Here is a 287775-nt window from a genome sequence, read left to right as displayed (position 1 = left end):
AAAGAAAAGAAAAGAAAAGAAAAGAAAAGAAAAGAAAAGAAAAGAAAAGAAAAGAAAAGAAAAGAAAAGAAAAGAAAAGAAAAGAAAAGAAAAGAAAAGAAAAGAAAAGAAAAGAAAAGAAAAGAAAAGAAAAGAAAAGAAAAGAAAAGAAAAGAACCCTACAACTTTCCTAGCAAATAGCTTAATCTCAGAGGACCCCTGTTCTGCCAAAGTCAGACAGCTTCATTCCCCACGGCCTCCTGAGCTTTTCTGTACTTAACGAGCCGTTAACTGGTCCTTTCAACTGAAAAAGTGTGAAAAGCAAACCCTTATTTTCCATTTGCCTGGAATTTCACCTCATAATCTAGCTAGCAGCAGACTGGAGGATTTAACATAACACAGATTCCATCCTGCCTGATACAGCATATAGCCCCAGCACTGGACTTTGCCAGAATGGGAAATTACTCTCCCGGGCTGAATATAAAGCATAGTATAAATACCTTGACAATACTCAGCTCTTAGTACTGAAGATAAAATTTAAATATTTACTAATCAGCTTTGGGTTTTGAAGCTGGGAATCATCCTTGCTACCTCTCTGTTTGCAAAGAAGCCTGGCTGCATGTTCTCCATGAGAAAACACTTTGCAACTGTGTATGCTCGCTTTCAGTTTTCATGTTATGTTTTAAACAAAGAAGAGTTCAAACAGGAACCCAGGGGTCAATCCTGCTGCCTGCTTGCGCACCCATGCAATGATGTGCAATGAATGCAGCAGAATTTCAGATAACAATAAAGTATATAGTTTACCTCATTTCAGTTTCTTGTAACTTCTTTTGCCATAGAGTTCAGCTTTACTGATGTCAAAATAAAGTCTCTTAGATGAGCACTATTACTGTGGAATGCTTTATAATTCACCTTTTGTTACTTTGTTTGGTGAGCACTTAAATTTTTTATTAATTTACTGACTATATTATTCATTAAGAATTTATTGATCATATTATTTGTTGATTACTTTATTAAGAACTGCTATTTCAGGATCCTCATGTGTTACCAAGATTTTAGTAAACTATAGTGAGTATATGGATTTCCAACCTCACAGTTTATTTAAGTACAATAAAATCCCAAGAGTACTGAGGGCTTTCCATTCTCTATTGACTGTTCTGGATTGTAACTTGTGGGCAGAAAAGTACCACGTTAAGTCATCATGTGTGAGGTTTCTCTGAAAGCTTTCCAACCAATCCTAAATGTGGATGTTAAGCATAACATACCAACATACCAGAGCTAGTATCCACCCACAATGGATTATTCACCTTGATTTGATATACTTTGGTTTTGAAAAAATGTCATATCCAAGGTGATAACTCACCCTCTTTATTATGTTCTTGCCTGTTTGAATCTTTTCATAGAGCTGAGTATGGCCATGCACCCACATTGCTCTTCCTGGGCACTTGCACTCCCTCCAAGAGAGTTTCTACCAGCAGGCACAGCTCACTCTGCTATCCAGATAGTACTCATTAGCATAAATTCATCAGAGACAACTAACTGGCAGGAAGAGAGTGCTAAAATCTCTGGCTGAACAAGTAGGTAGTTCATATAGGAAACAGCAAAATCACTAAGGAAAAGAGACAAGTTCCAAGAAAATCTTTGTAGGGCAGATATGGATTATGAAAATAACATATTCTGCATCTCCATGTTCCCACTGTAGAGAAGCTTTTCTTGAACTAGAAAAGCAAAATGAACATATGGGAGGCAGATACACAAAGAAAAAAATATAGCAGGAACAAATATCAATGGAAGCGCTTCCCTTCTTCCTCTGAGGTCTTGCTCATGGCATAGAATCATAGAATCATAGAATGGTTTGGATTGGAAGGGACCTTAAGGATCATTTAACTCTATCCCCCCCTGCCATCGGCAGGGACACCTTCTACTCGACCAGATTGCTCAAAGCCCCATCCGCCTGGACCCTAGTTCCCAGGTTCTTCATTTTTTCCCTTTTTAAAAATAGAGGTTATGTTTTCCCTCTTCTAGTCAGTCAGAACTTCACTAGACTGACACAACTTCTCAAATATGATGGAGAGTGACGTAGCAACTACATCTGCCAGTTCCCTCAGGACCTGTGGATGCATCTCATCAGGTCCCATGGACTTGTGCACCTTTAGGTTCCTTAGCTGGTCTCAAACCTGATCTTCTCTTACAGTGGGCAGTTCAGCATTCTTCCAGTCCCTGGCTTTGCCTTCTGGGGCCTGGGCCATGTAGCTGGAGCTCTTGTCAGTGAAGACTGAGGCAAAAAAGTCAGTAAGTATCTCAGCCTTCTCCATATCCTGGGTGACTGGGCCTCCCATTTCCTTCCAGAGAGGACTCACAATTTCCCTAGTCTTCCTTTTATCAACAGTGTACCTATAGAACCCTTAGAACCCTATAGTACCTATAGAGCCCTTGATGTCTCTGGCCAAATTTAATTCTAAAAGGGCTTTGGCTTTCCTAACCTGATCCCTGGCTGCCCAGGCAATATCTCTGTATCCCTTCCAGGGTATCTGTCCTTGCTTCCACCCTCTGTAGGCATCCTCTTTCCACTTGAGTTTGATCAGGAGCTCCTTGTTTCCCCACACAGGCCTCCTGGTGTTTTTCCCCAACTTCCTCTTTGCTGGGATACATCTCTCCTGAGTTTGGAGGAGGTAATCCTTGAATATTAACCGGCTTTCTTGGGCCCCTCTTCCTTCCAGGGCTTTGTCCCATGGTATGCTACTAAGCAGGTCCCTGAACAGGCCAAAGTCTGCTCTCCTAAAGTACCAACTTTGCTGTGCTCCCTCCTTGATGTCTTCTGAATGCAAAACTTCACAAATACATGATCTCTGCAGCTGAGGCTGCCCTTGAGTTTCAAATTCCCCACCAGTCCTTCTTCGTTGGTGAGAATGAGGTCCAGCATAACATCTCTCCTCATCGGCTCCTCTATCACTTGAAGAAGGAAGTTGTCATCAATGCATTTCAGGAACCTCCTGGATATGCCCTGCTGTGCCGTCCCTCCAACAGATACTGTGGTTTTTGAAGTCATGTGTGAGGAAAAGGGCTTGAGAATGTGAGGCTCCTTCTATCTGGCTATAGAGGGCCTCATCTGCTTGGTCTTCTTGGTCAGGTGGCATTTAGCACACTCCCCTGTAACATTCCCTATCCCTGCTATCCCTTTAATCCTGTCCCATCAGCTCTCTGTCAGCTCCTCATCTAACCCCAGGCAGAGCTGTATACACTCCAGCAGCTCATTGACATAGAGGGCAACGCCCCTTCCTCGCCTCCTCTGTCTGTCCTTCCTAAAGAGCCTGTATCCTTCCATCCTTCCATCCAGTCCTGGGATCCGTCTATTTCAATGACTCAGACACAGCTGACTCTGAAAACTGTGCACACAGGACTGTTATGTGGCTGTGTCCCCAGGCCACACAAATAATAATTGCATTTGATTGCACAGGTGGAGTCAGTTAACTCTGCAATTATTAAACCAGTAGGATCCATTTTGTTCCATGTAGTCATGGCAATGACTAGCTGTAATTAAGACTCAAAATGGTGTTTGTGCAAGATCATTCTGGAAACGAGACCTTGAGTGCATTCAGATTTGAAAAGAAACTAAGGCTGTTCTCCATTTGTGTCTTTCCTGCAACGATTTCATGAGGACGTGCAGGGAACTGACACCAGAAACCCGACCTGGCTGTGCTGTAACACAAAGTTTGACTCAAAGGTTTCTGAGCTATCTTCATGCCCTGCTTACCTGCCTGCACATATTGTATAGATATATTATCTTTCTTTTTTTTTCCTAGGAAGAAGAACATAAATTACTTACCACACTACAGCTGTTGTACACTATAGGATATTATTTTTCTCTCATCTCACTTGTATTAGCTCTCCTTACACTTTCTTTGCTCAGGTTAGTACAAATTTGCATGCATTTTTAAATTATAGACCACAGTATGCACATTCTTGTTTTGATATATTTGAGTTTATTATTTAACTTCTGATATATATATATATATATTTTATAATAATAAGCCTTACAAAGATAATTGCTAATTAAAATCCATTAATGGCAGCAATATGACTACAACAGTATTTAGTTGTTGGTGTTATTGCTTTAATTAAATATATTCCAGAGGACTGATATATTTTCTTCCTACAGAAAACTTCATTGCACAAGAAACTACATCCATATGAATTTATTTGTGTCTTTTATCTTGCGTGCCACAGCAGTTCTTATAAAAGACACTGTATTCTACAATATTTACTCCAAAAGACCAAATGATGAAACTGGATGGATATTATACCTCAGTCCTGAGGTAACTTTTTAGTTCATTGCTAATAGTGAATGTATGCTGTCAGTAGACACAACAGTTACGGTTTCAGAAGTTTGCCATGTGGCATCAAGATTTCAGGTATTTGTTAGTTGAGATTCAAATGCTAAAGCTTTACTGATAAAGCTTGGGGTAATCTGAAAAAAAAAAAAACTGATTTGATAAATTATAAAATATTGATTTTATTATAAAGGCCTGTATAGAAAAAAATGAATAAACATATATATATTTAGAAACTTCTACATAAGCAAAACAATTTTATTACATCTGTAGTTTTAGAAGGAAATCTATACATTTATTTTGCATTTTCATATTATATTTATTCGCTCTAGATATGCATAGCACAATGCAATGCACACAAATCTTACTTTTGAGCAATGTTATTAAACTATGTATTTGCATTGAAAGTACACTAACGGGAAAATGTACTTTAAAGCTTTTTCTGTAGTAGGAAAATATTCTGATTTTCTTACACTTCTATATATAATGGAATAACAATGTCTTTCATTGCCACCACTGTGGATATATTATACTTTTATGATGTATCTATACAGTTTGCCCATGTAAGCAAGCTAAATTACCTGTAAGATGTTTATCACTTCCTAGCATAGGACTTCTGCTTGGGGCCTATTGACTTAATAGCCCACCAGTAAAACCTCTGATATGCAGGTCATGACAAAGAGCACATACCACAGTGTACACTGTCAATATCCTATCTCAATTATCAGCTCTTCTCAAGCTTTGTGGCCATCCAATATAGAAACCTTCAAACTGTTACACTCCCTTCCAGCCTCTCCCAAGTAGCACACAGAGTCTCAGAAGTACTACAAGTCTTGTTTCTCCTCATTTCCTCTTAAAAGTACTGAATACGGCTTGATTAATCTCAGATTAATTCAGTAAGTCCTTTCTGGTTATTGGTACATAAGTTTGGAATATGTTTGGATGAATCATATAATCATAGAGTATCTTGAGCTGGAAAGGACCCCCAAGGATCATCTAGTCAAACTCCTGGATCCACACGGGACCACTCAAAAATCAGACCGTATGTCTAAGAGTGTTGTCCAAATCCTTCTTGAACTTCAGCAGATTTGGTGCCATGACCACTTTCCTGGGGAGCCTGTTTCAGTCTGACCACCCTCTCAATGAAGAACCTTTTCCTAATATCCAACCTGAACCTGCCCTGATACAGCTCCATGCTGTTCCCTTGGGTCCTATCACTGGTCACCTGAGAGAGATCAGCACCTCCCCTCTGCTTCCCCTCATGAGGAAGCTGTAGATCACAGTGAGATTGTAACCAGAAATTAATCAGAGTAAGTATTGAACACAACAGCCGCTGTAGCGTCACTTTCTGCTGACCTGCTTGTGTACTAGCAACACTTCTTTTCTACTGAGTATAATTCGTGAAATGAATACTCCTCAGTTCTTCCCCTTGCTCTTAGCATCAACCCCTGGCACAAACAGGAGCCGCTCTACCTTCAGCTCCTTTTTCCTCCAAAGAGCCATACACAGCCTAATTGCATCACAGGTTCTCTACTCTCAGAAAGCCCAGATCTCCCAAAATAACAGCAGCTCGGTATCTTGCAAGATACATGACTGAACTACATATGTACCAAAACCACGCACTGGTTTTAAAATGGTTGCTAAACTAAGAAGAATAAAACAGGATTTGTCAGAGTTTTTATATATTACAATGATGACTGGTCTTTCATTCCTACAGATTTTAATCATTTGCAGGACTGCCCAGTTTTTCATGCATTACTTTGCTGGGGCAAATTATTTTTGGCTATTGGTAGAAGGAATTTATCTCCATACATTATTGCTTACTGCTGTACTCTCCGAAAGGCGACTGCTACAGACATATATTGTGATAGGATGGGGTAAGTACCTAACAATTTCAAAGTTCTTGGTTCTGTGGCATTATTTTTAAGTCATTGGAGGATATTTTGTAATGAAGAGAGAAAAAAAAAGTATTTTTTTTGTTGTTTTGAAGTCAGCAGTTGTCAATAGAAGTATATTAGAATTGATACACTAGTTGCAGTTCAGTTTGACCTGCAGGTACAGAAAATGGGTTAATTGTTTTATAAGATAAAATAGCTTAATAGACAGAATGAGAAGAAATTTTTACTATATTTGACCATATTTTCTGTCGTTACTGCATATTAAAGCACTATCAGCACCTTCACTTTCTTCCTTTGTAATAGAGCACCTACATGGTGAAGACATCTGTACATTAAGCAATTGGCTTTTATATATTTACCTTGCTATCTCAAGAAGTTCCTCAAGTTCTAAAGTATGCTTTAAATCAGAGGACAGTGTGAAAGTCTATACGATATAGGTCCTATATTTCAGGCATATTTTAATGGAATAAAGATAATGCAAAGTTAGACAATGCAAAATTTGAACAATTTTGTGTAAATTGTATTCTTTTTTCTTTTTGTATGAGAGGTGTGTGTAATCTGACAGTTGTATTTGTTGCTCACTCAGAGAACATAATAATGGACAAAATTATTTGCGTGGACAAAGGGCAAAGTCAAGGTTTCCTAATTCCCAATTGTCATCTAAGATCTACCTGTACAACTTGCAAGTCTTGTAAGGTTTTAAATGAAGATTAAAAAATGTACTTTTAGACAATACTTGGGTTTGGTGCAAGAGTTATTGATTCATATTCAGTGGCCTGACTTGAGGAGGATGATAGGATGGAATGCCATATGAATAACTTCTGACCATATAACTTTTATCAATGTATAGTTTTACAAGCTTGTTCACTAATACCTTTATATTTTCTAATGTAAAATTGCATATCCAGGACTGTAGGATTATGGAGAATAGTCCAATCTTAAAAAAAAAAAAAAAAAAAAAAAAAAAAAAAAGAACCTAGAAGAACCTATGTTAAGGAAAAGTGATTAGACTATGGTGGATGATTACATAGTTATAAATAAATTATTCCATATTTGCTCTGCTGTTCTGCATGCTAAAATTATCAATCCAGGATAAAGAGGAAAATTTTAAAGATATGTTTAAACTCAAAAATAAATGAAGCAAATGTCAGCTAAGACTGAAGTTACACTGATTACAGCTGTAATTTAAAAAAATCTACATGTTTAAAAGAAATTTTTGTGGATTGTTACTAAGAGTGTAGAAAATTCCTTGTCAATTTGACAATAATTCATGCCCTTTAATTCTAGCTATCTTAAAGTTGTACAAAGTTCTTTCACAGAGAATTCAAACAGCTAATTTTACTCCTTTTTGACATCTACATTGTCTCCTGAGATTTTAATTGGATAGCGTCTAAAGCAAATGGACTACTGGAAAAAATTCCTAGAATTAAGTGAATTTTAGATAAGGTCACTCTTCATGCCTTTATAGCTGTATTTATTAAATAAACTATATTTATTAAATGAGAACAATTGCTGTAGAAAATATCAACACTTTGAGAAAGATCTGAAACAGGGCTTCAGCATCAAAAATACCACGCAGCGGAAATCTCAACAAAAAATAAATAAATTCAAAAATGTAATTTAAAAGCTTGTTGAAGTAAGTGTGGTAAATTAATTTTGGGCAAAACTGCCTAGTCTGAAAGAATATTGATGCATGAAAGAACCCAGAAACCTTAACTCTTACAGAAAAGTCTTGCTTTTGCTAACACTGACATGGTTAAAAGGTATCTGATATTTGTCTCTTACAAAATTTGAACCAGGTTTTGGATACTTATGATATGGTATCATATGCATTGCTCTGAAAATGTTAATATAATGTGCATTGTGAAATATTGCTATCAGAAATCACTAAAATAGTAGTCAGACCTAGTGATTTTGGCAATGACACATTTTATTCTGGAGTATTAAATCAGTTAGTTCTATGATGCGAATGCAAAACTTACTGTTGACCTTGTTTGTTGTGTCATTTTTTTCTTTTGTTAACAGTGAGAATATCCATATTCTTTTCTTCTTGTTTTCAGTTTTAAAGCCAAAAAATACTTATTTTATTTTGCTTCCTGTACCAATAAAAGAACTCTAATACATGGTTCAGTACCTTGTGCCTCTTAGTTCTTTATAGATGAGGAGAACAAAACAAACAAACAAGAAAAAAAAAACTAGCCTATCACCATAAGCTAGAAAAACAGGTTATTCCAGCTTAGGTTCCTGAGAAACTGAGGAGTTCTGAGGTCCTGGTGATTAGCCTTCTTTGCTAATCAACACAAAAATGAGCTAATAATGTGGTTAGAGATGAGAGTACAGAACAAGGATTAGACAGAAGTGGGTGCAGTGTTTTCGATTAACTCAAAATTATTTTATTCAATTTAATTCAAAATTATCTCACTGTGTAGCATATCCTGGCATTTTGACATCAGATCAGAAAGAAGCTTTAACAAAAGTCACTGCTTTCAATTCAGGAAGAATGTACAATGGGGAAAGGCAAGCTTTATTACATACTTGGAAGAAACTTTTTTCTTTTTTCCTTTTCTTTTTCCACCTCCGAAACAGAAATATTGTTACACTCTTCAATATAAATTTAAGTTTAACTTCATTAGGTTAACATGATTAAAAACTTGTTGGAAATAGATAGTTAATACTTATGATGAAGATTATTATGATTATTTACTGTACTGATTATTTACTCATCAATCATTTGGAACACAGTGCCTCAAAGTAAACGCTAGATACTCAAATGCAGTTTTTCCAGGTCCCAAGGCAGATGTGAAATTTCACATAAGCAATCCTTTTGTGACAAATGCACTCACACATTTGATCCGAGATGGATATGTACAAATATTCCAATATATTACAGCTCAGATTTGGTGATGAAACCTATGTACATACAGAGACATCTCTGTGCATGTTTTCTCAAGAGTTCACAGGGCAGATAGAAAACAGAAACAGCAATACTAAAATCCTGCATTTTGGTATCTGGATAGAAATTTGTTGGTCAGAACTGTCTCAGAAAATTGGTCTTGCTCCAGAAAAAGTCTAGCTTCTGAGGGTAAATGAGCTTAACAGCAAAGCAGATTCCTGTCATCTTCTCTCCATAATCAATGAGGAGTCCCAAATATTCTCAGCCAATTTCCTTATGTTTACAGGGAAATCAAGTAGTTAATATTAAAAATAAATAAATAAGTCTTTCCTTATTATCTAACCGTGAAGTCAAGCTCTATTTGATTAAAGCAGAATTCTTTTTTTTTTCTTTTTTTTTTCATTCCTGTGCCATCTCCCAAACTCTGTTGCTCCTCTGGTCCCCCAGTACGATTTTTGCTTTGTTTTTTGAGGCCCATGCTCTAAGAGCTGTTTCACTTCAGAGTTCTTGTGAGTTCTTAAAATCAGATAGAATTTAAATCTTAAATTTAGTCTACCTTATACAGAGTGAGATTCATTTTACCTTATTAAGTTAAATTTAGGTAACTAATATCTAGACTCTACCTAGAATTAAAAGGAGGAGAGAAGTACCTTTAAAAAGTGAATTGTAATGTTTAAGAGAAGTAGGATATTCTCTTAATCTTTTCATGTGTGTAACTCTAGATATAGTCAAATAAGAACTTGTATTTCCTAAAGAATCATTTTCTCTGGCCTTACCTGTATCCATCCAGAATGCTGCTATGAAGATTATTTTTCAGGGTTGAAGTTTTTAACATGCTATCCCATTTTTGGCATCCTTCTTTTTCCTCTTTTACTTATTCCTCTTCAGAAATTAACTACTTCCCTTCTCTTTCATGCTTGTTCCCATCCTTCTTTATCTATTAAAAGTTTCTGTCAAATGACAACACTCTTCACTGTCCACTGGCAAGCTTCTTGGCTGTCTCCTTTACTGTACTTTATACTTTTGACGTTCATTCTCACCATTCATTACTTGATTTCTCTGTTCTTTCTTACATTCCTCTTTAAAGATCCCAGTGCTAGGATAGCTTTTAGAGTTCATGGTTCTGGCACATCAAGACCACTGTCTTTCATGCTGGTTAGTGTTCTCTCATTTCTGCCTCTTTCTTTCCACCTCTCTGAATGCCATTGCATTGATCACCAGCTCACTGGCAGGTTTTGTTACTTGTTCAAACTGCAATAGGACAAGTCTGTTAAGAAATCTGATTACCAATGTAAGAGTATAAGGATTATTTACTTGTAAGTTCCCCTCAATTGTTCTCATACCCATGTCATCATCACTGATTTCATAATGGCCTTTTTCTACTATTTAGCTGTTTCTTATTTATATTTATTGGAATTACTCCTAAGACAGGAGATCTGGTCCTTCGCTTCTTACAGACATTTGTGGTACTGCTGCTGCTGCTGAGCCAGCAGCATGCTTACACTTGCAGCTACACACACCTCCTCAGCTAATCCCCAGGAACTGCACTTGATAATGTCCACTCATCCTCCCTGGCATCATCTTTCCCCACTGGAAAACTCCATTTTCCCCTGCACATGTCATCTCCCTTCCCAAGTGGTCCATGCCCTGATTGTTCTCTCAGACCTACTTTCTACACGAAAACAAGTGAGACGGTTTCTATCTCCTTCCCCATATTACCCATGCAGAGGTCTATTTTCACAGAAACATGGAATGGCTGAGGCAAGAAGGGACCTCTGGAGGTCATATGGTCCAACCTCCCTGGCTCAAGCAGGGAGACCTAGAGCCGGTTGTCCAAGACCATGCCCATGACGGCTTTTGAATACCTCCAGGATGGGACACTCTTCAGCTTCTCTGGGCAACCTGTGCCACTGCTTTGTCACCATCAAAGTCAATAAGTGTTCCTGATGTTCAGATGGAGCCTCCGGATTTTCAATTTGTGCCTATTGCTCTAGTCCTGTCACTGGGCGCCATTGAAAATAGCCTGTCCCCATCCTCTCTGTACTCTCCCTTCAGGTACCTATAGATTTATAAGACCTCCCCTCCAAGCCTTTTCTTCTCCAGGCTGAACAGTCCCCTCTTTCAGCCTTTCCTCCAGTCCTTTCAGCATCTTTGTGACCCTTCAGTGCACTCTTGCTACTATTTTCGTGCATCTCTTGTACTGGGAAGCTCAGCACTGGACACAGTACTCCAAGTGTGGCCTCACCAGTACAGACTATTACCTCTGAGAATATTTTGCATCCAACCCTTTCTATGCACTGCTCCCTCCATTCCAGCTCTCCCCACAGCCTTAGCTAGCATTCCCAGACTCATGAATAGTCCTTGATCTGACCCATATCTCCTCTTCATTCTGCCATATCCACCAGAAAATCTGCCCTGTGTTGTCAAGCAGAGAATCCAGCTGAATAGATGCCTTTTGTAGTTCACATTGCCTTGTGCTTGAAGCTTGTACTTGCACATTTATAGGCCACTGGAACAGTGTAGTAATACTTAATTCAATATTTTTTTCACTCTGTGGTCTATGATCTCCAATAGGGGAGAAACAATAGGGGGATGGGGACCATAGGTTAACTTTAAGGGGTCCATGAAAGGTAAGTCAGAAAAAAAAGCTTTTTTTAGTTGTGTTAAATAACCAGATAGAATTCTATGTCTCTGTTGAAAATTGTTTAAGGTTCAACAAATGAAAAATGTTAATAACCAGTACTTTAGGTAGTCTGTGATGCCTCAAGTGCCAATTCTTCTGAAATCTCATAGTCAGAGACTTAGAAGATTAAGACTAGTCAGCAGTGTATGTAGCTATGCATCTTTGTGTGTATATATGTATATATATTCCAGTGGTGACAATTTCTATACTGAAAACAAGATATTCAACTGCAGAACGAAATTTCTTATTGCCTTTAAGCTACAAATGGGGAAATACAGGAACAGGTTGATTTTTGTACAACATCTAAACAGAGTACTGAAAACCACGTCTTTACACCTTACACTGTTGTAGTGTATCTTTATTTCATATGAATCATTCTGCAAGCTTGGTTGTAATCAACTCCTTTTCTTTTCAGTTGTTCCTATACTGTTTGTGGGCCCGTGGGGAATAAGCAGATCAAAATTGGAGAACACGGGGTAGGTTACTAAAGGAAAAGTGTCTTAGAATACTGGTTTTCAGTTGCTTATTTTTTTCTGGAAACCTTTGACAGTAATTGACATTGGTATTAAAAACTGAATTATATTAAGATTATACTACACATATTAATACTTGTTAGATTTTCTAGGTTCATTTTAGTCCTTTCACAGTAAACTAGTAGGAATTCATGGGTGCACATGCATAAATCAAGAAAGAAAATGAACATGCACTGTTTCTCAAATGCAAACTATTTTATTCATTGCTCATGAATGTGAACATGGAAATTACATGAAGCAAAATTTCAACACAAACATCCTCACTGAGAGCATCTTGTTAGCAAGAAATGAAGACCAGTGCTTTCATTGGAGACCATCTGCTGTTTGAGTTTAATTAACATTCACTGCCATTTTGGAAAAAAAAAAAAATCAGTTATAATAGATAATGACAAAAACTGATATTCACAAAAAGCTGATATTAGATGAATGTATTCAGTATTCAGTGAATTAAATAGTAAGAGTAACCTGCACCAGTAGGCATCAGTTTTCCAGTCTTACGGTTTTCAGCGTTGCTGTTAATGGCGTCACATAGACTTTGTCTTTCATATATGATTTCGTTTTATTTCCCTATTTTATTTGTGGATCCTAGAGAGTTTTGTTTGAAATAGCAATATAGATATTAAGCAACATCATCAGGAACTGAATCAAATTTGCACTCTCATAGAGTTACACGTTATATAGACCATAGTCCCACAGGGTTACAAGCTAATTAGCAAGAAAGAACATTTTCATGTGAAAAATTAGAAGGTTAGATCAGGAGAAAAGGAGACATTTTCCTGCTGACAGGAAGCTAGTGAATGACTCGGTTTTAGGGTCAGTTCTGTTCAACATTTTTATGTGATATGGATGCAGGATTGTAATGCATCCTCAGCAGGTTTGCTGATGATATCGAACTGGGAGGTGCTGACTCCCAGGAGGGACAAGAGCATGAAGAGGGGTCTAGTTAGATTGGAGCAGTGGGCGATTAGCGAAGGCTTGAAACTCAACAAAAATGTCGTGTTCTGTGCATGGAAGAGTGTAATGCCAGACACAGAAACAGACTGGGAGATGAGTGGCTGTAGAATGGCCCAGCAAAAAGGGATCTGGGGGGGGTTTGGTCAACAGGAAGTTCCACATGAGCCAGTAGTAGTGTGCCCTGGCAGCCAAGAGGGCAAACTGCATTTTGGGGTGCATTAAATACAGCATAGCCAGCCAGTAAAAGAGGTGATTCTCCAGCTGTATTTAGAATTTGTGTGGACTCACCTTGAATATTGCATGCTGTTCTGGTCTCCAAAATATTAAAAGGATATTAAGGTCTTTGAAAGCGTCCAGAAGAGGGCAACAAAGCTGGACTGGAAGGCATGTCATATGAGGAGAGGCTGAGGACACCTGTGTTATCTAATCTGGAAACAAGAAAGCCAGGAGGTGACCACATTGCTCTCCACAGCTACCAGAGGAGGGGAAGCAGGGATGGAGGTGCCAGTCTCTTCTCTCTGGCAACTGATGACAGGATGTGTGCGAATGGTACAAAGTAGTGCCAGGGGAGGTTCATGTAGATATAAGGAAAAAATTCTTTACTATGAGGGTGGCCAAACACTGGAACAGGCTTCCTAGTGAGATAGTTGATGCCCCGTGCCTGTCAGTGTTCAAGAGGCATTTGGAAAATGACCTCGTTAACATACTTTAACTTCTGGTTAGCCCTGAAGAGGTCAGGCAGTTGGACTTAATGGTCTTTCTAGATCCTTTCCAGCTGAACTATTCTATTCTATTCTATTCTGTTCTGTTCTGTTCTGTTCTGTTCTGTTCTGTTCTGTTCTGTTCTGTTCTGTTCTGTTCTATTCACAGAGACAGTACGCATACTTTTTAGTTAGTCAAAAAGCAGTCACAGTTTGCAGCTTATCCTTTTCCAGTTTATGAATTTAGATGATTAAATTTCAGTAAGATGTATCCCACTATGAAGGTTCAGTGCCACATAAAGTTGTTGTGGGGATCCAAAGAATCATAGAATCATAGAATACCCTGGGTTGAAAGAGATCTTAATTGACCATCTAGTTCCAACCCCCTGCCATGGGCAGGGATGCCACCCAATACATCTGGTTGCCCAGGGCCTCATCCAAGCTGGTCTCAAACACCTCCGAGAATGGGGCATCCACAACTTCTCTGGGCAACCTGTTCCAGTGTCTCACCACTCTCATAGTAAAGAATTTCCTCCTAACATTTACTTTAAATCTCTCCGCTTTCAGTTTAATCTGTTCCCCCTTGTCCTATCAGTACCTGCCCATGTAAAAACAAACAAACAAAGAAACAAACAAGAAAAAGACACTCTCCATCTTTTTTATAAGACCCATTTAAGTATTGAAAAGCTGCAATATGGTCACCATGGAGCCTTCTCTTCTCCAGGCTCAACTACCCCAGCTCTTTCAGTCTTTCTTCATAGAATAGGTATTCCAGTCCCCTGATCATCCTCATGGCTCTTCTCTATCAGACTCACATCTTTCTTGTGCTGAGTCCCCAGGCCTGGAAGCAGTAGTCCCAGTGAAGTCTTACAAGGGCATATTAGAGAGGGACAAGAGTTTGCCAAATAGTTATGAAGTACACAGCCTATGGAAACTTCTCGCAAGATTCTAGTGGAAAGATCTTCAGAAAACATACAATAACAGTTGCTGGTGAGACTCCTCCTATTTTAATTCAATTTCTCCTGAATGTCACCTAAAAAAGTTAAAAGTTGTCAAATTCCCTTTGAAATATATGCATACATTATTTCAGCTTTCTAATTTATTTCTATGAAAATAATGTAATTATACTTTAAATTATTCTGCAGGTGCTGGGGAACAAATGAGCACATGGGAATCTGGTGGATCATCCGAGGACCTATGTTGTTTTCCATTACAGTAAGAATTATTTTATCTTTTCCAGTATCATACACAAATATGTCTTTTGTGACGCTTTCTCCCAGTGTAATCCAATCTTTGGATTGGAAGACATGAGATTGAAAAGACTGTAGATGAGATCTCTTACTGTGTGGGGGTAGACATAGCTTCATTTTGTCTATCTGCAAGCAACAAGAATTTCAGTAATAGTCTCTCAAAACACTGCTGTGTATCTGTGCAGTGAATTCTGCACAGTTCTGCACAAACAAACACAAAGCCTTTTGCTGCTCATAATTTTAGTCTAACTTTATGCAGTGAGCAGGTTACTTTGGAGAGTGCTACAATGTGGTGAGCATCTACAGAGTAAGTTCATGTGATAACAAGGACAGAGAGAAGTAGCAACAGAAAGTACTGATGGTCATGGAGAGAAAACATTCCTCTTATCAGGCATCAGAAGAATGGAATAAACAGAAGCATGGCATGATAAGACTAAGATACAGTTTAAAATAATAATAAAATTGCACAGAAGACTAAACCTGAAATTGGGTGATAATGAAGAGATGAAAATAGCATGAACAGAATAATTCGTGAGGACATAATTATGAGCACAGATTTTTGATAGGTGGGGCTATGGTGTCTATCCATAATTATCTTATATTTTTACAGAGCTGGCAAGGCATGAAAGGATTAGAGGAATAGGTGATTAGATTAGCATCTTTCTAATCTTTCTGAGATAGCAAATGTACAGAAGAGATGTTCTTTACTTACGCAAGGATTGCTCAAAGTGCAATACTGAGGCACTGATGCATGTGGAAAGAACATAGTTTTCTGTTACACTGCAGAAAAGCTGTAGAAATTATTACTTTTGTGAAGAAACAATGGACTGTTTTGCTGCTGCTGAGTTGGAGAAAGCCATGGGAGAAAGTGGACATAGTTGTGAAGCAGAGAAGCACACTTAATAAGCAGTCAACAAAAAGTAAATAACTTGAAGGGCAATGGAGGTCTTTCTCTCTCTCTGTCTGTCTGTTTGTCTCAAAAAGGCGGTAGAGACAAGAGCCAGAAAAGAAAGGTAAAAGGCCTGAGAGCTGAGAAGAGACAAAAGCTGAAAGTGTTAAGACAGAAACTACCCCAAAACTGAGGGAGAGATCAAGACAAAGTCCAGAACTGAGGGGATCTGAACCAATTTCTTCCTGGATATGTCTACCTCTGATGGAAGACTGGATCGCCAATTTACATTTTTGGAGCTTGGGTAGAAAATAAACAGCTAGTGGAACATAACAAGCAAAAACAAATACTAGCATTTCTATTATATTAAAGAGATCCAAGAGTTTTGCTTTTGTTGTAAGAATGTTACATTCATTGATGCTCAACCCAGAGTACGTTCCCTGAATAACATGAAACTAAACAGATCTAAGAGTTAGGAATGAATTCATAAATAATTTGAAGAATAGCACTTGGATGGAGATTATCAGTAGTTTAAAAACACCTTTTAATAAAGATATTTCTGCATGATTTCCTGTTAGCTAGTGACATAGTAGGGCATAACCTTTGCTGGTGTAAATCAGTGCAAAGAACTGAGGAACTGAAAAGTTTGCCAATGACACCAAGCTGTGTGGTGCAGTCGACATGCTAGAGGGAAAGGATGGCATCCAGAGGGCTCTTGACAGACATGAGAGGTGGGCTGGTGCAAACCTCATTATGTCCCTGTGACATAATAATGACTTTTTCCTCTGAAAAAAATCAAACCAAAACAACTTGAATTACTGAGATCTTACACTTTGGAACTCCATCTATGTTTCCATTTTCAGGTGTCTGTTTTAAAGGGAATAGTATCTCCTTATCACCCTGTGGTGTTTTAAAGATATATCTGTGCACATTTGTAGAGAACAGTATGGAAAGTGTATGCTTTTTTATACAGGACAATAACTGGACTATCCAACAAATGAAGACAAGAAAAGTAGTCCTGAATAATTGTCCATCGACCAAATTGGGAAGCACTGTTCCATGTTAAAATTAAAATGTAATTTTGTAATGGAAGATCACATATCATAATGTACATGTAAATCAGGCTGAAATAAGGCAATGTTAAATTTCCTAACTGCACAACTTGAACATCTTTTTTCTATAAGGCTTTTTGTTTGTGGAAGTAAAATAGTTAATGCTGTATAGGCCTTTGCAGGCCACACTAGATGGGAAATATTGTCAGGTTAGTCTCAGTCAAGTCAGAACAATTTTATTAACATTGAATTATTTGTAAAAGGATGCACTGCCCAGAGCTTCCTCACCCGGTTGACTATAAAGTATTTATCTAGAGAATTCCAAGTGTTGCTGTTGTTCAACCACATCCTGCCTATCTGACTAATTTTGGTGAAAAGTTTTATAACTTAAAGGTACATTAATGCTGTAAGTGTCTCACTGGGAGAGAGTTCCTATCAGCACAGCCTGTCATTACTGCTCTGTGCTCTCTCCTGTGGCAGTATTAATAACCTGCTTCTGTTCTGACCTGAACACAGTTGCATTCTGGTTATTTAACATCAGGTTTTACAAATATTTAATGCCAATTTTATGACTCTTTTATAGCTATATGAATAATGTCATCAAAACTTGCATAAATAACCAATATATATTTTCTTTCAAGGTTAATTTTGGCATCTTCTTAAAAATTCTAAGGATGCTGATTTCCAAACTGAAAGCCCAGCAGATGAGCTTTCATGACTACAAATACAGGTATGTAATAAACACAAAGAAATCCTAGTCTTTTTTTTTTTTTAATGCATCAGAAGATTCCCAATGTGAACTTGCAAACTACATTTACCTACCACCATCAATGTAAAAGGTATTCAGTATTAGACATATGAAAGCCAAATAGAGAAACAGGATCCACAAATATTTTCTCATCTGAATAAGAAGGATAAGTTATTGCCTCTGTGCTGAGCATTATGGGCATTTTCTCAAGGAGTTTACAATGCAGTAAGTCTTCCGCACGCACGTAACTAGACTACACAAAGATAGCCTTAACTGCTGTGACACTTTTATTTTCCTTCATTGTGACAAAGGGCCCTCAAAAGAAAAGGAGGTTCAGAAGATTTGTGGGACATTCCTAGGTGACACTAGCATCTACCTCTTTTTCACAGACACAGACACCATTGATTGAAGAATATCCCTCTTCTTGTAAATCCAGATGAGAAAACTAGCCTTAGTCTGCACTCTTGCTGGCCCTCCTGTGTTGTTTCCTAGCCAGAGTCTCAATGGTGCAGCATGTCTTACATGAAGTCCTAGAATTGACCTCTGCATGAACATGTTCCCACTTTATGGGAACATCAAGGACAGGTTGCTCTGCAAGAGCAGGTGAGCCAGAAGAAAAGGATGACAGCAAGGCAGGCAGGGACAGTGATCTAATTGACAAGGGGTGTAGACTCACAGTACTAAAATGAGCAGGGCAGGTCCAGTGAAAGTAGTCAAGATAGTCAGTAGTCCAGTGGTCATCAGACAAGTCCATAGTGAAGGACAAGGCAGCTGCAAAGTCAAGCCAGGAAATCACATGTAATATGAAAACTGCAATTAAATAAATGGAAACCAGAGGTTATGCTGTTTTACACATTTCATCTCTTTCCAGTTCTTAGTATCATTTATTATTAAGAGCTTTGTGAAGCCCTGTCTCCTACTACAGTCCTACCTTACTTATATCAAGTATTTTATTGTCTAATGCAACTTAGGGGATATGGCCAACCTTTTTAAGGGATATGGCCAACCTCTTTTCAGTGGTCTGTGGGGACAGGACAAGGGGCAATGGCTACAAAATGGAGCACAGGAAGTTCCACACCAATATGCAAAGGAACTTCATCACAGTGAGTGTGACAGAGCACTGGAACAGACTGCCCAGGAAGGCTGAGGAGACTCCTTCTCTGGAGATATTCAAGACCCATCTGGACGCCTACCTGTGCAACCTGCTTTAGAGAACCTGCACTGGCAGGAGGGTTGGACCCAATGATGGACCCAAGATGGAGGTCCCTTTCAACCCCTACAATTCTGTGATTCTGTGAACTGGATGGGGGGAGAGTGGATGGCCATTCCAGTATTAAGTTCCTAGTAAATTCCAGTATTAAATCCTTAACAAGGAACCTATTTCCGTATTCCATATTCCCTCCCACCAGTACTGAGTACTGAGGGACAATCGCTTCCCTAGTCCTGCTGGCCACACTATTTCTGGGGCAAGCCAGGATGGCATTGGCCTCCTTGTCCACCTGGGCACACTACTGGCTCAAGTTCACATGTTGGCTGTTGACCTAGTTTATTCCTGGAAACTATGCTAAGGCACATGGGAGGTGATTGATGACATCCAGCATGGCTTCACAAAGGTCAGGTCATGTCTGCCAAATCTGATAGTCTTCTAGTACGGTGGTAAAGCATTGGTGGACCTATCTGAAAGAGCAACTGACTTCATCTACCTGGACTTGTGCAAAGCATTTGACACTGACCTGCATGAAATGCTTGTCTCTAAATTAGAGAGACATGGAATTGACGGATGGACCACTTAGTGGGTAAGGAATTGGCTGGATGGTTGCACTCAAAGTGTTGTGGTAAATGGCTCAATGTCCAAGTGGAGACCAGTAATGAGTAGTGGTGTTCCTCAGAGGTCAGTATTGGGGGACCAGCTATAACGTCTTTGTAGGTGACTTGGACAGTGGGGTAAGTGCACCCTCAGCAAGTTTTCCAATGACACCAAGATGTGTGGTGCAGTCAACATGTTGGAGGGAAGGGATGACATCCAGAGGGACCTTGACAGACATGAGAGGTGGGCCTGTGTGATCTTCATGAGGTTCAACAAGGCCAAGTGCAAGGTCCTGGATCTGGGCCAAGGCAAACCCAAGCACAAATACAGGCTGGGTGGAGAATGGATTGAGAGCAGCCCTGAGGAGGACTTGGGGGTGTTGGTTGATGAGAAGCTCAACATGAGCCAGCAGTGTGTGCAATTGCAGCTCAGAAAACCAACTGTATCCTGGGTTGCTTTCAAAATAAGCATGGCCAGCAGGGCAAGGGAAGTTATTCTCCCCTTCTGCTCGGCTCTTGAGACCCCACCTGGAGCAGTGCATTCAGCTCTGGGACCCCCAGCACAAGAAGAATATGTACATATTAGAACGAGTCCAGGGGAGAGCCACAAGGATGATCAAAGAGATGGAGCACCTCCCAAAATATTTTATGATGATTCTGTGATTCTATGATTAACACTCCAGGTCCTTTACTGCTGGGCACTTTTCCAGCCACTTGTGTCCACATCTATACTGTTTGGGGTTGTTATGACACAATTGCAGTGCCCAGCATTTAGCCTTGTTGAAAGTCATGAAATTGGATGCAGCTCATCAGTGTAGCCTATGCATATCCCTCTAAAGATCCTTCTTAGCCTCAAGCAGATCAACACTCTCACACAACATGGTGTCATCTGCAGACTTACTGAGGGTGCACTCAATCTTCTCATCAAGATCACTGATTAAAATGTTAAACAAAACTGGACCAAATACTGAGCCCTGGGGAACACCACTAGTGACCAGCTGCCAGATTTAACTCCATTCACAACAACACTTTGGGCCTGGCCATGCAGCCAGTTTTTTACCCTGCAGACAGTACATCCATTCAATCCATGAGCAGCCAGTTTCTCCAGGAGAAAGATATGGGAAACAGTATCAAATGCATTGCTAAAGTCCAAATATACAACATCCACAGCCTTTCCCTTGTATTGTTTTTAGAGTTCAGGTTAGTAAGGCAGGACCTGCCTTTCATAAACCCATGCTGACTGGGTCTGATAACCTTGTTCTCCTGTACGTGTTGTGTGATGACTTTCAAGATGACCTGCTCCATCACCTTCCCTTACACCAAAGTCAGACTGACAGGCCTGTAATACCCCAGAGCCTCCTTCTTGCCATTTTGTAGATCGGCATCAAATTTGCTCATCTCCCTGGTTAGCAGAAAAATAATTTCTGGAATATTTTCTTTGTAGATCCATTTTAAACTTTGTACCAAGGATGTTGAATAATATCATAATCAAACATTTTCTTTTTAAGATTGGCAAGATCTACACTTGTTCTGATTCCATTGTTGGGGATCCATGAATTTATATTTACCTTCATCACTGATGAACAGGTGCAAGGACTTTCAAGACATATCAGACTTTTCATTCAGCTGACAATGAGCTCATTTCATGTAAGTACTCTTTTGCAAGTACTTTTTAGGGGTCAGATACCCACATATGTATGTTGTTCATTTGTAGATGCCACAGACATACAGTATTCTTTTTTAATGTTATACTCCAGCCTGTAATGTCTTAAAATATAATGTTAGACTGAGATGATAAAAAATTCACAGAGTGAATTTCACATGTGAAAAATCTTCTAAAGTTAAATGAGATTTGTCAGTAAGCTTTCATGGGTGAAACAGATAGATGGACTAGCATCTGCAGACAGAAAACAATTTCCCCACCTTGGAAACAATTTTTCCACAGTCAGTGGAGTGTTTTAAAGATATTTGTGCACTTGACTCCCTTTCAGATACCCTGCCTTTGTAGGGTGTAAGTATGCACAAACTTGAAACAGTGAAAGAAACTGTAAAGTTCTGGCAGCTCTGCACCCTTGTATCTTGGGCTGCAAACACGAAGGTGTGAAAGAACCACACTCAATTACAATGGTTAATGCTAAGTAGTCCAAATTCCACAGCTAGCTATTACTGAAAATGAATGCTGTTTCTTAGATAATCACTTATGCACAAGTATACGTTTCACTGTAACTATTTGTTTTACAGTTCAAAAACAACAAAGAATGAAAATGCCAGTCATTCAGCACTGTACATAAAGCACTGCTGTCTGCTTCAATCTGTGTTATATAAAGTTGCTGAGTAATGGGTGTTTTTTTCATGTAGTACTCCTGTTAAACTACCTGCTTAACAAAGTTGTCCTTTGCCCATGAGAGATGATATATGAGAGATCAGTGAAAGCACTCTTGCCCTGCTATATCTTCCTGCCTTAACCATCTTGGTGATATAGGACAGTAATGTTCAGGTCTCCTTTCTTTAATGTGGTGCTCAGGAACATCTCTGGCCAGAAATCCTTATTACTCACCAATTCATTTATTTTCGACATACCTGTGCACTCTTCTATTGTCTGAGACATGAAGCCATCAAAACACTTTCCCCACAATTTATTGTAATCTTTGTATTTAACCTGTAGGTATGCACTGGTGGATGGTGTATGCATCAATGATTTGACACTGTTATTGAACCTCTAATGAAATATTTCCCACATAGCTTGAGGGGAAAACTATCCAGGCAGGCAGAAGGGAGTTCATGTGGAATCATCCCTAAGAGGACTGATATTGTGTGGAAGTACATGTTCCTCAGATAAACATATCCTTACTTGGAGAGATTGCAGTGTCTAGATGTTATTTTAAGCAACACAACCATTTTAAGTGAAAACTTTATTTACTGGCTTTTAAAATAAGACTGATATAGAAGAGAGCTTACTCATCCCTGCTAGAAACTTCATACCATTTAGAGGAACATGCAGATGCTCTGATATATGGCAAGTTTAGAAGAAAAAATTCTTTAAAAAAAAAAAAAAACAGAGATCTTAGGCAATGATTATTGCAGATTCTCTTTTTTAGCCACAGCATTATTTGTTAATTAAATATCAGAGAAAAAAAAAAAAAAAAGAAAGAAAAAAGAAGAAAAAAAAAGAAAAAAAAAGCATATAAACTGGACCTGGACCCAATTACATTTCTTTTAAAGCACAGTTAAACTGTTTTGCTAAAGAAAACCAGTTATCTGGGATCTCATCTGGAGGTTTAACTCAAACATTTTCAAAAATCAAAAAATTAAATTCTAAATAAGAGTTCTTCTCTAGCTATGATGGTTTTTTATTTCAGAAAGTGGGGCAATCTCATCATCTTGGCCAGCTGGTGCATACGGACTGCACAGGATAAAATACTGGCTTATGGTATATTAAATACAGTTATTTAATGAGTCATTTATCATATTTTTATTACCAATAGAACTGGAGGACAATTATGAGGCTTACACATGGATGTACCCTTTCCTGTTGGATAGCATGCCAATGAATATTTCTTCTGAATTTCTGCTGCTTCTTTTTGCTTCATATTCTGATCATTTGGAAAGTGTATTCCTTGGAAGTCATTACATAGAAGAAAGATTTCTAAGAACAAAGTTCTATGTACGGCAAAGGAAGAAGCATTAAAAAAATCAGGATATAAAACAAACAGCAAACATGAATAATCAGCTGAATTTGCCATCAACTAATGTGAATTTACTGTGTTTCTGCCTGTCATTGCATGTTCTACTTTTGCAGCAGCAGTGGATTAAATTCACACAGAAATTTACAAAACTATATTCAACATAGAGGTGCCATCAGTACTCACAAACCTTTCTCCTAATCTGGTGACTTTCCACATTTCTGGTAATGGGTATTACCAAGCTTGTGACATAGCAGCACCAAGTAATTCGGCTCCTATTTCTGCTTGTGGTGCCTGTGGGTCCAAATTCAGAGTTCATGCTCAGAATACATACGAGCAAACAAAAAAACACATTACAGAACAAGATTTTCATGGAATTTCTAACCAAAAAGAGAAGCGTTTCTAAATAAAAGGCTGCTTTTTAAACCATTTAACTTGGTTTTTTTCATCAGAACCTTTCTCTGTGGAACGATACTTAATGATTTTTTTTTTTCATATTTCTGTGAAATAACTCAGATGCAGAGAATTATTTAAACGTTACATTAATAAATGGTATAGCAAAAGTGCCTAGATCTTGCAACCACAATCCAGGTGAAGCATGAAATATGGTAGAATTAAAATACAGGGATAAAGCAATTGTAACTTCTATCTCTCCTGCCCTTATTTCACTCATGTGGCAGACAGACTGTTCTTTCTCACACTTACTGGACGTATGTTTAAAGAATAGATGGTTCCAGACTTTTCAGGATTGCTAGAAAAATTCACTGTTGTTTCAGACTGCTACTGGTCAATGAATAAAAAATATTGAAGCTGCTGTATACATTAATTTCTTTTTAAGATTTTGTATGAGAAAAACAGAAACACCTCTGGAAAAAAAGTATGAATGTGAAAACAGATGAATGATATCAACTGGTTATGACACCTTTTTCCTTGTTATATGAACATTGCCTTGGGATTGATAATCAACAGCATTATTCTCTTCATCAGAACCTGTGCCATAGATGTGTTTAGACATACTAAAGGAAGTTCATTTCCTGAAGCAATTGCCATAAATCTGTACATTTGTGCCAGACTGTTAGTCTGAGATGCACACACATAAGCTGTTTTGATTTGAGATCAAAGACAGGGAGGAGGAAAATGGAATTTTCCTTTTTTGGCTTATTTGGCTTATTAATTTTTGGCTTATCTTAAAACACATTTGATTTCTAAAATTTCAATTTTTTTTTTCTTAAGGTGTTTACTTAAATCTGTTTCACAGGAGAAATGACATTTCAAAATAGTCAGAACACTTAATATATCTGCATTTTTGGATGTTTTAATAAGTCTGCAAATAGCAGTTTCAGTATAGCAGTGGTAGTCTTAAAAATAATGTGGTAAAATGTAGATAAAATGTAAGATCAGATGGGGTTGTATAGGCTCTTTGCTTCAGCATCTGCACCAAAACACCTGCAATTGTGCCCTGATTTTGCTAAGGCACCATAGGAAAACAAGTTAATAGGTACCTCACTAATAAGAGAAGACAGACAGCTCGTTTCCATTCTGAAAATTAGGAAGCGTTGTTTATATTAATGACTTTAATAGTAATGACATCTCTAAACTGAGACTTCAGGTATCTAACTTTTCCTTATTGTCTATCTCTTACAGGGTTTCTTTGTAGCAGTTTTATATTGCTTTGCCAATGGAGAGGTAAGAGTCACTTAATGATATAAATTTTTAATTGATTAACGAAATATATTGACACCAAGAAGGATGAAAATACTGACTAGCTCTGGTTATTTGGGAGCACACTTGCATTCTTTTAAATTGATATAAATGTTTTGAACAAAGAAAGCAGCAAGACCTCTCAGGTCTGTATTCAAATACAAGATATTTCCGCTAAAGCTTGTGTTACTATGTGACACTGTGGGGGTATAGATGTGTGTGAAATACCACTAAAGGCTTATGATCAGCTACCTAAACCCCATTCATTTACACAGATGAAATCTCAGACTTCATGTTTGACCCTTGCTTTGCTTACCCCTGAAGTCTAGGCAAAGATGCAAAATTTGGAGTGTTTTAATATATTAAAAAAGTTCAAAAATACATTTTCATGTGTGCACTTCACAGGACATCTCTAGATTTGATATGAGGACATTTCTTGGCTGGAGATTAACTTTTGTTAAGCCTCAAGAGTCATATGGGGGGGTGTGTTTACTCCACGCCAGGATTTAGGCAGATCAATAACGGCAATTTTGCAAGGATATGCCAGCAGGAAATCACAGAACAACTCAGCAAGGGACCTCAGGAAATAGTTAGACCAACTTCTTGCTCGGTGCACTGTGAAAACTGAATTCAGAGAAGGTTGCTCAGCTATTTATCCAGATGAGCTTTGAAAATCTCCAAAGAAAGGTTCTATCACCTCTCTTGTCCTCTGCTCTGGTGCTTCACTGCTCTCAATAGAAAACATATTTTCTGTAGTTCCAGTTAGAACTTCTATTTTCATTTATGACCGCTGTCTCTTGTATCCCTACAAAGCAACTCAGTAGAGTATCTGGCTCCATCTGCTCCATGAATTCCTTATAGATTATATTTAAGCCTTCACTGAAGTCTTCTCTTCTCCAGAACGAACAAGTCCCTGTCATTCAACCTCTCCGCAAAGGGGAAGTTCTCCAGCCTTGTTATCTGCCAAAAAAGGCCAAGCTTATCAGCGTACTTCTTGTACTGGGAGCCCAAAACCAGATGCAGCATTCAGATGTGACCCGTGGTAGTTTTATTCTGCTGGGCAGCTGAGCTCTACCACAACTGCTCTCTCACTCCCCCTCCTCAAAGGGAAAGAGGGAGAAAATATGATGCAAAGGGCTCAAGGGTTGAGTTAAGGACAGGGAGATCACTCAACAATTACAGCGACGGGCAAAACAGGCTCAGAGTAGGGAGGTTAGTAAAATTTTTTGCCTATTACTAAGAAACTAGAAAAGTGAGAAACAAAGGAAAGAAGACAAAAGTAACTTCCCCCCACCCACTCTGTTCCACCTGCTCCCCTTGAGCAGTGCAAGGGAATGGGGGAATGGGGCCTGCGGTCACTCTATACCACTTTGTCTCTGCCGCTCCTTCTCAGTCACTCTCCTCCCCTGCGCTGTGGGGTCCCTCCCACGGGATGCAGTCCTTCCTGAACTGATCCTGCATGGGTTTCCCACTGGCAGCGGCCCTTCAAGAACTGCTCCAATTTTGGGTCCATACCATGGACCATCCATCAGGAGCAAACTGCTCCAACATGGCTTCCCCCAAGGGCAGAAGATCCTGCCAGGTCAACTGCTCCTGTGTGGTCCCCTTTCCGTGGGCTACAGGTCCAGCCCAGAATCTGCTCTCACAGGGGTTCTCCACAGGTTGCAGCTTCTTTCAGGCAACATCTACCTGCTTCACTGTGGACTCCTTCATGGCCTGCAGCGTGAAAACCTGCTCCACTGTGGTAGTTCATGGGCTGCAGGGGGACAGCCTGCTCCACCAAGGGCCCCTGCACAGGCCACGGGGAAACTTCAGCTCCCATGCCTGGAGCATCTCCTGCCCTCCTTCTTCAATGACCTTGATGTCTGCAAGGCTGTTTCTCTTTCCTCTATCTCCCAGCTGCTGTTGTGCAGCATGGTTTTTTTCCCCTTTTCTTAAATATGCTCTCACAAAGGTGCCAACGACATTGCTTATTGGCTCAGCTCTGAGCAGCAATGGGTCCCTTTGGAGCTGGCTGAGACTGGCCCTTATCTAACATGGGGCAGCTTCTGGATTCTTCTCACAGAAGTCCCCCTGCAGCCCCCTGCTACCAAAACCTTCCAGCATAAACCCACTACATGGCCTTACAACTACTGAGAAAAGGAGGATAATTTCTTTATTTAAATGGTTGTGCTATACAGCCCAGTGTACTGGTATCACAGAATCATAGAATATCCTGAGTTGGAAGGGACCCATGAGGATCATTGAGTCCAACTCCTGGGTCCCCAAAGGGCCACCCAGAAAATCAGACCAAGAGACCGGGTATCTGAGAGCGTTGTCCAAATACTTTTTGAATTGCAGCAGGCTTGGCGCCATGACCACTTCCCTGGGGAGCCTGTTCCAGTGCCTGAACACCCTCTTGGTGAAGAATCTTTTCCTGATACCCAGCCTGAACCACCCTTGTCGCAGCTTCAAGCCATTCCCTCAGGTCCTTATCAGAGGTCATCAGTGAGCAGAGGTCAGCACCTGCCACTTCACTCCCCCTCTTGAGGAAGTTGTAGACTGCAAAGAGGCCTTCTCACAGTTTTCTCTTCTCCAGGCTGAACAAACCAAGTGACTTCAGCTGCTCCTCATACATCTTCCCCTCCAGAACCTTCACTGTCTTAGTAGCCCTCATTTGGACACTAACAGTTTTATATATTTCTTATACTGTGGCACCCAAAACTGCACACAGTACTTGAGGTGAGGCTGCACCAGTGCAGAGTATAGTGGGACAATCCCTTCCCTTGACCAGCTAGCAATGCTGTGCTTGATGCACCCCAGGATACGGTTGGCCCTCCTGCCCACCAAGGCACACTTCTGGCTCATGTTCAGCTTGCTGTCAACTGAACCCCCCTAGATCCCTTTCTGTGGGGCTGCTCTCCAGCATCTTGCTCCCCTCCTCCCCCCAGTCTGTACGTATAGCTAGGGTTGTCCCTCCCCAGGTGCAGAATCCAAGACTTGCTCTTGTTAAACTTCATATTGTTGGTGATTGCTCAGCTCTCTTATTTGTCTAGATCCCTCTGCAAAGCCTCACCACCCTCGACAGAGTCAACAGCTCCTCCCAGATATCTGCAAACTTGCTCAAAAAACCTTCAAGTCCTACATACAAATTGTTTATGAAAACATTGAAGAGGACTGGTCCTAAAATAGAGCCCTGGGGAACCCCACTAGTGACAGGTAATCAGCCTGAGGCAACCCCATTTACAAGAACCCTCTGGGTCTGACCCATCAGCCAATTGTTCACCCATCTTATTATGCTTTTATCTAACTGTATTCTGGTCATTTTGTCCACAAGGATACTGTGAGAGATGGTATCAAGTAATGGACCAACATTATCTCTGGTCCTTTTGCTGTTAACATACTTTAAAAAGCCCTTTTTGTTGTGCCCCACAGTACTGGCCAGCTTCAACTCTAATTGAACCTTTGCAACACAAATTCCCTCCCTACAAATGCGAGCATCATCCCTGTAGTCCTCCCTTATCTCCCTACCTTGCTTCCAGTAGCCATACTCTTTCTTTTTCCACCTAAGCTCTTGAAGAAGTTCCCTGCTCAGCCAGGCCGGCCTTCCGCGTCTCCTGCTCGACTTCCGACATGTTGGAATTTCTTGTTCCTGCAGTCTTAGGAGGAGGTAGTTAAAAACTGACCATCACTGTTGGACCCCAATGTCTTTAAAATCAGTTTCCCAGGAGAGCTCACTAGCTATTTCCCTGAGCAGTCTGAAGTCTGCTCTCCCCCAGTCCAGGCTTGAAGTTTTGGTGTCAGTTTTCCTCCTGTCACCAAAGATTGTGAATTTGACTACGTCATGGTTGCTATGACCAAGCTGGCCACTTCACCACCAAGACCCTCCCTGTTTACAAGGCACAGGTCAAGGAGGGCACCTTTCCTAGTCGGCTCTCTTAGTACCTGTACCAAGAAGGTATCATCAAGGTGCTTCAGGAATGTCCTGGACTTGTTTGTCTCAGGTATGTGATATTCCCAGTTGACATCTGACAGGTTGAAATCCCCCGTAAGGACAAGGGTAGCTGATCTAGAAGTATCTCTCAGTTCCTTAAAGAATAATTCATCAGTGTCGTAATCCTGGCTTGGTGGTCTATAGTAGACTCTCACAATGACATTTCTTTTATTTGTTTGTCCCTTGATCCTTACCCAGAAGCTCTCAGTTGCATTGTTGGCAACTGCAAGCTCCGTAGAGTCCAGCCTCCGTTACATAGAGTGCCACACCCCTGCCTCATCTGCCCTGCCTGTCCCTTCTGAAGATACTGTAACTGTCCAGTGTAACACATCAGTCACAGGCCTCTTCCCACCAGATTTTGCTTATGCCAATGACGTTGTAGCTCTGGGACTGGACCAAGGCTTCTAGATCCTCTCGCTTGTTTCTCATGCTGTGTGTGTTTGTATAGAAACATTTCAGATGTGCTTCATTGAACCCAGCCCCTCATGGGGCAGACTGAAGGGTCTTGCTAGCATGCAGTCTCTCAAATATTGGCGTTCAGTCCCATAACTGGTGGGCCTGGTTTTGTCCCTTTCCCCCTTCAAATCTAGTTTATAGCCCTATTGATCAGCCCTACTAACTCCTGGGCAAAAATTCTTTTCCATCTCTGAGAAAGGTGCTCCCCACTGGAAGCCAGTATGCCTCGTGTCATGTAGACCTTACCATGATGAAGAAACCCAAAATTATACTGGTGGCACCAGCCTCAAAGCCATGTATTGATCTGCTGGGTCTGGCTGTTCCTTTCAGTATTGATTCCCACTACTGGAAGGATGGAGGAAAACACTACCTGTGCACCTGATCTTTAAGCAATTGCCCCAAAGCCATAAAGTCCCTTTTGCTCACTCTTGGACTTCTCTCTGCTACCTCATTACTGCCAATGAGAAAAACCAATAAGGGGTAATTATCAGAGGGCTGTACCAGTGATGTGTCATCCTTCATCACTGACACAATTGCATGCAGCTTTTGCCATTATCACACTGACTTGCTACAGGCCACTTCAGGATATGAGGCTTATGTAGGCTGTGGAATTCATCTCACAATTTTAAATATTTTCTAACTTGAAGTCCATTGTTTACACTTCCCTTATGGTCTGCATGGGTACAGATATCCACTACCTGCACTAAACTGACACTTATCCAAAATCCGTAGCATTTAACAGCCTGGCACAGCCAGCTGATGTGGTACACATTACACTGACATTTGAACATGACATTGGACACCTTCTTAAAGGCAACAGAGGAGATGAGCTATGTAGAAAAGGTAGGGTATATGCTCCTAATATTTAACAAGGAAACCTGGAGCAATTTCTGAACTGCTTAAGTAAAACAGAGAGACGACACTTGTCTGCAGCGCAAGAGCACTTGTCTAAGTCTAACTTTTATGAAGGGCACAGAACTACTAGCACCTCTCAACATCAGCTAAAAGTTGTTCTTTGGGGCTTTTAACTCCCTGGTCAGCTGAGCCCTCAGGCTGAAGGTTCTGCTGGTAAAGCAAGGGGACATTCAGTGAAGACATTCAGTACTGAGAATTTAAGGCAAGCTGCCAAATAACAAGCTTCAGCAAAACAAAGCAAATATTCAAGCATAACACTCCAGAAAAGCTACATGGTCCTCATTTCCATAGCCCTTGGACTTTTCTCCTCCTCACTTCATCAGGTAAATATGAAAGTCAGTTGAGCTCTCCCCTTATACACACATCAGGATCACAGTATATAAAATTACAGAGAGAGATTCAGGGGCTACAAAAACCTTTCCTAAATTAGAGTGAAGAAGCCTCCAGGCTGTACTCTGAAGACGGACAGCAAACAAGCCCATTTCTGCCATACAAGGACCTCAAAAGCTGTGAGGTGACCCCCAAAGGGGCAGAAAACTCAACATTTCCACAATCCCTCTCATTTTACAACTAGTGTTTGGATTAGCAGACTGCAGGGTAGTCACAAGGCATCACCATGGATGGACTTTTTTCTTCTTCTCCCAGGTGAAAGCAGAACTCCAGAAGCAGTGGTCCCGCTTCCTGCTGGCAGACCCCTTTGGCTGCAAACTCTGCTTTCTTGGAGAAAACATAAAATATCTCAGGAAATGTTCACAGAAACAGAAAAAAAAGCACCCAAGCAGCAAACACTTGTGCCTGGAGGAGAGTGAGCCCTGGGGCATGAAGCTCCAGCAGGTGCTGGCAAACCAGAGGACAGACCAATGCTCGGAGCCAGGCTGTAGGCTTCCATCTCATCTGCGGGCAAGTGTGTCAGACAGCAGTGAAGGAGAAGTCACCACTGGAGAGACAACTGAGGAAGTGGTCTTCGAAGAAAGTGAGATTTAGAAAGCAGTCCACTGACAGCACCTATCAACAGCCATGGTATTTTGAAAGATCCTCTTCTTTCACCTCCAGGCCGTACAGATCTCTGACATGCTCAATGCAAAGAGAAAGCAGACATATTACTTGCTAGCAGTTAATACCCCACATGTCCCTGTTTTCTTAATCTGAGAAAAATCTGAATGTTCCTAACCTGTGCAGCCAGGGTGGAAGTGGCTCAATGGATCAAAAAAATCCTTTGGGTCTGCCAGTCTAGATGATAAATGATGCTGAGGGACATGTACACAGGGGAGCAGGATATATGCTGAAAATGAACAGATTCTGGTCATTGTGTCCCCTATCAGCTTCATCCATACATGTCCACCATTCTATTCACATAACAGAGAAGTTGTTAATTATTTGTTTTTCTCTTTTTCAGCTGTATATTTCACAGAGATACGTGATTCGAAGACTTTTTCTCTCTGCCAACTGAAATCATCCCCCATCTCAAAAAATCAGTTTCAGGTCAACCCAGATACATTCTATTTAAGCAACATGGAATAATTTATATATAAAGAAAGCTCGGGATGAAACAAACTTTTGCTTGTATGTTTAAACTTCTTACCTTACAGTTAGTGCTGGAAAAGCCATTATGAAACGAAAGACCAAAAAGGTTTTGTTCTTTTTTTAAATGCCCAAATGAAACATTTTGACAAACATTTTTGTTTTATTTTCATTTTCATTGTTTTATGACACAAGCCACGCACTTTGATGCATTTTCAGGTTTGCTCTGTCTGTCCTGCAGATATCCTTTATGATTTGGCCCAAATAATAATATTTATGTCATTGGGGGAAATGTGTTGCTTCCACCTGAAGTACCCAAAATGGATAATGGCTATGGAATTGTAAGAACATTGTGAAAAACATCTTCCAGTATTTAACAAGGGTCATGAAGGAATTCTGATTGTCAAATATAGGTCACCTGGAGACCTGAGTAATTCAGGTTTTTAATATTCAATGAGCCGGTCTGCAAGTTTGTATGCACGAGCCACTTGACATACTGAGAGAAGAAAAGAAAAGGGCAAAATAAAGATTAGCAGACAATATTTACCTACAATATAAATGCATACCCCAGGCACAAACACGTGTAATTACCTAGCTCACATCTAGTTACATAGCATTTGTTATGATTATTTCCTGTGCTTTACTGGCAAACGCACTAAGTGCTAGCATATGTCATAAAACCAGATGATCTTTTCCAATCTTAATGATTCTATGATTATATGAAAACATCAAATGTCACCTAAACAATGTTCAGGGCTGCTCATGGACTCCATTGTCCCACCACTCCTTCTCTTCACCAAGTACCAACAATGCAGCTGCCCTGGCTTTCCCTGTGTCTGCATCTCCCCATGGTGCAGCTTTGTCCTTAGATCTCCACTGACAGCTTTACAAATGGCATTTTTCTGCGATAAGCTGCCTATGTCTTTGATGTGTTGTTTGAGCAGACTCAGTTTATGAAGCTTATGTAACTTAGTAATGTTTTTTGAAGTATTTTTCAGTCTGCAGATGTTCAGACCTGTAAATGTTACCAGCTGTGACATGCTGCTTTCTTGCAGAGACCATATAAATTCATTGACTAACACTAGATCAAGACTACGTTTTAACACTAAGATTTCTGGTACTTTTAGAAAAGTATTTCTTTTACAGTTTTATCAGTGACAAGAATTTAGCCTCTTTAATCAATACGAGGCTGTATGTTTAGATAAAATATTAATTAAATGTAAATATTAAAACATTTTGAAAATACATCTTTAGTTTTTAAAGGCTTTTTACTAGAATATCTGCTTTGTTTATTATAACATTTTATTGCAATGGATTACCAGCACCAGACACTACATATCTGCTGATGCATTTTCCAATTTAAAAAAGACTGATTTCTCCCAGAGACATTAAGATATTTAAAAGCTTTAAGTGCTTTAGGATACATTTTACTTGGGTGCTAATAATGTAAAAATTGTAAGAACTTTGTTCTCTCTCAGCAAAATACCTTTTATTTTAGAGTATTTTTAGTGGTCAAAACTAACAAACAGTTTTCTATGCTCTCAACAGCAGGCTCTGGTGATTTGTGTTTTCTCCTCTCCCTTGATGGAGAAGGACTCTTTACTTGGGTAGATAACGATAGGACAAGGGGGAATGGTCTTTAAAAGAGGATAGATTTAGATTAGACATTAGGAGGAAATTCAGTGTAAGGGTAGTGAGGCACTGGAACAGGTTGCCAAGAGAAGTGGATGCCCCATCCCTAGAGGTGTTCAAGGCCAGGTTGGATGGGGCCTTGGCCAGCCTGGCATCCCTGTCTCTATTGGCAGTGGGGTTGGACCTCTTTAAGCTGCCTTCCAACCAGAGCCATTCCATGATTCTATGATTCTATGATTATGTGCATGATCTTTTTGCCTTTTTTAGTTTATAAAAATCAACTGTTTTTGCATATGTAGACCCTGGAGGCCAAGTAAAAACCATCATCATGTGAGTTCCTTCAGAAAACATGTTTTTAAGTATATAAATCAACAAGTTTCTTCATCAAAAATATATATTTATTTATTGTATCGGTAAAGTACAAAAGTTGTTAAATGTGGATGGCCACACACGATGTATCTTTACAGAAATATTACAGGCTCCTCAATTTTAAACAAAACATCAAGCAGTTCAGAAGACAGCAACAGACTTGAAAATTTAAACATATTAAAAGAGTCAGCTGCTTCCCTTCTAGGGATGAGAAGGTCTGCAGCTAGGTCCCGCCTGGAATCCATCTCCCATCCCTCGTGGAGTTCTGAGGCTGCCAGAGGGATGCTGCAGCCAGGGGAGGTGGCAAAAGGAGCTGTACCAGACCCTTTGGGTGGAAGATAAAAGCCAGACAACTAGCCAGGCTTCCTACAAGCATACAGACTGGAGACACAGAAAACTGTTTAGAAATGCCTTGGGATAAAGGACAAGAAATATGATCTTGCTCTGATGAAAAAAGAGGTGCAGGAGATAGATCGATATGAATTAGTGTTTCTTTGTGATTAATATTTTGTGTAAATTACTTATTCCATTTGCACATTGGTTAATTATAAGGTAACATAGTGTTCATCCAGGAATTTATGTTTGGGCAGACCTAGTAACAGAGTTTTCCTCTTAATAAATTGCTCACCTTTACTCTCCAGATTACTATTGTCTTCACCTTACCAGAAAGACAGATGTGAGCTAAAGACTTCTTCCTGCTTGATGAGAGAGGCCACCCTCCTATGGTCCTGTTGAGTGTGGTCTCTGCTGTGTCAGCTCATCAAGTAAAGCAATTGGAATGTTCATGGTCAGGACATAGAGACAACCAATGATAAAGCCTGATTCCCCCAATTTGGAAGTTGTCTTAGACAAGGATTGTCTAAGATTGTCTAAACAAGGATTTTGTTTTCCATCAAAAGTTGTGGGACAAAAAAAATAAATGGAATCTCAAGCCCAGATTTGCCTGTGGGGTTCATCAGAGCTCTCCCACTAGATGTATTGTGGTAACTGATCTGATTCGTATGAATAAGGTTTATGTAATCTTAACAATCTCTTGTGAGAGATGCTTTTTTTTTTTTTTAATATGTTTTACTACAGATAAAATACAGTCTTCCAGACACAATGGCTCCTTCTATGGCCTGAGATGTCAACTATGTGCTAATTATAAATGTGCACTCAGATTCTTTGTTTAAGTATATTATTTCTGCATATCAGGGTCTGTCTTTCAAAGGTTCAAACAGTAAAGCACAAACACCCCTGTCTAGAACAGCCTTGTTATTTGTCATTTGTGCCTTGAAATCAGTAACACAGGATTGGATTTTTGAAATACAGAATAAATCTGGTGGATTAAAAGAGATGTACCGGTGTATTGGGTTTACGTGACAAGGTTTAGGTAGCGGGGGGCTGCAGGTGTGGCCTCTGTGAGAAGAGTCCAGAAGTTGCCTCATGTCAGATCAAACCAGTTCCAGCTGGCTCCAAAAGGGACCTGCTACAGGCTAGAACTGAGGCAAGAAGCAACATTGGTTGTGCCTCTCTGAAAGTGAATTTAAGAAAGGGGAAATAATGTGCTGCGCAACAGCAGCTGGGAGAGTGAGGAGTGAGAAACAGCCCTGCAGACACCAAGGTCAGTGAAGAAGGAGGGCTGAAGGTGCTCCAGGTGCCAGAGCTGAAGTTTCCCTGTGGCCTGTGGAGAAGACCGTGATGGAGCAGGCTGTCCCCCTGCAGCCCATGGGTCCCACACGGAGCAGATCTCCACGCTGCAGCCCGTGGAGGAGCCCCCGGTTGGAGCAGGTGGATGTGGCCTGGAGGAGGCTGCGGCCCATGGAGAGCCCCCGCAGGAGCAGGCCCCGGGCCGGAGCTGCAGCCCGTGGAGAGGAGCCCACGCAGGAGCAGAGTACCTGGGGGGAGCTGCTGCTCGTGGGGGACCCATGTTGAAGAGTTCTTGAAAAGCAGTTCTTGAAGAGCTGCTGCCTGTGGGAAGCCCATGTAGGATCAGTTTGGGAAGGATGGCATCCCATGGGAGGGTCCTGACATAGCTGGGGCAGAGAGTGACCATGGAGGAGAGGCGGAGACAAAGTGCTGGGGACTGACTGCAGGCCCCATTCCCCATATCCCTATGCCTATCAGGGTGGGGGGAGGAGGTAGAAGAGGGTGGATTGGGGGAAGGTGTTTGTAGTTTGCTTTTAGTTTCTCACTGGTCTAATCTGTTAGTGATAGGCAATAAATTATATTAATCTCCCATGTTGAATCTGTCTTGCCTGTGATGGTAATTGGTGAATGATCTCTCTGTCCTTATCCCTTGAGCACTTTTCTACTGTATTTGGCCCTTTTCTTTTAAGGAAGGGAAGTGAGAGACTGGCTATGGTGGAGTTTAGCTGCCCAGCAAGGTAAAACCACCGCTGTTCTGTCATGCTCGATGACCTCACTTCCCAAGGCACCAAATAAAAGTGAAGTAAAACTAAAAGTCCCACATGCAACACCTCATTAAATTCTACGAAAAAAAGCCAATTTGCAGAGGACTGGATTCTGGAAAACGCTACAGTACTACTGTTTTGTTCCAGTGCAAACATGAATCAATATAACAACCACTATTTTTTTAAAGAGATAAAAGACAAATTTAATAAAATAGCTAAAGTATCCCATGACAACTTGTCATAAGTACATCACAACTACAGTTATGATTGTTTTACAGCCCTCTTCCCCCCGGGACATTGAGGTTGGAATAGGAGGAGACTGGTCTATCTTAGCTACTAATCAGACTATGAAAGAGTGGCAAATTGATATCCCTACATCTCCAGCCTCAAGTGCAGGAGAACAAAATGGTGATGTTGTACTTCTGGGTCCATGTGAACATACTGGTGCCTAATACCAGAACTGGAGGAAGAAAAGCTATACCAGAAGGCATGTGCCGTCCCTAGCAGTCTTGATCTTCATGAGTGTTTAGACTTTGGTGGAAATTGAAGATGTGTGACAAGTAGGACAACAGCAGTACAAGAAACACCAACCATGGCACTCATCTTCAGTAGGTCATAGTCCACAACTGCCAGGGCATCATCCCCTCACCTCAGGCTTGATGTCATCTTTATCTGTATGGCAGATCAGACCACTTCCAGCTTGATTACGCTGTGCTTTACAACCTATTGTCTCTTGGTCCATTTCTCTGATTCCCTTCAGCACCAGCATTTGGTAGTACTGGCAAGTCAAAGTCTGTTTACTGTCATCGGCAGCCTGATGGCAAGAGCTGCATTTAGGTACTTCTAGTGCCTTCAGTTCACCAGCTGTCTAGTGGGCTAATGTCAGTTTGTGTCTACCATAGCAGTTCTTACTTGCCTGTCTACTCAGGCATTCCCATCTGCCACTTCAGGCAAGGAATTGCAGAGCACAGGAACTGTCAGGAGAAAAAGAAACCTAAATAATGTGCTAGAAATTATTAGGAAAGAAGTATACAGCATTATGTTATCCTCAGTGCACCTACACCTTAATACCTTGTTCTTTTCTGGTCTTCCCAACTGGAGAGGATACATCAGAACTAGGTCAGGCAGAGAACAGAGGAGTCTGGGGACCAGAACTGCTCACCTTGAAGAACAAATGGCTGGGGCAAGAGGGAAGGAATATGATAGTGAGCTGTCAGATCATGGGTGGACTACAGAAGGCAAGTAGCTGTCTCTTCCGTACAAGAACTAAGATAATAAACTAACTTGGTGAGGTGCAGATTACATCATTGTGCTTTGCAGCTGTTTTCTTCATAATGTTATGGGAAGTTTATACAAATCAGAAGTCAAATCATGGGAGAAAAAAGTCTGTCAAATGCTGTTTAAATGCAAAACTGTACAAGTGGGAAAGAGAGTCCCTAAACAGAGATCACTAGGGCTCACAGTGTAATCTGGGAAAGTATCACAATGTATTTCAATATAAAGCTTTCATCTAATACATCCTCCCTGAGAAACCAGTATTTCCTGGTCACTGTCCAAGCCAAGATACTGGACTACATGGAGCTTTTGGCCTAATGCAAATGTTTACTCTTCATAGACTTAAGAGGTAAGTTATTTGTAATTTGTTTCAGCAATAGGGAAGAGTGGGAAAAAGCACAGAGCTGAAAGAACTAAAAAAGGAATTGACTACGTATGTCCTTCCATGTAAGCACCACAGTAACTAAGCAGTTAATTATACATCTGGAACAAGTATTTGCTAAAATCTGTAGGCATTTTAATGATAATGTGAACATGAAACACTCCTGGGAAATGTGAGCAGTGCTAGAAAGTTGTCCTGACCCAACGCTGACGTTTTTTCACCTTAACAGCAGAAACATCCAGCAAACTTTCTCCGCTTTAAATATGCTTACCAGAATCTGAAAAGGCAATTAGGAAGAGCTCCTGAACCGTGATCCTGTGAGCAGAGAATAGTCACTGTTGCCACATTGCAGACTTTAAATACATGTAAGCAGTTGATGCAAAAAGAGAGTTCTACTCTCTTCCAGCAAACAAAGCCAAATGACACAGTCTTAAAGTATGTGCTAGGCCTACAAAAAAATCACAGAACTGTAAGTGAAACGACTATAATTTATGCTATAGCTCCAGGAGACTGAGTGTTCACTTTTTGGCTTTATAAAACAGGAAGTCAAAATAAAATTGGAGCTAGAAGTTCTCATCATGTACTTTCAGGGACCTGTGAAAAAAAACAGTGCAAACAGAGCATACAGCATTAACCAATGAAGCTAGACTGTTTATCCCTACAATAAATACTTCCCTAGTGCATGTTTGTAATTTCTTCTTTAATTTGTATAAAGGACTGAGACAGTAATGTTTGTAATTTCTTCTTTAATTTGTATAAAGGACTGAGACAGTAATTTAGACAAGGAAGAATTTTTGAGTAAGAAATGTGACATTAGTATTTCTGAGATTTGTCTCAAGATAGAAGAACCTGACTGACAAAACTTCACTCGTGTATGAGGTCAGATTCACTGTAAGGCATACAAACAGCCTTCTTTGGGCTTGGCTTGACTTTCAGATCTGAAACTGCCATTGTATTTAATGGAACTATTAGAAATGGTAGTTGGTAGCTAGGTAGCAAACCAGGAAAGGTTACTAGAGCTAAAAAAACATTAAACCATTTGCATCAATTTGGCACATGGTTTTGCCCCTTAAAAAGGGCCTCACAAAAGGCATGTGTCACTATAACCTGTGAGAGTTCACAAAAACTTTTAGCCCATTTTGGTTATAGAAGTTTAACCTTCGTTTGACTCACACTGGTAGACTGCTCCTATTCAGTGGTCTTGTGTGAATTCCTCCATGAGCAGTGCAAATCACCATGAGAACCTCTGACCTTCTGCAAACAGATTTTTTTCTGTCCATTGTAAGCCTCGCAGAGCACAATTGTCTCTTCCTGTGTTACATACAGTGACCAACATAGATGGATGCAGACAGGTCCAACAGATCATTGCCTGTCAGGCCCCCTAACTGCACCAATAGGACTTAACTGTGCTGACCAGCCTGACATGGATGTCCTCTCTCCACGGTTCAAGGAGTACAATTTAAGTTCAGGGCTGAGCTCTGTTTTAGGTGTCTGACCTGTGCTGTAGGTGCAGCTGTTTCCAGGCCTATCTCCAGCTTTGTCTCTTGAATGGACCCATGTCGTAGCCTCATCTCCTAGTCCTGTGCCTAGGCTCATCTCCTATTGCAGCTGACCAAAGTCCTTGGGTGGGCCTTGGTCCTGATTCATGAACTCATCTTGCTTTAGGGTGTTGATGCACCACATTACCAGCACCCTACTTCTTTCAAGCTTTTCAGAGCTGTGCCCTGGTGATAGCTGTGTTCACTGAGGGCTCTGCCTGTGCTATGATCTAGGGCCCCCAGCACAAGAAGGATGTGGGACTGTTAGAGCAGGTCCAGGGGAGGGGAGGTTAGAGCAGGTGGGGAGGTTAGAGCAGGTCCAGGGGAGGTTAGAAGGAAATTATTAGCTCAGAAGGTGGTAAGGCACTGGAACAGGTTGCCCAGAGAGGTTGTGGATGCCCCATCCCTGGAGGTCTTCAAGAATAGGTTAGATGAGGCCCTGAGCAACCTATCTAGTGGGTGGTGTCCTTGCTTACAGCAGGGGGGTTGGAACTAGGTGATCTTTAAGGTCCCTTGCAACCTGAGCCGTTCTATGATTCTGTGGTCACTTTGCTCCTGGTTTGTTTCACTCTCATGGAGTAGCCCTGCTCTTGCTGCTTGTTGACACCATTGCTCAGCATATTTTTCATATTTCATTGGGAAACACGACTATTTGTGATGGGTACATGTGAAACATTAGAAGATGTAAGAAGCAACTCCATTAGGCTGACACCAAGGAAAATGACTACACAGCCGGGGATTGTGTGGTCCCTTTCCAAACCTGGTATCCTGTCCTCCAGCTGGCAAGCAGAGGTACTGAGTGCTTTCGTGCTCCCAAGATTGTAGTTCTCTACAGTATAAAAGTTCATTATTACTTCTCCTTAGCTGCACGTTATGGCCTACCCCTTCAGCAAAGAATCTTTTGCTGCTCCACCACTGCTTTGCCCTGGAATGTCTTAAGTCCAACAGACTTCCTTTGCCTGGAAAAATACAGTCCTGTCAAGGATTGCAGATTTGGGTTGAGCAGCAGTGCTGGAAGTGTGGTATGTAATGTGGCTGCAAATGTGGTGTTGTCCTCTGATGCCTATACTTGACATCAAGGTCATATGCAAAGAAAAGGAACGAGTTAGAAATATGTCACATCTGTCACCTCCTCTTTCCTTTTTCCATTCCAAATCAGGATACATTGAAAACATGAGTTAATATGACAACAAAGCCAGGTATTAGAAAGCAGTCAGCTGACACATTTGTGGCCAAGACGTAACAGCTTTTTATTCTGTCAGGCCTGTGTCTGCAATTGCTCCATCACCAGTCCTGACAGCACACCCGGTAATCTTCAACGCAGTTGCAGTTTTCTAAGGACACTCCAATCTGAAACCCTGTAAGGCAAAGAGACACACTGACATCTTGTGTAAGACAGAAACATGCACTCCAAAAAACAAAATCTGCACTGTAAAGGCGTAAATGGCATTGAACTGTGAGGGAAAGCAAAAGGGCCCTAGCAAATAATTCTGGGGTTCTTCCTCAGGTAGTAAATTGCTTGAAGGGAAATAGTCTGTGGAAAACCTATGCCAGACATAACTCCACCTCCTGTATTTTAAAAATAAACACCTAGAAGCAGTTTTCCCTATGCTCATGAGAAATTGCAGAATCATTTTCTGTGGTATTTTTAAAGATATCTTTATTATGCTAAATAGATTAAAACTTAGTCCTAAGTAGATTGTTTGTTTCTGTTTGTCTCTACGACTAATCTTTTAATTAGTCAAGCACCTGGGGTGTTTCTTGTCTAACAGAGACAGAGCCCGTGACTCTCAATCTGAACTCTTCAGATCTCATGTGTAAAACAGATCAGCACAGATCAGGTGTAAATGCACATACATAGAACAAGACTCTGCTACGTTCACCTATGTGGCAAAAGCAGATGGGTGGAAGGGTTTTGCTGGGGCACGTCATGTTTTAACAACAAAATCCACGCAAAACTGAGGCTATGAGGCATTTTGCCACATTACTGAAACTCACAATTTCTACTTCTTTCAGCTCTATTGTCAGTGATATAAAGCCCTATATAGCCAGGGGAAGGGTGCACAAGCACGTGCCTGGTGGTGCTTCCTTCAAACTCCTGCCTTGGTCCATATAGCTGCAGGACCTGCTGTGACCAGAGGCTGAATCTCTGGATTAAGCAATGCTTGGAGTAAAATCTTTCTCACAGCAACTAAATCTGTTTCAGAGCAATGCAAACTTCTGACATCCATAGCATTCTGAGGCATAAGGGTTTGCAATTTGACTGTGCAGCCTGAGAGGAATTATCATCTTTCACTTGATCTGTTGGTTAATTTAAATGCCTCTAGCGTTAAGGATTTGGGGGTAAGAAAAGCCTTCCTGACTCGTTTAGACTTTGGGTGAGGGAGGGAAACCCACAACTGCAGGGCACAAAAAAAGAGAGGGGAAGTACAGATACACTTGAAAACTAATACAGGCTGGGAACAGATGTGGAGAGCTGTTGAGAGGAAGGCTACACATCCCTTCAGGTGAGTTAGTAGTGGGCATTTAAATTAAGCCTTTAGCTTCTAGGCCACAAACTCCGGTGCAAAACCCCAAAATGTGCATAGGAAAAGAGTTGTTTATTATTTCTACAGCACATGACTAGTACAAGGTTGATGTCTCACAAATACAACACAGTTAATGAAATTTACCTTGGTTGCTGTTCAATTCTACTAACCTACTGACTACTCATTTTTTATCACACGAGTCAAAAAATAAGTACACCTCATGAAGGACTTGAGAACACTTACTTCAAGGCAGGAAATAATTACTGGACATCCTTCAGAGTCCAGACCAATATAAGTAAGTAAGCACCAGGGTGCAATGCTTTCTGTCTGACCATTCGGTAGAGTGGGATTATATTGATAAAAGATTAACTTTGCTTTTATCTGTAGGAACATTGCTGGGGCTCTAGACACGCCCAAGATTTGGCTGTTTGGAAATTGTGGATGGTATGAGTAGGCATATGGGAAAGAAAATGCAGAAATAACATTTTAAAAGGTAGACCTACATAAACATTTCACCTCAGGTGACAATGTATTGTTTCTGTGACGAAAGGGTCAGTTGTTCCTGGTGATAAAAATGCTAACTCTGCACAGCTTTCCAGGCTTACTGGCTGTATTCAATATTCATCTACAATGTATTATCATTGTGGGAAGGCCCTGTCTGAAATAACAAATAAATCAAAAAGATTTTTCTCAAATCAATGAACGAACAGTGCCTTTATTGCACAGGAAGGTCACTGCACAGTCAGAGCCCTGAAACAGGTGTATCTGAAATGCTACATTTTTATGCAAGTTGCATGACTGTCCAAAATCAATAACAGGAATACAGCATAAAACATCAAAAGTTAATGCTTAGATTCATCAGCAAAGGATGCATACTGGACAGTATATGTAGCCAAAAGCGAGGCTTAATCCTGAAATATTCTGTGCAAAGCAGAGCCAAGTAAAAGCCATCATTCATTACTTACTGATTATGTGCTAAATAATATGATCTCTGAGTTCAGATGTCCCTGTGGCAGCAGGCCACTGGGAGCACATCATTGGGGAACTCCCCCAGACCTCCTCTAACTGGCCTGTACGCAGCCAGGTTAAGAAATGATCTCCTACAGGCTAGACTCCTCCTGCCCAGAGCCTACCAGGTGCTATTTGACACAGTGCAGTTTGCATTCCCTGCAGTTTTTAGGACTGTCAGAACAAAAACTATTCTGATTAAAGCATTTTTCTTTGACTAGCAGGGCTCCCGTTGGATCTGTCAGTAGGGCCATTAGATCAGAATCTGCCTTTGAAGAGACTTGCAAATGGACTTTATGCGTCCTGCCTGTGGTACATGGCCATAAACAGCAACACAGGAAGCATACTGTTCTCAGGTCACTTAATAATTGAATTGCTCCAAAATTCTACCTTCAACAAGCCTAACTTATTCCAGCCCTGAAGGAAAGGTGGAACCCTACACAAAAATAATGAAGGTGATGAGGAACAGCACCTAGTACAAATGGGACCTGATTCAAATCACTGGTGTCCATGCAGCCTCCAATTTCCATTTAATACTTTTAACTTGTAAGGACTTATCCAGAAACTTCCAAATCATGTTGCTGATTAGGAAACATCAGAAGATGCAGACAGAATTGACAGGATTTTATTTATAAGTAACAGGAATGTCTGAAGCATTAGGTAAGGGCTTGAGGAATAAAGCGTATCTACTTATTAGTTGCGAAAGAAATCTGAAATCAAATCACTTCACTGATGCCCTTCCACCTTTTTTTCTACTTCTGAGGAATGTGAGAGGGTCAAAAGCGTTACTGTACTGTGAAATCCAAGCTTTTTTGAGTAATTATTTTTTTAAGTAATTATTTTGAGTAATTTTTTGAGTAATTATTGTTTGCAAAAGACAGGTGTTTGTGTCCAAAATGAAGTAAAATCTTCTGTCCTTTATATCCAAATGTCATAGACTGTGAGGCTGACAGCCCGATCATCCACTCTGGTCCTTGACTGTAACAGTTAAGAGCCACCACACCAGCACAGCAAATGTCACAAGTTGTACGGTATCTCCTCATCTGCGGTTTCAGAGTTGTATTGTCCTCCACACTTGAAAATGCTGTTTGGTGATAAGGTGCAATGAAGTGTACCACAATATGTTAAGAATTGCCAAGCTTTCCCCAAGATGGTTTACACCATGCACCAACACCTGAAACAGCATTCTGAGACTTTTTTTTAGCAGATTTAGGCTACTTTGGGCAAAGTGCAAATGTACTGCTTTGAAAACCAAGCTTCAGCCTAGAACTTTTGCAGTGCCTTACCTGTCTCTTCCTTTCCCATGAAGAGTAAGCACAACTCTTCAACTACTTACCACATCAATGTATTAGGAATTTCCTTTACTAGCAACTCCTGTATTCCTTTATCTTTAAAAACACGTCATGCAGATATAGGACTATTCTGCAGGTGGGTGAAGAAAGTAAATTTTTACATGAGATCAAACCTGGAAAAATTCTTAGGAGGAAGCTCCAGTGAGGATTATGAGATGTGTGGACAATGCCTTTACCTCCAAAGTCAGTGTATCACATGCTGCTGGGAGGGTGAGCTCATGCTCTGCAGAACTGTGACACGTGCTTGTTCTGTGCTCTGCTTCTCCAGCAGCATCCCACATTGGAGACAGTTGTTGGACTAGACAGAATTTTGGTAAGGTTGACTTTGACTTTGTTAGAAGACCTGCCAGCATGCATGTTAACTCAAACATTCAAAGTAGAACAATTTATTAACAACATTTTACAACAATGCTTTCTCTTCATCTAAACTTCAAGGTAAACATGGGACTTGCAGCTAAAGGACTGTGTGTAGAACACTTACAGAGCACTTAAACTATGCCCATTTCATGGCAGCTGCTTTCACGCCTGTTTATGAATCAAACCCACTTAACTACTGTGTTTTAAATAGTTTTCTATATAAAAATGAAATTTTAACAATTGTACTCATCTGAATATCATGCAAAGGTCTGAAAAGGATATGGGTAAGTACATTACACCTGATGGATGTGATTGCAAATTCTAGCTATGTTACACTAGCATCAACAAAGCAGTAAATGTGCATATGACACCCCAGGTGTACTTTGACGATATTGCATTCAAAAGGTGTGTGACTTTGGTAGAAGAAAAAAACAGTCTGGTATATACAATTCCATGCTCAATGTGTCTCTGTACAGTTTATTTTACAGGTTATGAGATGAGCACTGTGGTGCATATAAACTTGCAGAACAATAGAGGAAAATACAGTTTAACCATATGAAATTGTTTTACAGAAGACAAACATTATGTTGTGGAAATGCCTTCGATATTGAAGGACAAGATCCATACTGACATATAGTAGCTTCCACCAAACTCTGCCAGTATACCCAAGCTGAAGATCTGCCCCTTAAATGCTTTCTGCATTCAACTTCTTCAGGTTGGTGATTCCTTCATGTACCTTTATGGAACAAACCTCATCCTACAATTTGCACAATGATGCAAGATTTACTAATTACCCAGACAGAGACTGCATGATACATAAACTATTTTAAGAGGTCTAGTCAGCCAAAATTTATGGAATGTTACAAAACTCTGGTTAAACATCTTTAAAAAGAAATTAGTAGTGGCAAGAGACATCTTTTCTAAAATTTTAGAATGTATTTAGCAAATTACACAAAAAGGACCAAACAAGCAATCTTATTTTAGCAGAAAACTCTGTTTTACTGTATGACTGGTAATCTGGCCTACCCTTGAATCCTTGCTGCCAGAATGTCTGCAAAACCGTTTGGTAGATTTTTCACTGTCTTGGGCTGCTGGAAAAATGGAAATTAAAGAGAAGAAAACATTTGCCCAATACTAGAACCTGCTGGTGGTGGGGTTTTGTTTGTTTTTTGTTTTTAAATTTCATTTTAACGAATAGAGGTTTCTGTCCCTAAGAATGTTTTTGTCATACTGAAGTAACAGAGTGGTAAATGGGTATCAAAATTCCTTATGTTCTTTTGAAAATCTCAGTCATCCCATCAAAACACCTCCAAAGGAACAAGGAATTTCAGGTCAAGCATTCCCAAATTCAAATGACTAAGATTGTCACATCGTGCGGATGTGAGATCCCTGAAATCACTGTTCAGCTTTGGACTTCCAGTACCAGAAAAATTGTTCCAAGCAACTGCTTTAAAGAAGAGTCAAGGTTTGTTTTTACAAAATAGCATTAGTTAAGCCCTAAATGCTACTTGACTCAACTATATTTTATGCAGAACTGCCTGCTTATTCCCTACTGAGACCCTTATACTGAGACCACTATACCTATGTGTCAGAAAATTAAGTTAAAACTGTCTTTCAATGCAGTTAAGTCTAACATGGCTAACATTTCCTTCTCCATTTTCAGCACTATGATTTTATGATGCCTGTGTTAGACTGTAAATGATCAGTGACATAAAGGCAGGAATATATAAGTGTGAATGCCCTAAAAGAGTGCACAGTCCAGAACAAGGAGGAAGGGTTGAGATTCCTGCACAGATCTGTACATACTGGCTGCTCCTAAGTTCTGAAAATTTTTAGGGTCAATCTGTGTATTTTATATGGTTGTAGCATGTACAATTTAAAGAGGCACTTCAAGAGGAACAACTAGCTCAGTTTTAGTAGGGTTGTGATACAAGCCATTATTCAGTTATTTATGAAATCAGTAGCTCTGAAAGACTATATATATTCAAAACTATACTCTTGTCCACTCACTGAACCTGAATATAGCAGCTGAAAAGCTTTTGTTCTTAATATCCACTGAGTTTGTCTCTTACAATACACCTGAAACAGTTCAACTTAATGTAAGTTGAGGGAGTTAAATTTGAATGTTTCAAATTTGTATTTTTATGTAATTAGTATGCTATTACTGTAAGACAAATTTTATTGGTCTCTAAAAGATTTTGTCCATGTACAATTGTTAGAAACAGATGTTTCATTAGGCACAAAAGGTTTCTGCTTTGAGAACACATGGGATTAGAAATTTAAGTGAAATTTTGCTATGTGTTGGTCCCTTCAGAAAAAATCTCCAGGGAAAAAAGATAAACTGTGACTTGCACAAAAAGGAGTCATTGCACTTCCAAACCTAGTGGCTGTTTAGAGAACTCCAAAACAAAACCCAAAACAACATCTCCAAAAAGCAAGCACTTACCAGCCTCAGAAAATATCCAGAAGCGTGAAGTTTGGTCAACACATAAAAGAAATGTTCTATGAACATTCAAAATCAAAGAAAAGATCTTGAAAACTGGTGTATGTCAGTAACGAAGGGGGAGGGGGGGGTAGTAACAATGAAGTTGAAGAAATTAAAATTGACAGATGCCCTCTTACATAAGATCTACTATGAGACAATGTAATGAATAATATTTATACAACAGTTCTCAGGAGGAAGACAAGGACTTGCTGATGTGAAAGATGACATCATAATTATGTAAAAGAAAGACTGTGTTCTCCAAGCTCCTGGAGAATACCTGCACACGAGGCTTGATAGATTTCTGCCTGACTCACAGCCAGTTCAGTGCCGTGGCACAGGACATCATACTACTGCCAAATCCAAATAACATTCTGCAGTCATCAGTGTGCTATTGCCACATATCAGTCTCCTGCTTGCACAATCACATGCTAGTCAGAGAGCCCTGTATCAAGGAAGAGATACAAGGGAACATTTCATTACTGATTTTCATATGCTAAGCAAAATTCAGCAATGAGCCTTCTACTGGACCCGTCAGGGTTCTGAGGAAGATGAGTGCCTAGCATCAAGCTCAAATTTCATTGGGGCAATTAAATATTTTACTATCTTATGTGTACGCTTTTTAATTTGAATCTGCCTGTGACTATCACCCGCCTGGTTAAGAGGGACCAACATGCTCCTCTGCAAAATGTCAGATGCCTCCACCATGCACAGAAGGACACCAGTCAGCTGCTCCTGAACACCGTACCGAAGGAATGCCCATACAGGAAGAATTATTCACAGCAATGCTTCGGAAACCACTACGTCTGGGACCTGATTCTTCTGTTTGAACATGTGCTGGATAGCAAAACGCCTACAGACTTTACATAAGGCTCAGTGATCAGGAAAAAAGACATTGTTCTTGCAAAGTAGAAATGTAAGAGTGACCAGGACTGCTTCCAGGACATCAAACTCTTGACTCCTATCTCTAGGAATAGGCCCAGCAGGCTGCACTAGTGCAAAACAGCACACTGGCTATTACGAAATAGCAAATACTTTTTCTATTCAGAATGAAGCAATCAGTTGATCACACCAAGAAGCCACATCTACTCACTCCAGGGGTTCCTTCAAAGTGCTGGTTTGGATTTCTAAGGTGCTTCATAGTGAAGGACCCACCTGGGTAAGCAATGCTCTTTCTCCCTCTCTCTCTGTGATAAAACAAACAGATGGTCAGAGCCACTTTTTCACTTATTTTGGGAATTGGATCATTAGAGCAGCAACAGGAGAGCTGTAGGCTCTAGAGCCATGCTCCTACAATAGCCTATTACACACAGCTGTTGAGAACTGCATACAGCAGCTAAGTCTCATACATTAAGTATTTGAGATTCTCGTTTCTTAATGTTTACCTCATTGAGAGACTGAGAGGAAAAAAAAAGGAAGCTTGTGAATTCCTATTCAATACCCTTATTTTCAAAGTCTCTGGTATCACCTGTGTGTGCCCTGATGACTTCCTAGAAACCTCTGACAGCTAAGCACTTCCAAAGAGCAGGTCAAAAGAGTGTACATTTCTGCATAAAGACTATGGAGGCTCACTTCCAGCAAATATTTAAAGAACGATGTAAAAAAAGGTACAAGTTTGAAGATGTTCTGAGAAGGTCTGAGTAATTACGACTGCTATCACCATGTAAAAGCTTCCTGTGAATGCTTTATAGAAAATTCCTGTTAGGAAAATAAAATATGAGAAAATAAAGTGACTTAGCAGGCAGATCACTGTCCCAAAACAGCTATGCTTGCTTGCATTGCATCATGGTGTATGATTCTATGGGATAGCAAAATTAACAAAAAGCAGTTAATTCTGCAACAGAAAACTGAATATACATAAAGTTTAAAGAGAAACAGAGAACAAGTTTGCACATCACCTGCTACGCATGAAAGAACGAACGATTTGAATATATACTGTTACTGTGCAATATGGAAGAAATACAGCTACCCCACAGCAGCTCAAGTAGGGCTGCAGAAGGAAAAAAGTGTTCCAAGAACATAAGAAGTATTTCCACATGTCTTTCGATGCTCTTATGATCTTTTAACATTAAAAAATAAAAATTAAAAATTAAAGCCATCTCTAAAGATCCCAGTATCAAGTAATTACAGAATGGCTGAGGTTGAAAGGGACCTCCAGAGATCACTTAATCTGTTAGTTTAACAGCCCCCCTGTTGAATTTCGTGAGGTTCCTAACCACCCAACTCTCCAGCCTGTCCAGGTCCCTCTGAATGGCAGCACAGCCCTCTGGTATATCAGCTCCTCCTCCCAGTTTTGTGTCATCACCAATCTTCCTGAGGATGCATTCTATTCCGTCATCCAGGTCACTGATGAATAAATCCAACAAGACTGGACCCAGTACTGACCCCTGGGGGACACTACTAGCTTTACTAGCTTACAGGCGTCTAAGTAGACTCTGTACCGCTAATCACAACCCTCTGAGCTCTGCTATCCAGCCAGTTCTCAACTCACCTCACTGTCCACTCATCCATCCCACACTTCCTGAGCTTGCCTATGAGGATGTTACGGGAGACAGCGTTGAAAGCCTTGATGAAGTCAAGGTAGACAACATCCACTGCTCACCCCTAGTCTATCCAGCCAGTCATTCCATCATAGAAGGCTTTCAGATTGGTTAAGCATGATTTCCCCTCGGTGAATCCATGCCGACTACTCCTGATGACCTTCTTAGCCTCCACGTGCTTGGAGATGACATCTGTTCCATCACCTTTCCAGGGATGGAGGTGAGGCTGACTGGCTGGTAGTTTCCTGTGTCCTCCTTCTTGCCCTTCTTCAAGACTGGAGTGACATTGACTACTTGGGGCAGAATGGCTGGAAAGCTTCCAGAGGAAAAGGATCTGGGGGCGTTGGTTGATGCTCACCTGAACGTGAGCCAACAGTGTGCCCAGGTGGCCAAGAAGGCCAATGACATCCTGGCTTGTATCAGGAATAGTGTAGCTCACACTGGTAATTGTCCCACTGTACTCGGCTCTGGTGAGGCTGCACCTCAAGTACGGTGTTCAGTTTTGGGCTCCTCACTACAAGAAGGACATCAAGGCCCTGGAGCATGTCCAGAGAAGGGCAATGAAGCTGGTGAAGGACACAAGTCCTATGAGGAGCAGCTGAGGAAACTGGGGTTGTTTAGTCCGGAGAAAAGGAGGCTCAAGGGAGAACTTGTTGCTCTCTCCAACTACCTGAAAGGAAGTTGTGGGGAGCTAGGGGTCAGCTTCTTCTTGCAGATAACTAGCGATAGGACAAGAGGGAATGGCCTCAAATTGCGCCAGGGGAGGTTCAGGTTAGAAATTAGGAGACATTTCTTGGAGTGGTCAGGCATTGGAAGGGGTTGCCCAGGGAAGGTGGTGGTGCACCATCACTGAGGGTGTTTAAGGAAAGGCTGGATGTTATACTTAGGGTCATGGTCTAGTGAGTAATATTGGTGGTTGGGGGATGGTTGCACCAGATGATCTCGGATGTCTTTTCCAACCTTAATGATACAATGATCGGTTTTCTTCCAGTCCTCAGACACCTCTCCTGTTCTCCATGACCTTTCAAAGATGATGGAGAGTAGCCTACCAGTGAAATAGCTTTCGTACAAGAGAACAACTGAAGACTTACAACACAAGTTCAACATATAGAGGTGACTAGCAAACAAGAGTTATGGATGTGAGTGAATCTGGAGCAGGTTGGATATCTGAGAATAAGGCCTTTTTGAATCTTGCTCTATGAAAGCAACTGGAATCCTGCCAGTGATGGAGAGAGTGCACTTGGCCAGTGTTGCAAATGACTCATTACTTTCATCTCATTAACTCAAACAGAAATCAGCTAACAGCATTGGATCCAGAATCAATTCTGTTAGGAAAAAAGTTAAAAGAATACCTCAGAGAAAGACTTGCAAGGACTTTCTATTGAGTTAACTGTACCAGAAGAATATACCTTAGAATATACAGGCAGACTGGTATAGACAATGAATAAAATGTAGGCATTCCGTACAGTAGCTGAAATAATAGTTGCATAACACCTCACCTGTTGTAGCACCGGAGTCAGGACACCCAAGGGATTCGAAGCCACCGGAGATCATAGAGCCTTCTAGCTCAGACAAGAACTCAAAAGCTCTGCTTGAACTGGAGATCACCAGGGAACCAGAAATTTGGCAGCATGATACAAGTATGTATGTGACAACATTGCTTAATCCTAGAGAGGGAGCTATGCAGGAGGGGAAGGCCTTTGAAACACAGGCAGCTTCAAAAAAAAAAAAAAAAAACAGGGCAAGTGGAGCTACCAGATGAAAATTAAAGGCAAATTCCCACTAATAGTGCTTCTTTAGGTAAAAGCAATCAATACTAATCAAAAGCCCACCTTCTGCTCTGTGAACATGGAACCATATGAAGACGCAAGACAGCATCAAACAACAAAAAACAGTCTGGTACCTATAGCAACTAGAACAGTAAAAACTTGTATGACGTGTGTTGACCCATCTGCCAGAAAAACAAGATCACACCAGAGCTCAGGACCTATGGTGGCAAGAGACTTTTTTTGCAACTCGATGATGAATAGAGCAATACTGAAACTCCCAGAGTAATCTTGTTAAGAACAAACATGAGGGCAGGCATCCATGCTTCCCTTCAAACATGCCACTACTACTTTAAAGATATTGGCTGTTCAGAAGCATAGGATCTCCACCAGTCGCTGATTTGTAAGGTGTCACACTGTCCAAGATCCATCAGCCAGACTAGGTAATGGGCCAAGTATCACTGATTGCAATCTGCAATGTGGTACCACAATGGAATACCATTCGTAGAAAATAACATTCACATTGTTTTCAAGCAACAGCAAAACTTCCCTAATGCTTCCATCAATAACAAGATAAAATTCTTATTATATAGGAAATATTTCACTGAGTACAGAGCAGTTCCATGTAAGGGTTTGCTGGGCCATCAAATAAACAACAGCCAGACACAAGTGCACACCTCATCTTATGCAAGAAAAACAAAGATACAGCCTCCACCAAGAGAATTATCATTCTACACAGCTCACACTTTCCTGCAACATTTCAAATAGACCAAAAAGTAGAAGTAGGAAAACTGCCTGGAAATAATTAAAAATCAACAATAAAAACCAAGTAATCAGAAACTGCAACTGAGAATTGAGAGCAGCTTAAGAAAACCATAGAAGTGGAACCAAAATACATTTCAGCCCTCAGAGAAACCTGTGCGAATGGACAGTATTTCCAGTTCAAAGCAGATAAAATAATAAACAACTGTGAAAAAAGGAGGAAAAATAAACTATAATTGGTAACAGAGTATTTCAGACATTTATTAAGGAGAATACCATTTAAAGTGCACAACTAGCTTGTTTGGTTTTGCAATCAAAACGTGATGAGATGTCATCAAGACTGCTCATTTTAACTTGCAGTGAGGCTTAGAATACAGGGGTTGACTTTAGACGTGGCTCTCAAGTACAGCAGTAAATTTTGGCCACTAAAGTTTTGAAAGCTCACCATGAATTTGTGGTTTAAAAAAAAAAAAGTGCCTGTCCTCCAAAGTGCATGGTAGAAATAGGAAAAGTACAAATCAATATGCCAAAAAGAATCATATTGAGAACAGAGTGTGAATGAACAGGAAGACTGAAAAAGCCCTATCAGCACAAAACTTCCCTGTTCAAGCAGCATAAGAAGACTTGAAGTAAAATGTGTGTAGTCTAACAGTTCAAAGAGCGACACTTAGGCAAACTATGGTTCAGGCATCAGCATGCTGGATGCTTCCAACACTGAGAATAAAATTGTAACTGCAGATTATGAAGTGTGTAACTGAAAGACAGTATGGTAGGTGTCAGGTCTAACAATCAGCAACAACAGGAAGAGTGATCCTGAGAATGCAGCAGTCACAAAATCGCACCTGCCAATGTGCAAAGGTTTATAAAGGGTAGCAACACAGCAGAGAAGGGTGCTGAAGAGACATTTGCTTTTGCAAGATGGGAATGACTTGTAATATCAGATTTTTTAAGGTGAATAAAAGGTGATTCATTCTTCTTCTATGAATCTATACTGGTAAAGAGGTGGTTGAAAAAAAGAAAAAGCCACTCTATGAAAATGCAACAGAATTCAGTTTGAAATGACAAGCCAGAAAAATAATCACTTGCAGCAATATTTTAAAAAGTATTTCAGATAAGACTTCTCTGCATTTCAGCTTGTGTTTGTAAAGGGGAAGATTAATTCTCAGTGCTCTAATCACAGCACAGTAATTTAAATACTCTGAGATTGGTGAACAAAAGCTTAAAATAACAGCCAAGCGGAAGACACAATTTTGGTAAGGGGGAAAAGAGATGTTAATAATGAGATATAGTAGGGCAAAACTGTGGATCAAATGAAAAAGTATAGTTTTGGATACTGTAGCTAATACCACGCTACACAATGAGGAAAGGCTATAGTGGTGAAAATCAAGGTTTCACAGGATCACAGAATGGTTAAGGCTGGCAGAGATCTCTGAAGGTCATCTGGTACAACTGCCATGCTCAAAGCTGGGCCAGCCACAGCAGGTTGTCCAGGACAGTATCCAGGTGGCTTTTGAAGATCTCCAAGGAGGGAGACTACAGAACCTCTCTGGGCAACCAGTTCAACCAGTTTCTGCTGGATATAAAAGCAAGAATCTTGAGTATAAAATGCTGAAATAATAGAATCATAGAATATCCCGAGTTGGAAGGGACCCATAAGGATCATCAAGTCCAACTCCTGGCACCACACAGGTCTACCCAAAATTTCAGACCATGTGACTAAGTGCACAGTCCAAACGCTTCTTAAACTCCAACAGGCTTGGTGCAGTGACTACTTCCCTGGGGAGCCTGTTCCAGTGGGCAACCACCCTCTCAGTGAAGAACCTCTTCCTGATGTGTAGCCTAAACCTCCCCTGCCTCAGCTTGACACCATTCCCGCGGGTCCTATCACCGGTGATTAAGGAGAATAGATCGGCGCCTGCCCCTCCACTTTTGGGCCCTCTAATATATTAACAGCAACACTGATCAATCAGTCAGAAATAACAGCGGAAGAAGAAAATGAACACCTTTTAAAAAAGTCTCCGAACACTGTGCCAAAAGCTGTGTTGAATTTTTGGTAAGGAAAAAACTGTGTTTAAATATATGATGATGCAGAAGTGCTGGGCATCCACAGCTATACTTAATGCAGTCTAGAATCACAGATACGTGGTACCTTTGAAAATCAGGATCTAAAAAGATAAGCATAATTTAGCTACATGAACTTGGTAATTAAATATAGCTAAAGTCTCTGATATTCAACTGAAGGAACCAACAGAGGGCAATTTAAACTTGAATCCCAAACAAAATGTTAGAGAGTTGTCTTTAAAAAGACACCATGAAAAAACATCCCGCATAAGCAGGAAAGGTTTTGAGCATCTCATTTATTCCTTGGTATATAACTTCTTTCTGTCATTGAGCTAATTCTGTCATTGAGCTAATGAGGTAGGTATAGCACAATAAAGTCTTTCCTGGTAAATAACACTTTCAACTTTATCAATTGGCCTAGAACAGAAACAATGACAATAATAGGTTTATGTATCCCTGAGAGGGAGTATAAAACAGGAAGAACAAGAGTCCTCTCTATAGATATGGGGGAAAAGGGCCATGGTGGGAAACTGTTATATGAAATAAATGTATTTGCACAACGTTGCTGCAAGATATGCAAGTTTTACAGATGGGGGAGCCAGAAAGTTAATTGACTTGCCTGTGGTCATGAAAGCAGTCAGTAACAGACCTGGGGTTCATGATTAGGGCTTCCTTGCCTCCTGCATCATGTTCATTTACCCACTTGCTGGCCAGAAGAGACACTGCATTGTTGTTCTAACATACTATATATGATAGCCATGCAAGGGATATAGCACAAAGTCACTGAAGAACACAGTTCTCTCTGTACCAGAAAGCAGATTTCTTCTGGAAGCTGCGTGCAATTGAGAACCTTTGGTGGGAAGTGCACACCTGTTTTCTTCACCTTGGAATGTTTGGTGTTTAAGGCTTAGTTAGCACAATGAAAACCATTTTAATGACTAAATGTAACAGAGATAGCCCGTACAGGCATAAATTACAAGGTGTCTGGTAGTGGAACAACCTTTTCCATATGCTCTTCTGACCCCTAAAAAAAACATTAGCCTGGTTAATTCATCACGTACAACTATAAGAACAGTCTATATTTCCATGTCCACAGGTCGGATATCTCCAGTTTTGTGTTCTTTTACCCACAATTCCCTGTCTTTGGCAGGATCCACTTTCCGAAGCAACTGATCCACGAGCTCTACTGTCTGAAATAAACAAAACAAGAATCAAAATGTCAAGGGTGCATTTCAAGTGGATACAGTCACTGCTCTGAAGTGCAGAACTGCTTTGGGCATGCCTGTGTGGCATTTGCTGACAACTAAGAACTGCATGTACTTGAGGCCAGGGGACAACGGCCAGAATGGGAAGCCTTGTAGCAGGAAGCAGAAAAAAGGCAGGCCTGCAATGTCAGGCAGAGACAAGCTTCCTATACCAGGCACTGGCCAGTCAGTCTCTTGACTCTAGATCTGCAAGCTATACCTTACATCAAATACAACCATGTATTGCAGGTCAGCATACCTCCCGTGTTTAAATATTTGAAAACTAGACTTTTTAAAAATGAAAAATATACTTCCTCTCCCAACAGTGAAACTGTCTATTTACCATCTTTCATTGCAAGAAAAAATGACCTTGAGGTGTAGCATATGTTGCTGGCAGAGCTGGTAACAGCTCATGCTGGTCAAATGAACTTCAATACCCCAGCTAAAAGCTGTGATCCAGTAGTATGAAATGTAAGCAGGATCAGGAAGTCTTGGAGGAACAGGACTGGAGGGTTGCACTACAGTACTGCTGCAAACTTAACAAGCTGACAACATGCACTACTTCCACATCTCTTTTTGGTACCAAGTTAGTCAGATCAGGATAGGGACCATTCAGCTCAGATGAAATGCAGTAAAGACCAAAGGGATTAAACAAAAAGCAGACTTACACTTTGGTTGAACATGTCTGTCTCGTGCCGCAGCTGTGTATACTGACAAAGATGCTGCCGAATCATCTCCACCCTTTCAACTTCTAGTCTCTCAAGCTCCTGAAGAGGAAAAAAAAAAAAAAAAATCAAGTGCACATTTTTCTTGGAAGCTGATCTGGAAGGCCCAGCCTCCCAAAGGATGACATACAAAAGGTCAGTGCAATACAGCCCCAGTCAGTGCAATACAGCCCCAGGGTCATGCTTTGGAACTGAATTCTGAGGTTCCCCCTGAATTGCAAAGAAGAGACAGCAAGCAACAGAAGTCACTTTAGCCTTAGCCAAAGGACAGAAAAAAAGGGTAAAACTTCGCATTGTTTTCAGGGATACTGCAAGCCAAGAGGGAATCTGTTTCCTGCAAGAAGCTTTGCATGTTTGTTGAAGTTAGCTCCGGTGATTCCTTGGGGAAGCAGGAGACCATGTCAAGGTGTATGACTCAGAGGGCCTTACACCTGATAGCAGTTTTATCTGTTCACTAGATGATGGGCTGGGAAAAATCTCCACCTTGCCCAGCTGGCAGCGAGAATCATAGAATATCCCGAGTTGGAAGGGACCCATAAGGATCATCAAGTCCAACTCCTGGCACCACACAGGTCTACCCAAAATTTCAGACCATGTGACTAAGTGCACAGTCCAAACGCTTCTTAAACTCCAACAGGCTTGGTGCAGTGACTACTTCCCTGGGGAGCCTGTTCCAGTGGGCAACCACCCTCTCCGTGAAGAACCTCTTCCTGATGTGTAGCCTAAACCTCTCCTGCCTCAGCTTGACACCATTCCTGCGGGTCCTATCACTGGTGATTAAGGAGGATAGATTGGCACCTGCCCCTCCACTCCTCCTCGTGAGGAAGTTGTAGACCATGATGAGGTCTCCCCTCAGCCTCCTCTTTTCCAGGCTGAACAGGCCAAGTGACCTCAGCTGCTCTTCATACATCTTCCCCTCTAGGCCCTTCACCATTTTCATTGCCCTCCTCTGGACACTCTCCAACAGTTTTACATCCCTTTTGTACTGTGGTGCCCAGAACTGCACACAGTACTCGAGGTGAGGCCACACCAGCGCAGAGTAGAGAGGGAGAATCACTTCCCTCAACTGATTAGCGATGCTGTGCTTGATGCACCCCAGGATACGGTTGGCCCTGCTGGCTGCCAGGGCACACTGCTGGCTCATATTCAACTTGCTGTCAACCACAACTCCCAGATCCTCTTCGGGGCTGCTCTCCAGCATCTCGTCGCCCAGTCTGTACGTATAGCCAGGGTTGCCCCATCCCAGGTGCAGGACCTGGCACTTGCTCTTGGAAGCCCAGCAACGCTTTAGTTGAAAAGACAGGTGGTTTCTAACTTTCCTGTTGATTTTTTTTCTGCCTCCCTCTTCTCTGAAGGCCAGCTAGGACTGGGGAGGGCAGTATGCCTCCTGGATTCTGATACTCTTACTGTGCGTCAAAATCTGCATTTAGTCCTTTCCTTGGCCACCTGCGTGGGAGTAGTAGAAGCAGCATGCCACAGAAGTCTATCTCTAAGGATACAAACTAAAATGGGCTTAACACTCCCCTCTGATGTATTACTAGAAAGTTCTGCATCCACAGGTACATTAGTGGGGTCAAATCTTTAAACCAAAATTGCATTCAGAGAGCATTTCTGATGTCTGCTTACTGGGCACCATGGTGAGTGCAGCCTCAGCATACACAAGCAGGCAGGCTGCTTCATTGCCTTCACTGTGCTTACTGCTATTTGTTAAATGTCTTGTGGGAAACAGATCCCTGATTTACAGCACGAAAATCTCAGGTGGCACACTATCTGCCTGGGGAATTAGAAGAGCAAAGGAGCTCATGGTATGCACAGGACTGAAAAACTTATCTACTGATGTTGCTGGCTGACGTACTGAGCTTATGGAAAAAACTGGGCCAGTTTGAACTCAGACTCCCTTACTTAGGGCACATGTATGTGGGACCAAGAAACAGAACCCATTGTCCTAATGCTGATGAGCATGCGACACAAAGAATGTGCATTGCATGTGCAACACAAACTTCCTGAAAGAACGCACACAAGGAAACTCAAATCTTCAAACTCTGACTCTCTTGACTGTGTGTTGTATATGAACAGATCAGATGCAGATTGTTTTTGAACTTAGATTTTATATTGATTATACTGAGACATATATTCAAATGTTTCTCAGCTTCCATCTCACAACAAACCAACCTACTGTGCAGGCTACAGGCTATGACAAAAGCACTTGAGTTGTACTGATTCCCCAGAAACAAATATGCAACTTACATATGGCCACACCTCTGGCACTTATCAGTGAGAAAACACGAGTGCAGGTAAGAGGAGGATCAGATCCCTTACATACAGGAACTGCCAACTTTTCCTCTCTTGTTCTGCTTTTGGGACTATATCCGCCTCCTGAATTTCCATGCCCCATCTGCCTTTATTTATTCAGTGCACATTAAATATTGCACTGACACACTTCTAAATGCTGAGCAATTGACTCTGCTTCTTATTAGGAGGAGTCTGAAGTTTTGTGTTTGTCCAGTGAGGAAAATACCCACAGAAGATATTTTTATTTCCCACTTTTGAAAGTAACTGGCTGTCATTCAGAAGGGCTCTAAGGAATGGCATGAGGGAGGAGCCCTAAAGCTAACGTATGCATATTTCAAGGAATACAGCACATCAAAGCTAGAAGAGTATCTTTGTATGCTAGTGACTAATCCTGAAGGCATATGCCCTTAGGGTGAATACTGTGAGCTGTGTTAGCATCAGAGAATAAGAACAGTAAGAAATTAAATGATATCTCTACTGAGCCAGCAATACTTGTGAAGAAACTTTAAAATCATAGAAACAAAAATTCATTAATTTATAAATGGATTCAGTGATTTAATGTGTGTCTTTCCATGTATTCCTTGCTCATTACTTCATCCTTCCTGGGGACAATTCCAGCATTCCAGCCCATAGGCAGCTCTGAACTGGTTTAGAGTCTTCTGCAAAGAAACAATTATTTCTGCCTTCCGCAAATGATATGTTTTTCTTAGAACTGAGAACACAAGATACCACAGGAGAGTTATCACCTAATTCTCCCAATGCTTTTCCCTGTAACTAGCTAAGTAAGCTTTTAATAACTTGCAACGTTGATATTACAACTTTGCAATGCTATATAAACTTAAGATGCTAAACAGAGTTACATACCAGAGTGGTGGTCACCATTTCCTCAAACCACTTGGACTGTGCTTGATTATAAAGATCCACACAACGCATCAGATCATCTCCTGAAAAGTTCAAGACAGCAACACTTTAGTCCTCTCTAGCCTATATTATGAAGCTTAAAAGAAAGTTGTAGTTCATGTATTGTATACGGATCAAAAAGTTTTGAAGGTCAGTCCTGGCAGAGCTGAACACAATTGTTAGATGGTATTTGTTAGGCACAATAAAAACAATTTGAACGAAATGTATGCAATTGATGTCTGCTTAAAGATCAAGTGATTGGGGTGAGAAACCATGAAGGAGAAAGAGAAAATTTTAAAATGAAAATATGAACACTAAGTAATATTTTATATAATGACCAGAACTATGAAAGATAGTTACTTCAGTTAAATTAAAGCTGGTCATAGAAAATTATATCAAAAAAATAAATAATTAAAATGGGAAATCATAATATTGAGTTATGGAGCTGCAGGATAGCAGCTCTGTAGTTCAGACTGCATTCTAAGACAGGTTTAAAACAGGAGAGAAGCATCAGGCTCAAGCTTTCTGAGATCAAGGGAAGCTTTTTTGCAGCAACCTCAACTGAGCTGCACACTCTCATATTCTCCTTCTTCTGAAGATGCACAATTCCAGTCTGGCTCTGGCTTCCTCTCTTGTTCAGGGCAATAATCACACCTTATTGCGTTACTTGAAATTTTCTCCATTGTAGAGCTCTGCTCTGACAAAGAGGGTAAAGTGGGTGGCACGTTTGAGATTACCACTTTCTGACTAGTATATTCTCTTTCTTCTTTAAACGAGGCTCAGTTATTCCTTCACTAATCGTTGTAATGTCTTGGTCCACAGTTCAAATTCATACAGTTCTTTTAGGTATAAAAAGATCTTTATACAGAAACCAGGGAAGAACTGAGCTTTAAGAACAGGACTACATAGACCAGAGAAGTGTCAAAGAAGTAAATGCATCTGAAAATTTGAGCCTCATGGACTTAAAACTTGGTGTGGCAACCAAAGTCTATAATCTCCACCCACCTGTGTGAATCTGAGTCACTATACAGCCAGAAACATGAAAGTCATAGAACATATGACATGGAAGGAAGGAAAAAGCAACATCACTTATCAGTAAGTGGTGGGATTATAGAAAGGGTGTGGTTTGAAGTGGTATCTGGAAGTCTCTAGTCCTACCATTCACTTGCAGCAGGCCTAATTTCAAAGCTAGATCATTAATGCTGCTGCTGTGTACATCCCAAGCACCCCAGAAACGCTGCTGGGTAGCAGTAACTGTGGGGATAAGGCCAGTCCTCCCCCTTCCATGCACTGTAACAGTGGCACAGTCTGGGACAGTGATGGGGGGACTCAAGCCCAAACTCTTGGTTACTCCCTTCTTATCTTCATCTCTCCTCTGTTTGTTTGGTAAATAACTATTACAAACAATTTCTGAAGACCCAAGTGAACAGAGAGGTTGTGAATTTGCAGAGAGACAGAAGAAGAACATTTATCAAGGAGCCTCCTGTCACTAACACAGCATTTGTTTCTCCTCAGATGGCTGCCTATACATACGGTCAAACTGTAAATGACTCTCATCAGTGTCCTCAGAACCCAGACAAGCCAAGAGAAGCCTTAGAGTTTTAAAACTGTTAAGGACCACTCTACCAAGACAGACCTATGAAAGGATGAACCACAGAAGCCCTAGTTAAAACATATTTTTATCAAAGGCACGAACAGGGATGCACATGGATCCCATGGAAGTGATTTGACTCCGTAAAACACATGCACAAATCACATCGAGTAGTTTCATCTTCACTACAGTATAACACACGCTACAATATTCTCAGTATTCCTTAAACAAATCATTTTAATCACTAAGTAACAGAGGAAAAATAGACAGAAAGTTCACTTTCTGTGAAAAAGGCAGTGTAACAGGCACCCACATGGTTGGGGGCAACTGTGACTTAGAGAATAACCAAGGAAGGAACTACAATTTAAGGAAGAAACATCCTCAGTTGAGCAAAAATCTGTAACTACCTTTGACAGGAACTTCAGACAAGTGAAAAAATCAGATGCAGTCCCCCAAACAACTGTAAATAGGATTAGTCATATGGGCCTTAACCTTGCCAGTACTTGTGGTGTATGCAATGGTTACCTGAGGAACTTCTACAGAGAGGAAAAATCTATGAAGATGGTATCAAAGACTGATAAGGCTTGTCCCATGAGAGAAACAAGAACCATGTGTAGACACCACTTGGAAGACAAACCTCCAGAACTTGAGCTGCACATGAATCAGGAAAGGCTAAGGTCCTTTCTGTGGGAGAACAGAGGCTGGTACCACCTAGTTCTCTTTCACTGCAGTAATAAATGGCACTGAGCTGTGAAAAATTGACAATAAGTTTAAAAGCTAAGACTGTACTTAGCTTGAACTGTAAACAGTGCTATGTTTCAGCCAGAAGTTCAGAAAAACTCAGGATATGGGGTGGGCCACGCTACCTCCATACTCTGTACATGATGTGTGGAGGGGAAGCCTGTAGTGTGCCTGTCCCTCTGAGAGCTCCTGGGGCTAAAAGTGCTTTGGTAGAGTATTTGAATATACCTGAAAGTGTGAATTTGCAGATCCACGATCACACCAAGAAAAGCCCCGAACTCCTTGCTTGCCATCTGGATGCCCTAGCTGACAGGAAGATTCAGACTCCTTCTTGCTTGCTCCTTCTGGACCCATAAAACTTGCCTTCATGGTTGCACACTAACCCAGCTTCAACAGGAGCGACGCAGAGCAATCTTATCCCAGAACACCCCATAGTTTGCTTACACTTCTTTGTGGATGGGCAACTGTATGTTTATAACCCTGACTTGAGAGAGCCTAAACTATAGGTCTGCTGCATTCTGGACAAGCACCTGTCTGCTACCTGAATGGCAATAGGTCCTCCTTTGGCAGATTTTCAACTGAACTAAATACAACCTGAAAAAGTTACAAGCATGTCTGGAAAACCCTAAGGGATTTAAAAACAGAGACCTCAGGTAGGAGACAGGCATCTCGTTGTCTCAGCAAGATCAACATCAAGCCACAATAGAGATGTTTCTGTCTGAAATCTGAAGCGTGTATGCAGGCTAAATAAGTTTACTGTACCCCAATTCCATCTCAAAATCACTTCAGGCTACTACAAGCTTCTTTGAATCTGACTTTTAAAGTTTTGCAAACACTGTTATCTTAGCACACCTTTAGAAAACAAGTATAATTCACTCTTCTTTTTGGCCAGTTACTGAAATCATCCATCATTTTCTGAAGTCTGACTTAGAAAAACCCGGCTTAGTTTTTTCTTTGAAGAGAATTCTCCTCTTCAGAGGATTTAAAACCAAACATATCCATACCATGCTTCACATTGACTTCATAGCTGGAATCTTAAAAAAAACAATGCAGATGGACAGGCAGTTCTATCCCAGTTTTTCCTGCCACAATCTTCTTGGTGGCTTTCCTGGTGCAGCACTTAACTCCTGATGGCCCCTGGTCACAGGTACTCACCTGCCTGAGTGGACTTCCGCCTTGCCTTTTTAATTTCCTCTTCTGTCTTGTTGCTGAGCTTCACCTCCAACTGCTGCGTTTTTGCTTCCAGATCCTTCTGTCTCTCCGTCAAGGCCTTCCGGGCCTTGGATTAATTAAAGAAGATCACATGTTTTTACAGGAAAAGAGCTTCCAACTGCTTTCAGACATCTATGACTTTTTCATACAAATGTGTCAGTAAGAAGTCAGGTTTCTAACCCAGTTTCAAGTACAAGGATTCAAGTTCCTAGGACACCATGTGGTGTTCAAAGAAGTGCCTTATTAGGATTTTTCACTGACCATCTGGACTCTCCCATAGGTCTCTGCCTATCTGCCTTACTGTACAAAAAGCATCATCAGACTGTCATGTTCTTTAGTAACTTTCTCATTATTTCTGGAACAAAAGGGAGCTGTAGCTTCTTCCAACTCTCTTAACCAGTATCACCAAGATACTTCTTCCACTTACTTCTCTCCTTAGGATCTGAATTGTTGAAAGAATTTCAAGTACACTGTAGAATTTATTTTCAACTACCCTCTGGTTTCAATATATATTTATCAGAAATTTTAGCAATAGGTAATCTTAGACTTATTTTAGAAAAACTAGTTCAGGTTCGTGACTACAGCAGTTCATAACATAGAAATCAATAACCTGAGACCTGTTTACAACTGATAATTTAATTACCTTACTTTAAAGTTCTTCAGGCTTTTAAAACCTGATTTATCAGTATAATTACTGAAATTATACCAGCAAATTAGTGAAGCATCTGAATTATAATTACCATATATGCATGCTGTCACCCCATTTGGTGAGGGTGCCTAAATATATTTAAAAAAAAAAATTGCTTTGTCCAGACTATTTCACTTGTTATAAAATAGGTCTTATTTGTTCTTTCTCCAGCATCTAAAACTAAATTTGGATAACTATATATTGTTAGCACCTTGGAGTTTTCCTGTAACTTACAATGCTTTTGAGGTGTTACTTGAATTTTTCAATTCACTTATAGACATTGGTCTTAGCTTGGTAGGTCGAAAGGTGGAGCTGCAGGAAAGCAATATGGTGAGAAGCTGTGTGCTTCAGGCAAACTGCTGACACAGCATTTTTCTTTTCTTCCTTCTCTAGACTCCTATTTCTGATTCATTCGTTTCAGTATCCTACCGAGGACTGTGTTTCATTGCAGATGTGATGGTAAATAACTAAGAATTTTACAGCAAAATGCATTCCGTGCATACATACAGTCTAATAATCTTGTGTATCCTGCCACACTTCTGCCCCTGAGCAAATTTTCTCATGTGCACTCTGGTCCTTAATGGAAATCCAAACAACCTCCTGCATTAACTGAGAGAGACATTTTCCTCTCCAGGTCATACCCAAGAGTATACTGGTTGAGGATACTGTAACAAACAGCCACACCATTTGGGGTAAGTGTCTTGGCAGCTGAGCCACAGGTATCTGTTTCCTGCCAACTACTGAGAAGACAGAACTATTTGTAGACAAAAGTTTCTTTTAGTCATGACCTCAGCTACTACTGGATGATCATATTAAAATAGTCCCTGAAACCAGGGTGCTGCTGTTTGCTGTGAGGCACATAAAACTGGAAGTAGGAGGTTTGCAAATTATCGTGCCAGGTTTAAGGCTACCCTTCCTTGGCCATCTGCTTCTGGCCATTGTACAAGAGGATATTGAGCCATACAAGCTTTTAGCCTGACCCTGCTGCTGTTCTAGTGCAATGCCTTTAACATTTTGTGGGCAATACATATGACTTCTGGATGCACATGAGCCAAGAGTATTTTCATCAAATGTATTAGAAATATATTATCCCAAATTGGAAAGGAGAAGATGCAACAAAAAGTTACTTTGGCAGTAACACATTAGCACTGTCTGCAGCACCCACTTTCCCAAAACACCAAACTATGCCTGCAGCCCAGTAAAGAATAACCAACTGCAGAAAGCACTCAGCAGAAATCTGTGGTTTTTCATCGTAAAATAGAAACTTTCCACTTGCAGTTGTTTTTCTGTCCCAGACAGCAGTATCTCAAACTCTCCAGTTTGTTCTATTCCCACCTTTTCAACTGCTGCATAGCGGCTGGCCAGTTGCTTCCGTAAGTCTGCAATATGGTGGTCACACTTCTTCATGTCTTTCTTAAAGTTCTCTCTGAAGTTGAGCAGGGGTTTTTCTACCTCACTCTGAAGCTGAAAAAGAAAACATAAAGAAGAAATGGTGATAATGAGGAGCTGGGCAGTAATTCCTGGCTCTTCTGCTGAGAAGAGCTCACGACAGAGTTAAGAATACAAATGCTGCAGACACAGGCAGTGGTTTACTGCAACACTTCTTGTGCCCAAGACAACTTGGAGTGATGCTGCTGCAAACATCAGCTCCTCACAAGGCAGCTCTGCTAAGTGAGTATTTACTGAAGGAAGCAGAAAGGTAGAAATTTTGTCTTCCTCCCCTGTTAAACTGTATCCCTCTTCTTAGACATAAGATCAAACTTCAGACAATTATCACAGTACTGAGGTGCTCCAACTCTGACCTAACTGATGCAACTTACCTCCCAGAAAGTACACAAGTAAAACCTGCTAAACCTGACTGCAGTAAGGTTACTCAACACATTGAAGTTACACACCTGCATTTCTTGTACAGTTTAAACAGATGCATTAAAGATACATTTTATTTATTTATGCTAAGTATAAAGGAGCCTAGCTGAACCCCTCGAAGTAATGGCAAGAAATCACTGTGAAATGGACTCAGGAAGACTTCCTACATGACTGCAAGTACTTGTCTCTTACAATCAGGGCTTTATAGTCAGTAATACTCAACTCCGACAGAGTCTGTATCCCACTGCTCTTTGACTTCTTCGAAATGCGCTCTGAAGGGATAAAGATATTTCACCTCCCCAGAAGCAACCCACTACTTTTTTCTATTGTCCCTTCAATGCAGATGCTGGGCTCTTTCAACACAAGTGAGTCCATAATCACCTCACATGGCCCACAGTGGAGCAATATTAAACAGTCCCCGAAACCAAGTATTTTTAGCCTTTCTGCAGTGCTATTTTAATGGAGAAGGAAACTTCCTTCATTCAAGCTCAGTAAAGCTTTTTAGTGGGGAGATTCTACAAAGACAGCCAAGGCCTCACACCACATCCTAGAGAGGTTAGTAAAGCTAGGCTTGATAATGCAGGTGGAGAGCAGCACCGAGGTAATCTATTATCACCTACAACTACACGAAGTTCAGCTGCAAAGGTAAGAGACAAATTCTTCTTTGTAGGGCCAGGCAATGTCAGACAATGACAGACAAAACAGACAATGGCCATAAATTGATCTTTGGAAGGTTCAGGTTGAATATCATTTACGAAAAAGTATCGCAAGAATGGTAGTGGGGCACTGGAACAGGCTGAACAGAGACATTTTGAAATTTCTGTCCTTAGGGATATTCAAGACTTTGCTAGACAAAGATGTAGCTGACTTGATCCACTGCGGGTGATAGGCCAGCTCTCACTGGGAAGCTGGACTAGAAAACTCTAGATGCTATTTTTATGACACTCTCATCAGGATGACCCCAGACAAGCTTACAGAGATCTGTACCACCATCCTGAACCACAAAGTTGTGAAAAGGCTCTCTCAATATTGAGGTACAAACCTACAGCTGTGCCAGAAGCATTTCCAGTGCTCAATGAAAGTAAGAAATGGCACAGAGAGAAGTTCAGGATAGTTTCTATGAACTCCAGAGGCAACGTATCACAATTGATAGAGATGCCTGTTTTCAAACAGGCTAAACTCTCTGAAAGCCCTTCGGATTCCCCTACCAATAAATGAATTAACCTCGGTAAACAACCCAAGATGAGTCAGTCATCCTCAGTAAGAGAGATGGCAACTTGACTTGACTTGACTAAGCAGGCATTGCTGTAAAGACCCTCATAAAACTCCCCAGAGCTAGAGACACCAAACAGGAGTACATTTCAGTGGTAGCTCTCCTTGCCCAACAAAAAATAAAGACATTTGTTTATTTCACGCATTTTATAATGGGACTGGAAATTTTGATATCCTTAAAAAAATGGGAAATGCATCACCAAGAGGCTCAAAATGTGAACAAAACAGCTTTCTCCATTTTTGTGTGCAGGAAGTCACAGAGGCTTTTCAGTGATGGCTGTCATCTTCCTTCTGGCATCATTAATTGTGCTACTTGAACTTCTGTCTTGTAAAGCCATACCATACGCTATCACACAGACTGGCTGAGGCTTTTAGGTGTTGCATTATAGTTGACCATATTTATTCTTTTCTGTTAAAATATTTTGCTAAAAGACTTTATAATGCATGCAGTGGATGAAAAACAAACAAAAAAACATGAACTGGTTTCCTAAGATGATGAGAATTAAAGCCTTATTGTATATAGACAAAATTGACATCTACTTATCACTAAATGGCTAAGATGCTACGAAGAACTTGAAATCTCAAAACGTTTGCTAAAAGAAGTTATCAGGTATAGGGCAGAGACCTTATATCTCTGCACCACTATGGGAGAGACTTAAGCAGAAACATGCACACAACACCGAGGGTACACTTCTTCCCATTGGAAATCAATTCAGTAGGCCAACAGGAAGCAAAAAGTATTTCACTAATTACAACCTTGAAGTAGAAGTTTGAAGCAGAGCAGTGGATTACCAGCAGCAGCTGGTTGCCTGAGTAACATCTGCATAATCGCTTACAAACACTGCAGAGCTATAATTTTCCTCCAGAACATGGCTGTTGTGCTTAGATATCTGCATCGATATTGAACATGATCACCCACAGAGGTTAACACAATGTAACATGATGCAAGAATATGTCACATGGTAGAAAAAAAAACAGATGAAATACAATAATTTGTACAAGAAATCTCCCTGGGCATCATTTGAAAGAAGATCTAAAAATAACACTAAGTTTAAATTCTCACCACAGTTTTCAGAAACACTAATAACATGAAGTCAGAATCCTGCTTCTCTTCCTTGCAGACAGGTGCAATAGATTCTTGTGAGAAACCAATTTTTTTTTTTTTTTTTTAAATTTCTCCCTCTACAGAAGTAATCTGTACAAGCTCTAGGAAATTTTACTTAAACAGGCTGGAACTTTGATATCTAAGTGAATAACGTTTAGAATCTTTTTTTTTCTTTTAACGAAAAACTAAGGCTAGAAGTGTTTTAGCTTACTTATCAGGTGGATTAAATGAGCTACGATTTTGACAGGAAAAAATGGACAGTTTCAAAAAGCTCATTCACCAGCTTTTTAGTTCTTCAGAATTTGTACCATATGCATTAAGTATTTTCCCTACTAGAGAAACACCCACTGAAGGGGACACACGTATCAATTACAGGGCAAAGATTTTTGCAAAAGGAAGAACTAATTACTTACCTTAGAAGAAAATTTGAGATGAACCTCTGCTTCATCAGCAAGACTCTTCTTTAGCTGAGCCCAAGCCTCTCCCAGTGTGCTGAAAAAAACCACAGTGCAACAACGATCAGTGTCCTGTTTTCTGTATATCGTCCCAGCAAGACTAATCATACAGCTTCATATGACATACCAAAGCTTTGTAGCATATCATGCTCTGCAAAATCATGGAAAAGTGAAAGCAGAAATCTGAGAAGATAACTGATCTCTGTGACCAAGGAAGAATTGTATTTGGACTGTATGTGGAAGATCTCTGAAAACACTGTTCGTAATGAGTTACAGAGATGCCAGTCTCTTTAAGCAAGATACTCCACTATCTTATCCTTGCCACAACAAGATTTCTATTTTTTAATACTTAACATAGATAGAATCACAGAATCATTAAGGTTGGAAAAGACCTAAGATCTTCACTAATGCAGTTTTTCCATTGCCTCTTCTGTTTTATATCTTAGATTTGATGAACTGGTTATATTACTTCTCTGTGAAGAAGTATTTGAAAACTATTGGGTCTCTCTCTCCACCTTCTTTTTCCTTCAGACAAGTTATTTTCCAGACGATGGTCCTCTAGACCATCTCCAGCAGCCTAGATTCCTCTTAATGTGTCATAACAAAAAATACATTGACTTCCAGCAGAGGTCTTCCAGTTGCTAAATTGGTAATAAAATATTTTCTATGAGACACTCTTTCTTTTGCATATCTCAATATGATTTCTTTTTCAGACAACAGCATGAAGCTGTTGATGAATAAGCTTGTGATTCACTATAACCAGATCCTTCTCCCACAAACTGTTATGTAACTGTATCTTTCACATCATGTGAAAGTATAAAAACTTGGTACTTTGTCCTTACTGAAATGCATCTCAATTTCTCTCAGTTAATTTCTCTAGTTTTTCAAAATTACTCTGAACTGCAATCTTTTCTTCAAATTTTACATCGTCCCTCGTAGCTTTGTCTCATCATCTCTGATTTCAATAAACCCATTCTTTCTTCTATGATAGGTCATTAATGAAAATATGGAAAAAAGAATCTGGGCTTGGGACAAACCTTGTGGTCTCTCACTCCACAGCTACTTTCTGTTTGTAAGTAGCAAGTAGGATTTCATACCTAGTTTTGCACCTCAGCCTTTATTTAGCCCACATTTTTCTTGCCTGCCTACAAGAATCTCCCATTGTCAAAAGCTACACTAAATTAAGAGCTATGATGCTGACTCCTTCTTCCACATGGCCTGTTATTCTGTCACTAAAGGGACTTAGGTTGCTTTGGCACAGTTTCTTCTGTATCCATCCAAAATAATTGCTCATCATTTTGTTTTCCATTAAGTGCTTCTAGAAAGCTTGACTGCTTATTCAATCATTTTCTTGAGGTTATATAAAGCCAACTGATCTACAATCTCCCATCTCCTCTCTATCCCATAAACCTCTTTCCAGAGACAGTCATATTTGCCTCTTCTTTGTAGCCTAAAAAAATGTTTCATCAGGAATTTCAAATTAATGATCTGTAATCTCTGTCATTGTTCCTCCTCTAAGTTGAGTCTAGCATGGTGTCCATTGCAGCTGAACACTCTGAGAATGCTTCACTTAGGTAAGTACTCCCAACTCTTCTCCTTCCCTAGTTAAATCCCGAAGTCCCCTCCCATTGTCTATTTGTTACTGGTATTAGGTATTTGAGCTGCATGATGGTAGTTCATCTATTAAAATAAAGAAGGCATTTCAGCATGCTAAGCATCTTCTGTCTCTTAAGCAACTACAATGAGTTAAATGACTGTGGATTTTATTGCTTTACGTGCCTATGCAACAGCACTATACTCACAGCAGCCTGGCCGGAACGATCACACCAACACAGATCAACCCTACTCCTCACCCTCATGTCCCATTCACATAAACGATGGTGGGTGCTATTACCACCAGAGGAGGGTAGAGGATCCTGGAATAGAGCCCATATTTTAAGTTAATTCCACAGTTAATTCCACAGATGGCTGGACAGCAAAGGTAAAAAATGCTCTGTGGAGTATTACAGCAGCAGAAACTGTTGCGTTCACAGAGCAGTTCATGAGGTCCCCTGACTCACACCTTTTCAAGAATGAGAGGGAGACCCTGGTAAACGTGTATTTTGAGAATGCTGGGTTTAAGTCCCATGTTTGACTCCTTCAAGTCCTCTTGTTTGCTGGTATTCCTACCTCACTTTTTTAAATGGAAATTTTCCCCTTTCTGGGTCTCACCAATTCCCAGGATCTTCTCACTAACCTCTTTCTGGACCTAACCATGATGGCCAGCACAGCACCAAGAGGAGAAATTCCAGGAGGACTTGTTTCCATTCCCTCATCTTGCCACCCTTCCAGGCAGAGCACCACCAAGCGGTGTTCCTGGCTCCCTGTACATCTAAAGGGAGCTCTGAGCACTGCCAGGGGTGCTCTGCTCCTCACCCCCTTCAATTCCCTACTTTAACATTTCTAAGCTTCAGTTCTCATTCCCTCTCTCTTTTCATCTCCTGTCTCCTGCTTCTTCTCCCCCTTCTGCTTTCTCAGGCCTTCCACCTCTCTCCTGTTGAGGGTAGTAGATAGTACGAGGAGGATGTGGAAGAAAGCAGTGTTAGCTTTGTTAGGAGCCGGCTGACACCTGCCCCTAAAAGAGAAAGAACAGAAACCATGGTCAGTGGAGATGCTTAAACGAGTACCACCCTGGCTGGCCTCTTTTCTTTTTTGTCCTTGGCTATTGGAAGCAGAGCAAACAAGCCATGAAGCCTCACTCCCAGAAGAAACACGCTGTGTCTGAACTAGGGTGAGCATAGTTATTTCCAGCCTTGGCTTTCAGTACTGAGAGGGCTTACATTGGAATAGACACAGCTAACTATTTTAATCCTTCAGGAGTACTATCGTTTTTTCATTATTACCAAAGAATTGCAATCCAGCCAAAATGCATTGTCTATTATCTTCTCAATAACTTCCGAAGTTACACTGTGGTTTGTTCTTCAGCCTTTGTTAGTGAAAGGAGCACTGGTGCCAGAGACATCCCACTGTATTCCTCACCAAGGCCTCTTTGATCCTTCCATTTTCTGCAGTGAACATGCTTTCAGCAGTATGTATATTTATATATTACATATACTCCTCCATATCCAAATTAATTTAGCATGTACACATGCTAATCCCTAGAGGAACGACTGCTGGTTTAAACAAGGATAGCATTAAACACACCAGTGGAAATGCAAGGTTCTATATAGGTATTCCTAAAAATTTACCATGAGTATCTTCAAAAGAAAAATACTCCAAAACAATTCTGTCTTCCCCAACACACACGGGATGCTACGCTAGATATACCTCTACTGAATAGGAGAGCTCAGGAAAAATGCATGTACCTGTGTGGGAGGAATGACTTATGTTAGAAATTCTTGTCTTCTACAAAAGTCACAGAGACAAACTTACCCTTCTTCCTGAGCAGCCAAGGAATTCTGAGACAGTTTGGACAGATTTTTAGCATATTCCTCCTCAATCTTTATCCTACACAGAGAGAGAGAAAATACAAAGACAGCAGTAAGCAAGCATTAATGCAGAAACCCACACACATAATTTAAGGAAAATCTCTGCATTTCAAGGAATCTTGTAACAGGAATTTTCCTTGCAGTCTTCAGCACTAGTCTTAGGATCCCTCTCTCCCCCTTTCATACGCTAAAAATACAGCAGCAAGAGCATGGATATATGCAGGACAGCATACATGATAAAAAGAGAAAAATCTACAGTTCTGGAGTGCAAACAACAAGGAGCAAGTGCTTCCACTGTATAACACGGACTGTCTGCAAAACTGGGCTCACTTGCAAAGCATGTGTTTCGGTGTGCTGCTAAACCTGAGGTTACACATCATTGAAGCAAAGATGAGGGAATGCAGCTATACAGAAAAATTTTATGTGAGCAATGCCACATCACTGATAATCAGGCTAGACTCAACCACTGGAGGCTGGTCTCCCACGAGAATAAAGATGTGACCTAGGGAGGGTAAGGATGAACAAATATTCAGAAATTCACCAGCAGAAAAGGATAGAGATCAACTCTACCTGATTAAAGAGGAGGAAACCAAGTGGAGACATGGCATCGAGTATTCAGCACATAAATGGCTACTCCATGTTCCCCATGGTCCCTGAATCTGGGGTGCTGGACCGCACCTTCCCTAGGAACACAGAATGTTTCCTTCTCCCTGTTTCAGATGACAAAGCTGGTGAAGACATGGCAGAGGCTTCTGCATACTACGTGCAGGATTGCAGCCCCCGCCCTTCAACTATCCCAACCGTAGCTGCAGCAGGATCCTGGTCCTTCTCTGCATTCACTCAGCATCATCATTCCAGTAAGAGGAGCTGAGCTTGCCAGCAGTGGGGGTGACAAAGACAGTAGCTGTTGGCACGTGACTGCTATGGGATTGGCTGCAGGGAGAAGAACTAGAGTAGATGTTGAGTGAGGTAATGGGGGTAAATGCTTATTGCACAGCAGGGAGGGGAAGAACAGCCACTGGTTCAGAGGTGATGTGCATCTTGCTTGAAACCCAGCTCAAGCTCCCCTGACATTTTTGCTGAGTCAAACATTTGCAAGGTTCTCCTAACTAGTGAGAACTGCTTTCTGATTTTCAAAAAAAGTTTGCTCTGTTTAGCATCTCTGACAGTGAGCAGTGTGGCAACCAATCAGGAACAGTTCCTGATTCTGTGCTGAGCTACAAATAGACAGAGGAAAAGGGAAACAGAAGGTGGGATATTTTTGGCATACCATTCTGCAGTAGCTAGTCAAACAAACACTGCTACGCATAATACATTCAAGACAAGAAGAGTCCCTCTGGCCAGCTAAGATGTGTCTGATACTCTGGGATGATGAAAATATGGTCTGAATGTTATCCCAAGATGCAGCTGGCTGAGGCCTAAGGTATTTACCCGCTCTCTGCAGCATTACAGCACAGCACTACTACTGACCTCACCCAGCACATTGAGTCTTTTACTCCTCATCCTGTGAGAACAAAACCAGCCAGCAGCTCAAGGCCAATTCTACAAGAACATGACACAGAAATCGCCTCTGTCACTCAGAGGTATCAGTTCACAGTCTCTGTCAATGACTAACTGCCCAAACCTTGGTCAACATCCACAGGTCTTTGGTCTGGCTGAAGAACTAGCAGAACAAGTCAGGTCTGCCAGCAGCAACACAGTAACCAAGCCTCAACACTGCTTGTCTCCCCTCACCCACGTGACTATCTGCCAGTACTTTTCTCACATTCATTTAAAACACCTCACGAAAGAAAACATCCATTTAAAAAACAAACAAACAAACAAAATCCACTAGTTTTGCATCAAAACATAGAATGGTTTAGGCTGTAAGGGACCTTAAAGATCATCAAGTTCCAAACCCAGCAGCCATGGGCAGGGACACCTGCCACTACACCAGGTTGCTCGAAGCCCCATCCAACCTGGCCTTATATACTTCCAGGGATGTGGCATCCACAGCTTCTCTGGGCAACCTGTTCCAGTGCCTCAACACCCTCATTGTGAAAAATTTCTTCTTAATATCTAATCTAAATCTACCCTCTTTTAGTTTAAAGCCATTACTCGTTGTTCTATATCACTACACTCCCTGGTAAGAAGTCCTTCTCCAGCTTTCTTGTACTACCCTTCAGGTACTGAAAGAACCCCTAAGAATGACCTTGTTTCCAAGCTGGTTGATCCCCGAGCCTGGTCCCCAGCTGCCCTGTTCCAGCCTGCAGCTCTCCCTCACCCCACCCCACCAATGCTGCTTCCTGCATCTGTTGTACCAACACCAATAAATACAGTTGCAATGTGCCAGAGGAAAGCTATGAGAGATGAAGGGCATCTAGCTCCCTGCAAAGGTGGGCACTTTCTAAGAAATATTTATTCCCTGTGGAGCCTGGAACGGGCAACAGCCCATTACTAAGGGAAGCAAAAGCCTCCAGAAGTCCCATCAATCTCACTCTGGGGCAAAGGGGGAAGCACCTTCTGAATCTCCAGAGAATTACTTAGTACTGACACGTGAGCATGAGAAATCCTCAACAAGCACATAAACTACCTGAAGTGTAGATTATTTAATATTCCTCCCAAGCACAACCAACATTTCATTTATACGAAAAAAAAAAAGGCATAACTGTGTGGCTAAACTAAATGAAGGACTGAAATCTCAGGGCATAAACAAATTTGTCATTTGGCACTACTGAAAGGACAGGCTGCCTTGACAAGCAGGAAGGAACAAGTTGTTGGAGTCAGTAGTTCTTCAAATCACAGTAAAAAGGCTACTGTTCAACAACCCCAGCCAAAAATGACCCTCAGCCTGGTGTCCCTTCACCTTTTGCGGCAAAAACATCTTGAGCACCTTAGCTTCAGCAAAAGACAAACACAAGACAAAAGTATACCTCAAAAAGGGAAAAAAATGCTTCCTGAACTTGACCAAAATGCCTACCTTCCAAACACTGCATTGTGATTACTGTGAAACACCAACACAACGGATATACAGGGAGTCCTGAACACCGTGATCCTGTCTCTGGGAAGTCCCACGGTTGTTATAAAATTATTCTAGTTTCACACAGGAAAAAATAGTTTCTTGTTTCCACGAACTTGTTCAAAAGCTTTCAGAATTTCACTCCTGTGTAGTCAGAAGCATCACAATTTCTAAGTGCATTTTGATCCATATTGTCTTAACTTTATTAGTTCCAGCTGCGCCTTTTTTTTTTTTTTTTTTTTTTTTAAGTACATTGTGTGCTCACACACAGGAGAGGTTCTCCGGCCTCCTCCTGATCTTCGTGGCCTTCCTCTGGACTTGATCCAACAGCTTCATGTTCTTATGTTGGGAGCCCCAGAGCTGAACGCAGCACTCTAGGTAGGGTCTTACAAGAGCAGAGTAGAGGGGCAGAATCATCTCCCTTGACCTCCTGGCCATGCTGCTTTTGATGCAGCCCAGGATATGGTTGGCTTTCTGGGCTGCAAGAGCACGCTGCCAGCTCACGTTGAACTTCTCACCCACCAACATCCCCAGACCCTTCTCCTCAGGGCTGCTCTCAGTCCATTCTCTACCCAGCCTGTATTTGTGCTTGGAATTGCCCCAACCCAGGTGCAGGATCTTGCACTTGGCCTTGTTGAACTGCATGAAGTTCATGCAGGCCCAGCTCTCAAGCTTGTCCAGGTCCTTCTGAAGGGCAACCCTTCTCTCTAGCATGTTGACTGTACCGCACAGATTGGTGTCATCGGCAAACATGCTGAGGGTGCACTTAATCCCATTGGTTATGTCACCTACAAAGATGTTAAACTGCAACCCAGTACTGACCCCTGAAGAACTCCACTCATCACTGGTGCTTCTCTATTTTTTAGACAAAATATTTTATTTCTAAGTATCACCTCTACTCTGTTTTTCCCATATCCTGGTTTACTCTCAACTCTGCAGCTTTCATTTTCTTTGTTCCCTCCATCTAAATGGAAGGACTATATGCAGTATGACTGAGACAGCTGAGACACAAGTGAGAGCTGGGGAAGACACAGTGTTCACAGAATCACAGAATCATCTAGGTTGGAAGAGACCTCCAAGATCACCCAGTCCAACCTCTGACCTAACACTAACAAGTCCTCCACTAAACCATATCACTAAGGGCTACATCTAAATGTCTTTTAAAGACCTCCAGGGATGGTGACTCAACCACTTCCCCGTGCAGCCCATTCCAATGCCTAACAACCCTTTCAGTAAAGAAGTTTTTCCTAATATCCAACCTAAACCTCCCCTGGCACAACTTTAGCCCATTCCTCCTCGTCCTACCACCAGGCACATGGGAGAATAGACCAACCCCCACCTCTTTACAGCCTCCTTTAAGGTACCTATAGAGAGTGATAAGGTCACCCCTGAGCTTCCTCTTCTCCAGGTTAAGCAATCCCAGCTCCCTCAGCCGCTCCTCGTAAGACTTGTTCTCTAGACCCTTCACCAGCTTCGTTGCCCTTCTCTGGACTCACTCGAGCACCTCTGTGTCCTTCTTGTAGTGAGGGGCCCAAAGCTGAACACAGCACTCAAGGTGCGACCTCACCAGAGCCGAGTACAGGGGGACAATCACCTCCCTAGACCTGCTGGCCACACTGCTTCTTATACAAGCCAGGATGCTGTTGGCCTTCTTGGCCACCTGAGCACACTGCTGGCTCATATTCAGCCGACCATCAACCAATACTCCCACGTCCTTCTCTGCCAGGCAGCTTTCTAACCACTCATCTCCCAGCCTGTAACACTGCTTGGGGTTGTCGTGCCACACGTGCAGGACTTGGCACTTGGCCTTGTTGAACTTCTTACAGTAGGCCTCAGCCCATAAATGTGTTGATAGACATTAGTGTTTTATGTGCTTTATGAATTGGTAGCATAACTTTTACAGTTTTACCAGTTTAAGCTCTGTGACTGATGTATATGAAGAATATCCACATTATGAAAAAAACATTGCCAGAAATAGTCAATTTGATAGCAAAGTGCTAATTACCTTTCTCGAACAAACTCTGCCATTTCCTTCTGTGTTTGTTTCCCTTTAAGTTGTTTTTGAAGAAGAATTTCAAATCCCGACACTGTATTGTTCCCTTGTGAATCCTTCTTATCAGCCTGGAAGGAAAAAGGAAGCTCAGACAAAAGATATGGGGCACAAAAGCACAGACACACAGTTCCCAGTGGCAATCTGACTTCTCTCTGAGGAGTAGGAGCACACAGCAGTGGTGTCTGAAGAGCCTTTTGCAGAAAGGACCTCCTGTGACAAAAATTCTCATCACAACGCCTCAGTCCCTCTTGGAGGAATATTCCAATACTTTCTCCTTCCCTCTCCTCTAATTCCCCCTTAAAAAAAAAAAAAAAAAAAAAAGAGGTTTTACAGTTATTTTAAGCTAGCTAGTTATTTTAAGGCTGTGGTGGCCAAAGCAGCAGTATTGCCTTCCCTTCTGCCCATGGCCTTTCATACCTGCTAATTCTCCTGGGCTGACTCTGGCAAGCATAAGCCCTGACAACTCAACACCCTGCAAATTAAAAATGGGTTCTGGAGCCAGTACAAGGGAACTGACACAGGAAAGGGGAGGACTCTGCTGCCCAATTCAGGGGTAATGCAGTCTTAAGTTACCTATAATAGACTGTAAAATTCTATGCCAATTTGCACTCAAAACACACAAAAAAACAACACCAAGTCTGCACAGATTTGCTGTAAAGCAAGGCAAAACACTAACTTGTTCAATAGCTTACCACAGTCCATCCCATCTTTCACCGTGTTGTTTTTTTTTTTCCCCGTACATGGCCCTTTTAATTCCTTGCTCCACCAACTTCAGCACTGCTGCAAGGACTAACTGTCTCCTATCTCCGTTTTTCCATATTTCAGAATTTCATTTCCACCCTCTTCTAACAGACCCCCAGAACACTTCTGCGAGGATTACATTTTTTGCTCCAATACCTTTGGGCACTGTATATTTGCACCAAGAAAAAAGCCACATTAGTCAAAGCATGAGACTTTAGGATGTATGGCCACAACACCAGGCACTGGGCAACACACTGTTACAAGCCTGAGACTGGAAGAATGGAGTAGACTGAAGGAAGGCAAGTCATGGCCAGATCATGGATCACAAGGCTGATTGAAAAGAAAGACTTGGGAGCAGATTTATGGGAGGATAAAGAAGAAAGGCAACTTTCACTCGAGTTCCACTGAGGGTAGGATTTGAACTAAACCAAGCAACGAAGCAGTTATCAAACTTAAATGGAAAGAACCAAGCAGGGTGGTATCTTCTGAAAGACACAAAAAATCAGCTTATAAGCCATTTCTAACTTTGTTGCTTATTGGGATCAGAACACTGGAAGAAACTGAAGAAGCACTTAATGATTTGGTTACGTGACCATTTGTAAAGCATGCTAGTGTATTTTAGCAAGTTACTGCCATTAGTCATAATCTGCTGTGCATGCCTCACACAACACTGAGCACTTACAAGGGGAATGTTGCTGCAGTTATAACTACACTGTTTCAAAATTGAAACCGATTTTTTTAAGCAATGGAAACACTACAGTGACTGATAACTGAAAACACATGCAAAATTCATAAAAAAGTTCATGAACTGGCTCTTACCTAACACAGGGGCAGCTTCTGGTCTCTTCTCACAGAGGCCAGCCCTGCAGTCCGGCCACTACCAAAACCTTGGCACATACACACAACACATCTCATCCTTTAAAAAAGTAATTTATCATCTGCCTCCACATCCAGTTAGATGGAGCTTAAAAATTTTGCATAGAATTTGTAAATGGGATACCTCTAGCCTCCATGTGCATTCATAGCTGTTGTGCTCTGAAAACAATGAAATAATGTTCCCTGTCCGTCATCCCCCCTCCTGCTGCACAGCTCTTTTGGCTGAGGTATTTTGAGATGTGTAGGTTTGCCGTACATACTACCCATTTCCCGACCAAAACTATCTCCTGACAGCTCATGCTGCCTTTCTGGACACTCTTCAAATAACTGTCCACATGTCTGAGCCTGGTTAAATGGCTTCCATGTGATCTTCACTGGCTTCTTCAGTCTCCCTTGCACTGCCCTAGCACGCTGCAGTTCAGCCCAAATTCTCCTTCACGTTGTACCAGAAATCAAGCTATTTGTTCCACTTTTTCTGAAGCTCAAAAATGACAAAATGGCATGTGGCTGGCTGCCCACTTACCCAGAAATAATCACAGTAGCTCCACTCAGAAGGTTTCAGCAACTGCTGCTCTGGCATTACATCAGGGTGGGGGAAAGTCACACAGTTTATCTGTAAGAAAGGAAAGCAGAAGAGAGTTAGAAGGTAATAAAATTTAGCTGCTGATGAGAAATATGCAAATGAAAGATTATATACATGCACACCAATCAAAAAAACTACACTGAACATGTCAGTGAAGAAAAATTGGTTGTTGCATGGAAACAGCAGCTAAGTATTCCCAGAAAGCTCCTGTGAGCAAGCATTAGCGTTGGCTCAAAGGACAAACTACTTGTTTCATAAGAGGAAAACCTGCCTGATTCAGAAGTGCCATACACAAAGTTCTCCTAGATCTCTTACAAAGCTGTGGAAAAATGCCTGATGTGAAACACCCTGAGCATGCTCTGAACACAAGAAATAATATAAACAAAGAAGAGTACTGAAAGCACTGCTACTGGCATAGCATAGAATCATAAAATTATTAAGGTTGGTAAAAACCTCCAAGATCATCTGATCCAACCATCTACCTATCACCAGTATCAGCCACAAAATCACGTCCCTAAGTACCATGTCCAACCCTTCCTTAAACACCCCCATGAACAGTGACTCCACCACCTCCCTGGTGGAATCTCATCAGCAATTTTGGTTACGTTAGTTTCCTACAGGATTACAAAAAAGGTGTTATTTTTTCAGCACACAGCCCTTCAATCTGTATCAGAAACCTTTACAGATAAAAGTGGTGCTCCTGGAGAAAGGAATAGAAACTTTTAAATCAGTTAAGCTTCAGTGCACAGAAGCGCACAGCAATTTTTGAGACAGAACCCATCATGCAGACATTAAACAAAGGCACAAAAATGTAAAAGTGCTCATTAAGTTATCACAGCAGAAAATGTAGCCTGATAAAAGCACAGTGTAAGCAAAGAACGTGACAGCTAGGGCAGAACATGCTGCAGAAAACTCTGGACGCAACTAAGCCCTTTTCAAGTGAAGCACCAGCAAGAGTCAGGTCTCACTGTCACTAAATAACGCTCCTGTAAAACTCCTGCTGGGCCCTCTTACTGTACCATCAGGTTCACTGGACACTAATGATACTTGTATATTAATCAAAAAATCAACCAAAATTAGGGATGGAAAAGTATCACAAATGTAACTGTCTGTTGTTTGCTGGTTGTTTTTTTTTTTTTTTTTTGGGGGGGGGGGGGGGGGATTATCATAGAATCATAAAATCATAGAATATCCTGAGTTGGAAGGGACCCTTAAGGATCATCAAGTCCAACTCTTGATACCGCACAGGTCTACCCAAAAGTTCAGACCATGTGACTAAGTGCACAGTCCAATCTCTTCTTAAATTCAGACAGGCTCGGTGCAGTGACCACTTCCCTGGGGAGCCTGTTCCAGTGTGCAACCACCCTCTCTGTGAAGAACCCCCTCCTGATGTCGAGCCTAAATTTCCCCTGCCTCAGCTTAACCCCGTTCCCGCGGGTCCTGTCACTGGTGTTAATGGAGAAAAGGTCTCCTGCCTCTCGACACCCCCTTACGAGGAAGTTGTAGACTATGATGAGGTCTCCCCTCAGCCTCCTCTTCTCCAGGCTGAACAGGCCCAGTGACCTCAGCCGTTCCTCGTACGTCTTCCCCTCCAGGCCTTTCACCATCTTCGTAGCCCTCCTCTGTACACTCTCCAACAGTTTCATGTCCTTTTTATACTGTGATGCCCAGAACTGCACACAGTACTCGAGGTGAGGCCGCACCAGCGCAGAGTAGAGCGGGACAATCACCTCCCTTGACCTACTAGCGATGCCGTGCTTGATGCACCCCAGGACACGGTTGGCCCTCCTGGCCGCCAGGGCACACTGCTGGCTCATATTCAACTTGCTGTCTACCACGACCCCCAGATCCCTCTCTTCTAGGCTGCTCTCTAGCGTCTCATCGCCCAGTCTGTACGTGCAGCCAGGGTTTCCCCGTCCCAGGTGCAGGACCCGGCACTTGCTCTTATTGAACTTCATGCGGTTGGTGATCGCCCAGCTCTCCAACCTATCCAGATCCCTCTGCAAGGCCTTTCCACCCTCATTCGAGTCCACAACTCCTCCAAGTTTGGTGTCATCAGCAAACTTGCTCAAAATACCTTCTATTCCTACATCCAGATCGTTTATAAAAATATTGAAAAGTACCGGCCCTAAAATGGAGCCTTGAGGGACCCCACTGGTGACCGCCCGCCAGCCTGACGCAGCCCCATTTACCATAACCCTTTGGGCCCTGCCCGTTAGCCAATTGCTCACCCATCGTATGATGTTTTTATTTAGCTGTATGGTGGACATTTTGTCCAGTAGGATCCTATGGGAAACCGTGTCAAAAGCCTTGCTGAAGTCCAAAAAAATCACATCAGCTGGTTTCCCTTGGTCCATCATACGGGTGATCTTATCATAAAAGGAAATCAGGTTAGTTAGGCAGGACCTGCCCTTCACAAACCCATGCTGGCTGGGACCAATGACTGCTTTGTCCCCCAGGTGCACCTCAATAAGTTCGAGAACCATCTTCTCCATGATTTTACCAGGCACTGACGTGAGACTGACAGGCCTGTAATTGCTAGGGTCTTCTTTCTGACCCTTCTTGTAAATCGGCACAACATTTGCCAGCTTCCAGTCTACCGGGACCTCTCCAAATTCCCAGGATCGTTGAAAAATAATTGAGAGAGGTTCCGCGATGACGTCCGCCAGCTCTTTCAGCACCCGGGGATGAATCCCATCCGGACCCATGGACTTGTAGGGATCCAGGTGGAGTAGCAAATCCCGCACACGTTCAGGGTCGGTTGGGAGTTTGTCATCCCCACCGTCCCGGTCCTCTAGCTCAGGGCACCCTGGGTCCCGAAGCCCATCATCGGCATTGAAGACAGAGGCAAAGAAGGCGTTAAGCGTCTCTGCTTTGCCTGTGTCATTGTCTGTGAGGAGACCTTCCCTATCAAGGAGCGGCCCTATGTATTCTTTAGTTCTCCTTTTTCCATTCACATATCTGAAAAAGCCCTTTTTATTTTCTCTCACAGACACAGCCAGCTTCAACTCTAGGTGTGCTTTGGCCACACGAATTTTCTGCCTACAAACACGAACAGCATCCCTGTATTCTTTCCATGACACCTGGCCCTCCTTCCAGTAGCGAAACACTCTCTGTTTCCGCCTGATCTCCATTAGAATGTTCCTGGTCAGCCATGCCGGCCTCCTGCCCCACCTGCCTGACTTGCGATATTTAGGAATTGCTTGATCTTGTGCTTCTAGGAGGCATCGTTTAAAGAATGACCAGCACTGGTGGACATCGAGGCCTTCAAGAGCAGTTTCCCAGGGGACCTTGCTGACTAGTTCCCTGAGCAGCCTGAAGTCCGCTTTCCCCATATCTAGGGATGAGGTTTTGGTGGCACTTTTCCTTCTGTCACCGTAAATTTTGAACTCAACCACTTCATGGTCGCTTTGACCAAGGCGGCCACCAATCACCACATCTCCCACCAGACCCTCTCTGTTTTCTAGCAACAGGTCTAGGAGGGCACCTTTCCTAGTTGGCTCCGTTAGCACCTGCACCAAGAAGTTATCATCTAGGTGCTTCATGAACCTCCTGGACTTGCTCGTGTCAGCCGTGTGGCACTCCCAGTTAACGTCTGGCAAGTTGAAGTCCCCCATAAGGACAAGGGGAGTTAATCTCGAGGCCTCTCTTAGTTCTGTAAAGAATAATTTATCGGCGCTATCGTCCTGGCCAGGCAGTCTGTAATAGACTCCCACAACGACATCCCCTTTATTCGTTCGTCCCTTGATCCTTACCCAGAGGCTCTCAACTTTGCCATCGCCGACCTGAAGTTCCACACAGTCCAGCCCCTGCTTCACATATATCGCCACCCCACCACCTCGCCTACCCTGCCTGTCCCTCCTGAAGAGCCTGTAACCATCTATCGCAACACCCCAGTCACAGGACTCATCCCACCAGGTTTCGCTTATGCCGATGATATCGTAGTTGCAGGACTGGGCCAGGACTTCTAGCTCATCCATTTTATTCCTCATACTGCGTGCGTTCGTGTAGAAGCACTTCAGGTGCGTCTCCTTACACTCAGCACCTTGTGGATCTGCCCGAAGGACCTCACTGGCACCCAGCCCCTCTGATTCTAGCGTACCTTCCCTTAGGTCTTCACCGGCGTGCCTGGTTTTAGCCCCTTCCCCCTTCGACTCTGTAAGTAATTCGAATTACTTAATATTCAAGGGAAAACCAAGAAAGGATTTGGGCAGGGCTATCACAGCTGCACAGGCAGACCTAAACCTAATGCTTATAGGTCGTGAATCTGCCTTTGGACTATTCAAAAGGGATCAAAAAGGACACAGCACCCTGTTATGAAGAGCTGACTCTGTATAAACCCACCACACCATATCAATGCAGCAATGCCTTTAGCTGATACAAAACTGTTCCTGCAAATCCACATTGACTCTTCCACTGTTTGCCTGCACCAAAGTTTCAGTGGCTGTCCTGTACACAATCCAACATCTTTCTCCAACCTCCTTCTTCAGAAGGGTCATTCATTCTTTACAGAGCATGCCAATTCTTATTTCAAAGCAGGCTCAGGACCCAGGCCACATGTTACCAACATCCATCTACCCTGGACAATAGGAGCAGGTGAAAACACACAGTTCCTTCACACTCCGCCACCCAAAGTGTCACAGATCATAAAACTCTGGCTCAGTTCAGAGCGAATGGTGCAGTGAGGGGCACCTGCATTATCCCATGCTGATCTCTCTCACCACATAGCCTCCAGCACTAAGCCTATCTCTGAGGAATGGTTTACTGAGTAAACCTGCCTCAGCTAACATTTTCCTGTTCCTTGTCAGCTCAGTCATCTCAAGACAGCACTGCAAGCCTATCTTGTCCTGTTTTTTTGGTTAGGTAGGCTGAGTTACCTTCCCTTCTCCATCCACGGACCAGTTCTAAAAGCCTGCAAGCGGAGTCCACCATCCCCTGGAAATAGCCCAGCCACAGAGAGGAGCCCACAACTCTCCTCTGTTTGTGGCCAGCCCAAGTAGAGGTTTGCTGAGAAGATCTTGGGCACTGGAAAGTTCAGGTGCAAGGGGCTGCCAGCGTACACTAGTTCAACACCCTGCAAGGAGAGGTCAGCAACTCTCACCCCATCAGGAAGTTTCAGATAGATCAGTGCAAAGGTCTTAAAAATAGCAGCCAAAGACCCTAAGCAAATCACTAGCTTCAGACAGTGTCTAACAAGCACCAGCCTGGATCAGTACCAAAAAGACACACAAGGACAACATACTTTGCAGACAACATTATGTCTCTGCTTGACTTCACAGATTGCCAAATTCCATGTTATTGCTAATCACAGGCTGCTCTTGTACCTTAGCATACTTCCCTGCTGACCATTTCTCAAATAAAACGATATATCATATTTTTGCCTTAAAACGTAAAATGACCTCAAAACCTACACACAACTGCTCTGTTATAGAGGTGAACTGCTTGGTGTAAGTATGAAAGACAGCAGGTCATCCGGTAGCAAAAGACAAAGAATGTAAAATATTGCTAGCAACGAAAATGTTATATGTAACCATGTTGAGGAATGGGATGGGAGGCACAGTTTTAAACACTTTCTGGCTTTGATATTGCATCTCGCACTCACTGAATAAAACTTTGGTGACAGACACAGTGTGCATGAAACGCTGCCCTGCACACAGCTACAGCATGTGCTTACACAACACTCCTCGTGAGTCTCCAGGACAAGGTACCGCCTCCTAAGAGCGGGTTGCCATGCTACAGTTACTTAGGTTGTGCCTCAAGTTAAAAATAGGCAGCAGCAGAAAGCAAAAGAGGTGAAAAGATTGTCTGGAGGTTTTAGAGACACTGGCAACAATCCACATCTCCAGTCATGAGCATCAATACTGCAATGGTGAAAGAATCTATTCTGGTTTCCATCTATCAGATTATCCTCTTACTGCAGAGAATGTCAAGGAATGTCCCCCATGGAAATATGCTACTGAATGAAGTTTTGTGTGGACCAAGATCATTTATTTCTACTGGCAAAGGACCAATGCTTGCCATCAAGACAATAATGCTTTCAAGGCAGATTTCTAGGGCACAACATTGTCACAAGAGATGAAAAGGAGCAGCGTGGAATGCACCTCCTAATTGTATTTTGCAACCTTCACCAGATGACTGGGCATCACCCCTCTGTGCACATCAAGACACAGATGTGACAGATGGCAAGAAGCACATACAATGCTAGTTGAGAAAGGAAACTGCAATGGAAATTCATATTTCCTGCTAAAAATGGCACATGCCTGACAAAAACTAAACCTGTGTCAGTTGGAAGCTACTTACTAAGACTGTTACGTCACTGATATGCTGAATAAATAAATAAAATCACCAGAAATTCCCACACTCGGAGAGGTGAAGGTGTCCCACTGATATGGACTGAATGCACCACACTACTTCCATGTACACGGCAGGAAGAGAAATAGTGAGTACAGATCAACAGGTGATGAAAGTAGGGTTAAATTCATGTCTTTCTCAAAGAGCATTCTCCGATTCAAAGTTTTCTTAGTAAATCAAACATTCTTCACTGCTCAGAAGTTTATGCTTAACTATATAGAAATGATGCTGAATTGGCTGGAAAACATCAGTTACGTTTAGTACCACATCCAGAAGGAAACTGGTGTCAGAATTTAAGAAGTACAATGCAGAAGCTTTTGAAATCCTAAAAAAAACAAGCAAAGAAAAAAGATTATTTGTGCAGTAAAGTTAACTTACACTTTCCTACATTAAGTCCCTGAGGAAGCATGACAATTTTCAAAACTCTAGAAATATTACTAAAACAATACACAATTGTCTAGAAAATCTTATGACTCTTTCTTTCCTTTCATCACCAGATTTTCCTACACTTAAACAAGAAGTCTTCGACTTGAATTTCCAAACATTTCTAAAACTTCACAATGTATCTCAGCAGGACAGGGATGACTGGGCAGGCGCGGAGCAGGACAAGGCCATTAGCTCTCATCCCCACATCTCATTCCCCTCACAAACCTCTCTCTGAAATATTCCTTTTGTTGTTTCTAAAAGGAAAGACGGATGAAAAAAAACACTGGTTCACCAGATCAGTCCCACTGATGGTCTTTTGCCTGATGCTAAATCACTGCATCATCAGATATATTCAGAAAGTTTTTTAAATGAAACACAACTCTATTCTCCCAGGACATGGTATCCCATTCTACCTTTTCCATTTAACTCTCCCTCACCTCCGCTACATGAACCTCAGCTTTCACAGGTAATTCTTGTCCAGAGGGTTATCTCTTCAGAAGGCAGACAGCAAACCATCCAGGCTAAAACTAACGACTGAACCTTGAAAGTCACTGCAAAATCAATGCAAACCACAGACCTGCACTTCTGCTTCCTAAGTGAGCATCAACAATTTATGCAAATGTCAGTTTCATAACAGTCTATGATACAACTCATCAGGGGCTTCCTTTCCAGAGAAAACAGACTCTTAGTGTTGGTAATAGCTGTTTACCAAAATCATCATATCCTTCATCTTGTTGAAACACTCCGGACCACACCTGCCTTCAGGATTTCCAGAAGCAAGAATAAGTCATTCTCCCAAACTGCACTCTGAATGTAGAGAAGGCACTTGCATTCCTAGAAAGTCAGTAACTAAGTCCCACTCCTCTGCGAGGCTACAGCTGCTGATCAAGTGTCATTATCTGATGTTTGCAACTTACCTATCACAGGGTTTCTGTTTAGGTGGAGTTTGCTGGATTGAGAACTCCGAAGTTAATGACCAAACTCCTCTTTGCAAGAAGAGGTTCTGCCTGAGCACTGCTACAGACCAAGAAAAAACATTGAACCAGTCAGGAACATACCCTGAAGCTCTGCTAACCAGAGTATCCCAAAGTCAGCTGGAGCAGTGCAGAACAAACATAACGGAGGGGGGGAGGGAATTTACATTGCTCTACAGTCCATATGAGAATGCTGTTTTTAACAATGCTTCCTTGATGCAGGCAATGGCTTGGAGTAATCAGCTGTTAAAATTAGATTGTTTTTGGCCTCTCTGATTCATTATACTCGAAAGCTTTGGACTTCTGTTGGAGAAAGGCACACACAGGGATCCTTACATAACACACAACACTTTATTGCTTTGTAGATGCTACCAGATGGCACACAGGCCAACAAACATGACAGTGAAAAGCCTAAGTCTTCACCCTGTAAGCAGCAAGTATTTCAGAAACACAGGCACTCTCGCTTTTATGTTGCTCTTGCATTACAGTGCAATCTACCCGAAAGCCACGTCCCAACCCTCTGGCCAAGATATTCAGCTTGTGGTTTGCTCCTACCCCTCTCACCCTGACAGGGAGGAGGCTGAGAGTACATTAGGTGGCTCAGACACATTCCCAATCCCAGCCACCTGGAGACCCTACAGCAGATCAGCAGATTCCCCACGACATTTGCCAATCTGCCCAAACCAACAGATTCATATTCACTTCATGACATACCACACTCTCAATACTCTAATTAACAGTACATCTTCTAATGTTTAACAACTGATTTTGATAAAAAGAATCCTCAACAGCGTATCTGTTTTTTTTCCTGAAAAATGTTGCTATGTGGCAATGACTGACCTGCGCTGCACTTAGAAGGGGAAACCTGAGCATGCTCCTTCCAAACCCTTGCTCCTGTCACCAGAAACCCAGGGAATCATACTCACCAAGGGACAAATCAACAAGCTGTATGTAACAATGCAGACAATAGCCTCCTTCCTGTAGTAACAGTTAACCATAATATATAACATTAAACATTAAAATTATAACATTCCTTTTGTTGTCTTGGATTTTATACCTTGGCAATGCTCACAATTACAAGCATGCTTATTCCCTCTCCTTTATCACAGCAATTCATTTACCTTCTTATTTATCTTTATTATATCCTTTTAAATAAACCATTGTACTTCCAGCCACTTCCATTAGTTTGATATCCTTCCTGTTTTTAAACATCTGTCATGTACTGAGGAGTCCAGAATTGCACACTGTGTTCCAGATGAGGTCATCACTCATACAAAATATATTAAGATTTATAAACCCGATACTGAGAACATCTTAACTGAACCAACTATATTTAATTATTATTATGAAAAGCAATGTTTCAGTAATTTCATACTGATACCTAAAATCTTAGCCTGTATCAGAAATCTTCAGCTGCTATGGCATAGAAAAATACCTTTGATGCCTTTGAAATGACAAAAATTGTTCTCTAGCAGGGCAACGACCCATCTCCCGCATTTTTCTATCCTTTCAGTGCTTCTCCAACTATTCAGGCTATTTCAGGGAGAGGGGAAGAACGGTTAAAAGCATAGTAAATTTTCTCAGGACACCTGATTCACAGCCAGAATCTTTAGAGAATGCCTGTTCCCTTTTTCAGTTATTTTCTTACCTCCTGGTCATCCCAGAATCACTAGAATCGAAGGGAAAAATCACGCAGGAATGTGCACTCTGAAAATCTCCAAGGATGAAAACAACTGAACAGAACTTCCTGAATTGGAAGGGACCCACAAGGACCGTTCTAGGTGGAGTTCCACCCTTTCGGTGGAAATCCCAAGACTTCTCAGGGCCCTGACTTAGTACTTAAACACAGCAAAACTACTCGTGGCGAAGAATCTGCTCCTGAAGTCCATCCGGAACTTCCTCCCTGCAACACGACCCGTCCTTCCACCGGCCACCTCCGGCAGCCTGGCTCTTCGCCTCCGCTCGCCCTACGGCCACGACGCCGGAGCGCCTAGCACCCCTGGGCTAGGAAGGCACAGCCGGGCACGGCGCCAGGCGCAGGTGCCCTCGACGCGTTCCTGCCGCGCTGCCCCGGGATCAGCCCCAAGCGCTCCGGCCCCGGCTGACGAGGCGGCCGCCACCGACCCGCCCCTCCCTCACCCCGAGGGCGTGGCGCCCGTCGACGGCGGCGCGCAGCGCAGACCCCTCGGCCCCGTCCGCCTCCGAGCGCTCAGCAAGGCGACTCGCGGCCACCCCAGGGGGCCGGCAGCCCACCCCGGCGCGGCGGCACTCACCGTCAGGCTGCTTTCCTTGCTCTGCCTCCGCGGCGCCGCCGGGGACCCCGGGGTCTGTGGAGAAAAGTGGGGCGCATCGTCAAGGGCGCTCTCGGAGCCTAGCATGGCGGGCGCGAGCCGTGCGAGGTGGGCGCTAGGCCGACTCCATGGCACGGTACGGCACGGCACAGGAGCTGGAGGCGGCGCTGCCGTCCGGCAGGGCCGCGCCCCTTCGCCGCGGCCAATGGCGGGCCGGGCCGGGCCGGGCCGGGCCGGGCCGGGCGGCGGAGCCCGCTGCCAGCCACTGAGGCGGGCCGCCGGCCCCACCGCCTCCCGCCCAAGCCCTCGGGGCGACACCGTTCCGGCGCTCCGCCTCTCGCCTCCGCCGCGCCGCTCCGGAGGGAGCGGCCGGGGGCAGAGTCGGCGCTGCGGCGGCAACGCGGGCGCGCCCAGCACAGCGCACGCAGTGCACGCCGTGCTGCTCGCCGTGCGCGCAGCCCCGCCGCCTGGGCGTGAGAGCAGCATGGTGTGTGTCACAGCCGGGCTGTCTGCTCGGAGGCGGCAGGATCCGCTCCACTGCGTGCGAGCCCACGTGAGCTGCCGCCACCATCGTGGTCCTGTGCTGTGGCCCCCACACTGCTCTGGCCCCCTCCCATTGCTCCTGTGTTCTGGGGATTGCCACCCGCTATGAAGACTATGGGGACGACTGGGGATACTCTTAGTGGGGTAGAGGGGAATGTATCTGAGCTAGCTTGGGCCAGGGCTGTGCTGAAGCCCCTGAACATAGCATTTCCTTTGAGCTACAACTTGAAATTTAATGTCCAGCTGAAGTCACGTCAACAGCGAAGTGACCAGGGCTGAATATGTGAGGTTTCACACCGGCCTGCTGCTGGCCTGCAACACACCAGCCAGGCAGTTCTGCTGCTCCATTTGTGCTGGTTGTGACAACCTGAACCAGCAGCATTTAGCTGCTCTCTAGGAAGCTGTAAGCGATGCCTGGCCCTGTGCCCAGCACAGTACAGTTCTGTTTTGTTCTCAGTTGTGGCTTTTTCCCCCTTGACCTGTTTCCAAGAAATGTAGCTCAGCTTGCCCTAGGGATCTTGCCAGCATTTGCTTGCATGATGGCTGCTGCCCGGGTCTAAGCGCCCTGGAGAATGTCTGGAAGCTGCTCTCCAGCAGGAGAAAGCCTGTGCCAAGAACAGGCAAGGAGGCAGTCAAGGCAGAGCAGCTTGGGATGGCCCAAGACAGAGGTAGGAGAGGAACAGGCCAGTCTGTAGAAGAGTCTAAAGGCCTAGAGAACAGCACTAGAAAAACACCTTCTTGCAACCAACAGCAATATGGTCAGATGTTTTCCTTACTAAGGACTCTTCTGCAAAAGCATCCACAGCTCCCAGGAACAGCAGGCTCCCACATGGGTGTGGACATAAGCTTCTCTTAGTATTAATGCAACCAGCAGCTAGTTACAGATGCAAAACTAGTTAAAAGTTCAAAGCACAAATGAGGCCAGGACTTCAGTTTGGGAAAGCTGGTAATGTAAGAGCAATGTAAATAAAGTATCATGGAGGCTTCTGAAGTGAATGAAAGAAAGCATGAAAAGAATTTTTGTCAGTGTGATGGTTGAGTCAGCTAAGCAAAGCAGTGCATGAAAATAGACTCCATGTGTACCTCAAATGTGAATCTGAGCAAAAAGATGACTTTAGGCAAACAGGTGAACTTGAGTGAGACTCAGCACCATAAAAGAGGCAAATGTTAGAAATAAGGTTTTGGGGGAGTCAGTTAATCTGACCTGTGTACCAAGATACATGTATAGCAGATATCTTGAGAAATGAGATTTGTTGCACAAGGATTAATATTGCTTTTTTTAAAGAGAAGTCACACCTTGCAAATTTATTTGGGCTCTCTGAGGGAGACACAGCAGGCGTGTGGACAGGGTTGTACAGTAATGCACTATGTCAGCTTTTAAAATGGTTTTGAGCTCGTTTAGGTTTCCATGTGCTCTGTCTCTAGTCTGTGTAAACTGCTCAGAGAAGAAGCAGTGTAGGAATTAAATGTGAAATGTTTGTAATGGATGTGGAAAGAACAGGGAACCTGAAATGACAGACTATATCACAGGAGATGTCATGAATCCACTAGGAAAGTAAAACCAGAAATACTGGCTCAGCTGAAAGAGCACCCGTGGTGTGATGGGGCAACAGTGAAGGCCAGTACCTAGCAGGCCATGGACAAGAAAGAGGGTGAAGGCAAAGGGGGACAGTGAGCAGACAACACAAAATTTAGATCAAGAAAACAGAGGGACACTAAGAGCAACAGGCAATCCAGTTCGGCATGGTAACTGCACACAAAACGTGCATTTCACTGTCAGTATTTAAATAGTTGCACTACAGGAGAACCTAGCAGTTAACAGAGAAATGAAAAAGAGAACTCAGGTCCTGTACTACCAGGGAAAAAGAGCCAGCAGGCAGGGAAGCACAAAAGTGCTACCTAGTACCTATTCAACTGTTGCAGTTTTGGCTGAGAATGAAGAGTTTCAGGGCTGGAGCTGGAAGAGGGGCCTGTGGCATATGACGAAATGCAGGGAATACTCTCCTGGAGACAAGAGGTGGTGCAATGAAAAGTGCAAGGATATTTAGTAAAAGTTTAGACAAACAGGCAGAGGAGAGTGGCTGTCGACTCAGCATTTTGAACACTAGCCTGAGGTGATGAGATGGGTGTTGCACAGGCTATGTAAGGCGCAGAGGAGGGCCTGTGAAAGGACACACAGAAATGGATGAAGTAATTGAGAAAAACATTTCAGACAAATTCTTTGTGAATAATGTCTTTGGGAGGGAAGGCTGGAGCTGTGTAGTGGGTTTACGTGCCAAGGTTTTGGTAGCAGGGGGCCATAAGGGTGGCTTCTGTGAGAAGAATCTAGAAGCTGCCCCATATTAGGTAAAGGCCCCGCTGCTGACCAGAGCCAAGCCAATAAGCGATGTTGTTTGCACCTCTGAGAGCATATTTAAGACAGGGAAAAAAATGCTGCTTCACAGCAGCTGGGAGAGAGGAGTGAGAAACAGTCTTGCAGGCACCAAGGTCAGTGAAGAGGTGCTCCAGGCACCGGAGCAGAAAGTCCCCTGCAATGAGGACCATGGTGAAGCATGCTGTCCCCCTGCAGCCCATGGAGTACCACGGTGGAGCAGGGTTCCATGCTGCAGCCCATGGAAAAGACCACGGTGGAGCAGGTGGACCTGCACTGACAGAGGCTGCGGCCTGTGGAGGACCCCCGCCAGAGCAGATTCCAGGCTGGACCTGCAGCCTGTGGAGAGGAGACCACGCAGGAGCAGGTGAGCTGGCAGGAGCTGCTGCCCGTGGGGGATCCAGGTTGGAGCAGTTTGCTCCTGAGGGATGGACCCCATGGTACGGACCCATATCTGGAGCAGTTCTTGAAGAGCTGCTGCCTGTGGGAAGCCCACGCCGCATCAGTTCGGCAAGGACTGCATCCCGTGGGAGGGACCCCACAGCACAGGGGATGAGAGTGACCGAGAAGGAACGGCGGAGACAAAGCGCTATAGACTAACCACAACCCCCATTCCCCTGTGCTGCTTAGGAGGAGGAGGTGGAAGAGGGCTGATTGGGGGAAGGTGTTTTTAGTTTCTTTCCTTTGTTTCTCACTTCTCTAGCTTGTTAGTAATAGGCAATAAATCTTACTATCTCCCTATGCTGAGTCTGTTTTGTCCATCGTAATTACTGGGTGATCTCCCCGTCCTTATTTCAGCCCTTGAGCCCTTTTGCATCATATTTTCTTCCCCTTCCTCTTTGAGGAGGGGGAGTGAGAGAGCAGCTGTGGTGGAACTTGGCTACCCACCCGAGTAAAACCACCACAAGCTGCAAGAAAATACACTGAGATAAAGACAAGGACAGATCTGCACATCTAGAGAGGCAGGCCCACATTTTAGGCTAGAAGGGCAGGAAATTTTGGAGGGTTGTTAACAGTGACTGAAGTGGCCTGAGGGATTTTTCAGAAAGGAGTGATAGGGCACAAAAATTCAAAGTATTTTGGCATTTTGTATTGTTTTGGCAGTTAGACACGAAGACTGACTTTTCTAGATGTAATGAATCTGACTGATCTGACAGTTTTTTAGAGAAAATGCCTCTACTCTAAATATCCTACTCTGACAGACTCCTAAACTACTTAAGCAGACACCCACATGTCTTTGTACCACTCCTTGAATTTTTTCCCCCAAAACTTACCTGGGGGTCCCCACTGGCTTTCCGGAGGCTCATATGACCAGAGTCTAGTTGGTGTACTGGCGTCCCAGAAATGTGGTAGCCATTCACTGTAAGAACATGAAGAGTGAGCAGGCTTGCTGTAGGTAGCAAATGCATAACTACACATTTTAAAAACTGATCATGTAATTGAATATAAATGTGTGTACTCTACTGAAGATCAGCACACAGGCCCATTCTCCTCTCAGCATCTTGCAGCAGGCTTTTATCAGCAGTTATGACAGGAGTTAACTGAGTTGGAAGACTCAAGAAAAAGAGGCCCCAAGTCATAGAATCATAGACTGGTTTGGGCTGGAAGGGGCATTAAAGATCATCTAGTTCCAAACCCCTACCATGGACAGGAACACCTCCCACCAGGCCAGGTTGTTCAAAGCCCCATCCAGCCTGGCCTTGGGCACTACCAGGGATGGGGCAGCCACAACATCTCTGGGCAACCTGTACCAGTGCTTCACCACCCTCAGAGTAAAGAATTTCCTCCTTATACCTAATGTAAACCTACCCTCTTTTAGTTTAAAGCTATTATTTCTTGTCCTTTCACTATACTCCCTGACAAAGAGTCCCTCCAAAGCCTTCCTGTAGGCTCCCTCTAGGTGTTGGAAAGTTGCTATAGGGTCTCCTCGGAGCCATTTCTTTTCCAGGCTGAACAGCCCCAACTCCCTCAGCCTGTCTTTGTAGGAGAGGTTCTCCAGCCGCTTGATCATCTTTGTGGCTCTCCTCTGGACTCTCCTAATACTTCCATGTCCTTCTTGTGCTGGGGGTCCCAGAGTCTTGTGCTGGGGGATCCCAGAGCTGAATGCAGGGCTTCAGGTGGGGTCTTATGAGAGCAGAGTAGAAGGGGAAAATCACCTTCCTTACCCTGCTGGCCATGCTTCTTTTGATGTAGCCCAGGATGCAGTCGGCTTTCTGGGTTGCAAGCACGCACTGCCAGCTCATGTCAACCTTGTCATCAACCAACATCCCCAAGTCCTTCTCCTCAGGGCTGCTCTTAATCCGTTTTCCACCCAGCCTGTATTTGTGCTTGGAATTGCCTTGGCCTAGGTACAGGACCTTACACTTGGCCTTGCTGAACTTCATGAGATTTGCACAGGCCCAACTCTCAAGTCTGTCCTGGTCCCTTTGAATGGAATCCCTCCCCTCCAGTGTGTCAGCCGCATTGCACAGCTTGGTGTCATTGGCAAACTTGCTGAGGGTGCACTCAATCCCACTGTCCATGTCACCCACAAAAATGTTAAACAGTACCAGTCCCAACATTGACCTCTGAGGAACACCACTTGTTACTGATCTCCACTTGGACATTGAGCTGTTGACCGCAACTCTTTGAGTGTGACCATCCAGCCAATTCCTTACCCACCGAGTGATGGATGGACCACAATCAATGGACCAAAACTCAAACGGTTCCCATAGCCAAGTCTGGTAAAATTATGTGTTTGAAGAATTAGTCTATGTAAAAGCACTGGTTTAATGGAGATGGGCTGTTTATTTCAAGAAAGCAAGCTTTGTAAGATGTTTATGATTTACGTACACAGCTGTAGGGTGCTTTACTTTTGGAAAATAGTGAGCAAAGAATAATGTTCATAGTAGGCTTAAATGAAGATACACAGCCAAGTTACGAATCCTTTGGTTACAACAAAATGTGCATCCTTAAAGCATGCTTCCCACTTGGCTCGGCCAGTAAAGACAGGCATCAGTTTGAAAAATTTTGGCAAAAAACGTTCTTTAGACTGCATTACTATCAGCTGACAGAAATGTAGTTACCACATGCTACAAGACTTCCTTGTGCCCATGTTCCCTGTGTGAAGGAGCTACAGCCGTCTCAGGTTTCCCTGCAGCCTGCTGCTTCTCAAGAGCCTGCAGAAAGCAGGACTGGAAAAGGCAGTCTGTCCTTCTCTCCTGAAGCCTGCAGCTCCAGTGCCTTGCTGGGCCACCAACCTGCCTCATTGCTCCAAGGAAGGAGCCACCTCAGCTCAGAGCAGGCATTTCAGACAGGCCGGAAGATGTGTCAGTTAGGAAACAGCAGGGAAATGTGTCAGAAGGGAAAGCCTCACCACATTTGCTCTGCCACACAATTGTGTACATTAAATATAAATCCCATTCAATCACAGCATTTTCATTTGCTTTGCTAACTTGTAGAGAAAGAGATTCACCCAAGGCAGTGGTCAGGCATGGCAACAAACAGTACCTGCAGGACTCTTCTGTGTCACAGGGCTCTTTGGAGTCCCAGGCACGCTGCTCGGCCGCTCCCAGGTTGTCTCTGTTGAAGGGAAACAGCAATGTAAGGATGATGGAGGCCTAGCACACCCAGCAGAGTTACATGTCTATGACACGTACAAATGGGTCTGACTCCCATTGTTCTCTGATCCAGGTTCTCACCCCATGAGTAAGGTGTTTGCACCTCTCTGCACTCGCCATCTCTTCCCTTATCTTCCTGCCTTGCTTCCCAGCCCCCACTCACTTGGCAGCCTGCTAGAATCAGTGGAAATAGATTCAGAGTAGCATCACCAGTTCTTCCAGTGCAGGTCTACTCCAGGGCCACACTCAGCAAGACAGCAAGCTACAGCTGCAAGCAGAGATCACAATCCATGCAGAAAGCATTTCCAGGTATAGTTAAATCAAGCCCAGGATCCTGTCTGCAGCCCCGTGCAGACAAGGAGACCTGCCCAGCCACAGCAACTGCAGCACAGCCAGCCATGTCTCTTATCCTGGGTACAAAGACCAAACGGTGGCATTGCCTTTCAACCTGCTCTCCGCGTGGAATGCAACTCAAAGACATAGTTTTAGCGATGTAAACACAGACCAGAGCACTTTTTTTCCCCTCAAAAAAGCTATTTCCCTTGCAAAATTTTCTTTTTCTGTTTGGTTCTATGTCATACCACTTTTGATACTCAAAAGACTGCTGCTGCTGCTTTTTCCTTCTTATTCTCCTCTAGTTTAACCATTCTGCTAATTTTCTCATCAAATGCAAAATTATCTTTGGCCACATGCAAAGCATAGAGGATTTAATTGCAAAATTTCACAGAAGTTGCAAATGGCAGATAGTGGAGTTAGAACAGCAACTTCTTTAAAAGTCTAGCTCAAAAGCCCAAGACAGCAACATTCCTTTAGAAAAGAAATACATATATTGGTATCAAACAAAAATAAATACTACTGCCTATCAATTAACTAAGAAAATAAGCAAGTTAGTGTAATCAAGTCAAAGCACTGCATTGACCACTTCGTTTCAAACTGTGATTCTCAGAACCCAACCAACAGCCATCCCTGCCAAAGCTTGAAATCCTACATCTCTCAATATTCTGGATGGAAATGGGCAAGTGGCAACAGGACAGGAGATGCTGAGAGAGCCCTTGTGTGTAACAGCATAGGGGCAGTCAGTCAGCACTTGTATGGGTGGCACATATGGCTTCCTATCCTAAGTAAGTGCTTATTTGAGCAGCAAAAAAGATGGCAACATATTCTTCAAGAACTGTAAGAGGGCTACTGGGTAAAGAAGGAAGAACCATTTCCTCTCTCTTCATATATACATTCATTCACATACATACACATGCAGATGTATTCAAGGGTTGCTTCAGGTTCTTCATTTCAGGAAAGGGGATCCCAAATTCCTTACTTCAGGAACTGCAGCTCCCAGATGGGAGAAGGTGCCATCCTCCCAAACCTATCATGCTCACATCCTTGAAGACACACACCCTGCTTCTTGCTTTGCACTCTCTCCCCTTCTTCCCAAGCCTCAGAACTCATGTAAAGCTTTTCATCAACCAACACCCCCAAGTCCTTCTCCTCAGGGCCGCTCTCAGCCCATTCTCTACCCAGCCTGTATTTGTGCTTGGGATTGCCCCAACCCAGGTGCAGGACCTTGCACTTGGCCTTGTTGAACTGCATGAGGTTCATGTAGGCCCAACTCTCAAGCTTGTCCAGGTCCCTCTGGATGGCATCCCTTCCCTCCAGTGTGTTGACTGTACCACACGGCTTGGTGTCATTGGCAAACTTGCTGAGGGTGCACTCAATCCCACTGTCCATGTCACCAAGATGTTAAATCATGCCAGTCCTAACACTGACCCCTGAGAACACCACTTGTCACCAGTCTTCACCTGGACATTGAGCTGTTGACCGCAACTCGTTTGAGTATAACCATCCAGACAGTTCTTTACCCACTGAATGGTCCATACATCAAATCTATGTCTCTTCAATTTACAAATAAGGATGTAATGCAGGTCAGTGCCAAATGCTTTGCACAAATCAAAGTAGATGACATTAGCTGCTCTTCCCCTATCCACCTAAGCTGTAACTCCATCATAGAAGGCCACCAAATTTGTCAGGCATGATTTGTCCTTAGTGAAGTCATGCTGGCTGTCATCACTCACCTCTCTGTTTTCCATGTGAATTAGCATGGTTTCCAGGAGGATCTGCTCCATGATCTTGCCAGGAATAGATGTGAGACTAACTGGCCTGTAATTCCCCAGACCTTCCTTTTTTCTGTTTTTAAAAATGGGGGTTATGTTTCCCCTTTTCCAGTCACTGGGAACTTCAACAGACTGCCACAACTTTTCAATTATGATGGATGGTGGCTTAGCAACTTCATCTGCTAGTTTTCTCAGGAGCCTCATATGCATCGCATCAGGTCCTATGGACTTGTGCACATTCAGGTTCCTTGGATTGTTTCAGACCTGATCTTCTCCTACAGTGGGCAGTTCTTCATTCTCCCAGTCCCTGCAACTTGGATAGTGTGGCTAGAGCACTTGCTGGTGAAGACAAAAAAGTCACCTAAGCCTTCTCCATATCCTGGGTGACCAGGTCTTCCATTTCCTTCTGGAGTGGGCCCACATTTTCCCTAGTCTTCCTTTTATCACTGCATACTTAGTAGAAGTCTTTCTTGTTGCCCTTTATGTCCCTGGCCAGATTTAATTCTATCAGGGCTTTAGCTTTCCAAACATGATCACTAGTTGCTCGGAGAACATCTCTATTCATCCAAGGTTACCTGTTCTTGATTACACCACCTGTAGGCTTCCTTTTTGTGTTTGACTTTGTCCAGGAGCTCCTTGTTCATCCATGCAGGCCTCCTGGCATTTTTGCCTGAGCTCCTCTTTGCTGGGACACATCACTCTTGAGCTTGGATGAGGTGACCTTCAAACATCAACCAGCTTTCCTGGGCCCCTCTTCCCCCCAGGACTTTGTCCCATGCTACTCTAACAAGCAGAACCCTGAACAGGCCAAAGTTTGCTCTCCTGAAGTCCAGGATAGTGATTTTGCTGTGCACCCTCCTCACTGCCCTAAGGATCTGGAACTTCACCTTTTCATGGTCACTGTAGCCAAGTCTGCCCTTGAGATTTACATTCCTCCTTGCTGGAAGATGGTCCAGCATAGCACCTCCCCTTATAGGCTCCTCTATCACTTGGAGAAGAAAATTATCAACAGTGCAATCCAGGAATCTCCTGGATTGCTTATGCCCTGCTGTGCTGTTCCCCCAACAGATAATCAGGTTGATTGAATTCCCCCATGAGGACCAGAGCTTGTGCACATGAGGCTGCTCCTATCTATCAGTAGCGGGCATCTTCCTCTTGGTCTTCCTGACAGGTGGCCTGTAGCAGACCCCCACTATGTCACCTGTCCCTGCCCTCCCTTCAATCCTGACACATAAGCTGTGTCTACACAGAAATGATATAGTAAGAGCAAAAATAGTTCCAAGACCCAAGGTATGCATGACAACAAAACAAAAGATGGTTTTCACAGATGTGGTTAAGCATTTTCTCCCAAATGAAAGTGGAAACCTGTTTTTTGGAAAAAAGCTCAATTTGCATCTGTTTGGCAGAATGAGAAATGGCATGATGTGTCAGGCCTTCAAAGAGACACATGCTCTGGGTCTTTATGTTAGTCAGGAAACACAACTTCTGAAGAGGCCCCAGTGTGGGTGATTTTTGGATCAAAGTGTAACAGCTGAAGAGGGCATTTTGTGTCCCTTCTCCATTAATCCTCTGAGGTCAAAGCAGCTGATTTACAGTTTGAAAATGCGGCATAAGCCAAACATTAATCAAAAGCCTTAAGTTTGCATAATACTCCCTGAATGTGTTCACATTGCTTTCAGGAATAGGTTTAGTATCTCTGCATGGTGTTATGTTGTAGTGCATTTTAGGAGCTACATGTTCCATAGTTCCATTGGCCAAACTATGAGAATGGGACAGAGTAAGCTAGAGGACCTCTGGGTCTGTTTACTGTGCAGAAACTTTCCCTTGTCTTTAGGTTCTGTATCAGGTACAAGGTGTCACCCAACTGCTGGTGCTATCTCACATCTTTATAGATAGGTTTTGAGTTTGTTCTAGTTAATAGCAAGAAAACTGTACTGCTGAGCAGCTCCAAATACAGTGTCTGGCTCAAATATTGTAAAGCTGTGCAGGATCTCGCCTACAGAAAAGCTGGGGAGGGATTCTTTGACAGGTAGTGTAGTGATAGGACAAGGGGTAATGGCTTTAAACTAAAAGAGGGTAGGTTTGCATTAGATATAAGGAGGAAATTCTGTACTCTGAGGGTGGTGAGGCACTGGAACAAGTTACCTAGAGAAGCTGTGGATGCCCCATCCCTGGAAATGCTCAAGGCCAGGTTGGATGGGGCTTTGAGCAACCTGGCCTGGTGGGAGGTGTCCCTGCCCATGGCAGAGGGTTTGGAACTAGATGATCTTTAATGCCCTTTCCAGCCCAAGCCACTCTGTGATTCCGTGATAAGTTGCACAGGTCACTCTGACGTGGCAGAAGAACAGCAAGTGAAATTTTCTCCTGTCCCTCCTCAATGCCACAAGAAGAAACCCTGCAAGCTTCTCACACAGTTCCTGATAAGATGCAGAATTAGAAGTGATATTTGTGGTAAGGTAAAACAGACTGCCCAGTCTTACCCCATCTTTTTTGCATTCACTTTGCACTCGCTGGTGGCATGTAGGAATCTCCTGTCTGTGTAGACAGTTTGCAGACCTCCTATTCTTTCCTTGCTGCTCCACTGCATCTTTATAGGCTTTCTGCAAGGTTTTCTGCCTGTCTGTGGCTCCCCAAAGTGCAAAACTTGGTTGGACTTGTGAGTCAAAGGGAGTGCAAACAGGCCTACTTTGTAAACAGGTTTCCTTTAACTGCATAATACTGCACTCCACTGTCCAAACCTCCAGGCTGCTTGAAGCTGACACACTCTATCTGGCTTTCTGGAAGCACACCTCACCTAGGCAGAAAGAAACAAACTGATGGCAGTGCTTTTGCATCTTACCTCCCCTTTCTTGCTAAAATCTTTCCCACATTTGTGATGAATCAGAAAGAGTTTAATGGCACTTCATTCCTTGATATTGTGGGGGAAAACAGCCCTAAAGAAAGGCAGGGGGAATCGGTAGGCTTGTGCATGTGAGGAGGGGAAATCACTCACAATGCCCTGAGACTGGAGTAAAACAGAAGGAATAGGTGAATGTAAGTACAGTGAAAATATTTTCCTCCGGTTCCATACAGGGCACGTAGCACAAGGAGATTTTGTTTAGTTTAAACAAGAAGGTCTGACCTCTGCATCAGTTCATCCTGTCTCTCCCTCACTGACCTCCTGCAGACTACAGCATAAGGAATCTCCTGATTTATCACAGCAGCTGCTTCTTCTCTTGTGCTCCACCATTTTGGCCCAGTGAGCCCTGCAGTACTGAACGCTATAGGGCTACAGTAACATCAGCTTAAAAGGCCCAACCAGCCAGCATGTGCATGAGTTTGTCAACAACATGGTGTCTTCTCATTGCACTGCAAAGTAACATTAGCCCACGGGCCTCCCAAGGCCCTGATCTTTACTTCCATCCTCATACTTATTTTAAATTAGAGACAGGAAAAGCACGCAGAACTGACAGATGCAAATCTCCCTGCACCTGCATGAAACATGAGATTCAATCTCTTAAGTGCTGAAAGCAGAGCACTCTGTAGTACATGAACTATTTCAGCAGGAGTTGCCATGTCAGAACTGAAATCCAGCTCCATCCTATCCTGCAGCCTCCAAAGAGACTGAGGCTGCAATATAGTTTTTATTCTCCAGCCCTAAATTTTGCCATGGAGACAGGCACCATGGAAGAGTTCTTGAAATTTTATGTCTATGTGTTGACAGGGGAGGTGCTTGTTACTATCTCAGCAGCATGGGAGAAGTCGCTGACAACAGTCCTTATTTCATCTTTCAAAATATCTTTTAAAATGAACACTGAGTACCATGCACCTCCTTTTGCAAACAATATGCCAGACAAAAGTGACCCTATGTTGCAAGAGTGGTAGTGATAATAATGCTGTTTCCAGCATTTACTGAGACACACTTTGCTTTCCTAGGTTTTAGGCCACTTTACCAGGGTAGGGTTACTACACCACCCTTTAGCTAGGGCATTCTGTATCACAGGGAAACTGTCACTAGGAGGTTTTATCTGTAAGAGAAAAGACATAATAGAAATGCTTGACATCTCTTAGTCGTCTCCATAGAGGACTTACTGTCTCAGCTGCAGTTCTTAAGTTTAGCTGGAGTAGGTGTTGACTATGGCTGGTGAGATACAAAAGAAAAAGCCCAACCTACAGACTAAATCCATCCAAGCTCCCTAACTCTCTCAGAGAGCTGGAAAAATATTTAGGCAGAGGAAATACTGAAGAAGGTTGTGGTTATGTTCCTTCCATCCACTGATCTCTTACTTCAGGTCTGGCAATCAGCAATTGAAAAGAACTAAAATTTGTCTGTGAATGGTGAACATCCTCACTGTTTTCCGGTGTTGTAGTACTTGTTGTCTTACAGGAAAGAGCCCCTGTAATGAATTGCACCTGACTTTATTGAGTTTCAGGCTGATGTGCTGAGGTACACAACAAGGTATACTAGGCAGAAGCTCCAGGAATATGCCTATCTAAGTGAATTTCTGGGCCATCTCCCTCAAAGAAACGACATGTTTTCAGCTTGCTTTGCAGTTGCTTTCTAACCAAGCAAAGATAAAATAATTCTTGTTTACTCTGTCAAAATAAAGAGTTCAAGATTTGGTAAAGGTTGGAAGTTACAAAATGACCAACCAACCAACTAATAGCTTTAGAGTCACCCTTAGCTGGATTCTTTCCAGGCTGTGCTCAGGCCGTCAGCATAGATCTCGCATGCACTTCCTCTAGAGAATGGTCACTGTCTGCACTTACCCACTTCTCTCCCCCTCTCACAACAAAATCAGTGAAAATGCAAACATAATTGTATGATTGCAGGTCAGAAACTTCTCCTGTTTAGTCTGTTGTCACACTCCAATTACCCAGTGAAATGCAGCATTATTAAAATTGCTTTCATGTTCTTGATTAAGGTCTAGCTTATTATAGTGCAGCAGGGAGGCTTCCTTTACACCTGGTGCTTCTTAATTTAACCTGCATTATGCGCTTACAATTCTTTAAAATTATGTGTCTTAGAAAAGGATAGTTGAGCTTGTGACATCCTAATGTTACAGTGCTTTCAGCTCTGGCATTGCATAGAAGCTAGGAGACACAGATGTAGTGAATTATATATTTTAGGATGGAGAACCTCAAAACATGCAGAAGCCCCTTTGAGTTTCTGTGGGTATTCTCTAACCAAACAAGTGTCCTAATGGCAATGGTACCGCATAAAACATGACCGCAGCCACTGTTACTATCTCTTATCTGTGTATGTTATGCCAGGCACCATTCATGACAATGGTCCATGGACAAGGTGCAAGAAGGACAAAGAGCCATGGACATTCCAGCTGTAGATTCCAAGGCGGGTTAGTCAAGTCAGTGGTAAAAGATGGCTGGTGGTACCAGAAGAATACTAGGTAGTATCTATTTTTTCAGGCAGACAGAGAAAACTTTCCTGAGCCTCTGAAGTGTTGGACTTCTCAAGATTCTTTTCAAGGAAATAACTACTTGCCGCTACACTTTTCAGACTGCTTGAAAGTCCATGTCCTAGAACTTGGTGTTGCAGGTGGCATTTTAGTGGTGATTTTTGTGATGATGAGAATAAATGGGCCTTAATCAGGATCAAGATAATATGAAAGCAGACTTCTTGCTTTCCAGGAAGAAAAAGCTGTTCAGTAAATGGGAGGAACAAAACATTGTAGACAATAAAAGCCTGGAAATAAGAACACACCATGTAAGGCTGACCTCAGCTGAGAAGGCAAGACGGCAGCAAGCCACACAAACACTTGTGTCATAACTATGTAAGTCATCTTTAATGTGATGGACAATGTAGATGGAGTACTATTGTTTGACTAATGCAAGAGGTATCACAGCTGCAGCACATCTGAGAATTTCTTCTGCATAGTCAAATATTTTCCAGCTAAATCTACCACCCACACACAGTAGTAAACCACTCCCAAAGACACTGAGCAACCATATGGCTAATGACATAGTAACTGTGCACTCCAGGCACACAGTGCATTCAAACTCGGCATGGCAATCTAATTCTAAGGCTCTCCATTCAAAAAACACACCAAGACCACCCATGCCATGCAGCCTAGAAATTCCTCCACATTCTGTTACAATCCAGGTTATATGCAGTCTCATCTGCTCTGCCAGCACCATTCAGCCAATGCCTTACTACACTCTCATATCAAAAAGAGGATTAACTGAACGTTAAAGCAAAGGAGATTGCTCTCTCCACTTTTTTTTTAATGATGGATAAATATTATCTATGCAAAGAAGATGGTTTTAAGAGGCTATGTGAAGCACACTATTCCTTACACCTTTCAGAGACCAGTTATCATCTCCACCCTCCTATCCTGACTGCTGCTTAACTTCTTGACTCCTTTGCTTTCCTGTCCTTCCCCATCACTTCTCCCTCTGCATGGACTCACATCTTCTCTCATTTGAAATCACAACACAGAACTGCAATTATTATTGATAAGAAAATGTCATACTAGGGAATTACTATATAAATACCCATTTCTTTCAGATGATGCCAGTGTAGCCCTAGGAAAGGGAAGAGGCTCAGCCCTAATAAAACTGCATGAAGGTGAAAGCAGTCCTAACACTGCCTGAACTAAATTTGAACCACTGTGTAGAAATGCAGCCAAAAAACAAACCACAGTGCTAGTTTTCTTGCTTTGGGTTGTGAAAAATGCCAATTAGAAGCCACCCGCCAACTCTGTGAAACAGCAGCATGTAAATAAATGTAGTTCTTTGATGGGGACTGTCAGGTAGGAGATATTCAGGGCAGATATCTTTTCATCTTACCTGCACCTGCCTCCAAATCACCCACAGGTTGTTCAGAAGCGCTCAACATTGAATGTAAACACCAGCACCCTGTCCATTTTGCACTCTGTCTCAGACAGGATATCCTCCTATTCACAGTCCTCCCATCAGCTCATATACATGAAAAGTTTTGAAAGCTTCACACACTGTGATTTTGCAACCCAGACCAGCCTGGAAACATTTATTTCCTGTAATACCAGCACAACAACAGAGCTTCTAGCTGAGTTGCTGCAATGGTACCTGTCTTAGGAAGGGAACAGATGGGACATCCCTGTACACAGGAGCAACTAGCAATCTCAGCTGAACTGAGAAAATGGACACAGGTCCTGAGGACCCAGCAGGGGTCTACAGCACTTCACTTAAACACTTAGTGGCTTCTCTTCAGTAAGATAACACACAATAGCAGTTCCCCATTCAGTAAGATCACGCACAATAACAACTCCTCACCTTAGTCACAGGCAGAGATAGAAGAGACTGCATAGAGCAATGGAATGTTTATCAAGCCAGGACTTGAACCAGTTCACATGAAATATGAAGGCCATAAGATAACTGGCAGTTTCTGGAGGCCTTATTTCATGTTTCTCCCAACAGGTCAACACGGGAGCTGAACTTCGAGACCAACGGGAGTGCAGATGGAGAGCTGACTCCCCAGGGATGGAGACCACCACTATTTGGTGAGGTAAAAATAATAGAAAGAGCAGTACAGTTCTGATGAGGAAGAAATAACAAGAACTCCCATGTTCTGGTTTTCTTCTAAAGCAAATAAGGGAATTGGAGTGCTGAGGGGTGTCTGGTTGGTTCAGAAATTTGGGAGTTGAGTACAAGGATGATTGCCACTGTCTCCACTCCTCCTACCCTTTTTCTCCCCTTGTCTGCAAAGAGGACTCCTAAACCCACCCATGTGGGCTGTGATGACTCCCTTCCCACTTAACTGCCCTCACCTGTGGCTGCCAACACCCTCCTACATCCCCAGAAAGCAGAAGCACATATCCCGACAACCCCTTCCCTGATGCTGAGAAGGACCAGGCCAGCAAAGGGTGGGTTGCACACCCTGCCCTTTCCATCCAGAGTCACAAGCACCAATGCCCCTGCCCAAATTTTCACTACAGTGCAGCAGGAGCTTCAAGACAGGGGGATGAGGGTCTGGGGCTGCTTATAATCAATTGGCTTCTAATAGCCATTTCCTCTTACCTTGGAATGTGTGGTGAATGTCGGACAACATGGACTGAGTGCACGTCATAGAGGGCTTGCAGAAGGTGCAAGGGACTGTGTGGCTGTGAGTAGTAAGGCTAAGGTTGAAGAAACTGGAAGACTGTAAGCATGGGGATAGCCAAACACAGGAGATTTTAAAGTCTAAAACTTGATAGGTAAAATAATCCAAGGCAGAATACTATTGTCCAAGGGCACAGGGGACATAGTGCCGAAGAACATCCAATGCTGCAGGCCTGGGATGGACTTTCTCACCTTTAGACAGTTATTTCTCACAGTAACCATTTCTCTCCCATTCATTGCTCCAGCGGCAGAAAAAAACTTTTCCCCTCCCTCTGCTGCATCAAACCTTTGAGTATTGCATACACAGATACGTGTTTTCCAGATCATACCTAGCAGTTTCTAGTACACAGAAAAGCCTTCAGCAGGGCTTACAGCTCTTTAGAGGAACACTAAACTGTTCCTCTGTCCTGCTATAAGCTATACGCTGTGGCTACACTGAATGAGGCAAAGTGTGCTACAGGGAAGGTGTTCTCCTCCCAGAGATAATCTCTGAAGCTGTACTTATAAAGTCTGCATTGCCTTTCCACTAACTTCCTTCCAGCCTCCGTGTGACCTTCTAGGTTGTTCTTAGTACTTATGCAATGAAAGTTTCTGCAGACATATTTTTTTTTCTCAATCATTGCTACCCTGAGAGGTCATATTTCTGATATTTCTGCTACTTCAATTCCCTAAACCTGTAAGGCTTCCTGCTCCCCTATGAATGTTTTCCCTGGTCTGATCTGCAGAGGTGTTTGTCTGGCCTTCCAGTCACTTTTAGGGTGTAGCTCATGTTAGCTATTTTAGATGCCTACAACATGAAGATAACTGAGAGGTGAAAGTAATTATTTCTTTTCATTGATAAACAGTGAGATTAGAAGATCCAGTGATGTCCACCCATGCACAGTACCTTCAGACAGGTGAATCAAATCCTGCCCCACTCAGACAGTGATGGGGATGGTGAAACTTATCTAAGGGCACTACAGTAAGCACTCCTTGAGCCCAGCCAGTGCTGTGGACTTTGATGAGTGTCCTTTGCACACACTTCCTTCAGTTTATCATCCTTGTTTGGTTGTGTCAAATTCTAAACAGAAAGCTGGTACATATGCTTAACCCCCCAAATCCCAGTAAAGATATCTTGATCATACTTCCAGACAGCATGATTCCTCACAGGAATGATGCAAAGTCTGCAAAATAAGGACCATCACAGCTTTCCAGGAGTTTTAGAGTGGTTAGTCATCTCTCTACTTTTCCTTATGTTTTGACATTACAAGCTATGATGGCTGTAGACATTGCACAAAATAGATGCCCAGCATTCCAAATGTAATGTATTCAACCTTCCTACAGCAGGCTATATTGTGAAAACAAATTTTTTCATTATGCAGACCTTTACAGGTTGGACGCTTTTAGAATGGCTTCAGGATTTGAGTCCAATCAGCTTCAAAGAATGATAAATGTGGAATGTTTATCTGATTTGGCCAGCAGGTGGAGATAGACAAGAATATGTTGTCTGTCGGCTAGCTCATTTACCTGTGCAGATCTGTTTGTTTGATAAAGAGTTGCCCCACTTCTTTCATTACAGTTTTTTTCTAACATATTTTTCTGGGTAAGGACACTGTCTCATAAATTCTATTTCTTTCCAGTTAAGTACCAATTTCCTTGTGTTTATCATGCAAAGACAATGAAAATCAGATCACTCTCAGTGGAAACGCTAGTATGGTCAGATAAGACACAAGACCAATAATCACAATGTAGAAGGGCACTAAATGTTGTAAGCAGCTGACGGAATAATAGTGGCAGGTTCTGCTGTATTTTGAAGGCTCGAAAGAATCATCATGTTACTTCCCCCTAAAATCCCATTGGCTCCCAGGTTTGGGAATGCATATCTTGAGTTCCCTTGTCTGAATAGCTCAAGCACCAAGAGCAAAAAGCCTATTTAATCTAACAAAGGGCCCTGCATTTTGTGAGGAAGGACACAAATGGTGACAGCCAGTTGGAGCAGCAGGGGTGGTGCAGTACTGGTCATGTTTGGAAAGGCAATTTGTCGAACTGGACTGGCCATCCAACACTTCCTATCTTCAGGAGGAAGGAGCAGAACTACACAAAGGATTCAGGGTGAGGAGCAGTATAGAACCTCACTGCACCAAAATTTGTATAGCTTTTACTCCCTGACCTTCTTCAAAGCCTATGTTCCCTCCAGGATTCTGTCTGTGCACCCATCCCAGCAGATCAACTGCAAGGTGTGGAGCCCACCGGTGCTGCTGTCCTGGATGCAGGACCACTGACTAATCCTGCCTTTTTTAAGGGAGCAGGAGGGCAGGACTGTCCAGGGAGGATGAGGATCTGCCCCAAACCGTAGTGGGAATATTCAGCACATGTACACATAAGGACACATGACATGAAGCACAGCAGATGTTCTTCTCAACTTATATTAAGGTTATTTCTGAATTAGAGGAGCAGGAAAAGCAAAACAGCAGTTGTATGCCAATAGTGTAGTTATATATGACGTATTTAAAAATCTTGGAAACCCAACAATATTGAATAAAAAACAACTCCCATGTGAGTACCAGGCATTTGTCATCCTCTACATTAATATTTTCATTTAGGTTAGGCTTTACAGACTGAAAAAAACGGCCTGACAGGGATTTTAAGAAGTCATTTGGTCCCTGCTGTACTCCAAACCAAGGCCAGCATGACTTTTCACAGTTTTGTGCCACCTACTTTTACAGATCTGCAGTGACACTGATCCCAGGCAACTCCCTGCTCCCACACTCCACTAGCTTAAGAGAGCCAGGAAGAGTTAGGGTTGTCCTCATTGCAACTGACACATTACTGTATCCTCTTGTCACCACAAGCACTGCAAAACAGCCTACTTCCATGTCCTCATTCATATCTTCAGTTTCTTAGGGCAAATAGACCCAATCTCTTCACATGTGCCCACAGGCCACATTTTCCACATCTCTCATCATTCTCGACACTCTTTTCTGGACTTTATCCAACTGGCTTACATTTTTCCTGAAGTGTGGAGCTCAAACAAGATAAAATATTCCAGCTGAGGCTTCATAATTTCCTTGTAAAGTTGAAGGAATACTTTCATGCCTCACAAACAACACTCCTATTTTATACAATGGAAAATGCTGTCTGCTTTTCTAATAGCACAACCCTGCTGATTTGATTTCAGATCCTCAAGAGCTCCTACATCTTTGTCTGTGAGCTGCTCCACTGCCAGCCTTTGTCACTTAATTATTTCTGATGAAATCTCCAATCTTACGCACATCTTTATCGAACAGCTTCTTACACTTTCAGCATGTATCCTCAGTTGCAGGATGATTCTGAATTCTGAGCTTGTTCTGTGCAGAACACGATGTTCTCTCCCAGCTTCATTTAAAGTTAACATTTGAATAAGTACTCTCAATGTCAACATGCCATTCATTTCTGGAAATACTGACTAGAGAGAAGCCTAGGGAATTCCCTGCAGGATTTCCTTCTGTGCAAACTTCCCTTTGACAAGGGACCATTGAGAACTGCTCTTTGAGTATGATCTGCCAAACAGTTCTGCACTACCTTCATAGTTATTTATGACCCCTTTCCCCTTAATTTGCTTTCCCTCTAGCCAGCTTCCAATTTGTCTTTGCTATTTTTAAGACTCTCTGTAAAAGAGCGGCCCTGCTGCAAATGGAGTCTTTGCTCACAGCCCTGCCCTGCCTTGAGGATGCATAAATGTTTAGCCACAATCCCCCAATCCACCTGAGAGGGTGCATGCCTCATCTGATCACTTCTTGTTGATGATGGAAGTGCTAAAACTGCTGTAACCTTGCCAAGAAAGCCTGCTTTTGCCAGCATTCACCTTCTGTAAGGTGATGATTCCCTCTGCAACTCCTCAACATAGCGTGTCATGGAAGTTTTGTGCTCTTACCCATCCCAGGGCTCAGCCACAGCCCTGAATTTCGTGAATAGTCCCAACCTACTCCACTTCAGGATATGCCTCCTAGTGACTCACTGGGCAACTGGTTGAGCACATAGGACAGATGGAGTGCTGTAGAGAAGGACATGCCACTCAGGGGATGTCCAAATAAAATATTTAAATGAATAGACAGTGAACTCAGTGCCTGGAGCTTCCACATATGGTTAGCATATGGCTGAGTTAAGTGACTGTATTCTACCTCATGCATGAGAGACAATATAATGGAAAGGACAAACAGAGGGAGTGTGCATGATAGGAATGCATAAGGGATATGTATATAAACAAAGCAGAAGCTTTGGGCTCTTCATGGGCATCAGGCTACAGGAGACCCAGCAGAGTGCCTTTCAACCAAAAATGCAATGTTAACATTTTTTACCTAACATCAGCCTTGAAGAAAATAAAGCAAACAAACAAAAAAAGCCACTGTGTAACACTAGCATTTGGCTGAGTTTTGTTGTAGGCCAAGTCTGGGTATCTCTGGACTCTGGCAGAGATGGGATTAAAGATAGCTCCTGCAGCAGTATGCTGTAGCCAGAGGCCAAGCAGCTGCATCCTTGGATGGAATTGGCTGCGCAGGCTCCCCAGGGTGTGTATGGAACATGGGCAATAGTCAAACGAACTGCTAGCAGGACTCTCAAGCTGAGGAGAGCTGAGGATGTTCCTGGATGCTCTGTCATGGGGATGAGGCTGCCCATCCTTCCATTCACTTTCTGGCTGCTTTTCCTTGATATCACTACCTGTGAAAGCATCTTTCACTCTGTCCACTGAGCAGCTGTTTGCTTTTTCTAGTTATTATTAGTTTCTCCTCTCAAATTTCTGCATGACTGAGCTGAAGTAGATAACCTCTTCCCTCTGTTTCAGCTTCACTGCCTAGCTCAGCCTCAGTGGGTAGGAGAGGCACAGAGAAATAACACAGAACCTGTGGTAGGAGGGATATTATAAGTTAATTAAGAGAAAACACAAACTTCAGTTTTCACAGCAGTCAGAGATACCTGCTGTAAGCTAGGAGAACACCCTGTCATTTCTCTGAAATCATTTACTCTCTCACCAAGTGGAGTTCAGACCAGGGTTGCGATATAGAAATCCCTTTGTGGATTTAAAGATTAAAGAAAGAAAAAAGAAAAGTCTACATAAAGTACAACCCAATGTAACAAAGCTAAAGTTGTACAGTCTCTTTAGACAATTTTGGTGCTTCAGCACCTGGAGAAGACACCCTTGATATGACGGGGTGATTCTGATCCTGATCCAGATTCTATACATGAAAGAAACTCCACAGGACATTTCAGAGGAGCTAGGGAGTGAACCTTTGGTGAACCACAGATAGCGACTGCAGAGGCCTTCCCAGGACAATTTCATGTTTCTTCCTGTTGAACAAGAAGCTTCGTGAAACCTGATATCAGTAGACATGAGACATACACAGGGACACACCTACACTGCTCTGAAGTCAGAGCCTTCACTTTGGGACTGAAAACTGAAGTCCTCTCTGACAGAAGGCTACAAATAGAGGAGAAAAAAACTAATTTTTCAGTACACTGCAGTGTAACAAGGCCCCTATAAACCTTTATAATCCAAGTATATGTCATAGTGTTTTGCATGTCAGAGGATCCATACCTTTGGTGCCAGCTCTTTACCATGCAACAGAAGGCTCTGAGAGGGCTGAGTAGAAAGTGTACTAATTGAGATCCTCCTGACTGAAACATCTGCTGTAACCTTCAATAAACAATGCCTTGGTGTCATCCATTTGTCTAAAACTCACCTTCCAGTGCAGCTATGTTAACATACAATTCTAATGTAATACTTTATTCACAATATCTCGTTTCAACAAAGCAGTTACAGATGCCTGTGAAAGACAGAAGTAAAAAAGAAAGGAAAACCACAATTAAACCACTTAGAGTAAAAATAACCCAGAAATTTCTCTCTCATTTCCTTATCACTCTGGAATACTGTCCTCTCCTGGCAGGGTGGTACACAGCTTCCTAAGCATACCTTATACCTTGCTGTATCTATTAATGAGATCCCTTCACAAGAAAGCCTGCATAAAAATTTGTGAAGAATTTTGAAGAGGTCTTGAAACACTTTCTTATTGTTCATCTTAATAAAAAGACAACTGGTTCCTGGGAGATCTGAAAAATGGTTACAACCTCACTAGCCAAGTGTTTTGCATCTGCTGCCATTGTTGGTAATGGTGAGAAAAACACCTTTAACCATATGGATGAAACTGAAAGCCAACCAGGAACATGTCTACTTCCTAGAAATATAGCTACTAGCCTCTAAGTTACTGTACTTGTGAAACTTAACAGTGATGTCTCTCTCAAACACTCCAGCATACGTTCATCATTTGGTAATAGCTACAATAAAGGGAGACCAATTTAGGAGTGCCTCTACACAAAAGAAAAGACCTTGGTGGAAAAGAGACCTAGATCCTACTGCTGAAACAATGGTGCCAAGAAGGCAAAGCAGGAAGGAGGTACATGAAACTGTGACAGAAATGTATGCTGGCACCATGTTGCCATTACAAATATTGTCAGTCTTTATCTGGATACTGCCAGCAGCAGCTGCAGCAGTTACAGGACAAACAAGCAGTTAAGACAAGTGAGCAGGTGTAGTCAGTGAGATGTCCAGTCTATGAAACTTGTTACAAACATTAACTATGCCAATACAGATCTGCCACACAGAAAAGATGGGGACTGCAGTTTTGTAGCATATTGCCTTTTACTTATGCTTTGGCTCAAAGCCAAAGAATACTTTCTGAGTGTTAAGGTACAATCCCACTGTTAAACAAGCCTCACATGCCAAATGTGACTTTGTGTTGACTACATGGCTCAGCAGCTCCAACTCTGCAGCACAGTCAAGGAAGAAAGTGCATATACAACATGAGACTGGACAATCGGTCTATGGACAGTCCTGCACTACCAGTTTTGGAGGGACAAAGGTCAGAGCCAATTAGTCAGATTTAATCAAAACACTGTACTGACAGCTGCTTAATCCAAGGCTGGATGAGGCTTCATCACATGCTTCAACAGAAAGTTCTAGAGATTGCATCCATCTTCTGCTTTGTCTGAGGCCTAAATGACACCACAGGGGACACTTTCTTGGCAAATAATTCACCTTGAGGAAGCACAGACATTGTCAATGTGAATCTGACAATGCAATATAGCCCAGCTAGAGCAACAAAAAACTCCCAGGCAAGATCATCAAACTGCCAAAACGAGCAAACATTAACATCCACACAGGCAGCAGCATATTCTAACTGAGCAAACTGAAAGGAACTGAGCTGGCCAAGAACACCAGCTAAACTGGAGTGATGGAAGGGTGATGTACAGTGCCCCTGTACATGCTGTAGGGCATGTACACAGAAATCTCCCTTCTATCCTCTCTTCTATTCTGTTACTCTGAAAGCCATATTCCTTGCTGCCTAGCAATCCCATTGCAGTAGGTGAGACAGGAATTTGCAAATAGCAGGACAGGTTGGAAGCGAGAAGTCTCTAGCCCAGCTGTTCACTCTGAGCAGTATCACTGCCAACAACAGATAATGTCAGCCACAACCTTGTCTAGCCATCTGAAAACATCCAAGGATGAAGATTCTACCACCTCCTTGGTCTGCTTCTGCCAGGGCTACCCTGACTTCTTAGTGAAAACTTGATTTCCAGCCCTCGACTTCTGAAGCAGGCTGTGGCTATTGTCTCTTCCTATATCACCTGTAACTTTTGTGAGGATAGTAAAAAGCTGTCTGAGACTACGTGGAAACAGTTCAGGCCATCTGCTTTTCTGGGATAGCGTTACTGTGACAAGAGTGTTTATTGCATGAAAACCAGGCTCTGCTTCTTACTGCTTTTTCTGACCTCAAGCCAATGCATGTGAGTAAGCGTCCATTGCCATGCTGGCTCAGGACTGAGCTTAATCACCACCTTATCCACCTCTGAATTGCAATGGGGACAGGGTATCTAACTCCTACTGACCTCCCCAGCCATGCAGGGGAGCCATGCAGACATGCAGGTTCATGCATGTCAATGAACCAAAGCACACCGTGCTTCAAAGTGAAGGTGTTTTACGGTAATTATATATGAGTGTTTAATGGTAATGTGACTTCTGCAGGGCCCTGTGAGATGTCAGTGCATAAAACCAAGGTAAATAATGACTTCGCAGACTTGTAAGCCAAAGGCTTCTTCAGCTAAATAGATCAGTCACTGAACGGACCATGAGGCTCACTGTGACAGCCCATTGCTCTTCCTTGCCCTCACAGTGAGTCAGAAAGAGGAACGTCAATGGTGATTCCTGATGGATTTGACTATATTATGAACACAGCGAACTCTTGCCGTCCTCTCCTCCCCTGTCATTCTGTCATTCTTTCTGCTTCAGAAATCTGGTTTTGCTGGTCACAAGTCCCTGTTTTGCAATGCTGTTATAAGCTCATGACCAGAGAAGGTAGACAGTGTAAGCCAAAAGTGGTACAAGTCTAACAGTTCTTGAGCAGTTTATAAGATTGTGAGTTAAGTCTGTTACTCTACTAGCAAGACAGTGAATTAAAGACTGAAATATAAACTGAAAAGTGTATCTTTGATATCCCACTGCACAGCCTTTTCTTTTATCTCCACAGGGAAGGTGACTCTGACTCGAGCAACTTTTCAATTAACTATTTATGTTTTTCTCTAAAGGTGATATGTGACATTCTATTAAATAACTCTACATATGTGTACATATATAGATACACATATCTGCAGCTGAAGGAAAGAGAAATAAAGAATGTGATAAAAATTAAATCATTACAGTATTTTATATTCTGAATCATTTACGGCAGAGTTGTTCCTACTTTACATTACCTATCTTTTATAAAAGCTTCACATATCTTCTAATGGTCAGAATTAACATGAGAGAGGACCAGAACACTAGATGTAGTTACATTATTTTCCTTCATATGGTGGCAGGGTCATATATTCATTTCTTTGACTCACTAGGTGTAGCTAGCCATCAAAATTAACTTGAGAGACAACTTCCTGCAGCAGATCTCTGCAGGTAGTGTGACACATCTACTGGAGCCTCCACTTACCATTTGTGAAGGTGTTCACATAGTACCTGCGGCCCTGGGGAGACATATAGCTCTGCCAGCCTGGGGGAAGATGGCCATTCAAGGTATCTTCTCCTGGCTGAGTAGTTGCCTTTCTGGGTTTCTGCTGAGGACCAAAAAAAAAAAAAAAAAAAAAGAAAAAACACGATCTTTTAAGTCAATATCTAGGTAATTTAAAGTCTAACCAGACACACATCGGGACAGAGACCATATGGTTTAGCATTCTAGAGACTGCAAAACACCCAAAGACTTTTAGTCCATTTCTCTCCTTATCTGTCCTAGTTTCATCCAGAACATGATTTATATCCTAGAAATCTTCCCGTGGAACATTGGGTACACAGAACATCCTTTGGGAGGGAAATGAAACCCCTCTGTATTTGATGTTCCATGAGCACCCGGACCTGTCCAAGAAAAGCATTCTTGTTAAACAATAAAACTTGAAGCAGAAAATAATCAAGTGCCTGAGAAAGGAAGACATGCATGTGGCACTCTCATTCATTTCATGTAGACATACTGGCAGGTCAAAGTGCTGGTCATAAAGGTGCTGTCCCAATTTAATTTACAGGGGCATCATCACCTTCAGACATTGTGAAGATGAAACACTGCAGATGCCTGTTGCCTATAGGAACAACATGCTGAAGTACATTTATCAGTATGATGATTATATACTGATAATGGATGTAATTATCAGTGCATACATTACTGATCCAGATGTAATCTGGATCCACATCATCCAGTGACTATCATCCTGATTGTTAGGACCCAGATCACCATGAGTGATCCAGACCATTAGGAACAGCAGGAGATAAGCATCATGCTGTCACCTGCTCTCCAGGCACACACAGAACTGCTATGAGGGTTCAAGTGCCACCTCAGCTGTACATCTCTTCACCAATTCAGTTGCAAGCCTCAGTGTGCTGGGGTTCAGGCTGCAAGGAAAAGAAAGAGGTGAAGCTGAAGTGCAGGTAACTGTCTGCACCACATTGTATCACCTGGTGATATCACTTCTTCCAAGCGGCTCCAGTGGTTCCTTGGAAGCTAGGGAGTTACAGCAGCTGTGAGAATAGCAAAGAGGGTTTCATCACAAAGATGGCTTGAAGCCCTGTCTGGTCCCTTCAACCAGGGACACTGAATAGGGCCAAGCTGGGAAAATAAGATACGTGGTCAAAGACTGCCAGTTGCAGCCTCGTAGGGCTGCAGCTATGAACCCAACAGCTTCCTCCTGGCTCACATCTAGAGAGCTTCACCCTGTCTTCCCCTAATCCCTAAGGCAAACCAGGCATATACTGATTTTTGTTTGTTTGTTTGTTTATTTGCATTGCCCTTAAACAAAGAAATATAAGAAAGCAAGGAAAAATGTGTGAAATGCAATCATTTATTCCATGGAAGCAAATCTCCTTCCAGGATATGCCTTCTGATATTGTGGAGGACAGGTCAGAAATGACTGCACTAAACTCACAAGCAGCCACATTCAGAGGGCAGGCAGACCTTCAGCTTCTGCACACAACATTCAAACATTGACAGACATATGAATATTACTATCAGAAAAAGAAACAAATAAACAAACAAAACAAAAAAACAAGTTGTGTCCTTCTACAAATTCATATTCTGAGTGAAATTTCAAATCTGCTCCAACCCAGAATAAACAGGACATTTAATGGTTTTGGAGCCAAATGTCTGTTTTCTGTTTCTTTTCAGTTTGAGAAAACTGATTACAATGGCTCTGAAGGAGCAGCGAACTAAAGAATGGTCTTCCATTTATGCCTCATCAGGCATTCTTGCACAGGCAGGTCACAGGCTGCAAGGCAGCTGTATGGACCCAAGTCCAGTGTGAGATAACCACTACCTCCACACTGCAGCACAGATTGTGCCTATGCTGATTCAGATTTTAGCTCCTCTCCTAAGCAAAGATACAGCCTGGGAGAATCAGCTGACCCAAGATGAATTTGACAAGTTAGCTAGGCAGATACTAAGGGACTCTATATAAGGTGTATGACTCACATGTCTATTCTGCATACCTATGGCTAGGACAGTGGTAAGATCTTTGTCATCTAATCCTATCTCCTGCTCTTCTGCTCTCTGAGGTTCAATTAAATCAATTTACATCTCTGTATCTGTATCTGTTATCACCCTGCTTTATATGTGAGAAAGCAGAAGCTTTCACAGTTTATGTTGCTATTTGATATTTACTTTTTGCTGATATCAGCTTAGGTTGCAAGGGAAAAACCTCTCACATATTAGCCGGTCCAAAGGCACATGTTCTTATTGTTGTTATACTATTGCCTAGAAATGTACTAAATGAAATTCCCATCTTAATGAAACTAGCACAGCCATGCCTATTCTACTGTGACCATAGGGACTGGATCCCTCCATACATGCCATGGAAACACTTCCATGTTTCGTAAAGCGTTCTGTGAAAGCTCTAAATCCTATTGAAAACACTAAATATATGTATATTAATATGAATATATGAATATGAATATATGAAAACACTAAAGTTCATGGATATGACAGAAAAATTGGTATCCCTGTTTTATCTCTGAGGTATCTTGAGTTCTTCTCCAACATGATGGGTGTTTACAGAATTGTCTTTTTCACTAAGGAATGAGACTTCTAACAATTCCAACAAACACATACTTATTTCCAGTTCCTTACAGCCATTTACTGGCACCACCAAAAGGACTTGCTCACACAGCTACGGTACCTGCAGTATGGACTCAATGTCCAGCAACATCTTTTGTTTGATTTAGTTCTCAATCAAGACTGAAAATAATTCACTGCAGGCTCCCCAGGCACAATGTCTCTGGAAGCATCCCACTGCTCACACAGATGATGCAGACGAGTGGCTGTGTCTATGGCACCGACCACGTACTCTTCTCACACAAATCTTACAAACAAAAGCATTTTTGTGCAAGCTGACTTTGGGTCCTTCTCAGTTTGTGTGCTCTTTCCTGCCATACAGAGGAGCTTTTTCATCTCATGTCTCTCTCAGACACCCCTTTGCACACCCTTACCTAATGGGAACGTTGGGAATTAAAAAGGACTCTTGGAAAGAGTGTGTCTTACCAGTGTAGTAACTGTATTAACGTCTAAGAAGACATCTGGCTGATTTCTGTCTCCAGGACTACCTCCTGAGGGGCTGTACTTGCACCTTACCCATACGCAGTCCTTATTCAAAGCATGGGTAGGTTTGGTGAGAAAGCCAGGGCTGAAGGACATTCAGAGGTTCAAGGTCAATGAACATATGCAGGGAAGGTCAAAACAGAAGGGAAAGAAAGATAGTTCCTGACTATTTTTTTGAACCACAAAACCTCTCTCTCCCAACACATTCCAAGGGACAGCACAGAGTAATGCTCCAGGGGCAGCTCCTGAACTCTCTCCATCACAGAATTAATGACCCCCATTGCTGTTTAAAAAAGCATACGGAATAAAATTGAAATTCCACAGCCTAGAAGATAAAGTCACATCAAAAAAGCACACAAGCATTATGTTTCACAGTTACTAATTCTATTTTGGAGTTACTGTCTCTACCATTGCTTCTGATTCTGCAAATGCTTAAGTGCTGAGTGCACAATAGTCCCTGTGAATGATGGTCAAGAGGACTGAATATAAGGAAAACTCCAGCACTGCCAAATGCAGCAGTTCTAGTAAACAATGGAACATTGGTCTGCTTGGATGTATATGAACTACGGATATGTGGATCTCTTTCATCTGTTTTAGGGAGCAATATGATTCCAAACAGTAGCTCACTATTGTGCAGTATTTACCCCACCAGAAGAACCTCTGGATACACGGACCACTTCTGTATTAGAGTCCCTAACTCCTCCCAGAGCAGTCCTCTCATGCACGCAATCCCACTCCTGTGGTGGCTCTGCTCCAATGTGATACTCTATGGGGTAAAAAGGAACTGAAAATGGCACAAGGAAGGAATGAAGAAACAAAACTCGGTTTCGTCCTCTACTCCTCACCACCCCACACTGTAGGAGAGATCTGGGATACATTGTGTGGGGCTGTGGCATATGGGGCTGGCCTATAAAATGCATCGTAGTTTATAGTTTTGGCACACTCCTTTTAGAAATGAGTGTGCTGTGAAGTCCATGGGGGCAGCACACTGTCCCTGCTCTGCCAAAAGAGGAGATCAGTGTCACAGTACAGAGTTTCTCACTCTGTTTTGCTTGGCAGACACAATCCTGTCCTATCCAGACCCTCTGCATTCCCTTTTTCCAGCATCAGCACAGCTAAATTTGGACCATATTTACAAACCCACATGGGAGGAGTTCAGACTAACCTGTATGTAATGAGAGACAATCCTGTTCCAGCCCGAGGAGACCAGACAGGCGAGGCCACAAGGCAGAACAGAAACAGGAGGTGACCAGCAGATGGCGTTCAAGAGCCCAACTCCAAAGCTGGCAATGCACAGCACAGACACACTTCAAACCTCCCCAAGCCCAGCTTCCACCAGAACACACCCTGTGCCCCGTCCACGTATCACAAGAAGAGAGGCACATGTGCTTGCACGCCTCTTCCTTGAACAGCTTGGCAGGACTGTGCTATTACTTTGATCTCTTGTTACTATTTTTAGAATTATTGCCATGTTAGTTTAAGAGAACTGTAAATCATAATAGAGGACAATCTACACAGAGAAGAGGTTTCATTTTTAGCAGAGAGCGTTATGAACCTGCAGACGAAGACAGAACAGCTGATAATTACTGGAACTTGCAACTAGACAGGCTCAGATTGAAAAGAATCTTTCGGTCATTAAGATAATTGTCAACTGGAATGGCTTACCAGGAGGCTGTTCACTTCTTGTAGTTCCTCCATCAAGATTAAGTGCCTCTTTCTAGATCTGCTCTATTCCAATCAGAGAAAAAAGATGGAACCCTGAATCCCCTTGAGGTGGCTGTGCAGAAGCTCCGGCTGAGTGGACCAGCAATCCCTTCTGGCTTTCAAATCTTGCAACTCCCACAGTGCATTTGAGCTAAGAGAAACACTTAGGCCACTCCCCTCAGTGTAATTTCTGGGAGTGTCACCAGCCTCTACATGGTGGTGGACAGGCAGATTTGGACCTGAAAAGGATGTCTGCAACACACCATAGAGGAAACAGGAAATGTGAACAATGTGAGTAGAGAGGGGAATGTGTGAACCCAGTAAAATCCTTCTGCATCTGTATTTGGAGCCTAGAAAAGAGACCCAGTATCTCTCAAAACATTAAAAACCAAGAACACAAGCACTTCCCTCCTACAAGATTTTCTAGAATCAGAAGTCCATACAGCAGGGATACATGCAATGGTAGACAAGAGCCACCCGCCCACGCCTCACGACAAGCAATGGAAGCAATGGTTTTCATTTGTTGTCTGCAGAAGCACAGGGACAGGAGTCTTCTGGTGTATGCACAACAAAGAGGAACCAGAAATTTGCAGCAAATACAAAAGGAAGCCCAAAGCAGAGTGGGCACTGGAGCTATTCAACACCAAAGCACGTACCAGAGAGCTAGCAAAGGTGAGCATAAGAAATAAGAGCAGATCTATTGGGTCAACCCACCTAACCCAGGACTACAGCACTGACAAAGAGGCAGAAGGATGTGCTTTTTAAGGCACAGCACATGAATCTGTCCACTACACATTCCCGCAGCATTCACAGGCATTGGATTAGGGATGTCAGAGCAGCCACCCCAAAGCATCACAACCTACTCAGAAGCTGCAGTCTTGACCATGAAACACACTGTTTCATGGCTTTCTCTGCTGTTACACACATATTGCTTAGAAGCATTCCTGAAGAGAATGAGAAGTGGGTTAGACATCCCAGAGGCTCCACACAAAAAAGACCACCAGTCATGGCCTGCATGTGGAAGCCCTAGCTACTTGCTGTTTAGGTCTGCCAGCTCAGAAGAGGGCATGCAGGTCCAGCAGGGAGGCAATGATACACTGGCAGTGGCAATGCCTCCTCTGCCCAGCTCTTCTGACTTTCTGACTGCTTTGTTTTACTTTTCTTTCTCTTCTTGATCAAGTTAGCAGCAGCACAACTCACCCTGTTCCTTTGCAGACTGTGGGGCAATCTGATCCACTCCCAGTAGTGGAAAAGAAGAAAATGAAGAGGGGTTTTATGCAGCTAAGAGAGGAAACAGAGAATGAAGGGCCCATACACATCAGTCCATCCTATGCTGAGTGACCCCCTGAGTTCAGCCTTGCTTAACAGAGGAAAATCACTTCCCATTTTCAAACTGCAGGAAATCCCCTTTCCCCTTCAGAGACGGATCCAAGGGAGGAAACATCTGTGCACTTAAAAGCCTGAGCTCTCTGGAGATGTGTTTGCACTCTGGCAGAGTACAGCCCAGTGGTTCTCCCAAACACACAACCCAAGGTAAGACAAAACAATCCCAAAACCACAAATGCAGGCCCTGAGCAATCTGATCAAAGACCTCCAAAAGGGCTGGACCAAAGGCCTCTAAAAGTCCCTTTCAATTTAAATTATTCTATGATTTTATGGTCTTATTACAACAGAGCACCCAGCCTCAAAGCAAATCAAGAGGATGACTCTAGCTTTGAGAAAGGTAAGAATTAAATGCAGTGTTACCTGCTGTCGCCACTTGCTTGGAGTCACACTGCACTTCTGCTGCAGTGTCAAAGTAGAAAGAAAAGCTACAAAGCCATGTTAAGCAGCTCCCCTGCAATGTCCTGCCTGGTGTTGGAGTACCACTGGTAACGGAGAATAGACAGAAAAAATCCAGTGGAAACTGCAAGAAGCAATGCAGGTACACAGCAGAGAAAAGCTGCCACAACATAAGCGTGCATCTCAACAGTCCCCTGTCCTCTGGGGGGAAAAGCTTGCCCTGTAATGACACTAGTGAGCTGATACTTCTGTCTAACTGCAGTTTTCATAAATACCAAACTTGGCAAATGTATGTGTCTACTCGAGGGTGTGAAGCAGAAATAAGGTCGATATGGTGAAGCCAAAGAGCTAGGGTCTGTGTTTGAAGGCAACTGATGCTGTAAACAGGACTGCTAGTGTGACAAGTCCACAGAAAACACTCAGCAGCAGCAATGCTTACATTGAGATCTGTATCTATCCTGAGTTGGACATGAAGATCCCAGCACTAGGAAGTGCCCCATACAGCCTCCTCAGGCTCGGCACAGGCACAGACACACTAACTCATGCCCTGGTAAAGGGAAATATCCGGTGCACCTCTGAATCCCTCCAGCATTACCCACAATCTCTCTCTCTAGTACGTTGAGTCATCCCGTGTTTTGTTCATTTTTATGCAATCTTTCTTGCTCAACATTTGGTTTCCATGGTGTCACGTACACTGTGTGAAACAGATTTATATTTAGAAAGTGGAACGGGTCATATGAGCTCTCCCAGTTGTTATGGCAACCAACACAACTCCTAGTTCAGCTGAATCTAACAGCACAGGGCTACTGGGGATAAGTTGCCCTCCCTGGGTGGTCCTGCAGACACCGTTTCTGCAGCAGAAACTCAAGAGAGATTGCAGTGCAGACATGGCCACTGCCTCCCCGCCCACACACCCCCCCCCCGACCCTGCAGCCCAGCTGATGGCCCTCTTCTTCTTTGGATATGTCATGAAGAACATGGTATTGAGTGGGTGTATCACATCCCCTATCATGCACCAGCCTCTGGAAAAGTTGAACGATATAACGGACTGTTGAAGACTACACTGAAAGCAATGGGTGCTGGGACATTCAAAAATTGGGATACACATTTGGCAAAGGCCACCTGGTTAGTCAATACCAGGGGATCTGCCAACCGAGCTGGACCTGCCCAATCAAACCTGTTACGCACTGTAGAAGGGGATAAAGTTCCTGTAGTGCACGTAAGAAACATGCTGGGTAAAACAGTCTGGGCTACTCCTGCCACAGGAAAAGGCAAACCCATTCGTGGAATTGCTTTTGCTCAGGGACCTGGATGCACTTGGTGGGTAATGCAAAAGAATGGGGAAGTCCGGTGTGTACCTCAAGGGGATTTGATACTGGGTGAGAATAGCCCATGAGTTGAATTGTAGTATGTTAATTATTATATAATACTGTATGTCATCACTACCATAATTGCTATATATCATAGATGAAAATGGTGATTAATTAGAATGTATTGGACAGAGTGTAACCTGAGCATGACATAAATGGTATGGAATAAGGGGTGGATATCTGTCCTGGTTCCAGTTAGGACAGAGTTAATTTTCCCTCATAGTAGCTGGTAGGGCGCTATGTTTTGGATTAGGATGAGAAGAGTGCTGATAACATGCTGATGTTTTAATTGTTGCAGAGCAGTGTTTACACCAGGCCAAGGACTTTTCAGCTTCTCGCTCTGTCCTGCCAGCGGGCAGTCTGGGGGTGCAGCAGGAGCTGGGAGGGGACAGACCCAGGACAGCTGACCCAAACCGGCCAAAGGGGTATTCCATACCATCTGACGTCATGCTAAACAATATATAGGGGTGGCTGGCCGGGGTGGGGGGGGCCGGCTGCTCGGGAATAGGCTGGGCATCGGTCAGCGGGTGGTGAGCAATTGCATTGTGCATCACTTGTTTTCTTACACATTATTATTGTTAATACTATTATCATTATCACTATTATTATTATTATTGTTATTATTATATTCCTTATATTCCTTATATTATTATATTCCTGTCTTAATAAACTGTCTTTATCTCAACTCACCGGCTTCACTTTCCCGTTTCTCTCCCCCATCCCAGAGAGGGAGGGGGGAGGGTGAGCGAACGGCTGTGTGGTGTTTAGCTGCCAGCCGGGTTAAACCACAACAGGATACCATGCCTCATCCTTGGTCACCTTCTGTAACACCACCCACTTTCGAAGAGAAAAAGTCCTTTTGCCTGTACCAAGTGCTAGGGCATCTCAGTGTTTCTTGTGTCACTAGATTGGAGCCGTGTACATACCCCACATGTCAGTCTAACAGGACAGCTCTCATTTTTCTCTTCTCAAAAAAATCCCTTGCCCTGATAACTCTCCTCCATGCCACCCTAAACTCTTCTTCATCCCTTGTCCTCCTAAAAAATATCAGCATCTCTGTGCAGCTGCTGTTTCCTCAGATGAGCTCTCCATCACCTTCCCACCAACCCCATACAACTGTGACACTCCACTGGAGGACCACGGAGTGAGTTCCTGTGGACAGCTTTCCGCTCTGGGTGAACTCTCCTAAAGCTCTGCACACCCATTTCCCATTTGGCTCTGAAGTCCAGTACTATCTTCCTCACTGTGGGCTTGCTCTCCCAGCCAGACCCACAGCTGCCAGAATTCCTCTCCTCTCCCTGGATGTGGTACAGTTGTGCCCAGAACTCTGCTTTAAGCTAAGATCCACTGAAGAGCACTGTGCTTGCAGGCAATTTGTCTTCTGGGACTGGTATACTCGCCTCTGCCAACACCCTACACTTGAGAAAAGCAAACTGTTTCTGAAGGATATATGACCTGGGCACACAGGCTGCGTGATGTTTTGTGGCTTGGTGCTATGTGAGAGACCAAAACAGGTGGGAAGTGAAATGCTATGGTCCATGAACCCCTCCTAGACACTTTCAAAACAGGGGCTGTCAAGCCAGAGTTGATAAAGCCAAGTCACTCCAGTGCAGCTCAGTCTTCTCCCTTCCTTCTCAACGTGCATCTGGTGCACAAAGTCACATAAGAGGCCAAACCAGAAGAAGCCACAGCAGTGAGCTGCAGCTGAGCCTGTCTCATGAGACCCATGGCACCAAGTCTGGTCCAGATCCTGCTGCACACAGGGGTCACTCCCCTGCAAAGCAGCAGTTCAAGAAGGTACTTGGCAACAACTATAAATTTGCTGACTGAAGAGAATGAAGCTGGGTATCATTAAGATTAGGATCATTAAGGTTGGAAAAGACATCCAAGATCATCTGGTCCAACCATCCCCCTACCACCAATGTCACCCATTAAACCATGTCCCTAACTACCAAGTCCAACCATTCCTTAAACACTCCCAGGGACAGTGACTCCACCACCTCCCTGAGCAACCCGTTCCAATGCTTGACTACCCTTTCTGAGAATAAATTTCTCCTAATCTCCAACCTGAACCTCCCTAGGTAGATGTAAGAAGTAGGAAGGATAAGAAAGATGGGGCATGGGGGAGATTCAGTGTGGGAAAAGAGCATGGGAGTGGGGCCCAGATTTAGGGAGGGTAGCTAGCACAGAAGAGAATAAAAGGTTTGTGATGGCTTCTGATCTGGAGAACAGCAGGTGTGGCAGGAGGGTGAGCACAGTTTGCAAAGGATGACAGCCTGGCTGCTGGCTGCTCTGCCTGAGCTCTCATCACACTCCCAAGCAAGTTAATCACTTTCCTATGCTTCCTTTTCAGTGTGCTCACAGCCACTGTGAGCACCACTCTGTGACAGTATTTAGCACTATTTGACAAAGTTGTAGAGTCCTGATACTGAACTAGCAACCAAGAAAGGGGAAACGAAGTACCACCCTCATGGCAGGCACTGAACAGCCAGATAGGAATGGTGTCTGCATTGAATGAGAAAGCCTGTCCAGAGCATGGTAACCACAGCTACCGTTGCTCATGTATTCCTACAGCTATAATGAATATACCCACAGAGAGCTCAAAAATCACCCCTAGGAAAATAAATGGTCTACTGTTTTTCTTTCTTGTGCTAATGGATGAAAACTCATTTAATGGACAAATATGTCCTGTTCTCTTTGAGTACTTCCTCCTGGTTAGTGTTATTGAGCTGAGCTGTGCATGAAAAGGTGATGGCCACAATGAAGCAGGATGGGAAAGAAGCTGCGGGTGGTCACCACAGGCAGCAGCAAGAGCTGGCACTCCTGGGTGGTGCGGCCTGGGAAGGCTGAACACACAAATGGCCAAGGAGGTGTCTACCAGGCAGACTGCTGTGATGAAGGGTTCAGTTACACACACACAAGGGGGCAGAGAGGAACAGCAACAGCAACGGAGGGACAATGACAGGTGGGGAACCCCAACAACCAAATAAGACAAACAGAGCACCCTTGCACGGCTCCTCCCCTGTACAGGACAGCAATAAGCCCCATTGTCTGGAGTGAAAACTATCACAGTGAGTAAAGGGAAACGCTCTGTAGAACATCTTACAAAGTGGTACTGCCTACAGGGGTACAGGATTCATTATGGGATGCAAGCGAAGCATACCTTGGGATTGTTGGGATTGTGCAAGACTTGGGATATTTAGGAGAAGAAACAAAGGTAGGTGAAGGGGGGAATTCAGGTGGTTTGGGGAGGAACTAGTGCAGGAAAATAGAGGCGTAAGAGGATGAAAGGTGTTAGCTGCATGTAAACAGGTGACCAGTCACTACATTTGTCTGTTCATGCCCTGCATCTGATCACTGTAGTCTGTCCTGTCTTTTTATTAATCTCCTTTCCTAACTGTTATCCTGGACATGGGGCTCTCCATTCAGTGTGCATGTACAAATTAATGCCAGCAACTGGAGTGGGGACCATGAGTCACAAGGGCAAGTACATCTGGAGCGCCAGCAACTGAAGACATGGGAGTACCACTGTATCATGTGTGTGCTTATCAAGCTAAACTACCCAGGTATCAAAACAGCCGTAAGTCTGGACGAGCTACTGGAGAGACCAGAGGCTATTTGAGTTGGCTACTAGAGGGACCAAAAGGTCCAGTCCTGGTCTCTTCCACAGACCCTAAGTTCTGGGAATTGGCTGAGACCCATTTGCTCGTGTGTGTCTCTGTGTGTGAGTTGAAAGGATCCATGGCTCATCTCCCAAGTAGACTGCCAGCTCCTGGACAGACTGCCTCAGGCCAGTTACAGGAAGGCTTCACATTACATATATGTATGTATTCCCTACTAATAGACCTTTATCTTGTTCAGCTACATGGGGGAAAGGATGAGATTATTGGTGCTGTTTGTGTGAGTGCTGAATGTTTCTGTCTGTCTGGATCTGTGCGGCTGGCTATATGTATACGTATTTAAATACTGTATGTGTCCATTAGTGTTGTATACCTACTGCTTAGCCTCACTGCTGCCTGCACCTAGAGGTATGTAGCTTTGGCAGCCTCACCTCTGTTGGTCAAACAGACTCAGCAGCCCCTGACAGAGTGCACATAAACTTCCCAGCCTCTGGTGTGGGGTTTCCAGCTGATGATGTGAAGGACAGTTAGCTGAGGTGGAATAATCCCAGTTCAAAACAAAGCTGAGCAATGATGAAGAGAGATACCTCACATGTGCCTGACCCCTGTTACTGCCCCAGGAAAATGGAGGACCATCACCTTGCATTCATTCCATCTTGCAGAAGCCCAGCTCTGCAGCAACAAGTTTAAGAAAAGACTTCACACACCATGTCCATTCAAAGGCACCAGGTTCTGAAGAGAAAACAGAAAGATCTTGGCATCCCCACGAGGCTCCACAGGAAGTCAATACACATACATGCCATGCAGAAATTAAAGGCAAGAGCAAAAATGCCAGGAAGGACTGAGGTGGTACCTCGCACTCACTCCCAAACACAGCTGTGTCAAACTGTCTCCCTCAAATGTGAAGCAATCCCTCCGAGCAGTCTGTTATCCCATAACAGTCAAGGAGTTTATCTGAAACATCTCTACTCCTTTTTCTTCTTCCCAAATAGAAATAAAGTAGTTAGTACTCTCCCGCTCCTCTTGTTTTCAGCAGTATTGTTTTTTGCTGTTCAGAGTTAATACCTGGCATCTAATTTGCTAGCTAGCAGAGCCAATATGGGCTATGGAGGTCTGTAAACAGTTTATATGTTAGTACACAGCCAGCTTGGGTCACCAACATGCAGCATATTGAGCGCTCTGTGTTGCTACCTTTCTGTTATTAGGAAATTAAGCCATGATGTCTTCCCACCATGCTGTCAAAATAACAGGATGTGTCCAGCTGGGACAAAGCTGATTTCTCAAGAGATACAGAGCTGATGGCAGCTGACAGGGTCCCATCTCTATGCCAAAGCTCTGCATGCTCCCACATACAATTGGCTTACAAACTTTGACGTGAGCTTACTGAAATGCAGGCCTATTATCTCAATAGGAATTGAGACAGAGCTCTGCCACTGGCTGGCATGAGCTGGCTTGCCTAGATTCTAAGACTTCCCCAGGAAAGGGTTATTGCACCACAGTTTTCAGTGTGGGAATGGGTAGGAAAAGATGAAAGCCTGGGGCTAAGGCATCGCCAGCATTTCATGAGCTCTGGGCTGGACATGACATGGGCAGCCCAGGAGGAGCCAGAAGCCCAGCGTGGCTCAGCACGTGGCACCCTCCTCCACTTGCTGTGCTCCAGAGGGATATTCCAGCTCCATCCCTGACATAAGCATTTTGTACAAGGCAGAGCACCAGGGCCAAGTGCTCTGAAGGACTTTGTTGTCCTGGGCAGCCAGGGACAACAGGCCCATTGTTGGACACAACCTTGTACTGTAAGAGTCACCCCGCATATGCCTAGACAGTCACAAGGCCAGGTCAGGCCAGCTGCAGTGTTGTTGCTTGTCTACAGTTGGAAATGACAGATCCCCCTCTGAGTAACTGCAGAGCATGCCATACCAGGAAGACAATCTGACGCTCAAGAGGCAGCTCAACACTGCATGCTCCAGGTGCTCTACACTGGGGATGGAGACTAGAAGCAGTTAAAAAAAAAATAATAAATTTCCCAGAACGATTTAAATTTACAGTCTGTCCCCTCTCCCTGCACTGCTTAACTCAGCGTGCCCGTGACTCTCACAGCCCTGCAGAGTTCTGGTATCAGCAATGCCCTATGCCCTAATTCTGCAGCACAGAAAAGGCAGGCAGAGAAATATCCACAACAGGCTTGAGCACCAGCAAAGGACATGGCAGCACAACTGCTTTCTGTGCTCCTAGGATCCTGTGAGTACAGCTGGTTTTGAAAAAATATCTGGGAATGATGCCAAATGTTTTTATACAGGACCTGCAGTCCTTACGTTGCAGGGAAGTTCAGCCTGGCTAAGCTCCCTCTTCCATATGCACTGACAGAACACACTCTCATCAGCCCAGAACGAAGCTCTGAGTCTCCCACGCTCACCTGCATGCAGGGATATGCCCAGTCTGTCCAATCAGAGCCAAAAAGCATGGATGAGTTCAGATTAGATGCAGTTCCATAGTCAGATATTTCACAAGATGTTGTGATGAACTGCAAAATGCATGCACTTAGAACTAGAAGGCAGCCCCAAGCCACCATGGCCTTGGTAAGGATGTGCCATACTACCTCCTATGACTGTCCCCAAACAATGCCACACTACTTCTGAAAATAGATGCCTTGTTTTATCTGAAGACAAATGAGAAGAAGTAACTGTTTAAATAGGAAGAAAAAAAAAAAACACAAAACTTGAACAGAAACAAAAACAGAAAGAAGATGTGGTAGAGAAACCTCCACCGCCTCCACCTGACTTTCTGCACCTAGAAACCCCCCACCTTGAGGCCCAAGCAGGAGGGCAGCCCCTGCCTCCTGCCAGTTCCCTGTGGGCTGCCCAGCTGGTTGCTGACCTGTCCATCAGCTCTGTTACAGCTCCATAGATCCTAGGAATTGTAAGCATCCCCTCCTCCTGCAGCACTCCATCTGACCCTGAGCACAGCAGTCAGGTGAACAAAACCCAGTATCAGCTACTGCAGTAACACAATAAAAAAACTGCCCCCAGCAGCAAAACATCCCCTCTCCAAGTCAGATTACAGGCTTCCAGCATCTCACAGGAGTACAACATGAATGTAGTGTCACCACAGTAGCTATTAGCAATGAAGAGTCGCTTGCTTTTGTGTGGATTGCACAGAAGCTGGAACACTCTTCCACTCCAGCAATGCACAAGGTGCAAAAAGAAAAAATTATGAGTAAAAACAAAATAATAATGAAAAATCTATGAAAAATCTACAAATCATTGTGCAAGAAATTTGTTCTCTCAAGGGTACAATGTACTTATACAACGTAACATGACAAACATACACCACTTACAAAGGGGTTGTGTCAGGGCATGGCTTTATGTGCTTCATTTCTCAGACAACGCTGTTTTTTTTTGTTTTGTTTTGTTTTTTAACAAGCATGACTCTACTGCTGTGCTCTGCAGTTTCCCAGACCAAATAAACTTCTTAACAACTAAGAACTAGTGTCTGTTCTTTTAGGAAGGGATCCTCTCTAAGATTATGTGCTAGAGCTAAACGCTCTCCCATGTGCACACATACACACACAGCAAAGCTAAGGCACGGGACCATCTACCCCTGCTGCTGTCATTTGCCAGGAATGGATATTTACAAAAATATTCTGGAACACATGAATAACCTATCTGCAAGATAGAAAAGGAAGTAAAAACAACATAGTAGAGTTTCTGCTGAGATTTCCAGAGCTGGTGCATTCTCCTTCTCAAAAGAAGTTAATGAAACGATATTCTGAGATTGTCCAAAGGATAATGTTGGTTAGTTGTTGATATTTTTCTTTAATTACTTTTTAAAAGACTTTAAAAACCCGCCCACTGTTAGGAAGAATGTTGGGACCAGGTCCCAGAGAACCTTATGTTGATCTGCATCTCTAATAAGATGTTTTTATTATAAATATTATCTCAAAATCTATGCAATTAAAACAAAATTGGAATAGTTGATTCAGATTCTGTTCCTGGCCCCAGGCCTTAAGCACAGCTATTAAGACTTGGGCATATTGCTGCTACATTTTCCTGCACTTTAAAATGAAATTTGCTTCTCCCTGGTGCTGTGGTAGGTCAGGATCCCCAAACAGAGCCCCAGCTACTTTTGCATGCAGCCTGGACAGGACTTTTTATTTACAATTGTCCTTAACTTCTTTTGAATGGTGCTTCCTTGCAGAGGAAATCTCTTATGCAGTTCCTACCTGCTATTCCCTGCATTAGATGGCCTTCCATAACCAAAACTTAGGGAAACTCAGATGCAGAAAAAACAATTGAATAGACAAGATACAAAGTGCTGCCAGATGCACATTTCTGTGCACTCCCTCATAATCCCTCTCAGGCGAAGGGAATGTAACTGTTGTTGCCGGTAACTGCAGTAAAGCATATGAAGACAGACATGACATTTAGCTGTTATTTTTTGCTGCTATCGAATGGTATAATTCTTCATAAATGAGCAAACAAACAAAAAGCAAGAAGAGAAGGCCATTCCCAGCACTTGCCAAGGCCAAGCCAGGCTGCAGCAGCCCCAGCCAGTGCCCCCAGTCAGAGCCATGATTCCGCCATGACCCCACGGCCTGCCTGCCACCAAGCCGCTGCAGCCAGCCAGAGGCCACTTAGGAGGGGAGACACCGCATGGAGCTGTGCCAGTCTGGGTGGGAGTTGGCTGGGAGCAGGGCTGGTGTGAGGGGCCTGTGGTGGCCGCATGCCAGGGGACAAGGGCAGTAAGGGGAGGGCTGGGGCTTTGGGGCTCCATGGTGAGGTAGACAACACCTGCTGCCCCTTGCAGCTGGGATAAGGGTGTCCTGCCAGGCTCAGCAGGCACTTCCTGCAAGGACAGCCCTGGTGGCATGCGCCTTTGCAGCATTCCCAGTGTTTTTTTAAGGAGACCCTTCTTGAAGAGGGGCAAGCATGGGACTTTCCACCCCAGTGGAGAACAAAGATGTCACTAGAGCAAAGCCCTCCTTCCCCACCAGTCTCAGTAACATCAGAGGGTGCTCATGGCAGGATGTGCTGAGCATGACCACAAGCACCTCTGCTTGGCTGCCTTTCCACCTCCCGTGAGGCAGTCTGGACACACCAGCACAGGTGGAGAGGCTGACTGGCATCAGAGGATGTTATATTCACCTAAAAGCTTCTTTCCCAATACACATATTGGAAAAAGTGCAAATGTGACGTGCAAGTAACACAGCAGCATCAGCTGCCTCTGAAGATGTCCCTTTACACATAAAGCAGCACAGGATCTGGCTGCCGGGCAAGAGCCACACATCCCCCCCCAGCCCCACCACACAGACTTGGCCTCTGCAGCTCTAGCAAGGACTGGGCTGATGCGCAGAGGCCTCGGCAGTGCAGTGTGCTCTGTGGCTGCTGTCCCCCTCCGTCTCTCCTGTGTAGATTGGCCTTTCTGATTTGGAAGAGGACACCTGGGTCTCTCCCACATGCCACATACACAGGGCTATAAAGTGAGCCACAATCTTAATAGACTGGGCAACCTTTGACAACATGGATGCCTCTTATCTCTGACATACCACTAATGCTGACATGAAAGGGTCTGTTCATGTTTACTTCGTAGTTAGCAGCATACCTTGAAGCATTTGAGAAACCACAGAGTTTCTTGTCCTCAGAGCTACTGCTCCCATCTGTTCGCACACCAAAGGGAGCTCAGACCTCTTTTTAATGAAACTGCACAGTACAAGCATTTCATCTGAGAAGAATACCTGGGTAACCACACTTGTAAAAACTCATTTAGTCCTGGGATGGCCCATTTATGAGAATAAAATTTAACCCAGCACACTGCAGACAGGGGGAAGGGCTGCAGATACCAAGGATGACAAAGGCAGACCTAAAAGAAAGCACCAGGAAGCTGCTGCAGCCAAGCAGGTCCAGAACAGTGAGAGCCGTCAATCGGAGCTGATCAGCTGCAGCCAGAACAGACGCACACAGAAAAGTGGAGCAGGCAGCAATATGGACAGGAAATAACAAGATGATATTCATCTTGGAAAAATGCAAGTACAAGAAAACAGTGCATAAAAGAGCCAGTGGGAGGGAAATCCCTGGAAAAAGTCATTGATGAATTGTAATTTGCCCCACCCTGTAACTGAGAACAGCCTCAGAAGAACATCATGAGCATCACTGAGCCACCTCCCCCCCACTCCCCCTTTGCTCAGTCATTCCCCTTCTCTACTAATGCTGATTTAGAGGAAATTAATTATCTCCTCATTTTAAAATTGCCATATTTCCCTCTAGACACCCCATTCCCTTCTGAACTTTTCCATACTTCAAGCCTCCAATCATATGTCTATGAGGATGCATTTTTGCTTCACCTCAATCTAATTTATGCAGCAAAAAGGATAGAGGAACTTGTTAGAAAAAAATGGCTGACAATTGCCATTGCATATAAAGCTCACTGCAGAATCATGAACTGAATATACACATTTGGAAGAAGGCTGGCCTCTTACCCCCAAGACTATCCTTCAGCAAGGATGCATTTCCACAATGTCCAGACACTACAATGCATTGCTTACTCAAGATTTATCACCAAGCCTCACTGGCTCGCAAAGCAGGCAAAGCAAATCTATCTACTTAGTTGTTCTACATCCAGCAAGTTATTCTTGTTTAAGGATTTCAGAATTTCAATATACATCTTCCTCTTTTGTCCACAGTGCATTTTACTGCAGCACTGGTATTTACTGGTTATTATATGGTAGCACCAGAATTCCTGGGACTGGGAACCCTTTGTGCTTGGTGCTATGCATGTAAGGAAAGGAACCTCTGAGACTGCTTTTAGATGGAAAATAAGCTGACAGTTACTCTTACAACAACTAAAGAAATGTGGATGTAATATTAGATAAAATCAGAAAAAGAAAAAAAAGCATTAACAGTAACAGGAAATGTTCTATAAATGCAGTAGTATTAAGAGGAAGACCAAGTAAAGGAACCACTTGCTGTACAGCAGAGAACGAAAGCTACCCATGGATGATCGTGTTCAGTATCTTCAACAACAAAGTCATCTGCTAATGAAAAAATCATCTGTGATCAAGTGGTTGTCACAGTTAATACTAGCAACAAAGAGTTAAAATCTTCGCCTGCAACAGGGAAGGAAGACACAGAATACTGATACTGAATAATTCATCCTAAGACTTTTAAAAAACTGGCTCATAAGTATGAGAGCCTTTGCTAATCATCTCTGGGAATCTGTGGAAGATCAGGGAGGGAAAGTTCTGGCAACACAGAAAAGGCAAAACAGAGTGTCTCACTTGAAGAAATTGGAAAAGAAGGAGATGGAGTCATGGAACAGCCAGTCTAATTCCAATTTCTAGAACAAAAAAATGGAATAAATTATTTAACATTTTTTAAAGAACTCTGAGAAGGAAATAAGGATTTAATTAAAAGCTTACACCACTTTGTCACAGTTATATCTGTTAAACCAACCTGATTATGTGTGTGAACACTAGCCCCAAGGTAAAAGTGGGACTGCAGAGGTGCCAACAGTGGTACACTCTACTCGAAAGACAAACATCTTATTGGGATGGAAGAGAAAACAGCAGCTTTAGAGACATGAACCTGGTAAACTGGATTATGTGCCAAGTTCTGAGCTTCACTCTTTAAGATATGAACAAATTGGGTAGTCCAAAAGAGAGTAAAAATCAGAGATCTGGAAAAAATGACCTGAAAGGAAGAGCAAAAGATTTTTAATATAGAGACGGAACAAGCAAGAGTGGAGTGTCTCAGATAAGTCACAAAGCTGCTGAAAAAAGAAAAATAATGGTTTATTTTCCTCTTAATCATAAGTAGGATAAAAATGGATTTAAATTGCAGGTTCAGCCTGTAGAGAATACTCAAGTTTGGACATCCTTAAAAAAAGACCAGATAACTGTTTTTCAGAAATAATGAAGGTATTATTGAGACTTGAATGAAGCAGAGGAGTGAGCCTGTGACTACAGTATGAGATATACATATGTTCCCTGAGTAGCTGTTTTCAATGATGACACTATGCTGACGTTGCCTGAGGTGACTTGGAATATATGCAGTTGTTTTTAAAATGGAAATATTATCTCAAGTATGAGATTACGTACTGAAAAGAAAACAAAATCTAATATAAGAAAATGCTACTTAGAAAATGCTAGAACTTGGAGCTGAAAGTTAAAGAACTAGGGTGGGGACTATGTAATCTTTTTTGACTGCATGCATAACACGGACTTTAATAACATTATCACAAATCATTTTCTTCCACAGGACTCTGATGCTTAAGTGGTGTGATTATTGAGAAACTGCTTAACAGTACCTCATTTCTGTCCTCTGGGGAATAATTTATGAGGAATAAAATGGATTCAACTGTAAAATCAACCATTTAGACTGACAGCAATTAGGAATAAGGCCCCAGAGACCACCAGCATATGGGATTTACCTCTCCTTAATCCTGATATTTAAGAAAAAGTACAAGACTTTTAACGACCATCAAACCAGTAATATCTCCCTGCAGAGACACAAACCAGGACATTTACAAAGGGATGTGAAAGGCCTAGGTTCAGTTTTATTTATCAATAACTTCTGAGATCAGTCATTTTTCATTTGCGTTCAGTCAATTCTGCGTCCACAAGCCAAATGTGAGAGGATTTCTTCAATCCAGTCTGAATCATGAAGCAGAAAAGCTTCCGGAGTGATCCAGTAGACCTTCCCCACCCCACTTAAATAATGGCCTTTAAAAATGCCAGTAAAAATGAATGTACTTGAGTGAGAGAGATAGATACAAGGCCCTTGTTTAAAGAGACCTGGTAAAAACTCAGATTGAGGTTGGTATGATCCCAGATCCAAGCCTGTGCTGTATTATTCAAAGAATTTTGCAGATCAATGACCTTGGATTTGTACAAAGTGGTCTCTGCCAAAGCCCTTAGGCTGCACAGCACATACATGCTTGCAACATCTGAGGGTTTCTGTACGAGGCTGAAATACAGAGTTGCCTGTTTCCTTGTCCAGCCCAGCACCCCAGCAAGGCACCCACTCTCCAGCCTTACTCTCACATCACCTTAACCTTTTCTCAGCACCACCTTTGCTCTCATGTAACCTGGACAAAATTACCTCAACGAGTAGTAATTCCTAGACTATCAACCCTTTTCACATGAACTGCTAGTAACTTTTGCACATGAACCACAGTCATATTTGCAGTTGAGGTAGCGTGAAGCTGGGGATTGCAAAAGCTTAATGTAGACAAAGCATGAAAGATCTAATGAGTCTTGCAATTATATCTCACTGCTTCAGATGGGATTCTTAAGGCCTGAAATCATGTGTTTCAGTGAAAAATACTCTATTTTGAACTTAGAATCGATGTGACATACAGGGCCAAAAGTTTCCTGATAGCAAGCTACTACCCTGTGGAGAGCAGAAAAAGAAAAGATTATTGTAGCACAGTTTTTGATACAGCTAATCTAGGAGCAATGGAAATGCCCTCCTGGAAACACAAAAAAGCAAGCTTCTAGGACATCACCTCTGCCAGCAGCTTGCCCATGCCAGTGTGCCTCACCATCTGCACCACTTCACTTCACTCCTGAAGCCCTGCATGAAGGTGCATTGTTGTGGTCTCACCTTGAATATTCTGTACAGTTCTGGGCTCCACAATACAGAAGTGATGTTAAGATACTTGGGAGTGTCCAGAGGATGGAAACAAAGCTGGTAAAAGGATTGGAAGGAATGTCCTATGATGAGAGGCTGAGGACACTTGGTTTGTCTAGTCTGGAGAAAAGGGGGCTAAGTAGGTGACCACTACAACTCCCTAAGGAGGAGAGATGGAGACGAAGGTGCCAGTCTCTTCTCCCTGACAGGTTATGCGGGAATGGCACAAAGCAGTGCCAGAGGAGGTTCAGACTCGATATTAGGAAAAATGTCTTTACTGTGAGGGTGGTCAGACACAGGCACAGGATTCCTGGGGAGGTGGTTGATGCCCCATGCCTGTCAGTGTTCAAGAGGCATTTGGATAATGCCCTCAATAACATGCTTTAACTTTTGATTAGCCCTGAAGTGGTCAGGCAGTTTGACTTGATAATCTTTGTATGTCCCTTCACAACTGAACTATTCTATTCTATGAAGTCCACGGACCAACCCCTTTGTGACATCTGTGGTGCTGCACCCAGCCACCTGAATACTTGTGTTGGGTTCAGGGAGACACAGGCAGGAATACAAAGCACTTAGGTTCAACAAAAAGTGCTACAATTCATACTGAGAGATACTTTCTGCCCTGTAAAAAAAAAAAAAAAATTAAAAAAAATGCATTTTCATGTACTGTTGCAACAGCCATGTCTATGAAGAAAGGAACTGGAAGCCTTAGCAAAGCCTTTCATGTACAGGCAGGTCCCACAACCTCCTGGACAACAAACACCAGCCTTGGCCTCATGCCTAGGAAAGAAGCATGACAACACAGAACAGATGCTGAATTCAAACCACAGATTGGTAACAACTCCTCCAGGCTCCTGCACTCTGAGTTAGCAATAGGAAGAACAGTTTGGCAAGACAAGAAAATTACATTTCAGTGTAGATTCTCATAGAGAGAGTCATAGAGCCGGTTCTGAGCACAGGGAGGTCAATACTCAGAGCTGGTGAAACTTCCTGCCTGAGTTCAGCACTGTAGAGTTTATCTGAGTGAATATAGGTGCCTACAGCTGTGCTCCTGTAACCACTAGGGAGAAATGGAGGACCAAGCTCCTTCCAGACAGTCTGTTTGAAAAAACACAACCCCAGAAGTACCTCTTTATTAGTTGGCTCCTAAGAAGTCTGAGTAACTCCATTTTGTCTCTTTCAAGCAAAGATGAAGTTGTTCTTCACTGTCTACATGTTACTAAGAAGTTTCCCAACTGAGAAGCTTCTCCTCCAGGACCACTCACCTGTCTACTTACAATGGACCATCACAGCAGAAACAATTCTCAAAGCTTATGAGAAACCTGCCATCCCTCTGGATTCCCCATGCTCGCCCTACTTGTGTCGCCTGCAGCAGGCTCCTGCCTGCTGACTGCACTCGGCCAGCCTTCCCCAGCAGGCAGAAGGATGTTCATGGCACAGCCTGGCAGCTAACGTGCTCCTCAAGGAACTGAGAAGTGCAAGCTTGAACCCACTCTGAATAAGAGAAGCCACATCTCCCACTTCCTGCACACAAGCTGCTCACATGCTGCAAGAGGTGGTTGTTCAAGTCTCTTCTCCCTACAGCTTTTAACAAGCCATGAGGCCCCCTCAACAATGGACATCAAATGCATATGGCCCTCTTGCACAGCCTCACATCAGACACCACAGCTGGTAGGAGGAGCTCTAGCGCACACCAGCCCCAGGACTTGTCCTTTCCCACTGGTGAATATTGGGCAGCTTTGTGCTAAGCATAAATCAACACTCAAACCCCTTTGGAGAAGCCAGCATGTCTTGCAACATCTGCACACAAAGGCTGTATGCCTCCCTTACATGATTGAGTTTAACCTGCTTGAGCACCACACCTATATGCTAGTGATCAGGTGGACATCTGGCTCTGGTAACATCTGTAACACTTTGCAATTTGTGTGCTCAAACTGATTCACCCCCAACCACTCCAGTCACAGAGAGACAAGGAAGGGATCTCAGCAACCCTGGAAACCCAGCATCTGCAACCACACGGTAAAGTACCAGGGAGCAGTGAGTTGTCCTGAGCGCTGTGTCCTGCTCTGCTCCCATCCCCACTCTTGACATTCACTTTGAATGGGCTCTGGTGCTCAGTGGTCCTGTGAGCACACGTAGCTAAAAAGCAACCCTGGGAAAACAGTGAGCCACTTTCTGCTGAGAGACCTGGACCAGCTCATACAGGGAGGTAGCACAGACCTGCTACCAAATGCCGGCTGGGATTAACGAGGCAGAAGAGGATTGAAGGGGAGGCCAGTCCAGGCCAGCTCTCCACCCTTGCTAAGCCACCCAGGCTAAAGCACCTGAAGTCAACTGAATACTGATTGTCTGAGCCTAAACATCCCTCACATTGGACTGAATATTGCAGGGCCTGTTGCTGAACCAAAACACTGAGAGTTTATGGACAACCCAAGATCAGCAGGATCTGTGTGTCTGTGTACGACTGTATACATGCCACCTTCCTACAGACCTCATAGGTTTGTCTCTACCCACCTTCACTGGTGCAGTGGTGCTCCTGCCACAGAACCTTTACGTGGTCCATCCCAAATTTCTGTAATTGACTGGATTAAGAGAGAATAGTTGGTCTGATTACAGATGGAATTTCCCTCGTGAATCCTGCACAGCTGCAGGATCTCACCATGCAAAGAAAAACAAAGCCTGCATTATCTGAGGGAAACCTGGAAGGTTATCCTGGTTTTGGCCTCACTCTAGTAGTTTTGCACACACAAAGATATTGAATCTGTGTCTAATTAATCACAGCCTACTACACCATAGCAGCACACTCAATATTGTTGTTCTTCAGAATAATATTGCTTAAAAATACAGAGAACTGAAACTTTGCTGTAACTTGTGGTTCTCATCCCTTAGAACACGCTCCTAAGAGGGAGTCTCTAGAGCTGAAAGATGTTTTCAGCATGCTCTGAACAAAAATAATGAATGTGACATTTCATGGTCTCCACTGAAAGAGAAAAATCTTTAGACAGGAGGCAGGGCTGAGATCAAAATTAGTTTTACAGGAACAGCTTTCAGATTTGGCTTGCTCTTTCCTGGAGTGATATATTTATTTCTTTCAACTGAAGAAGCTGCCTTCCTACTTCTGGAGCTGATGCCAAGCAGAGGAAAAAAAAAAAAAAAAAAAAAAAGAACCAACACCAAAGAAAAAGGAAGGCTTACAAATTTAGAAATTAATTTCTCACCTTGAGAATAAAATGTAGAAATTGCCAAGGAAGATAACATCATAAATAAAGGAAAAAGCTTTCAACCGAGGAAAAAATGTGTCCTGTGTTGTAATGATCAACTAATTCCTTGGAAATATTCTGATAAGACAATTGAGGCAGTCATAAGTTACATGACAAGAAGAAACAATTGCTGCTCCTTGCAGAGCAGAATAACACAGCTTGGGTGTACAGACTCTATTAGAGTCTAAGCTGTAATCTTATTTGTTAAAATAAAAGGAAGTATTTATAAGGGTTTTAGATGCATTGCTTTCTCAAGCCATAACAAGCTGCCCTTCAGACTGCATACCATCTGAAAAAAGGGTAGGTGACAATGATAAACCATGACCATGACCATTTGCTATGTGCCCTGCATGGCAGGTAGAACTGTTCATGACAGCTGTCTGTTGCATCGAAGCCAAACAGTCCTGACAATGCTCATGTTGCATTTCTCCACTGGGATACAGATGTCAGACACCCTGTCAGATAGCACCAATAGCTGCTGAGAGCTGCACTGTTAAATAAGCAACACAGGAACACACAAGCCCTCCACCACACAGAGCAAGGCAAAGGTTACTGGCCAGCACCACTTTTATTTTCAAAAAAGAGGTCTAATGACTCTGACTTTGGTTCTGCCATACACAATGCGTGTCTCAGAGAGACTGAAAGGTCTTGAATGCTGGGGACACAAGAGAAGGACCCAATGAGCACACAATAGCAAGGTACCACAGATCACCAGTCATTCAAAAACTCTTGGCTTTGGTCCCCATGCTCATTTTTTGAAAGTGGCTCTTGTCTCAGCACCTCTGTAGTAGATATCTTCAACACAAGCTAAATCAACACAGACCAGATTGGCTTTTTTTTTTTTTGAGAGAGAGAGAGGTTCGTTTATGGCACCCTTACAGACTGGCAAGGCTCCAGCAGTGCTGAGTATAACCATGTCCTGCAGTTTGCAATACTGGTCTCACTGCTTGCAGGTGTGGCCATGTGACTGCACAGTTTTTCCTACAGTTATCGAGAGAACAAACTGGACCTCTGATGAAAGATCCCACTGCAAAAGCTGTAGGGTAATGCAGAAAGGCCTGTGCATACACATAGCCCCCTCCCCCAAGCACAGGCATTTGGGAGAAAACTTGCTCCAAACTCTGCTAAGATTTAGGCAGTGCCTGCTGCGTGCATGCATGGCAGCTGCAAATCCTTGCAGGGCCAGTCTCTCCATTGCAGCCACTCTTGTAGAGCAATTTCCTCCTGCTGATGTGGGAATGAAATGCAGAGTTATATGGAGTATGGGGTGAGGTGAGGCTACCCAGGCACACTGTTATAACTTAGGACAATGACGTGCTATCATAGAAATAAAATTATAAATTTGTCTCTGCACACTGAAACTGAAGAAACTGTTTGGACTGCAAATCTCCTCAGTTAAACTTTTCTACCAGTAGCTCTAAAGAGTAGCATGGGATGTGACCAGCCCCGTGGTCAACAAGCCACTGAAGACAATGGGTGATAACTTTGCTATTCAGATAACACACAAGAGAGACAATAGTTTGGATTATCAGGGGTCTAAAAGGACCAGGGGACAGATGTAGTGCTGCTGCTGGAACATTTGCACTGACACAGGACTTGCAATTTGTTTACTCTCAAACACCCAAAAGCAGCAAACAAAAACCCTGTCAGTCCAGGGCAAGCAGCAAAGCAGACACAGCACATCTAGCTCTGTGTTGGTATGTGGGAATGGGGCAGGTTTGGCAGATTAAAATTCCTATGCAAAAATATGCCCTCCCATGAGATAGATGCCCTGACCTCAGACACACATCCTTTATTATTCACTGGCCCCTAAATGGTGGAAAATAAGGCTGTCTGTTGATATCACCTGCACCTCCTGCCTGACCTTGCTCTCCAGTTGGCTCACCTACGCAACAAAGAAGGCATAAAGACAGCGTTGAAAACACTGCTGGCAGAGGCTATGAGTTAGTACGCCCAGTGGAATGTAGCTGGAAAGCTGGCATCAGAGTACCCGGTACAGCTTTAGTACTTTTTTTTTTTCAGGGCACGACAGCTTTTGGGGAATGATGAAGGTGCTACAGCTCTTTCCTTAAGTTTTCTCAGCACTGGAGGAAAAGATGCATGGAGGGTAAAGCATGAAGTTTTAAGAGGAAAAAAAAAAAAACCAAACAAAAAAAACAGCAGAAGATTGCATGAGGATAGGTGAGGAGGAAACCTTCCATCCCACCACAGCAAGGGAAGAGCCCGGGCACAGCAATTCGAATCAACTTCCCCAAAGCACTTCCCTTCCATCAGGAGGGGAAAAGAGACTTTTAAACTTTCTCCCCTCTAATCACAAGCAAACACTGGATCCTCCATCACTTCAAGCAAAGCAACTAGAACTTCTGATCCTAATGTCCCAAAAGAACAATTTCCAGAGATCCATAACTTGCCCAACAAAAAGCCACTCCATTTAATACAGCCAGCCAGCCGCATTACCTATGTTCCAAAAATCACCATTTTTTCAGATGCAAGCATATGGTTGAGGAACTGCTGCTTTGCGCAAGACCCAGTGCATGGCCCTCAGTTGGCCCTCCCTGATCACCTGTTCATGTCAGCACCAGCACCTCCTCCAGTACTGCAGGAAAACTGAAAGACAGCAAGAACAGGCCTATTCATATTTAACTCTCAGAAACAAGAAAGACACATTGGCTTCAGAGACTCCAAGACTCATGCAGAGTCCACTGAGGTCAACCAAAATAAAAGAAAATGGGGACGAAGAACAACCCTTCCCGAGAAGAGCTCTGTACAGCTGAGGCTATGGCAGAATCCACCTGCTGCCTGAGCCAGCCCAGCTCTCCACATAACCTGTCTGCTGGCAAATCGACAACCAGCAGGACAGAACTGCCAAGATGGGGGCAGCTTCCCATATGACACCCATTGGAATGATCTAACAAGGTGATCTGAGTATCTGAAATGATCTCCACGTGGCTGTAAACTAACACTCTCTCAACCCAGAAGACGTGTGGAGCAGCTCTTGGCCTGGAGAAGGGAGCCTGGGCAACACTGGGTCATGGCCACATGGAAGGTGGCAGTTCCCCTGCTCATACTGGTCATACTGGAGTGGTACTCACTTGGACACCCAGAAGGAGCAGTGCACAGGTGCAAGCCTATGAGGCTGTGATGTGAAGAACTTTGCTGGGCATCACTGAATGGACCTCTGTGATCAAGTTCTCCAGCCTACTAGAGGAAAAAGTACTGCAAAAATTGTAGCTTTCAGTGAGTACGTACTTCACATAAATTTCCCTGAGTCACAGTGAGTGTAGCAGCTGAGCCCTCAGCTTCTTTCACCTTTCACAGACTGCTTGCAGTCAGTAGGTTGTTTTTAGCTGTGCATTTCCTGTTTATGGTGCTCCGATATGGTCAGAAGATCTCCTGTCATGCTCCAGCAGAGATTCCCACATCTGAGACATGTCAGGTCCCACCTCAAAGATGAGAAGATGCCAGAACAGGTGGTCATAAATGAGAGAGATGTTGGAAGATGCCATGTTGTCTCCTACCTCCTCCAGTGACAAGCTGTGCAGCACCCTGCTTCGTATACACTGGACAGCTACAGCAATCACAGGATGCTGGGAATGGTGATTTTCACCAGCTACCCACCAGCTTCTAGCACAGCCATGAAGACATACACCAGAAGAACCCAGTTAGCTGAGGTAGAGACCATAATAATGTCTCTGGCCAGCACTGAGGGAGGGCTTTGTACCTCACCAATGATCCATTTTCAGACTTGGTAAATCCTGCTGGTTAGGGGCAGAGGAGGAAGCAAGAGTGCGGGAATCCAGCAAACCCTGGGGCAATGCAGCTGAGATGGGAGCCGACACAAACTCAGTTTCATTTCAAAACGATATTCCAAAAAGGACCCATAGATCATTTAAATATGATTTCATTTTGGAAATACCTGAAGTTCCATTCTTCATCCCGTAACACACTGCAGTTCAACTCCGGTCTTCATTTGGTGCCAGATATCATTGTGATAATCATCAGTTCACAGCACAATGAGATAAGTCATAGGCTCTCCTTTAAATCTAGCTATTGAGAGTGATTACTTGGCCTTGGGTAATGAATTAGCCCTATTATACAGCAGCTGGCAGAGGAGAAGCAAATCTGCTGCTCAGGCAGCTCATTACAAGGGCAGTGCTGGAACTACTCAGCCATGTGCTACACACACAGCCCTCAGCAGGATTTTTAAACAGAATTCTGCAGACAGGACACAGATTTCTCTGGGACTGCAGAATACACTACATTCATCAATCCAGTTTCTAGCTATTGTTTTCCAAGTTAAGCATTTGCCTGCCCCTTGGAAATATAATTCCTCTTCTGTGCAATTTCTGCACGGCATGTTGCCATACCGTTATCAAATTCAAACTGTTTTAATCCTTCGTTCTTTGTCACCCCCCTGCAACCTCTGTTACTCTGCATCTCCATTCTTTCTCCCAAACTCTTCCATGCTAATTATTCCTTCACCCCCACTACCAGAACCTTGACAGCTTGTGACGCTTCCTGTTCTACAGCCAAGTCTCACCTCTACAGCAACTGAAGGAAGTTTCCTTTGCAACTACTTTTGTCATACATCAGATTATCATTGTAGATCTGACTTTGTGGCTTTGTGGCATTTGGCTCAAGGAGGAGGAGCACTTGAGCACACAGCAACTGCAGAATTTTGTTTTGGAAAGCTGAATGAAGCGCTAAATAAGTGAATTAGAAAGGATCAGGAAAACAAAGCAGATCCAACCAGTCAATTTAAAAGAACATTCTGAAAGTGCCTATACATTATCAGAATAAAAAAAGCAGAATGAAAGAATATGCTTGATAGTAATGTTATAGCCATGATGGCATAAGACTATCTGTTAGGTACTCTTGGGAGAGCCGGCATCTTCTGTTAGACCACCTATCAGAAGTATGCTTGTGAAAATTCATTCCTTCTGTGAAACTTTCAGAAGAAAAGAAGCAGTCAAGGAGCAAGAAAACTACTGTGCAAAATAAAAAATTGATAAGCCAGAGAGCAAGGAGCAGAAAAAAAGAAGAGGTAGTCTTCTTAACTCAAAAGTCTAGCAATGGAACCACAAAGGTCTGATGATGCAGCTAATTTCTCAACTAATTCAAGAAAAGGAGAGTGAGAAGTGTGTTGTAAATATTTGCAAGTGATACATGAAGCTACTCCAGTCAAAAGCCTGAAGAACTTTGATAAGTACAATAAAGAAGTAACATCATAGCAAGCAAACTACACTAGTGAGAAATGCTAAGTATTATATACGGGAGTAATAACTGGAGTCCTACACACATAATTCCTGTTCCAAACAGTGTCCATCAGCTCAAAGATCCTTGCTTCTCCCTCTTCCACAGAAGCTGGTCCTTTGGCAGCACCGTGTGCTCTCGTGAGAGTAGAAGCCTCATTTTAACTTCATTCTTGCTTTCCATTCAATTACTGCTTTTTCCTTAACAGTTCCAGCACTGCTTGATCATGTCTCTGATTGAATCAGTGTAAGAAGGCTAACAGAGGCAATGAGCAATGCTGAAATGCCAGAAAGCACAAAGTAGGCTTAGTAAGAGATGAAATGTAACTCTGAGTTAACAGACGTGTCTCTGAAATGTAAGGAATATTTACAAGAGTTTTAAATAAAGGATAGGGACAAATATGGGAAAAAGTAAAACCAGCTTGGGACTCTTAATTATGTTGTGATGCGCCTCCCTCCTCACTCTCAAGCTTTTCTCCCTTTTATCCATTCCTGGACTCATTGAGTGTGAGAGGACACTTCCAAGGCTAAGATGCAGTGCTAATGGGATAACTTAACAATTGCATGTGAGGCGTACAGCCCAGAGGCAGCTTCCACATTTTTATATGTAATGTACCTTGCAGCATCACCCGTCTTCTAGCAGCACTCTTACTAGCAATGCTGTCTAGCTCTGCATTTGATGTAGGAGAGGCAAGTGAGGTTGCAGCTGGGCCAGGAAGTCCCCCTGCAGCTTTCAGATCAGCTGCGTGTTTTCCTTACCTGGGAGCAGGCACTCTGTGGTAATGCCGTGGAAAGCTCACTCACGTCTTCCTTCCACATCTTGACCATCACAGGTCTTCACAAACTTTTAAGTTTTAATTACCTTTCATTGAGCTTTCTTTTTCCCCATGGAAAAAGATAACACAGAGCAAAAGAAAAAGGCATGGAACTGATCAATAGGTGTACACATAGCGATACAAGACAAAACAACTGATGTTGAATGTATTCCGTTTCCACCAGACACCCTGGAAACTGCAGCAGCAAAGGTGCAAAGGGCTATTTAAAGTTGTCATTGGGCTGGGAAAGCCCTGGGAGATACGTGCAGTAAAGAAATTTGGTGCCCAGACCAGCACTAGAAGGCTACAGTGCTTTTGCTGTCAGCATCACAGTGCAAGTATCTGTGGCTCAAGAAGAATCTGCAAAGAGTCTGTTCTTACCAAATACAGGACAAAGTGCCTGACAGCTGTCCAAAAATGCCAAGGAAATATTTTTGACCTCTGGGTCTGCACCTGCCTAGGAGTTCAAAGATCAGAGACCAAAGGTCTCTGAAAGCCACCTGTCAGTCAGCCTAGATTCATTGCAAAGGGGCCCATACCAGCAACATAGACTGTTTCCAAGCATTAAGAAAGGCATATGTTAAAAGGTGCTGGCCTGTTCCACTGCTGTATATGTTCTACAAAATACAGAGTGATAGTTCTTGAGTAACCCATGGCATCCTCCTTTAAGAGTTTACCAGCAAAAAGGCTAACCACAAATGTACTAGACTAATACAAAAGCTATTTTGATAGAGTGATGTGGAAAACTGGATTACTAGCAGGAACAAGGAGTGCTTCCCCCAAATGGTTACCACAGTGTGCACAGAGAAAGTCCTCTGGCAGCCAGCATGCAGTGTCAAATCTGTAGCACCTGGTGTACAGCCTGCCCTGCCTCCCAGCCAGAATAAGTTTTACCAGCCAGAAGTGCACTTTTGCTGGTATGGCATGTATGTAAGGGCTCTCACTGTAGAGGTGCACTCCCATGCCTAAACCCCCTGCTCTGCCTGCAGCCACATGCTGCATGGGCTTGGCCTGCCTGCCTACACTGCACATACAGTGCAGATCTGCACAGCTGATGGCCCAGGTTTCCTGCCACACACCAGTCCTTTACAAGAGGTCCTCTTAATAAGTAAAGGTTTACACAGTGGCATGAAATAAAAAATCCAGCCAAACTATTTTTTTTTTAATTTTTCAATAGAGACACTTGCAGAAGCACCCCGCTCTTGAAAAACTAACTGAAGAAACTGTTGGCCTTGATTTTACACTGTTCTGCACTAGATCATAAGTGGATCATACCAACACAAGGGAGTACAATTTGTAATTACATATGGCCAAAGACATTTTAAACTGACATAAGCTGATGACTATGTGCAGAGCACAGTATGGGGACCGTCAAGTCCATTACGCTTTTTTCAGATTTCCCCAACAGGTACTTCTTCTCTGTCTGCAAATTCTGCCCAGATGCAGAGCCTTGAACCATTACTGGAAATGTGCACAGTAGGGATCAGCCACCACAACAAGACCCAAGCTTTTGGGAGGCTTCCAGCAAATCTACCATGTATGCACAGTGAGACACATCCCATAAATGTTGGATTCCGAAAAAAATTCACAGAACAAGTGTTCCCTGGAAGTGCCAGAAATCAAGGACAAAAATATCAGTGCCTTATGTCAAATATTCTAAGACACAAGTTAGCAGTGCTGCTTGCCTGCTACCCTCGTTAGGCTGGCTCCCCATGCTCCACTGATGGCACAAACTGGATGAACATACGGAATATTAGAAGTATCACCCTTGCTGCCCTGAGTTACAATGTGGCCATGGTGAAAACAACTGCAAGAGTCCCGAACGCTTCCAAATACAGACACTATACGCAATGCTGCAGAATCACATACTTGTTTGTTACTATTATTACTGGACTTCTCCAAAACAGAAGAATGCCCTATCTTTGTGATTTTACATAGGGTCGGTATTCAGTGAAAGAATGAAAACAAATCCCTAGTACATACTCAGACATTTAAGACTCTGGAAACACAGAAACAAGGTGTATTGATGATAAGAACGTGCTCCATGGAACATACATGTGCCCCTGTACTCGGCTCTGGTGAGGCCGCACCTCGAGTACTGTGTTCAGTTTTGGGCCCCTCGCTACAGGAAGGACATGGACGTGCTCGAGCGAGTCCAGAGAAGGGCGACCAAGCTGGTGAGGGGTCTGGAGAACAAGTCTTACGAGGAGCGGCTGAGGGAGCTGGGCTTGTTCAGCCTGGAGAAGAGGAGGCTCAGGGGCGACCTCATCGCTCTCTACAGTTACCTGAAAGGAGGCTGTAGAGAGGTGGGTGTTGGTCTATTCTCCCACGTGCCTAGTGACAGGACGAGGGGGAATGGGCTAAAGTTGCGACAGGGGAGTTTTAGGTTGGATGTTAGGAAGTACTTCTTTACCGAACGGGTTATTAAGCATTGGAACGGGCTGCCCAGGGAGGTGGTGGAGTCACCATCCCTGGAGGTCTTTAAAAGACGTTTAGATGTAGAACTTAGGGATATGGTTTAGTGGAGTACTTAGTGTTAGGTCGGAGGTTGGACTCGATGATCTTGAGGTCTCTTCCAACCTAGAGAAATCTGTGAATCTGTGAATAAGCAACCATGGATAAAAACCCAGTTATTAAAAAGACCAGTTAATTCTACCCAGTCACCACACATGCAAAAGTGAAATGAGCAGAAAAAATCCAAATCTGCAAGTATCTTCTGGTCTTGGTTTCAGGGCTGAATTTACCAATTTGGAAATCAAAATAAAGTTCTTTTTAGAAAATAGTGAGTATCCAACGTATTCCCATTATTCCTTTAAAAAGTATTCAGTGTAACATACTGTGTAATATATTCAGTGGATGCTGTTTGCAGTGCAGCCCTCAGGACATCGAACATGCATTTTGCATCCACACCAGAAAACGAGACTATCACTACAGAAATCTCTTGGTTTTCCACAGGATGTGTGTCCCAGAGCACAGTATGAACAGGGAATTCTTCAGTGAACTAAGCAGTCTTTAACTGAGTCTTAAAATGATCTATGTTTTTCATCTTCACTCTATATCCACCCCTAAAATGCAGGTGAGTGGCAATTCATTTCATCTTCAACATCTGCCAGGCAGATATCAGCAGTGAGAGGTTTCAGACACCCTTTGTAATCCGTGGGTGAAAGACATGAGCGGAATAAGCCTTCTGTGACCTGTTTCCATCTTCTAGAAAAGGATAAAGAAAAACACTTTTACAACTTCTGTTCTGTGCAATTTCTGCAAGGCAAGAGATTTGATTGTTCTCACACGCTACAGTCACAGCATCCATGAGTTCAGCTTCTACATGATCCCTTCGTGCAGAGGGCAAAAGAGCTCACAAAAATCCCACACCTATCAACAAGACCCTTCCTTTCAGAGGTTTTTGAGTATTTATGGTACTATACAGTTTTTAAATTCTAACTATAACTTTGACAGTCAAAGAAAATTTTCACAACACATATAATAGATGACACTTAAGAGCTAGGGATTAGGACCTGCACATTCTCACAAGGCTTTAAAATACCTCAAAAACCTTGATCAAAAAGTAATGTTCTGGTAACAAAACATTATTTCTTTACTCTTTTAACATGAGAAAATAATTGTTTTGTTTTGTTCACGTTTTTCGGAAATGTCAATGGTCCAATGACCAGAAGTTTCAAGTCTGAAAAGTTACAGCCACAGAAAGTCACAGATGTCAGAAATCAGAAATGACACTTTGAAACTAAAATGCCTGTGTGGTCAGAGCTGCATGTATCACTGACTACAGAAACATGCTGGCTAATTGAATCATCCCTGCCCTGGAAGAACCAAAATTATCTTTCTTTGCCTGGAAGAGGTAGACATGGGGAAATGCCAACCCCTCTTCAGCCATGCTTACTGCCTCTCCCCAGCACCATCTTTCAGTGGCAGCAGGGCAGTCAGAAAGCACAAGCAGGTACCACAGGCATCCCTGGGCAGAGCCAGCAGGAGACAAGAGTACCAGTTCCAGCCTGGCACTTGCTCAGCCAAGGAACTTAACTGTTAAGTGTGAAGCAACAGAAGCGGAACACTGTGTGGGTTTTTTGAGCATGATGCCATGCTCACTTGCTAGCCACTTGATAACCACAGAAGGGTTCAGCACTCACACCCTTATCACCCTAAATTAAAGGTCAGATTCCTCTCCCATCACACAGGACTACGTAAGAGAACTACTACTTATTCCGCAGAGTACCCTCCAAAAAAAGCAGTGATAGCAGCCACAAATTACCCAAGATCATCACATATCACCCTATGTCCTTGTTGCTCTCTGTGACTTTTTATGTTGACCTTTTGAGGGGAGAGACGGAGGAATGAGGGAATGTCAGGTAACTAAGCCAAAGGATGTAGAAAGACCTGCTAAGAAAACAAAGCACCATCGCCGCATGCAGGAAGTATAGACGCCACATATAAAAAGCCCAGGCCTCTGGTACTCAGAGACAGGCAGGTACTTTGCATACGCAGCCTCACCCTTATTTGTATGGTCATCAAGTAAAAGCTCTACTACAAAAGCTGCCAACATCTCTCTTCTAGCTGTATCACACACATTATGTAACTCCCACTGCAGCAGAGAACAGCTCCTGCAGCTGCTCACACCAGCCCTCGCTGTGGCAACGTGCAGCACAGCCACCACACTGCAGCACTGGCTACAGCAATGCTCATTCCTAGCACTGGCGGGAAACCTTCTGACAAAATGTTTTGGGGTGTTTTTGTTCAAAATACACTCCAACATCAAACTGAAGAAAGCGAAATAAAAACATAATCTTTTCTCTCTAAGAATAAAGATTTCATCAAAATTCTGTTTCACAGGAATGTTTCAAAGTTGCATTTTGTCATGAAGTAGAATTTTCTTTGCTAATCAACTTGCAGATTCTCATTTCTCCTTAAGCACACTGTCTCCTTGGATGATACCAGTTTACAGCAAGATATATCTCAGCATGGAAATTCTCTACAATTTCTCTGCCATTATAAAATAAATTAAAAGCATTATCGTCTCTATTAACTCCTTTCATACTTGTTTTTCATGACTACCTGCGTACAACGAATAAAGCAGTTCCTGCCATGCCATGCTTCCTGCAGATAAAGGTGCCACAACCTCCTGTCTCAGCTGTTTGCACTTTTCCATGTCTGTGTGTCACAGGTAAGATGAGTTTCCTCCTGAATATTACACAGCAGTGGAAGTAATGCATAATACTGTCCGATGCCTGCAGATGCACCACGCATCAGGGAAAACACGTGATTCTTTCCTTCCAAAATGTAACATGGTTCCAGTAAAGTGTGAAAGTGCAGACAAGATCAGTGGCAGCTCTCAATCCTACTCAGTCCAGCTAGCTCAGTTAGATTCCAGAGCCACCTCCATCCATGCTGGAAGCACAAACTGTGCTTCACATGAAGACTTACATCTGTGGGATGGCTGAAGCTATAAAAACTGCTGACAATTATCAGCAAATTTGCATATGTTGCTACTGCTGCTGCTTATATAAGTGATTTCTAGCCAACCACAAACACAAAAAGCAGTACCCAAAATAGATTTTAAAACAAACCACTTGCAAATGTGACTGAATGACACATGTCCCCACCTCTCTAAAAGTCACATCTCTAGAAAAGGCAGATGCAACAGCCAGCATCCCCCCAGAGGGCCTGAGTGCAAAACACCTTCTGGAGTACATGCTCCAGAGCTCTAACCTCACCTTCTCCTTCTTGACATTTATGGTATCCCGCACCAACACAGGCTATGACAAACTGGGACACACTTGAAGCTTGTCCTAAATTGCTCTCAGGTCTAGAGCTGTGCGGAGACCTGTCTACACACATCATCATGCTAAGCATACCTCATGCAGATGGGGCAAGGAGCCTCTGTTTAGGAAGTATTTTGTTGCTTTCAGCTGTAAAGGAATCCTGGAATTGTCATTCACTGTATCGTACACCACATTCCACCTGCACTGCACCTGTGTTTGCTGTGATGGAGCTGGTCTGAAGCACTACACAAGGCCTGTAGCTGCACAGATTCCTTTTTGCATCAGCATGGTAAGGAAAATTGTTCACCCCATGAGTGCATGTTGTGGTTTAACCCAGCCGGCAGCTAAGCACCACACAGCCGTTCACTCACCCTCCCCTCTCCCTCTCTAGAATGGGGGAGAGAATCAGGAAAATGAAGCCTGTGGGTTGAGATAGAGACAGTTTATTAGGACAGAAAAGGAAAATACTAATAATAATGATAATAGTACTACTAATAATAATAATGTGTACAAAACAAGTGATGCACAATGCTGACTGATGCCCAGCCTGTCCCTGAGCAGCCAGTCCCCCCACCTCAGCCAGCCACCCCTATATATTGTTTAGCATGACGCCAGATGGTATGGAATACCCCTTTGGCCAGTTTGGGTCAGCTGTCCTGGGTCTGTCCCCTCCCAGCTCCTGCTGCACCCCCAGACTGCCCGCTGGCAGGACAGAGCGAGAAGCTGAAAAGTCATTGGCTTAGTGTAAGCACTGCTCTGCAACAATTAAAACATCAGGGTGTTATCAACACTCTTCTCATCCTAATCCAAAACAGCACCTACCAGCGACTAGGAGGAAAATTAACCCTATCCTAGCTGAAACCAGGACAGTGCAGCAGTCTGATACAGTTTCTCCATGGTTCTGCTCAAATGGTCAAAAGGTTAAACCAAAAAAAAAAGTGCACAAGAATGAGGGAATAGCCAGAAGAAGTAGGTGACAGTCCCTGGACTGTCAAGTCTCGTTGCTTTCATAGCTATAAATCACCAAAGGCAGGGTGAAGATTGGAGCTGATGGCATATCTACTCCATCAGATATGAATCACAGACAACAATATCCCTCTTTCCCAAGCTCTCAAGTATGAAGAAGGATGTTACTTGAACACAAATCAAGCTCAGTCAGAGCTAATCCATATGAATTTAGCAGCACCTTTTCAGACTTCTCTGGTGTGAACTGATTCTCTTGTTGAGAAAAAAAAGCTGGGTCCTGTTTCTCCATTAACCTACTATCTCCAAGAGTACAACAGTGCAAGAAACAGTACTTGGCTTTCCAGTACAAGAAAGACAGGGACATACTGGAAAGACTCCAGCAAAGGGCCACAATGATGTTTAAGGGATTGGAGCATCTGTCATACAGAACTGGGACTATTTAGCCTCAAGAAAAGAAGGCTCGAGAGGGATCAATGTGTATAAAAATCTATGTGGGGCACTAAAAAATAAACCAGATACAGTCTCTGCTCATTGATATCCACTGAAAGTACAAGATGCAGTGGGCACAAGTTAAAACACTGAAAATCACATTTAAACATAAACACTACAAGAGATTGCCCAGAAAGGCTGTGTAGTCTCCATCCTTGCATGTATTCAGAACCTCACCAGTGAAGCAGGACCAGGTGATCTCCAGACATACGTTTCAGCTCAGCAATTCTGACAAGACCAAGGCAGCTTCCCTGACTGCTACCAAAAGACCAGGCCTAAAGGAGTCCACCTGGAATCCCATTACAGAGCTAGTCCCTTCCCGTGTTCTCTTCTTGTGGAAGAGACCTACAAACATCAAGGCCAACTGCCAGACCACTTCAGGGCTGACCAAAAGTTGAAACATATGATTAAGGGCATTATACAAATGCCTTTTGAACACTGACAAGCATGAGGCATCAACCACCTTGCTAGGAAGCCCATTCCAGTCTTTGATCACCTTCAAAATACAGAAATTTTTCCTAACATCCAGTCTGAACCTCCCCTGGCACAGCTTTGAGCCGTTCCTTCATATCCTATTATTGGTTACCAGGGAGCAGAGCCTGGCACCTCCGTCTCCCCTCCTCTGAGTCTTGCGGAGAACAAAATCACCTCTGAGCTTCCTTTTCTCCAAACTAGACAAACTAAGTGTCCTCAGCTTCTCCTTGTAGGACATGCTTTCCATTGGATCCCTTTTGATCTATTACAGCTGTATCCTCTCCAGAGCTTATAGACATCTTTTATCCTAATTATCCCCCGCACACATTCCACTCATCCTCCAGCTCTCATTGCTTCTACCATTGCCATAACAGGGACCTCCCAGACATCACTTCCTTCTAATCCACCACTGCGGGCTTGCAGCAACCATGGTAGTAGGAACCGAAGACTGCCAAACCTCTTGACCTCCCTTTGCCTCTCTTGCGTCACATTTACTACAGTTTCAGTCCTTTCCTTGATCTCCTGTGATGAATGAATTGAAAATACATTTTTGCCAGCAGGAGAACCCATGAGGCAAAGGCATTCCTCAGGAATGCCCATCTCTAGCACTGGAGTTTGTTTCCCACAGGCCACCTTCATGGTTTTCTCAGAGCTGTCCAACTCCTCATTTGCCATTAAAACCAGTCCTGGTTAACAACCAGGCACAGATACCCATTTTTCATTGCAAGAGTCTAGCACTACCATTCAGTGTGAGTAAGCATACAAAGAGGAGCTGCATGACCTATCCTCAAATCCTGGGTAAGACAGCCAGAGCAATGCAGAAGCATGCAGACGCTCCTCGTGATCAACACTGGCAGCTCCACAGCTCTGCTGGCCAAGAAGAGAGATAGGTGCTGCTGATGCAGTACAGTTCCTCCCAAGTCAGAGTTAACACTGGGAACAGTCCTTCCTCCTCATTTGTTCAGAAGGAACCTGCATGCTGCAGGCTGGATGAAAAACTAACCACTCAACCCTAGAAGAGACTCCCCTTTCAGCTGCTTTCCTTCATTCCTTTCTCCCTTTCCTCTTTCAGCTCAGGAACAAAACAAAGAGCAGACTTTAAGGGAAATTTCACTGTTGGTAAATGTGAAGTAGTGTGAATGAGAAAATCCAGCTTACCCATCTGTGTACAGTGACAACCTTAAAGTAACAAAGGCTTCAGAAAAAGGACATCTCCTTTGGGTAGCAGCCAGCCACCTGACAGACTTTGCTGCAAGGAGAAGCAGTATGTGCCATGCAGGGCAAACCCTGCCAGCCCTGGCCTTGGACAATGCCACGAGCCATGTTCATTCACTGCTGTGGCAGAATATTCAGCCAGTTATCCTTAAGGGTAATGAGTTATGGGTCTACAGAGAGAGGAGTACAGGTACCCACTAGAGTGAACAACAAGGAATGGGGAAATGAGGGCAGAGCCAAGGGAAGGATTGTATCTTCCTCTTTCAACAGAAGTGTGTAGCTAAAAAATTTACCTCACAACATAGTGTTGAACCTTACCAAAAGCTGCAGGGCTGGAGCACTCAAAGACAACATGAGTGCAGGTTGGTACTGAAAGGAGAATCATGTTCATGGCTCCATCTGGCTGTGTGTTTTCCTCACCTCCCTGGTGCCAGTTCCAGTGTCTATGTGGTTGAGTGGCAGCTTGGATCAGAGAATGGAAAAGGAGGGTATTTCTGTCGTGGTGTCTTTCAGTTAGATCAGGTCCTTGAGCAAGCTAACCACACACCTAAACATCAGGGAAAGGCTACTTGCACAGAGCCACGAGAGTGACACACTAACAGAATTTTCTCATTCTCACACATCCACTTAACTGCAATGTGTGCTAGCTACCTGTGGTCCCATAAATTTAGTTAATTAGCTCTTGCCCCTCAGTACAAGAAGGACATCGGGGCCATGGAATGTGTCCAGAGAAAGGCTACGAAGCTGGTGAAGGGCCTTGAACACAAGTCCTGTGAGGAGCGGCTGAGGGAACTGGGGTTGTTTAGTCTGGAGAAGAGGAGGCTCAGGGGAGACTTTATTGCTCTCTACAACTACCTGAAAGGTAGTTATCTTCTACCTAAAAAGTAATTATCTTCTAGCAGATAACTAGTGATAGGACTAGAGGGAATGGCGTCAAGTTGTGCCACGGGAGGTTTACCTTGGAAATTAGGTGACATTTCTTCTCAGAAAGAGTAGTCAGGCATTGGGATGGGTTGCCAGGGAAGTGGTGGCATTGCCATCCCTGGGGGTGTTCAAGGAAAGGTTGGATGTGGTGCTTAGGGACATGGTTTAGTTGGTGATATTGGTGGTAGTGGGAAGGTTGGACCATATGATCTTGGAGGTCTTTTCCAACCCTAATGATTCTATGATTCTATGAATTCTTTACCTATTAACACTGGTCCATAGACCTTATTAGGAACAACCTCTGGAGGAAAAGAAAACATGCCAGAGTAAACACCTCTCAGCACTTGTCGTCTTTCTTACCTTCCTTCTGAAGGTTTATTCAAGAGACGGGAGTTTGGGCTGCACGGACCATCAGGCAGCAACAAAGTTTTCAGTCATACCCGAACCTAGGGTCAGAGAGGCACAACTGGGAGCTCTAAGCACCATTCTGAGCACAGCATAACACACACAGAATTAAGTGGGAAGAGAGGAGTTTGAAAGAGGGAGGTGATATAAAACCAACCGTTGTGTATGACTTCCCACTGCCTTTGTTGAGCAAAGTTTGTCTCATCTCATGATACACTTTGCCTCAAACAATGTCTAAATTCCTGGTTAGATGTGTAAATATTTGGCAATGTAAAAGACCACAAACATTCACATATCTCAGTAAATGATCTTGTAGGTGGCAAAACTGACAAACAAAAGGACTCCCACACTCCTAAACTATAGCAAAAAAAAATCCCAAATGCTTCAGCGGCAGTGAAAAGTCTCTGGCCTCACTCTTCTAGCATTGAGGGTGGAAATTTTGCATCCCCTTTTCTGTCCTTCCAGGTAAGAATGAGAAACAGAAACTTCATTGAAATACCAGGGATATTTTATTGATTTGGACCAGAGAATCAGAAAGGCAATTGCAAATTTGCAGGCAAAATATTGTCCTACTACAAAGAACCTTCTGCTCACAAAACATGCACCTCGGTGGGCCTGGTTCTGCTGAGGGCTGTGTGTCCTGACGCTCTGGATTTCCCAGAAGGTGAGCATGAAAAGCCTGGGACAGATAGTGTCTTCCTTGCATATAAGCAAAGCAGGCTATCCTGCAAATTATATATTTCTCCTTAGAAATCTGGACGACAAACAGAGGCCGACTTGCAAAGCCCTGCACTGCTAACCACATCGGCACTGTCACTGCAGGAACCCATACTCACATCCTAGGTTAAGTTCCAAATGACACCACACAGAATCACACACAGAATCATCTAGGTTGGAAGAGACCTCCAAGATCACCCAGTCCAACCTCTGACCTAACACTAACAGTCCTCCACTAAACCATATCACTAAGCTCTACATTTAAACGTCTTTTAAAGACCTCCACGGATGGTGACTCAACCGCTTCCCTGGGCAACCAGGGCATGGTCATCAAGGGAAGAGCTGATGGGCTCATAGCAGATTCTTGCTTTGGTACAAGTTGTTTCAAAATTCACTTTCAGAAATGCAAGATTGTGAAGGCACTCTTTGTGGATGTGTATTTCACACCCAAATTGTGTCTGGTTTCCAAAGGAAAGAAAATAATAAACTCAGAAGCAAGCAGTTCTGTGGGAATACAGCTGGTGCCCTAGATGTCATGGCCCTGAAGAGCGCAGACGCTAAATGAGCTGATCAGCATCCTGATGGAAATATTATGACCTTTGAGTGAGGATCTCTGAGGCTCTCTGGGGCAATGCCACACATACTGACAGCAAGGTATCACCAGCCAGCTGGGGAGCTGTGGCAACAGAAGGGACACATCTGAATCTTCCACACCATAAACCCAAGATATGTTTAGTGAAAAAAAATAAAAAGGAGAGGGAGAGGGATGGGGAAGGGGAGAGGAAGTTGCCCAGCATTTGGTCCATCCTGCATGACTAACAGGAGCTGCATCACCTCTACCACTGAATTCTGCTGCTGTTTAGCAATTGTGAATGAAGTGTCCAGAGGAGCCTGCAGCTCAACGTAGAGCCTGAACTCTGCCACTCTGTGGCTACAACTGTGGGTACCAAAGGTTCCTGCTGCCGCAGCAGGACTGGGCAGGCTCCTCCTTCTCTGGTCCTTATCAGCACCAAGCACACTCCGACTCTTGGGTGGCCAGGGCTCTTTTCCTTCCCTGGGCACAGGGCTGACTGATGCCGAGGTGGGTCCCCGACGGAAGCGCCGGTGTGCTGCCGTGCGTCTGCCCCGTGCACTGCTGGCACTCCCCAGTGAGCCGAGCTGCCGTTCGGGGCTCAGCCGGCCAGCGGCTCAGCCCCGGGCAGTGCCCGGCGCGCAGAGTGCGGAGCGGCGATGGCACCGCTGCAGGACCGCTCCGGGTCCCGGCCCGCCCGGCCCGGCCCTGCCCGCCGAGCGGCTCCCTCCCGGCCGCCGGCGCTCCCCCCTCCCCTGCCCGCGCTCCCCCGCCGCCCTGTCGGCGCAGCTCGCGGCCCTCCTCCTACCTCCAGAAGCTGCACGTAGCTGGCCGGGAACCAGCCGCGCAGCCCGTCCTCCTTCTGCCCTTCCCACCAGCCGCCGTCCGGCACCTGCAGCACCGTGATCAGCTCCCCCGCGGCGAAGCGGAGACCTTGCCGGTGCCGCTCCCCGGAGAAGGGGTACAGCGTCTGGCAGCGCGAGCCCGACATGCTGCCAGCCAGGCGGCCGCGCCCCGCCGCAGCCCGCAGCCCGCCGCCCGCCGCGCGGCCCCGGCCCCCGCCGTCGCTCAGCGCCCGCTCGGGGCGCCGCCGCCCGCCCCACGGCGCGCAGGGCTGCGGGAGGGCCCGCGCTGGCCGCGCCCCGCGCCCGCCCCGTTCTGCTCCCAGGGCGCGGCGGCCGCCGAGCACGGGCGAGAGCGGGGAAGCCCCAGCGCCCGGCGGCCCCGGGCGCTACCGGCTTGCAGGACGCGGAGGGGGAGAGGCGGGGGGGGGGGGGGAGGGAAGAGGAGGCGGCTAAAAGAGGGGGAAGGGAGAGGAGAGCGGGATGAGGTGGAGAGAAGGGGGAGGGAAGGAGCGGAGGAGGGGAAAGGGGGCGGGGGAGGAGACGGAGAAGGAGAGGGCCCCGCGGTGCGCAACCCATTCCGCGTGACACGCGTGCCTGCGGGACACCGTGTGTGAGAGACCGTGTGACAGACGCCGTGCGTGTCAGTCAGAAACACCGCGTGGGTGGCCGTGGCACTCTCTGTGACGCCGAGCGCGTCTGTAAGAGACACCGTGTGTGTGACCCTGTCTCTGTAGGAGAGACCGTGTGTGTGTGTGTGTGTGTGTGTGTGTGTGTGTGCGCGCGCGCGCAAGATACTGCGTGCATTAGAAACGTGATATCGATGTATGACAGCCACTGTCTGAGAGATGTATGTGACACCTGGGAGAGAAGCCATGCATGTGTGGGAGACACCATCCACGTGTTCATGAAACACACCCACATGGGTGACATCCATCTTGCCAGGGATGCCATGTGACACACCCAAGGATACATGAAATGTACAAGTGTGTGTGACATACATTCCCAAGCATTGGTGTGTCTGTGCAACTCAGCTGAGTGCACAACTCACTCTGTGTGTGCTTCTGACACCCGTTGTGCGTGAATCCCATGTGTGGGACACTTCTATATGTACATGAGGTGAGGTACACCATATGGGTGACACCCTCATCTGTGTGACACTCCTGTATATGTGTCTGTATGTGAGACACCACCACGTGTCTGTATTTTGGTTATGATCTCCCATTCCATGTGCACAACCTGCTCTGGGTGGGCATGCCAGGCTCACTCTGCAGCACATCTGTGCCTCCCATGTGTGTAAGACACGCATGTCTTTGTGCACCCAGGTGTGTATGAACCTGTGCATGTGGCTCTGCGCAGAAATGCACACCTGACTCATTGCATTACATGTGACTCACACATACATAATGCACACATGCCTCTACATGTATGGACACTGACGGGGATGTGTGTATGAAGCCTATGCATACAGGTATGTGCAACCTATTGAAGGGTGTGCTGCCTGACCACGTGCTCGGGGAGGGCGGGGGGGAGGGAGATGGGCTTGTGTGAGACGCCCATATCGTACATGAGATCTCCTTGTGTGGGGGGGTGTACCTGAGACACAAGATACACATACCTGAGTGATTGTACTATTGTTGTGTTGTGTTTACGGGACGCACATTCACGTATGAGAATCCCACAGCTACATGTGCAAAACTTAGCCTTACATGAAGACGTACACTTTTGCTGTCACACCTGTGTGCGAGAGACTGTTGTGAGTGTTACTGACTGGCGTTTATGTAACTCTTAGGCTGAGCTTTGTGTGTTTATGTGGTTAACCCTGAATGTGCAAAAATCACTTATACATAAGACTGACCTGTGTGTGCAACAACTGAACAACTGCAACAACTAAAACATCAGGGTGTTATCAACACTTCTCATCCTAATCCAAAAACATAGCACCCTACCAGCGACTAGGAGGAAAATTAACCCTATCCTAACTGAAACTAGGGCGATGATAAGAGGATAGTAGCCCTCTGGTTTAATGAGCTGCGACCGAGCCTTCCTAATGTCTTTGACACGCACTCCAGGAAGACAATACACCTCCCTGGAGAGGTTATCTGAATGGCAAATGGGAGTTTGCTCTCTTAGAATCGTAGTTATGTGCAAGTGTGTGAGCGCTGGTCTCATTGTACATGTGTTTGAGAGACCTTGATGGTACACACACACATACACACACACACTTTACCTCACAACCATTATGTGTTATTATCACAACAGCTGTGCCTTATCTGGCAAAAAGCAACTGACCCGATTATCATGGCATACATCCATGTACATCTTTCAGCAGTTTTCTCTAACAATGCCATTGCTAGATGGGAAGAACTAGATTTGAACCAAAAAAAGCAACACATTTTTTTTCAGAAAATACAATCCAATCTATGCCCATGTTGGAACACAGATACAAATAGTACAGAGCTTTCATGTACAACAATGAATTTTATTCTAAATTTTACTTTTCTTTCTTATGTTTAGTGTTATTTTTTTGTTGTTGTTGTTAGTTTCTGACATTTTTTCCTCTGCTATTTTTATTCTTCCAGCTTGTTCTGCTTTCCCATCTCCCTTTCTTATATTTTAGTGGCTTATATTCTGTAGGTAAACTTTCTCAGTGAGAAATCCTTCAGTAGGTTTTTAGTCCTGGGCTTGTCCATTTCCTGAAACAATTAAAAACTTCAGCTTTTCAGGACTTTACATCTACTAGCAGACAGGTCCAAATGTAAACACTACCTTCATACATATTTTACGTTATCTTTCTAAATCTGTTACTACAACTTCACTTTGGTTGTACAAATGTCAGACCTGACAAGAGAAAGGCTTTGTTCATGACAGAGTCACTATTAAGTCACTTTCAGTCACTCAAAGTGTGTTTCTTGAACAGGTCCCCAAAGCAATCCTCATTTCATTGTGCAGATAATTACATGGTCAGTTTTTCTTTAGACGTGCCTGGTCCTTGTTCTCAACTTGAAGAATGGCTTTACTTGCACAGAGAGCAGCTCTCTCACCAAAGGCTTATACAAATGTTTGTTTCTGCATCATGTCTTCTCTTTATTGTGGAGAATATTCTTGTGGAAGTGACTTGTTCATTATAAGAAAAAGGATTTCTGGGCATAGAAAGCATTTTCATATAGCATAAGATATGAGAACCAGAGACACTGGATGGAAGATAAAGAAGCCATCTTAGAAATACGAAGGTTTGCAACAGCAATGGTACAGAGCATTGGAATGAATTGTTCAGCTCTTAGTTTCAGTCTTGTTTTCTATCATCTGTTCCAGCTCAGCTAAAGCATCTTGTTGGGATGCAGGTATTCTCTGGCTAGTACTCAGCAGGTCTGACTGATGCTCAGAACAATCCCTCTGGCTGTAAGATCTCTACAGATTTATTTCCTGAGCCATCACAACTGTCATATTCTGTCATCTGATATGGGAGAGTATTCCAATTAGCAGTGAAAAGCCCATTCTAGAATTAGTGTCACATGAACACATTCTGTATTAAAATCAGATGAATCTCAACTTGAGAGGACCTTTTTCTCTGTCTGCTACCAAAAAGTCTAGGATGAAGACCTTAGTCTTAGATATCAAACTTTTAAACAAACCTTAGTGTCACTAAAATGTTGTCTGTGAATGTGAAAAAGCCAACTTCATATAATGCTGCAGAGAGCCTCAATTATAGTCATCTAGTCAGAGATGAATTAATCCTTATTGGCTTGATTTTACAGATTGTATCTGGAGCTTAAAGTGACACCACTAAAGCCCTGTACAGATGTGGAGATTCCCTGAAGAGGGGCCTAAGAACATCGTGGGAGTAATGGAAAGTCCACATCTGACAGCAGTAGAAACAGCACGGTCCATATTTTGTTTCTTTAATGCAACAGCTGACAATCTCTTTAGCCCATGGGAAAAAAAAAAAAAAAAAAAAAAAAGATCCTGCAGAGCTCAAAACGAGAAGAAGCATAGGTGCATGGGAGAGCTTTTTTTGGTTATGACAGACTGCTTGAAAATCACTTGAAAAAATTGATTGGCCACAGCTATTTGCAAGACACAGCAACACCAGATATCATGAGGCCAAGAATTAGCAAAGAAAGAGACTAAAAAGAAACCACATGTAGTAGTAGATCTTTAAATGATCTTTGCAGTCTAACTGCCTAGAAGAAATTAGTTCTGTTGTTGGAGAGGAAATATTCCAAGCCTGTACATAAAATATATTACCAGTTTTTAAAATGTTTAAATGCTATAGTTTTTGATGGGAAGGGACTATTTCCAATACTTTGAACAGCCAAAACGTAAGAACAGATACAGCAGCTCAGAACAAAATTTAATCTAGACTACAGTCTTTCTGACAGCAACTCAAAGAGAATACATGGGGTAGAGTGAAAGAGCAAGAAAACATACAGCAGTTTTTCCCTTGAATATTCTCCCATCATCAACCAAACTGCAGTTTAGTAACTTCCTAAAGTAGATATTCTGGAGTATCACACTTGGAAATTTAAGCGTCCAGGAATTCAAACATTCCAGGGAGAGGACTCACAGTTATGACTCATGTTCATAAGACCAAATATGTGTTTCAAGCACAATACAAAAACTTGATTATACAGAATAGATTTACCTTTGATTTCTGCCTGTTTCAGAGCCCTGTTCAGGTGGCTCTGCTGACATTGGAACTCTTCTTGTACAAGGACAATTATGAAAATAAGATCAGATCAGATGTTCAGTTCATTGCCTGACTGTGGCCACTGTAAAACTTAGTGATGTTCTAGGGCAGGTTTAGTCATCTGTACCTATGTCATCTGTCAGTGCCCAGAGCTGTACCTACTATTTTAGAGCCAGACTTAAACAGAGTCTCTGTCTATAAAGGGACAGTGATATGACATGAACAAACAGCTTGTGGTGATTCACCTGAGACTAAACTGGATTTGCCTGCCAGGATAATTCACCTGGAGAGTTTACTGCTTCCATTCACCCCCTTTCTTGGAAACAAGCTGAGAATAACAAACTGTTCTGATAACATCATCCTCCTTACAGTCAACATACTCTCTGTGGAGAGGCAGGGCCGGTCACACCCTATTACATGACAGGCACATATATGGTCATATAAACGTGATTCATAACTCTGACTCTTCAGCTTAAGAGTTAGGTGTCACCAACACCCTGTTGTCACAAACAACCTTACTTGAAATGTTGATGCCATGACTTTTCTACAGCAGTTCAGTGTTCAGTTCTCTCTGCCTGGGAGTCTGGAAAGTCTAAGTCACAAAAAAGTGCTCTAATCAGCTGGTTACAGACTTCCAGGAGAGAACTGCTATCAGTCCATCTTGCTGCTGCTCCTGTTGGTGCAAGCTAAATATGCTTTGGGTAAGAGACCAGGGCATTCAATAGCGACAAGAACATTCACAAATGAGGGCATACCTCTAGACCAACTCAATGACTCCCAAGCATTTATATTCGTTAAAACAAATACCATAACCTTGTCTTCTCTTCTCCCAGATAAATTCTATAGCCAGAACTTTAAGCATCTATCACAATTTTAAGCATTTCTTTATTGAAAGTTTAGCTATTTCATGCAAAAGAGAAAAATCCTTAGAAGGAAGAAAGGTGTTATCTATAAATCATGTTGTTTCAGTATCAGTAACCAACAAGCTGTGGACATCTGTTTTTCAATTTCTAGGTGCTGTACAAGAACATAAGACAAATAGCTCTGGGTTAGACCACAGGTCTGTCTGGTTTATTATCCTCTTGCCAGCAATGTTTAAATAGCAGAAGTTTAGGAAAAAGGACAGGTGCAGAGACTTATTTCTGCAGAATATCCTCTGGATTTCCTGCTAATGATAGCTCAGATCTTCCCCAGTGAGAAACGGTATCTTGTATTTAGAAGAGCTCATTTCCATTATTTTGGGCAGTTATTTTTTGAGCCCAAGAAAACTTTTGGGATCCATAAGATCCTGTAGCCAGGTTTTCCAATTCAGGCACTGTATTTTGGAACCTACCTCTTGCCTGTTTTGTCTGAGGCAATGTTGGCCCACTGTCGTAAGCACAACTCACCTACGCTGACCTTTATAATGTTATAGCTGCACTGATGCCCAAACTTGAATGGTTGAACTGAAGGTTACCTGCATGTAAAGACATGGACATGAACATACATGAATCACCTACTTTAAGTATCTTAAGGAACTTGTCCAAGATCAAATGCAGAGGCATTGGAAAAGCAGGAAAACATCCCAAGATGTCTCTGACGAAAGCCCATAAACTTTCCTTCAAATATCTTTCTCTCTGGTTTAGCATAAGTCTCAGTGGTGTGATCTGGTCTTGCCAGATCATCTACAACAGGTTGCTAGGTCCCAGAGCATCTGAACCTTTCTTTTGATCCCACGGAGAATTAGACTTTTAGCCAGCTAAAAAGAGCAAAACAGCTAGGCAGTCCTCCAGCCAAACTTCCCCTGGGTGTGCTCGTTTGGACATTGATATTTCACTGATACTAAACATTGCTTTTCATCATGAACCGCTCATTACTTGAATTCCATCAGGAATTTCTTATGTCATGAAAGAGCAGAGATTCTGCCTGAGCACACTGAGCAGGACTGACTGTCTGCTTTCTGTGGATAAAGTCGTTGATCTGTGTATATGTGTGTGCCTGTATCTGCAGAACATAGATGTCTTAGTGTTTTCCTCTCAATGGCGTCTCTGTTCTGCAACCATCTGTGTATAAAGCTGCTATTCTCTCATGAACAATGAGTCATACAGGAAAGTCTCTAAGAATTAGGCAAAAACTATGTTCATCCCTAGTCCTGAAGATGAGGATACAGTCCCACAAGCTCTCTGGAAACTCAGCATTAGTTTTCCCTTGACAGCTTTAATCTTAAAAATCTGCTGTTGCTGACACAAACTTACAAACAACAGGTTGGCAGTAAGCTGTCTGCAAACTGGCACTTCAAGTCCACTGCTTACCCTCCTCTTGGAACTTTCTAACAAAGACCCAGTACAGCACTGCTTACTGTGACCAACCTTTTCCTCATTCCATTTTCCAGTGGGGATCTGCTAACAATAATTCCCCAACTCTTTCTCAGCCCTCGCAGATGACTCACAGATTCACAGATTCACAGATTCACAGATTTCTCTAGGTTGGAAGAGACCTCAAGATCATCGAGTCCAACCTCTGACCTAACACTAAGTACTCCACTAAACCATATCCCTAAGCTCTACATCTAAACGTCTTTTAAAGACCTCCAGGGATGGTGACTCCACCACCTCCCTGGGCAGCCCGTTCCAATGCTTAATAACCCTTTCGGTAAAGAAGTACTTCCTAACATCCAACCTAAAACTCCCCTGTCGCAACTTTAGCCCATTCCCCCTCGTCCTGTCACTAGGCACGTGGGAGAATAGACCAACCCCCACCTCTCTACAGCCTCCTTTCAGGTAACTGTAGAGAGCGATGAGGTCGCCCCTGAGCCTCCTCTTCTCCAGGCTGAACAAGCCCAGCTCCCTCAGCCGCTCCTCGTAAGACTTGTTCTCCAGACCCCTCACAAGCTTGGTCGCCCTTCTCTGGACTCGCTCGAGCACATCCATGTCCTTCCTGTAGCGAGGGGCCCAAAACTGAACACAGTACTCGAGGTGCGGCCTCACCAGAGCCGAGTACAGGGGCACAATCACTTCCCTCGACCTGCTGGCCACATTGCTTCTTATACAGGCCAGGATGCCGTTGGCCTTCTTGGCCACCTGAGCACACTGCTGGCTCATATTCAGCCGACTATCCACCAATACTCCCAGGTCCTTCTCGGCCAGGCAGCTTTCCAGCCACTCATCTCCCAGCCTGTAGCTCTGCTTGGGGTTGTTGCAGCCCAGGTGCAGGACCCGGCACTTGGCCTTGTTGAACTTCATGCAGCTGACCTCAGCCCATCGCTCCAGCCTATCCAGATCCTCCTGCAGAGCCTTCCTGCCCTCGAGCAGATCGACACACGCACTTAGCTTGGTGTCATCTGCAAACTTACTGAGGGTGCACTGGACGCCCTCATCCAGATCATCAATAAAGATATTAAAGAGGACCGGCCCCAGTACCGAGCCCTGGGGGACTCCACTAGTGACCGGCCTCCAACCAGATTTGACTCCATTCACCACAACTCTCTGGGCCCGGCCATCCAGCCAGTTTCTAACCCAGCGAAGCGTACGCCAGTCCAAGCCCCGAGCAGCCAGTTTCTTGAGGAGAATGTTGTGGGGAACGGTGTCAAAAGCCTTACTGAGGTTAAGGTAGACCACGTCCACAGCCTTTCCCTCATCCACCAAGCGCGTCACTTGGTCATAGAAGGAGATCAGGTTCATCAAGCAGGACCTGCCTTTCATAAACCCATGCTGACTGGGCCTGATTGCCTGCTTGCCCTGCAAGTGCCGCGTGATGACCCTCAAGATAATCTGCTCCATGAGCTTCCCCGGCACTGAGGTCAAACTGACAGGCCTATAGTTCCCCGGGTCTGCCCTCTGGCCCTTCTTATAGATGGGCGTCACATTGGCTAGCCGCCAGTCAACCGGGACCTCCCCCGATAGCCAGGACTGCCGATAAATGATGGAAAGCGGCTCGGCCAGCTCCTCCGCCAGTTCTCTCAGTACCCTTGGGTGGATCCCATCCGGCCCCATCGACTTGCGCACATCCAAGCTCCGTAGTAGGTCGCCAACCATTTCCTCATGGATAGCGAAGGCCACATCCTGCTCCCCATCCCCTTCCACCAGCTCAGGGCACTGGGTGTCCGGAGAACAACCGGTATTGCCGCTAAAGACTGAGGCAAAGGCGGCATTAAGCACCTCAGCCTTTTCCTCATCCTTAGTAACTAGGTTTCCCCTCGCATCCAGTAAAGGATGGAGATTCTCCCTAGTCCTCCGTTTCGCGTTGATGTATTTGTAAAAGGATTTTTTGTTGTCTTTAACGGCAGTAGCCAGATTGAGCTCCAGATGAGCTTTGGCCTTTCTAATTTTCTCCCTGCACAGCCTCGCTACATCCTTGTAGTCCTCCTCAGTGGCCCGCCCTTTTTTCCAAAGATTATAAACCCTCTTTTTTCTGCTAAGCTCCAGCCGCAACTCTCTGTTGAGCCAGGCCGGTCTTCTTCCACGCCGGCTCATCTTTGGGCACGTGAGGACGGACCGCTCCTGTGCCATCACGATTTCCTTCTTGAGGAGCGCCCAGCCTTCCTGGACTCCTCTGCCCTTCAGAACCGCCTCCCAAGGGACTCGGCCAACCAGCGTCCTGAGCAGCTCAAAGTCAGCCCTCCGGAAGTCCAAGACAGCAGTTTTACTGGTCCCCTTCCTGGCCTCGCCAAGAATAGAGAACTCTACCATTTCGTGGTCACTCTGCCCCAGACAGCTTCCGACCACCACATCTCCCACCAGTCCTTCTCTGTTTGTGAAGAGAAGGTCTAGCGGGGCACCACCCCTGGTAGGTTCACTGACCAGCTGCGTCAGGAAGCTATCTCCCACGCTCTCCAGAAACCTCCTAGACTGCTTTCTCTGTGCCGTGTTGTGTTTCCAGGATATGTCCGGGAAGTTGAAGTCCCCCACGAGGACAAGCGCCGACGATTTTGCAACTTCTGTAAGTTGCCTATAAAACTCCTCATCCGTCTCCTCATCCTGGTTCGGCGGTCTATAACAGACCCCCACCAGGATGCTAGCCTTGCCGGCCTTCCCGCGGATCCTAACCCACAGGGATTCAACCTTATCATTCCCAGCCTGGAGTTCCACAACATCAAAAGATTCTCTAATGTAGAGAGCCACGCCACCACCCCTTCTGTGCTGCCTGTCCCTCCTGAAGAGCCGACAGCCAGGCATTGCAGCACTCCAGTCGTGGGAGCTCGGGGACTCTCTCCAGCTCTTTCTTTTACATTTCCAAACTACTCTGCAGATCTGCAAATTGCAGTGGAAGAGTTTGAAAAAGTTAGGGTCACTGCTCCTTGTGTCCAACAAGCTACACCTAGACCTGGAGCTGCCCAAAAGATTGAGAAGTTGGCCATATGAACTATATGAGACAGTGATCCATATTGGTATCAAAGAATAAGGTCAAGAGCAAAGGTCTTGCACCTGAGTCAGGGCAATACCAAACATGAAAACAGGCTTGATAATGAGTGGATAGAAAACAGTCTTGCAGAGAAGGACTTGGGGGTACTGGTGGATGAAAAACTCAACATGAGTTAGCAATGTGCACTTGCAGCCAACAAAGTCAACTGTATCCTGGGCTGCATCAAAAGAAGCGTGACCAGCAGGGCGAGGAAGGTGATTATCCCCTTCTACTCTGCTCTTGTAAGACCCCACCTGGAGCACTGCATTCAGCTCTGGAGCCCCCAACCCAAGTAGGACATGGACATATTACAGTGAGTCCAGAGGAGGGCTGGAGCACCAGTCCTGTGAAGAAAGGTTGAGAAAGCTGGCTTTGTTTAGCTTAGGGAAGAGAAGGCTCTAGTGAGAACTTATGGTGGGCCTACAAAGAAAGATGGGGAGAGAGTTTTTATCAGGGAATGTAGTGATAGGACAAGGTGTAACAATTTTAAACTAAAAAAAGGGTATGTTCAGATTAGATATAAGGAAGAAATTCTTCATAATGAAGGTGGCAAGGCACTGGACCAGGTTGCCCAGATACATTGTGGATGCCTGATCCCTGGAAGTGTTCAAGGCCAGGTTGGATGGAGCTTTGGGCAACCTGATCTAGTGGAAAGTATCCCTGTCCATGGCAGAGGGCTGGAACTAGATGGTCTTCAATATCCCTTCCAACCCAAACTATTCTATGATTCTAATAACAACAGCCTTAATTTCACATATCCAATGAGGTTTGGGTACTTAGGAAATAATTGAAAGAAAGGAAATACCCAGAAGATTTTCTCAGAAAGTCTCCTGTGGCCAGAAAGAGTACAGAAAGAAGAGCTTCTGAAAATCAAGTGAGCTCCTCTGGCTAGTGGGGAAGTTTCTGTTTTGGGTCATGTTGTCAGACACAGTGGTAAGAAAAGGTTACAGAGTTTTCATGGCCTCCATTGCCCCAGAGAGGTAACTAAGATGATTAAGAAGGTTTGAAATAAACGGTGACATATCCTAATAATGTAATGTACTCTAGATAAGTAGACCATACCCAGGAAACATGCACATGATAAATTCAAATTTTCAGTTAGTTTAGAATTTTAATTGGAAATTTTAATCTCAGATTTTAAAAGTTCTCTAATATTTTAAGTGATAAGTAAGGGTTAGAGATGCTAATACATGAAAGGAAACATGCTCCTGGGGGCATGAGTGAAGCTGGGTGGCTGGAGTTGGACCAGATATTAAGATCAACATATAAAATGAGAATAACTGAATCACAGAATGTTTGAGGCTGGAAGTGACTTCTGGAGGTCATCTAGTCCACAAGCAGGGCCACCTAGGTCTGCTTGCCCAGGACTATGTCCAGATGGCTTTTAAATATGTTCAAGGATGGAGATTAAAAACCTATGCTATACAATGGGAAAAAGATATTGCACTTCATACCTGGAGTCATCACTTTGGGCACTGAAGGAAGTGATTGGATAGCTCACTTGGATGGATGGAGAGACCATCCATGCTATCCTTCCTCAGCCACCACCCTTCCTGTTAGCTGCATCCTTCTGACCCTCCTGTGCCTGGTATCAGTTTTGCGTTCTCCAGCCTTTTCACTGAATTGATCAGTCTTCAACCAGCAGAAAGCCACTGCTTGGTGGGTTCACTGAATCACTGAAAAATGTGGCTTGGAAGGGCTACTGGAGGTCTTCAGTCCAATTTCCTACTCCAAGCAGGGCTAACTTCAAAGCTAGATAAAGTCGCTCAGGGCCTTGCTCATGGGAATCCTGTAAATCCCTAAGGACACAGATTCTCTGCAGAGTCTCTGGGCAGCATGTCACAGGGCATCACCACTCTCATGGTAGACAATGTATTTGTCAAAAAACATCCTCCTGGTTTGCAACATGAGACCATTGCCTTTTGGCCTTTCACTTCGCACTTGCAAGAAAAGCCTGGATGCATCTAATTTGCGTCCACCCTTTTCAGCAGTGGTAATTTTAGTTACATAGTCCCTAAGCCTCCTCTTCTTCAGGCTAAACAAATCTAATTCCCTTTGCATCTTCATATGGCATCTGTTACAGCTGACCGATCATACTAGGGGCTTTTGCTGGATTCTCTCCAGTATGTCGACACCTCTAATATAATTGGGGGGTGGGGCGTGGGGGGCATGTCAGAGAACTGTACAAAGTATTACAGAAGCAGTCTCATCAGTGTCAAATAAAGTGAATAATCACATCCCTCCACCTGCTGGATCCATTACTAGCTACTTACTAATGCAATGCAATCCAATGACTGGTTAGCATTATCAGTACAGGAGTGCATTGCTGACCTATGTCTAGCTTGTTTTCCATGAGGATCCCTAAGTCTTTTCTGCAGAGCTGCACCCTAGCCAGTCAATTCCTAGTCTGCACTGATGCAGGGAGTTGTTCTATCCCAGGTAGAAAATATAACAGGATTTATTATTTCATAGAATTAGAACAAACACATGAGGTCAACTAGAACAAAATTTACCAGCTGAAAAGTTACCTCAGTCTTCTTGTGCTTTGTCTGGTAATACATGTGATGAGCAATGGTGACATATAGGAGCAATGTTTCATCCCTGAAAAATCCTAATTTTCTGCAAAATATTTTTAGAGCTGCACAAGGTCCAATGTTGGTCACAGACATACACAAATGGCCTGTAACTCTCAGCACAATTTACCCTTTTTCTCATAAAAGGCCCTGCAGGCTTGAAAAAGAATCTTGTAGGCCCCTGGAATGAATCCCACTTCCATCTGTTCCCCCAGGACCTCAAAGGAGCAGCAGGCACCATGCCTAGAAAGGATAAGCTTTGTGTGTGCATGGTATGTTTTTAAATCAGCATTTTAATCCTCCTTCTGACTTCACAGATAGGCAAACTAGTAGGAGTTCTTAGTACACCTTGAGGTATACTAACATTCTACTACATTCTTAGTATACCTTGAGGTATGACAAAGCTTCAGCTCTCCTATTAAGCTTATTTGTTAGTGTAATAAAATAAAGAGTATGTACTTTTTATTTCCTCTGCATAACTTAAACTACTCATAGGTCAACTAAATGAACAGCAGTATGTTTCTTGCTCTTAAAGAAAGAAATAAAATTTATTGAGAAACCCTAGCAGCTGTCCTATTTCAATTTTCTTCCAGCTTTCTTTTTGGTTGGTTTTGTCCTCTTTACTCCCTGTCCTGTTTTCTGTTTTCCCTGTCTGCTTCTGTTCAGAACGCTAATGCTAATACATCTGCATTTCTTATAAATTTAGAAGCAAAAGCTAAGTACAGTGATACAGAAATAAAGAAATACAAAAAACTCCAAAGCTGGGCAGAGCTTAGAGCTGCTTACTGGAATTGCTCGACACAGACCTGTGTTCACATTCCTCCCAGTCTATGGAGGCTCAATGCCACTGTCCTGTCTTCTTAGATCCTCTCTGTGTAAAGAAACTTAGTTGAACAGTGTGCAATTTTTGAAGAACAGATAACACGAATGTTTGCTTTTATTTTCACATTTATAGCTAATTTAAAGGTGTGGCCTGTTTTTTTTTTATTTGTTTTATTTTACTTTATTTTACTTTATTTCACTTTATTTTACTTTATTTTACTTTATTTTACTTTATTTTACTTTATTTTATTTTATTTTATTTTATTTTATTTTATTTTATTTTATTTTATTTTATTTTATTTTATTTTTCCCTCAGCCTAAGAGCAGTTCAAGCCTTTGGCCTGAGCACTGTGCCCACCATCAGCTTGGACAGTGCACTCTGCCTCTGTACAGTGGTGATGAGTAGTATAGATTTGGACTAAGTCTTTAACATTTACCTTGTCCCTTCTGCGTCTCTCCCAGAACTGTCTTAAATGAGCATGGTGACACGATCAAAGGTCACGAAAGGAAGCCACCGAAGCTCTTTTAACTGCTGATGCTAACATACGACCTGAACACCTAACAGGCTGATTTACTGAAATACAGCTGCAGAGAAACAGCTGATCACACAAAATGATCCTTCTTACTGCTGACTGGCATGCCCAGAATAAGCCAGTGCTGGCTCATGGGTAATACACGTGTCTGGTCATTCCATTACCTCTCCTTTCCTGGTATACTGCGACAAAGCAAAGGACACAGAGGGTTCTACATGACATCTCGCCTTATGACAACTAAAATGCACATCTAGAAGCTTCTGGGAGTTCAAAGAAATTTTCAGATGAAGGCTTTGCTTTCAGCTTTATAAATGTGCTTGTAGCTCTCATCATGTTAAAGAAAAAAATAGTGTTAAAAACCACTCCTGCAGAACAAAACTTCAATGCAGATGTCATTTCTCCTCTTTGCATGTTTCTTCCTCTATATACAAATAAAATTATAACAACTGGTTTGTACTTAACAAAAGGATAAACCCTGCTAATCTACTGATTTATGTGCCTGCATTGTGCTTACCACAGCACCGTTTGTTGGCTGAGGCAGACGTGGTCCTAATGTGCACAGCTGTGCAATGAAAACCGTATCATGTCATGTGAGTGTGGGCAGGACTTGCCAGTTTAGAGGGGGTTGGACACAATGACAGTTCAAGTCAGACTGCTGTGTTTGTGACGTTGCTAACCATACGTATCTCTAACAATTGAAAATGCCATGCTGAGGAACGTACAAGCTAGAGCCAATCACAGCAGGTAGCCATGGACCAAAAGAAGAGAAACAATAAGATGATTTTGACCAGCTTGACAGGCAATGATCACAGACCATCATGTGATGGGGCATTAGTAGACAAAACACCAGAGAGCTATGACTGGCACAAAGAACCCTGAATACAAGTGGGATGATGGCCAGTCAGGAGGCAAATGGGTTACAGCCAACAGTGATGACAGGGTACAAAATATGGAAGGATGACAGATGCCCAAACTGAACACAACATACAAAAACAATTGCCACAATTGTTTCCCAAAACTATCTTTGAATTCCCTAAATGAGAAAGGAATGAGATGGAAGGAACAAGGAATGAGATAAAGGAGATAAGAACAATGTGCCACTAAGTACTGAATGTACTTAGGGGAGGCAGGAAAACTGACAGGTGTGATCAGCTGATGTGTTGATGGCACCTGTGTCCAAATACAAAAATGAAACAAAATAATGATCAGAGCCACTGACACTCAGAACCACCTGGCTGAACATGACTACCCCCCATGGTTCCTATTGACAAAGACGTTTTAAAATGAAAAAATTGAAGCTACAGCCAATTAATTGGCCCCTTATCTTTGCTTTTGAGAAATGATTATATGATTCTATTAAATGATCCCTTTTTTTCACTTAGGTGTGATACTTAGAAAATGACAAGCAGCTCAATAAAGACCTGGGCAATGGTGGCCTAGAACAGCCCCTTCTTTTTCGATGTGTGGACCCTACTCACCACAGAGGGTGCTGAAACACAGTATGTCAGAGTGGCACTTTGAGGTGAGAGTACAATCCCACCATGTTACAGAAGCCTGAAGTTGGTGGAGGGAACCCGTGGCAAGGGACGGGGCTACCTCGGGAGGCTCCTAGGACAGGCCGAGGACTCAGACAAGGCCCTGCTCCAGCACCAGCCTCAGAAAAGATTTCTGGCTGACGTTTCCAAACCTTGAACATGGAGACCCCGACTAGAGTTCAGTGGGTGACGCCCCTCAGGCACTGGGCCTGCACTTCGGGACACACGAGCTTGCTCGTCTTTGGAAATGAAACCAGGGCTGAGGAGCCGCGACACCGCGTACGGTGAAAGCACTTCTCCCCCGAAGGACGGAAAGAAAAGGAACGTTCCCCGCCGCAGGGCCTACGGCCCGGCCCCGGACGCCTGCCGGAATGCCCGGGCCACCGCCGGGCGGCTCCGACTCAGCATCGCACAGGGCGGGACGGCCTCACCCGCCAGCGGCCCCGCCGCGGCGAGGAAGCGCCCTCTGCAGGCGCCGCCGGCCCCCGCAGGCTGGGTTTCCGCGACCGGGCGGCGGCACGGCCCCCCGAGCCTGGCCTCCCGGGAGCTCTCGCTGCGGCCCCATGGCGCGCCGGGGCTTTCCAGCGCTGCGGGAGAGCGCTGGCGCCGGGCTACCCCGCTCCGCGGCCTGGGGAGAGGGGGCTCGGCGGGGTCCTCGTGGAAGCTGCGCCAGCCATGCGGCTTCCTCCCCCCACGGCGCTCCGTACGGCGGATCTCCCCTCCCTCTTGCCTTGGACGCTCACGGCACAGCCTTCCCGCCCCACGCAGGCAGCATGGAGCAGACCGCCTCACTTTCCCTTTCTTCCACAAGCAGGTCTCTACACCACAGGAAACAGCGTATGCAGCAGATCCCCACACATGCACTGTGTGGAGCAGAGGCTCTACCCTTTCCCACAGGACTGTGTCAGGGACGGCTAAGGCAGACAGAAGAATGGAGCAGTTCCTAAGTGCTGGTATTGTTCCAACCTTATGGAGAGATTTTTGCTGACTCCTACCCCTCCCTTCTCCCCTTCCCCCCCCATCCCCCCTTCTTTTGTCTTCTGTTCTCCTGTTTAATTGTTAACTTTTGTATCTAAGCATGAAAGTTGAAAACATAGAGGACAAATGAGGTGTCTGTGCCCACTACCTTCGGAATTCTTTTCCGTGCCTCGGATGTAACACATACTTGGGTAACTGCTGCCCTACCTGCTGTAAACGTTTACACCCAGCCTTATTACAAATTGATAGCCCTTACAGTCACCAGTGTGTTGTGTAGATTTGTTTTTATTTCTCACATCTACTTAGGGTTGACTAAGAATGTAGAGGCCAAACAGCAGTTTCATGCATACCTAGTGATTAGAAGCAGGTAATGAATATTTGTTGTATGCATAGAAGTCTCTAGCATCAGGGAGCCTGCAGCAGCTCTGGTCATGGACCTCATTCTTCTGATTTCTAAATGTTAAATAAATAAATAAATAGATAGGTTATTGGGGGTAATTGAATTACTTGTGGGGTTGTTACAGGTTATTGCACATGTTACAGGCTATTGCACATGTTATGCCATATTACTGGTAAAGAAGTATTATCTCCCAATTCTGCTGAAAGACCTGGATTCTTACAGTAGATTATATCTGGTATATATCTTGGGAGGCACCAACAGGATTTTCAAAAAACACTGATTTTGAATAAGTGCCAACTCTGCCCTTCCTTTATGATGGCAATCCAGCACAAAAGTAGGAAAAAGACAGCTGTGGCTGCCAGGTGTTTGAGCAGAGATCTTTGTGGCACTTGGTGAATAGGAAGGGTCCTCTGCAGCCCTTGAACTCACCTGTCTTCCAATATCATGGCTTTTGGCTCGCAGTTTGTTAACCTGACTTTCCGCAATATCAGCTCGTTCTTCAGCCTCTTCCAACTTGTGCTGGGTCTTGCGGCATCGAGAGAGATTAGTGTTTGCCTGTGCTTCCTGAAATCATGGTGCCATCAGTGACATGCACACAAACTGTCATCACCCTGTTCCACTTAACACCCTGCACCTGCTCCATAGTAATATAACCTACTACAGTTAGCCTCACAGCTCCGTCCTTGCAGTGCCAGAACTCAGTGCATTTGTACTACTAACAGCAACATGAGTACTAGGAAAACTGGCTGGTGTGACTCCAAAAGTTTAACAACTCCATGATAATTACAGCTGTGCCTACTCTGTTGTAAGCCAAACTCTTCAAAATATAGGGAATATTCAAAGGTAATGGCCACCGCTGTCCTATCAAACTGAGTATTCACTTATTTTAATGAACCCTGGAGACCAGACTTTTCAGAAATATCCACCCAGGACCCACAAGGATTTAAAGAGTCCTGCACTCACAGCTTCCTCAGCCTGTTTCTTGTATGCTTTCACTTTTAACTGCAGCTTGTCCACCAGTTCCTGAAGCCGGAAAATATTTTTCTTATCCTCTTCAGACTGTGAGAAGTGAAAATAAAGTCATCCTGGAAATATGGACCAAGGTGATGCACTTAGAATACAAGAAAGATACAGAATAGGGCAGAGGATTTGAAATACCTGGTAAGTGAGCTCCTTCAGTCTGCGTTCATACTTGCGAGCACCTTTCACTGACTCTATTCCTCGTTTCTGCTCCATGTCAAGCTCATTTTCTAGCTCATGAATCTGAAACACAGTATCATGATAAAGACAGCAAGCTGCCAAGAAGGGCTGCTGATACCACTGTAGGATCCAGGGTTTTGCAGGCTAAGGCCTGCAGAGAAAGTGGCAGTGCAGAGCAGCTTCCTGCAGCTCCTTCTTGGAGTTAGACTAGCTAAAACCCATTCACCATGCTACATTAGTAGTGACATGGTGTGTGACTCCACAGTTGTTTGTACAAAGAACTTTGCTGTGTGTAGCTGGGGCAGCTTTAACAAAAATCAGGCTTAAATCTGTCAGGGAGGAGGAAACTGAAACAGGGAAGGGAGGTTTCTGTCTACATTCTTCAGATAAGTAGGAAACATCTGTTTCATCTGTAATTTTCAAGTCTAGCTTGCCCTCATGAATAACCTGTCTGATGAGGGCTCCCATAGTACTGTTGCTGTTCTGCAGTGTATGCAAGTCAAATTTGGACACCAATTGTTTTCTTTCTCAGTGGATATTTCCTTCCACAACCAGAAGCACCTAACTCCCAGTCAAATGTGCTATATCTTGTAAAAGGAATAGATTGAGTGCAGTAAGTGTAAGTAAGTAAGTAAGTAAGGCAAATGCTCCATCTAGCCTTGTGCTCTGTCTCTGGGAGTGGCAATAGCAGATGCTATTTAGGGACAGCATGGAAACCTGGCCACTGTCTACTCCCCTCACACTTGTCTAGCTTCCACTGTCGTTAGATTAGGAGTTTCAGTTGACATATCTGTGCCTGTTCCCTTAAGTGTCTGTTTATAAACTAGCTGATTCCTAATCCCTTTTTGAACCTTCCACCACTGCCTCTACAGTTTTCCGTGACAGCGGTTTCCAGAATTTCACTGCCCAGTCTGTACTTTCTTGTATCTGCTTTAAACTGACCTCCAGGCAACGATCTGCTCTGTATCATTTGTCCTTCTAATATTGTGCATTTCGATGACTAACCATCACGAATGCATCTAGTTTACTACTTTCATGATTCTGTAAATTTTGATCACATCCTCCTCATCCATCTCCGCTCCAAACTGAAGAGTCCTAGCCTTGTTTGTCTCTCATCATAAGGCTTCACCCCCTCATCTGCCATTCCCTGGAAGGTTCTCTAAGTGGTGGGTTCTTCTTGAGATGCAGAGACCAAACTACATGTAGTACATATAATATAGTGGCAAGTAATGCTCTATCTCTCTCTCTGTCTTTGGTCTCAGTGCCCTTCCTAATAAAGACTAACTCTTTATTTATTTATATATTTTTGGGGGCTTTTTGCTTCTACTGCACATTGAGCAGTTTCTGAGACCTGTCATGGATTGAGATCTCTTCTTACTGTAACTCCCAGTTCCAAATTTGTCCCCATGTAAGTATGTTTTAAATTATTTTTCCCTAGGAGTATGCCTACACTGGTGTTCATCTGCCACCATCTTTGCCCACTCATTTAGGTTTTATGAGGTTGTTCTCAAGTTCCTTACATGCAGTGCAGCATTTCACTATTCAATGTAATTCATCAAACCTGCTGGAAATCCTTGTTGTAACCTTCCCAAGAGATTCCAGCAGCCAAGGACCAACTCAGGACCCTGACCTTAGTGTACCCCAGTTTCTCCCATACCTTAGCCTCTAGTTTCTGGAGTTGCTTCTTTCTACCCTTCAGTGCCAGCTGCTCAGCCTCATCCAGACGGTGCTGCAGGTCCTTCACCATTTGTTCCAGATTCTTCTTCATCCTCTCCAGGTGGGCGCTGGTGTCCTGCTCCTTCTTCAGCTCTTCTGCCATCATTGCTGCCTGGTTATAGTAGAGTTATGTTATATCTTCACATCACTGACAGTTCTGTGCTCCCTTTGGGAGCAATGAACAATGACCAGCTTCATATTGGTGTTTGGATCTCCACATTCTCAGTCAGTGCCTATGGCTGTGCTAAAGGTCTGTCATATAAGAACGATCACCATTTCTTGGTATTTCTACAGGTACTCTGCCTTGGAGTATAGGCAGGGTTGATGACAAGAAAAAAAAAAAAGGCATCCAAATGACTCAGGATCCAAAGTTTAAAAGCATCTCTGGTACTCCTAAATGATTTTAATTATCTGGCTGTTTGGTGCTTAAGTTTCAGTCAGACTCCTAAGCAGTTTTTACCAATTAAATGACCCTGAATGTCTCCTAATTACAATGAAAAGCTTGTGCCTGTTGAACTCTTCAGAATCTGGAATAGCTATCACCATGGTTTCATAAAAAGGACAGAGAAGCTGTAGGGGAACCTGCAGAATGGCTGCTGAGGGGGAACCAGAACTAGACACAGTACTTCAGACCCAAGTGCATCATGATGTGATGCAATAGTGTAACAATTTTCTGTTTCACCTTCATACACCATTTCTAGACAGTTCTAAGATTTGTTTCTTCTGATACCGTGGAACAGTTTCCTTGTTTAAATAAAATATTTCTATTCTCCCTTTTTATTTCCTGTATCTCTTGCGTAGAGAAGCACGTATGATTTTAGTCTCGATTCCTGTTTTCTGCTGTATCTAAATAAGACTTGGTTCAGGCTATTCTTCCCATTTCAATTTTGCCACCGTTTTTTGCTATTTACCCTGGAAGTCAAAGTGAATACCCACAAAGTAGGTATTAAAAAGAGGAGATGGGGTGATTTTTCAATACAGACTGGTAACAGAACATGAGTAGATGACCTAGACTGAAAGGTTCTTCTATGACAAGCAGTAGGGCAGAGGCTGTGCAAGGCCCAGGTAGGAGGGAGTGCGCATCACTGATATTTTCTGTTCCTAAGTTGAATAATCAATTCTCCCCCACCTGATGGCTATCTTTCTAAAGTGTAAATGTGACTGGAGTAGTATAAAATGGAAGAGAGGTAAGCAAGAGAACTCACATCTATGATTGCTTTTTTTGCTTTCTCCTCTGCATTTCTGGCTTCCTGAATGATCTCTTCAACTTCATTCCGTAAATGAATAATGTCTGCTTCCAGTCTCTTCTTGGTGTTGAGGAGGCTTGTGTTCTGTTGGGACAGTCCAAAGACAGCTAATTTCCATACCATTTCATGCCAGACCAACATGCCTATTACAAAGGAGATACCAAATACCTGAGAATGAAGAATCTGCACTCGCTCACTGGCATCTATCAGCTCCTGCTCAGAAACTTTCCGGACTCGCTCTGTCTGCTCCAGGGCAGCTCTCATCTCCTCAAGTTCTGTTGTCATCAGGTTGTTCCTATGCTCTACCATAGCAAGCTGCTCCTTCAGGTCATTATTCTCTCTCAAAGCATCATCCAAATGGAGCTGGGAATCCTTTGAAATTGAAAGCACCATGAGATTCAGAGGCAAGCAGAGTGTCAAAGTCTTTATAGGACAGTTGCCCTTCTGATCCCTACCTGGAGTTGCCCTTGCATGCCTTTGATGTGCTTCTGTGTCTCTGCCACCTGACAGTTGGCATGGCTCAGCTGTATCTCCATGTCATTTAGATCTCCCTCCATCTTCTTTTTCAGCCTCAAAGCATCATTTCTGCTTCTAATCTCAGCATCCAGCGCAGTTTGCATAGACTCTAATACCCTCTGGTGATTCCTCTTCAGCTGTTGAATTTCCTCATCTTTCTCTGCACTCCTTCTATCAACATCTGACTTCACTTGGTTCAGTTCCAGCTGAACACGCAAGATTTTTCCTTCTTCATGTTCTAAAGAGCCCTAGTAGTGTTGAAACAATATTATTTGTCTGTGTAGTGTCCATTGCTAGGAAACGCCCATGCAGAATTTTGACACTTCACAGTCAGTAACACAGACATGTTTGCATTACTGTGGACCTTTAGAAAAGGCCTAGCTCTGCAAATGCAGACTGCTGTTCCCATATACAGGAATTATTATACCTTAGTGGGATGGTAATCAATAATTTAGTAATAAGATTTCTTAGAACAGTGACTCCAATACCACAAGTTCTGGGCACTGAGAGCTATGTTGACACTGCAGAGATAACAAAACATGTGAAAACATTAAATTGACAGGAAAGTCAAGCCTCATACTGAGAAGAAGCTTGCTGTCATTTTCGTCTCAATGCTGAATTCTGTTTTAGGGACTCTGCACTTAGTCCCTCCCAAGGTGTGAAGCCCCAACAACTGTGTGAGCATTCTCCCCTTCCATACAGCCTTTTCCCTGTGATACTCATATCATCTAGCTTACATTGTTTAGGAATTAGAGTTTGAGGCTGGGTCTTTAGAACCAGTGGACAGAAATAAGCACATCCAGAGGATTAAGCATTTGATGTAGCTCTCGCATTCCTTTCTAGAACAGACCCTCCAGAGATACCTAGTTCTCCTTCTTGTTTCTACAAAGAGCCTATGGTGACTAATTCAGGATTAGACTGCTGACATTTAGATACAGAAATTGGACCAGATGGATTATCATGGCCACTATAACTCTTGTTCCTACTGCTGTCCCATCTAGTGTGATCTCAAGATCAGAGATGTCAGTTGTTTTTATTCCATTTTATTCTATCTAAGGAGAGTTATGGAGAAAATAAAATGAAGCTCTTCATGGAAGTGGACATCACAAAAGGCAACAGTCAAAAGTTGATACAAGGGAAATCCCGACTGAACATAAGCATAAAAATATTCCCCCACGAGAATGATGCAGCAAGGGAAAAGGTTGTCCAGCAATACTATGAAATCTCCATCCTTGGAAATTACAAAAAACAATTAGACAAGGCTCTGCGTAACATAATGTATTTTGACTAGGGAGCAAAAACTGTCAGAGTTTTGAAACAAATGACCTTTCTGTAGCCTTTCAGAGGAGCAAAATCAAACCGGTGGTGCAAAATGAGCTTAGTTTTAGCCTGGGACTGATTTTTTTTTTGTGCAAGATGGCACAACAAGTTGTGCTACATTAGGAGAGGGGCAGTCTCTGTGTTATTTGTTCTGCTTTCTCCATTTATGGTCTCTCCCAAAACAAGACCCCTTATTGAGGACACTTACCTCTGCTTCTTCTAATGCTGCCTGAAGGTCACATTTTTCTTGTTCAGTTTGCTTCTTTGCTTTCTCCAGTCCATGATTAGTTTTTCCAGCTTCAGCAATCTGTTCAGTAAGATCAGAAATTTCCTCTGTAACACAGAAAACACACATTTAGCTCATCTTGTTGTCAATGGCACCTGCAATTGCTGTTTGGCAGGGGGAGTGACAGAAGAGATAATGGTGTATTATGAAATGGCAGTGAGAGGAAATAACAGATCCTGTCTCATGTGCAGTATTTATTTCTGATTACCTGCTATTTCCAGTTCAATGTGCAAGTTTGAAAATGAGGGGGACCAACTGGAGGGAGCTCAGAGAGTAGTATCAGTTACCTCTGGATAGTGAAATCATATCTCCAGAGACAGTTCTGTTTGATTCTCTCTTCATTCCCAAATTCTCCCCAGGGATCACTAAACTTCACAAAACTGAACTGAATTCCTTTATGCAATTAGTTAGCTGATTAAATGCCAATCTGTTGTGCCACATCTGCATGGTGCTCCAACCAGAAGGCAGACAACAGCCCACTAGGTCTTTTCTAATGGTAATGACTGAAGTGGTCTGAAAAACATGAGTATCTGTTTTCATCAACATTTGTGTCTGTTCAGTTAATGTGATCCCTATCCATGAAGGGGATTATGATGGTGTGAAGGAGGGGAAATATAATGATGGCATTAGAAACCATGAGGAAGTAGGATATTATCATAAGCTGTACTCTTGTGCTTATAGGTGACCTTGTGATGAGCTGAACAGGAAGGAAAGTCACCTAACCTGAGTTTTGTGGGAAAACCGTAAGAAACAAAAGCTTGGGAAGAGGCAGAATTCTGGTACCCCAGAAACATGGAAGCATCTTAGCATGATGGATCCCAGCTGAAAGAGATCTGAGAACTCACGCTGGAGGTTCTTGTTCTCCCGTCTGACAGTCTCTGCCTGGTCAAGAACTTCTTCATAGGCATTCTTCATCCGGAATATCTCAGTGCTAAGGGAGCAAGACTCCTTCTGGGCAGCTTCCAGCTCAGCCTGACTCTCCTGGTACTTCTGCTTCCACTCAGCCACAACCTGGAGTGACAGGAACCATCAGAGCATAAGAATGGCCCATTCTTCAATACTAGTGTCCCTGCACGTATATGTAACAAGAACCTTAGAGGCATGTCATTGGGTCACAAAATCTTCTTCATTGCACATTCACTGCCTGCGACAATCAATTCACTGGGATACATACTTCATCTATTTCAAGGGCAGCTACTTATATTATCCTCTTCAGACAACAGGAGTGTATGCCCCCAAGCTCACAGGTAGGTGTTTGGTTTCACAGCAACTTGGACACAATGTGGTTAGTCTGAATGAGGCTGTGTGAGCTTGTTTATTATTTCAGGACCCAGTGGTCTTGCACTCAGCTCACCATAAAAGGTCGTGCTATTTTCTCCTATTGTCTTCTGCGCAGCCCTGCAGGCCATCTTCTTTTGCTCATCTACCCATTTCAACCACATACACCGGGCTATGCAACATCACTTGGGCAAACAGCGTTGAGCCTTTTAGTAATGTTATTAAAGGCAGTGAAGGTTGGAACTGATTAAGGAGGTTGAAGCTATGCCTAACTTGAATAAAAGGCTGGAAGACTAGCACCAGCCAAAAGTAGGGGCTTGTTAGAATTTATATGAAAACTTTCAGTCTACTTGATCAAAGACTTGATGCAGATCTTCCCATTTTCCCTTGTGAAAACTTCATGCTTTTTAAAACTATCAGAAATCTATGTTATTATCTGATGTGGTTACCTGAGATTATTCACACTGTGACATCATTACTACATGTCCTGTTTGGTGCTCCTTACCCACAGTTTTGCTTTGGATAAAAATTAATTTATCTTATTGTGAGTGCAGAACTTTCATGCTTTCAGAATTTGGCCTGGCCTATCAGATTTTTATGATATTCGTATCTGGTAGGCTTTCTGAATGAACCTTGTCAAAATTCTTCTGCTTTTTATCAAATGCTGCACAGGCTGCGTTCAACCTCTCCATGTCAATCATGAGGTCATCCACTTCCCCCTGCAGCCTCTGCTTTGTCTTCTCCAGTGAAGCACACTTTGAATTGACAGCCTCAGTCTGCTCCTCTGAATCCTGCAGCCGCTGAGCAAGCTTCTTTCTGCAGGACAAGACAATCAGTACTGAGAGAAGGAAAATTCTGACATTCTGAGAAAATGGACAGGAAAGGAGTGTGGCACAGGAGAAAGAAGAAGAGAGAGCCAACATACAAAGCTGTGATAGTGTGATCAGATAACATTAATAGGAGCCTAGGATAACAAAGAATGCTTGGAGTGGTGTGTAGGCTGGGAGAATACACAGAGGAGATACGGACATGTGGGTAATCATAACTTGGAAGGGAGAATCCCTAGAAATCTGGGAGAGAGGTGAAATGTGAGGTGGAATCAGTGAAGAAACAAGAGTATCCAAGCGGTAGCCTACACCAATGTGGAGAGGAATCAGAAACACACTTTCAGTATCATCAGTGTCAAGAATGCAATTTTTCAACTACTATGTTTAACTCTATAGTTAATACACTGGAATTGCCCATTCTGTAGAAACTTTCACAAACCTCCACTTCTCCTCCTTTAAACCTTTACTCCCTCCTCTTTTCAGTCCCAATACATTACAAAGCACATTGCTCTGCATATTCCCACTACAAACATATACTGGTTTCCTCCAGTTCCTTTTCACATTTCTACATAAATATCCTTCTACTTGTTCAAGACCATCCCTCCACATACTTAGCTTCCTCCAGCTCCTCCATGCACTGAATAGTGTCTGTCTCATATTTGGTTCTCCACTGGGCCACTTCGCTGTTGGCTTTGGACAGGGCACGCTGCAGCTCTCCCTTGGCTTCTTGCTCCTGTTCATATTGTTCCCGGAGCAAGTCACAGTCGTGGCGAGCAGACTGCAAGGCATGGGCTAGGGCATTCTTGGCCTGTGTAGTTAGAATTATACAAATTGTCAGAACACTAACCATTTGTGACTGGACCTTTTAACTACATTTTGATAAAAAAACCCCTCCACATCTCACTGCCTATGTACAGCAGTTGCTAGGGTAACTGGAGGAGAAAAGTGAATAGCATTTGGGACTCTGTATTTCAGACCTGATATTGTTAATCAGGATCAGTTCTTTTTGCCCAATTTGTCTGGGATACTGCCTCTTAAACACATCAGCAGAAAGTGCTTCAGGCAAAGATGCAATAAATTCAGCAACAGGAAATGTGTGAATAATGCCTCCAGAAGATGTTTCCCTGTAAGCTTTTCAGGTAAAATTTAGTGTTTATCTGAAGGTGGAAGAGACTTTAAACTGTATTGTCATTTCTAATCCTGGGTACTCCACTAGCGTCTTTTTCTTTTTTTCACTTCTGCTCTACCCTTTGCCTGAGTGATTTCCCATAGGAGTAAGGTATGTACACAGAGCTATTTTTATTCACTTCTTTCATGTTTTTGAACTTCAGAAAGCATGGCAAGAAGGGCTTAAACTGTCTTATTTAATTTCTATAATGTCTCTTCTGTGTATTATATTCAAAAGCAAAGCTTAAAAGTTTCAGTGTTCTCATGTCTCTGCCTTTGATTTATTTTACAATTTTCCAGGCCAAATTAAAACAACTCACCTTATTTTCTTCCTCTAGTTGCCTCTTCAGCTCTTCTGTCTGCTGCATGAAAGACTGTTTGCCTCTAGTCAACTGAGAAATCAATGACTCCTTCTCCTCTAGTTTCTGCGTTAGTTCATCTAATGAGAAAACACTTCTTCTTAGACAGAAAAATATGAACAGACAGACATATAAAATTCATATGAATGGGAAAATAGATTATATGGAAAGAGATTACAAGATATAATGTGGTAAAACGAAGGGAGAGTAACAATTTAATTTCCACCAGATAGGAAAAAGCTATCAAAGATGAACACTAGGCTAGCATCAAAAGAAAGGGGATGAACTGACTGCAAAAACCACACACTGGTTTTGGTTCTTTTGGGTTATTTTTTTTCTTTGGGAGGAGTATCCATGACTGCCACAAGGAGGAAATTCTACAGTCTGAGTTTTGCTCAGATCACCCAGTGATGAATGTATAAGAAAATACACAGGCATTCAGGCAACATATTTAAGTGCTTGGCACAGGACAATTATATTTTTTCTAGGGACACACCATTCTCAGTCTGTAGACGTGTTTTCTGTGTGTTCAGGTCATTAATTAGCCGCATATGTTCATCACCTTTGGTTCTGACTTCAGTGAACTGGTCTTCAAGAGCTCTGCACATCTTTTCCAGATTGCTCTGTTAAGAAATAGAAAGCATATCCGTCAGCTCATCCAGTTGTTCAGAAGAACGATAATAGTGATGAGAAATATTTTTTCATATGCAGCAACCTTGGCTTTAGAGACAGACTCCATGTTACTGGCCAAGTCATCTATCTCCATCTTCAGCTCACTCTTCTCCTTCTCCAGCTTCTGCTTGACTCGTTGCAGGTTGTCGATCTGCTCCCCAAGCTCAGCTGTGCTGTCTGCGTGCTTCTTCCGCAGGGCGGCAGCTGTGGCTTCGTGCTGCAGCGTGGCCTCTTCGAGGTCACGGCGCATCTTCTGAAATTCTGCCTCACGCTTCTTGTTCATCTCAACCTGAGCTGCCGTAGCCCCTCCTGCTTCTTCCAGGCGCTCGCTGATTTCCTCCAGCTCCCTGGAAAGTTCAGCTCGCTGCTTTTCAGTCTTTGCATAGACTGCACGTTCAGCTTCAATTTCCTCCTCCAATTCCTCGATTTGAGCCTATGAAAATTAATTGGCTAAATGAAGATTTCTGAATAGAAATACTTGAAATTACCTTTAAGGAATAAAGAACGTACATTCACTTCCATTTATATCAGCATAGAGAGTGAAACACCACTAGAAATTTCACTGAACTGTGTCCTAGGACTTAAAGTACTCAGTTTTGGAGCAACAGTGAATGTAAAATCTGATACTTCATTTTATGTTGTATTTCAGAATGGATTCATTATGTAATGACAGACCTAGTACTGTACTTTTCTAAAGGCATGAGGGATGTGCCACTGACAAATATAAAATAATATGAGTTTCTTAGAAATTTGCAGAAGGTCAGGCAGGCCATCTCCAGCAGCAAACAAGATGGAAGGAACCTTGGGATGAGCAACCATGGGATAATGTCACTGAAGGGAGCTGTCTTCCTGTGTCTCCATTTGGAAGGTGATTTCTACCCTGATGATGAGAAAACGTCACTTTCTTTTGTTTTCTTAGAAAGGTAATTCTCAGTAGCTTCACTACTGTTACAAGTCAGCATTGGATCCATTTTTGAAGCCTGCCACAAGGTTCACTTAAGTAATTTCTTATATAGCCAGCTATGATTATAGACCAGAGCCTCTGTAAAAGTGCCCTGAAATTGGAATAGCACCCATGTTCATTGTTTTATTCATGTGTAAATAAATATTTTTGTAGAACAGTCTAAGAAAATATAAATTATTAGTTGATTGATTATCAAATATTAATTCTAAGGAACCTTGTGGTGGTTTTAGTTTGCTGGGCAGCCAAGTTCCACCACAACTGCTCTCTCACTCTCCCTCCTCAAAGGGAAAGGGGAGAAAATATGATGAAAAAGTCTCAAGGGTTGAGATAAGGACAGGGAGATCGCTCAACAGTAATTGTCACAGGCAAAACAGACTCAGCATAGGGAGATTAATGAAATTTATTACCTATTACTAACAAGCTAGAGCAGTTAGAAACTAAAAACAAACTACAAACACCTTTCCCCCATCCATCCTCTTCCACCTCCTTCCTCCAAGAGGCACAGGGGAATGGGGGTTGTGCTCAGTCCCTAATGCTTCATCTCCACCACTCCTCAGTCACTGTCTGCCCCTGCTCCAGGTGGGGTCCCTCCCACGGAATGCCCTTCGTCTCAAACTGATCCTGTGGGGGCTGCCCACAGGCTGCAGCTCTTGAAGAACTGCTCGCATATGGACCATATGGCTCTGTACCACAGGGTCCATACCCCAGGAGCAAACTGCTCCAGCACGGGTCCCACAAGGTCAGCAGCTCCCCCCAGGCCTGCTGCTCCTGCGTGGGCTCATCTCCATGGGTGGCAGCTCCGGCTTGGGGCCTGCTCCTGCAGGGGCTTTCCATAGGCTACAGCCTCCTTCAGGCCAGGTCCACCTGCTCCACTATGGGCTCCTCCATGGGCTGCAGCGTGGAGATCTTATTTTCCCTTTCTTAAATACGTTCTCCCAGAGGCACAGCCGATATCGCTTATTCGCTCAGCTCTGGGCAGTGGCAGGTCCCTTTTGGAGCCGGCTGAAACTGGCCTTTATCTAACATGGGGCAGCTTCTGAACTCTTCTCACAGAGGCCACCCCTGCAGCCTCCTGCTACCAAACCCTTGCCATGTAAACCCAATACAAAGCTGTACGCAGCTACTAAAAATATCAATAACCCTTAGACTTTACCTGAAGCTCCTTGATTTTCTTTTGCAGCTGAGAACTTTGAGCCTGCTCATCCTCAATTTTACTTTGTAGCTGGTTAATTTCAAAATCTTTTCTGTTAAAGAACAAGAATGCAAATTCAATATGGTTAAGATAAAATATGAATTTCAGAATTCAGATGTCAGCGCAATACTTTTTTAGCCTGTCATCCATCTGTTTCTTATCATTTTCCAGATCCATGATGGAAACCTGAGACATTTTCAGATCCCCTTCCAGTTTTCTCCTTGCTCTCTCAAGGTCCATTTGCAATTTCTTCTCTTGTTCCAGAGACCCTTCAAGCTAAAACACATAAAACATAGTTTGAAACACATAAAACATACTTCAACGGTAAATATTCCTGATTTAAAAATCTTAACTTAAATTGAATATTGAAAACTGGAGAAAACAATCATAGTGTAAATGCTTCTTATCTCTACTTTTGATACACTCACCACAGAGTCAGGGTTTAGCTTTAGATATTAAGCTGGCCACAACTTGGCCATTCACAGTTAAAATGAAAGTTTTTGAAAAATACCAAAATTATTTTTTTTTCAGTTAGTGCAGTTCTTAGCATGCAGACTGCAAAACATTGACAAATTCCCAGTGTCCACAGCATCCTGGAGTATATACATAAATTTTATAAGTTCACAGCAAGCTTCAGAATGCCACAGATAAACTGCTATAGCTAATTGGTTAAAATGGGGGCACAAAGGCCTACAATGCTGGAATATCCAGTGATGAACATAGATTAAACAGGCAAGGAAATATGGAAGAAACTCTGGATTCCACAATACCCTCTCAACTGCCCATGAATTATTAAGTGAAATTACTAGAGCTGGCTTGGCTGCTTTAGTTGTTGTTTACACACCTAGCTACAGATTTCTACCCTCTCCTAATCTGTCAGAGCATCTACCTACAAAACTCCATTTTTTTTTTCCTTACAACATCTACTTGCTGCTCCAATTTGGTCTTGGTTTTGCTGAGTGTGCTGACTTTGTCTTCCTCAGCTTGCAGGTCATCCAGTGTCTGTTGGTGCACCTCCTGTAAGGCCTTTTTCTCCTTGGTGAGTTTAGAAATATTTTCTTCCAGAGCTGTCATCTCTTCAGTTAGATTCTTTACCTATTAGGCAGCAAGCATCCATACTATGAGGGGGTGCCGTGGGAAATGATAGACTAAGAAAGAGCAGTGAGTGTACCCTTGCAAAATATTGTATGGGTTATGTCAAAGTGCTCTCCACAAAGGTATGTACTATTAATGATGAGAGTAATCAACATCATGGCTGGCGCACCTGTCTGACCCTGCAATGGTAAGAATTCTTGTTTGAGTTGGTCTTGACTACCAGTTCTATCCTGCTAGTTTTAGTAGTGGAATGTGTGCTAGATCTTCACTGCCTCTGCAAGCTTTACTTTATTGGGATTTACTAAAGGCCTCTGGGTTGTTCTTGCACAAAAAATGCATTTCCTAGATGTGATACATTTGCTAGGCACACAGATGTAATTTCTCAGAAAATTAGGTTTAAGTTATTACCAAACACAAATGATGGCCAAAAACATGTTAAATTTTCCATAAAAGTGAAAGCATCATGACAATAATGATAAACAAACTTCTGCCCTTGAACAGGTGATCATGAATTTAGGGCTGGACCTCTTAACTTGGCCTCTGGACACAGCAACTCTGCTGGCTTTATCTTGGAAACTTATTCCCTCTTCTTCATGGAGCAATGCACAACCAGCAACCTTATCTCAAACATGTCAGGCTCTCTGTATGGGTCTGTGTGATGCTTGCTTCCCACTTTCCTCATTCAGATGGGAAAGCCTAACGGTATCAATTAGGAAAGTCCCCTCTGCGAGGTGTTTTAGCTATAAGGCCCTCATCTTATGGCCCAGCACCATCTAGATTTCCTCTAAACATTAGTATAGAAACGTCCAACACATCTGAAATTACAAACTTAGGATCCAATAGTGTTCCCAGTAATGTCACTGAAGGGAACCTCAAGGTGTAATTATATCTCTGCTAGTATTCTTTCCACAGCAGGAAAGAACATTGTCACATCAGACATGGGCTTTTGAATTCTAATATCTCAATTCTGTCTCTTCACACTGATTACTGAGGCATGTGTGAAGACATCTGTGCTTTTACCGGGAAATAAATGAGCTAATGACCACCTGATATAGACTCTCTTTGCTATACTGACAGTCTGGTCCTGAGAATTCAGGAAGAACTCTCATTATGTAGTCAAGTCAATACAAGGAAAGGATGTCCATCCTTGCTGAGACCTGGGCTTCTTAAATACAAGAGAAATATAAGAAAACATTTGGCATCTGCAAGATCTGTTCTCTTTGATGCACGTGAGAAAGGATCAAAACAGCCATTTTGTAGAGCCTCCCACAAGTATACTAGTTCTCCATCCACAGGAGACACAAATATACTGGTTCCTTCTGTGTGAAAACAGCAGAAGGTAGAAGTTCTCCATCAAACACCTCAACACCTAAAAAAAAGTTAACTCTTTTTGAACTACCACAGGAAAAAAGAATATTTTTTTCTTAAGAGGAAGTTATAATTTTAGCAAAACTTTTTATGTCACAGGCAGTTAAGTGTTACCTTTCCTATGCCTTGGGAACATATCACTTCCATTCAGACCACTTAGGAAACTCTGCAACTTCCCACAGAACTGAGAACATTCTGGGGAAGAATAATTTCGTGATCCCCCTGTCACCTTATTCTCTGTTGCATGCTTCTCCTTTTCCATTTTGGCCAGAGTCTGTTCAAGGTCATCAATATCTTTCTTCAGCTCAGAGCACTCATCCTCAAGTTTCCTCTTCTTTGCTGTCAGTTCAGCATTCATCTCCTCTTCATCCTCCATTCTTTCAATAAGTTCTTTAATTTTAGCTTCCAGCTGAATTTTACTTTTGATGAGACCTTCACATCTCTCTTCAGCATCAGCTAGATTTTCACTATCCTGTTAGAACATATTGAAGGCATGTTATGTTTATCATAAAAATTATGAAAGTTAACATATGTTGTTCAAATGCCACCTCCAGGAAATGAATTGCATAAGTCAGGGCAAAATTTTGCATGCAAACCACAGTAATGCACAAGATCTAATCATGGGGAGATTGCCCTGCTTTGTCATGGCTTAGGAAAGTGGAACATAATCCCACAACAGAGACACTTCCTTTCAGCTGGTCAGATATTTTGACTGTAATAACATGCCATAAAAACTGACCAGTTTGTGTCATAACAAGGAGCCTATGGTATCAGCGATATAAATAGGTGGGTCAGCAAACTGGATGTCATGGAAGCATGAGCTTAGATGTGGATTTATAAAACACACAGTATTTCATAGTCATCTTTCAGAGTGTTGGGGATGATTCTATCTGTAATAAGCTCTTCCAATTAATGACACAAGTCTGTTTGTCTCTCCCCCAACTTCTGCCACTTAATTCACATGAGACTTCCTTGCTCCCATCATTCTCTAAACTCTCTCTCGGCCAAGACTCAGGCTCATGGCTAAACAGGATTGCTCAACCTGAATTTTAGCCTGCAACTTCTACTATAACTATCATTTTGAGCAACATGATTGACAGATAAAATGTTACCCAAATTAATGCTACTGTGAGGTATTCTAGGCAGAATACCAGAAAAGGTGTATGTTGCTTCCCAGGTGTATGTTGCTTCCCAGAAGAGTCGTGGCCAAAAGACATCACTGCAGTGATGTGATGTGTAGTATGTTGTGTATAATTCTCTCTCAGATTCCTACTGAAACTCATGGAGCACTGAAAATCATGGCTATCAGGTGTGCATTTTCTGATAACAAACATGGACAAGATGGCTCTTGAGGAACCCTTCAAGCAGAGTTGATTGAAATTCACACAGCAATGGGACTTAAAGAGCAGACAGGAAGGGCTGTTCTAGTGCTGAAACGGTAAGAAACTGTGAGTCAAGAAAGAACCAGACAACACTCTGAGGGCAATGATCATATCTTAGGACTTCTTTTATGCCCGGAAATTTGAAACTATCGAATGCTTCAAATGTATCCTAACCTGGAAGTTAGTTAGCTAAATACGTTCTTGCCTTTTTTGGATTACCATCCATGAAGGGGTTAAAGTAAAGCCTGAAATGCTTATAGACTAGGTTGGCTCTGGAGGACAGGGCATTAAGTACCAAAAAGGGTACAAAGAAACTCAGAAAAATATGTTAAGCTGAAGTGCTGAAGGAGGATTCGGGTAAGGAATCTGGTTTTCAACATGCACAGTTACATCCTTGGGGCCTGAAACAATACAGGACTGTCCAAAGCCAGCTGGTTTGGGAGCATATAGAATCAAGTGACAGGTCCACCTGCACCAGACTGCCCTTGGCAACAGAGAATCTTTATTATATTTCAATACCTTCTTGCCTTGTCCAATTTCAGTCTCTGCTCAGCATTGTTGTAGCTGAAAAGCATGTCTTTGTTCCACAGTTTCAGTCCTGTCTCTGACAGAAAAGCAGCCCCATCTCTGGCTCCACATTGTAATGGTCAGTAAATGAGGAAACAGTCTGTATTTAATCCAGATTTGGAGACCACAGTTGGTGCACATTGCATATACAGTGGAATATCTGATTCTTCCTCTGGTGACTGCTTAATAGTCACTCCAGTTTACACTGGAGTGTAAACATAGTGTAAACACTCCTTTACACTTATTCATGCTGGTAGTAATGTTATATATGCACTTTATACACACTTTGCTTAGGTATAAATCATAGAATCTTAGAATCATTCAGGTTGGAAAAGACATCTAAGATCATCTAGTACAACCTTTAATATGAAGCAGCAGAAAATCTGGCCCTGTTACCTGTCTGTTTATGTAGGACAACAGAAAAGAGAATTGAAGAGGCAGTAGGGTGAATCTGAAAATGGAGGCTACTCACAGACTGAACCTGCAACTGCAGGTCATTTTTCTCTTGCAACAGGGACACCATTTTCTCCTCCAGCTTCTTCCTCTTTGCCTCAGACTTTGCAAGCTCTTCCTTGGTTTTCTCAAACTCTTCCTTCATATTTGCCATCTCCTTCTCAGATTCTACAGTCTTCAACATGGGCTTCATCTTGAAGTACAGCTTCATCCAGGGCCAGTGTTTGACATTCATGAATGCTCTAACATTGTACTGGATGATGTAAATGGATTCTCTGAAAACACATGAAAATGATACAGATTATCAGACTGGTGAGACTTGTGTTAGAAACAGACTCTGGTTATTGGTCACACAGCATCAGCATTTTGCTCAGGGAAGTTTTGCATGAAACTTTTTAATCTCACCTTGCTTCTTTCTATTAAAAGTCATTTCTAGGCCCTGGATTGCTGCATGACTAGTTCAGTAGCATGAACAATAGCTATGTATGGGCATAAGAGAGAGAAATAGTTAAAAACAGACAAACTTCTCTGGAAATCTTTGAGACTTTCCCGAATCTCAAAGAAAGTGCAAGTGCTCAGGTAAAGACCAGAGTGAAAACTGATTTCCATGAACTATTGTTGAGATTATAAATATGGGAGTTACTGTAACTTGTGGAAGCAGTATCTTGATGCTTTTGGGTCACAAAAAATAGCAACTACAGTATTAGAAGTTATTAAGACAGAACACGAAAACAGAAATTAAATCTTTTTTATGGTATTGAATGCCAAAGAATTTTTGTTTATGCCCATAGTTCAAGGGGAACTTCAACAGTTCATTGCAAAGAAATCCAATAAGAGTTACTGAATTCTTAGAAACTATGCCTGGGTCAGGAAGTCCCTGAACTAATTATATGCTGTAGAATATTATAGATAAAAGCAACTGGTTAGCAAAGAGCATCCTAGCTCTCCCTAAAGCTTTCACTTGTCAACAACATTTGAGACAGTTTGCTTGGCTCACCCACTGCTGCTTCCCTACATTCCAAATTTTGCATGAATCATTCCACCTTAAAGGGACAGAACAGAATTTGGAAGGGTATGTGGGATGGTCAAAAGTATAGAGTACCTTCTCTGTACAAGCTAGAATTCTTCATCTGAGATGATGAAATCATGAAAGAAAATTGAAGAGAAGGAGAGCAGAATGTGATTTTGTTCCTTTCCTTACAAAACCAGACTAATGAGATTCAATAGAATTATCAGATAGCATATGCCAAAGAGCCAACTGAACAAATGGAAAGGTTTGTCTGTCTCCATCACAGGGAGAGGTTGAAAATGGTTCTAAAAGTTAGCACATTCCTGGAGGAACAGTTCACTGTTAAATATTAAATATCATGGTCCAGATACACAGTCCAATTGCTAAACAGCCATTGCGAGAATTTGGAAGGCTATAACAAGGAAAGTATTAGTTTCTGCTTTTTCTGTTTCCCCTAGTCTTTCTAAGGGTCTTCACTGGGGACAGATTTTTGCCTGAGACAGGATAGTGCATTGCTGGACTTTTGGTCTGACGCAATATGGTACTTAGTGTGTCCTTGTATTACCTTCTTTCATTCATCTTTTTAAATTCAGTTCTCATGAGGTACCCTCTGCACATAGCTTGTGTATGAGTGATGAGGCTCACAAGCTTCTCATCTCTCATCTCTTCTAGGAGTCCTAAGAGACCCGCTTTGAAGAAAACCTAAAACATAAAAGAGGTTTGAATAGTTTGAGGGCTAGGCAGATACACAACCATTGGAAGCTGATGCAGTGTAGTTTAAAGAAGTTTTGGAAGAACACCTGCAGAGTAAACATTGAACAGCTAGAGAAATTTGGGGTTCATATCTTCAGTGTTCCTGTGATTGATGACAAGTCACTTTATATGTGAACTGATCACACTATTGCAATGTTATTTGAGGCACACTCCAGAGTAGGTTGTGGAAGATCTAGCTCATCAATAGTTATTAAAACAAAGAGTTAACTTGCAACTTAGTATGATATCCAATCCTGTTGCTTCACTGTATCCTTCTGTGTCTTAATGGTCAGGCTCTGTAAACTGACATACAGATGGCTTGAGAGCCATACATGATTATGTCCATATAATAGTGTATACAGTTGGGTTTGTGTCCAGAGATAGTACTGCTTTGATTGTGTCGGTCAGAGAATCAGTGTCCCTCGTAATGCTGCTTTGGATATGGAAGAAAGACATGTGTGTGCCTAAATCCCCTGAAAAGTCTGTCTTCCTAAACTTACCTTAGCTTGCCTAATGTGCACTGATGTCAGGGAATTCATCTGGCAGGAGAAAGGGGCAGCACTAGTTCTAGTTACAGCCACGCAGGGTCATTCTGGTAGCATGGTGTTGCCTGGACTGACAGGCCTACCCTCACACATACGCCAAGAACCAGAGAAGTTTTGTGTGCTCCTTCTTTCTTGTGTTGTACTTTGTTTCCTAGTCATCATGAAGGCTGATTTCATATGGAAGAAATTCTTTAAATAAATGGTATTTTTTTTTGCCACTGATTATACTCACTCGTCCACAAGGACTTTACCTTGGTGTGGCCAAATCTGTATTGGTTGTGGTCCACATCAATGGAGGAAAGAAGCTTTTCTGAAGCCCTTTTGCTGTCAATGAATTGGCCTTCTGGAATGGCTGAAGCATTAAGAATCTTGTACCTGTGGTAAGACAAGTTGCAAGGCACTGGTTGCAAACAGTGTGAGGAGAATAGGAGCCACCATATATCATAAGATAATGTGATTGGAAACTGAGCTGTCTGAAAGCAACTGAATATGCTATCTGAAATCTAGACAGTCTTGGCTGAACAGAACATGATGACAAGAGGATATGTCTACTTTTCAAAGGAATCTGCTGGCTGTGTAACAACATGGTATGCTGTTACATACAAAATTAATGTGCATACTTAACAGTGTTTGCAGGTCCAGGAATTAGGAAGAACATAGTGAGAACATGTCAACCTTCTCTTCTCATCTTGTTGCATTGATCAGAAAAAGGCTATTTAAATTAAAGTAGAAGATAAATTAGAACTGCTGACAAAAATAATCTATATTCCAAAAGGAATACAGATCTTGCAGAAGTCACTGTCTGTACAAGTTCTACCAATGAAGCCTTGAGTTTGGGCTAAAAATGGCACAATATTATTTTTTTAGCTATCAGAAGTCTTAGCATTTTGTAAGGTAGCTTAATTATTAAGGTAATCCTGTGTCGTGGACAGGATCACCTCACTCTTCTAAAGTGTTTTCCTCAGATACAGCAATGAGGATGGGGTGATTGTACTCTGGGGCACTTCTTGTTCTCGAGTATATATTGAAAGAAAATATACAAAATCAAGAAAGTGAAAGTGGCACAAGAACTTTATTCTGTATTTTAGGCTTCCGTTGTAGTTCTTCCTAAACTTCAGCACATTTCTTTTGTACTGTATAGGACTTTTTGGTTCTGGACCATGTCCATTATGGAAAGATCCCTTCACCTTGTCACATCAAATTATGATTTGACAGTTGAGACCAGCTAATGCCATAGTGAATTAAACAGCAGGTTGCAGCACGTATTCAGAGAGGTCCTGCATCCTAGACTGCATTTCCTCGAAGTCTGAATACTCTTGTCACAAAAAGATAAAAAATTATCAATTTCTTGGGGAAGGGGAAGGAAGGCAAGGGGAGGGAGGGGAACAGAGGGGAGAAACAGACAGGCTATGTCCTCTTGAGAGGAAGAGCTTTTTACACCAGGTCAGCATGTAAGATGCTACTGATATATTTATTAATAATAACAACCAATTCAGATTCAGCACTTTATAGCAATTGAGCTCTCTTGAGCCAGTTTCATTATCTCAGTTTTAAAGAAGAGAAAGCAAGGCACAAGATGCAGGCAACTGACAGAGCACCAACAAAGTCTTGGAGTTTGGAATGCTTAGGTAGTGCACTCTAAGGAGACTGCGCTGACATTTATTATTCTTGTATTGTTTTGTAATCCTATAGGAGACTTACAAAGAGCAATCTATTATGCCATTTAATTCATTGCCCTAAAAGCATTTTGCATCTTTTTGAATCACCAGGCAATGACTACAGTTCAGAAATGATACGGGTTCTGATGAATGAGCAAATCTCTGATCAAAGAGGGAGAGGACTGGAGAGAACTAAGACAGTATTTATGATGACATTCCCTCAAATTCCACTGAATTAGTCTGTTTCAAAGGATGTGTCTCCATGATGTCACCAGATTTGTCACCTGAGTTTTGGGTTTACTGAATCCTTAAATTAACGGACTAATAACTGAAGACCTACCGTTGCTTAAAGTCTGCATAAAGGATTCTGCTTGGAAACCCCTTCCTGCAAATTCGGATGCCTTCTAGAACCCCATTGCACCGCAGCTGATGCATCACCAAGTAATGGTCCATTTCACCTTAAACAAGATACATACATCATGACTGTTTTTTTTTTCTTTCCTTCCCCCCTCCCCCCCCCCCCCCCCAAAGAATCTCCATATTTACTAGCATGACAGTGCAACTTCTCCTTTTGTTAAATTCAACCAGTTCTTGGTTAAGGATGAAGGAAATGAAGACAGAACATTATTTTCAATTCACAGAAGTTGCAGAGAGCTGCATCAACCAGATGAGCTTTACTACTCGGAATGTTAGGGCTGGCAATGCTTGTGAATCTCACATGGTCAAAAAGCACAGGGAGAGAGGTTTCTCAAAAATGACAGAAAAGTACTCCAGAAGACCAGCTGAAAAATATCACTCACTGGATGTAGGTAGATGTGGCACGATGTAGAATGTAATACCATCTGGATAATCAGCTCTTCATGTTATGTAAGATTTTACCTTGGATTTGCTGTGGAAGTATTGCCTATACTTAACCTTGATTAGATTTGATAGATAGATTCCTGCACAGGAGAGGATAAGCAAGATGCTTAAAGCTTTCAATCCCTTTAACTGCCTGTAAAGGACAGCTGATTGAAATTGGAATGATTATCTTTCTTCTCCTGTAGTATCTATCAGGTATAACAATCAACTATATTTCTTAACCTTACTCCAAGTATTGCAAACAAAGTACAATTGAATAAAATACTCTTGGAATCACTTGGTCATGAAGAAATTTTTCTCAGCTCCTAGAGGCATTAATTAAGAACCAGCTGAAATCGGAAAATGACCAGTTTCTCTTCACTTTACAATCCTTAATTTTGTTCACACACTACTACTATTCTTTTTCTTAGAACACAAAAGTCCAATTTCCTCTGAGTCACCTCTGAATATTAAAATGACAGTCATATTTGGCAAAATCATTCATTCATGTATATTTCAGTAGATTTCCTTAATTCCCTTACACCTTCTATGACTGTCAAGACCCCAGTGGGATTCCTCTCTCTTCACTTTAGGGATATGAAGCGTGGGACATTCCATATGGGCTTCGTTTATAGTCAGTGGAGTGAAGCAGAAGCATTTTTTTCTAGGATGTGATTCATCTCATCCTAAGACACATAAAAGCAGGCAAATGAGTCATACTTTAAAATACCAGCTTCTCTCCATTGAATATATAAGTTTAGATGAATAGCTGAAATCTGAGTGTCATACGTATGTGTGATGCTGAAACCATGCTTGTGGTCTTCAGGGTTATACAAAGAGACATAAACAAGAAAGGTAAGAAATGCTTTGAAATTCTGGAGCAGATTAAATAGGTGCTAAGCTCCTGTTTCCTTGTATTCTTGTTACATCCATTACACCTTATCATTCCACCAGTATCAGACCTCCTATAGATTAGACTCCTAAAACCCACACAAGCAACTCTCCCCAGGTACACAATAGCCACATGAAATACCCCCCAAACTTGACTGTTCTTGGAGACTAAACTCTGCATGAGTTAAATATTTAATTCAATAAATGAACAAAAATAACTTTATATCACAATGCTTTTCAGGTGCAAACAGTATCCAGCAGCCTATACAGGGAATTCTACAAATGACGCATGATTTCTTTGTCAGTCCTCCAGCTCAGTGAATCAGTTTCTAACATGAAATATTTTGAGTTGTTAAATTGTCTTGAGCTGAGCCCGACAGTATTGAATGACATAGTGGTCCTTAAAAATAGGCATTTATTAGAAATTTGCTACTGTTGTTACTCGCGACATGCAATTTCATCAGCTCTAATACATCCCATCTTTATCATCAGCTCTGTACACACATTAAGCAAAGATGAGTAAGTGTGGTGGACCATATAATGCTCAAAATTTTACAATCATGAAAAAATACAAGAAGGCTTACTTGAGCACTGTTCCATAGGCCAACCCCCACAGGAACTTTACATGCATGGGGAGCTGTTCTGGAAGAAGTTGGTGTGGAAGCTGAACAGCCCAATTCTGGTCAGTCCAGTGTATAATAACAGACTTACCAGGTGTCTTGGTCTCATTAGGAATCAAGCAACGCACAAAGTGAGGATGGGTGCTTCTCAGGTTAGTCATCAGCTTATTTAGATTTTCCTGTGATAGAACAAAACATGGGGTTTGAGCTCTGAGCTACAAAGCTTTTGCATTTTCATTCAGATGTCAAAGAAGTGTGGCTCAGTTTTAAGAGGAAATTCACATACCCTGAACACAGCAGACACTGTCTGGAAAGAGCCCCCCTTCTTCTTAGCACCTTTCTTGCCACCACTACTATCACCTTGGAAGAAATACATAAGAGCTGAATGGTTAGAATAGGCAGTATGTTATGGACTAATATAAACATTATATTTTAATGTGAAAGACTGATTCACTGCTGCATGGGAGTTTTATGTAAATTGCTGTCAGCTGGTTATTTATTAATCAGTGTATGGTATATTTTGGTCTCAGATGCACGACTTAAGTTGCATCATAATGTATATGGCTGTGGTGGTATGTAACATTATGGTCTGACATAAGCTCCATAGCAGCTTACTGTGTGCCACTGGAAATTGGTTTTACTTAAAGATATACTCTCAAATTATTTTTGTATTGTTGTAATGTGGTGAAAGGCCACATGAATGGTTCAGCGGTGGACATTTGTTCATGAGTGCAGTGAAGCCTTTAGGAAAAATTTGTTCTAATGTTCCAGTTGAAGAATAGGGACCTATTCTGAGTTATGGCATCCCCAAGGCAAGAAATGAAATGTAGTCTCATGAATACAAACCCAAGAAGCTCAGTATCTTTTCAGAATTGCTGTATTGTTGAAGTCATTTAAATTGAGAGTTAAATGGAGTCTTCTTTTCTCACCTTCCTTGTATTGATGATACCAGTAAAGACCACAACTGCCTTATCCCCACTGTTTCCTAGGAGTATGCAGTACCCTCTTGAGCCTCAAACCCAGCTGTCCACTTGCCTGATGGCTGAGTTGACTACTACTCTATACTAACACTTCTTTTTGCCTAGCATCCAAGCTTCTGCAATATTGTTTTTTGTGGCAATCTGTATGGCCATTTTTGGTAAGACAGACCCATTGACTGTCCTACTTGACAGCCTTAAGTCACAAAAAAAGGGCAAGAGGTTGAACTGCTCTCTGATGCCCTTAGAGGACTTCTAAATTAATTTGTCTCTCGCTCTCTCTTTTTTTTTTTCCTGTTGCACCAGGACTGCTCAGCTGAATATGAAATAGTTCTGTGATCTCCTTGAAGGTGTAAGGCTGTGAACCTCTCCATTACTTTTAGCTCTCCCAGTTCACCTAAAGAAACAAAACTCTGTCTCCAAAGTCTATTAAGTGCTTACACTTTGCACATATATTTGGCACCTGTCTGGATGATGGCTGACCATGCATATGATTCACAACTCAGTAAGCCGGGAAACATCCAACTCCTGTCATTTTGTTTTGGACTTGCTGAGCATTGCTTCTGTGCACCACACCACATAAACATGGTGCTTTCTGCAGTTATTCATGATGGTATCTTAGTTTGGCATATCTGTGCACATGAATAGGATGAGATTAGGGATGATGAGAGGCTAGAGAATACAACAAGGAGGAGAAATAGGCTTCATTTTTTTCTTGCCTTATCAATCATCACTGAAAAAAGCACTTACTTGTTTCTGCACCAGCATAGTTAGAGTAAAGGAAGGACAGGAGCTTCAAAGATGATTTCTGGTACAGCCCAACAACAGTTTCGTTCAGGGGGTCCTTGTTCTTCTCAAGCCAGCCAGTGATGTTATAGTCCACTGTGCCAGCATAGTGCACCAGGGAGAAGTGGGCCTCAGCCTTGCCTTTGGCAGGCTTGGGCTTTTGGAAATTGTTGGACTTGCCCAGATGCTGGTCATAGAGCTTGTTCTTGAAAGAGGTGTCAGTTGCCTTGGGGAACATGCACTCCTCTTCCAGGATGGAGAAGATGCCCATGGGCTGGGAGAAATATGAATACATGAAGAAAGAAAGTGTCAGGGAGAGAGAAAGTAAATAAAAATTCACTTTGCATGTGTTTTGTAGTTTGTTACAGTGACTGTAATTTCTAGTGCACAGGTTCTTAATACATCACTAGTTACTATAATAATCAGACATACTATAATTAGCCTTTGCTGCTCAAGCCACTACTATGAAAACGGCAACTTGGCAATAGTGTTTAGACACATCTTTGAGTGAGAGGCTTGTCATGCACATTATGTTCAACAGCTTCAGTCATCTTTGCCCTAAACTCTTTGGAATGTAAACCAGTGAAATCAAAATAGGAATTCAGAAGGCAGGTTTCAGTGCCCTGTTCATGGGACTGATGATGTTTTGTAAGTCTGTCACAAGTCATCAGGTTGCAATTGCCAATGTTGAATTTAGTTTGATGGCTCCTCAGGAATGCGCATAAATAATATCTAACAAGTCCTGTGCTGTCTCCAATGGATATGCATGATGAATTAGATTTTCCTCATCTTATATGGGGCAAAAATGCCAGCAATCTGGTGCTTTAGAATACCCACTGACTTCTAATTTGTCACAGAATGTATTTAAAAATTGAAATATTTCGATATAGAGGCATATCCTTAGCCACATGAGAGCCTTCATCTGAGCTACATTAGGAATCTTCTGATAGTGCAGATACGTCCTCTAATTTTGCTGAAGACACTGATTTGACTTGCACTTCATTGGCCTAGATAGTATTCTAGGAGTTCCTTCTTTTAATGTACCTATTATATATAATATGGTAAGACTCTATCAGATGATCAGATGCTTACATCTGATGTCAGATAGATAGCTGCCAAAGCTAGAAGTAGGGATCCTACAGAGCATCAGCAAACACAGGAACTGGGTGTTGGGCAAGAATACCAAGTTTTGAATTAAACTTTTGCCCACTAGGTGTGGCTGTTGTGTGAGAACTCTGGAGTTAGGATTCGTCTTGCCTAGCTGTAGGTATCTCTAAAATAGAATGTAGATCTGAGATAGATGTCCATATTGTTCTAGAATCAGTGGAAGCATTATGCAGAGATTTCACAGAGTCAATAACAGGATGTATTTTATGAGATGAATTGTATCCTAGAAGCATCTACTTCTCTCCTGCCATTACAAAAGTGACTACAGTGCTAGATTAATGTAGGTGATGTAATTCCTCTGGCTCTAACTACTCTACATTTCATAGACATGAGGCACAAAATATGTGGACACTGAGCAGTAAGTGTGGATTTTGAGTGTTAAGTATAGCAATAGGCACCAGCTGTGAATGGTAGTGTTGTTTGTAGATGCTACTATGTGGTGGGAACAGTGGGAGGTTAGCAAGAAATGTGAAGCTTTTATGTGCAAAGGCATCATCCATGGGTATGAATATTAAGTCGTGAATGTGCTCATGGGATGGCTGAATGGGCACCAGGCTGGGAATAGGTACTTGTATTCTCCTGAGAAGTAAGATATTTGGGTGTGTGTACAGTGGATTTCCACATAATATTTAAGTGCTGTGCACAAGTAACCACTGGACACTTGCTCATAATGCTGTAGTTGGGGGTTAATTCACATCAAGACACCAGCACAGTGGCAGTGGGCAGTGAGAAAGGAACCAGAAAGAAGAAGATCGCTACAACCAGGAACTCTGAATTCTGTCAACTACTGCAAGGACTAAGACTTGAAGTTTCACCTTACTGTCTACTGTTGAAAGCAAAATTAACATTGTGCCTCTCTCCCTTCCATCCCAGCCATGTTGTTCAGAAAATCATTTTTTTTGTGGAGAGGCAGTGTGCCACTCCAAAAAGTTTGATTTTATAAACTGCTTCTTCTGATGGGAGAATCATTCAACAGTAATGATTCAATTTATAAAGAACATAAGGACTAAAATAAATGACCAGGAAATAAATGTGCTTTTCTAAAATGAGATTTCCTCTACCTTCTCAATGAGTTCAATGCAGGCAGCCAGGTCCATCCCAAAGTCAATGAACTCCCATTCAATTCCTTCCTTTTTGTACTCCTCTTGCTCCAGCACAAACATGTGGTGGTTGAAGAACTGCTGCAGTTTCTCATTGGTGAAATTGATGCACAGCTGCTCCAGGCTGTTGAACTGCAAGTTCAAATATAATAATGCCAGTTAGTTTGGAAAAATTATCAATTGGCAAACATACTACCTGTAACTCACATCAAAAATCTCAAAGCCAGCAATGTCCAGGACCCCAATGAAATGTTGTCTGGGCTGCTTTGTATCCAGTTGCTGGTTGATTCGAGTAACCATCCATAAGAACATCTTCTCATAGACTGATTTAGCCAAAGCCCCCACTGAATTGCATACCTGTAAGAAACAGCCACAGCAGTAAAGAAAGTTGGATTAGCTTTAAAGTTGAAATAACTGTCTGAACAAAATGAAAACCAATTAGCTCTCTAGGTACCTGTTGGACATTTTGTCCTTTAGTCACGTATTCATTCCCAACTTTCACCCTGGGATAGCATAAAGCCTTGAGCAAATCAGCAGAATTCAAACCCATCAGGTAGCCAGCTTTGTCAGCCACTAGGAAGAGATACAGCAAAGGAGTTCAACACAGACAAAGATGTCACGGTCCTCTAGAATGTTTCTGTTACAAGGAGCCTACTTCAGACACTACTCAGATGTGCCTGTTGTCAAGGGAAGCTTGTCTCAGCTGCACCACACTCCTGTTCCATGTCTAGGGAGCTGTAGCAGTGCTTCATCTATGAATCAGTTTCCACGTGGAGCATAAATTAAATCAGTGACTTTGTGGCACTTGCACAAATTTGTAAAATTTAGTTTCTAGAAGGGCAGAAACAGTCTTGAAGTGATGGGCATTTTATTGGATGAGGTTCCTCTCTTGCCTCCTGGTGCAGTTCACAAATGAAATCTGCAGTCAACCCCTACCTTCTGTGCTGTCTGGCTCTGCCTGCTCCTCCCGCTGCTTCTGCTTGAACTTCATGTTCCCGTAGTGCATGACAGCCCCTGTCAGCTTGTATATCCCCACCTTCTCATCAGGGCTGAAGCCCAGGATGTCCATGGCACTCTCCAGAGGGAACAGACAAGTTGCGAAAGGTCAGAAAAACACAAGTTGGGGCTTCTGCCTGCCTGCATGCCTGCCCAACGCCAAGCATATGCAACAGCGGCTGGGAGTGGTCACGGCTGCTGCAGAATGACAGAGGCCAGCACTTGGTGGCCCCCAGCTAGGCTGCACCTCCCTGGCTGCAGCCTGTCTGATCATAGGGCTGCTCTGGTGGCAGTGGTCACCTCTGCGCCCAGAGCAGAGCCTGCCTCTGGCCAGGAGTGCCATTGCCATACTCACATCCGTTGCCAGCAGCTCCTCGCTGTCATCAATGCTGGCAACAGTGATTTCTCCTTGGCTCACATAGGCAAAGTCGTAGGGGTTGGTTGAGATAAGGAGGAGATCTGCAGGCATACAGTGCATCTTTTATGGTACAGGGGAAAAGTGCAAAGAGAACGCACTGAACCAAGCCCAGAAATGCTGGCACTCACCAATGAGCTCTGGCTTCTTATTGGACATTATCTGGTAAAAAATATGATAGCTCCTTTCACTGGGTAGCTGGAAAGTCACTCTGGATTTCTCCAGAAGATCTAAGAAAAAGAGAGATGCCACTGGTCTCCTGGGAAATGTGAGATCACGAATGCACAAATTCTGCATGTGCTGACTAGCTCCAACTCACAGGTTTCGATATCTGCAGAGGCCAGCTTGCCATTTGTTCCAAAGTGAATCCGGATGAATTTTCCCTGTTGAGTAGTAGAGATCAACCCATCGGTTAGAGCGATCAATGAATGAGACATACATAGTAGAAATCTCCATTCCAACAAAAAAGAAATGAACTCACAAAACGTGAGGAATTGTCATTCCTGACAGTCTTAGCATTTCCGAAGGCCTCCAGCAGTGGGTTGGCCTGGATGATCTGATCCTCCAGGGTTCCCTAGTTACAGGAGAAAAAGGTTCTTAGCAAACTTCACTACTATTTAATAACAAATATGGCAAAGGATACATCACAAACAGCTCATTATTACATCTCACACATGATTTTAACCTTTAGTTAGCAAATGTTTTAAGCACTCATCAGCTATCACTCATGAATTGGTTTCACAGGGAAGAGTGCTGAAAGACTGATCTGTACTTCATTTTCTTTTTGTCCATGCTATCATATATTGTGTATAATATCCAGAGTGATTTTGGTGGAGCTCAGAATGTTTGTAATCTGTATGAGAGAGGCACTTCTGCATTCCCATTCACTGCTCACAAAGGCCATAACAGCTAAAGAAAATATGAAAAATCTGGGATTTTTTTCTTGAGGTTACTCAAGCACAAGACAGAGAGAGAGTGATACAGCCCAAAGCCTAAAGTAGGAAGCACCTAAAAAGGAATAACGTAAAGTTTTGCAGTTATGTTCAAATAACCAACAGCCTTTCAGAATGCAGAAATAAATCTCCAGACATGCTTTGAAAAGACAAGTAGGACATGGGTGAAGCATGATACTCAAATACCAAATGTAAAACAATACAAACCAAACAACAACAACAACAACACAAAACAAAAAAACAGTTCCTCTTGGACGTTGTGGTGGTGGTTCCCCCCCCCGCCCCATTTTTTTTTCCTTTTCTATATGGCTGCAGTAGAAAAGAAGATCATCAAACAAATGTACAGTTTCAATACTGTATTATATCACTCTTGTTAACTGAAAAAATCTGGGAGGAAAGAAGCTTCCATGACATTACGTCTCTTCTGTGCAAGGCAGTGTCACAGAGTGCTGTTTTGGAATCATAGGGCAAAGCTTTTCTCAAGGCTCCTAGCAAACTCATGATTGATCCCTAAGTAGTTAGGAAATAATTGTTTGCAGGGATGGTTTCCGATACAGAGCAGGAGAACAAAGAATGAGGGGAAAAAAAAGGCAGTTTTTATTCACATGAAAGATCAGTGGCAGAGCTCAAGTTGCTGCATACTACTTGGTGTACAATGGTGCATCCAGCCTTCAAGATCTTGCAGTGGAGAGGCAGCGCCATCCCCAATACGGTCTGCAGGTGGCGCAAACGATTTAAGTTAGTTTGAACATGAAGCTACACCTTACAAAACTAAGGCCACACAGTAGCATAAGAACTCTCTCTCTAAATATATACACATATTTTTAATAAAAAAATCTCGAATATATAGAGTAATGTCCTCTCACATATAGCTTCCTAAATGAACTTCCTCCTTTAAGAGACATGTGTGTGTCAGTGCTGCTGACTCCACCACAAAACAAAACAAAAAAACCACCACCAACAAAAACACACAAAAACCCCTCATTCTAGTGCACAGCTGTGAGCCATGAACAGACAAGGGAGCACGGTGAATGGAGAACAGCGTAGAATATCTGGCAATTCTTTACATAAATTCAATCTGGAGTACAGTCTGGGTTACAAATTGCTTGAGCTGAGAAAGTAGTCCTGGGAAATTTTGTTACATACTTCCCTTATTTTATGCTCTTACCTGGCATCTGATTTCAGTCTGTGTCTGAGATGGGATGCTGGGAGAGACATAATTATAATGGTGTTTTATTTTGTGATCTTATGAAGAGAAACATACTTCTTAGAGATTGTGAATACCAAAGAAATACATTATTCTGTGAATAACGTCAAGAAGAGAGCAGAACAGCTTGTTTCCATCTGAGAACCTGGTGAGTTTTCTTATATCAAACACAGTCAGTACATCTCAGCTGTCTCAATGTTTTTGTGAGATCAGTCCGAGCATAGTGAGCAGCTGGTGAAAGCTGAGCCCAAGAGATACAGGAACGGTGCTGATGGAAAGAGTGCTTGTGATGAACTTGTCTTTGCCATAACAACCCATCAATCACAGACACCTGCCTCTGAGTGAGAAAAGAATATTCAGGCTTGGAATCTCCTTAGATTCTGCTGTGCCCTTGGGTACTCAAATAACGCAGACAGGCATCACCCTCTTTGATGCACATACCTTCTCACATATTGTGATGACACACTTGTGCCACAAGGATGTTTGTTGCTTGCTCTGTGCTAGCCCATGCCTTGCAAATGCACTAGTGGGCTCAGATTGCAGCAGCTGGGCTTGTGCTTTCCTCCCTGGAAGGATCCCTTCTGAGGTTACTTTCTAATTGTCTGGCAAGTGGTCCCAGCTGTCCCAAGTCTGACACTTTTTTTATGCTGCCCCTCAGGGCTGTTACATAGACCACAGGCAGTAATTTCTACTGGCTTGTTCTTCTGTGTAAGGCAATTGAAATTACTTTAACTTCAGTGCAACCTCTCCGGAGTCCAAAGTTACTGTAGTTACCTTGTCAAGAGGAACAGAACAGGGAGTTGTAACACAATCACATGCCAGTGGGAACCATGGGGTAAAGCCCTGGAGGGGAAAGGGGCCCAGGAATGTTGTTTAATATTCAAGGATCACCTCCTCCATGCTTGATATCAGTGCATCCTAACAAAGAGAAGTCAGGCAAAAATGCCAGGAGGCCTGCATAGATGAATAAGGAGTTGCTGGCCAAACTCAAACACAAAAAGGAAGCCTCCTGAGGATGGATGCAAAGACGGGTAATGTGGGAGGGGTACAGAGACACTGTACAAGCAGCTATGGATCAGGACAGGAAAGCTAAAGCCGAGACAATTGAATCTTGCCAGGGACATCAAGAGCTTCTACAGGGACACCAGTGGTAAAAGAAAGAGTAGTGAAGACCTTGGCCCACTGCTGAAGGAAATGGGAGACCTGGTTACCTGGGATATGGAGAAAACTGAGATACTCAATGACTTTTTTGCCTCAGTCTTCACCAGCAAGTGCTCTAGCCACACCTCCCATCTCACAGAATCCAAAGGCAAAGACTAGGAGAATGAGGTACCATCCACTGCAAGAAAAGATCAGGTTTGAGACCATCTAAGGAACTTGAATGTGCACAAGTCCATTGGACCTGATGAGCTGCATCTGAGGGTCCTGAAGCAACTAACAGATGAAGTTTCTAAGCCATCATCCATCATATTTGAGAAGCCATGGCAGTGAGGTGAACTTCCCAGTGACTAGAAAAGGGGAAACATAACCCTGATTTTAAAAAGAGAAAAAGAGGAAGACCTGAGGAACTGCAGGCCAGTCAGTCTCACATCTGTGCTTGGCAAAGAGATCACAGTCATGGAGCAGATCCTCTTGGAAACTATGCACATAGAAAATAGAGAGGTGACTGGGGAGCCAACACCACTTCATTAAGGACAAATCATGCCTGACAAATTTGGTGGCCTTCTATGATGGGGCTACAGTGTTGGTGGATAAAGGAAGAGCAACAGATGTCATCTACCTGGACTTGTGCAAAGCTTTTGGTACTGTCTCACACAACATTCTTGTCTTCAAATTGGAGAGACATGGCTTTGACACATGGACCACTCGGTGAATATGGAATTAGCTGGATGGTCTCACCCAGAGGTGTGGTCAGCAGCTGGATTTTCAGGAAGAGACCAGTAACAAGTGAAGTTGCTCAGGGGTTTGTGTTGGGACTGGTATTATTTAACATCATTGTTGGTGATATGGACAGTAGGATTAAGTGCACCCTCAGAAAGTTTGAGGTTGACACCAAGCTGTGTGGTGCAGTTAGCACACTGGAGGGAAGGAATGCCATCCAGGGAGACCTTGACAGACTTGAGAGGTGGGTCTGTGCAAACCTCATGCAGTTCAACAAGATCAAATGCAAGGTCCTGCATTTGGGCTGGGGCAATCCCAAATATGAATATAGGCTGGGAGATGAGTGGATAGAGAACAGCTTTATGGAAATGGACTTTGGGGTACAGGTGGATGAAAAACTGGATAAGAGCCATTGATGTGTGCAATTGCAGCCCAGAAAACCAATTGTATCCTGAGCTGCATTAAAAGAAGTGTGGCCAGCAGGTCGAGGGAGGTGATTCTTTTCCTGTACTCTGCTCTCGTGAGACCCCACCTGGAGCACTGTATCCAGCTGTGGTGCCCGCAGCACAAGAAGGATATGGACATAGTAGAACAAGTCCACAAAGATGATCAAGGGACTGGAGAATCTCTCCTGTGAAGACAGGCTGAGAGAGCTGGGGTTGTTCAGCCTGGAGAAGAGAAGGCTCCAGGGAGACCTGATAGTGGCCTAAAGGGGGCCTACAGAAAAGCTGGAGAAGGACTCTTTGTTAGGGAGTGTAGTGATAGCGCAAGGAGCAATGTTTTTAAACTAAAAGGGGGTACATTTAGATTAGATATTAGGAAGAAATTATTTACTATGAGGGTGATGAGGCAGTAGAACAGGTTGCCCAGAGAAGTTGTGGATGTCCCATCCCTAGAAGTGTTTAAAGCCAGATTTGATGGGGCTTTGAGTAACCTGGTGTAGTGGAAGGTGTCCCTGCCCATGGCAAGAGGGTTGGAACTAAATGATCTTCATTGTCCCTTCCAACCCAAGCCATTCTATGATTCTGATTTTTTTAGGTGGACTTCCAGTATTTATAAGAAGGATGGAAGTTGGTTAGCAGGGGTAACAGAGCATAGGTGTGCTCCGACTGTGTATGCTGCTTGTCACCTCAGACACTTTCTTTTAATGGTACTGCAATGCAGAAATATGTATTGATTTTGTCTGCAGAGCAGAAACTTTCTCAGCAAAACACTGAAAGAGAGTGCCTATCACATACCTGCATTTTACCAGGCTGATGGTCTTTCTTCTTCTCACCAGTAACTGCAATTGTTGCAAAGTACTGGATGACACGCTTTGTGTTCACAGTCTTCCCTGCACCAGATTCTCCACTGTTAGAATGAAAATATTATTAGAGGAAATAGGACACATTTTTACTTTGGTCAGTGTTGTCACACATATCAAAATATACTCACGTGATAAGGATTGACTGATTATCCTGATCTGAAAACAAAGCCACAGAAAGAGCTCTTCAAATGAGATGTGGAGGGCTTTTATTCCTCAGACATAGCTAACTGACTTCAAGGGAAAGAATTATATTGAAACTGTATCACTTTGTAACCAGGTAAGGTGAATTCTGCATTAGTCTGTATGTGGATTTTTGCACTCCCAGCTAGATGGAGCTATCCAAACTATAACGTTAAGCAGTGGTTGTTTATAAGGCTTCCCCACTTATTATTTGCTTTTGGTTATGTACAGACCTTGGATTGAGTATTGTTTAGTTGGAGTCAGATTCTCTGCTATGATCATTCCATGTTGTTTCTTTAAATTCCTTACTTTGGCACAATGCCAAATAGCTAGCTACTGCCTTTCTTTCATTATTCAACACTACAGGGTTCTTTAAGATGCCATAGTCAGTCTAATCTTGAATTTTGCCATAGGACTATGGGAGCCATTTCCATCATGCCTTGAGTAGAAAAGCATGCAAGACGCCTGAACTGTTAAGTGTTCCTTGACCAAGCAGCCAGGCTATGTTCTTGCCAAATGACTCACCAGTCAGCATGAACTGATAGGCGTTGTCAGAGATGGAGAAGATGTGTGGAGGGGCCTCCTGGCGCTTTTTGCCTCGGTAGCCAGCCACCACCTCTGGGTTGTACACTGGCAGCCACTTGTAGGGGTTGACAGTGACACAGAAGAGACCTGAGTAGGTCTGTGAGGAAGAAAACAAGCACGTTGGTTTCTGCTCAGCCTGGCACAGCAGGCCTTCCAGTTACCCAAAGGAAGACTGCTGAGGAGAACTCAGAAGGCAGAGGTCAACAAAACTCTGGGAAGACCAGGGCAGCAGAAGAAATGAAATTGGAGGAATGACCTATCACAGAATGGATGAAATTTACCATATGGCAAGGAAAGACAAAGGGAAGAAGGAAGAAGAGGAATGATACATAGGATACAAAAGGAGAACATATGCAAGAGAGAAAAAAGAAACAGAAATGAGGAAAGGAGGTGAAAAGTCAGGAATATCTTCAGAGAGATTGAAAGGTGTCTTCAACCCCTCAAAAGCACAAATCTCCTTCTGCTTGTACTTACGTAGATCATCCAGACTGCATAACGCTCTTTGAGGTTATACAGCACAGCAGGTTCGTGGAGGTGGGTCATCATAGCCATGTCCTCAATTTTATCAAATTTTGGAGGGTTCATGGGAAAGACTTCATCATCCTTTACTGTTACAGTCTGACAAAACCAGAGAGAAGCAAAAGGAGAAGAAATATTAACCAGGGAACTTTTAGAACTGGATGAGTTATGTATGACGAGTAACAGTTAATGGCACTTACTGTATCATCATATGTTTTAACTGTGACTTTACCACCTTCTCTACTCTGTATGGTACCTTTCACATACATTTGCTTTTCATCCACTACGAAACAGGCTGCCTTAGCATCAAATGGGCGATTCTGGTCTTCAATTCGCTCCTTCTCAGATTTCCGTAAATAGGGAGCAGCTTCTCCAAAGATTGCCATCTCTGCATCTGATGTCATGACTGGAGTTATTCTGGAGGAATTTAGAAGAGTTTCAGATATCCTGTATCCTGTGCATTTGTAATTTATATTTATCCAGAAATTGATCATACTCAATGACTAAAATGAAGAAGAGGACTAATCAACCTCAGGCACCTAACCTCGGCGTCAATTTTAAGTATTCACTGAAGAAGTCTTAATAACGGAAGTTTCTTGTAGACAGGAGTAAGATTAGTGATTTAAGATTTGTTCTCATACATAATTTCTAAGTGGAGGCATTCTTCATGCATTTCTGTTTTCTATGTTTTAATGACAAACAGGGAAAGTTCAACTAGTTTCTTTCTGTATCAAGCACGGAAACAAATTGTGAGCAACAATCATCATCCATGTAGAGCCAAACCTGTTTATCATACCTATGAAATATAAAACATCTTTACATACCAGTGACAAAATTAGCAAATAAAGGAATATAATGTGTAGTAAAGGAAATAATTCGAAGCATAGTGTTACCTAGATAGATAAGTACTTGATATTACCTTTCAAAAAATATCAATGTCAAAGTACCTTTTAGCTTGATTATATTACGTAGGGTGACATCACTTACAAATCATTAAAAGATGGTTTGTATGTACCAATACATACCAGACATTCTGTTAGGGGTTCTTCTAGTAGAAAAATTTCATAGGAAGGTTTTGTGTTCAGTTTTATTTTACATTTTCAACAACATTTAGTAAAAATTCTTTAATACAAATAGATATTATTGGTTGCTACAGTTGGAAGGACTGATGTGGATAATTCAAGACTATCTGGAAGCAACACAGGTGGAAATAATGTAGGCAGAAACTAACATAAACAGAAAGTTCTGCAAGCTAGCATAAAAGTAAGGTACTGAAGTAATCAACACAGAGTGCTTTTATGTGGTGCCAAGAAGATAATGAAAGCAGTTAGAATGCATTTGCAATGTTTTGATTTTGGACACATTGATGCAGTATTGCTGAGCTCACTCAGCAAAACCTATCTGCAATAGAATCTGTACCTTGCAGGACTTTGAGAAACTGCATCTCTCAAGAGATTTTAACACCCAGGAACTTCAAAGCACAAAATCTAGAACCATTAGCATACTTTGAAATTATTATTCTGTGTATACAGAGCCCAGCTTTTTTTTAACCTATATGATCCTTCCTCTGAATGGTTCGAGTGAAGCAACATGAAAGAGAGAAACTATATCACTGTAGCCATGAAAAGGCTAAGTAGAGCATCAGAAAATGCTGATAGGTTGTTCAAAATTTTCTTGGGAGGCACAGTCTGTTAGACTACTGAATCAGTTTTGATTTATGCCTTCGTGAAAAGACAGAAAGGCATTCTCTGAATAGATAGTTTGCATTTCCACCACTTTCAGCGAACCTTTTGTGGTATTAGGCATCCACAGGTATGGATGGTTCCTTTTGTTACTCTTGTGAACTCTTCCAGTCACTAACCTTCCCTAGAAAACTTAGAAGAGAATCGTTCATATATAAGTTCTTTATGAAGGTGTCTCTTTGTTCATAAACAGTTCTGTCTACCAGATAGGAGACAAGATCATATTGAACTTTGTTCTGTATTCAGGACCTCATGGATAAGCCATACATACATAAGTCAGCATACAATGCTTGAGACCTTACCCCAGAGGAAACTAAAGGCAGGATAAACTTGAACCCTTCTTAAATTGTACTGTGAGCATCCTCTCTTAGCACAGCCCTCAGTTTCAGATTTCCAGCAGTTGTAAAGATGGTAGGGGATGAATTGTAATTGTCTACAAGTCCCAGAATACCAGTTTACGTGACAAAAAGACATTACCATCTCTGTGTTTCATGCCTTCTTGGCTAAGCTTGAATATCTGTCACTTTTCTTTCCCCATAACTGGAGTATTTCCTACCAAGATCTATGAACGTGCTCCTACTGATTAAAACATATCTTTTGCAGTTAACTGGGTTCTACAACATACTCCTTTGCCAACCGCCCCTACCATTGTCTAGGTGAGCTACACTTACGGCTCAGGATCAAACAGCAAAGCAACCTTATTGTTAAACCCTTACCTTCAGAGAGCCCAGGAGGAAATCTGCTTTCAGTATCTGTGTGGAATGGTTAAAGAAAGGACAGAGAGAGTTAAATCAAGAATTCATTGCCTTGGTTAGCTCTCACTACATATGTCTTGAGCATACGCTCTATTAAACATGTACACATTCTTTGTGTAGTCTTTCCCAGTAGATGAACTGTACACAGAGCCATGCAACTCTTAAGCTAGAGTCAAATCCCACAGAAAATCTTGTGTTCCTCCCCACATTGCTGTGATCTGCTGGAAAAAAATATATAGCATCCAGGAAAGGATGAGCTACATTATTAACCCAATCAATTTCAGTTGCCTTCAGAGTTAGTTCTCTGTGCCTTTCATAGGGCTTGAAGGTAGCAAAATTTGTAGAGGGCCCTACAGTATGGCTCTACTACTTCTGCTACCACACTGAAGTGGGGTGGGCCATTTAACCTTGGCACTGTATGCCAAACATGAACAAGAATGTTAGAAGTGGGGATTGAGAAGAACATGCCCCTAGATGTTGAATCAAGCAAATTGGACTTACCATGAGATGCTGAGGTAACAAAGAATAAGATTGCTTTCAGCTGTAGCTCTTTATAAGTAACCTTCTGCCCACACAGCATTCAAGTGCTCTATTTTTGGTCAATAATAATTTGCTCTTTAGTTGTAAATGTGTTGAAGCTGTGATCTGTCTCCGAATTACTTAGAGACAGGATTGATTCAAGGTTGTATGGAGTCAGCTGCACTGACCTGTTTTTTTTTTTTTTTTTTCATGCTCCTCTGTGCCAGGGTAAAGGATTAAGGGACTCAAAGACAGCTCTAATAATGCCAAATAAGGCAACCCTTGGCTCTTGACTTCAGGAGCTTTAAAAATAAAGTTGATTTTTTTTTTTCATAATTGTGCACAATTATTTCTTCACAACCCGTGTTCTTAATGGATCCCATCTATCTTCTCCGTCTATCTGCACATACTGATAGAGAAGGAGGAAGACTTAGTGAAACTGATTTTTTCTCTCATTATGTTTGCTTATATCATTGTACAGGGTGCTGACAAGTCTAAGGTCAACATAAAGCTTGGGTAAGGCGACTGCCAGTTTACGGATCACAAGAAGAATTTGCAGTCCTGGCCTGTAGGACCATTCAGAGGGTTGTGCTTAGTGGTGCAAAGTCTAGTTGGAGGCCTGTAGCTAGCAGTGTCCCCCATGGGTCAGTACTGGGTCCAGTGTTCACCAACTTATTCATCAACGACATGGACAATGGAACAGAGCGCACCCTCAGCAAGTTTGCTGACAACTCAAAGCCCAGATGAGTAGCTGATAACCCAGGGGGCTGTGCAGCATTCAGAGGGACCTCGACAGGCTGGAGAGTTGGGCCTAGAGGAACCTCGAGAAGTTCAACAAGGGCAAGTGCAGGGTCCTGCACCTAGGGACAAATAACCCCAAGCACCAGTACAGACTGGGAATGACCTGCTGGAGAGAACCTCTGCAGAGAGGGACCAGGCAGTCCCGGTGGACAGCAGGCTGACCATGAGTCAGCAATGTGCCCTTATGGCCAAGAAGGCCAATAGTATCATGGGGTGTATTTAGAAGAGTGTTGCCAGCAGGTCAAGGGAGGTGATCTTCCCCCTCTACTCAGCCCTGGTGAGGCCACACCTGGAGTATTGTGCCCAGTTCAGGGCTCCCCAGTACCAGAGGGACATAGAATTACCAGAGAGAGTTTGGAGGAGTGCTATGAAGATGATTAGAGGACCGGGGCACCTGTTGCACAGGTGAGGACAGGCTTAGAGAACTGGTCCTGTTTAGCCTGGAGAAGAGGAGACTGAAGGGAGACCTCACTAATGTATATAAATATCTGAGGAGAGGGTGTTGAGAGGATGGAGCCAGTCTCTTTTCAGTTGTGCCCAGTGACAGGACGAGAGGCAGTGGGCACAAACTGAAGCACAGGAGCTTCTGGCTCAATGTGAGGGGGCACTTCTTTACTGGGAGGGTGACAGCACTGGAACAAGTTGTCCAGAGAGGTTGTGGAGTCTCCTCCTCTGGAGATATTCAAGACCTGCCTAGACGCCATCCTGCGCAAGGTGCTCTAGGTGATCCTGTTTGTGAGGGGGTTGGACTAGATGATCTCCAGAGGTCCCTTCCAACCCTGCCCATTCTGTGATTCTGTAGGTTTACAATATCTGAAACTTGCAGGCATACTCCAGGGCCTTGATATTCTTCTTGTAGTGAGGGACCCAAAACTGACTCGAGGAGCAGTGTCACCAGGGCAGAATACAAGGGGATAATCACCTCCCTGGTCCTGCTGGTTACACTATTCCTGAAACTACACTATAATGTACTATAAACTATTTTATTCCTGAAACACTGTAACTATCTTGCGTTGCACTACACAGTGTTGGACAAGTGTCATCACCATTGACATCTCCCTGTAGTGAGGATGTCTTACAGGGGTAGAAGGCCAAACATGAATGCTTGGCTTTATTTGTTGTCTCTAAAATTTTGGTACATATGTTGAACAAAAGCCCTTTCCCTTTCCCTTTCCCTTTCCCTTTCCCTTTCCCTTTCCCTTTCCCTTTCCCTTTCCCTTTCCCTTTCCCTTTCCCTTTCCCTTTCCCTTTCCCTTTCCCTTTCCCTTTCCCTTTCCCTTTCCCTTTCCCTTTCCCTTTCCCTTTCCCTTTCCCTTTCCCTTTCCCTTTCCCTTTCCCTTTCCCTTTCCCTTTCCCTTTCCCTTTCCCTTTCCCTTTCTCTCCCCTCCCTTCCCCCCCCCCCCCCATCCCTAATTTTCCTTGGGTGCTTCACCCTGATCTGTTACACAAAGTATTCATGGCCATATGCTTCCCTTGATGTTCCTCAGGTTCTTAGTTCTGGGCATTATGTAGTTTCCAGTCTGCAGTCCCTACTTAATCGAACCTATTTACTGCTCCAAATTAATCTAGGAATCACAAGTAAAATTTGCCCCCCCCCCCCCCACTTTTTTTTTTTTGGAATCTCCCACTCTGCTTATACTCTTTCCTCTCATGTCTGTGTGAGCTTGCCATTTCTACAACAGACAAATCATTCTCTCAAGATCTCATGCTGGAGGTGCTGATTGGACCTATCTTTGACACGGCGGGACTAGCAACAGTGATAGCTACTGGATATTAGTTATGCAGTTGGTGATGTGTGGGAATGATAGTGTCTTCAAAGTGTAGATATCTGTTATCTTGGGTGCATAAATGTTGATACAATAGGGATGAATATCATCATTTTCTAAAAGCTTTGACTGGGTGATGAGATGTAGTTGAGATTAATTGTTGTTAAATACAGGGATGTCTAAAATGGTGCGAGTTGGCTAGTTTTAGATAAATTGCATCCCATATTTCTGTTTTCTATTCCTTTGTCTCATTATATGAGCACAAAATTAACTTAAGCAGGTGTGACTTAAAACTTCTAAAATAAGCTGCTTCCTTCTCACCTCCTCCAGTAGCAAACATTATAATTTCTTCCTCTTACATGGGACACTTCAATGAATAAAACCTTCACACGAAAACAGCAGAACAGCCATATTGTGTCCATCAAACCAATTGTTCTGTCCCCCGCCATGGCCAAGACAGATGTATAGGAAGAAATATAATTTAGTGTTGCTTACTCAGAGTGCTCTCCCAGCCTGCAAAAGCTAAAGGTTCAAGGATCCTGATAATATGCCTTTGTATTAAATAGTTTTTGATGGATTTCTTCAATGAATTTATTCTGTCATTTTTGTACTCTTGTAAGCATTTAGCATTTACAACATCCTGTGTCAATAAATCAATTGCATGCTTGCAGGGCAACCCCTTTCATTTGTTCTGAGTCATTCATCTGAAAAATGAATTTGCATCATCTGTAGTGAAATATTATTTCCTTCCTACTCTCTTTTTCTACCCATATGTTTTTATACAATTCCTAACTCAGAAAAGGTTACACTGCTTTGTTCACTGTTGTTGTCCTTCTCTGAGTCTTTGTCAGTTCATTTACTTCTTTTTGGGTTACATGCAGTTAGAACTGGAAGTTGTGGGTGCATCATGTGTTTACACAGTCATGTAATAGTTTCTCTTTGTGCTCTATTCATATCCTAATAACATCTCTCTCCCCTGCACCCCAATAAATAAATCCCTTTCTGAACCATTACCAGTCACAGAAGCTGATGTATTCAGAGAAATAGAAAAATCTCAGTGACCTCTTTTTAGTGGTGACATTCATCTTAGAACCTGTTTTTTGTTTGTAAACATGGGATTATTTTTTTTTCCATGTATGTTGATTATCAAAATTAATTTAATCTGCACCTTTATCACTCAGTTACAATATAGTTGCAGGGAGGAAAGCAAAGAATGAAACTCGCCAGCCTTTCTCTTGAAACTCTTCTACTATAAAGAAAAAAATCCTAAATTAGAACAAACAAGGGAGAGACGGTTAACCACAGCTCTGAAGGATCACCAGTGAGAAGGATTCCTAGCTGGCAGTATATACAAAGAGACCTACAATAAAGTTTAGCATGTAGACCTTTCCCCCACAGATGAATTTCTTAACCATCAGGTTAGGTAGAAATCCCTACTTTTCTCTCTGTGTCCCAATCATTCCTATAGTCCACCACCCCACCCCACCCACCAGTGAGAATAGAACTTTAGAAGGAAAGTTCCATTCCCACATAGGTACATGCACACACTGGGAGCTTGCTGAAAGCTATATACCTATGGGAATGAGAGCTTGGGATCTGAATTCCTGAAGTGGCAGTAGAAGTTGATTTGTTGATTTCAGGTCTCTTATAGCTTGGGTAAATTCTCTTACCATTAGATTATTTTGTACTGGAGATGAGGGGTGAAAAAGTGTTATCATTACTTCATCTTCTCTTTATTTTAAAAGCAAGAAAAAAAATGTCAGAAAAGGATTTTAACTTTAGAGACCATGAAGTCTTATTATGTTTTCACAGTATTTGCTCAGATCCCTATCCGGAAAGAGATGTATTTTCAGATGCATTGTTGTCATTGTTTCAGGTTGGCTAGGGAACGGCTTTGGTATATTTACATAGTTCTCTTGGCTGTTTGTTTTATCCCTTTCCCTCTTCAAATCTAGTTTAAAGCCTTATCGATCAGCCCTGCTAACTCCTGGGCAAAAATCCTTTTCCCCCTTCTAAGAAAAGTGCTCTCCATCGGGAGCCAGTATGCCTTGTGTCATGTAGACCTTACCATGATCAAGAAACCCAAAATTACATTGCCAGCCTCAGAGCCATGTATTGATCTGCTGGGTCTGCCTGTTCCTTTCAGTATTGATCCCTGCTACTGGAAGGATGGAGGAAAACACTACCTGTGCACCTGATCCTTCAACTAATTGCCCCAGAGCCAAGAACTCCCTTTTGATCACTCTTGGACTTCTCTTTGCTACCTTATTACTGCCAACATGAAGAGGTAATAATCAGAGGGACATATCAGGTGAGCGACTTTCCGTGCGATGTCTCTTACTCAAGCCCCAGGGAGGCAGCAGACTTCACTATGGGTCGGATCTGGACGGCAAATTGGGCCCTCTGTTCCCTTCAGAAGGGAGTCCCCCATGACAATAACCCTTATTTTCTTCTTGTTGGAGGTTGTTGTGTTGTGGGGGGTAGGCTGACTTGCCCCCAGCAATGCCCCCAATGGGGATGGACCTTTGTCCACATTGTCTTCTGCTTGCCCATCAAGTTTCAGAGCCTCATACCTGTTGTGTAGGGGCACCTGGGAAGGGGAGGTAGGCAGTGGGGAGGTTCACCTGCTGTGCTGAACTGGAACCTGCTTCCACTCCCCCCTGTCTCTTAGGTCCCCTCCCTCTGCCTGGTGGTGAGGGGGTAGGAAAACCTTCATTTCTTGTGTACTGGCTGGCTGAGGAGCCTGTCTCAGGGATGGCAGAGCTCTACCACACCAGATCTCCTTCTCTGACTCCCTGATGCTCCTCAGCTTGCCCATCTCCTCCTGAAGCTCTGCCACCAGGTGAGGCAGTTCTTCAACATGGGCACACCTCCCACAGCTGTGCTCACTCCTGCTATCCTGTACTGGCCTAAGAGTAGTGCGCACCTGTCAGCCTGACACACCTGGGTGGCAGCATGTTCCCCCTGGAAGTCTGTCTGGGAGGCTGCATCAGTTGCGGTGGGGGTTGAACTCTGTGAGGCCATGGCCATCTGCTGGGTCAATACCATTGCTCCCTGGTCAAGCTGGCCAAGCTTTAGTGTCTTCCTTGTGTGCCCTGCCTTGGTTTAACTATAGGGATAATGGAATGAAGATTATTCTCTGTCAGAGACTATTTATCTTTTAAATCTTACTCATCTAATTCTTATGTATTGAAAGTGGTTTTGCATTTTCTCCTTGGTCACTTTTTAATTAAGCAAAGTCTTGTAGCCTTTTTTTTTTTTTTTTTTAAAGTTGGTTGGTAACAGAAGTGCTGAGATACTAGCAGGCCAACTCCCGTTCTTACCCCTGCCACCAGAGTGCTTCCAAAGAGTGTTTATCAATATGGTGGTAGGCTCTTTATATATATAAATATATATATACATAATATACTTTTTAATTAAAAGTGACTAAGTGACGTTATATGGTGAAGAAACAATCCTTTCTGAAGGCACACCCATCTATTGGTGACTCTACACATATGGAACCATTTTAAGACCTGTCAGTCAAGCAATTTTCAATATGCGTAGCGTGTACTGTGTTGATTTTATGGTGTTCTAGCTTTCCAAAACACTACAAAGAAATGAAAGCCAGTAAAAAATCTGTGTACTCTTAGCATCATTACTTTTAACAGTAAAGTGTATAGCCTTATAAACATCAACACAGTTAAAGCTATCTTAAAAAAGACAGTACAAATGACAGTAAGTGTATCAAGTTTAGCATATCAAGTATTTCAAAGTTTGCCTCAAATCTATATCAATCAGATTAGACTGCTATTTACAATAGGTGTTACAAATATTTATAATATTGATTTAATTTTAAGCTACTAGCTGCCCTCTGGATGTTCCCTAGTATCTCAAGAACCTCTAGTATCTCTAGAATCTCAACAAAATCATTATTAATGATGCATTTGAAACAAAATACCTGCTTGTCAGATTATCAGAACAAGTTACTTTTTTTGGAATTGTGCAGAAAGAAAGAAGAGAACAGCTGTTATGGAAAAACCTCCACTTGGGAAATGTCTAGGTAGACTTGGATTCTCCAGTTTGAAAAAGATTAATTGGAGAAAGTAAAATAGAGAGGTCTAAAAAACCCTGAGTGTCATAACATTCAATGTCTTTTTAATGCAATAACTATAAACCAGCAAAGGAATGTAGCAGAATGATAATTAAAAACAAAAGAGATGTGATTCATTGCCACAGGTCATAGTGGATGTCACCTGTGCAGGGTAGCTTACTCCAAGAGTCAATAGCAATGATTACCTCAAAGGCACACATCTAGAATGAAAGAGAAGCAATAAAGATCATCCTCCACCATGGCTGGGAATTCATAAGTTATTAGAGGAGGGTCTGGGTTCATGAAAAACAAGGGTATGCAAGACATGTAAATGATGAGCTTCAGGAAGACTAGCAAACCATGTCCTGGGCTGTGCATATGTAACACAGCCAAAAGGAACTAGGTTTATAGGTGACGGCAGTCCCAGATCTTTGCTTGCTGCCAGTAGATAAAAGGACCTTTTAACTAGAACCTCTTGGATTTTAACATTCATTCATTTACTTTTCTTCACAGAGTGTGAATATATGTAAAGCAGTCCTATATACCCCTGTACACCATTTATTCAGCAAAGGAACAGCATGGTGTGTACTCCATAACTGCTGCTGCTTTTGTTTTACAGAGCACAAAGTTGTTCTTTAAGAGGGTTCTCCATCTCCTGGTTATATGCCGATACCAGTGTTATTGACGAAAGAGAATGTCCCCTGTTGATAACTGTCAAACAGGCAACTGTGGAGTCATTACACTGAAGGAACAGGAGTATACAAAGACATGAAAAGGTTGCATGTCTGGGCTTTGAGCATGCTGACTTTTTGAGGCATCCCAGTAAGGCACCAAGGAGCTATATAATTCAGGAGTATAGATGTCTACCTTGCTTCCTATTCTATGAGTAGGGGAATAATATTTCCATTAAACTAATGAAATATAGAAGACATTTCTTGTGGCTAAATAAAAATTTCCATCTCTAGTCAGATATGCTGAACCTTCAAAGCTTACTTAGGTTCAAAAACCAGTTAGACAAACCATTGTATGTAGAGACTTGGAAAGCATAATGTACCAGGAAGATTAGCTGAAATAACATTTTAAGACAATTCAGGTAAAAATACCAGGTACATCTTATAAACACTTTATATATCTATGCAGGTATAGATGTGATATTGATGTGATTAATCTATTGTCCATCTTGCTTGATGGGTTGTGGTTCATATTACTTATTTTCACATGTTATATGCAGATATGAATTTATCCAAAGGATAAGTATGGCTGGAGTCTTTTACAGCAATTTATCTGTCAAGAAAAATGCTACACATCTATTGTGCCAGTTCTTGAACACGTGTCATACCAGCTGATTCATCTGCATGGTTTCTGTAAAATTCTTCTGTTTACATGGGTTGTTAAATTCATCAAGGAAACAGCATCTTCATGAGTTCTCATAATTCTGGCTTTGTCAAGCAATATGTAAAATGTAAATGTAGGCCTGTCTTGGTAGCTGACAGGTTAGATACGCAGACCACAACATGTACAATTTGTGCATTTTGTTATCTTAGAATTTTTTTGCTCTTTATTGATAAGAGTGTTTGTTTTCTCTATTCATGTGCTCCCAGCAAGACTCCTCAGTTAACTGCAGTTAGTGCAGGTTGCAACACACCTGTTCACAGAACCAAATAAATTTGATCATATTACACTTACCCAGTATCTTTTCCATCAGGTGCTCATGAAAATATACTTTTCCTAGAACAAGTTGTCCTGTGAAGTAAACCTGCCCACGCTAAGTCCCCCAAACAGTTGATAACCTGGTATATCTGTAACTGACACAAATTGGTTGGATGGACATTTTTGGTTTCATCCAGTGTAGCTATTCTCAGTGCTCCACAGTTAGTTGAAAGTTAGTTTGCTATATCTGCAAATATATATTTGTTCATCATGCGATGTTATCATCTACCTTTGTGACTTTTTATCACTGCATCTTAACAGGTTATTATTCTGTCAATATTATTGCAGTACACCCAGAAGAATGAAGGGGAAAAGAGTTTATCCCATAATTGTTCATTAGGGGGATAAACCCTGTTCCCTATGCTGTAAATCGTGTTGCAGTTATGTGGGACTGGTTCTGGAGAAAAGCAAGAATAGGAGTACCTTCCACAGGACAGAATCATAGAATCATTAAGGTTGGGAAAGACCTTCAAGATCATCTAGTCCAATCATCCCCCGTCCACCAATATCACCCACTAAACCATGTCCCTAAGTACCTCCAACTTTTCCTTAAACACTCCCAGGGACGGTGACTCTATCACTTCCCTGGGCAACCCGTTCCAATGCCTAATCACTCTTTCTGAGAAGAAACGTCTCCTAATTTCCAGCCTGAACCTCCCCTGGTGTCACTTGAGGCCATTCCCTCTAGTCCTATCACTAGTTACCTGTGAGAAGAGGCCGGCCCCCAGCTCCCCACACCTTCCTTTCAGGGAGTTGTAGAGAGCAATGAGGTTTCCCCTGAACCACCTCTTCTCCAGACTAAACTACCTCAGTTCCCTCAGCCGCTCCTCACAGGACTTATGTTCCACAAAATTGTAGAGTTCTCTATTTTTGGTGAAGTCAGGAGGGGACTCAGTGAAACTGAGACCTTGGACTTCCTGAGGGCAGACTTTGAACTGTTCAGGACACTGGCGGGGAGGGTCCCTTGGGAGTCAGTCCTTAAGGGCAGAGGGATCCAGGAAGGCTGGATGCTGCTCAGAAAGGAAGCCTTCAAGGTGGAGGAGCAGGCTGTCCCAGTGTGCCGTAAGTTGAGTCGTTGGGGAAGAAGACCGGCATGGCTGAACAGGGAACTTTTGCTGAGTCTCCAGGAGAAGAGTTTATGTCCAGTGGAAGAAGGGACAGGAAACTCGGTGAGAGCTCAAGGAAGTTGCTAACATACACAGGGAGAAAATCAGAAAGGCTAAAGCCCAGCACGAGCTCAACCTGGCTGTGATTCTCACTGTAATTTAAAGCCACGGTGACCCCCCAGTTTCATTTCTTAATGTCCTGTTTATTGAAGCCTTTTAGCCAATTGTCTCCTATTCCATGGGCAAAAGAGTGAAGATTCCTCCATAGCTTTTCTCAGATTTTTTACGTATTGCACATTTATTTTTAGGCTCGAATGAAAAATGGTGACAGAATACATGCATATTCATGGAAAGATGCATCTTATATGTTTCTAAACTCAGCAAGTGTTTCTGCACTTAAGAGAAACACATGTATTGAGGTTTGAAAATGAGTCAGCTTGACTTTAAATGACAATTTTTAAGTAAATGTTGAAAGATAATTTATGTAAACAGAAAAGAATATTAATCTAAACTTGTGAAAACTACGATACTGCAGTGATTCTGTTTTAATAATGGAGGATAGGCACTGAGTATGTCTTTCAACTAGCTGTGGAGCACTGCAAAATAGTCAATGATATATATTATTTGGGGTGAAAGGTGATCTCTATCCTAAATTTATCATTCTTTTTCCATCATAAAGCAGTAATACATACCTTCAGGTTTTTTCAACAGTTGTGAGGTTGGCAGCAATCCATATTCTGTGTAAATTACTGACAAGAATTGCTTATCACCTGTTGGACTGTGGGGCTATTTCACCTTGAATGCCTTATTTCACCTTCTGCCTTTCCTGAGGCAGCCTAATTAGAAAGCACTTCATTACTAGACTATCGTTTATACCTTGGCATTTTGAGGGCAACAAACTATCTTCTTCCTTCTTTCTGGCAACAAAAGCAGAAGCAAAGGCAGAAGAAATTGGAACAACACACTTGGCTTGCTCCCAATTACAACTGTCCTCATATTTCTACTGTCTCTGTGTACAAGACCAGTTCATATTGCTAACTTGGAATGTTATCTAGTAGCAGCAGAGAATCAAAATGATGTTGGGAAGAACTGGCTTGGTTTCCATGCCAGAATTGTTAAGCTAATAAAATGATGGTGATTGTACTTTCTGCCTGTTGCCAAATAGACAAAATGAATAGTAACAAGTGACCAAGACCAGATGGGATGAAACAGCTGAACCGTTGACTGTGATGTGTGAGCTTTTACTAAAACTACATTGCTATTGGATGTATAGAAATTGTCTAGCAGAATGCCAGTTTTTAAAAAACATTTAAAGGAATGGTGGTTCAGTAAACCTGGTGGTTGCACTGGGAAAACAGTAGGAGCTAATAATGAATATAATTTGAGGACACACTGGGAAATCATGGAAATCATTGAATCATTAAGATTGGAAAAGACCTCCAAGATCATCTGGTCCAACCATCACCCTACTACAAACGTTACCCACTAAACCATGTCCCTAAGCACCAGGTCCAACCTTTCCTTGAACACCCTCAGGGATGGTGACTCCACCACTTCCCTGGGCAACCAACTCTTTTGGAGAAGAAATGTCTCGTAATTTCGAACCTGAAACTCCCCTGGCACAACTTGAGGCCATTCTCTGTAGTCCTGTCACTAGTTACCTACAGGAAGAGACTGATCCCCAGCTCCCAACAACTTCCTTTCAGAGAGCTGTAGAGAGCAATGAGGTGTTCCCTGAGCCTCCTCTTCTCCAGACCAAACAACCTCAGTTCCCTCAGCCGCTCCTCATAGGACTTGTGTTCCAAGCCCTTCACCAGCTTTGTAGCTCTTCTCTGAACATGTTTCAGGGCCTCAATTTCATTTTGTAGTGAGGGGCCCAAAGCTGAACACAGTACTTGAGGTGCTGCCTCACCAGAGCAGAGTACAGGGGAGCAATCACCTCCCTGGTCCTGCAGGCTACACTATTCCTGATACAAGCCAGGATGTCATTGGCCTTCTTGGCCACCTGGGCACACTGCCAGCTCATGTTCAATCAAGCATCAATCAGCACCCCCAACATCCTTTTCCTCCACATAGCTTTCCAGCCACTCTCCCCTCAAGCCTGTAGCATTGCATGGGGTTGTTGTGGCCAAAGTGCAGGACCTGGCACTTAGCCATATTGAACCTCATCCCACTGGCCTCTACCCATTGATCCATCCTGTCCAGGTCTCTCTGCAGGGCCTTCCTACCCTCCAGCAGACCGACACTTCCCCCCAACTTGGTGTCATCTGCAAACTTACTGAGGATGCAGTCAATTCCCTCATCCAAATCATCAGTAAAGATATCAAGAGGATGGGCCCCAATGCCAAACCCTGGGGAACAGCACTGGTGACCAGTGGCCAGCTGGATTTCACTCTGTTCACCACCACTCTCTGGGCATGGCCATCAAGCTATTTTTTAACCCAGCAAAGAGCGTACCTGTCCAAGCCCTGGGCTGCCGGCTTCTCCAGGAGAATACTATGGGAGACTGTGTCAAAGGCCTTGCTGAAGTCTAGGTAGAGTACAACAACAACCTTTCCCTCATCCACCAGACAGGTCACCCGGTCATAGAAGGGGATGAGATTGGTCAGGCAGGACTTGCCATTCATGAACCCATGCCGACTGGGCCTGATCCCCTGGTTGTCCTGCACACATTGAGTGATTGCATTCAAGATGTCCTGTTCCAGAAATACAACATACCAAGAAAAAAGGCTTTTGTAAAGCAAAGTCGTATCCCACCAATGTAGTGGAGAATTAAAAATATGTGTATGGGGGAGAAATAGCTGGTATTGTCTTAATGAATAGCTAAAAGCCATGTGAGAAAGTATATATTTTTTTCTTAATGGAGGTAAACATGCGTGTGTGTTGTTACATAAGGTCGTTCCGAGAAGTGACCCTGGAAGAGGATAGCTAGATAATCATCACTGCAGATATGGGCTCTGAGTGTCCAAACTGGCTTGATCTGGCGGAAATCCCAGGAACAGCTTGGGAGAAAGATCACTCTAGCAGCTCTATTTATAGGCTGTATGGATAAGGCTGCATTACAGCCCAGAACAACCCTCCCATACTATCTCAACAGGCCTTGTGGCCTCACACTCCTTATACAACTCCACACCACTCCTAAGTTATGTCCCATATACCCTTGCTATCATTCCCTGCAGAGCCTGCTAGATTATGAAACAGCTATCATTATTTTAAGACATTAATGCACTGCAGAGGGGCAGGCACTGATCTCCTCTTTCTGGTAAGCAGTGATAAGACCTGAGGGAACAGCATGAAACTCTATCAGGGAAGGGTCACGCATGGTGTTAGGAAAAGGTTCTTCACCAAGAGGGTGGTCAGTCACTGGAACAGGCTCCCCAGGGCAGTGGTCACAGTACTTTGAGCTTGCCAGAGTTTAAGAAGAATTTGAACAACGCTTTCAGACAGAAGAGTTGATTGTTGATTTGTTTGGATGGTCCTGTGTGGAGCCAGGAACTGGACTCAGTGATCCTTGTGGGTTCCTTGCGGCTCATGATATTATATGTAAATGTCCAAGTGACTCAGGAGTGATAGAAGAGTGTCAGAAGTATCTTGCCTAGTGCTGACTCCACTGCTTTTTGTAAAATATCCTGTTAATGTCTGGGACATTAACACTGTGCTTTCCTTGAGCTGTTTCGTATTCAAAGTAAGCAGTAAAGACGTATTGGAGAAGTGACATTCTGACAGCCCACAAACACAAGACTGCTTTTCTCTGTTGTCTTCCTATTGCCCATACCTGCCTCACTTTTCTCCTCTGGCCTTGACAGCAGTCAGCTGCAGAGGTGCACAGGTCACTGGGCGAATCCCAGGGCTCTGCTCTTCTGGTGGTCATTCAGAACTACCTGGTCAGACATCCAGCTCCAAGGCATCCTTGTGGATTCACAGATGAATCCAGCCCTGTCAAGCTACTCTCCTTGCTATGAAAATATCTTGAAGGATGGGTATAGGAAATAGTGGCATTTGTCAAATAAACTGTATTCCTCTAGTTATTAAAAAGGACAAAGCTTTTTATCGGCCTTTTATTCCATATTTGACAGGAAAGATTGTGGAGCAATTGCCTAAAGTATAGTGCAGACCCTGAAAGCTGGTATGATGATATTTGGTTTGACAGTGATGATGAAGTCAAAGAGATTGCTGATTCTGAACATAAATTGATTTCCTTGAGAACTTTGGTTAAAACTGAGACTACTGTTGGTGATGAAGATGAGATCTGTACTACTGTGTGAACAGTTCTATGATCATCAGCAGAGTTGGTTAAAATACAGGAGGAATTCTCAAGGTGGTCAGGAGAATCAGAAGTTGAGTGTTTGTGTCGAGTTTCTCTTGAAGAAGGAGATTGAATTATGCTGAGTGAGGAAGAAGCAAGAGGCTTTTGGGGACCAGGAGTATTTTTAACCACCACACCAGGAGACCATAATTACTCTATAACTGCACAAGCTGCATACTGGGCAGGTGGTATAGAGCCCCAGGAGAGAGAGTAATGACGGGAAATTAGAGCCACAAGCAATTCTGACCTGTCTGTAGCAGTACAGAAAGCAGCCTGCATTCAGGCGATATATGAAAGAGATGAATTCAGGAAATCCCCGATGTTAGCTCCTATTGACCCAGCTTGATTAACCCCTCTCATCCATGGACTCCTTGATTTTCTTAAGATGTTTGTGGCAAATACCCAGGATTGCATACAAGCTGCTTGTAGGGATGGTGATTGTGGTCATAGACAAAATCCGCACTCCCCCATTCCCACTTGGAGTGATTTTGAACAAGACATAGATAAGTATGGATGCTGAATGGAGTGGATTAGTTCATCCAGTACTAAGCCCCCAGATCACTCCTGGCAAGTTTGCCAAACCCATACTCAAAATTCCATATACCTCAAATTCAAAGAGAGGTTCAAACCTAATAAGGAACGGCGTGAGTTGTGGCATAAGGCCTTAGCTTTGGGCGCACCCTGACCAATCTTGCGTGATGCCTCTATGGAGGACCTCCATACATCAGTCCAATCTCTGGGTAAGAAAATTATTCCAGCTGGAGAGAATTGCCTAACTGAAAAACTCCCAACCCATAAGGAAAGTACACCTTCTGCACTGAGCCTAATTGACAAGGCAGAAGCTTGCTAAAAAACCTCCTATCCCAACAGAGGGCAGTGAGCCACTCTGCTCGGTGGGTATTAGCAATTCAATGGCTCTCTAATGAACACTCTGACCTTATAATTGCTATTCTGTTGGACCCTGAAAAATATTAGTAAACTTTCTTATTGACACTGGGGCCCGAATGTCGGTAATTACACGAGACAGCACAAACCCTGGGCATAACACCTGGTCGTTGCAGGGTTAAATTCACAAGAATTGATGGTGTGGAAAAAGATTGCCCCACTGCAAAAATTTCACATAGGAACACAAATTAATCAAGTCAGAAGTATTAGTCACTGCTGTATATACTAATACCTCATGATTTGACATACTGCATGGGCAAATGTGGAAACTCCCAGATGGAACTGTATGGAGTTTCACGACACATCAGAAGGATTCAGGCACAGTGAAACTGTCTGTTACAAACAGTCATACCCTTACCCCCACTAAAATCACAAATGTTCAGCAATATCTGTTGCCAGCAGCAACACTTATGGGAATTGATGGGGTGGTAACAGAATTGGAAGAAAGAGGCATTATTAAAAGGACTCATTCACTTTACAATTTACCGGTGTGGCCAGCAAAGAAACCGACCAGGCAATAGCATTTTACAGTGGATTACAGATAGTTAAATGCTAGCATCACACCTTTGGCTGCCGCAGTTCCAAGCATGGCAGAGATAGATAGTGAAAGCCTTCTGTGCATCTACCAATACAATCACCCCAAAGGTTTATTATAAACCAGAAGAACATCCTGTAGGATTTTACACTGGCCAACCTGTGCTAGTGAAAATGCCTCACATTGGAATAATAGCAATGGTACTAACTACTCCCAAATATCCCTACGCATGGGAAGTCAAAGACTGTTATTTCACCCTCTTTCTAACCCTGCCAGTTGAATACAACCAAGCATATTTCATTTCCTTTTTTGTTCACAGGAATCCTGAGTGAACTGCATGTGGAGAATCACAAATCTGCAGTTTGGATTGATAATGCTATGTTATACCCTGACGTTAATGCAATCGCTTTTGGTTCATAGACAAAAAGACCCAAAATGGCCATGGTCCCAAGCCCATGTTAAATACACTCAATTATGGGAACACGTGCCATCAGGGGAAACTTAAACTTAGCTACTGCGGTTGTACATGGAGCTGAGGTGTTTCACTGTGACATCTAACCATGCATTGTCATGGTATAGCACAATCACTGGAACATCTCAAAACAAAAAGGACTTAAATCTCTCAACTTTAGTTTTAGATGGAAAAAAAATATTTTCAAAACATGAATGGAGTTGGAATGATTCTCTTAGAATGGCTGAACTTCAAGCCACTTCAGGCCAGACAATACAAATCAGTAGCCGAATAACTAATGGGTATGCTTACAATAGGCCAACTGAAATTAAGACAATTTATAATGATTCTTCCAGACCACAAACTTATAGTACTGATTGTAACAAAATAACTGAACCAAATTCTGATTGCTGGCACAATTTTACTTTCACCAAACATATAATTGTGTACTGTCTTTGGGGTTACAGAGGCACAGAATTACTGTTTGAATTTATGATCGATACAGCAACATCTTCGTTGACTGCAAAGGATAAGAAGCCTCTGACCCCACAGATATTTGAAACTGTACCAACTCGGCCTCTCATCAGTCTAACTCTTTCCATCCTCAACACAGGTCCTTAAATAATTAAAAATGTGGCACAACAGCAAGTTCTCTTTAACCCTAGCTGGTCTCTAAAGAGGGTAAAGCTAGTGCTGCACCACGGGATGCAGCTGCGTTGTTGGAAACAGGATTAGGTATATTAATTAGGTATTATTAATTATTAAGTATATTAAACAGCATTGATGCTGAGGTCCTAATGAGTAGAATAACTGTTACTATGGATGACTTAAGGAAATTGGAACGACCAATAAAATCACCCTTATTGGCCTTAGGAGCAAGTGAATGGCTTCTATCAGACATCTTACCCAACAAGTTGAAGAAAATGATCATTAAATACCCTTGGAAAAACTCAAAGTGGTATTTCCCTTGATTGAGCTGCATCCAAATGCAGTTATGGATACAGTCTGTAGCAGCAGCTATTATTAGAGAGGGAGAAGGAGGAACTTTACCCACCAAAATTCAAAAATTGATTTGGGATAATGCTTCAGAATTTGAAAAGGAGTTTCAAGCATGGTAGCAATTAGTCAACTTTACCTATTATGCAGAAAGTGATAAAATTATTGCCTTTATACTTACCATAAGCAATGCCACAGTATCCAATGTATATCCAATCATTGCATTAGGACTCAATCGTAATGGAACTACACTTTATCCTAAGGAGCATAAAGTATGGGCCCATCAAAAGGGAGGAAAGTGGCAAACAAATGATGTAAATGCACGTATTGTGCATGAACAAAAAAGCTTCATCTGTGAAAGTAACATGTTCGAAGCCCAAGACATTTGTCTTGACACTGAACAAAATATTTGCCACTTTGAGATACACCCTAAAGAAACCCTTGAAATTGTACTTGTATATATTGGGAAAGGCTATATTTGCATGAGAACCCATTGTGATTCTATAGTCATAGATAATACTGTTGTAGATACCAGTAATCACTCTAATGTTTGTTTTTGTAATTTTACCAAAATTCTAGGATGCGATTTTAATTACTCAGCTCCTGTCATCTCTTACCAACTTGTTACATTCAATTATATTCCTCTTCATGATCTGCTACCTACTCCTATTGGAATGAACCTTGAAGAAATTACTGTTACATGATGATTTGAAGCAGTTGATGAAACAAGTTCGAAAAAATGGACAAAAGACTAAAAACACCGCTGGTGGGACACTTTGTTTGGATGGTGGCCAACTACCACAGGAATCTTCAACAAAATGTTTCACCCTGTTGTTTTGTTAATACTCAGTGTACTATGCTTTATACTAACAATTAGTTTATATGTTAAACTTTGGATTATGATGAAACATTTAGTATCCCTACACAATATACATACACTCGATAATCCTCATCCTGAGAATGTATGTGATATAGTAAACACATTCCAAATGTTGTGAAGCTTGAGTGACTATAGTCACGGGGTGGATTATGTGGAATAATTGCCTAAAGTAACTAGGAAAATTAAACTAATATTCACATTTTAAAGAAAATGTACAGCATTGAAGAAGCTTTCAGGGTGGAGTGTAGCTGCATTACCTGAGTGTTCCCTAGGCTTCCAACCTTAGATGCTATCGCACTAGGGGAGCCTGGTGTGCTGACTCTAAGGAACAGTACAGAGCATAGAGCAGAGTAGAGATACCGTGGCTGGGCTCTGTGGGAAGAAGGGGAACTCGATTGTTCTTGTGCACACCGAGACCAATAAGCTGCACATTTGCTACCCTGAGCCAAAGACCTGTCATGTTTTTGACAAAATGCTGCACTCTAGTGAACTTTTGGTAATTATAATATCATTATAATACCAAAATACACCTCCATCCCAAAAGCTACCCACCTCCAAGGTGCGACCACACCTCACTGAGCATGCACTCTCATTTTCTCAGAGCCTATATCTTTAAACAAAAGCAAGAAAAGTTTTTACCAATCATAACCAAGATATGCTTGATGAGAGTCACTCAAGCTCCACCTAAAAGATAGAAAATAATATAAATTGGCTTAAGATAGAGGGGATGTTAGGGAAGATACCATCATGAGGGAAGATACGAAGATACCATCATGAAGGATACCTTCTGATTTCTGGGATCAGTCTACGGGCTGAATCTCTCCCCCCCCCCCATTGGAACGCCATGGGGTAAGATTCGATCACTTGGTTGTACCAGGTATCTCCGTGGAAAGTTAGAAATCTCTAGAGCCTTTGTGCCTTCTAATGCATTAATAGCCAGGCTGTGCACCTGTGTATTTCATGCATGCTAGCTTGCTTTTGCAGACAGTGAATTTATCGCCGTCAATCCAAAGAACCTGTGTACCTGTTGCTGTAATAAATTGCACTTAATTGCATTGTTCCTAGCCATGATAGTTTTCATTGAACATGACTAGAGTAAGGGCGTGCTATGTTATTGGTGAATCCGTGACCGTGATAGTTCAGTACCCTGAATCTGACTGGACCCATATCAGTTAATGTGTTGTTGGTGAATCTATGACTGTGATAGTTCAGTACCCTGAATACAACCAGACCCATAACGGTTAATCGGCTACAACCCTTAATGCGACAAAGATACTGCACCAACTCTTGTTAGCTCCTTTCTTCTGCCCAACTGAAGCTATTTGAAGGAGCTTCTGGGTAATTTTGTGACAGTAGTTCAGCAAGCCCAGGCTTTTAGAGGGAAATATAACATGCTGTATGTGACAGCCCAACAGAGGTGAGGCTGCCACAGCTCCATGCCTGCAGGTTCAAAATGTAGCAAAGCTGCAGATGTATTCCCAGCAGACACACACACACACAGAGCACATGTATACACTGTGTGTGGGAATTGCATAGCTATACTGTGTGCATTATTGGCAATATTTACACATGCACTATACCCATGTTTACAGTACTTACAGCAACGAATTCCATTTCAGAGAAAGAATTTAAAGGGAGGTAGGGAATGGGTAAAAAGCACAAAATACTTAAAAGAAAGGAAGGAAGGCAAGGCTGACATTCATTCCTTTTATCCCTTCCAAAGGGCTATAGTGTTCCTTTACTGGAGCCCTGTTACCAGATTTGGTAAAGTTAGAAACTGTAAATTGAGGACATCCTGCAGTTGTTAATACCTCTTTGAAACTCAACTTCCAACAGGCAGTTTGCAGAAAACCTGGCCTTAGCTTTCCAGTCTCTACCTGCTTCATGGTCAATACAGTTAGGTCTCAATTTGTGGTGGGCTACCATTTTTTTCAAGAGAAGCCAACTGTATTCACAAAAGCCAATTCACATACCAGTCTTCTCATACACACTATTGTGTTCTCAACCCATCACCCTAGTTAGCCCAGGAGTTTCCCTCACAACATTCCAAAAGTTTGGTAAATATTTCTAGCAGATAAGACACATTTGCAAAAGGATCAGTTTCCTCCCGTCTTACATTGGGAGCCCCAGAGCTGAACACAGTAGTCCAGGTGGGGTCTCATGAGAGCAGAGTAGAGCAGAGAATCACCTCCCTCGATTTTCTGGCCACACTGCTTTTGATGCAGCTCAGGATATGTATGTACAAGGTGGTTTCCTGCAGCACCTGGGCACAAGACACTCAGTCTTCTCTGTAGCTGCCCTGGATAGACAGGCACTCTTGTACCCAGAGGTTGGAAGACAGGACAGTCTGTGCTGACCAGTCACAGGGCATAGACAGACAAGCATACTGACTATTTACTGTATACACTTTTACTTATTTATTTATACACTATTTACACTCAATTGGTCCTTTTTTACTTATATATTTTCCCACACTTGTTCATGCTCAAATCACCTAAAACCCTCCTTTTCCCCACTTCTGAGTCCTCTCCTCATCCCCTAAATCCTGTCTGCCCCCAAACTGCTCCTCGTCTGCATTGCACATGTCCCACGCCCTGGACAATCCAAAAGATGATCTGGAAAGCTGCTCCTGGTAACTTGTGGCAGTAGATTACATGTCTAGACACCGGGGTTGAGCGTATTCTGGAATGGCCCTGGAAGGGCCCAGGGTAAGTGTTCAGCCCTCAGGGTCCTTGATTTGGGTTCCCATCTGCCACCTGTGTTCCTCCGGGCTGGTGAAGGAGTGCCTTTGATGGGCTGATGGTACCTGTGATGGGCCTGGGAGTAGCTGGACAGGGCTGTTTGGGCTCCACATTCTGCCATTGTCTCTCTGTACTCCTTTCTGGGTGTGCAGACAAGTTTTTATCACATAACCTAACACAGGCCACTCGTGTTGTTTACATGCTAGTTCAGCTTTCTCTGTGTGAATAAGTTGGTATCTGCAATAGGAGGTAGAAGGGAGGTCTTAAGAAGCACACACACACCTTTCAGGATGTTTTTGTTTTAATTCCTGATTGTCCTGCTCCAAGATGTTTTTGGTGTTACCTGTACCAGGAATGGGATCAGATCCTCCTTTGATTCCAGTCTGTGAAGCCCGTGGTGCCAGATGGGGAAGAACAATAGCTGTAGAAGATGTAGAAGCTGTAGAAGACGTTTGAAGATGTTCAGCAGACGTCAGCAAGGCAGAGACAGTATCATGGCTGAAACAGACCGATGCCTTATTTTCTTCTTTTTGCAGAAGTGTGTGTAGGACCAAGGCTTTTCCTTCAGACTCAGCTGAGGTATGATGGCTTTAAGTGAATGGTTTTAGCTGGAATACAAGCTATTTAATGTTTGTTGCTGGAAATGTTTGACCAGACCAGAGGTGTTTTTCCTTACTGCCATTATGTTTTAAGTCTTGGCTGCAGCAATGCCACGGCTTTGTAACAGGCATGGCATTGAAATGGTCTCTTCAGAGGACATTAGACTATCTATCAGATTATCTCTGTTACACAGAAGGCAGAAACTGGCTGATGTGGGTGTAGAGTCTCAACACTTACAGGGTGTTTTCAAGGTGGGGCAGGCAAACAAATAAGGGAGAACGTGTTACCCAGCCTTTTATTTTAGGGTTTGCCTACTCATAGTCAGTCTGTTAGGCACAGTTAAGTGTACATATGACCCGTGGCAGGTCAGAGGAAGTTTGGTGTAAATGCCACAGCACTGCACACTGCTTGGACCACACCATGGTGTTGAGGTGGTATCTGTCCCATAAGAATACTATTGGCTTACAAACTCATGTCTGAGCTGCCATCTTGAGTTGATGCAATGGACCTGGCCTGTCAGCCCTGGTTTCTGTAATGAACTGATAGAGATCCCTGAGTCTGAGGAGGAGGTCTATCATACATTCAGATCCATGTTGTTGGTAGGAATTTGACCGGTCCTACTCTGGATAAAAAAAATAGGGAAGGCATCAATACAGCAGTATGGCATGGATACAAGAATAGCATCATCTAGATCAGTGAGAACAGCAAAGTGAGGTGCAGCAGAAGGCGTTGTTGTTGCAATGAGTATTTCATATGGGTAAAAATTCCAGTAGAAGAAGCAGTTCACTAATAGAATCCTACAAATATTTGTGCTAGGTCTGTACTTTTCAACATCTTCACAATGTGTAAAAGAAGGCAAATGGGGAGGTGACAAAATAGTAGTATGCCAAACAGCAGTTTTTGTCCTGAGGGGAAACACTTCAGAAATTTATAAATGTAGAAATGGCCTGAAGGGAGTGATTGGGTCCTGCTTCTCCACAGTCTCTGCCTGGCCAGCTTAGAATATTTAGGTGACTTTAGGGAACAGAAGATAGAGAATGAACAACTACATGAGACAGTTGGTTTTGCTGCCCCTGGAATGTTTGCTTCCAGATCACTTTGATGAACAAAAATTAAAAGCAGATCTCATTTTGGGTTTAAATGTCCTCTAAATTCTGTTTCAAAAAGTCTTGAAGAATTAGAGGTTTAACCTGAAAAAAGTCTTCTTGTAACTAAGCTACCTGACTTAATAGAATAATCAGTTACTAGACTGGATTACCATAAAATTCAATTAATTTTTGTTTTCTGGAAAGAACCTTTTAGTTAAAATCTAGTGTCTTCCTAAAGCAAAAATTTTAAGGCATAGTTACATGCAATTGCAAAGAAATAATCATTTTCTCCCTTGAGAAAATCATTTTCTTGGGTGAAATCCATGATGAAGATGAAGCAGGATGTCTGAACGAACCACTTTAACAGTGGCTGAAACACTTTGAAAATACCCGAAGTCAGATTTTTTCATTGATTGAATATAAATGTGTAAGGAAAAAATTTAAACCTTATAAGAATTCAGGATAGTGATTAAAATACAGCTCTGAACTTCTCATCTTCCACGAGAAAACCTCTACAATTTTTATTATCTAGACATTAACGATCTATAGATTGTTGAAGAACTAAACAGTAATTCAAATCAAAGTGATAGAATTTCACATTTTGTGCAATTATCTTTCACTTTGCAACACAGGAGGCATTTACTCTTCACTTTCTGCCTTGCCAATTTCACGGCTCTTTGCTCGGAGCTTGTTGACCTGTGACTCTGCAATGTCAGCCCGCTCCTCTGCTTCCTCCAGCTCATGCTGGATTTTGCGAAACTTTGTGAGATTGACATTGGACAGCTCCTCCTGTGGACAGGAAAAAAGTTATGAAAACTTTAAAAATGTCATTTCCAATTTTCCTTCAGTGTGTTGATGTGAGATTCAATAAGGGAATGGGAAGATGCAGAAACATAGAATCAGGGTTGGAAAAGACCTCCAAGATCATCTGGTCTAACCATCACCCTACTACAAACGTTACCCACTAAACCATGTCCCTAAGCACCAGGTCCAACCTTTCCTTGAACACCCTCAGGGATGGTGACTCCACCACTTCCCTGGGCAACCAACTCTTCTGGAGAAGAAATGTCTCGTAATTTCGAACCTGAAACTCCCCTGGCACAACTTGAGGCCATTCTCTGTAGTCCTGTCACTAGTTACCTACAGGAAGAGACTGATCCCCAGCTCCCAACAACTTCCTTTCAGAGAGCTGTAGAGAGCAATGAGGTGTTCCCTGAGCCTCCTCTTCTCCAGACCAAACAACCTCAGTTCTCTCAGCCGCTCCTCATAGGACTTGTGTTCCAAGCCCTTCACCAGCTTTGTAGCTCTTCTCTGAACATGTTTAGGGCCTCAATTTCATTTTGTAGTGAGGGGCCCAAAGCTGAACACAGTACTTGAGGTGCTGCCTCACCAGAGCAGAGTACAGGGGAGCAATCACCTCCCTGGTCCTGCAGGCTACACTATTCCTGATACAAGCCAGGATGTCATTGGCCTTCTTGGCCACCTGGGCACACTGCCAGCTCATGTTCAATCAAGCATCAATCAGCACCCCCAACATCCTTTTCCTCCACATAGCTTTCCAGCCACTCTCCCCTCAAGCCTGTAGCATTGCATGGGGTTGTTGTGGCCAAAGTGCAGGACCTGGCACTTAGCCATATTGAACCTCATCCCACTGGCCTCTACCCATTGACCCATCCTGTCCAGGTCCTTCTGCAAGGCCTTGTACAGGATAGGTCGATGGGCAGAGGCCAGTGGAATGAGTTTCAGAATGTCACTTGTCACCCACAATTTCTTATCCGGAAATTATATTAAGTTTATCAAATTCATGCTGATTTCTTTAGAAAACTCACTAAAACTAATTTAAAATAGTTTTTGAATGTTTAACAATAATTTGTTCTTATTGTAACACTATGCTGGACATACTGTGGTATTTTGCCATTACATAATGAAAAAAATCAGACTGTGTTAGTATGTAATTCTGTCCAATACTTCTGGGGGGAATCCAAAGAAATTACTTAAATGCTAAATATTTAGATGGTTAATAATATAGGAGAAGAATATATGACTCTCTGAATATGAAGTGAATATATGATTCTCTGAATATGGACTTCAAAATTTCTGAATAATTATACATAGAATGATAGAAGCATCTAGGTTGGAAAAGACCTTCAAGATCATCAAGTAAAACTGTCAACCTGACATACTGACTTACATCACTCAACCATGTCCCTCAGTGCCGTGTCCATACATCTCTTAAATACCTCCAGGAATAGGGACTCCACCATTTCCCTGGAGTTCCAAGCCTGTTCCAGTTCTTGAGTACCCTGTCCGTAATGAAATTCTTTCTGATATCCAATCTAAACCTCCTCTGGTGCAACTTGAGGACAGTTCCTTGCATCTTATCATTTCTCACCTGAGAAAAGAGACCAACACCTTCCTCACTGCAACCCCATTTCAGGTAGTTGTAGAGAGTGCTGAGGTCCACTCTCAACCTCCTCTTCTCAAGACTAAACCTCAATTCCCTCAGTTGTTCCTCAGATGTCTTGTGTTTTAGGCACTTCAACAGCTTTCTTCCTCTTCTCTGCACATGCTTGAGCAGCTCAATATTCTTGTAGTAAGGGGCCCCAAACTGAACACAGTATTTGAGGTATGGTCTCACCAGTGCTGTGCACAATGGAATAATCACTTCCCTAGCCCCACTGGCTATGCTATTTTTTATGCAGGCCAGGATGCCATTGGCCTTCTTGTCCACCTGGCATACCACTGGCTCATGTTCAGCCAGCTGTCAACCAGCAGCACCCCAAGTCCTTTTCTGCTGCGTAGTGTTCCAGCAACTCTTGTCCAAGCCTATACCACTGAACAGGGTTGTAATGACCCAAATGCAGGACCGGGCATTTAGCCTTCTCGAATGTCATGTGATTGAACTTGGCCCATCTGTCTAGACTATCCAAATCCCTCTGCAGAGCCTTCCTACCCTCAAGCAGATCAACAGTCCCACCTAACTTGGTACCATGTACAGGCTTACCAAGGGTGCACTTAATGCCCACATCCAGGTCACTGATAAAAATGTTAAACAAAATGCTCCCCAATACTGAGCCCTGGAGAATGCCACCGGGGACCAGATACCTGGCTGGTCACCTGACAAATCTGGTGACCTCGGTGGTTACAGCATTAGTGGATATGGGAAGAACAATTGACATCACCTACCTAGATTTGAGACATTTTACACTGTTTCCCACGATATCCTTGCCTCTAAATTGGAGAGACATGGATTTGATGGATGGACCACTCAGTGGGTAAGGAATTGGCTGTATGGTTGCACTCAAAGAGTTGCAGTCAACAGCTCAATGTCCAGGTAGAGACCAGTAACAAGTGGTGTTCCTCGGGGGTCAGTACTGGGACCAGCACTACTTAACATCTTTGATGGTGACAGGGACAGATTGAGTGCTTCCTCAGCAAGTTTGCTGATGACACCAAGCTGTGTGGTGCGGTCGACACGCTGGAGAGAAGGGATGCCATCCAGAGGGACCTGGACTTGCTTGAGAGTTTGGCCTGTGCAAATCTCATGAAGTTCAACAAGGCCAAGTGCAAGGCTCTGCATCTGGGCTGGGGCAATCTCAAATATGAATATAGGCTGTGTAATGAGTGGATAGAGAAGGCTCTGGGGAGACCTTATAACAACATTCCAATACCTAAAGGGGACCTACAAGAAAGCTGGAGAGGGACTCCTTACCAGGCGATAGTGATACAGGACAACAAGTAATGGCTTTAAACTAAAAGAGGGTAGGTAGGTTTAGATTATATATAAGGAAGAAATTCTTCATGATGAGTGTGGTGAGGCACTGGAACAGGTTGCCCAGATTCATTGTGGATGCCCCATCCCTGGAAATGTTTAAGACCAGGTTGGATGGGGCTTTAAGCAACCTGGTCTAGTGGGAGGTGTCCCTGCCCATGGCAGGGGGGTTGGAATTATATGATCTTTAACATCCCTTCTAACCCAAGCCATTCTATGTTTCTATGATTCTACCAAATGAATTGAACTCCATTCACTAGGACTCTTAGAGCCTAGCCATCCAGCCAGTTCTTCACCCAGCAAATTGTACACCTGTCCAAGCCATGAGCAGCCAGTTTCTCCAGGAGAAGGCCGTGCCAAATGCTTTACTAAAATCCAGGTAAAAAACATCCACAGCCTTTCTCTCGTCTAATAAGCAGGTCATGTTGTCATAGAAGAAGATCAGATTAATCAGGCAGGACCTGCCTTTCATAAACTAATGCTGGCTACTTCTGATCACTTGATTGTCCTGTATGAGCCATGTGATGACATTCAAAATGACCTGTTCCATAACCTTCCCTGGTACTAAAGTCAGACTGACAGGCCTGTAATTCCTGGGATCCTCCTTCCTTCGCTTCTTAAGAGTCAGGTGTATTTAGGTTCCCCTCCTGTGGCAACTTTAGTCTAAATGTCCTTTCAGCAGCCTGGCAAGCCTGTAAACAAAGATGGTCTTCCCCTCCTCCAACAGATGGACCCCATCAATTCCCAATACCCAGGTTATCTCAGAGAGTCACATCATTTAAAAAGCCAGATCCCAGGCTATAAGACCAGTAGTATCATAAGCATGCATTGATCTGCCAGCTTCAATGGGTCCTTTTAAAGTCGCTTCCTTTGACTGGTAGGATCAAAGAGCAGATCACCTGTGCTCCAGAGCCTCTTAAGGCTGCTCCAATGGCTTACAGCTGCTCCAAGGAACTTTTAATTCCATTAAATCATTTTTCACTTATTTACTGCTATTAAATTATGTATTACAACTTTTTTGAAGGCAGTTCTATTTTCTGCATGAGGGAATGATGAAATATGAAATAAAGAAAGTTAAAGAAAGAAGTGTTACTCTTAACCTTCAACATTTTTCCCAGTGATGCAACAATGCTCAGAACAAAAGGTATTCTACACCTCTATACATTCCTGATCTTTTCTGTACTGCACAGCCAGAAAATGACAAAAAAGTTACGGTCTTGAACAGAGCTAGGCATAGGAAATTATCAACACCTCTGCCACGAGGGAGACTGACTCTGCTCACAGCAATACTTACAGCCTCCTCAGCTTGCCTCTTGTAGGACTTCACTTTCATTTGCAGCTTGTCAACCAGATCCTGGAGCCTGAGAACATTCTTCCGGTCTTCCTCAGACTACAGACAATGTTAAACAACAGCAAGAAAATGGTAAATAATAGCAACGCTTCTTTTGCTATCTCCCTAAATTTCTTCTAGATGAAACAGAGAGAGTTACATGCCTTACAGAGCACCACTGTTCGTTTGGACAGAGCTAAAAAACTTGCTGACTGTGTCAATGACTAACTGAGAAGGATGGAAAGAAAACCCTCATGAAAGCACTATGCCAAAACATTGACCTCCAGAGAGAAGGGTGTGTAACCACAAAAAAACCCTCTTCTACCTTACCTGGTAGGTCAGCTCCTTCACCCTCCTCTCGTACTTGCGCACACCCTTCACAGCTTCAGCGCTGCGCTTCTGCTCAGCATCAACCTCCCCTTCCAGCTCCCGCACCTGCAATGAAAAATCTGTCTTTGGAGCTTCTTTGGTATTTCTCCAAGGGACGTGCTCACTTGTGCACAAATACCAGCCCCACGCACCCTGGCCTCCAGCTTCTGGATTTGCTTCTTGCCTCCCTTCAGGGCCAGCTGCTCAGCCTCATCCAGACGCAGCTGCAGGTCCTTCACTGTCTGGTCCAGGTTCTTCTTCATTCTTTCCAGGTGAGCACTGGTGTCCTGCTCCTTCTTCAGCTCTTCTGCCATCATGGCCGCCTGGAGAAGAAAGAATCAAAGGCGTTTTGCAGATGAAGACATTTTTTTGTGGGGGGGGATACATCCACCATCATCAGGGAAAGGAGCCCCCATCTCACATCTGTGATGGCCTTCTTGGCCTTCTCTTCAGCATTGCGGGCTTCCTGGATGGTGTCTTCCATTTCACCCTGAATTTGGGCAATGTCTGTTTCCAGCTTCTTCTTGGTGTTGATTAAGCTGGTGTTCTGTTTGAGAAAAAACATAGTGTTTTCTCCAGCAGCTTTAATATACCATCTCTGGCAATAAATAATTTCCCTACTTTTATTTAAAGTTCTGTTAACGTGTTATATGAAGAATATACACTGCTGATTAACAGCTGCGGTAGAAGACTGCCAAAGAGTCATTGAGATACACTTGTTAAAAAATGAAAATAGATTTAATGATTATGTCAGTTCTCTAAGAAATGTTTTTTACATTTCCCTCTGAATTTGGGAAATAACTGTTTCCAGCTCCATCTTGGTGTTGATCAAGTTGGTGTGCTGCTGAAGAGCAAAAACATCACAATTTTTTTTCCATCGCCTTGTAATATCAAATCAAGAACACTGCAAAATATTCTTTTTTTTAATGTAAATTGTGCCATCAGGTCCCATGGAATTCTGTTCTAAAGGAGCTGTAGTGGTAGCTATTAGTTTGTTAGCTCCTTAGCTAGTTTAGCTAAGTAGCTGTTAGCTAGTTTCTTAGTGATGAGCTCCAATGTTTCAAGAATGTCCTCCAAAAAATTTCCACACAGTTTGTGAGTCAACACAGAAGGAATTTGTACTTGCAAAGAAAAACAACATAATCTTTTCTTATCATTTTCAGTCTAGTGGCAGTTCCACAGAATACTTACACTAACTTTGCTAAAAGATGTTAAGGACAGTATTAGTGTATTCCTGTTTGAACACAATTCCTGTGATAAGCATAATCATCGACCTAAGTGTGACTTTACAATCTCAGACGTAGGAAAGCTGTTGAACTTACAGAAGCAATAGGGCATGAACCTCCAATTCTCCTCTTAATTTATTACTTTTAAAATAATCTCTACTATAGTCTAATGAATTCCATCTTGTTTCTGAGGCTGAAAACTCACTTTTAGTATTTCTTATCCATACTGTGACCTTTGCAACATATAACTTAGTAAATGCTCTTACACTTACTTATAACTACTAACTACACTTATAACTAACTAAATGCTGTTACACTTCAGCTAGTCTCCAGGTACTTCCTTTGTATGGAGTAGAAATATAAATATTAAATATATTTGTTCACTGACCTGGGTATGGAGGAGCTGCACACGCTCACTTGCATCCAGAAGCTCCTGTTCAGCCACTTTCCTTGACCGCTCCGTCTGCTCTAGGGCTGCCCGCAGCTCCTCAATCTCAGCCTGCAAGAGGTTTGCTCTGCGCTCCACCATGGCCACCTGCTCCTTCAGGTCCTCCTGTGTTCTGAGAGCATCATCCAAGTGTATCTGGGTATCCTGCAGTACAAGTGAAAGAAATTATAAGCAGACCATAGTCCTTTGGAACAGAAAATTTTAGCCAAGACTTGTCTATGAGCATCTTTAGTTCAATGGACCTTGAGCACGCCCTGTGTGTTTCTCAGATTCTTTTGTGCCTCTGCAGCCTGGCGGTTGGCATGGCTCAGCTGGATCTCTATTTCATTCAGGTCTCCCTCCATCTTCTTCTTCAGCCGCAGGGCTTCATTCCTGCTCCTGATCTCAGCATCCAGGGTGCTTTGCATGGACTCCACAATTCTGAGATGATTTCTCTTCAGCTGGTCAATTTCCTCATCTTTCTCTGCTATCTTCCTGTCAATCTCAGTCTTGACCTGGTTGAGCTCAAGTTGGAGACGTAGGATCTTTCCTTCTTCATGTTCGAGGGAGGCCTGTACAGGAATGAATGCAAATTAAATACTTACGTGAAAAATATTGAACCTCAAGCTCTAAGTAAAGGAAAGTGTAATGTTTCTGATGATATCTCTACAGTTTTATAGAAGCATTCTTATCCTCTTGTATCTGGAATGACTTCACAGTGCTTATAACGAGATAGAGATCCAAGACCTGTAAGACAGAAATAAATAATGCCAGCTACCTCAGCTTCCTCCAGAGCAGCCTGAAGTTCTGATTTCTCCTGCTCAATCTGCTTCTTGACTTTCTCCAGCTCATGAATTGCCTTTCCTCCCTCCGCAATCTGCTCCGTGAGGTCAGAAATCTCCTCTGTGGAAACAAAAGATGAACAGCATTTTCATACACAGGGCAAAAGGGGAAGCGCCCTGCCACACCGAGGCAACAGGCATCTTTGCAGACCTGGAGGCAAAAAAAAACTGTGGAAAGTCAGACATGATTGTGAGAAAGCTCTGCCAGGAGTAGAGGACCAGCAACTTACGCTGCAAGTTCTTGTTCTCACGCTTCAGCGTTTCCAGGTGGTCCAGGGACTCCTCATAGGCATTCTTCATCTTAAACAGTTCCGTGCTGAGAGAGCGAGACTCCTTCTGGGAAGCTTCCAGCTCAGCCTGTGTTTCCTCGTACTTCTGCTTCCACTCTGCCAGGATCTGAGGAGCAACAAGGCGTGAGTGGCAATTGTGGTGAGATGCTCTGCCCAGGATCCACACACTGGAGGTCAAAATACCTTGTCAAAGTTCTTCTGCTTCTTGTCCAGAGCTGCACAGGCAGCATTTGATCGCTCCACATCAATCATCAGGTCTTCCACCTCGTTCTGCAGCCTCTGCTTTGTCTTTTCCAGGGAAGCACATTTGGCGTTGACAGCTTCAACGTGTTCCTCTGCATCCTGCAGGCGCTGTGCTAGTTTCTTCCTGGGAGGTGGTAAGCACAGTTCCCAGTGAGAAAGCAAGTTCTCAGTCAAAAAAAAAAAACATACAGCCTGTGTGTGTTTTTTTTTTTTTTTACAGGAGAGCACACTTGGCCACTTTGTACTGTGTGACCCCCATTTACACAGAGTGTAAGACCTCTTCTAGAGAGTCATAGTATTTCTGTGTTTGAATGCTGGGCCCTAGCAAGTCACTCTCTGCTGTTCACTCTGGTATTCACTCTAGCACTGGTCACTCTTCTGTTCTGCGTCTGAAGAGCTTTGGTGCTTCTGCTTTTCTCAGTGCACATTCTCTCTTGGTTATATTTTCCCTCTTCCTGCCACCCCACCCCAAAGTGCAGCATGGGATTCTTCCTGACACTATTATAGTGGTCTCCTGAAATTTCCATTGTTACTTTCTCTCAGCCTTCCGCACTTTCCCCACGCACTTGGCCTCCTCCAGCTCCTCCGTGCGCTGAATAGCGTCTGTCTCATATTTGGTTCTCCACTGGGCCACTTCGCTGTTGGCTTTGGACAGGGCACGCTGCAGCTCACCCTTGGCTTCCTGCTCCTCCTCATATTGTTCCCGGAGCAAGTCACAGTCGTGGCGAGCAGACTGCAAGGCGTGGGCCAAGGCGTTCTTGGCCTGGGGGAAAAATAGTTGTGGGACAAAGAATAGAAATCTCCTGGGAAATGTGGAAATGTCCTGACTGAAATGTTATTGGACACTGGATTATTCTCCCATGAGAATGATGGCAATGTATTGAATGAGGATGGGAGAGCTGGGAATTTGCAAAATGGAAGTCTAATGGATAGATGGTAGGTGTCAGGGAGCAAAGGTAAGTTGCACTGAATGAACTAAGTGCTTGTGTTTTTTTCCCTCTCAGCATGGTGTCTCTGTAATCTCATATGTGTCTGAAGCACATTTTGGTGAGGAAAAATCCAGTGGACAAGACAGAATTTGGAAAGCCTCCTCACCTTTATCTCTTCTTCTAAGTGCCTCTTGAGTTCCTCAATCTGTTGGGTGAACGCTTGCTTGCCTCTTGATAGCTGAGAAATCAGAGCATCTTTCTCCTCCACCTGGCGTGAATATTCACCTGGGAAAGTTTGCAGATACATAGGCCTTTCATTCTCATTGCTGGCAGTGTTGTGCATAGTTAGGGCTTTAAGACAGTGTGTTTAGCAGAGCTTACTAAAGCATATGATCTTATTACATACATTTCTCCTTACTACATTTTGATCTTATTCCATAATTTATGTATCTATTTATTCCATAATTTATGTATCTATTTATTACATTCATTTTATTACATACATTTATGTATTTTATTTATTATTACACACACTTTCAGATCTTATTACATTACACGATCTTATTACATATATTTTCTCCTTACATTTCTCACATTTGTGTTGGACAGGTCATGTGCCCAGAAGGGTCATTTCTACACTGAGTAAGAGAACCTTTGTATGACTTTTTAAAACTTATTAACCTTGATAATTAAATGAGTATGAAAGTTATTTTGTTAAACAAAATTGTATTCCTTTCTTTGAATATTAGTCACTGATCGTCATACACACCTCTGAATAAAATATTCATTTTAGAGGTAGGACATGAGATACATCATTCCCCCTTTGTTGATATCTGAGCATTCTTGCTTTATGTTTGCACTAAGTTTGGTGGTCAGTTCAAGCTTACAACATGAATACTAAATGGTGCATGTGCCAAGGTATATATTCCCAACGTCTCCTGAATTTCTCCTGTGAAGCAGAGGGAAGAAGTCTAGGTTATGAGAGAGATGAATTCTTCCTTCAAACTAGAACGCCTTAATCATATAATTGGTTCTGTGCTAGACTTGCTTGTGAATATGTGCAATTCTCTGGCACTGGGGAGCTTAGCACTGGACACAGCATGCCAGGTATGACCTTACCAGTGCTGCAGAACAGGGAAGGATCAACCTCCATTCATCTGCTGGCAATACTCCTAATGCAGCCTGCAGATTCTGTTGGCCTTCTTTGCCACATGAATACATTGCTGGCTTTTGTTTAACTTGGTTTCCACCAAGACTCCAGGTCTTTGTATTTCCTTTTTAACCCCCTTTTTTAAGCCCTTTTTTTTATTTATTTACAATGTTCTCTTAAAAAACATAAATGTCGTACCAGATTCTGTTTGTAGACGAGCTTTCTGAGCACTGATGTCATTAATTGTGCGTTGTTGCTCCTCCTCCTTTGTTTTAAACTCACTGAGTTGATCTTCTAGGGAACGACACATCTTCTCCAAATTTGCCTATTTTCATGAAGAACAGAATGAAGGATAATCGGTGGTTCAACACAATTACTGGAATCTGAATTCTCATGAAGAGAGTTCAAAGAGAGTCAAAATGTCTCAGTTCTATAAAACTTGCATCTCCAGTTCCAATATTTGTACAACTAATTAACATGCACCCAGTTTCTGAAATACAAGATGATGGCACACTGTAACAGGGGGCATTTCTGTTTGTCACTTACAGATTACATAATTGAAGTATTTACAGGAAGAGAAGAAAAATATGAGAAAAAAGAAATGTAGGATAGGAGCAATTTCTAGTTGAAAAAAAAAGCTAAAAAACTGTTAATGTCAGTATCATTCAGTATAATATTGTGAACCAAACAGTGAGAACCAAGAATCGTAAACGAAGCAAACATATAGTGACCCAAGCAATGACAGTCCATAGATCCTTAGGTTAGGTGCTTCAGCTAAAGATACATGACGTTCAGAAAAAGGAACAATTATTATACTACTATTAAAGAATTTAAACACAAATTCAAGTTGTAAAGAACTACTATATATTTTAAAATATGACTAACTTAAATCTTAAAACAGGAGTACTTGATTAAGCTTGAACTACTGTGAAGATGTATTTCAGTACCTTGGCTTTGGAGACAGACTCCATGTTACTGGCCAAGTCATCTATCTCCATCTTCAGCTCACTCTTCTCCTTCTCCAGCTTCTGCTTGACTCGTTGCAGGTTGTCGATCTGCTCCCCAAGCTCAGCTGTGCTGTCTGCGTGCTTCTTCCGCAGGGCGGCAGCTGTGGCTTCGTGCTGCAGCGTGGCCTCTTCGAGGTCGCGGCGCATCTTCTGAAATTCTGCCTCACGCTTCTTGTTCATCTCAATCTGAGCTGCCGTAGCCCCCCCTGCTTCTTCCAGGCGCTCGCTGATCTCCTCCAGCTCCCTGGAGAGGTCAGCACGGTGCTTCTCTGCTTTTGCCCGAGAGGTTCGCTCTGCCTCAATTTCCTCCTCCAGTTCCTCGATACGGGCCTGGGGAAAATGCAAGACCCTTCACACCCATGCCCTCCTTGTACTGATGTCCTTCTGAAGGGCGGAAGGGAAGGACCAGAGACTTGCCTGCAGCTCCTTGATCTTCTTCTGTAATTGCATGCCCAGGGCTTGCTCATCCTCAGTTTTGCTCTGGATCTGGCTGATTTCAAAGTCTTTCCTTTGCACAAAGCATACAGTGTTAACACCTGAATAAAACTACCTAGTAAATCCATGTTATTAGTCCCACAACCACACTTACTTTTTCAGTTTCTCATCCAGCTGCTGCTTATCATTTTCCAAGTCCATTGTGGATTCCTGGGCCATCTTTAGGTCTCCCTCAAGTTTCCTCTTAGCCCTTTCAAGGTCCATGCGCAGTTTCTTCTCTTGCTCTAGGGACCCTTCCAGCTAAACACAACAACACCATCAATGCCAGGCAGGTCAAACTCCATACCTGTCCTGTCTTGCTGGAGGCACGTGTGCTTACATCATCCACTTGCTGCTCCAGCTTGGTTTTTGCTTTGGTCAATGTATTGACTTTGTCCTCTTCGGCCTGCAGGTCGTCCAGTGTCTGCTGGTGGGCTTCTTGGAGGGCTTTCTTCTCTTTTGTCAGCTTGGCAATGGTCTCATCCAGGGATGCCATCTCCTCTGTGAGATTTTTCACCTTTGATGAGAAGGGAGCAAGTGTAATTAAAACAAGTAGGTACAAGACTCCCATAATAGCACAGTGTGAGTGATGTCTTCTGCCTCATACCTTGTTTTCGGTGGCATGTTTTTCCTTCTCAACCTTGGCCAATGTTAACTCCAGGTCATCAATGTCTTTCTTCAGCTCTGAACATTCATCCTCCAGTTTCCTCTTCTTGGCTGTCAGCTCAGCATTCATCTCTTCTTCATCTTCTGCTCTCTCTGTCAGCTCCTTAATTTTGGCTTCCAGCTGGATTTTAGTTTTGATGAGCTGATCACATCTTTCTTCAGCATCAGCTAAACCATCAGCTTCCTGCAATGATTCATTAGAATAAAATATTTCTCAAAATTCTGTTTGTATGTCAGCCATTATTTTTTCTCCTTTTTTTAAAGCAAGGTATTTTTATTTTCAAAGCAGCTTCATAATGATGTTTCAAGTTAGAACTCTTTATCATAAGAGTTTATTTATTTTATTTTTTTATTTATTTTTAAATAAGAGTATTTTATTTTTTGATTTATTTTTTTTTATACTGTTTATTTTGGAATGCCTCCAGCCCTGAAGACAGGTGCTAAGTAATAGTATAGTAATAGGCGCTAAGGATATATATATATGTATTTTAATTTTATTAGTGTTACATTGCACTGGATCTATGAATGGCATAGAGTTCTGCTGAAGTCATTGGAGTACCATATAGGCAGATTTCTCATCATTCAGCATTTAAAACTTGAATGCTAAGCGCTCCGACATTCTGCTGAGAAATACTTATTATAAATCTCACAAAATAATTTACTTAGCATAAATTCATCTTTAATACAAATCTTTTAGTTTTAGTTTAGGGGAAAATTTTGTGTTGAGATCACTGTTTCAAAGGCATCAACTGCATCAGACATATGTGTAGCCGTTGTGGTCAGGAAGTACAGTTTGGAAAGAAGACTGCTGTTTAGCCAGTACAAATTGCCTGAATTTGCAGGCATGGAAACTTTGAAGTCCTTGGAGAAGTAACATTTATTTTCTTTGTACTCCATGTTCTTTTCCTTATGGTTCTAACAAAGAGCAGAGATACCATCCAGGCAGAAGGCTTCCTATGGCTCAGCAAGATGGCTAGTCTGGGTTTTATCTCACCTAGATTTATTTATCTGATATGTAACTTCCTGTAACTGAGAAGATCAAGATGCAGTTGATTTTCACTACTTCCCCCGCCCGCAAAAAAATATTTTTTTGGATGAATTGTATCAAGAATGAGTTACTTCTTGCTGAAGACAAGGAGAGTAAGGCTACTAACTCAGATTTATACTCTACATTTATACTGTAGACATCAAAATAGGATCAGATAAATCCTAATCTTTTGCTAGTAAAGACAGCTCTAAGGGTATCATTGTTGCTATAATTTTATCTCCTGGGAAAAAGGGAAGGAGACTCCACTTTCATCACTGTTTTTCCTGAAGAGGCAGGAATGAAAAATGCTGTAGAAATACCTCCCACTCTCAGCCCCTCTTACTTACTCCAATAGAATCCATTTGTAATTCCCCAAATCAAGATTTCAGTTGGACATCCAGACTAACTTCATTCATCAGATGATAACATATCAAAATTATATAGTAAATAAGGTTACATAAAGACATAATAATTGCTTCTCTAAGTTGTCTATATGATTTAAAACAATATACTATAAACAGTAGGGTTTACTAACTGGAAATGGATTAGCTCTCTCTTGATTTAAAAGTGTAAGGAACAAGCTGCAATAACGACTTGCAAATTCCTTAATATTTATTTATTCCAGCTTAGCTTTTCTATATGGTTTTCCTTCCTATTTTATTATTTACATGTTGTTCAAAATAATACTGGTTTGGAATAATGTTTCTGTTACCAAGACATATGGATTATTTTACACGGGGCATTATAAGCCAAAAGCATTAGCAACACTCACTGCCTGTACTTGGAGCTGTAGATCATTTTTCTCTTGAAGCAGGGAAACCATTTTCTCCTCCAGCTCCTTTCTCTTTGCCTCAGACTTTGCAAGCTCTTCCTTGGTTTTCTCAAACTCTTCCTTCATGTTTGCCATCTCCTTCTCTGATTCTGCACTCTTCAGCAAGGGCTTGATCTTGAAGAACAGCTTCATCCAGGGCCAGTGTTTAACATTCATGAATGCACGTACGTTGTACTGGATACAGAATATAGAGTCCCTGAAAGGTAAAGAAAGTGTTTTATACTTTTGAATGTATATTACATAATTAACTTGTATATATAAATATGTATAATATATAGTGACTGTTCTATATGTAATACTTCATAGTAATAGTTCTCTATATAATGAATTACATACATACAGACATATACATATTATATATTTTATGTATATGGGAAGCAAATGTCCTGTTGTGATGTAGAGATGGCCAACCTATATGGACAGTTTTGAAGTCCAGATTTTGGACATGAACAGCTTCCATGGCCTATATATCTGAATTCTGGACATTTACAGAATTTAGCCATTTATAGAAATTAGCAAAAATAACTACAAAGAGTGACATAATTTAAAGAAGGTCTTTTCTTCTTCTTTTTTTTTTTTTTTTTCCATCCATAGTGGTAAAATGAACTAATAACAAACAAATGAGTTTCATCGAGAAGGAGCTCATTTTCAGTTTTGTTCACACCATTGGTATGTTAGGAGGATTGGCCCAGCATGCCAAATAACTGTATGTAACTACCTCCTCTCCATCATTTTTTTGAACTCCACTCTCATCAGGAAGCCTCGGCACCTGGCCTGTGTACGGGTTATAAGCTGTGCCAGCTTGTCATCTCTCATCTCCTCCAGCAGTCCCAGCAGCCCAGCTTTGAAGAACACCTTGAGAAAGGAAATGGTTGCAGCACATAATTGTCAGGTACTGCAAAGTACAGATACACAGTATTTCAGTCAATAAGTATTTATACCTTGGTGTGACCAAATTTGTATTGGGTGTGATCCACATCAATAGATCCGAGGAGCTTCTCAGAAGCCTTCTTGCTATCAATGAACTGTCCCTCTGGGATAGCACTGGCATTAAGCACCTTGTACCTATGGGAGGAAGTAGAATATGAAGAACAGCTTCCTGAAAGCTCATTCAAGCCTGTACAAACTGATTTCATTGTTAGGATTTTCTGCAGAGTGGTCTTGAGTGGATGAGAAGTGAGTAAGCCTGAACTCTACTCTTTTGCTTAGAAATGATATTTCCACGGGTAAATGTTTTTAGAGTAAAACTTGCACTTTCTTTAGTCCTGAAATCCTTGACAAAGAATGAATACAGATTTCCACAGGTAACTACTGGCATATTTCCCATGTCCTTTTATTTAATGAGTTATCTTCAAATGAGAACTCTATGTACAAGAAAAAAATGTTTGGGAATGAGAAACAATTCTTCACCCAGATAGTGTCAGTACATACTCTTGGAGTGTATTCCAGCTGATACAGAGCAAGAAGCAAGACCTTTTGATATTATTTGGTTTTCCAACATTTTAGTCTAGAACATTTTGTAGCTGCTTGATTCACATTTGTGTGCTGATGGCTGCAAGTCATCCTACTTTGCTACCTAGAAGTTAACAAAGTCCAAGCTGGTCAACATTCTTTCTGGATAATTAATTAAAAAATGTTTTATCACAGAAGAAAAAGAAAAAGAGAGGGAGAGGGAGAGGGAGAAGGAGAGGGAGAGGGAGAGGGAGAGGGAGAGGGAGAGGGAGAGGGAGAGGGAGAGGGAGAGGGAGAGGGAGAGGGAGAGGGAGAGGGAGAGGGAGAGGGAGAGGGAGAGGGAGAGGGCAGGAATAAATAAAAATAATTGCCATTTGGAAATGTCTTTTCTTCTAGCTACCTATTGAAAGAAACTGGATGACTAACTTGGACAACAGACTTTTATATGCCAGTTATGTAGTTACTGTGAACTATGTATATGAATGAATATGTATATGTATGAATACTATGAATATGTAGTTACTATGAACCTTCCCATAACCCCCACAGAATTTAAAACAGTTAGTAAATGCAAACTGTTCAGCAAGGATATGATGGAGGGTGGATTAAGGGAAGACTGACCTCTGTTTGAAGTCTGCATAGAGTATTCTGCTGGGAAATCCTTTCCTGCAAATTCTGATCCCTTCCAGCACACCGTTACATCGTAGCTGGTGAAGCACCAGCTCATGTTCCATGGCACCTAACAAATGATATCATGAATTGGTACTTCATTGTATCGCACAGAGATGGATAGATTCCTTACATCATGTAACCTGAACAACTTACCAGGTGTTTTTGTTTCATTGGGAATGAGGCACCGCACAAAATGTGGATGTGTGCTTCGCAGATTGCTCATCAGTTTGTTTAAATTTTCCTTAAGAGCAAGAGCAAAGATGGATTAAAACCACTGTAATAAGATCATGATCAGAACAATCTTTTGGGCACTTCTGAAGTAATTCTTCCAATAATTCAATGAGAATCCTTCTTTGTTATGAAGTGCATGCCTTTACCCTTTCTGAACATAAGGATTTTATATACTAGATTGATCTAAAACTTTTTATGTACAGAATTTTCTATATCTTTGTTCACAATGCTGTAGAATTTATAATGATTATTCTAAAGTACCCGGAAAAGAGCCGAGACAGTTTGGAAAGAAGAACCCTTCTTCTTGCCACCTTTCTTGCCACTGCCACCACTCTCTGAAAAATAATACAAAAAAAAAAAAAAAGAATTGAACAACAAAAACCTGATTAGAATTTGAAAAACTTTGTGTGTCCATCTTAATAAATAGAAAATGTAATAATATGAGCAAAATTCATAAATGCCTAGAGCGTTTATCGTTTCAAAGATTTTCTTCAGATAATAGCTGAACAAAATCTAATGACTTTCTTATGTAAAGAAAATTAAAACAGGAAATAAAATGCAACATCCTGTAGAGTAGGAAAATTAAGGAATTAAATAACTCATGAATGAATACATTAAGTACATCAACATAAGTGTCTTTCCATAACTTTATATCTAAAACTATGCATAAATTTAATGTCATGGTGATGGGTTTGATAGTATTTCTTGAAGTATTTGGGAATGTTTTATTGTAGAAATTATCTGCTGTGTCACAGATCCTGTGCAAATTTTCTTTCTGATCTCCACTCTGACAACACACCTATAAAGGTCTCTAGAAAAATCTAATATCCTTTATTAATCTGAGTGACTGAGCGCCAAAAAGTAGAGAAGGTTTTCGGCACACAAACCTTTCATTATATTAGGAAACCTTTTGTGTATACAAACCATATTTTCCATATATTTTAAACTATTGTGGTTAAAGTAATACTAGCTACACTGACTTATGAAAACAGAAGTCATACATTTATAAAATTTAAATATTGTTAATATTGTTGCAAAATACTGCAAAATATTATTGCAAGTCGTTTTTTTTTTTTTTTTTTTTTTTTTTTTTTTTTTTTTCCCCTGTAAACTATAGGAGAATTGATTTAAAAGAAATCACCTGCTTCTGCCCCACCAACAGAGGCAAAGAGTAAGGCCAGTGTCTTCAGGGATGACTTCTGGTACAGGCCCACAACAGTTTCATTCAGGGGGTCCTTGTTCTTCTCAAGCCAGCCAGTGATGTTGTAGTCCACTGTGCCAGCATAGTGCACAAGTGAAAAATGGGCCTCGGCCTTGCCTTTGCCAGGCTTGGGCTTCTGGAAATTGTTGGACTTGCCCAGATGCTGGTCATAGAGCTTGTTCTTGAAAGAGGTGTCAGTTGCCTTGGGGAACATGCACTCCTCTTCCAGGATGGAAAAGATTCCCATGGGCTGGAAGAAATAGCAAAACATGAATAAAGGAAGTGAGGATGAGGGAGACAGAATATAAGACAGAGGAATGGAAGATAAGGTGATACAAAAAAATCCTCCTCAGAGTGTGTCATCTCATTTTTTTTTTCCAGAAAGTGCATTTTGTTAGTGGATATATCATCAGATACATGTAAAGAAGTTCACCTATCTATTTCAGGATTTTAACGTAGTAAAGAACTGGCATGTAGAAATTCACTGTGTGCATGTTAGTTGAAGACTGAAAATGAAATGAATGAAAGTAAGATATATGAAAATACACTCAGGTTTGAGGAAGAAAGAGTTTACGTTAAATAAATGCTTCTTCTTTGAAGCAGGATAGAAAATTTCTTCAAACATTAAAATAGAAGCTGTTCAGTGTAATTACCCTCTCGGCATAAATTAAATGAATACATACATTTCAGTATGGATTCTAAGACAGACTTATTACTATGACTAGGACTGAAATTTTTGCCCCCCTGTGAATCATATGCACTACTCAACAGAAGCACACAGGCAGTGATGTAAGGAACAGATTAACCACCTCATGAACATACACATGAAAACATATATGGAGTGCTCACAGTCCAAAAAAGTTATGTGCTGCATTAAATGTGGGTGCCACATATTAAAGTGGTCATTTCAGCATAGAAAATTCAGCAAATTTTGGAAAAACTCAGCAAATCTCAGCATAGAAATTTGCTTTTACATATGAAAAGCTATTAAGTGTACAATGTCCAAGAACCTTCTCAATGAGTTCAATGCAGGCAGCCAGGTCCATCCCAAAGTCAATGAACTCCCAGTCAATTCCTTCCTTTTTGTACTCCTCCTGCTCCAGCACGAACATGTGGTGGTTGAAGAACTGTTGCAGTTTCTCATTGGTGAAGTTGATACACAGCTGCTCCAGGCTGTTGAACTGCAGAATGCAAAGAGATATATTGACTTTCAAGGTTCAGTTCCATGAACACTTTGCATGTTCCAATATGTTTTATTTTCAACCCATCAAGGTCTCCATGATTTGGATCCTGAATGTGGACCTGGACAGTTGACTGGGGCATTCCATCCTCTAATATAACTACACTTTGGAGCCATAGCCCCACCTGAACATACTTCTGAGCACTGAAAAATATTGAAGAGCTTAGTTCAAAATGCTAGTCATCACAGTTCTTTCCCTGCTATGATTTAGCTATACTGATAGACTGTTCAGAGGGAATCTGGCTTCAGCATTAACAAAATCTTCAAGATGACAAGTTTTAATTTCCTCATAATTTGTCTTACCCATCAGTTGTTAAACATTCTGATATCACTCTTCAATGCAAATTTAATTTCTGCATGGAACAACAGACTACAAAAAACCTGTAACCCTTATGGGTAACTAGCCAAAAGAGTGCCATTCCTACAGAAATGTTAGGAATGTCCAACAAATAAGAAAATCCATAAAGAAATATAAAAAAGAAATATTCGAGTTTCTTAATGCCCATTCCGTGAAACTTATATGAAGACCCTTCTCTTACATCAAAGATCTCAAAGCCAGCAATGTCCAGGACACCAATGAAGTACTGTCTGGGTTGCTTCGTATCCAGCTGTTGGTTGATGCGAACAACCATCCATAAGAACATCTTCTCAAAGACAGCCTTTGCCAAAGCACCTACTGAATTGTATACCTAAATCAAAACCAGAAAGTATGCAGTTATCATGTGGAGCAAAAATGGAAGTCCAGTGTCTTTGTTATCAAAACGCTTCTTGCCAGACACCAAATTTTTCTTACCTGCTGCACAGTTTGACCCTTGGTTACATATTCATTCCCAACCTTGACTCGGGGGTAGCACAGGGCCTTGAGCAGGTCTGCTGAGTTCAGACCCATCAGGTAGGCAGCCTTGTCAGCAACTATACAAACACACAGCGGCAGTGTGTATTAGCTTACCAGCAGGTCTATCTCGTAGAAATTCAGAATGGCTTCTGCAGAAATTATAAATACTCTAAGACACATACATAAAGATACAGAACCTTCTCTTGATTTGATAGGAGATATTGATATGTCTCTTGATAGGAGACACTACTGTGTTTGTTGTTGTTTTAAAGACAAAACAACAACAAAACAACTAGTAGTGAAAGGCAGTTGTAGTCAAGATAAGAAGGCCAATTAAGACAAAAATGTAACATATTTGTATTTCGTCATAAGCAGCATTCCCCAGAAGCTGTGGAGCATTTGCGTTGGGTATATTTTCTTCACCATCGGCTTATTTTGAATTTTATTGAATGAAAATTTAATTTAGAGGCATTTAGGTAGACAAAACTAAAGAAATGTTTTAAAAGAGAAAAGGGAAAACTAAGTCTGGGATGATAGTGAGCTTGTAGACAATCACAGATGTTCTCAGAACCAGACAGTGCAATCTCTTTCAGTGACTGCTGATAAAGCAACCTTAAAAACATAATACTCAAGAGACGACAATGCTTAGGTGTCAATTATGCCTTAAAGAACCTACACCTGAAATGAATACCAGTTTTTAGAAGTGCATGCTCAAGCAGAATTCAAAAGGTTTGTCATTTTACTTTCTACTATTACCTGTAACAATGAATTTAGATGCGGACCCTGTTAACAGGCATGGCATGCAAAACGCTTTGCCCAAGAATGCCTATATATATCATGTGAAAACACAGGAAAAAAACACAGCAGATTGCTGCATTAATATTTGAAATGTCCAAACATCCTTAAATTGCATCAATAGATATTCAGGTTAGAAACAGAAAAGAAAATCCAATGAGTAAAGATAGCGTAATACTGGAATAAATTGCTTGTTTTCCTTGGTGCCTTCAAAAGAATGCAAAGTAGGAAGAAATGCACACTAAATGAAGTAAACAGAGGGCAGAGAAGATAAACTGCCACAGTCTTCTCCTAGGTTTAAGAGCAAGCAGAACTGGCACAATAATAGATGATTCTGCCACACTGAGAAATTTGTTCACAGGTTCAGAGTAATGGTCAAACTTTACGTTGACCTGAGACTCGGAAACAAAACTGATTTCAATGGAATTGGTGTTGCATACACGGCTCCAAATGCTTCCAAGATTTGGTCAGCAAAATACCACACCTGACATCACTTAAGCAGATGGAAGTGCTATATTGTACTATGAATATTCATCATTATCAGATTCATTGCTATTGTATCCCATGCATTTTCACTTAACGCCTTAACCTTCCTAAAAAGCAAATGAAAACAAAACAAGAACCTCCCCCTGACAATAAGACACATTCGTAATATACAAAAATAACTCTGGTTTCATGAAAATACTTCCATGACCTTGTAAAGGAATATACCTTTGAACAATTCTAGGCAAAGCAAACACAGCAGACATATGTTAGCTGCCTATTTTTCAAACGGAAGTCCTGGAAACATGCTGAAACTCTACAGAAAATGTAGAACGTAAGAGCCATAGCTGCAGTATTAACTGATGTTCCTTTTTAACCTTCTACGCAAAATAGAATAGCACAATGCTCTCACTTCAGGCACTAGGAGTTGCTTGCAAGAATACTGGCTTTGGGGTAGAACAGCTTCAGGATTTTGGCTTAGTTTTACCTGGAATCAATAGCTTTAGGAGGTGACGACAGCACATGATAAATAACTGTTTTCTCCCTGGGTACTTAAACTTAAGTCAGTGAGCACAGTGGCTCTTGGTTATGAGCCACATCTGGGAAGCTGCCATTCAGTAGAGCAGCAAAGCCCAACTTTCTTCTGCCTGACTACTACTCTGTCAGCAGATGGAAGTGTGGTTTGGGATTTACTGATCCTTATACTTTGCATAGTCCAAAGAAACCTACATCTTTTGCTCAGTTGTGTTCTTCCAGGGAAGACCTCTTGTTAGGACACACTGATGTGCTGCAATACTAGCATTGGGGGAAAAATGCAGATGGAGTCCATGATTCTGACTGATTCTGATTCTGAATCATGGATTCACGACATGAATCATGACCCTGAGTCATGGACCCTGAACCCTTCCTGTAGTAGTGAGTGTTTCAGTATTTACTGTAGTAATAATACCTTCGGTGCCGTCTGGCTCTGCCTGCTCTTCACGCTGTTTCTGCTTAAACTTCAGGTTCCCGTAGTGCATGACAGCCCCCGTCAACTTGTAAATGGCTGTTTTTTCATCAGGAGTGAAGCCCAGGATGTCAATGGCACTCTAACGAAGGAATAATTAAAGAATACGTAAAAGCAAGGACCATGCCTATCTATAGATCAGAGTCCACCTAAGAAACCTTCTGTGCATTGCTTACGTCTGTGGCCATCAGCTCTTCCTGGTCATTAATGCTGGCAACCGTGATCTCCCCTTGACTCACATACTGGTAGTCATATGGGTTGGTGGTGATCAGTAGCATCTCTGAGAAGAAGGACAAAACATATACAGATCAAAAGACTATTGGCATGGAAAGGAATGAAAAATGTTGCTCAGTGAACTGTGTCTGGAGAAGTTACTGGTATTTCCTACCAATTAGCTCTGGCTTCTTGTTGGACATGATCTGATAAAATATGTGGTAGCTTCTTTCAGCCTTGAGCTGGAAAGTGACCCTGGACTTCTCCAGCAGATCTGGGAAGGACGGTAGGAGAGAGTTAGCACAGGAACTGAGGATCAAAGTCAGAAGGAATGTGGTCAGGCCTGGAGGCCTGGTCTTACATGTTTCAATGTCAGCAGAAGCCAGTTTTCCCGTGGCACCAAAATGGATTCTGATAAATTTACCCTGAAATTAAATAATAATAATAATAATAATAATCATAATAATAAAAGATCTAGATCCACCTCACCAACTCTGACTGCATTGTGTTGATAAGAATAAAGTCATCTTTTCTTACGCCAGGCGACAACTTACAAAGCGTGAGGAATTGTCATTCCTCACAGTCTTGGCATTACCAAAAGCCTCCAACAGGGGATTGGCACTGATGATTTGATCCTCAAGTGTCCCCTAAAATAGAAATCTCAATGTCATGTTATAGGTCAGAAATCAATCAGACACTTGCAGGGTCCTACTTCTAGGAGCCCACCTGCATCTTGCCAGACTGCTCCTCCTTCTTCTTATCCCCACTAGCTGCAATTGTTGCAAAGTACTGGATGACACGCTTTGTGTTCACAGTCTTCCCTGCACCGGATTCTCCGCTGTCAAATCAAACATGGAACCAGAGAGCGTGTGGTTCCTGGGCATGGGGCAGCCCCTCAGGGACTTGAGTAGGGAGTGAGTGTACTTACGTGATCAGGATTGACTGATTCTCACGGTCTGCAAAAAAAGGCAGAATGAAAGTTTTAGCCATTGTCCTGAATAGCACTGACCTGACTGAAAAGTAAAGCTGTAAATGTAAGCTGGGGCTTCTTTGGAAAGTCTAAGCACTGACTCCTAGAAGACAGTACTGGATTTCCTTCCACATCCCTCAGTAGTAAGTATAAGCTCTGCTGGACCCACGCAACTGTCAGAGGCACATGGTCCTCGGACAAACTGTGTATGCACTTGCCCTTCACACAGTTCTCATCAAGGAATCGAATCAAACTGCCTACCTGTGATTAGGTAAAGGACTGCATGGAATAATAATATTTTCTATTCCCTCAATGTAAAAAAGTAGCAAACAGTGAGTCCAGTGTTTCTTTCTGCGATGGGAGAGTGTGGAATTTGGTACAATAATACACAGTGCTGAATCTATGCATGCTTCTGGTACAGTTTGGCTTGCAATTGTCAAATTCTCTCACTCAGCTCCATGGTGTTTGAAGCTGTCTTGTCACATGCTCCAGTAAAAGCAATGAGGCTTTTTCGTTTAGATTGCTTTGAATGAGATCAGGCACTCACCAGTCAGCATGAACTGATAGGCATTGTCAGAGATGGAGAAGATGTGTGGAGGGGCCTCCTGGCGCTTTTTGCCTCGGTAGGCCAACACCACCTCCGGGTTGTACACCGGCAGCCACTTGTAGGGGTTGACGGTGACACAGAAGAGACCCGAGTAGGTCTGCGAGGAAGGGAGACAGCACGTTGGCTTCTGCTCAGCCTGGCACAGCAGGCCTTCCAGCTACCCAAAGGAAGACAGCTGCTGGTACTTACGTAGATCATCCAGGCTGCATAACGCTCTTTGAGGTTGTACAGCACAGCGGGTTCGTGGAGGTGGGTCATCATGGCCATGTCCTCGATTTTATCATACTTGGGAGGGTTCATGGAGAAGACCTGATCATCCTTCACGGTCAGAGTCTGCCAAAGAAAAGAAAGAACCGTATTTGTCATCTAAGAGTCTAGCGTAAGATTAAATTGTATTCTTAAGCCTTGATTTTTTTACTCACTTCTCCTGCTTCAGTCTTGACAGTGACCTTTCCTGCTTCTTTGCTCTGGATTGTGCTTTTCACATAGGATTCTTTAGCATGCACCACAAAGACTGATGACTTGGCATCAAAGGGCTTGTTCTGGGCCTCAATTCTCTCTTTTTCTGACTTTCGGAGGTAGGGAGCTGCCTCCCCAAAGATGGCCATATCAGCATCTGTAGCCATGGCTGGTGTTTACTGGGAGTAATGCAGCAAGTATCTGTGAGGGTATGAAATACGTTATTTGGCCTTGCAGAACCTCATGAGATTCGCAGAGGCCCACCTCTCAGTCCTGTCTAGGTCCTTCTGGATGGCACCCCTTCCCTCCAGTGTGTCAATCACACTACACAGCTTGGTGTTGTGAGCAAACTTTCTGAGGGTGCACTCAATCCCACTGTGTGGGGGATGTCCATGTCACTGACAAAAATATTAAATGTTCACATTACTATATGTATCATCTAATTTAACTGACTCGTTCTTTCATTCTTCTGCTATTTTAGATCTCTGTTCTATAATATTCTTTCCTTTATATCTTTTTTATAGAGTGAGAACACTAGGCCTAATATACTACTGCTTTTTCAGAGGAATGTAGGAATGTTCATGGAGAACATATTCATGGAATGCTCATGGTTCTGTCATCTGTTGTATTAACAGGATAAACAGATATTTGCCGAGATTCCAAATGCTGCTCTCAGTAAATATTCCAGATTTTAGAATTGTAAAAGCTTTTTTTTTTTCCTTTTTTTTTTTTTCTTTCTGTTGATCTGTTTCAGACTGTATGTCTACAAGAAAAGACTGGAGGAGTACACTTCATATGCAGAGAGCTAACATTATTAGCATTTCTCATTACAGACATTCCCTTGGGATAAAATAGTCCAAGGTGTCAAATCTTCCAATTATTCCACAGATATATCTGCTAACAGTGTTGTTATTCTCTGTGTTGATCTGTTTTGTAACAGAAACTGAGTAATCTTACATTCATTCACTTTTTATTTTTGAATTACCCTGTTTATTATTGCTAAACAATTATCTTGACTGAAAAGCTCCATGAAATTGTTAAGCTGGAATTCAGGTATATTGTTCCAAAATTAATAGTGTTTCAAATCCATCCTTTGTTTTTAGCCTAATTTTATCTAGATCCATCACCTTCAATTTGGAATTTGAAAAGTTTTTCCTAATAATTAAGAAGCTCATTTATATCAGATATTTTCACCTATGTAGGACCTTTAGGTGACAATAAAATAAACTGTTTGCTTTTTCTTGAGAAGCTATTTTGCTCTGGTTGCAGGAAATATATTCTGAACTTTGAATAATTTTAAAACTATTTTATGAACCCTTTACTATTTAACAACTTCCTTATTGAAGTATGTCTAGCCTCACTGAAGTAATATTTTAATAATATTCACAGTACCTTTGTACATTATAAAACTAATTCCACTCAGCGTTCCGCTGTTCACATGACAAAAATTGTTTTTTCTTCTTAGCCAACAAAGACAGAGTTCATGACACAATTTATTTGTTATAAATTCAAATGCATCAATACAACCTGCTGCTACAATCCACTGTTTTGTTTCTCACTACATAATTTCCATATTGTTGACTTAAAATGTTATTAAATATTATTAAACAAATGAGACTGCTTCACAAAATAATATATAAGGTTTTGAAATGGATCCAATCTTTCAACAGCAGTTTTAGCATTCCATAACATTATTCAAATATGTATATGTTTTTTCCCATTCCTTCAAAGCTATTACCAGTGACTTCATGTTTGAGGCAAAGGCAAAGGATGATTGTTGGCTTCACGAAAATATTTAACTTCTGAGTAAGTAATTGGAAACTGCTACATGATGTTTTTTTCTTCTTAGGACCATTCTTCCTAAGCTTACAACTTAATGTCTGTAAATGTAGTATTCTTCCACTCCCTGTAGGCAATAAAGCACCTTTAAGACTACTGTCTTTGTGAATCCTGTCTGTTATAAGCAACCCAGCCCAAGTATACTGTATTTATAAAATGGAAATAAATATAAAGGATGCAGGGATGGCCAGTACAGCTGCATGGAAGTCCTATCTTAAAGCATCTCCCTCTGTCCCTAAAGAGCAAATAAATCAGTATCTTACCTTTTGAGAGACGAGATGAATGGCTTGCAGGGCTGGAAGCTGGTCAGTACTGTAAAATAGAATTAGCAACTTCCTTCTTACTGCTGCACAGAATTCCAGAGAAAATTTACAGACAGAAAATGTACAGATGCCTTGAAAGCAGATTGAAAATCCCAGCTGACATTGGCAGTCCCCTGTGGAATGAATCTAAGTGCCTGCAGGAATGCAGTGGTGGTGCTTGCGGAATGCAGGGCCAATTTCCTTCAACCCCCACCTCCCCAGACCAAAGCCTCTAACACTCTTACCTTAGAGATTTCTGAAGAAGGACAAGACACACTGATCCCAGGATACATTTATAGGGTCTGATCTACATACGTAGCAGTCACCTCCTCTTTCTTAGGTCAAAACATTTTTGGCAATCTTAACTGCCAGCAGAATTCCCATTCATTAGAAGTGAATGGATATAATTAGCCATAACAGGTCTGTGAATCTATCTCCTATAAATAATTTAACAAGAGAGTATGAGATGGGGAGATGGGGTGCGGTGCGGTGCAAGAAGGAGATGGAAAGGGCCACATGGGTACTGTAATCAGGCAGATGCTGACTTGAGTAGAGAAACAGAAGAGCCAGCATATTTATTGTAAGGAAACATATAGGGATGGTGAGGTGAAGGTGCAGATTACTGCATTCTGCAAATGCTCTAAGTCTGCAGTGTGGATAAGTTCAAGGGCTCCCACTGACATGCAGAGTTATTGTTAGGGGAAGGGAATCCCAGTACAGGAGGAAGCATCTGAATAGGAGCTGAGGTTTCAGGAGTGTAAATAAAGGGATTTTGTTAATGACAAAGTAGCAAAATGCACTGAAGCCAAAGCAAGAGAAGGGGAAAAGGATGAGTCTATAGGCAGTGATAAGGAAGAAAGGGTTAAGGAAAAGGGAGTAAATAGGAGCATGAGTAGAAGGTGATAACAGCAGGTCACCACAGATACAAGGACCATGAAAAGGGCAAAACAAGTCTAGAGTTGAGGACAAAACTCTTTAAGACTGAAGTCACTGACAGATCCCTGATGAAAGGTACAGAAATCCAACTCTGTTGTTTCTGGGGCTGAAAGGTTTCAAGGATCATATAAAAAAGGCTTTTGAGCTGCTATACTGAACTTAATACACGTATCTCACTGGAAACAGCTGTCAACGTAAGGGACTGGTTCAGCACTACTTCTGCAGGATAAGTGTGCTAGATGGAGGAAAGGATGAATAAATTTAGTTTCTCTGGAAGAGAAACTGTCACATCCAATGATAGCCTGGAAGGGAGGCAGTAATTGTTAGGAGTTGATACCCATAATAGTATATTAAAAAGTCTCTCTACTGTGCTGATCCCCAGGATACCTTCAACTCAGATTATGGAGGGTGTTACACATGTTTTGCAACAGCACAAGGAGGTGAAAGTGACGGGGGGCAGTGCAACCCTTTGCTTTGCTGAGAAACATTTTCACGCCCATGCAGTGTATCTTGATTTCTTTCCATATGTTGTTCTTCACTTTCCAAATTCCAGTTCCTATGACAAACAAGGAAATCTGAACCAAATCAAACCTCAGCAGCTTCACCTGATCCCATAACATACTGCCAGTGCACTTAGCAACACCTGTTGTGTTTCACTCCCTTTCAGCATCACCTACGCAGAGGTCTGGATAAGAAAGTGAGGAAATTCCTTCTTCCTCTTCTTTCAGTTGATGGCATTGTGATGGCACTGTAATCTTGGGGCTGGGGACGAAGTTGGCAGAGGTCAGCTTCACATTTGGAGTAAATAAATCCACACTGAAGAATATAACAGGCCTATGGTTTAACCTTAACAGCTAGTTCCTTAACTGAGTAGAAAACAGGACTTCTTTCATGTCTTTAATGCAGTTATACTGCTTGAGAACTGCAATCTGATGTGAATTTCAGATATTTCAGTGACTTTATGTTGTCTCATTTCAATGATGCATTCACTTTAGATCTGAATTAAAACTGGGTACAAACAAAAGAAAAACACATGTTTTAGCATATAAGATTTTGTCAGAATTATATATAATACTGGTATTAAGATGACAGCTGGCTAAAAGTCTTCATTTTTTGCAATATTTTTTCAAATAGAAAAAAATGTACATAACTTTTGGAAGACTAAAGAACTTATGAATATTTTTTCAAAGTATATTTCAAAATATTGAAACTCAAATTCTTCATAACCCATAAAATTTTGCTTGGTCTGTTTTTCTCATTCTTTTCCTTTACTTTTGCTTGCATTTCATTTTGCTTGACAATGCAACAGAATGCGATTACTGGTTTTCTCTCTGTATTTATTCTTGCTTTTGTTTTTTACTTTTTGTCATTTTAAGAGCAGTTTTCTTAATTTGAAGAAACTCTGTAGCCATCAAATAAAAATTGAAACCTTTTGAAAAATTGAAGCCTGAGGTGGAAAAATCTCAGAAAAAATACAGGTGAGTAAAAGCTTGAGGCCAAGAGAGAGAGAGAGAAACTGGGGGGATTAAGCCGTGTATATATTTTGTTTCCTTTGAGGGTAAATGAAAAAAAAAAAACAAAAAGCAAAAAACAACCAACCAACCAACCAAAAAAAAACAGCCACAAAATTAAATACTTTTAACTGTGGCAGCTCATAAATAAATTATTTTTTTTGCCTACTCTATAATGTCAGGAAATCTTTTGTTTTAAATGAACAATAGTTACTTTTCAATCAGGTGGAACAAAGTCAGCCACAAGTTTTCAGAGCTTTTCACAACAGGCATTCATTGTCCTCCATTAACAATCCTTCACCATACAACAATCTATATGCAGACATGCATGACATCCACCTGTGAGCCAGGTATCTGAGATCCCATTGTCATTGACGGAGCTCAAGATCCTGGATTCTGGAGAATGACTCAGTTGTCCCGTGGCTGAGGGAAGGGGCCCTTGGCCTACTTGGGCCTGTGGCAGGCTGTGCCAGGTGAGGAGACCTGGCTGGAACTCGAGGCAGACTCCGGACATGAGGTGTTGTAGGCACAGCACAGGGTGACTGGGGCTGAGCAAATAGTGGAAACGGACTGTTGAAATTCCCAGAGTGCTGACTAGACCACCAAATGGGATTTTAAAAAAAGCTTGTAGATGGCATTCGCTGGCCTATATCACTGCACACTTGACCTGGAAGGACCCAACCAAGAGCCAGTCGGCAGTGGCCATCACCCCACAGGAGAGGGCAGTGTGGGGTGCTGCCAGAGGCTTCTGGCCTCTGGGGCTGCACTCAGGCAGTGGCTGCCTGCCTCCCACACCCAGTGATTGTGGTGCGGGAGCTGGAGGTGAATGGCTGCAGGAAGAAATAAAAAAATCCGTTGGCTGGTGTAATGCCAAACAAGTAAGTGCATTACCAAAAACACCTTGCACACCTCCTGCCATCCTTTTTGAGAAGTGGCTGGTATGAAAAACTGTGATCTTTTACAGTTCTGTGATGGAACCTTTGGAATAACAGGGCATATATTAGTATACTTACAAATTCTGCTGTGGGTGAGACGTCTTCTCACTGCCACTTTGGTTGTGTTCAGCATTACAAGTGTCACAGGTGCTGCTTATGTAAAGGGCGCTGCAATAACCTAACAGGTTCAAAGGGCACTAAGTGCACCAGAGGTGCTCAGCTATGGTGGATCCTGAACTGTGATTTCTAAAATGGACTGACAAGTGTCCCTTCCTATCTCTAGCTGTCTTCTGCTGCTCAAATGTTATTTGCACGTTGTATTAAAAAACCCTTAGCATTTGCAGACAGGTTTTTTTTTTTTTAATTTATTTTATTTATTTTTTTTTACAGCACTTGAGGGGTGGCTGGAGGATTAGAAAAGATATCCAAAAAAAGGACACTTGAAGGTCATCTAGGGACTGACAATTCTGGAGAGACAGCCAAAGATGTTTAGCACTTACTTTAAATAAACAGCCAGTTTAAGGTAGCTGCTAAAACTTGTCATGTATGCCAAAAATACCAGCCAAGTCAAACTCATGCTCTTACCCTGTGGCTTGGTAAAGACAAATTTATTTACCAGTAACAGGAGTCCTTGTAGTCCTTGAATAACAACTTCACTTCTAATTTACACGAGCCCTTAGACACACTGAATACATTCCTAAACCATCTAATTTACTTACCAGACTGTAAATGATGGACAGTAGTTAGAGCTTATACAAAAAATGCTGTACCCTATCTTATGTTGCATTTGCAATCAACATGTAAGTGTTGAATGTCTAGTTCAGCACAATACAAAACCATAGAATCATCATAGAATGGCTCGGGTTAGAAGGAACCTTAAAGATCATCTAGTTCCAACCCCCTTGCCATAGGCATGATCACCACCCATTAGATCAGGTTCCTCAGGGTCTCATCTAACCTGGTCTTGAACACCTCCACAGTGCATCCACAACACAGCCATCCATGTGTGGCATCCACAACCTCTCTGGGCAACCTGTTCCAGTGCCTCACCACCCTCTGAGTGAAGAATTTTCTCTTAACCTCTAATCTAAGTCTTCACCTCTGTTAGTTTAAAACTATTCCACCTCATGCTGTCATCTGATTGAGCAAAGAGTCGCTTTCCATCTTTTTTATGAGTCCCCTTTAAGTACTGAAAAGCCACAATGTGGTCACCCCGGAGCCTTCTCTTCTTTAGGCTGAACATCCACAGTTCTCTCAGCCTTTCTTCGTAGGAGAGGTTCTCCAGTCTCTTGATCATTTTCATGGCCCTCCTCTGGACCTGTTCTAACAGATCAACATCCTTTTTGTGCTGGAGGCTCCACACCTAGACACAGTACTCCAAGTGGGGCCTCACAAGGGCAGAGCAGAGGGGGACAATCACTTCCCTCCCCTGCTGGCCACTCCTTTGTTGATGCAGCCCAGGATGCAGTTGGCCTTCTGGGCTGCAAGAACGCACTGCTGGCTCATGACAAGCTTTTCATCCACCAGAATCCCCAAGTCCTTCTCTGCAGGGCTGATCTCATTGAGTTCTTCTCCCAGTCTGTACTTATGTCTGGGATTGCCCCGGCCCACATGCAGCACCTTACACTTTGACTTGTTGAACTTCATTACATTCACGTGGGCCCAATTCTCAAGCGTTTCCAGGTCCCTTTGGATGGTGTTCCTTTTGATTGCATCCCTTCCTTCTGTTGTATCAACCTCACCACTCAGCTTGGTGTCATCTGCAAACTTGCTGAGGGTGCAATCGATCCCACTGTCTGTATCATTGATGAAGATATTAAACAGTATCAGTCCCAGTACAGACCCCTGCAGTACACCACTCATCACTGGCCTCCACTTGGACATAGAAACATTGACCACCACTTTCTGGGTGTGACCTTCAAGCCAACTCCTTATCCACTGAATGGTCCACCCATAAAATCCATCTCTCTCTAATTTGGAGACCAGGATGTCATGTGGGACCGTGTCAAAAGCCTTACAGAAGTCCAGGCAGATGACATCGATCAGTCTTCCCATGTCAACTGATGCAGTCACTCCATCATAGAAGGCTACTGAATTGGTTAGGCGTGATTTACCCTTGGTGAAGCTATGCTGGCTGTCTCAGACCACCTCTTTGCCTTACATATGCGTTGGCATTGCTTCCATGATCTTGCCAGGCACAGAGGTGAGGCTCACTGGTCTGTAGTTCCCCAGGTCCTCCTTTCTACCCTTTTTAAAAAGGGGAGTGATGTTTTCCTTTTTCCAGTCACCAGGGACTTCTGCGGTGGTTTTATCTTGCTAGGCAGCTGAATGCCACCACAACCACTCTCTCACTCCCCCTCATCAGTAGAGGAGGGGAAGAAGAAAAGGAAAGAAACAACTCATGGGTTGAGATAAGGATAATTTAATTAAAGGAAAAATAATTATTAAGGGAAAATTATTATTAATTAAATAACATAGCTAAAGGGAAAAGGGAAAGGGGAAAATAAAACAGAACAAAAACAAAAAAGACCACCACCACCACCAAAAAAAAAAAACAAAACACACAACAAACAAACAAACAAGCAAAGGCCATGTGGAAGCATGGAGGAAAGGAATTACTCTCTACTTCCCACCAACAAGCGATGCTTGACCACGTCCTTGAAGCAGGGCCTCAACGCATGTAGCCATTGTTTGGGAGGACAGACATTTTCAAAATGAGAGCCCACCCCTCCCCTCTCCTTCCTTTTTCCACCTTTTATTGCTGAGTGTGACATCATACGGTAGGGAATATGCCTTTGACTGGTGATGTTCCTTCCTCACCTCTTGCCCTCCCCCAGACTGCTGGCTCTTGAGGGGCTGGAGGGAGTCCTGATGCTGTGCCAATATTGCTCATCAGACACAACACTGATGTGATACCAATGCTGTTCGAGCTACACATGCAGAGCACAGCCCTGTATGGGCTGCTGCAGGGAAAGTTAACACCATCCCAGCCAGACCCAGTACAACTTTGCCTGACTTTCCAGGACTTTTCAAATAGGATGGAGAGAGGCTTGGCAACTACATCAGCCAATTCCTTCAGGACCCTGCAATGCATGCCATCGGGCCCTGTAGACTCATATGTGTTTATTTTCATCGGGTGGTCTTGAACCTGCTCTTCACTTACAGTGGGTGGGACTTTGCTCCCCCAGCCTCCATCTATGGGTTCAGGAAAATGAAAGACTTGGGAAGCCTGACTATCAGTGAAGACTGAGGCAAAGAAGTTGTTGAGTACCTCAGCCTTCTCCATGTCTGTCATTGCCAGTTCACCCTTCTCATCCATCAGAGGGGGTACACTCTCCTTGGCCTTTCTTTTTCTGAGCTATGTACCTATAGAATCCCTTCCTGTTATTCTTTGCATCCCTTGCCAAGCTCTGTTCCATCTGTGCCTTGGCTTTCCTTATCCCATTCCTGTACATCTGGACCGCATCCCTGTACTCTTCCCAGGCTACATGTCCCTGCTTCCACTGTCTGGGCATTTCCTTCTTGCACCTCAGTTTGACCAACAGGTCCTTGCTCAGCCATCCCAGTTGTCTGTCCTCCCTGCCCGCTTTTTTATGCAGAGGGATGGAGAATTCTTGCACTCTAAGGAAAACATCCTTAAAGAGTCTCCAGCTCTGCTCAGCTCCTTTATCCCTAAGGACAGTGTTCCAGGGGATCTCAGCTACTAGGTCTTTAAATAGCTTGAATTTTGCTCTTCGGAAGTTCAGGGCCCTGACTTTGCTCTTTGTCAGGCCCATATTCCTCGAGATCTCAAACTCAACCAGGGTGTGGTCACTGTGGCCCAGACTGCCTCCAATCTTGACCTCTTTATTGAACTCTTCTGCATTGGTGAGCACCAGGTAAAGTAACGCTTCTCCTCTGGTTGGTTTGTCTAGTACCTGGACCTGGAAGTTATCCTCAGTGTACTCTAGGAATCTTCTGGATTGCTCACAGCCTGCTGTGTAGCTTTCCCAGCAGACATCCAGGTGGTTGAAGTCCCCCATCAGGATGAGAGCGCGCGAGTGCGATGCTTCTTGTAGTTGCAGCAAGAATGCCTCGTCCACAGGCTCCCCTTGATTAGGTGGCCCGTGGTAGATCGCAACCACAAGCTGTCCTTTATTGGTGTGATCCTTAACTCTCACCCATAAGCTCTCAACCTGTCCGTGGCTGTTTCTCAGAGGCATTTCTTCCCAATCAATTCCTTCCCTAGTGTAGAGGGCAACACCCCCTCCCTTCCTTCTCTGTCTATTCCTTCTGAAGTGTTTATAGCCATCTATTCCAAATTTCCAGTTATGTGATCCATCCCACCATGTTTTGGTGATAGCAATCAAGTCATATTTGTCTAATTATGCCATGGTTTAGGGCTAATAAACTGTTGTTAGGAAAATGGAAAAGCCTAGTATGCTGAGAATGGCAATAAACAGGCAAGATAGTCTGTGAACAGATGACGGGGAACTTAGGGTTATTAAGTGATGAGGGGAAGGAGGAGGCAGGAGAATTGGTGGGCCTGAGTAGGACAGGCAGAGCCACTGGTCCTGATGCTTGAAATGGGCCTATGGGCAGAGTAAAAGGTTGATTAATTTTGTTCACAGAGGATCTTGGCATAGTGCAACAGCCTTTTCCTCTTGTTATGAGGGTGAGGTATGCATCACCCCCCTCTCATTGCGATATTTCTTGAGGATTGCTGGAGGTTAACTTTTCTTACAGCATGGCACATCTGCCCACAGCACTGGCCTTAGCTTGTGAGTTGTGGAAAAAGGTGCAGACTTCTTCCATCCAGTGCTAAAGCTTTGCTTTAAGCATTTGAGGAAGAGAACTAAATTTTTAAAGAAACTGCCCAGACTGAAGATTTGCCTGCCATGGAATTGGTTGCATAGGCAAGAAGAAGATAGTGGACTTGCTTGGCATTCTCATTCAGAACATGTAATTCACTATGAAACGATGCTTGGTTTCTATAGAAGTCACTTTTTGCATATGTACATCAACAGATATAAAAGATCTCCATCCACTGTTGATATCTGCTACACCTCTCGCAGTCTAAACTTTTGTTTAAGTCCATGAATGGTTGTGCTAAAGATTTTCCTTACTGTGTAAAAACCTTAAATCAAACTTGGAGTAGATTCTGTGTATCCTTTCTCTTAATCTTAACTGAATGAGTTATCATCACTTAATATGAGATGATTATCTTGCACTCAGACATTTACTTCTAATACTGCTAATTAACAAAATAAACAGTAGATTGCAGTCTTCTTTTGTTTCACAGACTAGAAACTAGATAACTGTTTTTTAGAGAAACTGCAGGATTTTTTTTTCCAATACAGAATTACCCATCTGTATTCAAGTCCAGTGTTTCGTAAGTGTAGCAAACTTTCCAATACCATATTGACACCTTACAAAAACCTCTAATCATTCTACTTGAAAGTGATTTTCACTTCGACTTTGTCATACTTATCTATGATGTTATCTTTTTATATTACATTGTATCTCAAAAAAACAAACCAAACCAACCAACCAAACAAAAACACTCCATCACCTTTGTCTGTCTTGATAATATATGTTCAATTATGTTTCTCTTGTCCATAAAAGACACAGTTCTGTCTACACCTCAGAATCTGCAGCCCAGCTCTTTTTCTCCCCATGTTCTTTAAATTGTGGATTCTTTCTACTCTCCCCATCTGTGAAATGGCAATTGTTTTGTGCTAGTCATCATTATTCCCCACGCATTTTTAAAAATGTTAATGTAAAAATGTATTCTTGTGTAACATACTCTTAAATGTAAACATAAGCAGTATACATGCACTCTAAAAGTAATGAATACTGGAATAAATAATTACAACATGCTAATCACTGTTCATATGCAAAGGTTTCTACTGTCTTTATTACCTAGATATAAATGAAAATTACGCAAAAAAGCAACACAGAAGTTTACATTTTATGCATGCCTCAGGTCACTTTTTAGCCTTATGAGCCTTATTCCTCCTCTTCTGTCTTCTTATGAAACTCCCGGCTCTTTGCTCGGAGCTTGTTGACCTGCGATTCTGCAATGTCAGCCCGCTCCTCGGCTTCCTCCAGTTCGTGCTGGATCTTGCGGAATTTAGAGAGGTTGACATTGGACAGCTCCTCCTGTGCAGGGAGAGAGAGTCATGAAAACAACAGGCTTTTTGTGCTGTCAGGATACCTAATGAGGAAAATATTTCTAAGGCATTTAATATCTTAGAACTGGCCAAACAAAAATTCAAATGCAGCTTCCAAACATAAGGAAAGAAGCTATTAAGGGTGCTGTGTGTGCCAGAAGAGAAAAGGACATTAGGCTGTCAAAAAGGCCATGGCCAGTGTAGACAGAGCACAGTCCCAGCTGGGTGCATGGCAGAGATAAAGTTTGGCAGCTGCTTCTAATACCCTGGGTAAAAATGAAGAGATAGAGGGGGAGATTGAGGCTTAGAGCAAAACTAGACATGAAGCAGTGTAGTCACTTCTAAATGTTCTTACTCTTGCATAACTAAATGTGTTGGTGTTGTGGGAGAAGAAACATCAAAAGAGTAAAAAATTTAAAAACCTAGACAGAAAGAAACACCAAAACTGAGTTCCGGCTTCACCAGAAAGAAGTCTGGCACTTTTCAGAATGATACTTACAGCCTCCTCAGCTTGCCTCTTGTAGGACTTCACTTTCATTTGCAGCTTGTCGACCAGATCCTGGAGCCTGAGAACATTCTTCCGGTCTTCCTCAGACTACAGACAATGTTAAACAACAGCAAGAAAATGGTAAATAATAGCAACGCTTCTTTTGCTATCTCCCTAAATTTCTTCTAGATGAAACAGAGAGAGTTACATGCCTTACAGAGCACCGCTGTTCGTTCGGACAGAGCTAAAAAACTTGCTGACTGTGTCAATGACTAACTGAGAAGGATGGAAAGAAAACCCTCATGAAAGCACTATGCCAACACATTGACCTCCAGAGAGAAGGGTGTGTAACCACAAAAAAACCCTCTTCTACCTTACCTGGTAGGTCAGCTCCTTCACCCTCCTCTCGTACTTGCGCACACCCTTCACAGCTTCAGCGCTGCGCTTCTGCTCAGCATCAACCTCCCCTTCCAGCTCCCGCACCTGCAATGAAAAATCTGTCTTTGGAGCTTCTTTGGTATTTCTCCAAGGGATGTGCTCACTTGTGCACAAATACCAGCCCCACGCACCCTGGCCTCCAGCTTCTGGATTTGCTTCTTGCCTCCCTTCAGGGCCAGCTGCTCAGCCTCATCCAGACGCAGCTGCAGGTCCTTCACTGTCTGGTCCAGGTTCTTCTTCATTCTTTCCAGGTGAGCACTGGTGTCCTGCTCCTTCTTCAGCTCTTCTGCCATCATGGCTGCCTGGAGAAGACAGAATCAAAGGCGTTTTGCAGATGAAGACATTTTTTTGTGGGGGGGGATACATCCACCATCATCAGGGAAAGGAGCCCCCATCTCACATCTGTGATGGCCTTCTTGGCCTTCTCTTCAGCATTGCGGGCTTCCTGGATGGTGTCTTCCATTTCACCCTGAATTTGGGCAATGTCTGTTTCCAGCTTCTTCTTGGTGTTGATTAAGCTGGTGTTCTGTTTGAGAAAAAACATAGTGTTTTCTCCAGCAGCTTTAATATACCATCTCTGGCAATAAATAATTTCCCTACTTTTATTTAAAGTTCTGTTAACGTGTTATATGAAGAATATACACTGCTGATTAACAGCTGCGGTAGAAGACTGCCAAAGAGTCATTGAGATACACTTGTTAAAAAATGAAAATAGATTTAATGATTATGTCAGTTCTCTAAGAAATGTTTTTTACATTTCCCTCTGAATTTGGGAAATAACTGTTTCCAGCTCCATCTTGGTGTTGATCAAGTTGGTGTGCTGCTGAAGAGCAAAAACATCACAATTTTTTTTCCATCGCCTTGTAATATCAAATCAAGAACACAGCAAAATATTCTTTTTTTAATGTAAATTGTGCCATCAGGTCCCATGGAATTCTGTTCTAAAGGAGCTGTAGTGGTAGCTATTAGTTTGTTAGCTCCTTAGCTAGTTTAGCTAAGTAGCTGTTAGCTAGTTTCTTAGTGATGAGCTCCAATGTTTCAAGAATGTCCTCCAAAAAATTTCCACACAGTTTGTGAGTCAACACAGAAGGAATTTGTACTTGCAAAGAAAAACAACATAATCTTTTCTTATCATTTTCAGTCTAGTGGCAGTTCCACAGAATACTTACACTAACTTTGCTAAAAGATGTTAAGGACAGTATTAGTGTATTCCTGTTTGAACACAATTCCTGTGATAAGCATAATCATCGACCTAAGTGTGACTTTACAATCTCAGACGTAGGAAAGCTGTTGAACTTACAGAAGCAATAGGGCATGAACCTCCAATTCTCCTCTTAATTTATTACTTTTAAAATAATCTCTACTATAGTCTAATGAATTCCATCTTGTTTCTGAGGCTGAAAACTCACTTTTAGTATTTCTTATCCATACTGTGACCTTTGCAACATATAACTTAGTAAATGCTCTTACACTTACTTATAACTACTAACTACACTTATAACTAACTAAATGCTGTTACACTTCAGCTAGTCTCCAGGTACTTCCTTTGTATGGAGTAGAAATATAAATATTAAATATATTTGTTCACTGACCTGGGTATGGAGGAGCTGCACACGCTCACTTGCATCCAGAAGCTCCTGTTCAGCCACTTTCCTTGACCGCTCCGTCTGCTCTAGGGCTGCCCGCAGCTCCTCAATCTCAGCCTGCAAGAGGTTTGCTCTGCGCTCCACCATGGCCACCTGCTCCTTCAGGTCCTCCTGTGTTCTGAGAGCATCATCCAAGTGTATCTGGGTATCCTGCAGTACAAGTGAAAGAAATTATAAGCAGACCATAGTCCTTTGGAACAGAAAATTTTAGCCAAGACTTGTCTATGAGCATCTTTAGTTCAATGGACCTTGAGCACGCCCTGTGTGTTTCTCAGATTCTTTTGTGCCTCTGCAGCCTGGCGGTTGGCATGGCTCAGCTGGATCTCCATTTCATTCAGGTCTCCCTCCATCTTCTTCTTCAGCCGCAGGGCTTCATTCCTGCTCCTGATCTCAGCATCCAGGGTGCTTTGCATGGACTCCACAATTCTGAGATGATTTCTCTTCAGCTGGTCAATTTCCTCATCTTTCTCTGCTATCTTCCTGTCAATCTCAGTCTTGACCTGGTTGAGCTCAAGTTGGAGACGTAGGATCTTCCCCTCTTCGTGTTCCAGTGAGGCCTGTACAAGAATAAACGAAGGCAATGTCAGTTAATTATGTAAAAGAATATATCAGCAAGTCTACATAAACTATTCTCTTGAAGAATTATATACAGCTTCATATCTCAAACTTCAGCAAAGGAAAATTAAGCGTGTGTGTCCTAAGGCTTTGATGATGTTAAATATAACATGCCTTCATTTCATAAATGTGATCTATTTTATATATAAACAATTAATAACAGTAGGATTTACCTCAGCTTCCTCCAGAGAGGCTTGGATTTCAGATTTCTCCTGCTCAATCTGCTTCTTGACTTTCTCCAGCTCATGAATTGCCTTTCCTCCCTCCGCAATCTGCTCCGTGAGGTCAGAAATCTCCTCTGTGGAAACAAAAGATGAACAGCATTTTCATACACAGGGCAAAAGGGGAAGCGCCCTGCCACACCGAGGCAACAGGCATCTTTGCAGACCTGGAGGCAAAAAAAAACTGTGGAAAGTCAGACATGATTGTGAGAAAGCTCTGCCAGGAGTAGAGGACCAGCAACTTACGCTGCAAGTTCTTGTTCTCACGCTTCAGCGTTTCCAGGTGGTCCAGGGACTCCTCATAGGCATTCTTCATCTTAAACAGTTCCGTGCTGAGAGAGCGAGACTCCTTCTGGGAAGCTTCCAGCTCAGCCTGTGTTTCCTCGTACTTCTGCTTCCACTCTGCCAGGATCTGAGGAGCAACAAGGCGTGAGTGGCAATTGTGGTGAGATGCTCTGCCCAGGATCCACACACTGGAGGTCAAAATACCTTGTCAAAGTTCTTCTGCTTCTTGTCCAGAGCTGCACAGGCAGCATTTGATCGCTCCACATCAATCATCAGGTCTTCCACCTCGTTCTGCAGCCTCTGCTTTGTCTTTTCCAGGGAAGCACATTTGGCGTTGACAGCTTCAACGTGTTCCTCTGCATCCTGCAGGCGCTGTGCTAGTTTCTTCCTGGGAGGTGGTAAGCACAGTTCCCAGTGAGAAAGCAAGTTCTCAGTCAAAAAAAAAAAACATACAGCCTGTGTGTGGTTTTTTTTTTTTTTTTACAGGAGAGCACATTTGGCCACTTTGTACTGTGTGACCCCCATTTACACAGAGTGTAAGACCTCTTCTAGAGAGTCATAGTATTTCTGTGTTTGAATGCTGGGCCCTAGCAAGTCACTCTCTGCTGTTCACTCTGGTATTCACTCTAGCACTGGTCACTCTTCTGTTCTGCGTCTGAAGAGCTTTGGTGCTTCTGCTTTTCTCAGTGCACATTCTCTCTTGGTTATATTTTCCCTCTTCCTGCCACCCCACCCCAAAGTGCAGCATTGGATTCTTCCTGACACTATTATAGTGGTCTCCTGAAATTTCCATTGTTACTTTCTCTCAGCCTTCCGCACTTTCCCCACGCACTTGGCCTCCTCCAGCTCCTCCGTGCGCTGAATAGCGTCTGTCTCATATTTGGTTCTCCACTGGGCCACTTCGCTGTTGGCTTTGGACAGGGCACGCTGCAGCTCACCCTTGGCTTCCTGCTCCTCCTCATATTGTTCCCGGAGCAAGTCACAGTCGTGGCGAGCAGACTGCAAGGCGTGGGCCAAGGCGTTCTTGGCCTGGGGGAAAAATAGTTGTGGGACAAAGAATAGAAATCTCCTGGGAAATGTGGAAATGTCCTGACTGAAATGTTATTGGACACTGGATTATTCTCCCATGAGAATGATGGCAATGTATTGAATGAGGATGGGAGAGCTGGGAATTTGCAAAATGGAAGTCTAATGGATAGATGGTAGGTGTCAGGGAGCAAAGGTAAGTTGCACTGAATGAACTAAGTGCTTGTGTTTTTTTCCCTCTCAGCATGGTGTCTCTGTAATCTCATATGTGTCTGAAGCACATTTTGGTGAGGAAAAATCCAGTGGACAAGACAGAATTTGGAAAGCCTCCTCACCTTTATCTCTTCTTCTAAGCGCCTCTTGAGTTCCTCAATCTGTTGGGTGAACGCCTGCTTGCCTCTTGATAGCTGAGAAATCAGAGCATCTTTCTCCTCCACCTGGCGTGAATATTCACCTGGGGAAGTTTGCAGATACATAGGCCTTTCATTCTCATTGCTGGCAGTGTTGTGCATAGTTAGGGCTTTAAGACAGTGTGTTTAGCAGAGCTTACTAAAGCATATGATCTCATTACATACATTTCTCCTTACAGGAGACACAACTGTTTTGGACAGGCCATGTGCCCAGAAGGGTAATCTATACACTAGCTGAATCACAGAACCACAGAACTGTTAAGGTTTTAAGGAACCTCTGGAGGTCATCTGGTCCACCCCCCCCCCGCCCCCCCCCCCCCCCGCTATAGCAGGGATACCTAGAGAGGGTTGCCCAGGACCCATCTAGATAGCTTTTAAAATCTCCAAGGCAGGAGACTATACAACCTGTCTGTGGAACCGTGGTGGCTCTATCACCTGCACAGTAAATAAGTGTTCGTTGATGTTTAGATGAAACCTCTTGTATTCCACTTTTTGCCCATTGTGTATTGTCCCGACACTGGGCACCACTGAAAAGAGCCTGTCTCTGTCCTCCATTCAGGTATTTATAGACATTGATGAGATCCACTCTGATTTCCTTGTCCAGGAAGTCCCAATTCTGTGACACTGTCCGTTTTCACATTAGAGATATGAAAGTCTCACCTGATTCTGTCTGCAGACGAGCTCTTTGAGCATTGAGGTCATTGACCATGCGTTGATGCTCCTCTTCTTTTGTCTTAATCTCACTCAGCTGGTCTTCCAGTGCACGGCACATCTTCTCTAGATTTGTCTATGTGTCAACATACAGAATGGGAGGAATAAGCAGTTCACACTCTCAATAAAACTGATAGGTGAAGGTGAATTCTGTAGAATTTCAATTGGGCAAAGATCCCATAAAGTATTTCTGTACCTTAGCTTTGGAGACAGACTCCATGTTACTGGCCAAGTCATCTATCTCCATCTTCAGCTCACTCTTCTCCTTCTCCAGCTTCTGCTTGACTCGTTGCAGGTTGTCGATCTGCTCCCCAAGCTCAGCTGTGCTGTCTGCGTGCTTCTTCCGCAGGGCGGCAGCTGTGGCTTCGTGCTGCAGCGTGGCCTCTTCGAGGTCGCGGCGCATCTTCTGAAATTCTGCCTCACGCTTCTTGTTCATCTCAATCTGAGCTGCCGTAGCCCCCCCTGCTTCTTCCAGGCGCTCGCTGATCTCCTCCAGCTCCCTGGAGAGGTCAGCACGGTGCTTCTCTGCTTTTGCCCGAGAGGTTCGCTCTGCCTCAATTTCCTCCTCCAGTTCCTCGATACGGGCCTGGGGAAAATGCAAGACCCTTCACACCCATGCCCTCCTTGTACTGATGTCCTTCTGAAGGGCGGAAGGGAAGGACCAGAGACTTGCCTGCAGCTCCTTGATCTTCTTCTGTAATTGCATGCCCAGGGCTTGCTCATCCTCAGTTTTACTCTGGATCTGGCTGATTTCAAAGTCTTTCCTTTGCACAAAGCATACAGAATCACAGTGTTAACACCTGAATAAAACTACCTAATAAATGCACCTGACCCACACTCAGGTGTCCCACAACCACACTTACTTTTTCAGTTTCTCATCCAGCTGCTGCTTATCATTTTCCAAATCCATTATGGTATCTTGGGCCAGCTTCAGGTCTCCCTCAAGTTTCCTCTTAGCCCTTTCAAGGTCCATGCGCAGTTTCTTCTCTTGCTCCAGGGACCCTTCCAGCTGAACACAACAACACCATCAATGCCAGGCAGGTCGAACTCCATACCAGTCCTGTCTTGCTGGAGGCACGTGTGCTTACATCATCCACTTGCTGCTCCAGCTTGGTTTTTGCTTTGGTCAATGTATTGACTTTGTCCTCTTCGGCCTGCAGGTCGTCCAGTGTCTGCTGGTGGGCTTCTTGGAGGGCTTTCTTCTCTTTTGTCAGCTTGGCAATGGTCTCATCCAGGGATGCCATCTCCTCTGTGAGATTTTTCACCTTTGATGAGAAGGGAGCAAGTGTAATTAAAACGAGTAGGTACAAGACTCCCATAATAGCACAGTGTGAGTGACGTCTTCTGCCTCATACCTTGTTTTCGGTGGCATGTTTTTCCTTTTCAACCTTGGCCAATGTTAACTCCAGGTCATCAATGTCTTTCTTCAGCTCTGAACATTCATCCTCCAGTTTCCTCTTCTTGGCTGTCAGCTCAGCATTAATTTCTTCCTCATCCTCGGCCCTTTCTGTCACCTCCTTAATTTTGGCTTCCAGCTGGATTTTAGTTTTGATGAGCTGATCACATCTTTCTTCAGCATCAGCTAAAGCATCAGCTTCCTGATGGGGAGAAAAATAGTCATGTTTTCTAGTCTCACTTTAGGAAACTTGGAATAGGAAAAGGGTATTTCATACAGAAAACAAACAAACAAACAAACAAACAAGCATGGAATTATGATTTTATCTTGTGGGAAATGATTTTTGCACTGCCTGTTTTGTCTTTTTTTTTTTTTTTGTCTCATCTTTTAAGTGTTCTTATCAGCTATTCTCTTGCTTTATTTATAATGAAAGTGTATAATATATGTAAAATGTATTTTTTTAACTGAGGATTTTGATGGATTTGCTTGAAAGTTAATAACTGAATTGTGCACAGATCTTTTTGTTTTATCTCTGTAAGAGCTTTTTTTGGCATAACTAATTTAGAATTTGTTAAATCAGTACATAATCTAATTGCAATTGGTAGTGTCGTTTTGACAGTATTTTAAAGCGGTAAAGTAGACACTTAGAGGCATTTGAGGATTGCCAAAATATTCTCAAAACTTTTGATGTTCCAAAGGGTTTTGTAGACCTACATAGGGTTGGCAGTTGCGTTTGGTTGTAGAGGGCATTTTTGTCTTCCTGGAGTAGTATCTGCAGGATTACAGGTGAGATACCATATATGATAAGAAATATCAGAAGGCCCTTTTGTTTAGGCAACTGTTTAAAGACAGAATGTGTAGTCAACTGGGTCACTCTCTTGACTCCATAAACTCTATATACCAAATCTCTAGTGACTACACTTGGGCCACATACAGTGAGCTTACATGGAGTCGCATACCTGTGACTTCTGGGACTTAGAAAATCTTCCCAAGCTGGAACACCAACATTACAATGGTGACATTGAGGTGTCTCAATATTACCTTTAGTGATACAAGTTAGAATATTTTGTAAAGCAGTTTTGTGTGCAGCTTGAGAGTTCTGTACTATGCAAAAGCATAGACCTTGCTTATTTTCCCCTGGTATAAATATATTAATAGTACTCACCGCCTGTACTTGGAGCTGCAGATCATTTTTCTCTTGAAGCAGAGACACCATTTTCTCCTCCAGCTCCTTTCTCTTTGCCTCAGACTTTGCAAGCTCTTCCTTGGTTTTCTCAAACTCTTCCTTCATGTTGGCCATCTCCTTCTCAGATTCTGCACTCTTCAGCAAGGGCTTGATCTTGAAGAACAGCTTCATCCAGGGCCAGTGCTTGACATTCATGAATGCGCGAACGTTGTACTGGATGCAGAAGATGGACTCCCTGAAGCATAATTAAATTATACATTGATTATTTTCAGTGTGATGAATGGTGACGCTTCCCCCCACAGGACAGTGACTTGAACTGAAAATGAGCAATGTCTACCTCCTCTCCACCATTCTCTGGTACTCCACTCTCATCAGGAAGCCCCTGCACCTGGCCTGTGTGCGAGTGATGAGCTGTGCCAGCTTCTCATCCCTCATTTCCTCCAGGAGCCCCAGCAGCCCAGCTTTGAAAAACACCTTGAGAAAGGGAATGTTGCAACACATCACTGCCAGGTAGAACAAAGCACAGGCATATAGCGATTGAGTCAGGAAGAGTTTGTACCTTGGTGTGACCAAATTTGTACTGGGTGTGATCCACATCAATTGACCCCAGAAGCTTCTCAGAAGCCTTTTTGCTATCAATGAACTGTCCCTCTGGGATAGCACTGGCATTAAGCACCTTGTACCTATTGAATGAAAGGAAATATGAATTAATGCAATCTCAAGTCATAAGGTTAGACTCTTTATTGAAATTAACAGTATTCTGTGCAGCAGAAGGAGGCTGTGGAAGTTGGTATTCCATACCTTGTTTAGAGATGACATTTGTAATCAAGTCAATAATCCGAGGACAAAACTAAGGAGAATTTTACAGTCTTTAGTTGAAAATGGGATGCTGATTGCTAGCTATTTCATTGTTTTTTTTTTTTTGTTTTGTTTTGTTTTTTCTTAAACTGTGCTGTTGTTCTTGAATAGAAAATTTCTAGACAGGAACGTTGCTACCATGTGCGTAGGAAGAAATCATCTTCCGCTGAAAGTAGCAGCTGATATGATGTTTAAAGCACTCTACCCAAGTTTGTAATTTTTGTATGAGAATTTGTTGTATCTATATATCAATCTTCATTTTCTAATCTTGTAAGCACAGGTTTGTGTAGCTCTAGCTTGCTTTCATAATCAGAAACTTTGGCAAAGCTCGGTTGTGTTATGAGCAAAAATCAATAAGGACACCTGAGGAGCCCTTCATTTCCCAACATTTTCTCCCGTGCCACACATGCTTTTGGCTATATATTCCAGCAACTTTGCCTTTCTTTCAGTTTTAGATAGTTATGAAATCCAAAAATAACCATGTTAATAATAACCATGTTAAAGTAGTTAACGTAAGCAGCTTATGCAGTAAAGATGAAGCGGAGAGAGAAGAAAGGAATCTGACCTCTGTTTGAAGTCTGCATAGAGGATTCTGCTGGGGAATCCCTTCCTGCAAATTCTGATCCCTTCCAGAACACCATTACAGCGCAGCTGGTGTAGCACCAGTTCATGTTCCATGGCACCTAAGCAATTGAGACAATTATTTGACATTTCATTATAAAGCATAGAGTGTAACGGTTGCATCACAGTCAGATTTCTCTCTACTTGAGGTTCTTACCAGGTGTTTTTGTTTCATTGGGGATGATACAGCGCACAAAATGAGGATGAGTGCTCCGTAGATTGGTCATCAGCTTGTTTAGGTTCTCCTGTAGAATTATGTGCAAATGTTTTTCATTAACAAATGTTGCCTCTTCAGTTATTACTGTCAGATATGATAATTGTTGGAAAGGAATAATGGATCTATTATTTGCACCTAGAGCCATGCTACTTTGCATTTTTGTCTACATTTTAGTCTTGAGGTCCTGGTTTGGAGTAGTGGCAAAGCTGTTCAGAGATACATCTCTTTCACACAATGTGAAAAACTGTTCAGGATACCAGATAGTAGCTAGTGCTCAAACAAGAGTGCCTTATGCTCTGTTCATTGGTGGAGTGGAAGCTGGCCTTGGCATTTCCCTGTTGCCTTGTCTTCCTATGTATATTCATATGCAAATTTATGTGCAGATCCAGATTATAGATACCTCAGGGAGGCAGATACATCCACCATTGTCCTCCCAAGACAGAGGAGAGGGGGAGGATCTTGGTCCTACTAACTGATATACTCGCAAGTAAATGAAACTGTAGCCTGACCTAAGTACTTTTTCCAACATTCATAGAAAGACAAAATAGATGTGTATCTTCCCCCTGGCCTCAGCTGATTTGATGCTAGCTCTTTTATGAATAACTTAGAAGATGTTTTTGACACAAAGAAAAACGTTAACAGGTACAGTAAAATGGCCTTCTTGGATTTACTGTGAGGGGTCAGAATCTTCAAGGAAAAAAAGGAAAAAGGAGAAAAAAATAAAGAGAGACAATTACTTCTGTACTTACTCTGAAAAGAGCTGATACAGTCTGGAAAGAAGAACCCTTCTTCTTGCCTCCCTTCTTGCCACCACCACTGCTCTCTGAAGAATAGCAAAAAAAGATGGTATTACAACTTTGAGTTGTAGAATTTTTCTCTATGAGACTGCAAGAATGTTGGTCATAAGTATCAATCAGGCTAAAAAGGAAACTAGTATGCAGTGGGAAATAAGACAACATTCAGTCTAAAGGAGTAGAGAATCAAAATAAGGTGCTCACTGGAGTCTGCGGGATTAACATGGCAGAGCGGAGGCCTGACATATGTTTGATCTTTTCCTTTCTTAATAAATTAAAGCCATGGAAGACTCCGCACAAAATGCAGTTCCTGGAGTGCATTTTACATTTATTCTTCTGGAGGAGTCATTAAAAAAAACAATCAAAAAACTAACCTGCCTCTCCACCAGCAGAGGCAAAAAGTAAGGCCAGTGTCTTCAGGGATGATTTCTGGTACAGCCCCACAACAGTTTCATTCAGGGGATCCTTGTTCTTGTCAAGCCAGCCAGTGATGTTGTAGTCCACTGTGCCAGCATAGTGCACCAGGGAGAAGTGGGCCTCAGCTTTGCCTTTGGCAGGCTTGGGCTTCTGGAAATTATTGGACTTGCCCAGATGCTGGTCATAGAGCTTGTTCTTGAAAGAGGTGTCAGTTGCCTTGGGGAACATGCACTCCTCTTCCAGGATAGAAAAGATGCCCATGGGCTGGAAGATGCAGAAGGAAGACATGAAAAGGCAGAAAGAATCACAGATAAAGAAGTATCTTCCCGACTGGGAGGATGTTAAAACTCCCACGCACTTTTAAAGTGGAATTTTTATTCTACACAGCAGAGCAAGCTATGGAAGAATATAAAACTGTGTATTTACAATATCACATTTACCCTTTCAATTTAAATTTGTATATATATTAAATTGATGCATTTCTGAAAACATAAGGCATTGTGAGTTACAAAGATACCTTCTCAATGAGTTCAATGCAGGCAGCCAGGTCCATCCCAAAGTCAATGAACTCCCATTCAATTCCTTCCTTCTTGTACTCCTCCTGCTCCAGCACGAACATGTGGTGGTTGAAGAACTGCTGCAGTTTCTCATTGGTGAAATTGATGCACAGCTGCTCCAGGCTGTTGAACTGCAGAATAGAGACATAGATTATTATTTATGTAAATTCAGAAAGGTAGGGATAAAGAACTTTTTAAGCGAATTTTCTGCCTTTATGAATTTCAATTGGCATATGTGCAGCAAAAAACTATTCTCAGTGAAAAGCTTGTAGCAATCATGATGCTTTAGATGCAATCTGAATGTATCAAACCCATTTCTGTAAAAAGAAAGGCATAATTTCTTCTTAAATTCTTCAGCAAACAGAGTTACTTCTAAAATTATGTTAATAAAAAACTGCTCTTACATCAAAGATCTCAAAGCCAGCAATGTCCAGGACACCAATGAAGTACTGTCTGGGTTGCTTCGTATCCAGCTGTTGGTTGATGCGAACAACCATCCATAAGAACATCTTCTCAAAGACAGCCTTTGCCAAAGCACCTACTGAATTGTATACCTAAATCAAAACCAGAAAGTATGCAGTTATCATGTGGAGCAAAAATGGAAGTCCAGTGTCTTTGTTATCAAAACGCTTCTTGCCAGACACCAAATTTTTCTTACCTGCTGCACAGTTTGACCCTTGGTTACATATTCATTCCCAACCTTGACTCGGGGGTAGCACAGGGCCTTGAGCAGGTCTGCTGAGTTCAGACCCATCAGGTAGGCAGCCTTGTCAGCAACTATACAAACACACAGCGGCAGTGTGTATTAGCTTACCAGCAGGTCTATCTCGTAGAAATTCAGAATGGCTTCTGCAGAAATTATAAATACTCTAAGACACATACATAAAGATACAGAACCTTCTCTTGATTTGATAGGAGATATTGATATGTCTCTTGATAGGAGACACTACTGTGTTTGTTGTTGTTTTAAAGACAAAACAACAACAAAACAACTAGTAGTGAAAGGCAGTTGTAGTCAAGATAAGAAGGCCAATTAAGACAAAAATGTAACATATTTGTATTTCGTCATAAGCAGCATTCCCCAGAAGCTGTGGAGCATTTGCGTTGGGTATATTTTCTTCACCATCGGCTTATTTTGAATTTTATTGAATGAAAATTTAATTTAGAGGCATTTAGGTAGACAAAACTAAAGAAATGTTTTAAAAGAGAAAAGGGAAAACTAAGTCTGGGATGATAGTGAGCTTGTAGACAATCACAGATGTTCTCAGAACCAGACAGTGCAATCTCTTTCAGTGACTGCTGATAAAGCAACCTTAAAAACATAATACTCAAGAGACGACAATGCTTAGGTGTCAATTATGCCTTAAAGAACCTACACCTGAAATGAATACCAGTTTTTAGAAGTGCATGCTCAAGCAGAATTCAAAAGGTTTGTCATTTTACTTTCTACTATTACCTGTAACAATGAATTTAGATGCGGACCCTGTTAACAGGCATGGCATGCAAAACGCTTTGCCCAAGAATGCCTATATATATCATGTGAAAACACAGGAAAAAAACACAGCAGATTGCTGCATTAATATTTGAAATGTCCAAACATCCTTAAATTGCATCAATAGATATTCAGGTTAGAAACAGAAAAGAAAATCCAATGAGTAAAGATAGCGTAATACTGGAATAAATTGCTTGTTTTCCTTGGTGCCTTCAAAAGAATGCAAAGTAGGAAGAAATGCACACTAAATGAAGTAAACAGAGGGCAGAGAAGATAAACTGCCACAGTCTTCTCCTAGGTTTAAGAGCAAGCAGAACTGGCACAATAATAGATGATTCTGCCACACTGAGAAATTTGTTCACAGGTTCAGAGTAATGGTCAAACTTTACGTTGACCTGAGACTCGGAAACAAAACTGATTTCAATGGAATTGGTGTTGCATACACGGCTCCAAATGCTTCCAAGATTTGGTCAGCAAAATACCACACCTGACATCACTTAAGCAGATGGAAGTGCTATATTGTACTATGAATATTCATCATTATCAGATTCATTGCTATTGTATCCCATGCATTTTCACTTAACGCCTTAACCTTCCTAAAAAGCAAATGAAAACAAAACAAGAACCTCCCCCTGACAATAAGACACATTCGTAATATACAAAAATAACTCTGGTTTCATGAAAATACTTCCATGACCTTGTAAAGGAATATACCTTTGAACAATTCTAGGCAAAGCAAACACAGCAGACATATGTTAGCTGCCTATTTTTCAAACGGAAGTCCTGGAAACATGCTGAAACTCTACAGAAAATGTAGAACGTAAGAGCCATAGCTGCAGTATTAACTGATGTTCCTTTTTAACCTTCTACGCAAAATAGAATAGCACAATGCTCTCACTTCAGGCACTAGGAGTTGCTTGCAAGAATACTGGCTTTGGGGTAGAACAGCTTCAGGATTTTGGCTTAGTTTTACCTGGAATCAATAGCTTTAGGAGGTGACGACAGCACATGATAAATAACTGTTTTCTCCCTGGGTACTTAAACTTAAGTCAGTGAGCACAGTGGCTCTTGGTTATGAGCCACATCTGGGAAGCTGCCATTCAGTAGAGCAGCAAAGCCCAACTTTCTTCTGCCTGACTACTACTCTGTCAGCAGATGGAAGTGTGGTTTGGGATTTACTGATCCTTATACTTTGCATAGTCCAAAGAAACCTACATCTTTTGCTCAGTTGTGTTCTTCCAGGGAAGACCTCTTGTTAGGACACACTGATGTGCTGCAATACTAGCATTGGGGGAAAAATGCAGATGGAGTCCATGATTCTGACTGATTCTGATTCTGAATCATGGATTCACGACATGAATCATGACCCTGAGTCATGGACCCTGAACCCTTCCTGTAGTAGTGAGTGTTTCAGTATTTACTGTAGTAATAATACCTTCGGTGCCGTCTGGCTCTGCCTGCTCTTCACGCTGTTTCTGCTTAAACTTCAGGTTCCCGTAGTGCATGACAGCCCCCGTCAACTTGTAAATGGCTGTTTTTTCATCAGGAGTGAAGCCCAGGATGTCAATGGCACTCTAACGAAGGAATAATTAAAGAATACGTAAAAGCAAGGACCATGCCTATCTATAGATCAGAGTCCACCTAAGAAACCTTCTGTGCATTGCTTACGTCTGTGGCCATCAGCTCTTCCTGGTCATTAATGCTGGCAACCGTGATCTCCCCTTGACTCACATACTGGTAGTCATATGGGTTGGTGGTGATCAGTAGCATCTCTGAGAAGAAGGACAAAACATATACAGATCAAAAGACTATTGGCATGGAAAGGAATGAAAAATGTTGCTCAGTGAACTGTGTCTGGAGAAGTTACTGGTATTTCCTACCAATTAGCTCTGGCTTCTTGTTGGACATGATCTGATAAAATATGTGGTAGCTTCTTTCAGCCTTGAGCTGGAAAGTGACCCTGGACTTCTCCAGCAGATCTGGGAAGGACGGTAGGAGAGAGTTAGCACAGGAACTGAGGATCAAAGTCAGAAGGAATGTGGTCAGGCCTGGAGGCCTGGTCTTACATGTTTCAATGTCAGCAGAAGCCAGTTTTCCCGTGGCACCAAAATGGATTCTGATAAATTTACCCTGAAATTAAATAATAATAATAATAATAATAATCA

General features: G+C 42.7%; 4 protein-coding genes, 4 long non-coding RNA genes and 1 pseudogene across 20 annotated transcripts in view; 5 read left to right on the top strand and 4 right to left on the bottom strand.

Moving 5' to 3' along the window:
- The window catches only part of GLP2R (glucagon like peptide 2 receptor), a gene marked incomplete at its 5' end in the record, with an annotated part of 36752 nt that extends 4801 nt beyond the window's left edge, over positions 1-31951 (top strand). The window contains 11 exon segments of the mRNA XM_080560362.1: positions 3783-3889; positions 4139-4295; positions 6028-6187; positions 12200-12260; positions 15118-15187; positions 17805-17893; positions 21226-21364; positions 25045-25086; positions 31091-31402; positions 31499-31588; positions 31590-31951. Coding sequence (XP_080416488.1) covers positions 3783-3889; positions 4139-4295; positions 6028-6187; positions 12200-12260; positions 15118-15187; positions 17805-17893; positions 21226-21364; positions 25045-25086; positions 31091-31402; positions 31499-31588; positions 31590-31679 — 1317 coding nt within the window.
- Positions 31952-45249: 13298 nt separating this feature from the next.
- Positions 45250-158484, bottom strand: GAS7 (growth arrest specific 7). 5 transcript variants are annotated; one of them, XM_080560525.1, is made up of 14 exons: positions 157857-158138; positions 114947-115067; positions 95666-95737; positions 93451-93536; positions 89245-89298; positions 79161-79250; positions 76973-77088; positions 71914-71988; positions 68461-68539; positions 65140-65268; positions 63060-63183; positions 59537-59616; positions 56324-56422; positions 45250-55601 (listed from the first exon to the last, which is right to left on the bottom strand). In XM_080560525.1, exons 1-14 carry the CDS (start codon positions 158037-158039, stop codon positions 55488-55490), a joined length of 1422 nt encoding a protein of 473 aa, XP_080416651.1. In that variant the 5' UTR covers positions 158040-158138; the 3' UTR covers positions 45250-55487. The 5 variants fall into 5 exon arrangements, with proteins under 5 accessions (XP_080416651.1, XP_080416650.1, XP_080416652.1 ...); XM_080560524.1 differs by having other exon boundaries at positions 114947-115070; positions 157857-158137; XM_080560526.1 differs by lacking the exon at positions 157857-158138 and adding an exon at positions 119753-120903 and having other exon boundaries at positions 114947-115070.
- Positions 158485-171737: 13253 nt separating this feature from the next.
- LOC308180156 lies at positions 171738-181905 on the top strand. The gene is made up of 3 exons (XR_013940778.1): positions 171738-174375; positions 175809-175961; positions 181767-181905. It is a non-coding gene; the product is annotated as an uncharacterized lncRNA (long non-coding RNA).
- LOC308180145 (myosin-4-like) lies at positions 174395-215988 on the bottom strand. 8 transcript variants are annotated; one of them, XM_080561337.1, is made up of 39 exons: positions 213400-215988; positions 213256-213291; positions 210998-211214; positions 210753-210896; positions 210219-210375; positions 209642-209669; positions 209446-209557; positions 204648-204740; positions 204486-204549; positions 204298-204396; positions 204107-204210; positions 203692-203830; positions 203210-203328; positions 202963-203112; positions 202717-202887; positions 200453-200762; positions 199012-199085; positions 198817-198904; positions 196715-196832; positions 194968-195091; positions 193984-194120; positions 192429-192684; positions 190237-190479; positions 188463-188639; positions 187675-187820; positions 187506-187596; positions 185432-185821; positions 185213-185339; positions 184678-184796; positions 183802-183998; positions 182996-183179; positions 181931-182096; positions 181008-181132; positions 179419-179727; positions 178922-179335; positions 177658-177828; positions 175959-176063; positions 175764-175859; positions 174395-175364 (listed from the first exon to the last, which is right to left on the bottom strand). In XM_080561337.1, the coding sequence occupies exons 3-39, from the start codon at positions 211199-211201 to the stop codon at positions 175017-175019; spliced, it is 6099 nt and encodes a 2032-aa protein (XP_080417463.1). In that variant the 5' UTR covers positions 211202-211214; positions 213256-213291; positions 213400-215988; the 3' UTR covers positions 174395-175016. The 8 variants fall into 8 exon arrangements, with proteins under 8 accessions (XP_080417463.1, XP_080417465.1, XP_080417464.1 ...); XM_080561339.1 differs by having other exon boundaries at positions 213565-215988; XM_080561338.1 differs by having other exon boundaries at positions 213796-215988.
- On the top strand, positions 182005-233411 carry LOC308180157. Its single transcript, XR_013940779.1, has 3 exons — positions 182005-182332; positions 218527-218691; positions 231081-233411. It is a non-coding gene; the product is annotated as an uncharacterized lncRNA (long non-coding RNA).
- LOC308180158 lies at positions 187748-198685 on the top strand. Its single transcript, XR_013940780.1, has 3 exons — positions 187748-187868; positions 188528-188583; positions 196486-198685. It is a non-coding gene; the product is annotated as an uncharacterized lncRNA (long non-coding RNA).
- A 102-nt stretch (positions 233412-233513) lies between the features above and the next one.
- Positions 233514-260740, bottom strand: LOC308180154 (myosin-1B-like). The gene is given in 39 exon segments (XM_080561348.1): positions 233514-236599; positions 240877-240972; positions 241243-241347; positions 241434-241604; positions 241703-241828; positions 242896-243099; positions 243198-243506; positions 243713-243837; positions 244007-244172; positions 244250-244433; positions 244876-245072; positions 245405-245523; positions 246587-246713; positions 247336-247725; positions 247813-247903; positions 247985-248130; positions 248210-248386; positions 248477-248719; positions 250335-250590; positions 251113-251249; positions 251336-251459; positions 252468-252593; positions 252595-252630; positions 252632-252759; positions 253011-253084; positions 253891-254200; positions 254961-255131; positions 255730-255879; positions 255984-256102; positions 258253-258391; positions 258486-258589; positions 258698-258796; positions 258884-258947; positions 259077-259169; positions 259249-259360; positions 259451-259478; positions 260040-260196; positions 260289-260432; positions 260522-260740. Coding segments are annotated over 39 exon segments (5901 nt in total). The 5' UTR covers positions 260726-260740; the 3' UTR covers positions 233514-236449.
- LOC308180160 lies at positions 250460-258609 on the top strand. Its single transcript, XR_013940782.1, has 3 exons — positions 250460-250597; positions 251151-251286; positions 258308-258609. It is a non-coding gene; the product is annotated as an uncharacterized lncRNA (long non-coding RNA).
- Positions 260741-271833: 11093 nt separating the features above from the next.
- Positions 271834-287775, bottom strand: part of LOC308180152 (myosin-1B-like) — an 18279-nt pseudogene continuing 2337 nt past the window's right edge. Inside the window, exons 7-37 of the transcript XR_013956151.1 lie at positions 287677-287740; positions 287491-287589; positions 287279-287382; positions 287046-287184; positions 284777-284895; positions 284523-284672; positions 284079-284249; positions 283519-283825; positions 283100-283173; positions 282078-282378; positions 281214-281337; positions 280992-281128; positions 280634-280889; positions 279428-279670; positions 279161-279337; positions 278936-279081; positions 278746-278836; positions 278269-278658; positions 278022-278148; positions 277287-277405; positions 276758-276954; positions 276130-276313; positions 275887-276052; positions 275593-275717; positions 275053-275361; positions 274751-274954; positions 273559-273684; positions 273290-273460; positions 273099-273203; positions 272733-272828; positions 271834-272222 (exon numbers count right to left, since the gene is read on the bottom strand). The product of XR_013956151.1 is annotated as a myosin-1B-like (transcript). The remainder of the gene's footprint in view (positions 272223-272732; positions 272829-273098; positions 273204-273289; positions 273461-273558; positions 273685-274750; positions 274955-275052; positions 275362-275592; positions 275718-275886; positions 276053-276129; positions 276314-276757; positions 276955-277286; positions 277406-278021; positions 278149-278268; positions 278659-278745; positions 278837-278935; positions 279082-279160; positions 279338-279427; positions 279671-280633; positions 280890-280991; positions 281129-281213; positions 281338-282077; positions 282379-283099; positions 283174-283518; positions 283826-284078; positions 284250-284522; positions 284673-284776; positions 284896-287045; positions 287185-287278; positions 287383-287490; positions 287590-287676; positions 287741-287775) is intronic.

The sequence above is a fragment of the Anser brachyrhynchus genome, assembly GCF_964034855.1.
Source record: "Anser brachyrhynchus genome assembly, chromosome: 18".
Classification (NCBI taxonomy): Eukaryota; Metazoa; Chordata; class Aves; order Anseriformes; family Anatidae; genus Anser; species Anser brachyrhynchus.
This window is presented reverse-complemented; position numbering and strand designations above follow the sequence as displayed.

Excerpts from the sequence above, each read along its gene's own strand:
- LOC308180145 (XM_080561334.1), bottom strand. The coding sequence starts at position 211,291 with ATGATCAATTTCTGGATAAATATAAATTACAAATGCACAGGATACAGG. Across the intron at positions 202,888-202,962 it reads CTGGCTTTGAGATTTTTGAT|TTCAACAGCCTGGAGCAGCT; the intron begins GTGAGTTACAGG and ends TTGAACTTGCAG. Across the intron at positions 190,480-192,428 it reads TGCAGTTGCAGGTTCAGTCT|GATAGTGAAAATCTAGCTGA; the intron begins GTGAGTAGCCTC and ends ATGTTCTAACAG.
- GAS7 (XM_080560523.1), bottom strand. The coding sequence starts at position 158,469 with ATGGGTTGCGCACCGCGGGGCCCTCTCCTTCTCCGTCTCCTCCCCCGC. Across the intron at positions 89,299-93,450 it reads AAGCCAGTGGGGACCCCCAG|ACCCCGGGGTCCCCGGCGGC; the intron begins GTAAGTTTTGGG and ends TTTTCTCCACAG. Across the intron at positions 55,602-56,323 it reads CAGACATGTTCAACCAAAGT|ACAGTAGAGCTCGTGGATCA; the intron begins GTAAGTCTGCTT and ends TGTTTATTTCAG.